At 45.4% G+C, this 288358-nt stretch overlaps 1 protein-coding gene and 1 pseudogene across 4 annotated transcripts; one reads left to right on the forward strand and one right to left on the reverse strand.

Annotated features, from left to right (window-relative positions):
* Window positions 1-751: 751 nt before the first annotated feature.
* LOC146812624 (DEP domain-containing mTOR-interacting protein-like) lies at window positions 752-221844 on the reverse strand. 4 transcript variants are annotated; one of them, XM_085619700.1, is made up of 10 exons: window positions 190904-191329; window positions 188085-188326; window positions 132961-133139; window positions 99846-99969; window positions 51176-51354; window positions 45757-45942; window positions 18996-19139; window positions 16035-16105; window positions 15564-15668; window positions 752-2944 (listed from the first exon to the last, which is right to left on the reverse strand). In XM_085619700.1, exons 2-10 carry the CDS (start codon window positions 188168-188170, stop codon window positions 2819-2821), a joined length of 1200 nt encoding a protein of 399 aa, XP_085475826.1. In that variant the 5' UTR covers window positions 188171-188326; window positions 190904-191329; the 3' UTR covers window positions 752-2818. The 4 variants fall into 4 exon arrangements, with proteins under 4 accessions (XP_085475826.1, XP_085475829.1, XP_085475827.1 ...); XM_085619703.1 differs by lacking the exons at window positions 188085-188326; window positions 190904-191329 and adding an exon at window positions 221666-221844; XM_085619701.1 differs by lacking the exons at window positions 188085-188326; window positions 190904-191329 and adding an exon at window positions 221243-221451.
* On the forward strand, window positions 180073-180390 carry LOC146812625 (microtubule-associated protein 1 light chain 3 gamma pseudogene; annotated as a pseudogene).
* Window positions 221845-288358: the final 66514 nt, after the last annotated feature.

Genomic DNA, 288358 nt, shown 5'->3' on the forward strand with positions numbered 1-288358 from the left:
TCTCGCATTTACGCAAGTTTGAGCTATTGGCATTGTAAATGACAATGCCTTTTATTTAAGTTTTAAAAACAAAAACATAAATTAAAGGCATTGTCATTTACAATGCCAATAGCTCAAACTCGCGTAAATGCGAGACCTATTGCATTGCAAATGCTTGTTTGTATAGTACTTGCTATTATGGATTTGTGCTGCTTGGCAACATTACAAATGATAGGCTTGCTATAACTACAACTCAACTGTATTCACTGTTTCACCCTCAGAAAAAGGAAAGAATGAGCCAGCCAATTTGGATTTCGAACCATGTCCTTCAAATTACACACACTATCTAAAGAAAGTGCATATACTTCCTGAGATATCTTACCAGCACAATGATTATTACTTCCCTCTTAAGTGATTGTCTTAACTATTGCCTACATGTATTCCTATTTATAAACAAGGGCTTTAATTTTTGTATTTGTATTCATTGATTTGTATAGTACTTAAACCCACAGTAGCCCTAAACTACTTCTGCCTACTCCCGAGTTGGAGTAGTTTGTATCTACTAATGAAGCATTTGGGTGGAGATAGATTAAAACCACAAACAAATCCATGTGACTGGGATTATAAAGTCCCTTCTGGAGACCCACTTCTCTATTCCTTCGACTAGGTCACGTTTCTAATAAGACATCTTTTAATACTCCTATAGTTAGCGAATGATGCCATGATCAAGATTTAGTATTCAGAGTGAACACAAAAATGTACGTTAAAAACCTTCAATATATTAAAATGTTTTATTTATATTTATCTATATTTACAAATACACTTATTTCATGGCTTAAGATCATATATTCAGTATGCAAGGTCCATGGCTCATTGAACCAAAAAGATAGTGGTTCACACGTTCCAAGGAGAGATTTATCGCACAAGAGTAAAATAAGTCATAAGCACATTGGGTGTGATTAGACAACTAGAAAAAGCAACACAGTTGGCGTGATCATAAAGACCTTACATTTTGTCATAAATATTTGTTTCAAAAATACACCATTGCCAAATCCTTGAATGTAACCTGAGCCATGCGTCTGCCTGTAACGTGTTTTCAGAATCTACACAAATCCCCAGTCCTACTTACACCTTGATAACCACACCTTTAGGTGTCATCCCTTTGTCATCCCATTCTTGTTGTGATGGAATCATTTTTTCAGCAGTTATTTAAATGGGTAGTAAGAGAACCATCTTGACTAGATATGGACATCCAAAAGCATCCAGAAATCCAGATTAATATGCCTAATTTCAATTCTCAATTTCTATTGTCATTTGGATAATCAAACATCAATTTAGCCAGTACTATATTCTGCATCACATGATAAATCAGTTAAACATTTTGATCAATAGGAATTCTAAATGTCCATTAAGACCAATGCAGGATTTGGAATCACCAATCTGTCTTTTGAACACACATTGAATACCACTTTGCAATCCAAGTGAACGCACAATTCAAATGCTCATAAATAATTTGCCCTCCAAATCTTACATATTGTGGCATCCAAATGTTGGTAATCCCAATCCAAATAGTTCCTGATATTTGGACAACCATTCTAATTTCTGAAGCCTTAGGCAAGAGGTCCTCTGCCTTCAGATCTACAGAGAATATCACCTGCTCAGGTTTATCACAACAAGGTATGTACCCTTACTGTATCTCTAAAACATCAAGGGGACAGTCCAGAATGCGGACTTTATGTCTTGCGTTTCAGCAAGCTTGCCGTTTAACCTGATTTCAGGCTGTAGACCGATCAACTCAATATTGTTCTATAAATTAAAAGACAAACAGTTTTCTGGCTCCCTTCATTTGTGCTGTGAAATTACTGCTATAAAATCATCAGCTATCTGGCCATTCTGGCCTTATCATCACTTAAACCAATACCTGCCTCTCCCCTTAGATTTTATTTGACTTTTCCCAAAAAAGCAAATTTAAGACTGGAGCTTTATAACAGTAAATGTACTTGTTTCACTTGACTGGCTTCCTACCTAACTTGTGCGTACTTCTGTCGTTCCCATCTGTTTTATTTTTTAGGAGTTTGTTAAAGTCCTTTCTTGATTACACCAAACCGGCAGTGCATCATGTTTAGTTAAAGCCCACATTCATTATGTTTTCTAGATTATTATTTTTTGTGATGTAAGGTTAAAAGCTGGAGAATGTCTCGCACAAATAAAAAATAACATTCTTCGCTTTTTGCCCATCCTTTGCTTTTTTTCTCAAATGTTGCCCAGGGGAACTATACTTTTAGCGTAGCACACCTGACACTGTTTGAAGAAGATCTGAAATGTTAGGGGTGGAAAGATCAAAGGGTTTTATCCTGGGAAGATAACACCTGAAAGAAAAGGAAAATGCCACAAGAAAATATGCAGTCAAAACTTACAATGCAATCCTACTGCTAGTCCGGGCACAGCTGGTTAGGCCAATGTATACTTTGCAAACAAATACGAGGAAATAAACCTCTATTTAAAAGCACACAAACAAACACAAGCTGAAGACTGAGTGTGTAGTTTTCTTCCACGTTTCCATGAAGAGGAGGCTGCAGCACTAGCTATCCCGCAAGCTAGGTGGCGCTGCTCTGGCATTGCTCTGTAAGGAGAGTGACTTATGGGAACTGAGAGCATCTCCACACATAGTACTTTAAGGCACTATTCACTGCTACTTTGTGTGGGTGTTTATCGACAGCATGAGGATTATGTTAATGGTCCCTGGATGTTCATCGGTTGGCCCATGCGGAGGTACCCAATGCCTACATGGCGAGTGGTCATGCCCAGGTGTGTCCAGGTGTGATGGCTCCTCTGCACCTCACTGTACAGCCTCCATCACCTCAAGCACCAGGGTCCGGGGCCCTGTCATGATCAGGCTGCTGATGCGCTGGTAGTCTAAGTGCAGCACGCATACGCCATTGACGGACAGCACGAACTGGCAGACCTGCGAGACAGGAAGGGCAAAGAAGCACAGAGGAGAATTCACAATGCGGTGGAATATGGAAAAGTATGTATAGCGCTTCCTGCAGAACAATTCACCTCTAGGCACTTTAGAAATCAGTGCCCATTAAACCTGCTCTAGCCAATGAGAGAGGACGTCAGACTTTATGACCAGACGAAACTGGGCCACTGTGTTGGTCGAAATTATACTTACTAGATGCAAATAGTTTCTCTTCTGTGTAACAAATGACTTTTTTTGACGTTGGCAAGTTCAAATGGACAGCAGGAAGAGCTAGGATCGTTCCTTTATTTTAAAAAATACAAACTAAAACAAACACCATTTACAAGTTTCATGAGACAAATGGGATCTCAGTAGTGGTATATGAAGTGTACTGGTTCTAAAAGGAGCCACTTGTAACGAGTCAACTAGAATTTACCCTAAAGAGGGCGCCACCCACCAAAATCGCTACATGTAAGCATTTTTTGAGTGCACTGCTGATATTCAAGAGTAAAGTATGGAGGGCGGGGTGAGAAATTGAAGAACGTACTCAATTTCTCTTCCCTGTGGTTTCGATATGAAATTCCAGATTACTGCAATTGCAGGACCTCATTTATGAGGCTTTGGTGTAAAGCAGGAATGCATCGTATTTATCCAATGCAGTGCATTGCTGTCCTTGTCCCTGTTCTGGCGCAGCTTATCGCCAACGCAGGCACCCTTGCACCATAGTGCAAGGGTGCCTCTGTTGTTGGCAGGATTGTTTGTGTGCAGGAAGAGGCACCTTCATGCACAAAAACAATCCTGAGAGGCTTTTTCCTCTTTCCATGTGTGCTGCAGAAAGCAGTACCTTTATAAAGAGAAAAAACACAAGGAGAAATAAAGTTATTATTCCTCGTTGCGTCTTCAGGAGGCATAAGGTTTTGCTGCGTCACCAGGTTTACGTGGTCTTGTAAATCTGGCAAAGCATCAAAATCCATGGGAGTTGCGTGGGAACACAGCGCAATGCCGATGGAACACCTCCCTAGCTCAGAGTAAGGCAACGCAGTGATTTGCGCTGCCTTGACTTTCTCCATATCTATGAGGCTATTCAAAGCCACCCAAAGTGGCTTTGCGTGGCCTTATAGATATGATTTTGTTGTTTGCGTCGCCGGTGTGTCACTAAAAGTGACGCTCTGGCAGTGCAAGGGGCTCATAAAAATGCCCCCTAGAGCTTTTGGGTAAAAAAAAGCGCGGGCAGAAATTCGTCACAAAGAAAGAGGCCGACAGATAATTATGGAGCTAAGGTTGCTGAGTGATGTCGCTAACATTCCAAGGAGTGTTCATTCCTCAGGACTCGAGATGAGGGGATGTCATCAAACTGCGACTGTCATCACTCATCAAACAGGCCTTTGATGGTACAGAACTAGACTGTGTCAGTAACCAAAGAAAAAACAAGAGCAGGTAGTTGAACGAGCATAGTTTGTTTTACAGGTTTAAAAGCTCAACGCGATGAGTGAGTCACTGTAAAGAGCTAGAATAGTACTTCTAGCTCCTTTAAATAATGGTACATATCATCAGTTTTTGTTTACTGCTTTATTAGTGAAAATCTCTCTGAAGAGGAGAACACTTGGCAGCATGTTTACTAACATAAAATAAGTGATTACATAAAAAATAAAGAGAAAAATTAAAATCATGGATGGATTTAATAGAAGATTTTTATTCCAGATCGTATTTTATTTTTAGCCACTAGATGGCAGTGTTGTCTTCAGTTTAGGGCGCGGGTTGCTCTTACTGTTTGACAGTGGCCATTAAGGTCCTAGAAATATAGGAATTATGGGTACCATACTCCCAATATACCCAGCTGTCCCTCAGGTTATAAATGGCAGTGCTGTGTACCCTGCATTGTATAGAGCAGGTTGTCAGTGTAAAATGATGCAGTAAATTTAGAGAGCTCAGCTAGCACTGTGTGGCACGCCTGACAATTATGGTGCTTTTCTCACCACCACCTTTGGTGCTATCAGTTTCAAACCCATACATGACATTTTTACACTGAAACTCGAAGGTCCAAAATACTATGGACCAGATTTAGCAAGACTTTGTACCAGTTCAAAGTAACAAAGAGTGATGTTAAGCAGAGCAAATTCTTGAAACATTATTTACAATCCAGCCAAATCACGATTTGCGCTGGCAAGTAACGCACAGTAGCACGCTGTGCTGCTTTACATCAAGGGGGTGACCTATGAGTGCTACACGGGCATTCCCATGCAGCCATCCGTGGTTTTTGTGGCAAAGCCCTACATGTGAAAAATGGAAGACAGGGCTTTGCACCCAATAAAATATGCCTCCTCGAGTTTTATTCAGTGGCGGCTGGCACAGGTAGGAGTGGTGAGGCAGAGCGGGGTGAGAGAGGGGGGAGTCGACAGACAACGGGAGAAGTGAAATTAAATGAATAAATTATAAAAAACACTTACCTTGGCTCACCACATCGCCGAGTCAATGATGTGGCGAGCGCAAGGTGAGTGGCTTTATTTACTTTTTTATTTAATTTTACCTATCCCGTTGTCTGTCGACTTCATCCCCCAACCCGCCCGCCTCCGCCCCGTCACTTCGCCCCGCCACTCTTACCTGTGCCGGCTGCCCCTGTTATATTTTCTCTAAACTTTAACAACTTTGCATGTGTACTGCTGTACTGTACAGTACACATAATAACTTGGAAAGTTTTACAGTATGTCTAAGCACTGCATTTTATACTGGAAGGGCATCTTTCCAGTACAAATCCTAAGCCAGACTTCACACACATTCCTTGCACTACGGAGCAAGAGTGTGTGCATGACGCAAGGCAACCTAAAGAGCAACAGCGCAGAGCAAAGGAGCAACAATGCCATACCTTAGTAAATATGGTGCTGTCCTGCTCTCTCACGCAACACAGTGCAGCAACTTTGGTTGCCGAGCTGAGTTGCGTCACTTAGTAAATTTGCCCATGTGATGGTGCTTCAAAAGGCTCGTTATTGTGACACACATGACACGGGGCCCTTTAAGAGCGCAAAGGGCAATTTATTCATCATTTTTAAAAATTACATTCCAAATAATTAAAAAATGTTTTTTTTTTAAATGGGACCATTTATTTAGGGTATTACAATTAATGTTTTTATTCATTACAAGCTGTCGGGTTTATTGGAGAATATTGTGGTTAATGTTTTATGTTGATTGTGAGTATGTCATTTATTTCTCTTAAGTTAGAAATGAGTTACATTTTTTAGGGGGTTATATTTTTTGAGTAGTGTTTCGTTTATACATTATATATTAAACATATTTAAAATATTTACAGCTATAAAGTATTTATTCTAATTTTTGCTTTATATGTGTAAAAAAAGTTATATTTTCAAATGTTGGTGTTCATGTATTTAGGGCTGTATACGTTTCTTTGTATACCTACCTTACAGGTTAAGCAACTTAGTTGGGGCTTGTTTGGGAATTGTTATAATGGTATGTTAAACATCTTATTTTTACACTGTTCTTGTTTCTTACTATACCTAGATCATAAAACTGTGTTAAATTTATTTGGCGATTTTAAACGTTACTTTTTTCAAAATGTAAATTGTTACATAATGAATGCTATAAACAAATGTTTTGCTCCGGTTTGTGGGTCATTTTTTCACTGTGCAATTTATACAGGGTGTTTATTTTACAAAACATATTTAAAAGTAAGATTTATTATTAAATAGTTTTTAATTCAACACCACTACCCACCCTTTTCTAAAATTAAGTACAATGAATACATTTATACAATACAGTTATGAGTGTAAAGTTAGTAATAGGAGGGGCATAGACAAGATGGCGGCCGCACAAGACGTGTATTAACGAGCTCTGCCCTTGGCCCGCATATCATCCTGATGCATCCCACTACACTCAGTCCTGAAGGCACCCCAGGCCCGTGCCTGCTTCTTGGCCACTTAGTCCTGAGTAGGGTTCTTCCTGACATCTCTGCTTCTTCTATTTCGGGGTCAGGGCACCAGCCATTCCCCGACCCGTTGGTTGTGCACAGAGTTGGTCACTAGTCCCTTACCATGTAGCTGTTTCCTCTGAAGTGGGATGCACACAAGGTGCTTATGAGGGGCCACTGAATGTCTATTGTGTGGGGAGGTCTGCCAAGTCCTGACTAAGGAGCTGGAAACCCTCGAACGTGATCGGCGCCACCTTGAGATAGCAGTTCCATGGAAGTTGGGCAGCTCTGGCAGTTGCGACAACAACAAAGGGAATCAAAGATGTGCTTCCGGTGGAATGAATATAAGAAGAGGCCTGCCCTCCTGCATGTTGAGGGGGGCCGCTTGGGGAGAATACTGGTGTGGCTAGTGAAGGAGGATCAATCGTGCTCACTGATAGGAGTCATTAATTTGGGGATGGAATCATGGTCACCTCACAGGCAGCCATTAACAAGACCTTCTGGGAGAACTTTTGGACGCCAAACAAGACAGGGGACACACTCCTACCCGACCAGGTCCACGAGTTCCTCTGGGAACTTCTGCTACCCACATTGTCCCTAATCCAGTGAGCCGACCTGGATGCACCAATCCAATTAGAGGAATTACAGACAGCCATTGCCCAAATTTCTCAGGTACAGTCGGGCTGCCTATTAAGCTGTATGCGACATTCACTTCACATCTTACTCAACATCTCTTGGATGTGTTTAATGAAACTAGGGCGGTGGGTCGGCTGCCAGAATCACTCTTGTGGTCGTCAACAAGTGGGACCATGACCCCTTGGTTGTTTACTCTTACCATCCACTCTTGCAATCAAGATTTAAGAGGAAGAGACTTGGGAAAGTGCTAGCCAATCGTCTTCTCCCTGTGAGCTACACGCTGGTCCATGCAGATCAATCGGTGCATGTACCTAGACAAAATATATTCCTTAGTGTTCGTAGCTTGCTACGTTCCATACAGGCTGCCCTAACTGGGTCTCATGGGCAGACTGCAGTGTCGTTCGGCATTGAGAAGGCATTCAACACCTTGGGATGGGATTACTTATGGGTGACTCTGGAAAGCATGCGCTTTAGCCCAGGATTCGTACCTTGTATAATTGACCTACGGCGAGGGTTAGGACAGGCCAGTTGATTTCATACAGTTTTGTAATATAGAGGGATACCAAGCAGGGCTGCCCCCTATCTCATCTGATATTTGCCAAAGCCATGGAGCCCCCTTGCCTTTAAGTTACACCTTCACACAAAGCAATGGGGGATCCAGGCACGGGGTATGCAACATACAGTCTTGCTATATGAGGATGATGCCCCTGTCTTTTGGCGAGAAATGGCCGGCTCCCTTCCGTGCCTGATTTTATTACGGGAGGACTTCAGGGCTATGTCAGGCCTCGGGGTAAACTGAGCCAAGTCATGCTTGTTCCCTTTATCCACGATCCCAGCACCAGACATTGGTACCCTACCGCACTACAGCCTTCAATTGTGCAACAATACATTTAAATACCTAGGGATCCAGGTAGATAATGCAGATAAGGACCTCAAGGGGGCAATGTCAATAAGGCATTTGGCTACATCTGCAAATTCATCCCCTTCTGACTGTCCTTGCCTCTATTCCCGTTGTGTCGTGTAACAATCTCGAAAATGCTTATTTTTCCCCACCTCCTATACCATTTTGCTGCACTTTTTATCTCGCTCCCCAGGCGATTTTCTAGGGAACTCCACAGCCTTTTGCTGGAGTTGATATAGGGCACTGGCAGAAGTCGAGTGGCGTTATCTGTGCTCCAGCGTACATTGCTGGAGGGGGGACTTGCGGCTCCCAATTATGAACTGTACTACACAGCGATGCATTTACAGTGGCTACTACACTAGCTGGGCCTGGCCCCTTGTCTTGAGAGTGGACATTCTCACGATCCTAGAGGGGACCAGCATTTATACATGGCTGTCTGACTTGGGAATTCGCCCACAGAGGGAAATGAACCAGATGATGATGGCCTGTTCCTGCTGGTGAAGATATGTACATGGTGGCAGGCTCCTTCTGCCATACTCCCCACAACTATCAGTGTGGCAGTTGCCATGCCTCCAAGAGGGGGCCAGAAGATTCAACACGGCACCGTGGTGGGAGGCGGGCATTGACTACCTGGGGGACTTCTACACTGAAGGCAAGTTCATGTCCTTTCCAGACATCATAGACATGTATGGCTTCGGGGCGGGCCATTCTCTGACACACCGCGCCATTCAACACGCAATCAATACTACACCTCAATCACTGACTCTGCACGTGGTCTTATCTGGCGGCGGTACACGGCGTGCAATGTCGATCTTATGCACAACACTGTCCGCTGCCACATCTGAGATATCTGTGGAGGCAGGCACTAGATGGGATGATGTTCTCCCACAACCACTGAGGGAGAAACGCTGGTCCCGGGGTTCCAACATGTGAAGGAGGTCTACTGCATTCCTTGTTTTTGTGTCACACAGTTCAATTAGTTGCATCATGCATACCTGACACCACAATACATCAAACACATATTTCCTGCAACATCTTCCGAGTGCCCTCGATGCAGGGCACTCAAGCCTGGATTCTTTCATATTGTTTGGGAGTGCCCTGTGCTCCTGAGAGCATGGGCGGAGAGCACAGGTATCACCACTAAGCTCGCTTAGCATGCCCTTATATTATTACCTGAGTCATGCCTACTTGGACTTCGCCCTAAGGCTAAGGGGGACAAACACTTTCCCTGCTTTTTCGACCTCGCCTTTGTCCTATTTAAGCGACAGATTGTGATGTTGTGGAATGCGACCTCGGCCCCTGGTACTCAACGCTGGCTGACACTTTGCTGAAGTGGTCGTGTGCAGAGGAAGATGCTCTTAAATTGTTGTGAACCAGAGGGGGAGGGTTGGCGGGAGGTGGAAGTTGGGAGATCCATATCAGGAACATAGTGGCAAAAAACGACACCCGCCATGCCAGAATGACACCTCGGTTTCTGCAGCAGCTCCTTATGTTCTCATGGGCTGCCCCACATGATGCTTGTGGATGTGGTGCGGCTAAGCCCTTCCATAACTCACGTCCTAGGCCTTCCCTCTAGCTACTGAGGGGGCGGCCTGTGGAGACCACTGGGTAGGCCATGGGGACATTGCCCGGACCTGGGATGCACAATTGCTTCATGCTCACACCGCTTCCAGTCTTCCCCTCTACCAGGCATTTGGAACTAAGAAACACACATACACGTGTGCCCATTAGTTATGCCTGTACACTTGCAACATACACTGGGTGCATTACCTGAACCTCGACCTACCCAGTGCACTATTACACTCTCCGACGACCTAGAATATCCTTTTTCCTTGTAGACTCCATTGTTGTAGTTCTTTTATTTTTCTGTTCACTTGTGCCTTTATTTGCACCAACCTTAATTAAATCGCGGAGTCATATTGCTGACCTCTTGCTGCCATTGTCAACTCTAATGTGGTTCATATTTGACTTGTTATGTATTAAAACAATAAACACACACACACATATATATATATGAAAATATATATATAGATATATATATATATAAAGTAATTACTCGTAACTTTGCGCACATAGATGGAGATCGTTGCAACCATGGCTGAGATATCCCTGTGGAAAAGTATGGGTAAAATGAATAAAAGTTCATTCTTTTTAAAACATAGATTTAAAATATTAATTATTGTCCGAGACTAATAAAATTAAATGTCAAGTTAAATGTGTATTAAATAAGTATTGAATAAGTTTAATCTATTAAATACATTTATATAAATTATGAATATTTTTTTTTAATAATTGCAAAAATCCCACTCTCACTAGGTAAACATCCATTACAACGCAGTCATTACAACGACCTACCTTTACAACGCAACTGTTACAATGCAACTGCCTTTGCATCGCATGCCATTACAATGCATGCCATTACCACGCATGTCACTACAACGCATGCCATTACAACGCATGCCATTACAACACATACCATTACAACGTATGGAATTACAACGCATTATAAGGTAAGTAATGGAGATATTTTTAGTATTAGGGTGGGTATGGGTTCTGGGGTACAAGGGAATAGTAATTTTTACCCCTACACTATCCAACAATTTCCCTACTGTTGCACTCACTGGAGTAGGAATAGTAATTTTTACCCCTACACCATCCAACACTTACCCTACTGTTTGCCCTAAAAGTATTATGCGTTGTAATGGTATGCTTTGTAATGGTATGTGTTGTAATGGTAGTTTTAAAAAATGTGTTGTAATGGAATGCGTTGTAATGGTAGGTTTAAAAAATGCATTGTAATGGCATGCATTGTAAAATCATGCAATGTAATGGTAGTTGCGATGTAAAGACTGCGTTGTAAAAGAATGCTTTGTAATTGCATGCGTTGCAATGTCATATATCCCCCTCACTAACATTTCAATTGTAATTTAATATGCAGTAAGTTTTACTAAAAGTTCTATGCTGAGTTCATTTGAATAGTTTTTAATTAACAATTAAAAGTTTACTTATTTAAAAGTTTACTGAATTGTATTTTGATGGATGTTTGTGCACTTGCAAAAGAATGTAAAAGAGAAAAAAGAAACACATCTTGCTCAGTAGTGCAACATTTTGCCCAGGAACATAGGGCTAACACACAGCTCCTATCATTCTTTAGTATTGACAGGGTTTTGCCATGCAGAAGGGCTGGGGGTAGGATTGATTTGCTGAGAAAGCTTGAATGAAGGTACAACATTGGGCTAGGGCCCAAACACCCTGGCAGTCCACACTGCATAAAGAGGTCAGGCAAGCCTTTGGAGTCCACCACAAAAGATTTAAAAGAGAATCTTTAAGTGTGTTGAATATGAACTTCAGCACAGCTTTTCCTGAATAACCTTAGGATCAAGTTAGGGGGTTATATAGCGAAAATATATGATAACATGAAAATAACAAAATAGTGTTGTAGAGTTTGGAATTCTTAGAAAATGATCAGGGAGATGTCTGGTACCACTTAATATATGCAGTACCCCACTGGGGCACTAATGTAAACAAAGAGTGTGCAAAGATATCCACTGAGACTTAAACATGATCTATTTTGAAAAAAGATTCACTGTATGCCTATATTTATCACCATGGACATCAATGTATATGCCACGCCCTCTATTGTGCTAACAATGTGCAATCGTGGGGATTCCATTGACGTTGTTCAATTGTGAAATACCATAAAACTCTTTGAAAGTTGTAATTATATGTGAACGAAGTGTATATATAAGTGGAGCTGTAACCACACAAGGGAGAGATTTATGGATAGTGTGTGCTGAGTCTGCTTTTCACATGGAGTCATGGTTCAAACAGACTAAAGGTGAGATGTGTATAGCATCTTTTGTCATGGTGTATCATTCGTTTTTTATTTATGTTGATCACATAGTGTAATGCCTTTGATTTGAGCAGGGCGTTTTATGCCACATCACTAATAAAGAAATCTGCATCTGATGTTATCTCAAAGTGCAGGTATTCATTTGAAGATTATTGAAATATGAGACAGGGATGACACCCAACGCCCCAGGATCAGCACCAAAATGGAGTGAGCCTTGAATTACTGTAGCAGGACAGAGCAATACATGAATATAGGTATAAAATAACAATGTTGAAATAATGTAATTAATTTAACATTAGTTGTTTACCCTTTTGTGAGTGTTTCTATTAGCATGTCCCATATCTCAATGTCCCAAAAACCCCGCCCATTTAGGATTAAGTAATTCCAATTTTGAAGCCACTTTACCGTTCCTCCCACATTTACTACAAAAGCATATAAAGATGTGTGTGGGAATCTCTGCGCAGAAAAGGCAAGACAAGCTGATGCACAGGCCTGAGATATAGGTTTATTAAAGCCTTAGCTAACGGCCATTAAAGGCCTGCTCCAGTGTTGGTGAGGGCCTTTAACAAGGGAGTGGGCCTTTATTGCCCGGTAGAGCCCATACGAAGGGTTCTCAGGCCATTAGAACATTCCGCCCCTAGAGGCCAGAATATTCTAATTTGTAAAACAAAAGCTTTGCGGAGACCGAGGGGGTTAAAAGACCCTCGGGCTCCGTGAGGCCTTTGTTAAACATTGGAATGTTGATGCTCCGGGCATCTACCGGCCGTTAGAAGCCCGGAGCACTCCATCATTTTTAATGGACCTCCAAACATTCCAATAATGGCATGTTGTAGTTTACGAATAGTACTGCTGTAGTACTACTTTCAATACTATGAAATGCAGTTTGTGAATAGGCCCCATAATGTTGTAGTCAGCAGGAAACAGAGGAACGTGTTCATATGTAATAATAAAACGTGTGCCTCTTTTATTCTGTGCCTCCCAAATATGTTTTAAACTGGTTTTCAGTTTCAGATATATTCTGGGTCAGCAGTATGAAGCATTGGGAGGACCTCATTCCATTATGTAAAAGGCCTGCTTAGCGGTATTGTACAGTACCTATGTGTAGCATAAGGGTACCACCAGGATTCACTTGAGATTCAAGATATCCGACTTTACAAACAGTAGTATAATGTTTGGGATTGTTCCACTCTCTCACTGCCTTCTGCTTGGGATGATATCTGTAGTGCAGCATGAGTCATTATTTTAATTCTGTTCAAATTATATTCAAATATGAAAGGTTTCTTTCATGCTGCAAATAAAAATTATTCTCCAGACCATCAGTTGGAGGCATTGATTCTATCTAGATACTTTCAGCACTTAGGTACCTTTTATAATACCAGAGTACTACAATCAACAGATGAAAAGTGATCAGGTAACTTTCCAAAGTGTGTCCAAGTGTGCTGCATCACATGTTCACACCGTACATTTGCTAACCTTTGATTCAGCTGAGCGGGAAATATTTGTATTTAAATGTGTAAATTATGTAGCAGATATCACTGTTGCCAATGCTGAAAGTTAATTATTCCATGGGAAATGCAGTAGCAAAAGAATGGCAAGATTCCAGGAACCCTGCTTATGACCAAGACTGTACATTTCGTGAAAAGTATGGGATATATTTGCACCTCTAAAGTTACTATACCTTTGGCAGGTAGAACTACTATCCCAACCTCTAAGGTCTATGCAACCTAAGGGGTAAGTAAGGGCTGATGTTTCAGGAGCATTGCTAGGATTTTCAGGCCCCCAGACAAAATAGCATTTTCCTACTTGTGGTCTCCCAATACAACTCTGGCATCACAACGAGGTCCCCTTCCCGCGTCTCAAGAAAACATTGGTGTTGGCGCTCCAAAATCTGAGATTAGGAGATGTGGGAGCTTTTTCATTTTTCCATTCTTCCCCTTCCCAGTAGAATGCTACTCATATTATATGGCAGATAGAAAGGCAAAGGATGTCAAAGGTAATAGTGAAAGAAAATATATAATATACATTATTAAAAAATTATAGAAAGAAATGCCAGTTTCACAGCTAGCTTATGTGACCTTCCTCTACAACCTATGTCTTTTAGCCTTTATCATGAGTATATTGTACTCTAATACACATTATTTGGCCATGTTCATTGTATAAGGGTCTTGGGAATTGAAGGGGCCACTCAGCATGAATTATTATTATTTTTTAATTTGCCTTCAGAACCCCTGTACAACCTGTGTCTTCTTCCAATTTCAAAAGAAAAGTGTGCTTTAATGCATATTAATTGTTTCAATTTCTCTAGAATGTTCCCGGGGGAACCCTTCCATGGTATTAAGGGGCAGTAAAATGTTTAGACCAGTTTAATGACTACATTTTGCATCTGCATCAGTGCAATAGCCCAACACTTGTGCAATATATGCTGTTCTGGCCACTTTCTCAATATAACATGTGAGAGGAGAGTGCCTCCCCTGGAAGAGGCAGACTTTGGTATGGAGATCTTCTGCACGGTCCCTGGCGTGTAACTAGTAGTTGCCCAAGAAGTCAGTGATGACCACAGGGCGGGTAAGTAGCCATTAATAGCACATCAACTGTGGTATTAACCTCTTCAGTGCCCATGACGAGCTGGACTCGTCATGGGCCGCGGTAGCGCTGTGCCCATGACGAGTCCAGCTCGTCATAGACCCCGCCCGCTAATGCAACGGCCGGCACAGGGCGGGGAAAGGGGCGGGCACTGAAGGGGTTAAAGGAACAGGATTCAAACAAAAAAAGAAACCAGGGTATTTTAAGTGAACAATAGATCTGTCTCAAACCTCAGTGGTAGAAGGTAATGCTACATTTTGTGATGCTGGGAAATTTACTGTTTAATAGCACTGTACAGAACTTTGTTATATTGCCCAATAAGTTATGGCCTGGGATTATGTCAGGATCACAGTCTTTACTGTCAAAAGTTTGATTCAGGATATGTGCGTTAAATTTAATTTAGTATTCTTTTGACTCTGAAATAAGAATGTCACACCAGGCCAAATTACGTGGTACACAACAGGGGCAGAGCAACTTCGTATCAGCATTTGGACCCTTGGATCAGTACAAAACCATCTGCATGAACCAACAAGTGCATAGAGGCACATACTGCACCGGCCACTGGATGCACATGTTGTCTCTCATTGGTCTGTTTGTGCAAATGTCAGAGATAAACTACACTGAGCTAAAATTGCACAAAGGCATCTAGTGTGTAAGAAAGGCAGCCATGCAAGTATCCTTTCATGGGGCTCAGGACCTTCTCTTGGGTCATCACACAGAATTTCCTTACCTTCAAGCCTGCTGCAGAAGCTGGGCCACCGGGGTCTACAGCCTGGATGTGACAGGGTCTCCCACCGCGAACCACAAAGCCCCAGCCTACAGCATCTCCGACAATCTGCAAGAGAAGCGTCTTCAATGTATCTGAATCTGCAACAATGATGTCTTTCTTGAGGTCTGTCCAAAAAGTGGAACAGTACTGAGTCCAACAACATCAATGCACTGGAAAAGTATCACCTAGTAGTCAGAATTTCAGTCAATTGAAAATGTGATGATCCCTGCAGAGCTCCAAGTATCTTTTGACATCCATTACAGTGCACATCAACTACCAATAGTCTGCTTTTTGTTTAGCCAATCAGAAATGTGAAAGACCAACAGGAGCTTCCATTGGTTGTTGACATGTATTGCCATATTTATACATAATAATGAGTAGACTATAAAGCAGGGTTTTTTGTTGAATTTAGTGTGTTATCAGATGACTCACCGTTAGGGTTTTCTTCAGGTAAGGCGCTCCCGGGGATAACAGCTCCTCATTTGTGACTTTCCGCTTTAACACTGTAACAGTAAGGACTCATATCAGGGGACTCACTGAAAGGCGGGGATGTGCTGTACGCAAAATCTGATTGGTCAAAACTGTGACACCACTGTCCTAAATTCATGGCCTACAACTCACACAAGTCCATGCTCACACATGATGGCATAATGCCAAAACCATGTACAGACGCTAAACCTTGTCTCGGGGTTATTGGAGCCATTCTGCAGTTGTAAGATTTTGTTTTACCGACTGTGTCCTAGGAAAATGGGTCCGCCTTGAGCACCATGCACATAGCAAATAATTGCCCATCACATGACAATGTCTACAAAGCATGAGGCTTTATCCTTGCATGAGGCAACTTGCTCACAATCAAATGGTATTTTTTGAGGGCCACAAAGTGGGCACCGTTGGGTGCCTCTTCGCAATGAAAGAGCCATCATGGACTGGATCAAATTATATTTTGAGTTTCTTGGACTGTGCCTCTTAGGCATCGTGACTTTTGCAAGGGAATTTTTCACTCACCAGAGGTAGTCACCAAGAGTAGTACCATGTGCACACCATCTGACCATCAGTCACTTACTCATGGGCAACATTCATGCAGTGAAGTAGCTGACTACAAGTCACAAGTTCACATGCAGAGAGACAGGTGGATCCATGATGCTCTGTTGACACAGCTGGACAGTGTATCACTATGTTTGCACTTTTGTAGTATGTTAAGAAGTAAGAATAGTATTCCTATAATACTACCAAATTTTATCTTCTAACCTACTAGTGAATGGTCTGGGACTCCACCTATCTTATCATTTATGTGCATAGATCTCTGTTCAACTCTGTATGTGTTTTAAGAGTAAATGTGAGAGGGATAGGTGGGAATGGCTGGAAAATGGGAAATGTTTACAAATACATGGGAGGGTGTTAGGGAGGGTTTAATAGAGGGTTTTAGGGAGCAACATGCACCCACCCACAAAAGGTTAAGCCCATTGCTATTGCAAAACTGCACTTCCATAGTTACTACAGCCAAACAAGACCCATAACAGTTGTAAATGTACTTCATCTCAGGGGTGGATTAAGTCCAGCAACACACACGGCAAACAATTGGTACTGCAATATCCACCCATAGAAAATAATGGCCCCTCAAAATAAGAGCCCATAAGAAATGATGTTAAAATAAAGTTACGTATTTTAACTTTTTTTTTAAATATAAATACATGTAATTCGATGTCAACATTTTTCATATAAATACAACATAAATATTAATTTACTATACAAAATGTTAATAACCTTTATTAATTTTAACATTAATTTAACTTTAATTTAAAATAATTTAAATTATATGTGTACACAACTTTAAATAATTGTTACTAAACAGTAAATAAATATAAATGTTATACTTTAGGTGGGATTTGTTTTATTTTAATTTTAATTAATATATTAAAAATAATTAAATATTTAATAAAGAAATTAGTTAAAATGCTGCAGTATTTTTTTTTATCTACCTTTAACGTAAATATTTTAAATTAAGGTACTTTAAATAACATTAGAATATGCTTACTAGTTTATTTTTATTTTTAATAAACATTTTTACTTTTCCCTTAAACTTTACTGTAGGGTGATAATCATGTATATGTTTACCTTTGTGAACAGACAGAATAACAAAGGAGAGATTGAGAAGAGTTACCATCACAATAGCCATAAAGAAAGTGGAGCGAGCAAAGCTACCAAATTCCTGCTGGGTGTCCCGCACACAGAGTGTGAAAAAATGTATTTCGTTTAAAAAAAAAAAAAACACCTCACCCACCAACCTAGTTGATGGCAAGCTTCATTTTTGGGGTCCCAATGATGAAGCTTGCTACCAACTAGTTTGATGGATAAGGGGTCTTTAAAAAAACCTAAAGGTGTTTCCTTCACTCTGTGTGTGGGACAACCTGAAGGAATTTGGTAGCTTTGCTCGCTACCTTTGTGTATTGCCCCTTAACATCTAAAAGCCCATTACTCTCTCTGAGGATCCAAGCACAGACGTGTATAACTTATCATTACATTCAACCCAGTGTGCAAATAGCCCAAACACCATCACTTCCCTATGACAACATTTACACTTCAGCATGTTTATTAGTGTTGCTAAAAACCACCTCCTGTACTGCTGAATGCTGGGTTGCTGTATACCAAGCAGCCTAGCCTTTAGTCACTGCACACCTCTTTCTTACACCATCCTGCACATCTGGTCTCTTTCCTCACTCTTTCAGGTTATTTTTCATCTCTGCTTTTTCCCTTTTGTAACTGTTTTCCTATATTTCTCTTCATCCTTTTTTCTCCCTTTTTTGCCTCTCTTGCTCTGTGTCAAAATGTTATGATGGAATTGGCCCAGTGTTGATTCCCTCCAGCTACCACCACCAGTACAAATTACGCACTGTATGCAGAGTGCAAGGCTCCTAGACTTATGGTTCTAGAAGTGGAGCTTTAGTTTTGTTTTCTGTCTCACGCAAGTCCAAAGGTACAGCTCAAGGCCATGTCTCTAGTCTAATGGCATGTGTAGTTGCCTTTAGTACAGGAGATACAAGGGAGGGTGACCATTTTACTGTAGTTCGATATGGCCTCTGTCGCCTGATTTTTTCCTCCAAAAATTATTGATTTCAGGTGTTATTTTAATGGAAACAAATTAAAACTACTGCAGAATGTATTAGTCTATCATCTAAAAGTCCATGACTGCAATCTGAGATCTGGGAGGAGGTGGTCACCCTAAGGTAGAGCACAGGAGGCCAGAGATTTGAGGGGTCCACTGCACCCCAGACATGGCTCCCTAGGGGCAGAGTAGACTGCCCATGGCACTCTTTCTAAGTCACCGGTCCGTACTTCTGGCCTGATGCAGGGATGTGCCGAGACAGAGTGAGGAACAAGCAGCCCAGAGCTTACCTGACTTGGGGTTACACTCGACAGTTGGCATGAAGCCCAGGCTTGGAGGGGTGGCAAAGTAGCTGCTGTTGTTGGAACCGCCCAAGGATGTGACACTGCTCCTGCGAACCGCAGACACCAGCTTGATCTCCTTGCTGGGCTGGACTGAACGAGAAGCAAGAGATGAACATAGATGACTCATATAGTACAAATTAATACCGTAGGCCACATTTCCAAACTTTAGACGCATTCCTGTCCTTCTCCCCTGCGCCGGCGCGCAAACAGCACACGTGCGCCAACACAGACGCCCTTGCGTCATGTTACAAGGGTGCTTGCATTGTGGGGATGATTGTTTTTGTGTAGGACAAGAGAACAATGATTGATGGCATTTTCATGTTTGTATGAATGCTGCAGAATGCAGCACGCACTGAAAGAGGAAAAAACAAAGAGAAATGAAAGTATTTCTTCTCGTTGAGCCACTCCTACGCCTCCCATGGGGAGGCGTAGGAATCTGACGCATTCCCAGGTTTAGGATTCCTCATAAATCTGGAAATTATTCATATTCCATGTGTGTTGTGTGGAAACACCCACAGCAACACCCATGGAACGACCCTTTCACGCAGTGTTCTGCGTGAAAGGGGCCCATCTTTACAAGGTATGAAAAGCCACACAAAGTGATGGCTTTGCGAGGCCTTGTAATTAGGCTGTGGCACATTGCGCCACCGGAGCATCAAAGAAGTGATGCTCCAGAGGCACAAAAGTGCCGCTAGGGCCTCATGAATGAGGCCCAAAGTAAGCAGCCTGTACATGGCATAAGCTCCTGATCTTCTGCATAAATAACCGAGTATTGCTGCACCAAGGACTTACACTGCAGGTGTGATCTCTGATCCCTGATCTAAATTTGGATTTTTTTTTACTAAACATAGTTACCTCTTTTAAAAACAAGCATTGGCAAAATCCATTGGTCAGGCTTTTCTTTGCAACACGCATTAAAACATTAAAAAGCAACTCCTTCGCAGAAAAAAGAAAGCAAAAAGCCATTGCTTTCTGTGTAGAATGCATTTATGAGGTAAAGTCTTTAATGTGTGATGATTCACTGTACCTTTGAGATGTTGAACAGTACTTGCTTTACATTGTCAGGCAATGCAAAGCAAGCAGTCTACGGGACGCGGAATAGCACCAAGCATCCAACAGCATGAGTTGAGGGAAAAATACTCATCTCTGTGCAGCCAAAACCTACTCTGTTTATGTTTTAAATAATAGGTACAAATAGGTACAGCAGACAACTGCACTGAGAAGCCAGACCTAAAAAGGCTTAGCAAGCCTGAAGGAATAACATTTTTAACTTCCACCCAAAAATCTGCAGAGCAGCAGCATATGCATAGAGAACCCAGATCTCCTTTCCCTGAGTAACAACTCTTTTATTGACCATGCATGGTGTATCCCTCACACAGCATATTTAATAAACACCCATGGCAATAACTGGAGGCATCAGCTAACTAACCCTCTGGAGGTCATTGTAAAACAGTGCACCTTAGGTCCAAAATAGTATCTTTCATGGGTTTGGCTAAAATCCATCTCAAATGGCCTCTTGTTGCACCGCGCAATCTAGTTTTTGACCGCATTATTGTGTTGTATCTGATCATGAAGATTAGGAAGTAAAACCACTACTTCCTCCTCCACACTGGCACCAAATGAGCATCTAAGCGTCCAAGTTCATCTTTACAACCATATTTAAATATATATATAGAAGCAGTATCTTTTAACCCAATACCTTAATATTCAAGAAACTATATAATACTAACTTCCCTAATTCTACAAGAAACATTCTTAATGAAAGACCTCTAATATGACCGCTGGTAAATTTACAGTCTAGTTGCACCTAAGGTTGGATTTCAGTACCTATCTCGGTCTTTATCCCCACGTCCTGCCACAGAGAGATACAATGTGGATCGTTTCATAATTCTGTTTCACTGCTTATAAATTTGTTTGCATTTGAGATGATAATATATACATTTTTAATCATGGTCAGTAGAATCCTCAGTGGGATGTAAAAAGTAAGGCCTTTTGTTGGGGTACTGAAACAGTACGTGGAACAGAGAAGTAGCCTCTTGGCTCATTGTCATTTATTCCTAGTGTTACAGGTTCACCAGTAAAAGCACAATAAAACTGGCTCCTACCTTTGGGCTCCTGACTCGCTGTAGGCGGTGGGGCGAGCAGTCTAGGCTTACTTCAGGACGTGGTAGGTATTATAAAACTTAGCTACAAAGTAACATTCTAATCATCTGTGTCCATTCAAAACATTACCTTTTTTTTAAAGAAACAAAATAGGACACTTATTTACACATAGGAAAATGGAACCGTTAAAATGACCAAGCACCCATACATAACAAGCATTGGCATAGCCAATAGGTCTCGCCTTTGGGAACTTATAAGTATTTAGTTATGCAGCACAATATCATTGGTGCAACAACATTAACTGTTGCATGGGTAAACCCTTATAAGGTCCCAAAGGCGAGACCTATTGGCTAATGCCAATGCTTGTTTAAATACATCGCAGGTCAGTTCATTTTGGCAAGAGGATGGGTCAAACAACACAGAGCGGCCTGCTTCCATTAAGGGTCTGTTAGAGCACCGGGTGTAACACGACCTACACTGGGCCATTCGGCTTACAAGCGGATTGGCTTCCGGAAACCTACATCGGCAATAGCACCATGAGCCTGATGTGGGTTCACCCAGGTGTGCGCTGGCATACGGCGAATACAGCGCATTTAAAAGGCAAAGACCAGCACGGAATCACCAAATCTGTTGTGAAAGCCCTCACACCAGAAAATGCCTTCTTGACACAAAAACACGAACCTGGCAATTACGGCAGGGCTAGGGTGCGGGGCCTAAGCTAATGTACAATACTCGAAGGCAGCTGAGGGTGAAGGGGGTTTACACATCACGTTTGTTGGCAATAGAAGCGCTCTAGTGCCTCACTGTGTTTTATTAGCTGTAAGTATAGAGGTAACGAACGGGGGCTCAGTAGTAGAGGGGGTGCCTCGATGTTAACTGAGGGCTCAGTAGAACACCGGGGTTCGCTGACACATTAAACCTTAGAAATGCTGAAAACGTGTATTTGTTAGCGGCAAATTAGTGTTGCGGGGTCCAAGTCAGCCGGGGCTCAACAGTGCAGCGCCCTATGGTAATTGCTGGTGCGCTATTGCAGCGTTACTGTGCCTCGCTGGTGGCTGAGCAGTGTAGCGGGATACCATGTTGTCTCGTGCTTGTAGTGGTCGGGCGGCTCACTACAGTGCTCACTAGTAAATTGTCATCTGTCTCATTCGCTTATGCACTAGTGCAGTACAGCTCTACTATGAGCAGTGGATGCTTCATGTTATCTGGGGTTCACCGATGCAGCTGGGCTCGGTAGTTCAGAGATGCTCCAGCGAATGCTGAAGACTCATTGGGGGAGGGGATTATAGGATAGCTTGGGGCTCTGGATGAGTCAGTGGGTCTAGAACGTGGCTTTGTTAACTCAGGTGGTTGAGCAGCGCAGCAAGGCTATTCACTAGTGCAGTCTGGCTCTGTGATAACTTAGCGATGGCTCGTTAGTGAGCAGAACTCAGCTATGGGTGTAGGATCGGCTGGACAGAACTCTGCGAGGGGTGTAGGATCGGCTGGACAGAACTCAGCGATGGGTGTAGGATCGGCTGGACAGAACTCAGCGATGTGTGTAGGATAGGCAGGACAGAACTCAGCGATAGGATTAGGACCGGCAGGCCCTCAGGTGGGCTTTCACCAGTAGTAACAGTCTGCATGTGAGCTGGGACGATCTGATTAACAGACATTTCGCCGGTAGATGCAGAATCCTGCGAGTACAGGTCTGTCGGGGGGTCCCAATCCACTGATAGATGTGAAGATGTGGGACATTACATTGCACAGGGGGTTGTACGTGCCATGAGGGGGTCAAAGCTGCCAGGAACCGTGTGTGTGCGGGGGGAGGCTGGGGGTGTACCCAGCAGTACCGGCTCACTGCTTACTCTCCGCTTACCTCTGACCCCTGTGGCACCAGACCTTCAGGAAATAGCGGCATGACTCCGCCGCTGGAGGACAACACTTCATTGGGCTTCGGGGGGCAACAATTCGGCTCTGTCTGATTCCGACCATGGGGGAAGGAGGGCAGGGAAGGACAGATGTAAGGCAAACAAAAGGGAAGTGAGAGCGGATCATAAGACCCGGACTGGAGTCAGCAGAGAGGGGAGGGGTAAGGAGGCGGGGCCTGTGAGCAGCTGAGGCGGGGGTGGGAGCGGCTCGGATGGGCCGGTGTCCACACCCCTTCATACGGATTGCTCAGCACTAAGAGCAAGCAACACAGCACGAGAAACCACGTTACACCCCGAGAACCGCATAGTAACACGAGTCATGTCGTTATTTATTTGCTGCTTTGTATAGCGTTAATCAGACTATTTTTTCTTTTTTTCTTTTTATGAAGCTTCCAAGGTGAGTTTTTAAACAGAAAAGGCATACAATGCAAGGCGGTGTTGACCACGTCTCTAAAGGCTATTCAGTAGATGAATGAAAATAGTGTTTATTTAATGAAGCGCCGGAGTAAGCTGATCCCAAGTGGGGGAGGTGTGCTGTGTCTACCTGCTGGAAATTGAAGCACTTGTGCTGGCCTCCGCCTTGCGGGAGCGGGGACGCGAGAACGGTATGTTTTCAATTAAATGCGCGCCGCTGCTCGCTCCCGCAAAGTGGATGCCAGCACAAGCACAAGTGTGGGGGAAAAGGAGCAGACCAATTTCTAAAGGTCATCTCCTAGAGCAGCGCATGCGTGCTGCCTAGACGAGACCTAAAAAGGCACTGGTAGGTTTAAATCTCAAGATATGACCTCAATGTACCTTTAACATTGCTCTTATGGCAACTATTATCCTATGGAGCTGCACTTGGGCAGTCGGAAGGATGTTCTGGACCTGACAGGCCAGAGAGTGGATCTATAGGAATATAAGGTAGGACTAAAGGATACTGTGACTGAAATTAAGTAATTGAAAGTGGTCAAGAACACCAAAAACACAGCCTTTCAATGTTTCAGATGTAACGGTTATCTCAAGGTCCAAAATTGATCCATGAAAGTGTCCAGTCCAAAAGCCACATCATCTGAAAGCTGCAACTGCGTCCAGACCAAACAACTGTTAATGGGGGGTGCGAATCACTAATGCACAAAATCCAAGTCTCTTCTGCAGTTCACTGGTCAACAGGCATGGAAGAGTCTTCACAGCTCAGGGTCCATGTGGGAATACTAATTGGACACTCGTAGTCACAGAAAGGTTTTTAAAGTTTTCAAAGTTCTTGATGGGGACAAAGTTATAGGTGAGGACCCACAAGAATGCATCCAGACATGTTCTGTTTTGGAGCCTTATGCCATAAACAGTGGACAGAGCTCATAGTTTCCAATGGTTAGGCTTCTCTGGATTTAAATGCATCCACTTGTTCCCAGAGATTCATCAGTTTAAATGAAAACTAGACTTTAGTGACTGCGTTTATGGAATTTTAATGTTTAGAAAGATAATTATAATGGTTAGACATCAGCACAACCAACTCTAGCCTGCTGAGAAAACCATGAACCTAGAGGTGTGAAGGTGAAACATCCTCTGGTACAGGATTTAAGTGGATCAGGGGCTCACATATGATGCTGCAAAGGCACCGCTGCAGATCTAGCTTCCAGATGATGCTGAGCTTTGATCTTTGTTTCTATTCCTCTCCCGTGAGCTATGGTAATTTGTGGCAGACTGGGAAGAACCCCTAGAGAATACCGTGAGCCCATGGAGGATCCAATGGTGGCTACCAGAAGCGGTCTGTCCTGGCAGGACATGTAACAATTGGGTAGTAAATGCCACGACCCAGTTCTTACACAGCAGAGTGCTTGTTGGTAAAAGACAAGTATTTGAATACACTGAACCATGAACAGCAGTTGACCCTAACCCGGGGAAATAAGTGAAGAAGAAATCAATAGGATATTAAAATTTAGCAGTAAAGGGAAGGCCCCAGTACCAAAAGGGATACCAACAGAACTAGATAATAGTTTAAAATAAGTATTTGTTCCAAAATGGAAAGGACTATTTAATGAGATCGTGGAAGGAGATACTCAGTTACCAGCAACATGGTATGAGACGCCAATCAGCATAATCTTAAAACCTAACAAGCCTCCCAATCAAAGTGAATCCAACAGACCAATCACCCTTTTAAACTGCGATTATAAGGTTTTTGCTGCAATTATGGCAAAAAAGATTAGTCCAGCAAATAAATGGGCTGATACATGAAGACCAAAAGGGGTTTATGCCAGGCAGATATTTGCATGAACTAACTCGTACGTTAGTGGGAATTATAGATATGGCTATGACTAACTCATTGCTCCTAGCGGTGATGACACTTGATGCAGCCAAGGCATAAGACCAGGTGAATTGGAGCCAGCTGGCTGAAATATTAATATATATGGGATTGGTCAATACTTTTAGTAAAGTTATACACCTGACTTACAGCTTACCTAAAGCAAGGATTTTGGTTAACAGCGAATTGATGGAACAAGTGAACATTCCCTCTCTCCGCATCTCTTTCAGATCCATTTGCTCTGAGTCTTCAGCTTATTAAAAGCATAGTCCCGTTTTCTTGCAACAGGTTTATAAAAATGTAGCCTTGTGGGGGCGTGGCTTGCGCGCCGCTGCGAGACGGCGTGTTGCGCTTGAGCTCTGTGCCGAGCGAGGGCCGTCAGAGGTTTATCTACCGCTTCGAATTGCCCCATAACTGTCAAGAGTTGGCCTCATGTTTCTGACGATGCCGAGTGCTGCATGAGCGAGTTTCCTGCTCTCTGAAGCTGCCGGTGACTGCATTTCTGCTGTTTAAGGTGGCGCTCGGTGTTTTTACGAGCGGCCGCCATTTTGTTTCCTCACTGACGGAGATGTTTTTTCTCCACAACACGACGGCGTTATTTCTACGAACTTGCCAGGAATGATGACAAACAGGTGCTGGTGACTATTCCCATACTTATAAAAGTCTATATTGGATTTCTTTCATTCCTCATGTTACATTGCTCCTATTATGAGAGTATTTTGGATTTTATTCTACTATACCTCTCTTCAGAGCGCCTCCAATGCCTTTGTATGGTGCTTCTATGCTCTATGATACCCTGAGTCTTGGTTTTCTTTTGGTTTCGAAAGGCGTCCTTTGATACCTGCAGGGCGTGGTATTTTTGTGATGAGATTCCTCTCCTTTGTCATGTAAGCCCGCCATTATTATTATCCTGTATTGGTTGCTGAAAGTGCGTTCTCCACTTTTTGCTGATTTCTTTTTTGCATATTGAGTATACTAGTATCCTCTGGCTTTTTCCGTCCCTTCATTTATCTGAAGTGGTGTATTTTGCTTCCGCTGTGGCTGTGTGCTCTATGGCTGCGAATATGGGCTTGTCACCAAATGCTAAAGATGCAAAGGACTCTAAAGCTTCTCTTAAGAGGTCCAAACAAGTGTCTCCTACACCTGAGACTGCTCAAAAAGACACCAACTCCACTCTTGAGACTATTCTGACGCGCCTTAATGATGTTCATGACATTGCGCAATCTACCAAGACTAACACAGATTTGCTGCAAGTGGAGGTGTCAGCCATCAGGAATGATCTCAAGGCTCTTTCCCTTCGTGTTTCAGCCACAGAAACACGTATTAGTGGTGCAGAAGATTCTATGCAAAAACAATCTAGGTCTCTTTGCCAGTTAGAGCGCTCAATGGCGGCATTGCGGAGAGATCTCACTGATCAAGAAGATCGTAACCGCAGATCCAATCTGCGCATTTTTGGTCCTCCGGAGGAAGTTGAGAAAGATGCACCTTCTATGATTGATTTCTTATATCAATGGATTCCTTCTACGCTGCAAATTTCTTTCCAAAGAGACTTTGAGTTGGAACGGGCACACCGTGTTCCCACCTTTCGCTCTAAATCGACCACGCAACCAAGAGCGATAATTTTTAAGCCACTGCGACATCAACATACGGAACAAATTCTGGCTCATATGCGGAAGGTTAAAGCTGTCTCATGGAACGGCCATCGCATTTCAATTTCTCAGGACTTTGCCAGAGACACGGTAATAAGGAGGAAAGGTTGTCTTAATCTCCGGAAACGTCTCTCTGAGATGAATATCCCCTTCTCTTTTTCTGGCCCTTCTAAATTCCGCATTACCTTCAAAGGTCGTTCCAGAATCTTCGATGAACCTGCTGATTTGGCCTCGTTTTTGGACAATCAGATGGAGCTGCAGATGGAACTTCAAATGGAAGCTTCGCTTGTTCCTGGTCCCTCTGGCACCTGATGTGGTTACATAAAACTGCAATGAGTTTTCTCTTTTCCAGATCTATTAAGTTTGTCTTTTTTAGATATGCGTGGTGATCTTATTGTCCACTGTTGTTGGTGTGCTTTTGTTGTTTTTTTGTGCGTGGCTTTGTAAGCTATGTGGTGGGTTGTGTTTTTTCTCCTTTTCTTTATATGTTCTCCCTTCATATCTTTATGATGTAGTGGACCAATATCTCCGGTATATCTAATTTATGTATCTTCTATTCTTTCGTGGTATTGTTTCTTTATAGGTTGGCCTCGATCCTGCTCGCTTTTTTTGTGCTTATCAATCTTTTTCCTCCTTGCATGCTTTTTGTCCATGTCAGGTTCCGGTTCTTTTCTTATCTCACTTTATGGCTTCTTTTATTTCCTTAGAATTTTTGAGTGAGACTTGGTCTTATCTCTCTTTTTTTTGTTTTTTTTGTTTTGTTCTTCTTTTCTCCCTGACCCCAATTAATGTTACTTCCATTGTCGTATTTTTATTTGGTCCTTTCGCATGATGTTTTTCTCTTGTTGTTTTGTCTCTATGGAATACGCCATTGATTATTAACTGTATTGTTGTATAGATTGGTTACATAAATTGATTCATAGATGCTTATTAATTGCTATATATAGAGTTAATTTTAATTTCTGTATAGTTAATTTTTATATCTCTTTCATTGTTATATCATTGATTGGTTTGTTTACTTATTATTATTAACTGCCTTTCTCTACTAGGTCTAAATTACTATATTTATATTGCACTTTATAGTCTCTTCTATGGTATATATTTAAGATATTCTTGCCTCTTTAAATTAAATTAAGTATAACAAGTTTTATATATTTGTGGACAGTTAACTAGATGCCTATCTTTAGATTTTACATATTTAACTATATACTTGTTTCTTCTATTTATCTTCCGTAGGGCTTCATTGATTGTTATACTGATCAGCTATTTCATGCCTTTCTCTATTATGTCTCATTTATTTTCTTCATACTGTACCTTATAGTCTTCTTTGGAAATATATTTCTTTCTCTTTATTCTTTCCTGCTTTTCATGATGTCTGCTTCGGTTTCGTTCTACCTAATATTAGAGATAGTTATTAGCTTATTTTTCATCATTTCCTCATTTGTAGCATTAGATATCTTTCTCTCTTCTGCTTTCTCCATTCTTTTATGATATACTTTATATGTTACCTATTTATCAATTTGATATATACATGTCGCCTTTATAGACTTACATGATGAATTGTTCTTGGAATACTCTAACTAATTCTAGTTCATATTTCAGATATTTCTTCTTCTTAATTACGTATAATCAGTTATGTACTATATTGGGCTGTTTATGCTGATTGTATTTATTCCTCGTGATGGTCCCCTTGCTCATCTTCCCATGTTCCCCCTAGTATGAATTTGGTCTTTTTCAGACCTTCCTTGTTGGTTCTTCTCTCTCTTCTTCTTTTTACTTTCCTTCTTTCTTTTTCCTCTTCTTTCTCTTTTTCTCTTCGGATTTCCTTCTTGGATTCTCCCTGTTTCGTGTTGTTGTCTAGTGTCTGGAGGCGAATTTATTTGGTTGTTGTATATCCTCTGTCATATATGGAGTATCATTTTTCCCTATTATTGGCTCTATGTCTGGATTGAATATACTTTCCCTTAATGTTAAAGGGTTAAATCACCCAGTAAAAAGGTCAAAGATATTAGACTACTGCAAATCTCTTTCTTCGGATCTAGTCCTTTTTCAAGAGACAAAGGTCTCTGCCAGAGAGGCGCTATTTTTGAGGAAAGAATGGGTTTCTGATGTTGCTTGTTCAGATGCTTGTGGCAAAAGAAATGGGGTAATTACTTTAGTTTCTAAACATTCTGGTTTGTCTATTGTTTCCTCTGAACAGGATACAGAGGGACGTTGGATATTATCTAAGCTGTCTGATGGTAATGCTGATCTCTTTGTCATGAATATTTATGCCCCTAACAAGGATGATCCGTCTTTTTGGAAAGTAATCACCAAAAAGCTAAATGACACACCTCATTCTGGTAATCTTATTGTAGGTGGAGACTTTAATTTACCAATGGATCCCATCCTAGATAGGAATTCTGCCTTTAATTTTCGTCCTCCTAAATCACATAAACAAATGATTAATATGTGCTCTCTTATCCATCTTCAGGATGTCTGGCGTCTTCATAATCCCAATGGCAGTGATTTCTCCTTTTTTTCTTCCCCCCATTCGTCTTTTTCACGCATTGATTATCTTTTGGTTCACTCCTCTTTTGTTCAATCTTCCTCATCTCCCCTTATTCATCCTATTTTGATTTCAGACCATGCCGCGGTGACTTTCACACTTTTATCTTTTGTCCCTAGAGCGAGATCTCGATCTTGGAGACTAAACACAGAAATCTTACATGATGATTCCCAGGTTCGAGAGTTTTCCAATGATATTGAGACGTTTTTCCTTGAGAATGTTGGTTCAGTCGATTCCCTGTTGTTCTCTGGGACTCTTTTAAATGCACTTTCCGTGGTCAGGTCATCAAATGTATGTCAAGGAGAAACGCTGCCATTAAAAAGGAACTCACGGACTTAGCAGCTGAGATTAAAAGTCAGGAATCTCTTTTTCGACAATCTAAAGATAAATCTTGCCTACAATCTATTAAGAATTTAAAATATACATACAATACTATAGTCACTAAGAGATCTCATATAGGTCTTCAGGCTCAGAAATCTAAGAAGTTGTTGTTAAAAAACCGTGCTAGCAAGATTCTTGCGGCTACATTAAAGTTCCAGGAATCTTCTTATAAATCTTCCCAAATCTCTTCTATTAATGACCATCTTGGTAAGAAAAAATTTCAGACTGAAGAAATTCTTGAGGTCTTTCGAGATTTCTATAATAATTTATATACCCCCTCTAACCAATCTTCTTTTGAACAATGCCAAGAGTTCTTAAAGACAGTTCCTGTGGAAACTGTATCGGAGGAAGATAATAACTCTTTGAATGGCCCGATTACCTCTGACAAAATTATTTCTGCAATTAAAGCTACTCGCTCCAGTAAAGCTCCAGGTCCTGATGGATATCCTATTTTGTTTTATAAAACCTTTATATCTGTGATTGTGCCGAAACTTCAATCCGTCTTTGATGCTTTTATTAAAGATGGTTCTGTGTCTGGTTCTGCTGCTGATGCTACTATTGTAGTAATCCCCAAAGAAGGAAAAGATCATTCGGACCCCAAAATTTTTCGTCCTATTTCTCTTCTTAACATGGAAGCTAAGATTTTTGCTAAAATCTTAGCTAAACGCTTAGAATCCTTTATTCTTCAATTGGTTCATCCTTCCCAAACAGGTTTTGTAAAGGGTCTTCTTGCACGTGATAATATCCGTACTTTTTGTCACATTCTCGGTTCAGCCAAGCGATCCAATCTTCCGGCGGCGGCTTTGGCCCTTGATGCTGAAAAGGCCTTAGATAAGGTCTCTTGGCCTTTTCTACGAGCTGTTTTATGTGCACACAATCTTGGTGATTCCTTTATCCGTATGGTTATGTCTCTTTATTCCCGACCTAGAGCTAACATAAGAGTAAATGGAGCTACGTCGTCCTTTTTTAACCTTCGCCAGGGTACTAGGCAAGGATGTCCCTTGTCTCCTCTTTTATTTTTGTTATCCATTGATCCTCTTCTCAGAATGATTGACTTACAACCAGACATTAAGGGGTTCTCTTTTGGGTCTCATCAGATAAAAACAGCTGCTTATGCGGATGATGTTCTTATTTTCTCTGATGATATTGCACTGGCCATCCCTGCTATCTCTGATACGATTTCTCTTTTCTCAAAGGTTTCAGGATATACCCTGAGCAAAGATAAGACAGAGATGTTCCCCTTAAATGCTTACTGTTTCTCTTCTCATATGGGTTCGGTGGGTTTTAAGTGGCAATCTAAACATCTAAAATATTTGGGTATTTATTTTTGTTCCACACTTTATGCTACGGTTACTTATAATGAATCTCAAACTATTCTTAAGGTGCGACGTCTTTTAGAAACTTTGTCTCCGAAGCATATTTCCTGGTGGGGTCGACTGCAGACTCTTAAAATGATGATAACACCTATTATTAATTTTGTTTCTTCTATGCTTCCGGTAAAGCTCTCTGATTCCTTCTTTCACGAACTTGATTTACTTACTTCCAAATTTCTATGGAATGACAAAAGGGCTAGAATTGCTTATAAATTCTTACGGAAATCTTACGATATGGGAGGCTGTAATCTTCCTGATTGGGGGAGATATCAAACTGCTTTTCTGGCGTCTCAGGGTGCGCTCTGGTTTTCTTCTCCTTCTATTCATGTTCCATCTTGGTTGTTAATAGAACAAGAATTGGCCTACCCTCTGCCGACTGACTCTTTTTTAACCACGAATACCCTTTCTATTCCATTCTCTCGATCTATTATTTTAGACACTATTGCTGCTGTTCGCAAGGTTGATAAGAAAGTGGCAATTCCACTGCATAAAACTAGATGGTCGTCTATTTGGCGGAATTCTAAAATCAAAATTAATATTGATCCAGAGTTGATGTCTTATTGGGCTGGGAAAGGTATCTCACTTGTTAAACATCTCTATGGCTCCAATAATGATCCTTTCCCTTTCTCCTCCCTAGCTCAACAATTTTCTTTATCTAACTTAGACTTTTATACCTTTCTTAAGATAAAGGTAGCACTTGCTAAAGTGCACCTTCATCCTTCTTCCCCTATGATTACGCTTTTTCAATTATGGATCAGGACTGGTCATGTAGCGTCTAGGATTTACAAATTCTTGTTTTCCTCTACTCTTCCTTCCCAAACTGTCGCACAGCAAAAATGGCTACATCATTTTGATCATAGTGTTACCGATCATATCTCTTCAGACACATGGCAAGATATTGGTAAGCTTTCTCTTTGTAACAAAATCGCCCCCTCATTAATGCAGTCTAAGTTTTTCTCTGTTAATCTTCTTCACTGGACTCCCATTCGTTTGTATTCGCTAAATCTCAAAGAAGATAATCTGTGTTGGAGTTGTGGTCTTTTACCAGGCGATTTTCAACATATGTTCTTTGATTGTTCCCTTCTCCAACCCTTTTGGGATTTAATTCACAAACACCTCATGATTATCTTTAATATTAAGTTTCAACTCTCTTTTCCATTAATTCTTTTAGGTCCGTTGGCGGCCCCGGTCCCTTTGCCTTTAGATGCCATGGAATTACAATTGTTGGATCTTTTATTGACTATTGCAGTCAAAGTAATTCTCATGGAGTGGAAATCTTTCTCTTCAGTTTCTTACCATACTTGGTGGGCTTGGGTTTCCTTTTTACGAAGTGCTCATACGTCAGTTGATCACGCTCATCTCTCTCCTTCTATATCTACTGGTGTTTGGAAAGCCTTAGATACGTACATGGAATTGGCCTCAGAGGGGTTGGTGGATCAATATCCTTTTGATTTGTCTGGTTAATGTTGTCTTGTGTGTCGGGTGAATCCTTTGGAAATCTTCTCCTCTTCCTTCACTCCTCCCTGTCTTTCTTCATCTCTTTCCTACTTTTTCCGTCTTTTCTTCCTTCCTTTCTTTTTTCCTCTCATCCCTAATTTGCTATCTGATGGTGATACTTTTGATAATTACTTCTGCTGGTTATCAATTTTTTCTTCCCTAATTAATTTATTTATCTGATATCTGCAGATTAATGAATGTTAATGATGTGTTTCTTATTATTTAATTTCAATCTAACATATTGTTTGTCTTTATCTGATATCAATTGTATCACTTTTGCTTGTATCCTATGTCCTTATTTGCTCCTTTAAAATAATAAAATTCTTTTGAAATTAAAAAAAAAAATGTAGCCTTGTATACGGACGATCTTATCATTCTACACCTCGAAAATTAACAATACAATTTCAGATATCCAGAAGGAAGTAGAAACTTTTGGCTCATTTTCGGGTTAACAAGTAAATGAAGAAAAAAAAACTAATGTAATGAAATGGAACTGTATCTGGAAAGGGGAAGAAAGAAAAGTCATCAGATATCTGGGAATATAGGTGACAAATGGACTAGAAAAAAAACGAGGTCAACCTGAATAAAGTCATTAAAGAAAGCAATGGGTTATTGAAAAAATGGAGCAACTTCTCACTGTCCCTGTATGGTCGAGTGAAAATGATCACCCTTCTAAAGTTTACTTTTTTATTCGACAGCATACCTCTAACCTTTTATAAGAAAAGCTTTAAAAAAAAGTACAAGAAAATATAAGTAGCCTTGTCTCGAATACTAAAGGAACTAGAATTTCCTGGGAAAAAACTAACGAAAAAAGCTGACCTAAAGGGCTAAGCACTATCAGATTTACAGATATACTGCTGGGAGATTCCTCTTAAAAATTGGAGGCTGATGATTGGAAGCCCAATTTAAGTTTCAATTGGGGGCATGTTGAAAAGCATGACAGGAAGCTTAGCTGAAACAGGATTTCTGTATACATTTGGTTCTCCAAGCTTCTTTAAGACGAAAAGATTGAAGATTCTGCAGGCCTCTACCAGACTTTGGAACGAAGTCATATCAGCTTGGGGGATTGTCTATTATAGTATGCTTGCCCCAACTTGGGATTCACTTTGGGGCATATGTATCAAGCGATTTTGTATTCGCAAACGCTGCGATTCGCAAAAAAACAGCGTTTGCGGATACAAAATCGCAAAATGCGATGTATGTGCCATTTTCGCATCGCATTATTAAGGAATCGCTAATTTTGCGATTCCTTAATTTTGCGTAAGCATTTAAGGAATCGCAAATTGCGATTCCTTAAATGCTATGTAACAAGCACCCAAGTTGTGCAATTTCTCCTTAAGAAATCGCAAATTACCACCAACTTCAAGTTGGTGGTAATTTGCGATTTCAATGAAAAATGCACTTTTTGGCACTTTTCACAGTGCCATGTGGCGCACATACATGCCCTTAGGGCATGTATGTGCGCCATATGAGCACACATGCTCATTTCAGGGTTGCATCAGGGTGTCATCATGACACCCTTGCACCTTTGAAATTATTCTTAATTTGCGATTAGCAAATTGCGATTCGCAATTTGAGTATGACTTCCCATTCATTCCTATGGGCCTCCTGGCCCATAGGAACGAATGGGAAGGTATTCCTTAATTGCGATTTCGCAATTTGCTAATCGCAATTAAGGAATATTAAGAATTCGCAAAATATGTGCGAATTTTTACATACATCCCGTTTTGCAATTCTCAAATAGCGATTCTCAAAAAATCGCTATTTGAGAATCGCAAATACGGTTTTTGATACATATGCCCCCTGGTGTCTAAAATATAGATTACGTAATCCAATCAGGAAGGATAAGTGGGCGATCTAGTATCCGTAGGTAAACCCCTGCTGTTGGAGCAATGGGTTGAAAAATCTGAGGGAACTCTTTCCAGATTCAAGTATTTACGATTGACTTTATAGATAAGGAGCAAAGAGTGGACTGATTCTGACACATGCCTCATGGAACAAAACTTACAGAACACTAAATCAAGGGAAAGGGAAATATCTAATTGCTGCTGGCAGCTGGAAGCAGCCACAGATGAAAGAACAAAACCACCATATGAAAGCTGGGAGAAAGACTTGCCGCATGCAGAGACGGGAAAAATACAGCAAGTATCCTTGAGTTTGCTTTATGGTGTAGTAAAAGCTGCAGCACTAAAAAGGAATAATCATTTTACTCTTTATAGATGCTATTGGACCCCGGATAAGATTTCAAAGTTCATGGGAAATAGAGTCAAAATGCACAAAATGTGGCCTGGTGGCTAATGATATCCACATGTTTTTATCTTACCCTCATCTTCTTTGGCATTGCAACTGATGAACCAGACATGAATATGACAACCCAGATGAAAGAAAAACTTGATATTACTAGCAAGAAAGGACATTTGCAATAATATGATATAAGCTGAGCCTCCAATGATTAATGAGTTGGTGGCTTCTATAAGACATACAAATATATTAGACAAGGCAAATTTTAAACCCAAAAAAGAAAAAAACTATAGTCTGCTTTCGAGCAATGATGGAGTGGGCAGAATGAGCTGGTCCGATGGTCATACCTTGGATCACTTACAGCACAAGAGTTAAAATCCAGGTGTTTAATAAATGGGCCTAAAGGTCACAATTAGGGCAGTTGAATAGAGGAAAAACTGGTGCTTGCTACATCATATCAGCTGGGTTTCTTGTATAGAAAGCAATTGTCCTTTGGTACTAAAGCATGGGAGAGTCTCTGCTACTTTTCCCCCCAATCACATTTCAATGTAAAAGTCTGGCTAAGGGCCTATGTACTTTGATTCTCACCTCGGAGACACACGGCAAAGCAGCAAACAAAAACGTGAATATCTACTTAAAACTCTACTTCAGTAGTCGACCGCTGGATAGTTTAAAGAAAATGCTGTTTAAAAAAAAAAATGTGTCCTCATATCACTGCAGATGTATCTCAGACCCTCGCATCGAGTTTCCACCAATATCCTTTACAAATAGCGCAGTCTGCTCTTATCGGTTAACGCATGTTAACAACATGAACACTGAAGGAAGTCAGCAGGGTCATAAAATCTATAAGAAACCAATATGTTTTGAATGCAAGATCAGTAATTAAGAACTATACCTTTTGGAGACTGAAATATTGTAAATATTGGTGCTGCTGAAAGTGTAAGGAAAGAACTGGGCATTAACTTTGCAAGGCGGGAGGATAAAGCTCTCGGTCAGACATGTTTTTGGCACTTGCTATTGGAGTATATCTGAGTTACCCTTTGCAGGGTAATGAAATGGTTCCCTGCTTTGCTTTGGTCAGTTTGTCCTGCTCTGTTGAGACGAGCTAATTAGGCATTTAATTGGGATTCTGGCTAGTTTCCTGCAGGCTACGTTGACATTGCCAACTGCGTCACGCCTACTAGACAGGTGCGAGACATATTGTGGCTCACCAAGAACCTACGGGGATGTGGAGCCTCCCGTTGCTTACCATTGGTTGGCTTTCCTTGTTACTTCTTATTTGTCTGCTTCTTAGTCACGTCCCAGCTTATTAATCTTGTTTGTCCCTCCGATTGAGCATTGCCTCTCTAAAATCTCTTTGACTGACTGGCACCGTTCTTCCACACTTGCTTTTCAAGCACTACTTTTTTTTGTGTGTGAAGCACTGCATTAGAGGGCATGTGTTTTCCAGCTTTCTCCTTTCTGTATATCTCTCCCACTGCACTCTGTGTTGCTCTCTGTTGTCTGATTCTTTCTGCCCCGCACACTTGAGCTTGCCTGTGTACTTCTACACATTTCGCACCCACCCATGCCCAACCTGCTGCTTTTCCACGACCCCCTGTTGCTTTTGCAAATACCGTCCCTCCGGTGCTGCTTTTTCATACCTTTCACACCACCGTTGAGCTTGCATCCCCTACAGTGTTGCTTCAGTGTTCCTTCCACTCCGTCCCCGTGTTGCTTCACCGTTCACCTCTCCACTCCCCCATGCAGCTTAGACATTTGACTCCACCCTTCCCACTCCCCTGCCTGCTCCAAAAAAAGCACTTTTAAGTAACTACAAAGAAAAAGTGCCTGCGTCATTTTGTATCCATGAGCATGCGTGCCATGGGCGCCTGCAAAATGACACCTACGGCCACATCAAAGGCTTCTATTTGTTTTGTTTTTTTCCTTTAGCTATGCTACAGATGATTACAGATGCTATGCAGCATGACTAAAAACCATTGGCAAAGCCAGTAGGTGACAAAGGCGAGGGACGGTTACTGGCAGGCAGTCACGCCCTCCCCTGACTAGAAACAATCGATTGCAGCCAGTTCAAGTCAGAAAGGCTGTTCAGCACTAAAAGAAACTGGTCGAGTCCTCGTTCGGTCTGTAAAAGGACCTCTGTGTTGTCAAAATATAATTCCAATATTAGCTTATGTTTGCTGATAACAGTTCACAATCATAATAGGGCAACCATCACTTTAGAAAACACCAAAAGTAAAGAAAGAAAGAAAAAAAAAACAAGCCTGGTTAATAGCCTGGTGAATGTGTTAAATATGCACACAGACAGCGGTGACACCTGGAGGCCACCATATAAAAGGGCCCTGAATACTAGAAAGATGGATTTAAATATAAGGTGTATGGCCAGTGTCTCCATACATGAATTTGGCCATTATAATTTAATCTCAATGGAATTTGGATTAATCATGCAGGCCCTTTTTTTATGGGTGAAATTCTGCAAGGAAGTCCCTATTCCGTTAGAATGAACGCTCCTATTTACTGCCTGCCCTAAGTGGGATGGAGCACGGTGGAGCAGATTTACAAGAAACCGATGCATTTCTGCGAAACCCTTGCGCCACCATGCATGCATCGCATTTACAATATGGCGCACCATTGCGCAAGGATTGAAAGATGCGTCAGAAATTATGACGTATCTGTTGGCACAAAAGTCACACATTGCTGGAGTTGTGTTACAAGCACGACGCAACTCCAGCAATGCATGCGGAGGCCTTCCATCACATCTTAGATGCATGACAAACCTACTTCAGGAAGGCTTTGAAAACGTGGCTTTTCTCAGTATAATTTCCAACTTTTACTCCTCCTGTTTGTTAGGCCACTGTAGGACTTCATTCAGCGCCAGGACACCTCCGGGTATAGTTGCGCTCTAGAAATGTCAATACCATTAACATTAACATTAACATTAAAGCCAGGTGGGGAGAGCAGGGTGAGGCGGCCGTTAAGGAACAGAGTATCTGTGGGATGCCATTCTGTCCTACCCCATGATGTAGTTTGGGATCTGGCATGGACCAGGTGATGTTCTACGCCTGAATGTCTGGCTGTTCGAATCAGACCTAATGATCCCACACATGAGAAATGTGAGTGCTGGAGGAGCCTAGCGCGCAACCAAGATGGCCGCGTAGGTGCGAGGCTCCCGAGGACCTCCGTGACCTCCTACACATATCCTGAAAATATCCTGTCCTAGATGAGGGGACTGTGTTGGTGAGCCCGAGCTGAGGTGGCACCCGTTTTCCGCTTCCAAATTGGACCTCGGACACCGGCGGGAGCACCGATCGAGGTTTGCGGCCTTCTCCACGCCGAACCCCGGATTGGATCTGTGGGGCGATCCGGAGACAAAGTGAACAACAGCGGCGGGCAGGGCTCGGCGACTCGCGTACCCCGCACTTTCACTTTCGCTTTTGCACCCTCCTTGCTGTCTCGGCGAGGTTGGGTCGCGGGGCACTGTGAGGTGGTGTGGCCTCATTGGGGTACCCTGCCGGCCCGCCGGCTGTGATCCACCCCGCGGATCTGTGGTGGCCCCCCCCCCGGAGCCCGTGAACCGGCTTGCCTGCCCTTTACGACGTGATTGGCACGATCGGGGGACTGGAACCATGTCCACAAAGCAAGATGGTGACCGGGCAAAGGTGAAATCGACCCGACGTGGCGCAGTCCATCAGTCTAACAGCATGGACCGCTACACCCTCCAGAAGGGATCTCCCGAGGTGCCGCGTAGGTCCCCTGAGGGCCCGACTGATGCTCCTGCTCTGCCCGCGGATCTGACCCTGCGGGATGTCATGGGTGCTATCGCCGAGATGAAGGCCTCGGTGGGCCAGCGTTTTGATACACTGGCGCAGAAGATTGACTCGGTCCTCGTGGATGTTGGCCTGGTGAGGGCCGATCTATCCAAGACCAATGACCGGGTCGATTCTTTGGCCCACACCACATCGGGCCTTACGAAGGATGTGGCGGCCCTCCAAAAGGAGGTGCGCCGGCTTGGCCAGGCGAGTGCGCTGATGGATCGCCGCTTGGAGGATTCCGAGGGTCGGGCCCGGAGGAACAATGTCCGCATTATCGGGGTGCCTGAGGGACGTGAGGAGGCGGCGGCGGACCTATTCGTGGAGGACTTGATTCTCACCCATCTCCAGCCCCGGGGGCTGAGTAAATTCTTCGCGGTGGAACGGGCCCACAGGGTTCCCGGGGGAAGGCCTAAGACCGGAGCCCCTCCGAGGCCTCTCATTGCCCGGATTTTCAACTTTCGGGACAGAGATGCTATCCTGCAATCCTCCAGACTACAGGGACCGGTCAGACTCGACAATATGGACATAAATTTTTATCCTGATTTCACCCCAGCGGTCCAAAAGCAGAGACTGAGCTTTCTCGGAGTCAAACGTCGTCTACGGGACCTAAACCTCAAGTATGCAATGCTTTTCCCAGCTAAGTTGCGGGTGGAGGTGGATGGCCGCACGTACTTTTTTGATCGTCCCGAAGCGGCCGGGGACTGGCTGGATACTTTGTCTGGGGATCGGGATCGGGGGGGTTGGGGGGGGAGCGGTTGGGGGAGAGGGCTGGCCGGATCAGGACTGAGGGACTAATATTAGGCCTCGCTCTGGACAAAATTGATGTCACTTTTGACTGTTCGTCTGTTCGAGTAAGTTCCCCTCCTGTGGAGGTCGTGTGGGGTCTCTTGGGGGTTCTCCCTCCTCCTCTGGGGGCCTAGTTAGTTTAACCATCTATGGGGCGACAGGCACACTGCACTTTGGGGGGGCTGTTCGGGCTCATGCAGGGGTGCAGGGAGGGGGAAGTTCTGTTGGGGTGGGTGGGTTGGGGTGGGGTGTTGTTCGTTTTTACCACAAGGCAAACCCTTTTTTGTATTGGTTTTAAGGTGCTCTCGGGGGGACGAATGATGGCTTCTGTGTGTGATGGGGGGTAGGGACTTGACTTTGTTGTCTTGGAACGTTAATGGACTGGGGGATAGGATCAAACGAGGTGTGGTCCTTCAGTATTTGAAACGAATCTCACCCGATGTAGTCTTTCTGCAGGAGACACACCTTATTGGTAATTCTTTTTGTGCCATGAATCGGCGTGGCTACCGTTTGGTGGCCCACTCGGGCTTCACGTCGGGCTCACGGGGTGTGGGCATCATGGTGAAGAACTCGCTCCCGTTGGAAATTGATGAGGTGCTCCATGATGATAGGGGACGCTACACTGTCTTGGTGGGGAGAATGGAGGGCAAAGTAGTTGTCTTTGTATCAGTATACGTCCCACCGGGGCTACAGTCGACCACTTTTGCAGACCTGGGGCGCCTCCTCCTTGGCCTTCCGGGGGGGCTTCTGGTGGTTGGGGGGGACTTCAATGCGGTGGTTTCTGGGACTGTGGACCGTCACCCCCCTAGGGACCTCCCCCGGGCACAGGCGTGGCTATCCGGCCTCTTGGATACACTGGGATTGGTGGACTGCTGGCGCTTAAAACATCCCACGCAGCTGCAGTACACTTTCCACTCGGGGGCCCATGGTAGCCTCTCACGGCTTGATTATGTCCTTGTCCCGGCGGCCTATGTTGGGAGGGTAGGAGAGGTGCGCCATTTGGCGCGGGGTATCTCAGATCACTCCCCGCTCCTGTTACACTTTGATGTCTTCCCGAGGGGTGAGGGCAGGGTAGTTCCAATCAATGCCTGGTACCTGCGCGACCCCACCATTCGCGCTGACTTGATTAAATCCTTACAGCGATACTTTGATGAGAATGTGGGGTCCGTCCCTTCAGCTATCTCCCTGTGGTAAGCCTTCAAGACAGTTCTTAGAGGGGAGGCCCTATCCCTTATTTCCCATGCCCGGAGGCGCGAGCGGGAGGAGGTGACCCGGGTGGAGGCCGAAATTGCCGAATTGGAGGGTGATCTAGAGGGTGGGGTGACGGATGCTGCACTACATGTCCTACAACTTAAGCAGGCGGCCTACAGGGCCCTCGTTACGGAGGCGGCCAGGGGCCTCAGTAGGGAGCAACAGGGGCGACTGTATGATGTGGGTGATAAGGCTGGTAAACTGCTCGCGTGGTTGGATAAAAAGGAGAGAGCGAATCGTGTGGTCCCGCTGATTGAGAGGATGGATGGTGTGAGTGTAACCGAGCCAGAAGAAATTGTCTCCTGTTTCGCGGATTATTTCCGTGAGGTGTATTCCCCGGTTTCTCCCTGCTCGGAGGAGGATTCCCATGCCCTGCTTAGGGATATCGCGCTGCCGTCCCTCTCGGAGGAGGACAGGGTGTCGTTGGATGCCGCTCCCACCTCCGACGAAATTGCCCTCGCCATACGCTCGGTCGCCTCTGGCAAGGCCATGGGCCCGAATGGCATCCCTATCGAGTTGTATAAGTTGCGACCGGATGTACTGGCACCCCACCTCCGCGCGATGTTCCTGGCGGCCCACTCGCTGGGCTCCCTCCCGCTGGACCAGCGTCTGGCTACAATCGTGGTGATCCACAAGGAAGGGAGACCTCGGGACCGGGTTACATCCTATCGGCCTATCTCGCTCTTGAATGCGGAGCCCAAAATTCTCGCCAAGGTGCTGGCCAATCGGCTGGTCGGCGTGGTGGGCGATCTGGTCCAACAAGACCAGTCCGGCTTTATTCCCCATCGCAGCACGGCCCTTAATCTGCGGCGCTTGCACGGGGTGCTCGCACGTGTCCCATTCGTGCGGGAACCGGCCATACTGGCGTCCTTAGACGCCACCATGGCGTTTGACACGCTTGAGTGGCCATACATTTGGGCGATGCTGGCGAAGTTTGGATTTGGCCCGGGGTTCATCAGTTGGGTCAAATTGTTGTATTCGGGCCCATTGGCGCAGGTGGTGGTGAATGGAAGAGTATCGGCCCCATTCGAGCTGGGCCGGGGCACGCGGCAGGGCTGCCCCTTGTCGCCGCTCCTGTTTGCGCTGGCCTTGGAGCCCCTGGCGGAGTGGCTGCGGTGGCATCCTTCCATCCGTGGTCTCCGTTGGACCCCCGAGTACGAGGACCGCGTGTCCCTATACGCTGACGACATCCTTTTGTACCTAGCCTCCCCACGTAAATCACTAATAGTCCTGGTTGATGTTTTACGTTCATTCGGCCGCAATTCAGGCCTTGTCATCAACTGGGCTAAATCATGTGTGTATGTGCTCTCCGGGGAGGCTCCCGTCCTCCCGCGGGGCTGTCCGATCCAGATTGCCTCTCAGGGGTTTAGGTACCTGGGTGTCTACATTACTCTGGACCCGGAGGCCCGCTACGAGCGGAACTTGCTTCCCCCCCTCCAGCGCTTGAAGGAGGACGTCGCGCGCTGGCGGCGCCTGCCGCTTTCGCCGCTCGGCCGGGCGGCGTTGTTTAAGATGATGTCGTTGCCACGCTTCCTGTACGCTCTCCAGAACACTATGGACTTAGTCCCGGCGCGCTACTTCCGTGAGGTGGAGAGTCTACAGCGCCGCCTGTTCTGGGACGGGAGGCCGCGTATTGCCCTGGCGAAGTTGACGCTCCCATGGTACGACGGGGGGATTGCCCTCCCGGATATTAAACGGTATTACTGGGCCTCCCAGCTAGCTGCAATTAACCATGGCCTCTACGGGCCCGCCTTAAACCCGGAATTTGAAATGGACAAGATGCTACTGCCCGGTGGCGACTACAATCGAGCGCTCTACTCTGGCGCGCCCGACGCTCGCCTGACGGGACCTACGCGTGTCATGGTGCGAGTATGGCACGCGGCTAATGCAGCTATGGGGTGGAAGGACCGTTTGACCCGGGCGTCACCGCTGTACGCGTCTGAGAGGTTGGGCTCCCTGTGGACCTCGAAGGGCTTCGAGAAGTGGGACACGATAGGCATCAGTAAAGTGGGGGATCTCTGGACGAGGGGGGGATTTAAAACATTCGAGACGCTGCAGACGGAGTTTCAGCTGCAGGGCAGTGAATACTTTCGGTACTTGCAGGTCCGTCATGCACTGGGCTCCGTCTTCCCAGACGTTGCCTCCATCCCGGAGTCTTCCCCCCTGGAGGACAGAGTGCTAGATGGCCATGTCCCAGACAGCACGATCTCACTTATTTACAAAAAACTGATCAATGACCGCTCGGGCTTGCTGACTGGCCTCCGAGAGGCTTGGGTTGCCGATGGGCTGGAGCTGGACGACGAGGACTGGATCTCCGCGGTGGCCTCTCCGAAGGAGGTGGCCATACCGGCTCGCCTTCGCTTCGTCCAGCTTAAGATACTCCACCGGGTCTACATGACGGGGCCAAGGCTTCTGCGTATGGGCTATGCTGAGGATGGGTTGTGTAAGCGTGGGTGTGGTGCTTTGGCGACCTTTCTGCATATTTTGTGGGAATGCCCGAAGGTGGAGCGATTCTGGCGTGGTGTGCACGAGGTCCTGCGAGTGGTTACGCGTGTCGCGCTGCTGCCTGAAGCGAGGAGGTGCCTGTTGAATGTGTGGGAACCAACTGACTACTCGGCTCCGCAGACGTGGTGGGTGACTCTGGGATATATGATAGCTAAGCGTGATATTGCTCAGCTGTGGGGATCCCAGAAGCCCCCGGCGGTGTCGGCCTGGAAAGAACACATGGACTGGTGCATGTTTCGAGAAAAGGTGGTGTATGTGGCGAGGGGTAAGCCTGGGACATGGGTGAAAGTATGGGGCCCCTGGAACGCCTACCGCGGGGGTATCTGCGCGCCACCATTGCTGCCTGCTGCCTCACCAGCCCCGTCCCCTTAGCTGACTCCTTCCCCCAGCCCCGGGCACAGGGTTCCCCCAGTCCTCGCTCTGTTCCCCTTCCCCTCTTTAGACTCCTCTGGATAGTTGGGGTCCCCCATTCGGGGAGCACGTGCTGCTACTTTCGATTGCGGGTTGCCTTGTGGGTGTGGTTTTTCTTGTTGTTTGTATAAAATGAAACCGTATTGTGGGGTCTGACCGATGTGGCCCACGACGTTGATACCTCCTGATTATGCTCCTCTGCAACGCCAAGTGTTTTATGAACGTATGTCATATGCTCCTGTCATTCCTAGCGGCCGGCCGGAAGGTTGTAGGCCCATACCTGTATATTCTTGAGATTTGTAATAAACGGTTTCAAAAAAAAAAAAAAAAAGAAATGTGAGTGCTGGAAAGTCCGGCCAGGTATAATGGGCCTGATGAATATCCCACCGCGGAGACAGCGGAGGCACTGTTCTGTCCTACTTAGAATTGGGGCCTGAGTTTTGTGGTATAGAGGAAAATACGGCAAAATATGATGAGCACAATAATCACTTTTCAGCCCTTCCCAGGATTTGTAGAATTGCCCACAATAACTTTTGTCTAAAGTCCCAGTTACAGGAAATGAGGAGTTAGGTGTGGACATACCATGTGGTTGAAAATATTATTGCTGACCAGTATCCCTGCCCCGAAATCAGGCCATTACGAGATAATCCCTCTGGAATGGGGATAACAGCATGGACCCATTTTTTCCAAGTGAAATTACGCACAAAACTCCTATTCCATGAGGAATAATATTTCCATTTACCATGCGATCCGAGGAAGCGGTAAACGGGAGCTAACAAGCGGGAGCGGGGGCAGTGCTGTGAGGTAGGTTGAGGGGAGGACACAAGGCGGCATATGTACGAGCCCCTGTCACCACTGGAGCGTTACTTTTCTGGATGCTCCGGTGGCATAGCGCCATTTCCCATATTGATAAGGTGGCGCAGAGCCACTTAATGTGGCTTAATGCCACACTGTAAATATGCCCCTTTCCACCGGAGTCCTCTGCTGCAAAGGGGCAAGCAATGGATGTTGCTGTGGGCGCTCCACAACAAAACCCATTGTGTTTTTTTTGCTGCCCCAGATTTACAAGGCTGAGGCAGCGCCCAAAACAGCGTCATTCTAAGGCCAGGAATTAGAATGGCGATATGAGGAGAAATTATGAATTTCTCCTAATTTTTTGCTCTTTCTAGGTGTGCTGCATTCTGCAGGACACATAGAGAGAGCAAATCGCCATGAATGATTGTTTATGTGCAGGAAGGTGTCGCTTGCTGCACATAAACAATCACCCCTGCAGCGCAGGCACGGTTGCCACATGGCAGCAGGGAGCCTGCACTGGTGCTAGCAGCTTTTTTAGCGCCACCGCTAGGGTAAACACAGGGGTGAGCCGTATTCTTGTGTACGGCACATCCCTGCATTTAAAACATGTCAGAGCGATGTACTGCTGAATTTGGCGCAGATCAGCGCTCTGACATTTTTTGTAAATACGCCCCATGGTTTCAGAAGAATGTGTGCTGACAGGGAGGAATGTTCTGTTGTCCACCCGTGCCACAGAAAGGGGACGGGAGCCAGTGACCAGTCTGCAGTTACATACCAAACCTCATATAATTTTCCAGATGGCAGTTTCTGGGCACTATAATCTGTACCGGTGTTGCCACATCCAGGACATCTGATGAGGAGTGTGGAAACACCCAGCCAGCTATAATCAGGCATATTGGTATCCCACGCGCGGCACACAGTTCGGCCCAATAATCGGGCCTATACTACAAGCCAAAGCAAAGACATCAACACGGGCTGCAGGTAGTGGCTCTGGCAAAAGGCTGTTCCACCCAGTTACTGGTCACATTAACAATGCTTTATTATGACATGAATTACTCATTGTTCCACGGTTCTGAGTTCCCTCATTGTCCTGAAGCCAACATTCTAAGCAGATTCGCCCTCCAAACAACCCCCTTCCCCCCTCCCGTCACTACCCTCGCTCACCTGACAGGAAGCTGGAGTTGCCTGGCTCGGGGTTCAGCTTCCGGAGGCAGAAGGGGCTGTCGGGGCTCCCCGGCTGTGGGCGAATCAGGTTGTCGTTCAGAAGCTCGGTCAGCCTCCGGCGCCGGCGGAAGTTGATCCGAAACAGATAGAGCAGGTTACTGTCGAAGAAGTGGTGCCTGTTGGAGACTGTGGAATAAACACGGTCACTCGTGGGGGGGAGGCCTGGAGGTCTGTGGTCAGAACAGGCCAGAATCCTCTGTCACACACGCACGGCTGCCGCGGCCCGGGCCGCCGCTCTGGGCCTGCCCTTTAGAAACAAAAGCCCCTGCTCAGCAGTTTGTGGGGTCAAAGCTCCTGCGGCAGGGGTGACTGGCGTGCGTGACGTGTGGGATGCCACTGTGTGTCTGTGCACAATTGTGTAAAGAATGGGTGCAGAGAAAGCACAAAAGGACAGCAAACGCGCAAAGGCCCGGACCGCACAAAGCACACGGAGATCCACACGATAACAACCAGGCATTCAAAGGCATCCGGCCACAACTACACAAACACACCAAGGACTACAGCCGGAAAAAATACAGGGACTGGGGTAAGAAACTAACAGGGAGAGCAGAGCATTTCTGGCATCAATTTGTGCAACAAATGTCATGGAAAATTATGAATAAAGCCTCTACAAAATTCAAAAAAGGGTATTTCTTTATCATGCGGAAATGTTTCGAATTAACACATCATCTTATATCCCTGCATAGAGGCATTTATTAAAAGTTATAGTGTTTAAATGTGAACCTTAAAACATTCAGGGCACCTCTCTCCCGTGCAACAATGCTATTGGTGAAGGAAGCGGCAAGTCAGTTTTCACATGTGCCCTATGGGTGGGATTCTTTGTATACATAAAGTAACATTATTGTCTATTGAATCAAACACAAGATATATTTGCCTAGGATCAACCAATTTGGTAAACACGGACATCTGTATTTATCCCAGAATTTTCTGGTCTTAGTTTGTGCAGTTGTGACGCTAGTGGGGTGTTGCTTGCTCTCTCCAGTAGGTTTACATCAAAGGTTATTGCTTTTTCTAACATTATTGGCACTTGTGGTTAGAGTGTGGATGGCAGGCAGAAGCCACATGAAAGGGGGGCTCGTTTTTTCGAGTCGGAGCCTCTCTCGAGCCTTCATCGGGTCGCCCCCTCAAACCAAAAAGAAATATGCTCAATGCACCACCACAAATGCCCATAACCATACGTATACATGCGCACACAAACGGAGAAAGAGACGCATGCAGCGGTATCTAGTCACACAAAAGCAAAGAGAAGAACACTTTCACAGCCACAGATATGCCCCCTGCGCCACCACATTTACCCACAACCACACACATGCACACACAAACAGGCACAAAGATATTTCCATGAAGGCAGCCAGTCACACCAACACACACAATCTCAAACGGATGAAGATGCTACAACAATGGATAAACAAGAACATGAGCACACCATCACTCATCAACGCAACGCTAGAACCATCACAGGGAGTGACTTTGGGCCAGATGTACGAAATACTTATTTTGCATTTCCTAAACAGCGACTCTTCGGAAACCACTATTTGGGAAATGCAAAACGGTATGTACGAAAATAGAGGTTCCCTAACAGTGATTCCTACAGAGTGGGAATCGCTATTAGCAAATCGCTAAATATGTAACACCAAACCATTTGTTCCTATTGGGCCTAGAGGCCCATGGGTACAAATGTTTTTACATTTCCTAATTTGCTATTTCCTAATTAGGAAATGTTAAAGCAAGAGTGACGTTCATCCTAAGGCCCCCCATTGCTGCACCCCGAAAAAAGCAGTACACATGTAAAGCGCACAAATGCCCTATGTGTATGTTTGTGCTTTATTGCACTTTAAAAAAAAGCATTTTGGAGTGTTTTTTTAAAAATTGCACATGGTTACCATCAACATTGAGTCAATGGTAATAGCTTTTCATAAATGCCCAATTCGCATTTAGTAAATCCTTTGTACGTGGGCATAGGAAATCTCAAATAAGAAATCCCCATTTGTAATTTCCTTTTAGGGTGTCGCAAAATGCGATTTTGTACTGGGTAGAAATCGCATTTTGGGCCTGATGTAGGAACCATTTTGCGATTCCCTAATTGTGAATCCTTGCGATACGCGTTTCAGAAATCGCAAAACGGCATGTATGAAAATGTGTTGAACACTTTCTGCGATTCCTAGAGGGTCACAAATGACCTACCTCTTAAATATTAATGAGGTAGGTCGCAACTTGCGACCCCCCCAGGAACCGCTAAAATCACAGAGATGGTGGCCTGACCATCATGTCCATGATAGCTTTTAAATAAAGCAAGCAATTTTTTTAAATGCAGCCTGTTTTCCTTAAAGGAAAACGTGTTGCATTTAAAAAAAAAAGTATGAAAAATTCTCTCTTAATTTTCTGAGAGCAGGCAGTGGTCACCGGGACCACAGTCTGCAATGAGAAAACATTTCACTGTCATTCCCAAAGGGGAAGGGGTCCCTTGGGGACTCCTTCCCATTTGCGAATGGGTTACCACCTACTTGAAGTAGGTGGTACAATGCGAATGTTTTGCGACTGCATTCACGGTTACAAAGCATTCATACATACCAATAGGATTCGCTATTTGGAAGAGACGCCCTAAACACACCCCTTCCGAATAGCGAATCGCAAACGCATTTTGCAATTCAGTAACAGGGTACAGAATCGCAAAATAGGGTTTGATACATGTGAGAAGCATTTTTTGAGTTTGCAAACAGGCCAATTCTGAAAATCGGCCTGCTTGCGAAAAAGGCTTGCTACATGTGGCCCTTTGTGATTCCCAAGCAGCCTTTGTACATGCCAAAAGGCTATTTAGCATTTCTTAATGTGCCAAAATAGCAATTCATCCCGTTAAGAAATGTTAAATAGCTTGGTACATCTGACCCTTTGTTCTTAAAGAGACTCACACTTTTTTCGGCCCTTGGTAAAAGTTTGCCACATTTTGGTGTGGAAACACGTGGAGGGTGGACTCTCCAGTTCTAATCAGTGTCCCAGCACTAAATCTGGCAATTATATGTTTGTTCCTATAGTGTGGAATAACCACACAGATCCAGGCCTTCCGGGCCCTTTTCCAGTGGATTCTCTCTGAATCCAGGGACAAATCGTCAAACATATTCCACCTGCTCAGAGCAGGCAGGAAAAGTTAGCAGGAGAACCAGTCGGTGTTGGGAAGTAGGGGAGGGTCGGCAGAAGGGGCAGACCAAGGCAGGGATGGGTTAGGCCAGGGGAGCATTGCATAAAGTATATAAGTTGTGCAGGTGATTGCAGATGATGGCCATTGACGCTCGTTTTTGGGGGACAGGGCTTACTTTTCATCATTAGACTTTGACCCAGAACAAGAAAGAGAAAGGCAGAAAAGGGGAAAAGAAGGAGGAAGGGAAAGATATGAAAACAGTGACAAAGCGAGAAAGAAGGGACAGAACAGAACCTACAAGAGTGCGATAAAGGGATATGGGGGTGTAGTGAAATAGGAAGGGGCCCCAGGGCAACAGTGGCATTCTGCAACCCCGGCATTCTGCAGTGCCTACATCGAGCTCCTAAGAAAAGCATTGTGCCCTGGTACTTATGTATTTCAGTAGCGGCTCGTGGAGGGAGTTCGGTAGGGCAGTGGGGCGGGGGAGGGGCAGGGTGGGGAAATGTAAACACCGGAATACAGATCAACTGAGGTAAGTACACATTTAAATTAATAAAACGAATTTTGTTGCATGCGCTGCATCGCAAAATGCGATGCAGCGCACGAAAAGGAATTTGTTTTATTAATTTAAATGTGTACTTACCTCCGTTCATCCATATTCCGGTGTTTACATTTCCCCACCCTGCCCCTCCCCCGTCCCGCCTCACTGCCCCACCGAACTCCCTCCACGAGCCGCTACTGATGTATTTTGTTCAACAGTAACCACTTCTAGTGTGCTTCCCCATCGGGCCTGGGATGGTCTGTGGTCCTGCCCCTGGCTTTGCAGCAGTTCCTCCCTGTGCACATCTGCACCCCATGAAACTGGACCCAATCTCTACGGACCTGGAACTATCAGCATCAGAGACACCAAGCCACCTAGAATGACCCAAGATGGAGGCCCTGGTGGAAAACACTCTGGGAGGAATACTGGCACTCTCGAGGAGGGCTGTAGTTGCACCCCTTCTCACTCACAAACAAGCAAAAGGAGGTGCACACATACTAAGCCATTCACTCAAAAAACACACACCTAAAGCACATGCGCAAAGCATAAACAGGCACACACTGGAGACATCCAGGCAGACAAACCCATGGACACACAAATATGCCAGACTCACAGTTGCACACACAAGTACAAATAAAGTGCAATGAGGACCACGCTTAAACATCGAAGCATATTTTCAGTTCTTTCTGATTATTTTTATCTACAAATGCAAGACACTATTTCAATTTCAGTTTTGCTGTACGCTTAACCACTGTGCTGTTTTAGCCTCCCTGCACAGGGCTATGTCCACTGGATGGATATAACTTTGTAGCTCGCTTTTCTGGATGCTAAAGGTATACATCTAGAAGTTACTTGTGTTAGAAACAGGAGGCAGATTTGGATCTATGGCTAAAGTTTGATATCAAGTTGAATTGATAACTCCAAAAGAAATACTAAAAAGGGATCTGAATGGGGTTAGAAGCTAGAAAGAAGTCCTTTTCAGAGATGGGTATCTTTGATCAAGAATGCTTAATCAATTAGAAAACATGATTAGAAGATCCTAAAAATAAGATCAGTACAGCAAATAAGTATGTAATGTTTTATTAAAGCTAAATGTATGTAAATCATGCTTAGCATTAAAGGCCTAGCAGTCCGTATCTAGAATGAATATATTACCTATGTCACAACAAACATCATAAAATGGATGCAGCGCTACATAACCTCACTACACAAACAGGAGCCAAAAAAGATCCCTCCGGGGCCATCGAACAGATGCTGCCAAGAAGAGCCAGAGTAGTGACACACACCATATCCACTAGAGACGCACATATGCAATGGCGACCCCAAGCATACTCACTAGTGACAGATATCCCTATTAGTGACGTATATCAGCGCTCCCACTTGTCACAGATCAAATCCACTACTGATACAAGACAGTCATGTCACTAGCGATTCTAGTAACACGCAATCACGTGAGGCACATCAACAACAACACATCACACCCTCTAACGATACAGAACACATCAGTGACATTCAGTACACATGGAACAGAACACACCCTATAGTGTCTCATGCAAAAGAGACAGACAAGACACCCATTAATGACATACACAATAGTGGGATAAGCCCTAGTAACAAACACTGGAAGCTTGCACGGCACGTGCTACCATTCTCACCTTACCCATGGTGTCCCCACTCCTTACCATGCTGAATTATTCCATACTCCAGCAGTGCCCGGCACAGTTCCACCGCTTCCTTCCTGTTGCCTGTCTCTCCTTCCTGAATAAGCCAATCAATCATCTCGCAGCCCAAGAACGTCCTCTGATTGGTTTCCTCATTGTCTTCCCTCACTTTCAGGATGGAGTCTTCAGCGTTGACCAGCCTGGTGAGAAAGTAAGGTAAGTGGTGAGATCAGAGCTCTTGAGTTCAGAAGGCCAACAGCACTCCGCTATGGAGGATCCCCAACAATGGGAAGTGCCCATCTCACTCTTCATTACATCCCTTTTCTGCGGTGTGGTACGTCAACAAACCTCCAGCATGAAAGGGAAAAGGCACATCTTCTAGAGCAGTGATACTCAAAGTACGGCCCGGGGGTCGCATGCGGCCCTCCTGATCTTTACATGCGGTCCCTTGGGCAGCAGCAGCACTGGGCTGCTGTTTACTCGACTCAGCATTAACGTGAAAAAAAAGTTAAATATACAGCAAGCACTTATTTAAAGGTTAATTGCAGTTAGGGAAAGGAAGTAACTAGGCCCTTAACTTTAGGAACACCTCCACTTTTAAAGACAGCAAATGTCTACAAATATGATAGTCTTTTCAAACTTCAAAAAGTGTGTTTCATTGACTTGTAGAAATATTTCTCCTTAGTAAATCAAAGTATAGCAGTGCATTCAGAAGTATTTTTCTTAAAGTGATGTTTTTCAAACATTAATTTATAAACGTTTATGCTCCCCCCCACCCTGACAACAATGCCATTAGTGATTACATCCAAGCACAGGAGATTGCTTTGAACAGCACCTGTCCTGAAGTAATGTATTTTGAGTTCCCTTTAGATGTGATAATGAAGAAAAAGGAGGGAAATCGAAATAAAACAATTGCCCAGGAGCACAGAATTTGGTCAAGTGGAGAAGTCGGAATTCATTACAGGTTTTCTGGTCACACATTGCGCAATTGAGTACAGCCACTAAATATACATGCTTTGATTCCCCTACACCGACTTTACACCCCCTGCTGGCATTAGTGCGGCCCTCTGTCACACCAAAGACCAAATTTTGCACCCCCGGGCAAATGTTTGCGAGTACCCATGTTCTAGAGCATGTGTTGCCTCATCTGCAGCCAGAAGGTGGCCAGAGGGCATTCGATCTGCAGTGAGACACATGCAAGTCTTACAGCTCTTAAAACTTCATAAAGTGCTAAAATGTGAGCTAAATATGTAATAATATTAATGCAGAAAGCTTAGGTTAGGCTTACGAGAAGTAGACAGCATTAACCAATTCCAATTCCAAAAATTCTTTATTTCGGCCATATAGACCATAAAAGATGCAATGCAAACATTACAAACATTAAAACATTATTTTAAAACACATTTAAATAGAGTCAGCTCTCCCAGCGAGGAGTGGTTTAAAATTGCATATAGAAAGTTCATTAGAAAGTTCAAGGGGCTTCAGACGATTTTTTCTTTCTGATCAACCATATGGCCATAAGGAATTTGGAAACAGCGAACACAATGTGGCCCAGGGTGCTAGTTTTCAAAATCCTGTATGCCTGTGCATACTCTCTGAACAAATCACAAAATGAAGAGGGGGGACTGGGAGCCAATTAGAGAAGGTCCTGAACCAATGCTCCCAAAGTTATAACTTAAGATTACAATGGATGGTATCAGTTCCTATGGATGAAGGGGAACATCCACTAATTATGTGGTGTTATAAAGAAAAGGGGTAGTCTCCTGGGATAGGTGAGTGTGTGAAGAAAGAGAAAGGTACTCCTAGGTTTTGTACGTAGTGCCCTCACACACCCTTTCGAGTGTATAGCATCATCATCGGGCAATGTTGCTCCTCGTGGGGGTGGCGCTGCAGTCCCTCACGGGCCCCAAGGGGCTCTCTAGCGGAGATCTTTTAGGAGTTTGCCACAGTGGTGAGTGCGGGTATGTGGGAAAAGGTGTCAGTGAATGTGAATTAAAATGGAGCAGGAGGCCCTGTCAGTTTTATTCGTAGGACCCCTGCTTTAGAGTAAAAGTCAACGGGGATGGAGATGCACGTATGTGCCGTTGTGAGAGGGGAAATAAAAACAAATAAATTCCCACTTCTCTCAACCCGAGTGTCAATGTGATAAAGTGTAGTTTAAAAAAAGGGGGTCGACATGTTTCGCGCTACAGATTGGTCCCTAAGGGATCCTAAGCGCTTCATCAGGACCAATTAAAGAAAAAGAAATACCAGGGATCAGGAAAAGACACACTGTATCCCTAGACAGACCTGATTGTGGTAGTGATTGGGAGGACCCGTTCTTATACTAAAGTCCTACTTATCAACCTAAAAAGGAGACAAAAAGAGGGGGGGGGGGGAGAAGAGAGAAAACATACAAAAAAGGAGTTCAGAGCCCAGTTACATATAAATTATATATGTTCCATTTACAAAGAGCTCGAAGTCACAGGTGCACTGGTTGCGCCCAAGTGAAAAATGCATGGGACTAGTGAAGCGTCGGTGCGTCTTCGATGTGACATGCATAGTAAAAATGAACAACAGTGTGAGGTAGGTTCTACCTGAGTAGCAATGGTTGGCATTATCAACCACGTGCTGTTGTGACGGAGGTGCATAGAGGAGACTATGCTGCATACTAGACTGGTATGGTGACATCGTGCGTTTGGATAGTACAACTATGCCGCCCAGTGCCATGTATGTGGATAATGGTTAGCCCCAGGGTTATTGATGTACAAGGTGGCGCTGGTTACCATCACGTCCCTTTGTGAGTACGTTCGAAACGCGGCTAACCTGGAGAACATAGAACTGAATCCCGTGCAACTAAAGGTGTTTGTGTAAGGTCGGGAGCTGAACTAACCCAAACCTGGAGTCGGAGTCTCGACCCTGTGCAAAATAGAAGGGGGAGACGTGCCCGGAAAACAGGGAGCTCAGATCGAGTGCGTTCTTGTGTAAGGTCTGGCACGTGACTAGACCGGACCTGGAGTTGGGCGTGACCGATGTGGATACATAGAAATACAAATCGGGACAAAAATCGAGACATAAAATCCCGCCTACCCTCCCCTCGTCTGAGAAGGGCTCCTTCGGTAGTGCCGCGCCGTGATAAGCTAGAAAAAACAAACAGAGTACAGGATTGGATTTACATCGGGAGGGCCCATCGGATACAAAGGGGAACCAGCCTGGCAGCATTATGAAAGGACACGGAGTTACTTACTTCTGTTCTTCCTTCACGGGACCGGAAACCTACCCGTCCTGCGGTACTGCCGGTAGTGTACCAGGTCAGGAATCGGACTTCCCTAAATACGGGAAGCAACGCGGGAAGTTGAGGCCGTGACGTCATCACGCGGCGTGAAGGGGGGATATCAGTGGTTATCCAAACGGTGGCGGCCATGTTGGAATGGGGACGCGAGTCGTGGGATACTATAGATAACGGTACTGACTCTGCTCCAAAAATAGTGAAAAGGCTCCCAATGGGTTGCTGAGATTATCATCAATCTGAGTTCCTGTACCCTATAGGATTAGGAGTCAGTGTAGTAAATTAATAAAGACTATAGAGGTACTCCTTTAATTCTCTATGTGTGTGAGATGCTTTTCGGAAAGGGGAGGGGAGGCCATCTTGGAGTGGTGACGGGGGAAAATGTCATCTGAATGAGCTGCCAGTGGTGATAAATCGATATCAATGATATCGTAACTCCCTAGAGTGTATGCTTTGCGTTAGAAACTGGAACAGGCACAGTAGTGGGGTCGGGATTGCTGAAGTTCTTAATAATTGATATGGTGTTATATTGATGGAGAGTAAGGTGCTATAGCAGGTATCTGGTAGCAACTAGCCCTGGTCTAGGAATATTAGTGTGAAAGATCCACCCAGGGTATATCCTCGTTCAATCCTCTTTTGTTACTACTGAGTTTGAACACCCAACGTTGTTCTTGTCTAAATAATGTGGTTGCTGACCACTGGGGGTTGGATTCAATTATTGTCCATTGTAAACTTTCTGGGGGGTGATCTTTGTCCAGAAAATGGCTTTGTAGTCTGGTGGCTGTGCGTTTGCGTCGGATTGTACTTTTATGCTCCCCTATTCGCACCTTCACTGGTCTGGTGGTCATGCCAATGTACTGTAGGTTGCAGGGACAGGTAATTAAGTACACGCAATTCTTGGTGTTACAGTTCGTGTGCCTTGTCTGTTTCCAGAGCCTAGAAAGTCCCAAATCTATTTCCTTAGTAGGACTGGTCTGGGGGCATGCGGCGCATGAGCCACATGGATAATGTCCAACCACTGGAGGTAGGTTCCTATTATGGAACCTACCTCCAGTGGTTGGACATTATCCATGTGGCTCATGCGCCGCATGCCCCCAGACCAGTCCTACTAAGGAAATAGATTTGGGACTTTCTAGGCTCTGGAAACAGACAAGGCACACGAACTGTAACACCAAGAATTGCGTGTACTTAATTACCTGTCCCTGCAACCTACAGTACATTGGCATGACCACCAGACCAGTGAAGGTGCGAATAGGGGAGCATAAAAGTACAATCCGACGCAAACGCACAGCCACCAGACTACAAAGCCATTTTCTGGACAAAGATCACCCCCCAGAAAGTTTACAATGGACAATAATTGAATCCAACCCCCAGTGGTCAGCAACCACATTATTTAGACAAGAACAACGTTGGGTGTTCAAACTCAGTAGTAACAAAAGAGGATTGAACGAGGATATACCCTGGGTGGATCTTTCACACTAATATTCCTAGACCAGGGCTAGTTGCTACCAGATACCTGCTATAGCACCTTACTCTCCATCAATATAACACCATATCAATTATTAAGAACTTCAGCAATCCCGACCCCACTACTGTGCCTGTTCCAGTTTCTAACGCAAAGCATACACTCTAGGGAGTTACGATATCATTGATATCGATTTATCACCACTGGCAGCTCATTCAGATGACATTTTCCCCCGTCACCACTCCAAGATGGCCTCCCCTCCCCTTTCCGAAAAGCATCTCACACACATAGAGAATTAAAGGAGTACCTCTATAGTCTTTATTAATTTACTACACTGACTCCTAATCCTATAGGGTACAGGAACTCAGATTGATGATAATCTCAGCAACCCATTGGGAGCCTTTTCACTATTTTTGGAGCAGAGTCAGTACCGTTATCTATAGTATCCCACGACTCGCGTCCCCATTCCAACATGGCCGCCACCGTTTGGATAACCACTGATATCCCCCCTTCACGCCGCGTGATGACGTCACGGCCTCAACTTCCCGCGTTGCTTCCCGTATTTAGGGAAGTCCGATTCCTGACCTGGTATACTACCGGCAGTACCGCAGGACGGGTAGGTTTCCGGTCCCGTGAAGGAAGAACAGAAGTAAGTAACTCCGTGTCCTTTCATAATGCTGCCAGGCTGGTTCCCCTTTGTATCCGATGGGCCCTCCCGATGTAAATCCAATCCTGTACTCTGTTTGTTTTTTCTAGCTTATCACGGCGCGGCACTACCGAAGGAGCCCTTCTCAGACGAGGGGAGGGTAGGCGGGATTTTATGTCTCGATTTTTGTCCCGATTTGTATTTCTATGTATCCACATCGGTCACGCCCAACTCCAGGTCCGGTCTAGTCACGTGCCAGACCTTACACAAGAACGCACTCGATCTGAGCTCCCTGTTTTCCGGGCACGTCTCCCCCTTCTATTTTGCACAGGGTCGAGACTCCGACTCCAGGTTTGGGTTAGTTCAGCTCCCGACCTTACACAAACACCTTTAGTTGCACGGGATTCAGTTCTATGTTCTCCAGGTTAGCCGCGTTTCGAACGTACTCACAAAGGGACGTGATGGTAACCAGCGCCACCTTGTACATCAATAACCCTGGGGCTAACCATTATCCACATACATGGCACTGGGCGGCATAGTTGTACTATCCAAACGCACGATGTCACCATACCAGTCTAGTATGCAGCATAGTCTCCTCTATGCACCTCCGTCACAACAGCACGTGGTTGATAATGCCAACCATTGCTACTCAGGTAGAACCTACCTCACACTGTTGTTCATTTTTACTATGCATGTCACATCGAAGACGCACCGACGCTTCACTAGTCCCATGCATTTTTCACTTGGGCGCAACCAGTGCACCTGTGACTTCGAGCTCTTTGTAAATGGAACATATATAATTTATATGTAACTGGGCTCTGAACTCCTTTTTTGTATGTTTTCTCTCTTCTCCCCCCCCCCCCTCTTTTTGTCTCCTTTTTAGGTTGATAAGTAGGACTTTAGTATAAGAACGGGTCCTCCCAATCACTACCACAATCAGGTCTGTCTAGGGATACAGTGTGTCTTTTCCTGATCCCTGGTATTTCTTTTTCTTTAATTGGTCCTGATGAAGCGCTTAGGATCCCTTAGGGACCAATCTGTAGCGCGAAACATGTCGACCCCCTTTTTTTAAACTACACTTTATCACATTGACACTCGGGTTGAGAGAAGTGGGAATTTATTTGTTTTTATTTCCCCTCTCACAACGGCACATACGTGCATCTCCATCCCCGTTGACTTTTACTCTAAAGCAGGGGTCCTACGAATAAAACTGACAGGGCCTCCTGCTCCATTTTAATTCACATTCACTGACACCTTTTCCCACATACCCGCACTCACCACTGTGGCAAACTCCTAAAAGATCTCCGCTAGAGAGCCCCTTGGGGCCCGTGAGGGACTGCAGCGCCACCCCCACGAGGAGCAACATTGCCCGATGATGATGCTATACACTCGAAAGGGTGTGTGAGGGCACTACGTACAAAACCTAGGAGTACCTTTCTCTTTCTTCACACACTCACCTATCCCAGGAGACTACCCCTTTTCTTTATAACACCACATAATTAGTGGATGTTCCCATACTCTCTGAACCCCAGGTTCTTACAGAGCGGTGCTATCCAGTATTTTCTGGGCCTTTGGTATGCAGGGCACACAAACAAGATGTGGGGGTCATCTTCCACATGGTTGTTACAACAGGGACATGTTTTATCGCCCCCATTTGTCCACTTAGAGGTGTATGAATTAATGGGTAGTGTGCTAAGCCTCCATTGAACATACAGTTTCCTCGCCAGGATAGGAAAGATAAAATCCATAAAAGGTTCAAAAGCATAAGAATTTTTGGATTCTAAAAATCGCAAAGTTAGGGTGCCGCTATTTTGAGCGTCCATCAAGTGAGCAAGGGACCTGGCTTTGTAGATTTGTGCCAGGGCTTTGCGCGAGATTGTTTGGCAGCCTCGCGCGGGGTCCTCCCACAGGACACGGAGATTGATGGCAGACAGTTCATTTTCCACAAAGGTGAGCCAGGGGATTTTGCCGCTGCAGTTTAAACTCATGACATGGGTCAGATCCTCCCTATAATGATGAAGTTCGTCCGTAGACCAGAGCCTGTGCCAGAATTTCACTGGCTTTGACACAAGCTCCTCTGCAATAGGGGGGAGACCCATGTCCATTCTCAGAGGCTGAAGTGGCGTGGCACTTGGGAGGGCTAGAAGGCGCCTTAGAAAACTATTTTCCACTGTTGATAAGCCCTTCACCGCTTTATATCCCCATAGCTCACTGCCATACATGGCCGCAGCCTTGGCCTGGGTCTTATAAGTTTCAAGGGCCGGGCTTATGGGCTTGAAGGAAGAAGTATTAGCCACTTTCAGGATTGCACCCGACAATTGGGATAATTTGGCCTTAGATCGTGCTATCTGTCGGTCCCATGCTAAGTTTTCCTGCAGTGTTACCCCCAGATATATGAAGGTGGACACCCTCTCAAGGCTGGCGGTCCCCAGGGTGGGATTGGGCCTAGTTTTGGTTGGTGGGTTGAAGATCATGAACTTGGTCTTTTCTGTGTTCACCTCCAACCCATGCTGATGACAGAAAAGACCAAATCCATCCAGGATCCTCTGGATCCCCATGGGGGATTTTGAAAGGAGGAGGGTATCGTCGGCAAACATGATTGCCGGTACCTTCCTACCTGCCAAACAGGGGGCGTCGTTGTCCTTAACGTTTTCCAGGTGTGAGATGACGTTATTAATAAATAAGCAAAACAGGGTCGGTGCCAAGACACAACCCTGCCTCACACCTCGACGAACAGGAAACCTGGATGAAAGTTTGCCATCTTTCCCACACCTGACTTGCGCATAGTTGTTCTCATGCAGCCTAGCCAGGATGTTTAATAGCTGGGGGGGAATTCCTAACTTTTCCAGCACCTCCCAAAGTTTCCTGCGCGGGACTAGGTCAAAGGCTGACCTCAGATCCACGAAGACCATGTACAATCTCCCGCCCTCAATCCTCACCGTCTTCCAGTAGAGGAGAACGAGGCGGAAGATCTGGTCCATGGTCGACGTGTTTTTCCTGAAGCCTGCCTGCAGGGGACTCATGATGTCATTTTCCTCCACCCAGTCTAATAGATGATTCAAAATAAGGCGCGCAAAAAGCTTTTGGGGAACATCTATCAGGCTAATAGGCCTGTAATTTGCCGGACTCAAAGGGGACCCTTTCTTGTAAATCGGAACTATTTCAGCCCCTAACCAAGAGGAAGGGACCGCCATACCTCCCAAAATAGCATTAAAGAGAACAAGAAAGTACGGGGCCCAAATGTCAGGGTGGTATCTGAACAAATCACCGGGTAGCTTGTCCAACCCCGGTGCCTTCCCCAGCGCTAAGCGCTCCAGTGCCAGCTTCACCTCCCCCAAGGAAAATTCCAAGGCCACATCTGGCAGGCAGGGGGGCTCCACCACCATCCCTTGCGACCAGACAGTGGTTTCTTGATATAGTGTCCCAAAGTGGGCCTCCCAAATAGAGGGGGCAATATTGGGTTCTACTGCAGATAGCAGATCCCCTGTTCCATTGTTTACCAAAGCCCAAAATTTTCTAGAGTCTTTGGATTTGAGGGCTTCAGACAGTTCATGCCAGTGATTCCAATCCCACTCTGCCCTTGCGTTGGCCAGTACTAACTTGTACCCCCTCCTAAGGGCTGCAATCTTCACCTTATCGCTACCCTCTTTAATTGCGGAAAGAAGCTCAGACTTAGTTTTCCTGCAAGTGGAGGTGTACCAGGTCGGAGCGCGAGTCTTTTTCCTTCTAGTGGGTAGGGCCGGATTGAAGACATCTGCAAGGTCCCTCACTAAGGCCTGGTGAATGCCAAATAGTCTCTCATTGTAGTCTGAGGGTCTAGATTGACTAATGAGAGCATCCACCTCCTGGAACCTGGGGAGTGCTATGCCATAGAGGTTTTTTAGAGCTTCTTCTTTATCAACTAGCTTCCCCCATTTCACTCGGCGCCTGCTTGTAGTGAGTAATATGTCTCCCTGGTCGACTCCAGAATCGGTAGTTAGCGGCCCTATATCAGGGGCTGGGTGCTGGATCTCCAACAGAAGGGAATTGTGGTCGCTGTCTGTCCTCGGGATCACTCTAAAATCTTGAACTTTGGGCCACAGGGAAATATCTATAAAAATGTAGTCCAACCTTGACTCATGGCCCTTTTTGTTGAAAGTACACACCAGAACCAGAAGAGAGAAAACAGAATGGGGAGATGCTGGCCCACAAACTACAGCAGATGAAAAGCAATGCCATCTATTGACTGAAAAACATCAGGAACAGGAACAAACAAGACAAAGGGAAAAATTATCAATATGTTTCAAAACTTTTAGCAAGACGGCAACAAATGTACCGTGATACACAAGACTTTTTGTTTAACATTCTCTTCCTAAATCTTAAGAATATTAGCATTGAACTTTTTAAGAAGTCACCATCGCGGAATGTAGTCAATATGACAAACACATGAACTTAAGTACATGTCAATCATTCTGAAACACACCTGTGTTATATAAATCCTATAAGGAAGAGACAGCTCTCCTCCTGGTAGACATTTTCCATAACACAATCACTCTCCAAGACTTCCGTCTCTTCCATTGGCTTGTTTTCTACGTACGCATTTTCTAGAAATATTTCGGACAGTACATTTTATGAAGCACATTTACAAAAAAACAACACCACATATCATAAGAATGTAATGCCCATATTGGTAGCTGGACCTAAATCTAGGAATATAAGATGGATTTTTATAATACTGTTATCACTGTCCAGAGCAAGGCAGAAGTGGCTTAATTCAAAACAACTCAAAATTGCCTTGATGAGTTTTTGTCAAACAATGCTGTCATCCAGGTCTCTTAAACGGTTCATTCAGCAATGCAAATATTCTGTGCTTTGGTGCATGGACCACCGAGAGACCCCCTCTATCAAACCAGCAGTCATCAGCCACCATCCGAGACCTCTAATGTCACTAGCAAGTTATACAAAGGCTGAAAAGGCATTGACTATCTACCATTGAAAATACCACTTGAAGTAATAGTAAGGCAGCTCAACATTATGGCTGACTTTAAAAAAGTGTCACTCCCAAAGGTTTGCTTTTAGATAAAATTGTAATCCACAAAGGCACTAGTGCTGAACCTCAACCTTGCTTTGGGGAGAAATGAACCACTGCCGGACACAACTAGTAACAAAGGTGCAAAATTAGGCTCCAATGAATACAAAACTCCTGTGATGATCCTCTGCTTACAACTTCGTCTCTGGAGCTCTGTTTTCTCGAGCACTAGAACAATTCAGGTGTCCACCTACCTAGATAGCTTCCAGCGGCCATTTGGAAAAGAAGCCAAATAAGCATCGTCAAGGCTAATATGTCTCGCCTTGTTGACTTATCGGTTTTGCCAATACTTTTTTCATATGCTCTGTAGCATCAGCAAAAAATTAATTCTGTAGATGTGTGCATGCGTGATGACGTATGTACATGTATGTGTCACCAGGGTTGCATGTGCCTTAAGAATGACAAATACACCATTTTAATTTTTTTAAATTTATCAATCTTAGATGGCGGGCTCTACTTAGATTGGTGAATAAAATGTTTTAATCTTATTTATGCAAACACCCTATACTCCCACAATTGCATAAGGGTGGGGCTTTCTGGACCGATAACATCCATTTTTTGGTAATTCATACTTGATTGAGCTAATGTGTTTTTTGAGGACAAACACAGCAACATGTAACCACTGTTCAGAATGAAGGTTGTGAATAACACAGGCATAATATCGACGGGACAAAATATTGCGACAAGAATATCGAGGGACGGGGTATGAATGGGTTGAAAATTTGAACCTGGAATGTTAATGGTGTGGGGAACAATATGAAGTGGACATTAGTACTTCAACATTTGCGCAGGCAGTCACCAGACCTCGTCCTGCTCCAGGAAACGCACCTTAGGGGAAATCAGTACAGAGCTCGAAACAGGTTTGTCTACAAACTAATTGCACAGGCTGGGTGTACAACCGATTCCTGAGGGGTGGGGATCTTATTTAAGCAGTCAGTTCCATTCATAGTCCGCTGAATGTGGCAGGATCCCGGGGCCACTGTAGCTATATCTGGAGCATGGGAGGAGCTCACCTTTAATATCTGTTCGTTGTATGTCCCACTGCGCCTTCACGCGGCTACATTCCCAGAGGTGAGCACTATGCTCTTGGATGTGCCAGAAAAGATCTGGGTCCTGGAAGGTGATATGAATGCAGTAATAGACCCATGTCTGGACAGGGAGTCGAGTGCAACCACACTACTGGAACAAAGTTCCCTTCCTGGAGGCACTGGGAATGATAGACCTTTGGCGATTACACTACCCGCAACAATACACGTACTTCTCCCCAGCCCATGGGAGCTTCTCTTGGCTTCTCTTGGCTGGTTTACCTCTGCACCTGGGAAGTGCCAGTAGTTTTAGAGCAGCCATGCACTATGAACGAGGCATTTCGGATCATTCACCGGTTGGATGGCCCTACCAGGGACTTTTCTCTACCCCTGAAGATAGATCTATGGTATTTAAAAGATAAGGGGATTAAGGGAAAAGGGGCGGAGCAGTACTTCACAGAGAATGTTGGGTCGGTAAGACCAGTGTGTGTCCTGTGGGAAGCTTTCAAGGTGGTTCTGCGTGTCAGGCTCAGGCACTGATTGGGAGGGTCAAAAAGGAACACTGACCTGCTTGCACTGCAATTGAGGGGGAGATTATGTAATTGGAAGCTACAGTGGTAGTTAAAGGAGAGCGCAGCTAAAACATCAACTATGCCTCCAACAACATGATCTGAGAGCCCTGGTGGAGCGCGCAGGCTGGAATCACGTGTTGGCGATGCAGTGTCACCTATATGATATTGGGGACAAAGCAAACAACTTCTTGGCTTGGATTGAGAAAAGAGAAAGAGACCGCTCCTGGGTCCTAGAAATAAGGGGTCAGTCAGGAGCACCTCAGACCGCTAGCTTTGCTATTGCAGACACATTATTCGAGTACTGTGAGGAGCTCTATAGATCCACTGGGTCCTGAACTCAGGCCGACTGTACAGACCTCCTTCGGGATTTGCCCTTGACTACGGTTACTAGGGAAGACAAAGAGGCGTTGGAGGCCGACCTAACAGAAGAGGAGCTTGTGATGGCAGTAAAGGACCTCCAAATGGGTAAAGCAAAGGGGCCTAATGGCCTGTCGATGGAACTGTTTAAAGGGATGATTGAAAAGGTGGCACCACATATGCTAGCCATGTTCTATGAGGCGCGGGAGGAGGCATGTTTTTAACCAGACCAGTGGACTGCTCTGATAATGGTTATACATAAGAAGGGTAAGCCTCCAATAGAGTGTGGGTTGTATAGACCTATATCCCTGCTCAACATAGAAGTTAAAGTACTGACTAAAATGTTGGCATCCAGGCTACGCTCAGTAATAACATCACTTATACATCCGGAGCAATCTGGCTTTATGCCACACAGGAGTACTTGCTTAAATCTGTGCTGTCTGTTTGGGGTGACGTATGTGGCAGGAAGCCAGGACGTGGGCGGGAATGTCTCTAGATGTAAGGATGACTTTAAGCAGCATTGAATGGAGTTGTCTGTTTGCCACCCTGTTGAGGGTTGGCTTTGGGCCGAAGTTCTGTGGCTAGGTCTGGCTTCTGTATCAAAAGCCGCTAGCGAGAGTGCGGGCCAACAGAGCGGTTTCCCACATCTTCTCCCTGCAGAAGGGTACTAGCCCGGGATGCCCCCTCTCCCCCATGATCTTTACCCTGGCCCTTGAGCCACTTGCCGCCTGGATCCAGCAAGACCCATTGCTGAAGGGAGTGAAGTGCGATGGAGACTAGGAGGAGCGTATATCTGACTAATCCGACCTTCTCCATCAGCAGGGCACTGCACATATTCAATCTCTATTGCAGCTATTCAGGGTACCTCATGCATTGGTCAAAGTCATTGATCTTCCAGTTCGTCGTGGGAGGCGAAATGAGACACCCCTGATACTGTCTGGTGCCACTGTGTGTGGGTAGCTTTCAATACCTTTGGATCCATATCACTAGAGACCCCCAGGAATTTTTTGACAAAAATCTCTTGCCACAGTTGGAGAGATTGAAAGGGGATGTCAAACACTGGAGCACGCTTCCACTTTCCCTTGTGGGTTAGGCAGCATTTTCCAAAATGATGGCGCTCCCGCAGTTGATCTATGTGCTCCAAAATACGCAGTACCGAGTCCCAAAGGAGTTTTTCCAGAAGATTGAAAGTGAAGTTTGCACATGTTGTAGCAGGCTGGGACGCCGTATATAGCACTCACTAAGTTTCCACGAGGGGTCTGTGAGGGCTGATTGGCGATCCCAGACATTACTAAATATTATTAGGCCACTCAACTACTCATAATAAACAAATGGGTCTTTGTTGATCGTCAGGAACCAGCATATAGAGTTGATAGGCAGGCTTAGGGATGAGGGAGTCATGAGGTACTACTCTATCAGAAGAAGAGAAAGGATTGCCGCAAAAAACACAGACGGTTGTCAGGGCATGTCGAGAGGCCACAGGATGTTTGTTTTAAAGGGAGCGACTAACTAACATGGCCCCTTTATGGTGCAGCAACTTGCTCCATGAGGTGGGTGGCTATGGGGTTTTTCAAAATTGGAGTTGCTGGGGATAGAACATCTGGGAGATATCTGGCGTGATCAGGTCTGCATTATATCTTATGCCAAGATTCTGTGTTGAACGAAACAGAGAGGTATAGACATTTCCAGTTGGGGCACGCGCTCATACAAGACATCTATGAGAGGGAGAGCAGCTGTTGGAGGCTTCTCCCCTGGAGGACCGCCTATTCACTGAACATATCCCTGATGTAGCTATATCCATCATTTATCCAAAATTGGTGAATAACTCACCCGATCCCTTGGTGGCATTGCAGGAGGCCTGGCTGGAGGATCTCAGTGACTTAGATGATGATGGCGGGCAGGAGGCTGTGCAAAGCCCCCGCGAGGAGGCCATATGAGCTAGATTTCGCCTGGTTCAGCTACAAATTCTTCATCATTCTTAATAATCCTGGACCAGGCTAGCAAAAATTGGGAGGTCGCCCTCGTCATATTTGCGAAGATGTGGTGGGGAAGGTACCTTTTTCCACGCGCTCTCACAGTGCCAGAAATACAAGCATATTGGAGGGGGGTCATACAGGCAATGTCTCGGGTGCTGGCCTTGGAGGTCCCCATGGACGCGAAGTGGCTCTTGGTAATGATCTCAGACGAAGGAAACATGGATCAAATATTGAAAAATCTGGTTGGTGCTGGAAGCGGGGGTAGCCAAACGGAACATGGCGAGAACATGGGGTTCAGCAGGCTAAATGATTCGAAAACAGACTTAGATTGGTGCCTGAGAGCAGAAAGAGTGGTTTATCAAAGCCAGGGCTGCCCGAGGAAGTGGAAGAAAATATGGGGAGTGTGGCAGGCCGACAGGGGGTACTGACAGGGTCCGTTTAGATGAGGGAGGGTCCCTGATTTCGAAGGGGTATGGTTTTTGATATTGTTGAAGGGCCGTAAATGCCCCCTTACAGTTCTGATTGATGCTCTGCTTTGGAATGTTGTGTTCTGCCATATGTCATGTATGTACTATGATATTCGACATTCCCTGAAGTAAGTTGTTCTGCAGTGAGCATGACTGAAATAAAAAGAATGAAAAAATAAGAACATCGAGCGACAAATATTGAAAGGTAACTTTACAGAGATTTTCTATACGTAATTCCACATATACTTACCTGGGCATATATATCTATTCAAGGTATGTGTAGTTGTGTAGTTAAGAATAGTAAATCCCCACCTCCCTCTGTGAACTCAGCTGTTTGATATTTTGCCCTCGATATTTATGTAGCGATATTCGGTCCATCAATATTCTGCCTTTGTTATTATGCAGTGCAATCCTGTTCCGTAAAGGTGCAGATGTGGTATAGGCAAAGGTTGCGGATACTGCCTTGTACATTTACTTATATGTTTGATACTGTACAAAAATAAGAAACTGTAATCATACGACAAAGTATGTGACTACTGCCTTGTACATTGACATATGATAGTAAGACGAAAGGGAAATTCATTTCTACTGGAGGCCAAGCAAGGTTTCCATGGGCCTTATAGCAAGGATAGAACCTCCTCACACCCCACACACACTCCAAGAGACATTCAGTTGCATCCATATTTGGGGTGTAGTGTTCCCCTCACTACATAAACTCACCATCTCGGTATTTGTATTCTCAATATTTTTGGCATGATGTGCTTATACCACTATATTTTCCAGTCGCTATTCAGGTGGAACAGCTCACAAACATTACTATTTTTCCAATTTCAGTGCTCATAAGCTGCAGGCAGTGGAAAGGAATTAATAAAACAGTCATTAAGTGTCCCTCAAAGGAAAACTTCAGCTTCTTCACATGCTGGGAAGTGTAAAAAAAAATAAACATGCTTTGCCTATTGCAGCTCTCAGGTTAGCTGTTGTTTTTTCTGTGGTTGGGAGGGATGGCTTGGTGACAAGCTTCAGAGCAGGACCCTGAGTGCAAAGGATTAAAATATTTTTCTCTCTTTGGAATGACGTAAAGGTAAAAATGCACGTCTAGTTTTTAAATGGAGATAATGGTTAGTAAGGGCACATGTACAGTAGTGTCACTGCTACCCTCTGTTAATCGTTGTGCCTGCAAGCACAAAGATCTCAGTTTCAATGGCATTACACCCCTGTTGTAGTTGAAAGATGTCCAGTAGTCCAAGATAGATTAGGTAAGATGTTTATTTAAGTAGATAACACGAAGAGCCCCACCAGGAGCAGCCTTCCTGCGGCTCAGCCCATTCTCCAACTGAGTCTCTCACTCATCCAACATTCCACAGCATCACCATACACCAACATTCCACACACCCAGTCACACTGGCTGAGCAGCAGGTATAACACATCTCCCTTCTTTACAAAGAATAACATTAGAAACTCTTGCATGCATGTTTACACTATAGCAGACGAGATACAATAAAGGTGCATGGAAATAACAGGTAGAAAACATTGCACACATGATGCATAACCGAATAGGCAACATGTCATAACATATTAATTGCAAAGGACCATGCATGTTACCACAGCAAATAAACAAATACAGGTAAACATATAATAAGAATACACTCATCTTTTCCCTTTCTAACCAGAAAACAACTTACACTCTACCACACCACAAATTCTCTACCAAACCCCTAATGCCACAAACATGCCAGCTGGCCAAGCTGACATAAAAAACAGCATGCAGGGAACCAACCACCGGAGGCACATAAGAGAACCGTCCATAGCAACTGAAAAACTTCGGGAAAGGTGGAACACCTTGGCTTAAACACTGCCCCTCACCCTAACCCATAGAAAGGGTGGAACAACACTCCAATGACATGTCAAATGACTTAAACACTGCCCCTCATCCTAAACCATAGAAAGGGTGGGAGTTTACTGCAATCAAACGTCATTTGGCATAAATCCTTCCCTTCACCTTTACCGTGTAGGAAGGGTGGAACAAAAACTTCACACTACAACCACAACTCATTTGGCTTAAACTCTGTCCGTCACTCTTACCCCGTAAGAAGTGTGGAACAACAACTTCAGTCACCAGTCATTTGGCATAAACCCTGCCCTTCACCCTTACCCCGTAGGAGGGGTGGAACAAAACTTCAATCACCATTCATGGCCTGAACATGGTGTACCTCAGGACCATAGGACCCTCATTTCAGAAAACCCTCACAACTTGGCCCACATATGTGGATGTATTACTCCAGCAACTACACTGTTTCAGAAATACTGTATGGGGTACCCAATACACCCTTAGTAAACAAAATCACACATGCAGAATATATATATGGAAGAATATATATACATGTTTTACTTGTTTTCTTTACTCATGACCCATTCAACTTGAAGTATGACTGTTGCATAAACATTGGATAGCCTAGTCTAGGGGATTGCCAGAATTCCCAGGGTGCGCTCTGACACTAACCCTGCAGTAGGACGGTTACTCCTCCATAAGAGGGCAGCAGCGATTCTCCCAAAAGCGAGGATGTTGCACCGCCAACATACCCTCAAGTCAAGTCAATGCCTTCCTGAAATTAAACATCCAATGGAAATGGAAACATGCTTGAGAGACTTGCCACTTTGACAGTGTCATTTTCCAAACATTTCGACATAAGTACTCCTCGCTGAACAGTGAAGACACCACTCACCAGAAAGTCTTGAACATACTGACCCGCAACCCTCGCTGATCTCCATTGCAATGCTGAGGGAGCAAGCCGACACCGAACCCTCTCCGAGTCCAGTCCCTCTGCTTAAGGAGAGCGTCACTCGGGTGAAAGCGCTATTACTGAGCGCAACACATCTCCGAGACCACCATCAGCTGACCAGATGGCAGCACGCACGCCAGGAGCACGCCAGGAGGCTCTAGGCAAGTACATTCTGCACAGCATCAGGTTGCAGGTGAGTCACCAGCTCAAGAGGGATGAACCCGCGCTGCCCACCGCGAAGACTCGATGCACAGGAACAACCGTTGAGGTGCGTTATGCTTTCCACTTAGCAGATCAGCATCATTCCAGCTGTCCATACACTCAAGTCTCGCCTAGACTTCATTCCCGAAAGAATCTTGAATGTCCACAATGCATTCCTTCGCTCTTGAAAGAGTCTTGTATGTCCCCAAAATGCCCGATGTCTCAGCCACACACCAGATGCTTGCTGGCGTCACCAACCACTCCCACATCCTGTCCTCCAAAAACAACCTAAGATAGCTCGCCGCTAGTCGCACTCAATTCACCACACTGACTACATTTAAAGGTGTATTCAGGTGTAAACAGTTCAAGCACGCCCTGGATGGGGCTGACGGGTCTTGAGGTCACTGGTGGGGCTCAGGGCTGCAGGTCTATCTGTTACACCCCATACTATTAGTTTCATTAAAGGTTCTCACCTGTGTAGTTTCTTTAGGCTCTAGTTTCTTGTATAGTTTTGTTTCTTGTAGATATTGTTTCCACAGTTTCCTCTTCTCTTCAGTCAACACATGTAGGTTCCTCAAATAATCGTCACCATAAATGTTGTACTAGAAAGATGTTCAGTAGTGCAAGATAGATTAGGAAGATGTTAATTTAAGTTGATAACATGAAGAGCCCCACAGGAGCAGCCTTCCTGCTGCTCAGCCCATTCTCCAACTGAGTCTCTCACTCGTCCAACATTCCAGAGCATCACCATACACCAACATTCCAGAGCATCACCATACACCAACATTCCAGAGCATCACCATACACCAACATTCCAGAGCATCACCATACACCAACATTCCAGAGCATCACCATACACCAACATTCCACACCCCAGTCACACTGGCTGAGCAGCAGGTGTAACAACCCCCCATTGCCTATTCACCTTGTGCATCCTCTGACGTGACCATGCAGCTGGTTTTAAAGCCCCAGAGGAAGGTATCTTCTGTGCAGGGGCTCAAAGATAGGTCTTGCAAGGCAAGAGTTGCACCCTGGCATGCTGTGGCAGAGTGTGTTTCAAAGCAGTGGTCGTTAGTGCTCTACGTGTGTCTCCGTCTTCTGGTGGGGTTATGCGAAGTGAGAGGAGCAGATAAGAATGGAGGAGTGAAGTCAAAGAAGCAGAAAGCCCATGAGCTGTTCGTCCCAGCACATCCTCAATGTGATTCTACCTCGATCTGTAGCTGTGATCTCCACGCAGGATGGTCTCATCTATGTGGCCAATCATTTGCATTTCTCGGCCCTAAGCTCTGGAATGATTTGCCACACTCGTTGAGAGCCTGCACATCACTCACAGTTTTTCGGAAGCAGCTTAAACCGTAGCTGTTTCCTTCTTCCCTTTAAATAGTACGGTCTGGCTTGCCTGGTCGGTGCTGATGAGGCTAGGGCTGGGAAACCGCAACATAACATATCATAAGATTCTGCAGTGCAAGTGCGCTGATGTGGAATTTGCGGGGATGGAAATGTCTGCAGCAGGTCGCAGAGAGTGACACAGTGTCACAACAAAGCTTCTTGGCCCTCAGAAAATAAGAAATAAAGTGATAGATCAGGAAACACAAACATGAGGGGGAGAGGTGTGGAGGGGAGCAGACGAGGGAGAACGCAACAAGGATTTTTGGTGGGTTTGCATGGGAGAGAAGCACATGTGGCAGAGAGCAACATAGAGAGTAAGGGGCAATGGGTTTGGAGGGTGAGAAGAACATTAGGGAGAGGACAAAATGCAGCTCTTGGCCGTAAGGGTGTTTTGCAGGAAGGGAACAAGGGAGAGAGCGTCTCAGAGCATGGAGTAAATAGGGTGTTATCCAAGGGAGAGTAGCACATGAGGGCGAGAGCTGTAAAACACATGCTCACGACTAGTGTGCTTAACAAAAAGAAAAAATTGCTCCCTTAAAGTGAGCAGTGGAAGGACGCAGTCTGCCAATAAAAAGGATGGTAAAGAGACAATGCTCCTGGAAACATACCTGCCCAGGGGCGGCTGGTGGAATTTTAAACTGGTGAGGCGTAAGCATACCGAATCAACGTATGTGAGCGAGCGAAGCGAGCGAGCCCGACGGTAAAAGGGGGGTTCGGGGGGTTCTCCCCATGAAGATTTTTTTTTTTAATTGGCATCTTTTTGGTGCGATTTTCAGCACTATTTCTGTGATAAATGGACTAAAAATTCAGTTCTTCTAAGCATTCATAGAAGAAAACTCATACATTATTTCAGAGAATTTCTGGGTTGCCAAGCAAGTCTGACTTCTGAAGACGGCTAGGGTACTAAGCAAGACTGCTTTGACTCTACCCTTCCCAATAGAAAACACTTGTTAGCGATGTGAACAAGTTCAATTGACAAATCTGGGGTCTAGGGAGAGTCCCTCTCATGAGAAAGAAATTTAAAAAAGATTGGCAAACTCTGCGCCGGCTCATCTCCTTCACCTCGCGGTGCACGGCCTCACGGTTCTGAAGAGCATGTTGCGCCACATCTTGGACTTGACGTGCACCAGCAGATCAGCTTCACCTGCTGTCATGGCTGCAGCTGTGCGTTCAGGCTTGCATACTCCAAGGAGATCTGCTACAAACGTGAGCCTGAAAGAACAAGATGCAAGGCGCCCAGGGAGGACTCTGCGAGGGGTATGGTATCAGGATGTGAGAGGTTATTTACATCATGGGTGGGTTTGGGGATGTGAGAGTTAACTGAGGGGAAGTGAGGGGTGAGACTCTGCCACCATATGGCTTTGCTTGCATGATATTTAGCTATGATGTGGGATACTCGAAGTGTTTGCAATAGGCGTGAAGCCAGCAAGGGTGAAAGCCGCTGTTTTCACAACCCCCCCCCCAAGAAAGCAGGGATCCTGCAATACACCTGTGCAACAAAAGACACAGAATGCAAGCTCCCATCACAAGGTGCTTGAGAGACAATAATAATATGACAGAAAAAAATCTATTACAAATGGATGGATCTACCCTTCCCACGAAATGGTCAATAAAATCGATATAAAATTATAAGATGTATGTTGGTGGTTAATTTTCACCAGTTTAAAATTCCACCAGCCGCCCCTGGATTATAACTAACCCTGGGCGTAGTTCGTGAAGTAGCGCTCCGCGTAGCTACGCAAAGTGCACTTCGCACTACGTGAGCTACGCGTAGGACTTCGTGAACTGCGTAGTACCCTGTTTGCACTGTTCAAGATGTTGTTTTCAATGATTGCACAGTGCAGACAAGCTTCCGGCACTGTGCAATCATTGAAAACGGCATCTTGCACAGTGCGAGCTGTAGTTTTCTGCCGCTCGAGTGGATTTTTATTCGAGCGGCAGCTTTCTCAACGCGGTCTAGTAGTTTCTCATCGCGAGCGGTCGCGAGCATACGCGACCACTCGCAATGAGAAACCTGACCTCCCCACGTTGAGAATCTTGCCGGGAGGTTTATTTTCCATGCTTGCGATCGGCAACTTGATGTTGCTGATCGCGAACGAGGAAAAAGTCTAGCCGGGATGTAATTTTGCTTGCTTGCTCGCGGTCGCCAACTTGACGTTGAGGACCGCGAGCGAGCAAAAAATGACCGCTGCACTACACGACGCTACGCGTGTTTGCACTGTGCTACGTGCAATTCGCGTAGTGCGAAGCAGCGAAACTTCGCAAACTACGCTAGCGTAGTGCTTTGCCCAGGCTTAATTATAACATCTTGGTTTTCGACTCTGACACGCCAAGTACGGGCAAATAAAAGGCAGCCGATCCAGCGCAGCGCACGCAAAATATTGAAAGGGCTCCACAAAACCCGATAACTGCCCTTTAAAGGAAATTGACCTTCTAATTAGGGAGGTCAAGCCCGTAATCGACACTGACACACCTCCTCAAGTGGAACCAAGGGAGGACACAAATTACACTCACACTATTGCCCAGCATGCTGAAACAGGAGCAATACCTAAACGGAAACACCATCAGGATCAAAAAAGGTATAAATGTTCAGCCCCTAAGAACAAACATGAGGCCCCCAATATAGCGAGCTATTTCAATGGTCCCACAAAAGAAACCCATTCAAAAGAAACTCATATTTCCCAAGACACACTAGACTCCGAGCTAATCAATGGGTCTGGCAATTACAAATTGGCTATACACTACAGGTTCCCTCGATCCCGTGCAGTAATCGTTTCCTTCCTCTTGCCGAACAGGTACAAATGCCCCCGTCACATATGATACACGCAGGGCCCCAGGCAGGAAAATATTTCCCCTTGATCCCCACAGATGATTCCACCTCCTTAGTACAGCAAATCATTGAACTCACGAAAGAGGTAGGGGGCCTTAAAATTATGCTAACACGAATAGCTTCCGACCTTAAAGTACATACACTTGTCGCTGATACTGAAATTTTATTTTTTCGCCAGACACAACTTAAAAAGGCACATTACATGATCACTGTGGGAGTTTATCAAGCTCAAAAGATGTTCAGGGTTAGGAAATCGAAAGTGCAAAAAATTGTGAAAGAACCCCACGGCCGGCCGTTTAAGTAATTGACATAAAACTTTCGTTCACACGGATCAAACTGCTGATTTTTCAAAGTATTAATGAGAAATATGACAAAAAACTTTCTTGATGTCAAAATGCCATTTGATTTAGTAAACCTGCAGTGTATGAACATGAATTTGGGCCACACGCATTTCCAAAATATTTAATTAGCTTGAAGTTTGAAAATTATATACAAACAATACTTCCTCTGCAGCAAAAGTTAATATGATTGGTTTAATACTGTCTACGTCTAGAGTGACAATACTGTACCTTTTGGTATTCTGCAAAATAAAACATATAGTCAATCCCACAGGCCCAGCGCTCATGCTGCACGTATCATTCACATATTGTGCAGTAAACGCTGCAGCTTTAGCATTTGGTCCGCCCGCCCCGAATCCAATCAGTGGACGTAGCAATAGTATATTTCTTGACGCTGTAGGCATGCAAGATGCGACGCATTCCTTTCAACTTCCTTCAAATTCCAAAATTCTTAACTAACGCAACTTGGACAGGTTGAGCCAGTATGAGTATCAGCAAGTAAAGGTGAGGTCAAAATGTTATCTGAAGGCACAACAACCGGTATAGCTTCAAGGGAGTAGGTAAACGACTGGTAGCTGCCTACGTCTGTGAAGCGGGCAACAAGCATTTTGTGAACAATTTTTTTTTGCGTATCAGGAAGGGTTGTGAGTCTGTAGGGCATCAGTTCATGTTCCCCATCGTGAACAAGGGGAAACATATTCTTCCCTGACAAGAAGCGGTCACAATCTCTAATATAATTCCTAGGAATCATCAGTGGCTTTATCTTTCCATGGCTGTAGCTGTCCTCCAGTGCAGGAGGTGCAGTGACACCGAGGTTCGAGGATGTGAGGACCCTACTGCATGCCAATTGACCACCACATCTTGAATAATTAAAAAAGTTGAGTGATAAATGACGTAAACCCGAAAAACATTTTACCACTAAACCGCTCCCTCTCTATCCTTTCCTGTGTGGCCTTCTCCCACAACACAACTCAGCACCCTACAGATATGCAGATATACAGATATGAATCTGAACTTCCCGACTAATATCTGTGTTTAAACTGAAGGTTACATTTTTAAGCTTGACTCAGCCTTTTATCATCCCAAGGTCAATAAATTAAGTTCAATTAATTTGCATAATGCCATTAATCCTGCTACGAAACTTCCTACATAGTGGGAGCAAGTGTTATATCAAAACAAATTATTATTTATTCTAATAACACATCTGGGTGATGTTGTAGTAACCAGACGAAAATGAATGCATTTAAATAACATTATAAAAGTATGATTAACTAAAAGAAAATACGTAATGTACATAACTTTCTTAGGGCATAACGCAGCAGTAATATCCCGTGAACCATGTTTAATATTTAGTTCTAATAATGCATATGAAGGACATTGTTAACATGCCGACGTCAGCGTCTTCAAATCACGGTTCTGACTTCACATTTTTGTCTTTGAATAATCTGCAATTAATTCCTATCTGGCCTAATTTTCTCGCTGGCAGTCAAGGGATTAGTACAATTAATTCCAACACGCACGACGGTTCATGCACTACTTTCCTTGCTGCTCGGTGCAGATCATTAAATTATTTACAATGTGCCAGAAAATGTCTCCTTTCTACCTTAGTATAGGGAATGGTTCAGTCTTTGACCCGTTCCACAGACATGCCCCTTCTCTCAGTTCAGTTGGACGTCTCTTCTATGTTTATGGCCTGTGGAATGTATCCCTCGCTGTCGTGTATTGGTTGAATATTCTTTCTGTTGCGCCCTTTCGGTGGAATGTTCCCATGCTTTGCATTGAGGCCAAGAGAACTGTACTTGATTCTCAAAGCATGTATTATGGCTTTACTCATACAACTTGGAAAACTCTAGCTATAAAGAAAAATCTATAAAACATACAGAAATCTAATGAATGGTCGTGCATTACATTCATAAGTACAATATATAATTTCTGAAGTAAATCACATAATGTGCATGTAAATATACTTTAAGGCTCCTCACTCAACAGTTTCCCTCATCCTCGGTAAAACATCCTTCTTAATCCGCTCGCGCCATATAGTGTGCTCTTTAAATGGCCCCAATAAGCACATTGTATCCTGTCGGGTGGTATGGTGTGTCCGCTGCCCTCTATATTTGAAATATACCAATGACTGTCCGCCACCGCCATAGCGTGGAGAATGTTCCCTTAATTACAAGGGGCGGGGAACAAAAATCAGTCCTGGTAACAAATGTTCACACCAGCCCCACGCTGCACATACCGGCTCCAGTATAGAGGGGTCAGAAGTGTTATCAATAAAAGATAGCTTTGAACAAATGACCCAAACAGTGCACATAACAGCTCAATGTTTTAAAATGATCAAATATCCTTCACGGAAAAACAGCCCCATTACCATCACCACATCAGGAAATGACACCATGCCATCGGGACTGTCGATTAGCCACATGCGTCACACGTTACATACTCTCCCCTTACACTACGGAATAGTCTGTCCAATGACCCCAAAATAATTACGTGTACTGTTACACAGCTGCTCACCTTCCATTTGACCCCTATACTTGGAATCCTTTGTACAGTTCGCTTCTTCTCCGTGGAATGTACCCTGCTGTAACCGTTCCCCTTGGATTAATGCGTGGCCCACAGTAGCTAAAATTCAGCAGTTGGTCATCTACAAGTAAGTACAAATGCCATAATCCAGTTGCGGCGTGCGGTGGGGAGGGTTCGAGGGGGTGTCGTGCGGGGGGGGCAAAAAAATAAAATAAAAATCTTACCTGGACGTGCGCCTCGGGTCCGTTGGCACCTTCAACAGCCGCATCATGTGGCAACCCCTCTCAGCCAATCCTGCGCTGCTGGCAGCGCCAGGATTGGCTTAGGGCACGGTTACTGCTCGCCCGTTAGGAGACCGAAGTTTGAGCCTTTGCTCAACCCTCGCTCTCCTAATGGGCATGCACCAGCCACAGCAGACACCAGTGCGCATAACTGGGCACGGGCGAAAAATTCGCTGACCTTGCCCACTTATGCGCACTTGTGCTGCTGCTTGCTGCCCCTGACAATGCCTGTCAGTCAACATGATGCCAGACCGCCCACCCCCTTCAGACTCTGAAGGGGGTGGGCGGTCTCACGTCATGCTGACTGACATGATTGTCAGTTCTCCCGCTGCGTCTCTGAACTTAAATAAACTGATTCCGTTTACTTAAGTTCAGAGACGCCGGCAGGCGGGGCGGCTACGCCCCAACGTCCCAATGGACGCACCGCGCCTGTACCTGCCAACTTGAAGAACAATCTCACCGCGTGAGAAGGGGGTGGGGCCTCATGCCGAGAAGTACCTACAAGTCACTTTTGAACATCACCCCACCCCGAAGCTCCCTCCTTCCCCCCCCAAAAAAAAAATCTTGCTAAGGCTGGTGCCAATGTCCAGGGGCGTTTTCACACCCCTTAATGGACGTTGTAATTACAAAGCCTCAAAAAATGAGCAAGAAAACCACTAGTTACGGTGGTTTTCAGCTCACTTTCCCTGCCACCGTGTGATATCAGCTCCTCACCGGGTGACCATGTCATGGGAGCCGATATCTTGTGTCACACGGTGGCACCGTGTGAGTTGGCAGGTCTGTGGAAAGGGACAAACACAAGATGCCACTATTATTACCTGGTTTTAATTTCGATGGTTTTCTTGTGACATCTTGTCAAGGACAGGAAAAACGAATAAATAAGAAGCAAGGAAATCAGAGTTACAATGCAATCAATCAATTGAAGCAGTTGGTGGGCTCCTAAGCACTGTGAACTCTTGGTATAGTCTTATAGTCGAGACCTAAAAAGTCCTCCTACGGTTTAGGGCTATGATTTGCAGTGCTAAAAGAATAGCTTTCATCGGAATTAATTCTGTGAAATAATCCACAACAGCAGCACAAACCAGCAAACGCTATACACCGATAGGTTCATCCGAGCTCGAAAAGAGAATAATGGAAACGCAGGCATCCTGCTGCAAACCTAAACCATGGGATAGTAACATGCAAAAATGCAAACATTGCCAGAAAGAAATTGGAGGATTTCTTTCAAACAGCAGGAAAAGAAATAAACTTAGACCCACTCGACTCTGCTCTAGGTCATCTTGGTGATAGGAGACATAAACAAATGACAGAGAGCTCGAGTGGCCAAGGACATGGTTGCAGAAAAAGAAAAAACTCCACTACAAACGAACACCAGCCCCCCAACACCCCACTCCCACCGCGGCCTTACTCTCCTGCCAAATACGGCCTGAAACCTGCATATCTGAGTTGTTTGGCCTTGTAATTGTTGGCGGGATGCCATAAGGAGCCAGAGATATGCTGAGATATGGAGTGACTTTCTGGGATGGTTTGACATCTGAAAGGCTCTTCCTTGCTTTGACTACAGTGGTCCCTTACGTATAATTCATTGGTTGCTCTGTGATACAGCGTTCCTGCTCGCTAGAAGATAGTGGAAGAGGCATGGCGCGAGACGATTCAACATAATGCGGTTTAAAAGAGAAGGGTCTCGGGCTTAGTTCTAAACAGATTTATTTTAGGAGTGACAAATGCAAAAAGAGCACTTGATGCACGGAATGCTGAACAATGTCAAACACTCCCCCCCCCCCCCCCCATTACAGAGATCTGGGCCTAAGTCCATTGTTTTTTTACTCAACACGCCACCCCAGTTTGGACCCAGCCATATGCAAGTCAGTCTTGACCCAGCTCCCCATGGAATAGTCCAGCGCGAACTGCAAAGCCAGGCCATCCCTAGACCAGAAACAAGCATCCTGGGACCAGTTGCAGGGCATCACCCCTCATCAGCCAGGATAGTTTGATTCCAGTGGCATAGCGAGCATGCGACCCACGTCTGAGCATACCCGTCCCACTCGGGGTGACAAATGCAAAAAGAACAATTGATGGACAGAATGTTGAACAATGTCAAACATTCACCCCAGTACAGAGATCTGGGCCTAAATCCATCGTTCTTTTGCTCCCCAAGTCATTCCAGTGGCACGAGGCCCTCATCTAGGCATCCCTGTCCACCTTGGGGGGAAAAATGCAAAAAGAACAATTGATCGACGAAATGCTGAACAATGGAAAAAAATGGAATGTGGCACCCAAGTATGTGATTGAAAGATTAGTTCTAGTTGGAAATAGCCTCACGTGGTATGAAAAGGGAGGGTTGAAGTGGAGACTGTCTCATGGATCTACGTCAGTTTGCTAAATTGTTTGGATTCACTTAAAAAATATGGGCAACCCCCAACACATTTTATCCCTCACTCGCAAACTCAGCAGCTATTGTTCTTGGATGTAGGGCCTGATTTAGAGTTGGGCAGACTGTCAGTGTGGTGCGGGATATTACCTCTGCCACACTGAGGGTGACTGACTGCCAGCTTTTGAGACGACTGCCGGCCTAAACAGTCATCTCTGTACACTGAAGCGAACTGCTGTCACAGAAGTTCCATTCAATGTAAAAAATGTTTGGTGGATGGCTGCTGCCAGTTTTGACAACTGGCCACCAAACTTTTAACTTCTTTTGTTTTTAGAAAACAAACTTCTCAAAGAAGAAGTTTGTTTAAAAAAAAAAAATAATGACCCTCCGCACCATGGAGGTTTTCTCCCAGGGAATGGAGTCATTATTGTTTTTACCTGTGCCTTACTGCCAGGTTTTTCCTGGTGGTATAGTACAGGAAAAAATACATTACGCCGTCCACCTAAAATAGGATGGGCATTGTACTATTCTTTCTCCAACAGCCTCTGCTTTGTTTGGCTGAAGAGGAAGGTTTCCATCTACAGGGCCAACTGGGGCTCTGTTGAGAAAATACTTTGGGGCAGATTTACAAGCCCCTTGTGCCGCCGGTGCTTCATGTTCCGTGACGCACCAGCGGTGCAACCTGCTGCGTGATAGTTACAAGCACAGGTAAAGCCACCATGTGTGGCTTTACCTGTGCTTGTAAATATCGCCCCTTTTTACGAAACACTTTACTTGTTAGGGGAGTGACATGGGTGTTGCTGTGTGTGTTCCCACGCAACATCCATGTCCACTGATGAATTTCCAGATTTACGAGCAATCGTAAATCTGGAAATGCATCAGAATGCTACGCCACCATAGGGGTGGCGTAGTGAGGTGCAACAAGGAGAAATGTTTTCATTTCTCCTAATTTTTTTCCTCTTCTAATGTGTGCTGCATTCTACAGCATGCATTGGAAGAGGAAATCACCTCAATTTATTGTTTTTGTGCAGGAAGGTGCCCTTTCCTGCACATAAACAATCTCCCCACGACACAGGCATCCTAGCACCATGGTGCAAGGGTGCCTGCGCCGGTGCATGGCAGCAGTTTTGTGCACCAGCACAGGGGAAAGCACAGAGAAGCAACATAATGTTGTATATATGTTGCATCCCTGTGCTTCAAAACGAACGCAGCGTGGTGCAGTAAATGATTTGCAGCACCGCGCTGCGTCAGTTTCTTGTAAATCTGCCCCTTAACGTCTCCATCTCTAAATGAGGCAGGCAGACCACTGGTTTGGTGGGCAAATCAAGCCCTACGTCTGTTTCGGAGCTTTATTCAATACGCAATATTGAAAATGTCCAGCAGAGGGCAAACCCACCCTATTATAACCCGCCTCAATGAAAACTAGATCCCAACAACAAATCCTTTTGATGGCAGTTCATCTTCTTAACACCTGACCTCTTCTCTCCCTTGACCTGATCCCCTTGTAGTTGTTTCACTCATAAACTCAACTTTTTGGGCCTTTAGTGTATTCACAGAGGTGTACTTTTGGTCCTAAATACCACTTTCCTCCTTCCCCTCAGGATTCTGAAATGCTCTCTTCATAATCAGCTTCTTCTCTTGAAGCTGCCCTATAACACTACATTGCACCCCCATTTCGAAAGAATTTAAACTTCTGAATGTTTTCGACCACCAGCTGTTCTGTCAACATGGAATTGCATTCATCCATCAGTTCGTGGGTGACTGAGGGTGAAACCCCAGTCTGAGGGGAGGTATATTTGGAAACACGGAGACTATTTTTTTTTCTTCAAATTTCTTTATTGATTTCCAAAAATAAAGCAAAACAAAGTGATAGAGGTGCACTGCTTGCAGAGACAACTCCAGGGTGTCGACAATCATGCTAATACACACAAATATAATCAAGAAAACCAAAGGCTTCAAGGGTATAAGTAGAGACAAGCGTAGAGCAACCAAGCTGATGAGCTGGATTATGAAGAAACAGAAACGTGAAAAACAAGGGGACGGCTGTGTGTCAAGGTGAGGCGGTGGAAGGACCCTGGCGTGGGGTGCCTGGGTCTAATGTGTGGAGTTAATCATGCAATGGCCCCAGATATCCTTGGGACTGGAAGAAGGAGGTTGCAAGTCCGCGTAATCTTTGTGAACAGTTTCGCAGAATGACATACCTTTGAGCCAGGCAGAAGCCGAGGGAGCCACGGTGCCACCCCAGTGGAACGCTATCTCTCCCTTAGCCAGGAGAAACCACATGGAAAAAAAGTGCCGCAGGGAACGCAGTATGTCTTTGGTGTACCCCAAAAGTGCAAGAAGAAGGTCCGGGGATAGCTCCATGTCAGCCATTGCAGAACCATGCGCAAGGATAGAAGTCGAGTATGTATGTTTCGCAGGACAGGTCCAGGCTAGTTGCGCAAAGTCAGTGATGGGTGCATTGCATTTGACACATAGATCAGATCGGGTGGGGTCCAATTTGGCAATATCTGAGGGTGAAAGATAAATGCAGAGAATACTTTAAAATGTTGTCATTTGCGCCTGAAATTGCTCGAAATGCACTTGATTTGTGAACAGCAATGTATTCATATTTTATCCGTGAGGGGGACATCTCACTCCTCTGCCTATACCCCCAAACCCTAGCGGTGGTTTCAGGTTTTAATGAGATGTAAGTGCCATATAGTAGTGAGACTAGGCGTTCACCATCCCCATTGGTTGCAACAAGCGTAGGGGGAGATGGGGGAATCCTGAGGGGGCAGAGGGAAAGTAGGGAGCAGAGAACACAATGTATTATGGAGTCTCCGAATAATGAAATGGTCCAGGAAGGGTGAGTCATGTAGGGGCGTTTCTGCAGTCGGCTGTACAACATAGCTGCCCGGGAATAGATCCCCCAGAGTGGGGAGGTGATGATGGATACAGGATCAGCGATGGATAGAGGCAGCTTGAGGCAGCTTGATGCAGCTTGATGCAGCTTGATGCAGCTTGATGCAGCTTGATGCAGCAGTCAACCAGGGAGACAAGTTTGGCCATTGCCAGTCCATAGTTTAGTTGTCAAACTTGTTCCCTGTCCCTATGAGGCCACATACCCAAGTATTTAGTACCGTCTGCTGTCCAGGTAAATGAGTAGTCAGCCAGTTACGGTTGCGCCATGTCAGTCATCGGAAACAGTTCTGATTTGGCCCAGTTTATTCGGAGCCCAGACAAGTCACCAAATCGGACCATCTCCTGTGCCAAGGGGGACAAGTTTGCAGACGGAGGCTTCTGGGATTGAAATTTTTTTTTTTTTTTTTTAAAGTTTGCAGACGGATGTCGAATGAAAAGCAAGATGTCGTCCACGTATAGGGAGAGTATGAGGGGACCATTGGTAAGCTGAAGACCGCGATTCAAATGGCAGCCCTGCATATAGCGCACTAGTGGGTCTATAGCGATGATGGAAAGGAGGGGGGAGAGGGGGCATCCCTTCCTGGTTCCCCTTATAGGGAATGTCTCACAGAGAGAACCATTGACACGGCGGCAAGCCACAGGGTTGGTATATGAAAGGATAATCAGGGAAATGAAAATTGGAGGAATATGGGGATAGATTGTGAGATCTGGTTTAGGATGGCAAAGATGGTGAGGAGATTGAGAGAGGTGGAACAATGTGGGACAAAGCCCGATTGCACTGGTGAAATGATGTGTTCCATTAAAAGCGACAGCCTAGTTCTGAGGACTTTGGCGAGGATTTTATTTTCAAAGATCAAGAGAGATAGGGGACGGTAAGAGGAGCACAAGAGGAGCACAAGAGGGGGTCCTTTCCAGGTTTCAACAGGAGAACAAGTATGACCTCATGTAAATATCGGGCAGGGTGCCGGTGACCAAGGATTCGCTAAACAATGCCAAAAGGCGGAGAGCCAGTGCATGCTTAAAGGACTTGTAAAAGGCCCCTGTCAAGCCATCAGATCCAGGAGCCTTTGAGCCATCAAAAGTGTCAATGGTCTGTACGATTTCTTCAGTGGTAATAGGCTCAGCAAGAAATTGGTGTTGGCCATCCATCAGCCAGACCATCGCCACCTCCTCAAGATAGGAGGATATTTCAGAAGGAAGATCAGAGACATGTGATGTGTATAGACTCTGGTAGTACTGATGGAGTTCTTCCACCACACCCTAGCAACTAAACTCCTGCTGTTCAGATTCGGAGCACATCTCTGTGATGTAATTCTGTGAATAGTTAGGACTCAGAAGGCGAGCAAGAGTGCTCTTCCTACCCATACCGGTGAGCCCTGATATTCCTCCCCACATGTGTGACCTCTCTGTCAGCAAGGTCGTGAAATTTTGTTAACAAGGCTGAATGTCGATGTAAGCAGGGAACCTCACCCGCAGCGGCTGTCTTGTAAATGTCACATAAAGCGGACTCGATACCTTGCAGCCGTGAGCGAATTTCACGTAAAATTACCATATGTTTGGAAATACACACTCCGCGGATAAATGCCTTAAAGACTTCCTAGATTGTGGGCTGCGTCCCAACCGATCCCACATTTATGTCAAAGTATTCAGATATAGCCTTGAGTACCTTCCCACTGAACTCCGGGTCCCGAAGGGACTCACTAGAGAATCTCCAAGCACATTCCGTGTTTCAGCCATATGGGACCCACAGGCGAAGAAGAACCAGACTGTGCTCTGACAATGTGCATGGTAAGACCGTAACTTCTCGTAAGTGTGGGTCCACATTGGTTGAGAATAGCCAATAGTCCAGTATGGTCCAAACGGAGTAGGGGGCAGAATAAAAAGTAAATCCTGAAGCAGAGGGTTAGCGGGAGAGCCAGGCGTCACAAAGGAAATAGGCATTCACGATGTGCCGTAGCACATCTCGCACCTGGGGTTTACAACTAGGGTGTGTACTGGTGGAGTCAGTTTGGGCACAGATCAGCATATTTAGTTCCCCGCCCAATATCACTAAGTCCGCATCTGAATGGTCCATATGCAACAAGAGATCATGAAAGAAGTCAGGATCGTCTCTATTAGGGGCATAAACATTCAGCAGCAACACCAGTTTATCGACGAGGATACCCTGAAGAAGTACTTATCGGCTATTGGGGTCTAAGTAGCTGGATTGAATGTTGAAAAGGACGATTTTATGTATGAGGACGCAAGTGCCCCAGGAATATGAACTATAGCAGAAGAAGTATTGATGCACACCCCAGGGCCTAGCGTATGAGCAGTCGACAGTAGGAGGCAAATGCGTCTCCTATAAAAAGGCGATTTTAATGCCATGCCTGTTCAAGGATGACAGTACTTGTTTCCCCTTCCTACGGTTGTTGATTCTACGAATGTTCCAGGTAATGAGAGTAAAGTCCACTAACCTGTTACCTTGCAATAGCAAGGGAAAAGTGCATGAGGGAGCGCAGGAAATGAAGGTGGAGGCATCACAGGAGGTGTTGCAGCAGTAGAACATAGATGAGAAAGTAGATAAAAGCGCAGGTCAAAACCTAAATCCCCTCCCCCACACTGGAACATAAGGTATCCAGTCAGTGAGACCCAACAAGGCAAACCAAAAAACAAAACAATCCCAACAACAAGAATGTGGTGTACACCATGGGGGCATAGCGACAACACAACGGGTAGTGGCCATGGGTAGTGTCATTCAACAATAGGGATCAATCCACCACAGTTATGCTAGAGCAGCAATCTCAAAGAATGCAGAATATGAGCAGGTGTAGGCAACACCGTGGCCACGGTGGGGAGACAGTAACCAGGTATTGAGCATGAAGAGATGGGGCAGTCACATTGGAGCAGGGTGGTCTGGAGTGGCGGACCATGAGTGAGCAGCGGATCCAGTAATGTCTGGGGCAGATCGTCCAGGAGAAGGGGACTTGGCCCGCAGGGACTTGCAAAATGTTGAGACTTCCGGAGGGGTGTCGAAAATTCAGGCTTTTACATCATGCTCCACTCACAGCGTGCTAGGCAGAGCATTGCATATCAAATGCCCAGCTTCCAAAGAGAGTTCTTGGTGTCACTGAATTTGCGGTGGGCCTTCTGTACCATGGAAGTGAAGTCAGGGTTAAGAGAGATGTCGGCACCTCGATAGCGGGAGGAATCTTTCTCATGAGCCAGACAGAGAGCAGTGTCCCTGTCCCTATAGTTGAGGAGGCGTGCAATGAGGAAAACCAGGTGGAGTGCGCTCAGGAGGGCAGGGGCCAAGGGATGAATGTGCACGCTCTACCACGAAGGTGTGAGAAAAATAGTTCAGTGAGGAGTTGCTCCACAAAGGTGTTCGGTCTCCCCATGTTGGAGGTATTAGTAATGCCAGATATATGTATATTATTTCTCCAGGACCTTGCATCCAGATCTTCATTCTTGGCCGTCACCTGCTTCAGGATACGATGTGTTTTGTCAAGTCTCTTCTGTACCATTGTGCTATGGTCCTCTAGCCCTGATATTCACTCCTCAGCACCATCTGTCCTCGCCCCCTGTCGATCCAGGCACTCCCCCAGCCTGTCTATACACCCAGCGAGGGTGTTGAAGTGTTCATCCATTGTATGGAAGCCCACCTTGAGGTCTGACATAATGGCAGTTAAGTCGCTGGTCGCTACGTTGTCTGCTTTGTGGTCTGTAGCCTCTTCCGCATCAGTTGGGTCTCAATCCTGAGCAAAAACATGTAACCAATTATGAAAGAACAAGTTCATAGGGCCATTTTTAGTCCAAAATCAATCTTCTTCTTTATTCTCAAGAGTTCATCAGGTCCAAAAGACACAGGTGATTCAGAGAAGATTCATATTATCACATTGACGTAGCCAACACGTGTTTCGTCTTGGCGGCATCACCCACCGACTTCCTCAGGGCAATTCGTCAAGAAATCGAGTCCATCACTTTCCAGACAAGAGTATTATAACCATGTCCAGCGAGAGTCTGTATCCTTTAAGATTCAGGATATCAGGTGTGATAAATATATACATTTGTATCCGCTAGTCTCCAGAAAAAAGGGAGTATGGTAGAATTGTAGGAGTACTCCAATCCAAAAATCTGGCTTCCAGCAGGAAGGTGGTGTCTCTAGCAGGTTTCGTATGTCCGAAGGTCAGCCTGTGTTGTTTGAGGTCCGAGCAGCCTATTGCTAGAGGAAGATGAACCCCAACTGGCAAATGCAGTCATGCAGCAGCAAGTGCAGCATAGGTGGGGGTCCCTCAAACAAGACCTGGGCTAAGTGCTAACACCGATGGGAGGGGGGAGGGGTCCGGCCCCAGCAGTGGTAAACAAACAGGGAGTACCTAGAGTCCCTGCAGGGCCAACCCTGTAGTCAAGGCACCACCAAATTAGGTTCAGCTGGGTCCCAACAGTCTGCACATAAAGGGGGGCATGGGCACCCACAGCGAACCATCCACGGGCCCCCCGCAGCAGGGCCAGAACAGGGGCCGCCAGGAGAAACCACTCATAGGTCCAGGAGCCTGATGTGTGGCAGAAGAATGCAAACGTGCCAGGCAACAGATGCCGGCAGGGCCCAGTAAGAGAGCTTGGCAGAAGGGCGGGCGGAGCAGCCAGCCACGAAGGGGAGAGCGAGACCCAGCGGGGAGGAAATTGCACAGGCTAAAGGCAGTACTAACGGGCCGCTTCCTTGCCACTCATTTAATTTGCAGTGCCCCATACACTGTGTTGCCAGTTCTTCTAAACCAAGCAATCATTATATAATGCTGTTGTCCATAGTGCACTGTTTTACCATTCTAAGATGGCCAAAACATTGGTTCTAAATGTGGCGGCCATATTGGAACTTTAAAACAACAACAGACTATGCACAATACCACTGCAAGACAGATACTCATGGCTATGTTTACTTTTGTCCTTGCAAGCATATGCCCAGAATGTTCATGCAGTAGTATGTTTTCTTTTCTCTTTAATGAACAATGAATGAATAAATAGGCTTTTCTAGCGCACAACAATTTGGAGAGTGTCCTGGTGCTTGACAGACTGGGTAATGAATGACAGCCGGTATACTTTTGTAAATTAAACAAAAACATTTTCAAAGGTTTCCAAAAATGAAATTCTTTCTGGAGTGTCAAGAAGATTTTATGACAATAGGATGTTGAGCCGACACCGAGACTCGAACCTGGTCCCCCAGTTTCAAAGCCAGCCGCTCTGGCCGTTATGCCACATCCTCTCGTTTGGTACATGTCTGTTCATGTGTGCTTGTGGGCTGCAACCTTATCATACATTTTGAATACATATTTGTGTTGTATCATCTTTTAATGTGTGTTTCCTCAGGTGTAACTGAAGCTTCGTCTTTGTGTGCGATTTTGCAGCTTTCACTTCAGCTTTCACTCGGTGACGCAGTGTGTTGGTTTCTGTGCGTCTATTAGTTTATGTGTTTTTGTGCCAGTTTCTCAATGCGTGACTGGGAGGTTTTTTGCCTCACTGTGGCTCTCCTTTATTGTCTGCCCAACTCTATGACATCAGGTCCGATTCTAAAAGCCTCTGAGTTTATCTGTGCAGGTAAGTCCTGGTGTGTGGCTTTGTGTCTCTTTATGCCTACGGGCGTGTGTGGTGGGGATGCCGTGATGGACAGATTAAAGACCAGGTTATTATGCACTTTTGTTTGTTTTCCTGGGCGCCTTTCTGTTGGGTGAGTTGGTGTCTGTGCTCAGGGGCGTAGGAGACACTAAAATTCTGGGGGGGACAGGGACAACCTTGTGCACTTTCCAGTGACCCTATTCAAATCACCGCCCGTTAAACAAATACAATCGCATACTTTCGAAGTGAAATATTGAGAAAAGCAGGCATGTAGTCACAGTTTGCATGTATGCTTTATTGTTATTTACATTCATATAGTAATGAGACCAAATGTTTAAAAAACCATATATATGAATCTTGCATCTTAATGCACAAAGCAAACAAAGGCCGCTGACTTAGGGTGGGGGCTTCGTGTTTGCAAGTGTATTAGGGTTTGAAAAGTACCTGCTGCTGCATTCCTGGTCTCCAGCAATTTTCAGGCAACAATAAAAATGTGAAGATAACTTTGGTGATTAATGTTCTTTTTTTAAGAGAGATCGAAGGCTTGTTTAGTGAAAGTTTTAATTCAATAGGTCAGTGAGTCACTGCTTTTGTTTGAGATATTCTTTTGGTATTTCAAGTTTATAAGTTAAAATCCTAACATTAAACAGTGAGCTATTAACCGTCATCAAAGAGCTGCATAAAAACTTCACTGTACAGATTAGAACATTATGATTTTTCCCCAGTCTTTCCATATCCTAATGTTGGAAAATGGGTTCATTAGGATAGAAATCAATTCTTATTATTGAAGAGAACCCCCCAACCATGGTGTTATGTTTTACATTCTGAGTTTGTGTTTCTCTAGTGTTGCAAAGCCGCCCTGGGCGCTCCCCAACTTTTTGCTGACTGGTACTGGTGGTACCTGACTGACTGACCCTGGCCTCTGCCTAAACAGCCAGTGCTATTCTGAAAGAGGCACTTAAAAATTCAGTGAAAACACCTACATACACTAGGGTGCACTATGGGTTAGGGTACCGCTATTAGTGGCATGACATCTCCTATAAGGCCCTAGTACATAAAAGGGCAGGGGGATTAGAACTACTTTTAAGTCCCTAGAATATAATAAGGCATGGCAGTTTAGAGGCCAGCAGCCCTTTCTGCGCTTGCATGTGTGCACTGCTGAAGCCTGAGGTCAGTTTAAAAGTAGCCCTGTGTTATAGGGCTGCTTTTAAAATGCAAATTGTGCCCAAACTCGACTTTTGGGTTTGGGGAACTTACAAATTGATCAACTACAATGTTGGGGCAAAATTAAGTGGAAAAATGTTTTCCACTTAACTATGGCTGTATCATATTTGCCACATAATACATCATCTGCTGCATAATCTAACGATTTCCTCCAAAACAATTTTGTAGCTCAAACGGATCCCAAATTACTAAAAGAAATGTGACTTGTGTTGCTGTGAAGTTTAGGGCCCTTTGCAAAGGTTAGTAAAGAAAACAATTCCTAAGAAAACAATTGGTCCCAGACACTCCTAATGACACTCAAATTAATACCTGTAGGAGAGTGTAGTATGCAATCAATTCATACAACCAAAAATGTATATTGTAAAGGCACATTCAACAGGGAAATCCCATAGATAGGAGGCCAAACAAAGTCAATTAAATTGCAAACATCAATTTATTTCCCGCTGAATCATATTCATAAAATGCAAACTTAGGGGCTGACTACGATGGCAGGCGGACTTCAGTACCACCGCCATCGAATCGGGGAATGGGACCGCTGGCCTTCAAGGTGGAGGCCCCACGATAGGCATTACAATGCGACTGCCACTACGGTGTTCGCAGTGCCTATCTTTTACATTGCAGCAGGTGCTGCTGGCTGCATCATCCGCCGCAAAGTAAAAAAAAAGGAACATGTTAAATATATCGGTGCCTGCCACATGGTGCAGTGATATGTTGTGAGGCATCATAGATGCCCCCCAGGACCCATGTCTGAGGGCCAGGGGTAAAGGGGCCTGCTACGGGCCCCCAATGTCCCTTTTGCCAGCATTTCCATGGCAGGTGTACTGCCATTGATAAGCTGGCGGGTAAGGGACATCGTAATCCCTGCTGCGGTGCATGGTAGGCACCACCAGCATTGTAGGAACCACAAGCCCCTCCACCACACCGGCGGGCTCAAGAAGCCCGTCGGGTGTGTGGTGGTTGGTCTTTCCGACCGCCAGGTAACCACCCGCCATTGTAATATGGCTGGCTGTGATGCAGTCACCAATGGCAGTGGGACCGCCACCGACGGGGTGACGTGGCGGTCCCACTGCCATTATAATCACCCCCTAAGTTTGGAGTGCATGCAAATCCTACATTGCCAACCCCTGGCAAGTTGCACTGCTAGTGCTGGAAAAAGGCCAATGGAGGTACCAATGGGTGAGGTGGACTGGCCTCAAGGGTCTTGTGACCTCAGTGACAGATTCACTGTCGATCTAGGATGTGCTTCTTCATATGCCTGCCCGTAAGACTGGAAGTGAACTGCAGTATGGATTGTGGTGGACAGGTCCACCTGCGTGTGCTAAGACACCTGGGCTTCTAAGGTCTATCGGGCCTTCTAAGGTGTAGCATCGGAATAAGCTCTGTCAGGAGTGAGGTCTGGTGAACTGGTCATGAAGGTCTGAACATGGTTCTCCAGTTCCAAATTCAGCAGCTCTGGCCAGAGTGCCACATTCTCTCCCACACTGAACACCATACTGCCCCACTGAGAGAAACTCGCACTGCCTTCAGCACAACTCAATTGTGCTGCGACTAAATTCAAATTATGCACTAGATAACAGTAAAATGCTGCCTGAAAAAAAATGAATAACACCCTGGAAAAAGCAAACACTCATAGGGAATGCAAGAATAAGCAAAGCATGTGAACTGTAATCAGAAAAAAACATGGTTACCTTAACGGTTTTAAACTCATTATTCAGAAATCAGTAAGTGATTTTGCCTGAAAAGTTCAAGACATGGCTACAGGACCAGGAAGGGACCCCTTTCAATGTCCATTGCTTATATCCTTTTAAAATGTATGCAGTTTGGTTTAAAAAAGACCACATCCCCAAACACAGAGCCGCATTTTATAAGCTAAAATAATTAAAAAGTTGAAAACGATCATATTAAACGTTTCCACTCTACCCATCAACCAGGTATTGCAGTCCCTTTAGGAATGGCGCACTTACCCACCCTGGGAAAACAATGTTGTTCAAAGAAAGAAGATAAAAAGAAAGTAGCGCTTTCACTGGCAAACTCTGTAAAGTGGCGCTAATGTGTGTGGGTGTAAATAACAGTCTGGCCTGTCTGCTGTCCACTCTGTATTGCTTTATTTAGGTATTTAACTATTTTTTCTCTCCATTTCGAGGTTTTTCTTTTCAATAGAAAACGGTCAGAAAATGAGGACATTTACAGCCAAAGTGTTCAGCCTTTTTTGGATCAATTTCACAGGGGAACAAATAAAGAAAAGGAGAGGCAAGAGAGAGTACCTTAAGAGCTGCCTCTTGAAATCAGCACGTAAGCAGGAGCGAGACAGAGACAGAAAGAGATGGAGGAATAAAGAGAGGAGGGTAGCCGCCAGAGGCAGATCAGGAGTAGTGGACACGGTCCTTGCCATGAAGGAAAAGAGACAGCGTTTATTTTTTCTCCGTACTCTGCCCTTCCCAGAACTGCTGAGCCTTCCTGCAGCATAACAAAAGGCAGAGGGCGGGTGGCCTCTGACTCCAGGCAGGTCAAGTGCAGGGCCATTAGGTATAGGGTGACCAACTGGCATGGGTGCAAATTCAGGACAGTGAGTGTAAAAATTCAGGACAAAGGGTCAAAATTCAGGACAAAAAATTTGGGACAAAAATTAAGTTTTACAGACACATCAGAGGAGGTCACGCAATAGTAAATAATTCAGATGAGGATGAACTCCAGAATGGCCATCAGCCCATGGATTCTGACTGAGGGAGAGAAAAGCTGTGTGAACTAGTGTGAACTTCTGTCTGGACGAGCACTGACTATGCCAGGGGAGGGATACAAAAGAGGGCATATGAGGAAAAGGCCAGAGAGTGCTGCGAGACCATTGCAGCCTTTCAGGATGAGTGCCACCCTAAGTCAGCGGCAATGCTCTGCAAGGGGCTAGGATTTGTGTGCCTCTTATGACCCTTCAACAAAAAGGACATATCCCCCCTCACCACAGAGGGCATATAATTATATATGAAATTGTATTTCATTGTATGTAATATACATGAACTCTCTTTAAAGTATGTCAGGTTGAGAACGATTATATAACATTAGAGACTGAAGCCTGTGGGGTGGAGTGTTGACGCTGTGATAATTCTGCTGCCAGCAGACCCCATTAACCACATTTCATTACCCACACAATGAACAATAAATGCTACGGGGCAACAATCTCGCTGTTGAATTTTCATCATCCCCCACGATATCTTCATCCCCTTCTGGGCCAGGAGATCCATATAATTCTGGCAGCTCATACTACCTTCAGGTCAAAAGTGCCTTGACATGACAATTAGCACATACCTCTGATAAATGGCGTGAGGGCCGACACAAAACAAAAATTAAACGGACACAGAAGGCAAAATGGGTTAGGGATTCTTTGCTGGATTCGATCATCATGCCCACTTATTCCGCTTTTCGGTGACTTACATACTAAGCATTTTTGCAACTACTTCAAGAAAGACCCATTGGTCTACGTTTTAAGTACTGGAATCTAATTACAGGAGGCCAGGCAAGATGCAGATAGAATAATCTTTTTGAAACCAAGCACCTTATGTCCCATATATGCAAATGCCATGAAGTTGTTATGGTCTTCTTTTCTTGGGCGGAAAGAGGCATTAGCATCAAACCAAGTGTTTCTCTATCAACGGTGTAGATAAAGACAGAAGAACATATAACAAGAATAACTTCCTATTTACATGGTTTATTTTAGCCCAACTGAGTTGTAATCAGTTTATCGGACTTTGAAGGATGAATAGCTGAACAAGTCCTGATAGTATTCAGACCTGTGTGCTGTAGGATATATGGAAGTCAGCAAAGGGAATTTGACTCACTGAGTCATCTTATTTATTTATTTGAAGGTTTTATATAGAGCGAACAAGACCCTTGCGGGTATCAGAGCGCTTTACATGGAAGATGTTGGAAACAGGTAAAAGCATAGAAAAATAAAAATATAGTTGATTCCGATACAAGGTGATCACTAATACAGACTAGTCATTATATTACAGTAATAAGTAAGTAATTTAAGTGAATTTAGTCATGAGAATCGCTTTCACTTCTTTTTTGAAGGAGACAGTAGAAGGGTTCAGTCTTGTTTCTGTGGGCAAAGCATTCCAGATCCTGGGAGCCATTCCAGAGAAGGTCCGGTTGTAAGTTTTCTTCTTGGCAAATCTTTGTGGTTTCAGTAGAAGATTCCTGGAGCTCCTGGATGCTCTATTACCAGAAGAGAGTACCAGTTTCTGAGCAAGATAGCTCGGAGTGTTGTGATGTAAGGCAGTGTGCGTCATACATGCGATTTTCAGATGAATTCTAGCTTCGAACGGTAGCCAGTTGAGGGCTCTACGGTCTGGAGAGATGTGAGAGTTTCTTTTTGAACCTGTGATGAGTCTGGCAGCTGAGTTGATTGAGGCTCTTAGCGGGGCTGTTGGCGATTTGGGGAGGCCGCATAGGGCTACAGCCCCAAATTCCACTCTTGGGATTACTAGGGCTTGAACTGCTTGTTTGAAGTTGTTTGCTAGCAGGAAGGGTTTCAGTCTTCTCAGGGTGTTCATGTGGAAATTTGCTCCTTTTGTCGAGGGGCTGATATTCTGCATTTTTGGGTTTCTGTCCAGTGTCACACACACCGATTTCGCTGATTTGACAATGAGAGTTTGCCCTTTGAGTGCTGTTAGGTGCTTCATCCAGTCGAGGATGCTGAACGATTTGTTGGTGGGGGGGGGGGGGCGATTAAGAGGAATTCCTTTTTGAGGGAGTATAGTTTCAAATGGTTTTCGGCCAACCATGTTTGAGCTATGTTGGGTGAGTTTCCTGGGACGACCCTCTGGAATCTGCAGCACTTCAAACAAACACCAAACTTAGAGGGTGGTAGGCAGGTGTCTATTATAATAGGGCTCTATTACAAATCAGAGTTACGGGACCATTAGCCGTCCAAGGCAGGTGGGAAAGTGACCTGGCTACCCCACTAAACCGATTCAGACTGGGCCAAAGTATTCACGTATCATAAAACAGTATCCAGTGACGCTCACTTTAGTCTAGTCCAATTTAAGACACCACATTAGCCCTACATTACACCACAAACACTCAGCAAAATATATTCAACATAGATGGATGTATGTCCCCAATGTTGACAGAATGGGGCGATCATCTCCATTAGATTTGGGCTTGCCCGGTGGTCAGCGAACACTGGTGAGGGGTGGTAGAGGCACTGACTTCAGTACCGGTAGTGCAGTGGATAAATCCATACACTACTGCATATTAGGATTACATCCAAAGTTTAAGAAAGGGAATATTTTCTACATGCTCTTATTGTTATTATTACTAGCCAATTGCAGGATTATAATAATCCACTGGATGACCACAGACCCCTCCTTCCAGTAGTGGTACCAGCACGTCTGAGTGACTACTAGCTGAGGAGATCCCAGTGAGAATGGTGCGGACAGATGATAAGAGTACACAATGACTTATAAGAGTAGTGCGAGATGTCTGATAACCATTCGAAAATAAAGGAGGTATTAGTTGGGTCACAGACCTCTTGTGTTTCACAAACCTGAACAGGATCCCCTTTTCAATCTTTATCCCGTATATTTTACATACATATTAACGCTTCTGTCCGTGTCCAAAAATTATATTTACATTTGATTCTATTGCTTTGTGGTCTTGCCATGATCATATAGTTGATTAAAATAAATAAAATACCTTTGCCAAAAAAAGAAACTATAAGACATTGGAGGGCTCAGTTTGGAAGCCCAGGTGGACTCACTGTGAGACAGTGGTTCATTAAATATCAGTGACCGGTTAACTAAACTAACAAGCATTGGCATAGCCAATAGGTCTCGCTTTTGGGACCTTATAAGTGTTTAGCCATGCAACAGATGCATAACTAAATACTCATAAGGTCCCAAAAGCGAGACCTATTGGCTATGCCAATGCTTGTTTCTGTTTATTACTGCTCTGTAGTAATGGCGGCACCCGTGCTTTAGCTTAAACATCTTAAGGTAAAGTCGGGTGCCGAGATTGCTTCAAAAGTAAAGAATTGTCTATTTCTTTACTTTTGAAGCAATCTCAGCACCCAACTTTAGCCTAAGATATTTAAGCTAAAGCACGGTGCCACCATTACTACATAGAAGTAATAAACAGGAAAAAAAAACCTGGCTCACGGAGCACATCAAAGCGGCCGTGCGGCCACGAAAGTGATCGCAATCGGGATCAAACATCAAAGCCGCCGTGCGGCCGCGAAAGTGAGGGGCACGCGCCCGAGCACATGCACTGTAGCTCTAGGCTACAGTGGTAGCACTTTTTTGAGCCCTCACAAAAAGTCTCCCCAGACCAGCGCATGCGCTGGGTCAGGCGAGACCTAAAAACGGAGTGTACCCTGTGGTACCAAACAATAAAATAACATTGAGTAGAATTCTGTTTCAGTTTTGCTTGGTGTGTAATTTTGGAACTAGTCACTTGCTTTAGGCCTGCTTGTTTCGACAGTATGTTAAGCACAGATTTGCCTACATGGGTTAGAAGAATATGAGATGGACCAATTCAAGGACCTGGTTATTGGCAGTGCTTCGTGCACACATACAAGAAAACTGCATCAACTGCAAGGAAAAACTCTTGCAGTAGGTACGGCCTGATTAGTGTAGAGAACCTAAAGTGCACCCAAAACAAGTCAACTCTACTAACAATGGCCTGGCCAAACTCAAAGAAAAGTATTGCACCAAGTGCTAAAGAGTTATAAAAACCTTTGGGGTCTTATTTTGCACCAGAAAAGGCTAGGATGTTCATGTATGCTTCTACAATATGTTTGTTTACCTGTCTCCCAATAAAAGTTCTATTTTTTAGTGCGCTTAATTTTCTGTTGTACAGTGTCTGTGGTTCTAACCCTTCACACCTCAATCGGCACCTCAGATTGCACACCGACAGGCTACACACCATTCAGCCACCACACTCCTTCTCAAAAGCAAACATATTTTGTTAACGCTAACAAATAGTCACATGTTTAGCCAGTTAGTCAGTCAAAAAACGTTATTTCGGTTGCAAAAGTAACCATAAAATTGTGTCGAAAATCACATCAATGATGTATACATTTTGTTTATTTGAGCAAAATGCAGCATATAAAAACAGTCAGGCCAGACAAAACAAGCTCGATGGAGAGTAAATTGTAAAAGACCTCAATAATCCAGCTGCATAAGTAAGACCAAACCAAGCCTAGTCAGGGCCCTCTTTCTGTTTACTGCCAGGCAAAATAAGGGCAGATAAAAAAAAATGGAGAAAAGGGATAGTTAACCAAGCCACATAAAAAGATGATAAATAAACAGTGCAGGAGCATAAAAATTAATGATGCCCACATATAAACATTACATAAAGAAAAGAGCATCCTTAACAGGTCCCAAAATTGCTAATAATCATAATAACATAAGTTGTCCTTTATTAACTGCACTTTCTAAAAAACAGAACAAAAATTAACAAAGATGGAAGAGGAGTTTAGTCGTTGCAAATAGACCTGGGATGCTCCACATCTCTTAATTCCCCATTCCCTTATGAATGGAATTACATTTTATTTTAGTAAAACAGAGTAAAATTGACACCCAGAAAATGCAGCAGACTCTGAGGGGAGATTTAATCTGATGGACATATTAAAACTCTAGATGGACCAAACTGCCCAGGGGGAAACCGAGGTGCCATCTCACAAAGCCTAGTCTAAACCAAATTAAGAGCAATCTGTCTCAGTTTATCCACCTCCTTAAGATACGGCTCCAAGGCCGGTGAGGTTTGTAACATAACGTACTCCCTAATAGTAGTTTTTGAGATTTCGGGTTCCTTCCTTTGGCAGTGCCTCAATGCTTTAAAAAAATTTTTTTGCCCAGACTATATCTGATTTAGCTATCGCGGTTGGATTAAAGAAGAGGGCCGGCCTTCCCAAATTCGTCAGTTCCAGCTTGATATATTTAAGTCAGGGAATCTTCAATCCTTTTTAATATACCAATCTAGTGTACTGATCTTTTTTTGGGCAGTGACTCCCTCCATTTTAGGACCTAGCTTTCGCTTAGCCATCCAATAATGCTAGTGGGCAGAAACAAGATAAGCTAGGGTGCTTTTAATAGACAATTACAGCTGATTAAAGTCGCAGGTCACGCTCATTACAGGCTTGTAGTCCGAAATTACAATTCTCCTAGCCGCAAAACCAAGGGCGATGGCCCAGCCCAGACTCTTCCAGGCGCAAACAGGCCAGCTTTTGGCCCGGTCTTTGCCTGGGAGTGTCCTGCGCAGCGGGTGAAAGATCCGTTGTTTATGTGCCTGACTGGTGCAAATTTCAGGACCCTGCTTTCTGGCCTCAAGTGTGCTGGTGCGGGCTGAAGCTTGCAGTCCTGCCCCCACAAAATCTGGCGTGTTAGTCACTTCAGCAACTACAGCAAAGAGCAACAAAGAAAGCACATGAAAACACAAAAAAAACAAATGTGAGGTCTAAGTAGAAGGCCAGAAATTGATGGACAAGATGGCTCCTCAGGTTTTAGGGAAAAAAATCGAATACTTCTGCTTTCAGGTGGCACTATTACGAGATGACCAAAATTAAAAGGTAGTGCGGTACATAAATGAAAATTTACACCTTCATGTCAAAGGGTGGCAATGCCAGATGTAGGAATCAAAGGAGATACAAAAAAGCTGGTAAAAAAAATGCAGAAGAAAGTTTACGTTTCTAAACAAATTGTTGAAGTTCCTAATCGAACAAAGTAAAACATCAGAATATCCAAGAAATAACGTACGCTGAAGAGACACAAAACTGTGCTCACTCAAACCTTTACGGTGCAATTGCACACTTCTGCATACTGTACCATAAAGTAGAAAATATACACTTAGAGAACTACATGCTCTTTGCCAAACTTCTAAGTGGCTATCCAACGCTTGCCATACAGCAGTTGAAAATAAATTAAACATCACTTAGTATTAAGGTGTTCGATCCCGGTGCCCTTTTCTTTCTCAAGTTTGCAGTATACTTCTCTGTGTGCCTTGAAATCCCCTTCCACAGCTTGCTTTGCCCTAATTTCTTGATCTTTCAATAGTTGTTCTAGTTCATGAACTCTGTAAATATCCTGTCATCAGGAAGCTCCAAGGATTCCAGCAATTAAAGCCTCCCAAGTGGCCTTTACATTTGCCACCTAAACACTTACACACATTTGCATTTCTTTGAGGAAGCAGACACGTGGGCTTGTTTCTTTTAGCCGTCTGCCCCTCCCTCCGGAATGCAGCACAAGAGACTCCCTTGCGCATCAGCTGGGGAATCTAAATTGTGGAAATCAACTTTTGTTATTTATCTGAGAAGCTAAAATTACGGACAAATGCCGTCCGTTAAGACATTCATCACGGACAACGGACAAAAGCCCTAATTTACGGACTGTCCGTGAAATTTACGGACGGTTGGTCACCCTAATTAGGTAGCGCTTTCGCGTGCTAATGGCCCTGCGATAACAGAAGGGAGAGGGGAAATTCCTTTGTTCCCTCGTCCCCCCAACCCTTGTCCCCCGTGTCCCCCCCACTCCAAAATCTGGGGGGATATATCCCCCGCGTCCCCCACACTTCCTACGCCCATGTCTGTGCTCTATCGTTGTGTGTGTCTGTGAGTTTCAGTGTTTGAGGGGCTCCTTCTTGGTTTGTACCTCTCCATACTATGAATCTGACTTTGAGTCCCCAAGTGATGATCTATTGGGTGTTTGTCTGTGTATCTCTCAAAGCCTCTTTATACATAATCGCCCTCTGTTTGTTGCTATGTCTCTTTGCATTCCAGTGAACGTCTTATGTGTCTTTGTTGCTATGTGTGTCTGTCTGACGATGTATCTGAATGTCTTTCTGTTCCTTTTTGCTTGGTGTGTATCTCTGCCTTGTTTTGTCCTGAGTGCCTTGTTGTATGTTATTTGCATGCGTGTCTTCTTGTCTATGTGTGCTTGTCTTGTGTTTGTCTGTGTGATTCGCTGTGCATCTGTTTTGTACCTCGCTAGAAGATGGTGGAACGGGGCGGTGAGAAGATTTAGCGGTACATGTTTAACGTTTAACAGGGAAATAAAGTCCTTTCGTTTAGCCAAAACAGAGATATTTTAAGGATGATAGGTCCTTTGTAAGAGCCTCATGGGAAGTGGGGCCCTGGGAACCGGTTGAAAGATTAGAACTAGCTTGGCAATGGTGCCACATGACCTGCATAGCAAGGCAGTGAGTGGCTGGAATCTGTCAATGACCCATGTCACTCCCCTTAAGGTGGTTCCTAACTCATTGGGATGCCAGCAGTGCTACGTTAGATTGAAGTGAAATGTTCTCTCTCCTGCAATAGAGAATAACAGTCTGCAAAGTTTTTTTAAGACTCATTGGATGATGGTGAAGCAGATTCGCAGTTATTCTAAAATGGTCCAAATCCGAGCTTGAGACATGCTTTGGTGGTTGTTCTCAGGAGAAGGCGCACACGTCAAAATACATCATAAACCCTTTGAATAAAGGTGTGTAATGCGTGCTTGAACTAACACAGACTTAATCTAGGAGAAAAGACTGTCCTAATGGCAGACCTGGCCCTTTTCCATATATCTCCCAAGAGCAAGAGGCATAGCGTCTCCTCATCTATGGCTTCTATTCTTGATTGAGGTTGGGCATTTCATTTAAGCAGAAAAGTCATAAACATTTCATAAGTTGTGTATCCTACTGACATTTCAGCCGAGGGTTGGACAGCAACATCGTGATTTTTAAGATACATTTTTTGAAAATCTTACACACACATTTCCAAAATCCAAGACGGAATTTTGAAGTTTTGTAATTGTAATTCTGGTTGTTTTGCCCAAACATTGACTGAAACTTGGCTTTGCCGCAATGGCTAAATCTACAAGATTCAAAGACAGTTTTCAGAATTGAAAGAAATGACTATTTTCTAACAGTTCACATATTTGATATAATTTTCGCCCACGCCTAAAGTTTACAAGTTCATATATAGACTTCTGCTGAAATTCAATCGGACCCTTATTTGGCGAGCTTCTCCATTGTCTTCTAATAAAGATACTGATTTGTACATTATTTTAAATATAAAGAAACTTTCAAAATATAGCTTTTTTATAGTTACTCCACAATTTTACCATTTCTCTAGAAATTGCCTTTTATTGGTTAATCCAAAATAAATTGTGGACATCCTAATTCGAATACTGAAGAACTGAATAATAGTCAGATTGTGCTATGTCCTGAAACAAACTGTGGGTTTGTCTTTGGAGAACCTTTAAATGTTTGTGAAGAGAGGATCTTCACAAGGCGGGATTCTCCACAAAAGGAGCTTCCTCGTCTGGTGCAAAGATGATATGAGGAGCACGGTCATCTTCAAAGGTTATAGCAGCTCAGAATCTCTCATCAATAGCATCTACCAAGAGAAGTGATTTTGTGAAATTATGTTTTATACTTACATCTCATATAGACTTTGGCCTCTCATAAACACCTTGACATCCTTGTTCAGGGGGAAGGTCCCATCGTCCTTGCGGAAGCGGTACAGGAGCTTGGCATCTTTGTAATCAGAATACTCATCACACACTGGAAAGAAAAGCAGCAAGTTAAAATCAGTCTACCCTAGTGCACTTTAATGGCACATGGGTACATCCTCATAAGAGAGCTTATGTTTTGTGTGACACTGCTAGCTCAGCTTACACTCAATGGTGTTTGAAGAAAAGCAACAAGATAGTAGCTTAATTAACGATTTGCAGTTATTTCACAGCAGGACACACTAAAACTTATCATAGCATATGTTGAACTTCTCACACCTGGACATGGAACTGCATGTTCATAGCAACACAGAAAGTTTTTCAGAAACATTAACATTTTGTACATGGAGCTGCTCATGAGAAGTAACCAAAGATAGGCATGTGATACCTGGGAGACAGGGACGATGACATGAATATGGAAAGAGTTTTGGGCTGTACTTGGCTTTTTAAGATCTTCCTAGGTTTATTACATAAATCAATTTGAGGCTGGAAGACTGCACAAGATTATGCGACAAAATGTCTTAGAAGAACGGGTGAACACTGCCGATGAGAGTTAATATGATCATACTGTGGATGAGAGTATGTAGCAACATGAAGTCTCGTGAGATTTCTGTGCCCTGGGGTTTGAAAAATGAGAATGGGCGGGACACAGAGGTGGAAGATGCAGCAAAAGAAAAGAGTGGTGAAACCTAAATGTGTTAATGTTAATGAACCTAAATCACATAAAAATAAAAGAATTTATTATTCATGATACAGTTGACGGAGGTTGAGTATCATTCCATTTTTGATCAATTACAGTATGAGGATAGATTATTAAAATCAAAGTCAATTACTTAAAAGCATCCCTTGAAATAACTAAAGTGTCAATAAATCCAGTAGGTTCACTAGGAGCATTGCAAGCCCAAATTACCTATTTTAGGAATGTCAATGTGTCTCTAGTTAAATATTTGGAGTGAACATTTAGGCACTTTCAACTTCAACTGTGGAGGAGTGTGGCTCAATGGTTAGAGCGGCAGACCCTGAAGCAGAGTTCTGGCCAGGGACCAGGGTTCGATTCCCGCCTTGGCGGGGCTCGGGCTCAATTTCCTCGGACCTGTCTATTCTCGCCTCGGTGCCTATTCTAATCACGGGCCCCACGCTGCAACTCTGGGCAATAGCTTGCTTAGCATCCACACCGGCCCCAACAGCGCTAAGGATGCCTGGCTTCACCCTGGGGGTGCCCAGGAGTGGACACTTCACAGGGAAATCCAGGAGGGGTTCCACAGCAGTATGAGTATCAGCGCCAGGAAACCGCAAAAGGCGACACTGCAAGGTGGCCGTCTGGTGACAGTGCGCTCTATAAGTACCTTGACATTTACATTTTTACATTCAAGACCTCTATAGCTAGAACAGTACAAAACTTTTTTGCTTAGCCATGTCTTAAATATTTGCAGTGCATATTAGAAACAAAATGATGTACCACCTCAAGACTAGAGGGGCGAGTTGGTCTCGAAGGACCACACTTCCCTCTGACCCTCCTCACATATTGGAAATAGTGAGAATTATATTGTCAACCAATCCGACACTAGAAGATATAGAAGCTGGGGCAAAACCATTATATTAAAATATTTGTAAATCAGTACTTAAGAAACTGAAAACAATTGTTCAGACTCAGGAAATGTATGACTGAACATTGAAAACTCTGGCCAATCGTTTGCAGTGAGGGAATTTTCCAAATTTTGCACTCCCTGTTCTGAAACACCTTTGAGAGACTAGCATTAAGCTGCAGAGCCCTGTAGAAACTTATCTTGCTCTGTTAACGTTTAAAGAAAGTTATCAAGCAGTACAATTTTATTGCCATATTTTAGCAAATGAATACATCAATTAAAAATATTAAGTAGGGATCAAAATGAATAAATTGGAGGCTTGCATCATACATTTACCAAAGGCAGTACTATAATAAAGACTGAACTGCGATAGAGGAAAGCACCAGATTATTAAAGGAATTTAAAGATTTTGACCGGTCGCATCAGTTTTTCTGTTTTCACATAGAAATGCATAAGTGGCAAAATTAAGCAATATCATTTGAAAAAGTGGATCAGAATGTAACATGCGGCTCATATCTCAGTCTTTTAGGGTGACACGTTTGGCAGCTCATACTAAAGCTAAACTACGACACGACGGAAGTCCTCATCCTCGGCTCCACCCTCTCGGCCTGGGACGACTCCTGGTGGCCGACCGCACTGGGAACAGCTCCAACACCCACCGACCATGCACGCAACCTAGGGTTCATCCTCGACTCTACTCTCTCCATGACAAAACAGATCAACGCCGTCTCGTCCTCCTGCTTCAACACCCTCCGCATGCTCCGCAAGATCTACAGGTGGATCCCCACAGAAACAAGAAGAACAGTCACCCAGGCCCTCGTCGGCAGCAGGTTGGACTACGGAAACGCCCTCTACGCAGGAGCCTCGGCCAAACTCCTGAAACGACTCCAACGCATTCAAAACGCCTCCGCACGCCTGATCCTCGACATCCCTCGCCGCAGCCACATCACACCCCACCTGAGAGACCTGCGCTGGCTCCCCCATCAACAAGAGGATCCCCTTCAAGCTCCTCACCCACGCACACAAGGCACTCCACTACACCGGACCAGCATACCTCAACAGACGACTCAGCTTCTACACCCCCAACCGCCAGCTCCGCTCCGCCGACCTCTCCCTCACCACAGTCCCCCACATCCGAAAAGTGACCTCCGGCGGCAGATTGTTCTCCCACCTCGCCACCAAGACCTGGAACACCCTCCCCATCCCCCTATGGCAGACCCAGGACCTGCTAACCTTCAGAAGACTCCTCAAAACCTGGCTATTCAAGCAGTAGCAGCACCTCCCCCCCCACAGCGCCTTGAGACCCTCACGGGTGAGTAGTGCGCTTTACAAATATTGTGATTGATTAATAAGTCATCATTTGCCCTGCTTCCTCTTTGCTGTTCCTGGCTGCTGATCTTCTCCATTCTCCACATTCTGTCAGCCATGCACCACTCCATCAGCTGCAAAAAACTACTGAGCAATGGTGGTTTGTACTGATGCAGGTTAAAAACCTTTCCCAGTGCACGTAAGGGGCTAAGGGAGGAGCCAGAGCAATAAAATAGACCCTACTTTGAACTATATGGCTGCAGCTCGGTGTGTGTGCAAATCATGCGGGAATTGTTCCTATTTCCCTAAGGAAAGTTTACATTCACCCGTCATACTTCTTCCTTCCTTTTCTCCTTCATACTTTTCTTTCCTTCTTTCCATTTATGTGTTTCTCCTTCCAACCCTCTTTGTCTCATGATGTCTCTTTTCTTTCCATCTTTCTGTCCTTGCATACATTCTTTCTTCCTTTCTTTTGTGCTCTGACTCCATTTGCCTCAGTTATATTTTGTTTATCACTGTAACCATGTTCAGTTTCTGTGCCACTATAAGCCGCCACCAGACAAATGTGTCATCATATCTTCTTTCCTGCAGTGTGATTACTTAGCTGTGCTTCAGACTTGCGACCTGGAAATTGCAGCTCAAAGTAAAGAGACGCAAAATCCAATATAATCTGTCCAGTGACACCTCGATCTAGCTGGTAACATGGGCTTTGCTAGCCCTTGTTAGCAGCACAAAGTAATATGCCTCTCGTATTTGGCTCAAAACCACAAGTAGAGCACTTTTTTATTCCCATTTCAAGTGCAGCTTCTCTCCCTTCTGTAAAAGGTAAAGCATGACATTAAGGGTCTGATTATGAGTCTGGTGGTCCATGGACCTCCACACTCATGTTGGCATGGCGGGGTCGGCCTTCCAACTGCCCTATTTCAACTTGGACGGTCGGACCGCCATTGCATCACTGCAACCGGCAGGGATCCAAGATCCCTGGCAGTGGTGCATCAGTCTTGGGGCCGGAATATGCTTGGCGGAACCGCCAAGCATATTACGAGTTTCCTCTCTGCCATGGTTTTCATGGCGGTTTCTACTCCATGAAAACTGTGGCATAGAGGAAACAAAGGGCCCCCTGTTGCCTCAGGACCATGGGGTGCATGCAGGGGGGCTCATGTTGTGCCCCCTGTGTGCATGAAACCCAGTACCTGCACGGCATGGACTGCACCAGTCTATGCCTTGCAGGGACTGCCTTTGACTTTCCAATTGTGGTGCCTAAGCCAAAGAACTACAGACCAGTGACAAAAAAAGCCATAATCACACATGTTTGGCAGTGCGGAAGCGGGGCGGTGGCATGGTGGTCCCGAACCCCCAAACTCATAATCAGGCCCCCAGACAGTTTGGCAACTCCTACTCAATTCTCACTGGTGAAATATCCTCGTCACAACGTTGTAGACATGATGGCGTAAATTTGATTTCTATTACTCAGGTTCAAAATTAATATGTATTCTCTAGCCAGGTGGCACACAAAAGAGGAATGCACAACAAGCTTCCTCTGACATCACTTGGAATCTCCATGTATTTTTGAAGATGCCAAGAACACATTTCAAGCAGTTGTATGACAAAAATATTGTCTACAAAAACAATGTGGCACAAGAATATTGTGCCAATAATATCATCAATAAAAATATTGACTTTGTATACTTTGTATGTAAACTACCAAAACATATATATATCTATATATATTATCTACTGGCGGTCGCCAGTAGATAGTTATAGTTAGGACCGTGTTTCCATAGGAAATCTCAAAATTCTATTTTGAATAACTTTGCCGCCGGTTGATGAATCCTCGCGAAACTTTTAAAACTAATGGGGCGCTCCGCTCAGCTCCTACCCTGAAAGCCTCGGGGGGATTCGTCAAGCGGGGGCTGAGAAAAAAGGGGGGTCCCAAAACGCGTTTTCCCCATGCATTTTCCCATAGGACCTTTAGTCGAAGGTACAGCCCGGACGGCTGAATAGAATTACTTGAAATTTGGCAAAGAGGTAGTCCTCAGGTCAGGGATGTGCCTTTTGCATATATGAAGTCAATCTGTTCAGTAGTTCCTGAGAAAATTGCAGTTAAAATACATAAATATCTATAGCCGCACACCGTGCGCGCACGGTTTGCGCACCCTAACGTGCGCAAGCGTAATTCTGATTGGTGGTTACATGTCAGTCAACGTTCGAATCAGTCGAAATCAGGAAGTGTCAGCCGCCATTTTGTTTGTTTTGAGTGCGAGAGTGAAAAAGGAAGGTGGCGAACGTGAAAAGGGGGCAGGGTAGAGAGTTCCTGACCCCCTAGCCTTTGTCAGGGGGTCCCTGAAGGACCACGAAGGCAGAAAAAAACATTTTAATTTTCTTTAAAAAAAATCGCGGGGTGCGCGCACGGTGAAAAACCATTAAAAAAAATTTAATACGTACTTTATTTTAAAATAAATATATAAAAAATATAATAATAAATACATAACTTAGCATTTAAAAAACCGTACAAATTCACTGAAAAAACCATAGGTTTCACACACGTTATAGTTAGGAATTAGCATTTAAAAAACCTTGCAAATTCACTTAAAAAAACTGAGGTTTCACACATGTTATAGTTAGGTGGACATTTCACTCGTAAAAAACCAATGAAATTCCCCCGTTATAGTTAGTTCAGATAACTATAACTTGCGCGACCGCCACTCAAAAGGATGATGTCATCAGTGATGTCATGAGTGATGCCACTGACCATGTCATGAGTGATGTAATATGTGACGTCATGAGCAGTGGATTGCGGGCGCGCGAGTTATAGTTATCTGAACTAACTATAACGGGGGAATTTCATTGGTTTTTTACGAGTGAAATGTCCACCTAACTATAACATGTGTGAAACCAATGGTTTTTTAAGTGAATTTGCAAGGTTGTTTAAATGCTAATTCCTAACTATAACGTGTGTGAAACCTGTGTTTTTTTCAGTGAATATATATATATTCATGGAAAAAAAAAAAGGTTACAGGGACGTTATAGTTAGGCTGATATTTCACTCTTATAAAACGAAAGAAATTCAGCCATTATAGTTAGCTGAGCTAACTATGACTCACGTCCCCGCAATGCACTGGTTATGACCTCACATATTACATAACTCATGACACCGTCAGTCACATCACTGATGACATCACTGATGCCATCTCAAATGATGCGAGCCCCCCCACACTTTACTTTTAAAAATGTACAAATTGAGGTGGTGGTCCCCGGGGCTGCGGGGGGCTTCCTGCCCCCTGCATTGAAGATAATTAGCCCCAGGGAGGTGGCTGTCACCGGGGCTGTGTGGGGGGGCAGGATCCCCCCCACGCATGTTCTTAAACATTTAAGCCCCGAGGAGGTGGTGGTCTCCGGTGGGTGCGGGGCCATCACCCCGGCATTCAATTTAAGCCCCAGGGAGGTGGCGGTCCCTAGGGCATATGAGTGCATCTCATTTTTAAATTGCCCCTGGGACCTGGCCCACCCTGGGGCTTCAAGGAAATTAAGCACGGGAGCCCGCAGTTCGTTTTTTTATTTTAATGTTCAGCCGGATTTGTGGATCCAACGCAAATCCCTACGAGAAACAATAAAATGCTTTTTTTGGCCCTGTGGGACCCCCTGAGCATGCCTAGGGGGGTCAGGTTGTTTCTACCCTGACCCCTTTTCTTAAGTTTTAATATTTTTTTTACCTTTTTTCATGTGACTCAGTTCAACCGAGTCACAAGATGGCTGCCAACACTTCCTGGTTTGAAGTGTTGGCAACAATCAGATCTCAGGCACGAGATCAGGAGGGTTAAGTGATCCTCCACAGCCATATTTGTATATATGAGAAATGTTTACATTTTTCAGGAACCACTGAACAGATTTACACCATTTAACAAAAAGAATGCTTTCTGTACCAAAAGCTACCTTTTGCCAAATTTGGTGTAATTCCGTTCAGCAGTTCGGGCTGTAGCAGTGTCTAAAGTTTCCATGGAAATTAACAAGGAGAAAACGTTTTTGGGACCCCCCCCTTTTCCTCAACCACTACGTCATGAATCACCCCAAAATTTTCTAAACAGCAGCTGAAGTGAGTGGGCCATTCGTTTTGAAAATGTCATGAAAATTAGTCAAACAGCGCCAAAGATATTGGCAAAAAATACGCTTTTTGAATAGAAACAAGGGCCTAACTGTAACTACCTGCTGGCAACCTCCAGTAGGTGGTTCCAACAGTCTAGTCTCCCAACTGCTCGCAGTCTGTATGGTGGAAGAAGGAGATGGGCTGCCACTCCGATGCAATTATAAGCGTGTTTTTATTTCACCGTTATGCAGCGTATTTCAGAGCAATCGTGAACAAGGAGCTGGTTGCTCTGTAACATGTCGGGCTGTTTGCTGCATAACGGTGACATAAAAACACGCTTATAAATGCATTGGGGTGGCGGCCCGTCTCCTTCTTTAGCTGTACAGAGTTCCAGCAGTTGGGAGAGTGGACTGTTGGAATGTAAAGTGGTTCGCTACCCCACCGCACAGAAGAGGCTAGGAGAACCCGTGACTTTTTTGGTTGGATATATATAATATATGCCTGAAAGGGTATTTTTTGATACATATATATATCTATATATATATCAATAATCAAACTCTATTTCACAGGAAACTTTGGCATAAAGATTGTTTATTCAAATGCTCCTCAGAACAAAAGATAAGTGCAACTGTGATATATATATATACATATTTAAATATATATATATATATATATATATATATTCACTTAAAAAACCATAGGTTTCACACATGTTATAGTTAGCTGGACATTTCCCTCGTAAAAAACCAATGAAATTCCCCCGTTATAGTTAGTGCAGGCAACTATAACTCACGCGACCGCAATCCTCTGCTGATGACGTCAGATATTACATCATTGTATTTAGACACCTATTTACCCATGTCTTCTTCCATTAATCTTTAGCTATACATATATTACAAATATTTATTTTTCAGAAAGACACATATGTAATCAGTGATGTAATATCTGACGTCATCAGCAGAGGATTGCGGTCGCGTGAGTTATAGTTGCCTGCACTAACTATAACGGGGGAATTTCATTGGTTTTTTACGAGGGAAATGTCCAGCTAACTATAACATGTGTGAAACCTATGGTTTTTTAAGTGAATTTGCAAGGTTTTTTAAATGCTAATTCCTAACTATAACGTGTGTGAAACCTATGGTTTTTTAAGTGAATTTGTACGTTTTTTTAAATGCTAAGTTATGTATTTATTAATACTTTTTTTTTTCAGGTTTTTCACCGTGCGCGCACGTCGCACTTCGCGCACCGTGCGCGCGCTGTGGGCGCTCCGTGCGCTTCGCGCACCGACCACCCACGAAGCGTTGCACCGTGCGCGCTCCGTGCACGCACTCCGCGCATTTTTGACAAAAAAATAAATGTTTTTTTCTTCCTTGGGGGTCCTTCAGTGACCCCCTGACAAAGGCTAGGGGGTCAGGAACTGTCCACCCTGCCCCATTTTCACATTCTCCACCTTTGTTTTTCACTGCTTCAGACTGCGAGAGACAAAATGGCGGCCGCCACTTCCTGATTTCGACCGATTCGAATGTTTACTGACATCTAACAACCAATCAGAATTGCGCTCGCGCACGGCAGGGTGCGCGCACAGTGCGCGCACGGTGCGCGCGTATAGATATTGATATGGTTTTAAATGCTATTTTCTCAGGAAATAAGGAACAGATTTACACGAGACCTTCAAAAGGCACTTCCTTGACCTTATGGCTACCTCTCTGCCAAATTTCACGTAATTCTGTTCAGCCGTTCGGGTTGTACCTTCGACTAAAGGTCCTATGGAAAAATGCATGGGGAAAACGCGTTTTGGGACCCCCTTTTTTCTCGGCCCCCGCTTGACTAATCACCCCGAAACTTTCAGGGTAGGAACGGAGCGGAGCGCCCCACCTATTTTGAAAAATTCGTGAGGATTCGTCAGCCGGCGCCAAAGTTATTCAAAATAGAATTTTCAGATTTCCTATGGAAACACGGTCCTAACTATAACTATCTACTGGCGACCGCCAGTAGATAATATATATATATATATATATATATAGATATATTTAAAGCTCCGTGGGGGTCCAACGATTTGAGCCGCACTCGAAACCACAGAATCTTTTTTCCCCATAAAAGCATTTATTGGTGCGAGCTGTAACACACTCCAGTCCTTTACAAGCAGTTAGCCGCCACCTGACGCGTTTCGAGATAACTCTTCTTCAAAGGTAGTCGCGGTTAAAAGGACATCCATCTAAGGAAAGTAAAAGACTGCATAATCCATAATGCAACGTGCTGCCTCATCACGAGTGGCCCAATCAGGGCGCACGATAGTGATATTTAGGACGCTGCAGCCTCATGCTCCTTTTAACCGCGACTACCTTTGAAGAAGAGTGAATCTTGAAACGCGTCAGGTGGCGGCTAACTGCTTGTAAAGGACTGGAGTGTGTTACGCTAGATGGGCCATGTACGCACGATGCGCTTCGCGCACCGTACGCACATGGAGGACATATGATGCGCTTCGTTGTGAAAGATAATTTTTTATTTTTTCTCTTGTTTTCTAAGCCATGCCCAAATGGTGCCCTTCGGGCACCATTTGCACACGGGGTGGGGAGAATATGGATATATTTTTTTTTTAATTAATTTTTACCGTAAGCGTAATCGGCGAAATTATCGAAAAATTTAAAATTCCGTTTTTTACCTTGGGGGATCTTTGAGGACTCCCTCAACATGGCTAGGTGCTTAGGAGCTGTCTAAACAGCCCCTTTACATGTTTTTGGGCTTTGTTTTTTAACCCCCTCTCAGAGTGCGAGAGAGAAAATGGCGGCCGCTACTTCCTGGTTTCGACCGATTCGAATGTTTACTAAGATCTAACAGCCAATCAGAATCGCGCTCGCGCACGTCACCGTACGCGTACGGTAAGCGCACCGTAAGCGCACCGTAAGCTGGCTCAGATATATATATTGATTTAAAGGCTATTTCCTCAGAATCTACTGAACAGATTTACACCAAACCTACAAAAGGCACTTCCTTGACCTGTAGTCTACCTCTCTGCCAAATTTCAAGGAACTCTGTTCAGCCGTTCGGGCTGTAGCTGTGTGTAAAGGTCCTATGGAAAAATGCATGGGAAAAACGCGTTTTGGGACCCCCTTTTATCTCAGCCCCCGCTTGACGAATCCCCCCGAGACTTTCAGGGTAGGAGCGGAGCGTAGCGCCCCATTAGTTTTGAAAATTTCGCGAGGATTCGTCGACCGGCGCCAAAGTTATTCAAAATAGAATGTTGCGGTTTTCCTATGGAAACAGGGTCCTAACTATAACTACCTACTGGCGACCGCCAGTAGGTAATATATATATATCAGGACACCGTGAACCCAGCGAATCTGAACTAAGTTCGGAAATAGAATCTGATCCTGAAGCAAGTGGCAGTAGGGATCAGTCACGTAATGCACCAACACCGATTCAAGAACTCGGTTTTTTACGAGTGGAGCGTTTGATAAGTCTGCGCCCAAGACCTCCACGACAGGAGCATGCATCAAACCAAGCTCAAAGCCAAGGAACAGAAGGAGGAAAAACCGTTGATGGGGCAAACAAAACACAAAAATCAACATACAGACGGAACAGGAGATAAATAATACAACAGGAACAAAGGACACAGTAGTGAATCTAACGACTATTGCATTGACACAAGAGGAAGAACAAATCCTTGCTCTAGGACTATCATACTGCAAGGAAACAAACTTTGATTATGCACAGACCAGAATAGACCTGTATTATTTCATTTGTAAATTAAAATTACGCAAACATTTCTTTAACACCAAAGAAAGGATTGATGCCAGGGATCATGGTGGCACCGTGTCCCCAGAACCGGATACTTTAAGTGTAGCTGATATGACCTTTCTAAGAGACATGACAGAGCTTGAAAATGATGATATAACCGATGTAATAACTAGCGGTCAAGCAGCAATTAGATCAGATCTAAACATATATGCAGCTGTGGTTACACCGTTCAGACCAAAATCGGTTTTCAACCCACTAATGCCTAGGGACAACATTGACATTTTTGCAGATAAAGTGATTAAGGACCTTAAGCAATTGGCAATTGAAAGCAGTAATATTTTTAACAAACCCAGGCATAATGAACTAACAAAATATTCCAGAGTCATGCAAAGAATAAAAGAACACCCCGAAATTGTTGTACGATGGTCAGATAAAGGGGGTAATGTTGTACTCTGGCCTCTTGTAATGTACAACAAAGAGGCAATGACACAACTAGCGGATAAGGATTGTTACACACTGATTAGTGCTACCAATATCATCAGCATTAAAGAGAAATACCATGGATGTTTGTACGAATGGAGAAGGAACGGGTTGATAACAAGGAATGAATGGGATTTTATGAAAAATGACTACCCTGTGATACCACAACTTTATTTGCTCCCGAAAATCCATAAAAATGCAGAGTGTCCTCCGGGCAGGCCAATAATATCCGCCATTGGGAGCCTATTTGAAAATACGAGTAAATTTATTGACTTTTTTCTTCAACCATTCGTACAGGCTTTGCCAGCATACACTAAAGACACTGGGGATTTCCTAACTAAAATCTTTGATTGTAACTGGCATGAAAACTATGTATTTGTCACATTGGATGTACAAAGTTTGTACACGAGCATCAGGCATCACGATGGCCTGAATGCAGCAAAATACTATCTGAGCACAAGGGATATAAGTTTTTACCAAAATACACTTATGTTATTACATATGATGGAATGGTGCCTGGAGAATAATATCTTCATGTTTGATAGATTGCTTTACAAACAGACACAGGGCACAGCCATGGGTACTTGCTTCGCCCCCAGGTATGCAAATTTGCATATGGGCTGGTGGGAGGAGCAAGTACTCATGAGGACATGCAACACCCAGATGACTGAAAAAGTAGTTTTATACCAACGCTACATAGATGATATTTTCATTTTGTGGAAGGGCACTGAATAAAGTGTCAATGATTTTGTTGATGAAATCAACAGAAATGATCTAAATCTCAAATTCACATGTACCACAAAAAGAAATCTATTGTATATCTTGACTTAGAATTGTATACCATCAACAACAAAGTACATTCACGCACATTTAGGAAATCAACATCAGGGAATGCTATTTTGCATGCCCAAAGTTTTCATCCTGTTAAACTTATTGAAAGTATCCCCTATGCCGAGTGTTTGCATATGAAACGGAATTGCAGTACTGCAGAGAGTTTGAAAAACTCCACAGATAACTTGTTTAAGAGACTTAGCAACAGAGGCTATAAGTCGAAAACCTTAGAAACAGCAAAACAGAAGTGTATAGCTATCACTAGGGAAGATCTTATATTTACAAACAAGGAAAGCAGGATAATCCCAAGGGAGTCTGTAAAACAGACACCAAGATTAATTACAGGATATAACACATACCATTACAATCTACGGAAAATTCTGTATGGACATTGGCCAATAGTGCGCTGTGATCCCACCATAGGCCCATCTTGCACTAAGCTTCCCCAGTTAACCTTCAGGAGAGCCAAATCGATGAAACAAGAACTTGTGTCCAACGCTCCTGCGCAGGACAAAGGTGCCAGTTGGCTCAAATCCCAAAAAGGCTTTTTCAAATGTACAAAGTGCAAAGCCTGCAAACATGGAATCAACACCAGATCAGTTTCCACTCCTCTAAGAAAAACTCACCTTGAGATCAGGGAGAATTACACTTGTAAAACAGATTTCGCGATATATGTGTTACGTTGTACTTGTAATAAAATGTATGTGGGAAGTACCATTCATCCCGTACATATTAGGATACTACAACATCTAAGGGCCATCAGTAATAATGACCCCACATATCCAGTGGCCCGCCATATTAATGCGGTACATGGCGGCAAAGCGGAGGATCTGACTTACTTTGTTATTGACAGTGTAAAGAAGAACATCAGAGGTGGCAATAGACAACTAGCACGTAGGAGACTAGAGTCGAGATATATAATCCAGTTGGATTTAAAATTCCAACTGGTATGAATGCTGACGAAGCTATGAATGTACACCTTTAATCATCTATCACTGCTAAAACTATGATGTAGAGGACTGCCTACTCAAGATTTTTAAACCAACCCCATGAGATCTGACTCACTCTTCCTTTCCCCTTTTGTCTTTTCACATTATGTTTCGTTCATCACATACCTATTATCTTTATCTTGCTTTATTCTTTAATTACTTAGATTTCCTAATGTAGTAATAACTATTCAGAGTTTCCACCATTACCAATTCAACAAAATCAAGAAGGGGTATGATCCGATGCCAGAAATATCACTGCCCACTTGGGCTCTATGTTTATATATTGCATTGCAGTTCACAGCGACTATAATGCCCAAAAATCAATATCAGCACATGCGTTTCACTTTGTGGCAAGTAACATCATTATTAATTTTGTTACCAATGTTAGATATGGGCTTATAACAATGGACTGATACCCTCGCTACGTATTTATGTAAATACAATAATTGTTTTTAATGCTTAAATAGAATGTTGAAAATATTACACAATCCACACTGAGTTAATTGTGGTAAAGGTGGCTAATGCATTACTCATCAAGGTAATATGAGTCAGAAGAACTATTTTTCTGTTAGTATTTTTTCTATGTTTATCATTGATTATTTTGGTTGCTAAGCAACCTTTTGGTTTGTGTCACGAGTACTGAAATGCTTAAATTAACTTACCAGCGTGAGGCCAGACACAGTGAGCAAGGCGGACTCGTCTGCCGAAACGCGTCTGGGCCACATTGTTGGAATAAAGATTTTCTTTGAATAGCATCCCACGGAGGCAGTGCCTGTTTTGCACGAGAGAAACCAGGACTGGAAGCAATATATATATATATATATATATATATATATATATATATATATATATATATACACTCCACTGGTTCCCAGTTACCGGGTAATTGCAGCGCTCCTCGTGGGTGCGAATCCCTGCGGTTGAACCAGACCGCTTTAAATCCACCAAAAATCCCTCCAGCCGGAAAGAAAACGGGATGCACTCTTGACAACCTTTTGTGCGCTTTATTTTCTTTATAATTTCACTGCATGGGGTACAGGCAATAGCTGATCTACGCGTTTCGGTATTCCTGATACCTTGCTCACGATCAACTGTTTGTTTGATCCCGCCCTCTTTAAGTTCAATTGAAATACATCATTTCCTGGCGGTTTTCAAACACCCCTTTGCATTCTGGAGAATGTAGTTTTGAAACCCATTGTTTCTTTGTGTTAAATCTGTCCTCCTTATTTATTTACACTCTAATGTTTTGTGTTTGGTAAGAAAAGTCCAGTCGACATTATTCTTCATGAACGCTTTATCTTTTCTCTTTAACTCCTCTGGTGGAGTTTAATCATATGAGTGATGAGTCCTTTTGGATCATTAGTTGCCATTTTTTCGATTTGTTCTTCGATGTTTTCATCTCTTGACTGCATTTTCTTACGTCTTACAGTTTTCATATTCTTATCTTCTTTTTTATAGATGTATGTAGAGCTCTTCTGACTGGTTAAGGCCGTGCGGATATAGTGTTCGTAATTTTAGGATGTACCGTGACTCCTTCTGTCGCAATTGTCTTTCTCGATCTCCCCCACGTTCTTTCCTTGGAATGGTCTCAATTCCATAATATTTCAATTTTTTCCAGTCTCCTTGATGGGCTTGTTCCATATGTTTTGCCACCGCATTGGATTTATCCTTATGTATTGTGGCTCTTATGTGTTCCAATATTCTTTTTTTCAATTCAAAGATGGTGCTCCCCACATACTTCAGTGGGCACGGACATTCCAACACATAAATCACATATTGCGTTTTGCACGTTATTAATTGGCGGATCTCCCAGATCTTATTGTTTGCCATCTTTATGTTTTTTGTCTGTTGGGCAATTTGGCAGGCTTTACACATGTGACATTTTATGAAACCTTTTGTCTTCAGCCATGTAGATTCCTTATCTTTTCCTTTGAAGTGGCTATGGATTAGATGGTCCTTCAAATTCTTCGCTCTCCTGTATGTTACCGTCGGATGCTTTCCCACTATTTCCTTCACAGTAGGATCCAACTGTAGTATCTTCCAGTTTTTTCTCAAGATGCTCACTATTTGCTTACTTTCCAATGAATAATCCATTATTAGCCGGATGGCCTCAGGTTCTGTTTTCTTTGATTTTCTGGATAGACAGTCCTCTCTCGTTTTGTTGTTGGCTGTTTCCCAACATTTTTTTACTATGTTGGTATTGTATTTTCTTTTTTTAAATCTTGCCATTGTATTTTGACCGTGTATCCGCCATTCATCTTCTTCACTGCATATTCGCCGAATTCTCAAGAACTCCCCATAAGGGATACTTGAGATTAGGGTTTTTGGTGGAAGCTTGTTGCTTCCAAGGTGGCGTTGGTTGCTGTACTTTTTCTGTGTAAAGTTGTTTGTATGTGGCCATTTTTGATGTATATTTCCGTATCAAGGAATACCACTCTTTCATTACTGATCTCATATGTAAACTTTATGTTTGTTTTGCTGTTATTTAGTAACTCGAAGTATTCCTTGAATTCCATTTCCGTGCCATCCCAGATGATGAATAGGTCATCAATGAACCGTTTCCAACTGACGACCTTATTCACCATTCTGTCATTACTTTCACACCATGCAACCTCTTTCTCCCAATATCCCATCGCTAAACAGGCATAACTGGGACTAAAAGAAAATCCCATTGCAGTACCATTGCTCTGGCGATACACCTCATCTCCGAAAACAAAGATGTTTTTGTTCAAGCATATTGATAACATATCAAGGAGCATTTTGTTATGTTCACTGTATTTGATGTTACGTTCCTTCAAAAAGTAGTCACATGCCTCCAGGCCCATGTCATTTTCAATGTTTGTATATAAGGATATAACATCCATTGTGACTAGTTGGTATGTGTCTTGCCAGGGAGTGTTTTGCAGTAGTCTTAACAGGTCTGTTGTGTCCTGTATGTAGGAGCTGAGTTGAGTTACGTAGGGGTTTAAAAAGAAGTCAATATAATTGGCCATTGGTTCTAACAATGAACCTTTCGCTGACAGGATAGGTCTACCAGGTGGTTTTTTGTGATCCTTATGGAGTTTTGGCAAGAAATAAATTGTAGCTGTGATTGGATGGGATACTGTTAGATATTTACATTCTTCTTCATTTATTAGTTCCCGTCCTGCCCATTCCTGAAGCCTGTTATCAACTTTTTCTTTTATTTCTAGGGTGGGATTCTTTTTCAGTTTTTCATAGTAATTTGTGTTTCTTAGCTGGCGGTGTGCTTCCGCTACATATGCCGTTTTGTCCATTATTACTATGTTTCCCCCCTTATCTGCCATTTTGATTTCAATCTGATCATCCATTGTCAAGTTCCGTAGGGCTTCCCGTTCCATCTTGGTTAAATTGTCGGTGAATGCTGGTCTCTTTATTTTGTATAGGTCTTGGATAACCGCTTCTTGAAACAGATCTATTTTGTTTCCTGGTGTTAACTGAGGATAAAATTTGGACTTCGATTTCATCCCGCTTAGACCTGCTCCTCCTTGTGTGACTGCCATGCTTAATGGGATTTCCTCTCCCTCCATTACATCCAAATTTAATAGTGTCAAAAAGCCTTCAGTATCCTTTACTTGTACACTAGTTGTTTTTTCTTCCGATGTTTTAATTTTACCATAATGTTTTTTCTCTCCAAAAAATTTGGCCAGTTTGATCTTACGAATGTAAGTTTGCCACTGAGGAAGAGACTTGGTACCAAATATGTTTCATCCCAGCTCTGTCATGCTGTGCTTCGCTGATTTGCTGCCCACACATCTGGGCCATTGCATGTTTGTGACAGGCATTACAATTTGGCAAAACAGACTTCGATATCCTTACAAAACCCTTACAAATTCAACAATGAGGTTCAAAATAAAAAAATTATAGTTAAACTTTCAAATATTTAAATTACACATTAAAAATGACAAACTATACTAGCATATTTAAAATAAAAATCAATTAAATGGGAAATATAATTACCAATTATCATATCATTAGCATAACAAATTAATGAAAAATAAAAATCAATAATGTTTATTTTAAATAACTTTCCACCCTAATTCCCTACAACGCAACAACCCACCTCTAAATAAACTAAACGAAAAATTACTAATTAAATGTAATACATTTTAAATTACCCATTAAAAATTACAAGCTATGCTAAAAACACTTATTTTCATAATACTAATATCAAATGATATTATAATAACTCATGTATTTCAAATTACCTAAAAGAAAGTATTTAACACAACTACATTACCCTAAACATTAGTATATACATTATTTTTAAAAAAAATCATGCACCTAAAAAGAAGCTATTCTTATCATCTATATTCTGTCTCAAAATAATTTTGACTTGATTTGTTTGACAAGATATTCTGGTATGAAATATTTTGTATTCGATATTTTGAAACCCATTGTGAAAGGGTGGTAAATTCTGTAAAATACCAGAACTAGGACAACACCATATTCCCGAAGGCAACTTGGAAGTATGTAATTATGCCAGGAACAACATATTAACAGATGTTTTTATATATAAATTTAGGGTGGACATGACCCAAATGCATTAGATCACTTTACAAGAGAGTAGGAAGAACAATGGTTTGAATGGATTAATTTAGAGAAAATAAAATTATAAAAGTTTCAAACAAGAACTCTAAAGTATTTTTACATGTGTTCCAAAGCTACCATTACTACTAATGTATTCCCTAATTAGACTTCCTGCTGTGTCTATCCAGGATAAAAGGAGCAATCTTAAAAACATTCAAACCAGTTTTGCTTCCATTCCTTCCTTCACAATCCATCCATCCATCTAGCTGTCCCTCCATCCAGTTTCTCTCATTCTCGCCTCTCTTTCTCTCCTCACTCTCCCTTCTCCCTCTCTTTAATCTTTATCCATTATTTCTTTCTCTTCCCTTGTGCTCTCTTTCCCTCACATCTTTTTACCTTTCCCTCACCGTTCTATCTTTGTTCCAACTGTGTTTGTTGTACTAAACCTGGGGAAGCTGGAGAGAGTTGCAGAGGGACCAAACAAAGGGGGCCCTAAGCTACCGGGGAAATGCCAGATTGCATAAATGGTCAAAATAAAGGGTAAACCCATATAAAGTCACTGGGACCTGGGTATAGAGCAGTATGAGAACAGTGGTCCCAGCATACAGAATCATTCAATACAAAGCATTTAGAAAAACAATTTACCAAGAAACCTTTTAAGGAGGTTCAAATGCCTATTTAATCACATTGAACACTTATAATTTGTTATTACTGAGCTCCATAGTACAGACAACATTTTTGGTATCATAACAGTGCCCAGAAAAGAGGAGGAGGAGTCAGGAGGTGAGTGATAAAGTGTAGGATTTGGAAGGAAGTGAATACAAAAAATAGATGCATTAAGAACACAATCAAATTAATCGGCAAAATTAAATCTCTGCCGTATTTAAATTCAGATCAAATCATGATTCAAATATCTACAATTCTAAGAGAAGCCATATATATGAAGAAGATCACAGTACATCCTGAACTGGTGATAATATTGGCAAAGATGTTGTGTCGACATTTCGACCCCTTAAGGCATGTAGGTACTCATTGCGACCTTACGGGATGGGGTCTTCATCAGGACTGGGGTGCAAGTGGAAGGGGGGGTGGGTGTGGGCACCTAAAAAACAAAATTGAACGAGCGTAAGGCTAATAGATCTATAAAAACGGGAAAGAAATTAATTGCAATAGTTATACAAAAAAAGTTACCCTATCTGTCAGAAGACAGGACTCTAAGACGTCAAAGGATCGTCAAAGGTGGAGGGTATCAAACTCCCCGAAGGTAACGACAGAAGCGGGAAAAGAGGTATCCACCTAAAATCGAATAGGTAAGTTAGTGGATAGAGTGGAGATAAATTACCAAACAAAGGCGCTCCACGATTAGGCGCATAACTTACTATGTCGCAGAAAGGCTTTTCTGTCGAGTTAAATCAGGAGGCTCTCAATATTCAGCACTCCCGGAAAGAAATCCAATTCATTATGGACAAGGCAGTTGGGGACTAGTCGCCACTAATTCGCCGCCAAGGAATTAATCTAAAAAGGAGGGGAGGGAGGGAGAGGATTAAACAACCAGACGTCAGAAAGGACCTGCATAAATCACAAAGCATGAATGAAGGCACAGGGGTCCAGCTACGTGGAGCTAGTGAGGAAGGAACGTGCCATTAATACGCGCGTGGCCAGCAAAATCACGAAGGTATCGTGATCTGAAAAATGTGACCCCGAGGGTTCTTAAGTATGCTAAAGAATACCCAACCGGTCCAGTCACTGAGGATAGTAGGACAAAGGACCGTGTTGACCAGTGAATTAATAAAATGTATTAGTAAGCGGCTTAAATCTAAGGGCAACGCAGCAAATAAGGGAAAACAGTACAGTTGTCAGGAGAATAAACGGACAAACTGCACAAAGTAATGCAACAATCAGTTAACGGGGAGCTACAAGGATGCTCTTACCCTGCTTCTCCGGTCCCGTGTGAAGGATGAAAGGGGAAGCGAGCCGAGTGATCGTAGGTTTACTTAAGACGCGAGATCATCACGTGATCTCCGTTATTGTGCTGGCGCTAAATGCCGGTGGCTTAACGTAATGGAAAAAAGACTTTGGTTGGAAGATTACCGGGAGCGGTGGACAAAGTTCCGTGGTTGGCATATTCCTCTAAATGGTAAAAGAATGACCTAGTGTGATTCAAATAAAACCATCAAACATGAGCTAAGTGTATATATATACTCGTGAAGGCAGAAAACAATATAAGTTGTCCATATGCAGTGTATATATAACAGTCAAACATTAACAAATGTCGAGTAAAGTTTTACATATTGTCATACCACATAGGAAAATAGTTCGTACAGAAAGTAAATGAACTAAGTACTCATTAGTGTTAAATGACAACCAATGATTAAAAGGGGGGTTTTCATTCAGGGGTTAGGAGACGATACAGGAAAAGGTTACAAATCCGTAAAAAAACAATGAAGTTAAATTCGAAGGACTGCTAGCTGGGCGTAGCTACCATCGAGTTCATTCAATCCATTAATTACAGTGTCCAATTTAGTCATCCATTTAGATTCTCTTACATTTAGAATAGCTGATAGATTGCCGCCTCTGGGGCCCACTTTTACCTTTTCTAACACCAACCATTTAAGATCATCAGGCTTGTGATTCTTTATGACACAGTGTTCAACAAGGGGTGCACCCACTACATTACACCGGATACGGCTGTGGTGTTGCAGAATGCGGGACTTGACTTTCTGTTGTGTCTGTCCAATGTAGAGGAGTCCACATGGGCAACTGATGCCATAGATTACATGAGTAGAGTTACAATTGGTAAACGAGCTCAAAGTGATCGAATGTTCTTTGTAGCAGAAAATTTTGGTCGTAACAGTTGTTTCACAGGCCTTACAATGACCACACTTAAAATGCCCCATCACTGGAGGCAGGCTCCAAAGTTCTTGGATGGTTGGTGCTGTTGTTGTTTCAAGGAAAGACTGAACTACATAGTCCTTCACACTTCTGGCTTTCTTGAAAGAATGCATAGGTGGAGTGTGTTGGTCGATGTCATCGGCTACCAGTTTCCAGTGTTGATTAATCACTTTCTTGATTGCGTTGCTTCGTGTTGAAAATGTAGTAACACAAATCATTCTCTGCAAAGACGAGTCTTGTCTGACCTTGGGTGTTAAGAGAGTTTCTCTCGGGTTATACCAAGCCCTCTTGCGTGCTTTCTTGATCAGCCTCCTCGGGTAACCCCTAGTGGTTAATCGGTTACTGAGATCTTCAGATTCTTTGAAATAGTCATCCTTTTTGGTGCAGTTTCTGCGGATCCTCAAAAACTGACCAAAAGGTAAATTATCCCTTAAGCCACGCGGATGGTGGCTGTTGTATCTTAGTAGGGAATTTCGTTCGGCAGGTTTGCGATACAGTGTTGTGTGGAGTTTGTTGTCCTCACTGTAAATCTTGATATCCAGGAAAGCAAGTTCATTGGCATCGGAGTGTATGGTGAACTGAATGTTATCGTTGCACTGATTAAGCCACTCATGAACGTTTGCCAGATCAACCGCATCCCCATGCCAAATCATGAGAATATCGTCGATGTAACGTCTCCACAAATCAATCTTGCTAGAGAATGGATTGTTATTGAAGATGAACGACCGTTCAAAGTGATCCATATAGATTATTGCTAAATCTGGAGCAAAGGCTGCTCCCATGGCTACGCCCTTAGTTTGGACGTAGTATTCTCCTTGGAAAACAAAGAAATTCTTATTCATAGCAATCGTCAAGAGTGAGATTATAAACTCTGTTGGTACTCTCATCGGGGATGGTCGTGTGTCAAGAGCTTCACTAATCACAGCCAAAGCAGGTATCTGGGGAATACTGGTGTAAAGGGACACGATGTCACAGGTCACCAATAGCTGGACGTTGGGATCAAAGGCTAATTGATCAACCAGGTTGATCGTCTGCATCGTGTCCCTTAAATAAGCTTCTGTGTTTTCCGCCAGTGGTTTTAGAAAAACATCCACATATTTGCATAAAGGTTCCAAGATGGAGCCACATCCTGACACGATTGGACGTCCAGGTGGTTTCTGGAGATCTTTATGTATTTTAGGCAAAGTGTATATGGTAGGTAAACGGGGATGTCTCTGGTTAAGATAGTCAAACTCAAGTTTGCTCAGAATACCTTGCCCATAAGCTTCAGAAGTGACTTGTAGGATTTCCTCTGCGAGGTCATTAGTAGGGTCGGATCGTAGTTTGGAATAACTGACTCCGTCTTGGAGCTGTCTCAAAATTTCATCTTTGTATGCTGATGTATCTTGGATAACGATGGCCCCACCTTTGTCGGCGGCCTTTATGACAATGTCTTTGTTGTTCTTCAATCTGGACGTCCAATCGTGTCAGGATGTGGCTCCATCTTGGAACCTTTATGCAAATATGTGGATGTTTTTCTAAAACCACTGGCGGAAAACACAGAAGCTTATTTAAGGGACACGATGCAGACGATCAACCTGGTTGATCAATTAGCCTTTGATCCCAACGTCCAGCTATTGGTGACCTGTGACATCGTGTCCCTTTACACCAGTATTCCCCAGATACCTGCTTTGGCTGTGATTAGTGAAGCTCTTGACACACGACCATCCCCGATGAGAGTACCAACAGAGTTTATAATCTCACTCTTGACGATTGCTATGAATAAGAATTTCTTTGTTTTCCAAGGAGAATACTACGTCCAAACTAAGGGCGTAGCCATGGGAGCAGCCTTTGCTCCAGATTTAGCAATAATCTATATGGATCACTTTGAACGGTCGTTCATCTTCAATAACAATCCATTCTCTAGCAAGATTGATTTGTGGAGACGTTACATCGACGATATTCTCATGATTTGGAATGGGGATGCGGTTGATCTGGCGAACTTTCATGAGTGGCTTAATCATTGCAACGATAACATTCAGTTCACCATACACTCCGATGCCAATGAACTTGCTTTCCTGGATATCAAGATTTACAGTGAGGACAACAAACTCCACACAACACTGTATCGCAAACCTGCCGAACGAAATTCCCTACTAAGATACAACAGCCACCATCCGCGTGGCTTAAGGGATAATTTACCTTTTGGTCAGTTTTTGAGGATCCGCAGAAACTGCACCAAAAAGGATGACTATTTCAAAGAATCTGAAGATCTCAGTAACCGATTAACCACTAGGGGTTACCCGAGGAGGCTGATCAAGAAAGCACGCAAGAGGGCTTGGTATAACCCGAGAGAAACTCTCTTAACACCCAAGGTCAGACAAGACTCGTCTTTGCAGAGAATGATTTGTGTTACTACATTTTCAACACGAAGCAACGCAATCAAGAAAGTGATTAATCAACACTGGAAACTGGTAGCCGATGACATCGACCAACACACTCCACCTATGCATTCTTTCAAGAAAGCCAGAAGTGTGAAGGACTATGTAGTTCAGTCTTTCCTTGAAACAACAACAGCACCAACCATCCAAGAACTTTGGAGCCTGCCTCCAGAGATGGGGCATTTTAAGTGTGGTCATTGTAAGGCCTGTGAAACAACTGTTACGACAAACATTTTCTGCTACAAAGAACATTCGATCACTTTGAGCTCGTTTACCAATTGTAACTCTACTCATGTAATCTATGGCATCAGTTGCCCATGTGGACTCCTCTACATTGGACAGACACAACAGAAAGTCAAGTCCCGCATTCTGCAACACCACAGCCGTATCCGGTGTAATGTAGTGGGTGCACCCCTTGTTGAACACTGTGTCATAAAGAATCACAAGCCTGATGATCTTAAATGGTTGGTGTTAGAAAAGGTAAAAGTGGGCCCCAGAGGCGGCAATCTATCAGCTATTCTAAATGTAAGAGAATCTAAATGGATGACTAAATTGGACACTGTAATTAATGGATTGAATGAACTCGATGGTAGCTACGCCCAGCTAGCAGTCCTTCGAATTTAACTTAATTGTTTTTTTACGGATTTGTAACCTTTTCCTGTATCGTCTCCTAACCCCTGAATGAAAACCCCCCTTTTAATCATTGGTTGTCATTTAACACTAATGAGTACTTAGTTCATTTACTTTCTGTACGAACTATTTTCCTATGTGGTATGACAATATGTAAAACTTTACTCGACATTTGTTAATGTTTGACTGTTATATATACACTGCATATGGACAACTTATATTGTTTTCTGCCTTCACGCGTATATATATACACTTAGCTCATGTTTGATGGTTTTATTTGAATCACACTAGGTCATTCTTTTACCATTTAGAGGAATATGCCAACCACGGAACTTTGTCCACCGCTCCCGGTAATCTTCCAACCAAAGTCTTTTTTCCATTACGTTAAGCCACCGGCATTTAGCGCCAGCACAATAACGGAGATCACGTGATGATCTCGCGTCTTAAGTAAACCTACGATCACTCGGCTCGCTTCCCCTTTCATCCTTCACACGGGACCGGAGAAGCAGGGTAAGAGCATCCTTGTAGCTCCCCGTTAACTGATTGTTGCATTACTTTGTGCAGTTTGTCCGTTTATTCTCCTGACAACTGTACTGTTTTCCCTTATTTGCTGCATTGCCCTTAGATTTAAGCCGCTTACTAATACATTTTATTAATTCACTGGTCAACACGGTCCTTTGTCCTACTATCCTCAGTGACTGGACCGGTTGGGTATTCTTTAGCATACTTAAGAACCCTCGGGGTCACATTTTTCAGATCACGATACCTTCGTGATTTTGCTGGCCACGCGCGTATTAATGGCACGTTCCTTCCTCACTAGCTCCACGTAGCTGGACCCCTGTGCCTTCATTCATGCTTTGTGATTTATGCAGGTCCTTTCTGACGTCTGGTTGTTTAATCCTCTCCCTCCCTCCCCTCCTTTTTAGATTAATTCCTTGGCGGCGAATTAGTGGCGACTAGTCCCCAACTGCCTTGTCCATAATGAATTGGATTTCTTTCCGGGAGTGCTGAATATTGAGAGCCTCCTGATTTAACTCGACAGAAAAGCCTTTCTGCGACATAGTAAGTTATGCGCCTAATCGTGGAGCGCCTTTGTTTGGTAATTTATCTCCACTCTATCCACTAACTTACCTATTCGATTTTAGGTGGATACCTCTTATCCCGCTTCTGTCGTTACCTTCGGGGAGTTTGATACCCTCCACCTTTGACGATCCTTTGACGTCTTAGAGTCCTGTCTTCTGACAGATAGGGTAACTTTTTTTGTATAACTATTGCAATTAATTTCTTTCCCGTTTTTATAGATCTATTAGCCTTACGCTCGTTCAATTTTGTTTTTTAGGTGCCCACACCCACCCCCCCTTCCACTTGCACCCCAGTCCTGATGAAGACCCCATCCCGTAAGGTCGCAATGAGTACCTACATGCCTTAAGGGGTCGAAACGTCGACACAACATCTTTGCCAATATTATCACCAGTTCAGGATGTACTGTGATCTTCTTCATATATATGGCTTCTCTTAGAATTGTAGATATTTGAATCATGATTTGATCTGAATTTAAATACGGCAGAGATTTAATTTTGCCGATTAATTTGATTGTGTTCTTAATGCATCTCATTTTTGTATTCACTTCCTTCCAAATCCTACACTTTATCACTCACCTCCTGACTCCTCCTCCTCTTTTCTGGGCACTGATACCAAAAATGTTGTCTGTACTATGGAGCTCAGTAATAACAAATTATAAGTGTTCAATGTGATTAAATAGACATTTGAACCTCCTTAAAAGTTTTCTTGGTACATTGTTTTTCTAAATGCTTTGTATTGAATGATTCTGTATGCTGGGACCACTGTTCTCAGATTGCATAAATGGCCAGTCAGACCATGGATCTAGCCAAAAATGTATTTCCAAAGATAGACCAACATTGCAGGCTATTTTAGGCAGATTTCATAGACTGGTTGTCAGTCAACCAGCCTCTTGGTTTTAAAGTAAACAAATGCAAGTTTAATAGAGGCCAGTGCTCAGTGGGTGTTCAAAGGCTGAATTGAATAATAATAGTAGTAATGTGAATGGGAACAGTAGTAATTCCAGTAGTTACACTGCTACTTAGTCACAAGAATATGCATCCTCAACAAATTGTTGAGTGAGTCAAAAGTAGTAATATTCAATGATCCATTTAATTATATACTATTGTTATGAAGTTGTTTCCACCCTTTGTAATTAATAGATGAGTCAACCTCTGGACTGGCAAAATGAGTTGGAGCATTTAGAGTGAATCGGTGTATCTTCCTTTATGGCCATTGTTGGACCTGGCCCTCTCTGCAGGGTCACCCGTAATGTTTTCCCTTCACCCCTCCTGTTTCCTGAACCTATTTCTGTTGGCTTTCGGACTCTGCAAGCTTTACCACTGTTAACCAGTGCTACAGTACTTGTGCTCTCTCCTCTAAACATGGTAAAATTGGCTTACACCCAATTGGCCTATTTAATTTACTTGTAAGTCCCTGGTAAATAGGTAATACAGGAACCAAGGGCCTGTAAATTAAATGCTAATAGTGGTCCAGCAACACTTATTTTGCCACCCACTTCATCAGCCCTTTCAAACACGTCTCAGGACTGCCATTACAGACTATGTGTGCAGTTTTAAACTGCCATTTTGTCTTGGCAAAAGAAACATTTTGTCAGGCCTAAACCTTCCTTTTTAATTAAATATATGTCACTCCTAGGGGAGGCCCTAAACAGCCCATAGGGCTGGGTGTGTTGCATTTTAAAAGTTGGACATGTAATTTTAAGTTGTTCTGGTAGAGAAAAACTCTCAAATTTGTTTTTCACTATTGACATGCCGACCTCTCACATAGTATAACATTGGGTTACCTTATTACATTTAACAAGTGATGACTTTTGTTTTGGAGCAGGTTGGAATGTCATGGTTGGTGTCTGAGGAAATGTAATTTAAAACCTTCTTTAATGGTAAAGTCGGACTTTAAGTCACAATTCTGAAAATGTCACTTTTGGAAAGCTTTTTCCTATACCCTTTTAGTGCCTATAGCCTGTTCCTGGGTCACATGACTAGGTGTAGTTGGCCTTTGTGTATTCCCCTTAGGCAGCCACACAATAGAGGGTCTGTGTGTTGGCAGGATGGGCCATCCTGACTTGCCAATTGTACCTGCAGACAGACTGGGACCAAGGCAGAGAGGCAGGAAATTCCAGACTCCAGAAGTTTCTTCCACTTCAAAATGGGCATCAGGTACCAAAATGGAGTTCTCAGACCCATTGTTCAATGCATTCCTGGACCTGTAGATACTATAGAAAAGGGACTTCCCAGTTGGCCTGCTGAACTGGACCTGCCTGGATTTGCAACTTGGCCTACCGGAGGCTTGCCCTGCTGTCTGAGAAGAAATACTGGACCTGCACCTTTCATTTCAGGCTGAAGTGACAGCTGACTGACCTCTTGTTCTAAACTACACGGACACAACAAGCTCCATAGGTCTCCAGCAACTGTCCAGCTGACCTGCTGCTCTGAATCTGCTTGGACCTGCAAATGGATCTGCCTGAGCCCTGCTGACCTCTGCTTGAGTTAGTTACTTTTCCCCAAGAGGTCCTGCACCCTTGGTGTGACATTAGTTGAGCTCTTGCCTAAAGAAAAGAAGATATCCTGAAATTGTAGGCGCTTCGCGACCGTGAACACACATGCTCATCACAAGATCTTGCTGCCCGCACCAAACACCCATTCGAAGCTCCGCTGAACCCGACTCTTCATGCTACAATGACCTCCATCAATGACCACCAATGTGAGACCTGAACTTCGCGCGACTGCATTTATAGCCTGCTGTGACCACCAATGTGAAGCTTTAGCAATGACCCTCTGCGACTCCTAACAGAATCTTCATGCTATAGGGATGGCCATCCGTGCTGCCCGGCTGGCTCTTCATTCTAGAGCGACTACCATCCTACTCCCTATGGCCTTCTTAAATGGAACTCTTCACACTGGACTTTAGAAGGTAACCTTTCCCGCAGGACTAACTTGATCCCTGTATATGGTCCACACTCCATCGCTGTCAGCCTTTACTTGTGACTTTCACCTGGTCGCGCACGACCAGATAACCGCGAGTGGAGCGTTGTGCTTTTATGTGCTATGCTTAATAACTTGAATATTTGAAATTGCATATCTTCAGTTCTACTGACTGAATTTTTGTTGTCATTTGATGTCAATAATTTATTAAATTTTACTCTTTTATTCTACATTGGTGTGGGTTGTTTCTTGTGTTGTGGTTTCACTCTATTACTGTTTGCGTGCTGCAAAAATACTTTACACATTGCCTCCAAGTTAAGCCTGACTGCTTTTTTGTTAAGCTACCAGAAGGTTAAGCACAGTTTATATGAGTGACTTTGTAGTTTAGCCTTACAAGTACTGTGACTGTTGCTTGAGAAGGGCTCACATCTCGCTCAACCAACAACCCAATTTCTCACAGCCAGGGCAAAATCCCAAAAAACAAAATAAGCGTCTGATTTTTATGCTAGCATCTTTCACAATAGTGCCTAATTTTGAGGCCACCGTCTGTTCAGCACTAGCTGAATCATAGGCAGGAGTTTGGATCTAAATTTCTCCATAGGCGGCTAAAAATGTACAAAAGGTGATGATGACCTGAAAGAGAGAATATACTCATCGATTTATTTTGAAATTCTAGGAAGATATAGGAACAGTACTCGAATATAAGCACTGCATATTCCCCACTATTTTTGTTAGGAATAGTTTTAAAGGACTATTAGAACATTGGAATGTTGGGAGATTGTTGAAAACAATGGAGTGCTCTGGGCTTCTTATGGCTAGTAGAAGCCCGGATGCTCCAACGTTCCAATGTTGTGTTCATAGCCATGGCTGTGAACAAAGGCCTCCCTGAGCCCAAGGGGATTTCAACCCTCTCAGGGTCTGTGAGGCCTTTGTTTTACAAACTAGAACATACGGTCCTCTACGGGTGGAATGTTCTAATAGCCTTAAAGCCCTCTGTAGCGGGCTCCACCGGCCATTAAAGGTCCGCTCCCTTGCTAAAGGTCTTCGGTTCGGGCCTTTAACACTGGAGCAGGCCTTTAATGGCTGTTAGATCCCGCTACAGAGGGCTATAAACCTATATTGGTTTAGTTCTGTCATTATTTCTGTTAAATTTCCATTGAAAGCAGAGGTATTGGCTCTTTTCTGAATGATTAACTGACAGTCCTTCATATTTCTGTCATTTCTGTGATATGTCAGCCAGTAGGCAACCTGATTTTCTGCTAGTCTTGCAAAATTTTAAATTATAAGTTAAATACGTAATAATATACTTTTTTTGAACAATTAAAAGAAAGAAGAATAAGTTATCTGATGCTAAGATTAAATATCACACCGTTTTTGAGTGGGATAAGATTCTTTTGGGGCGTATTTCAGTCCATAAAAGGCCAAAATAAACTAAAAAACACGTTCAATGAATTCACAAACTTACATGGATTTCACTATGTTTAAAGGATGACTTCCAGATTTCTGTCTAAAAAACACTCTTAAAGTGACATGTGTAGAGTTGGTTTCCAATCAACGTGGCCTAGGGCACTACTCTCCACTTCCTAGACCCTGATAGGGACAAACTTCGTTGTTCATTCTGCTTTTTATTAGTTGTGTTAATTAATAATCATGACCCGGAACACCGTGCACCTAGATGCTTCCATTTTGTGCCAGTAAATCATAAACTCTAAATAGGCGGAGTATCGGGACTCCTGGATAAGTGGGGTTTGTTGACGTCCTCCTCTGCTCTCCAGACCATGAGTGCCCCAGGGCCCTCGAGTGACGCAATAAATGCAGTGTACTGGTGGGAAGCTACTATACTATTTAGCGAGGAACCAATAAAGTGTTGCTTACACTGGCCTCTCTTCGGATACCCAAAGACCAGCATCGTCCAGTACGGATCGGAGGTTGAGGGGCAGGGGTGGGGGGGGGGGGGGAGTGGGTATAAATTGTTTTCAAAAGAAATATAAACTTACCATTTCGCCACTTCCTCACAGCATCTCTCCGCTCTCCGTAGTCCTCCCTCGCTCGGCCACAACAGGAAGCAAACCCAGGCTCCCAGTCAACCAATCACCATGCAGCCTTATCAGCGTTTTGGTTGGTTTGAGCGCTGTGTTTCGGCGCTCAGATGCTGACTGGGAGCCTGGACATGTTCTCCATGAAGACTGCAAAATGCAGCCTGCATGGAGAACATGTGAAGTGCTCAAGACTGTTTTGGGTGGTCTTAGAAGGCCGGCCAAGCAGTCATTGTGCACTAAGGAGGGTGCTACCACTCGTCCCCTGCCCCCTTCACGCAAAGCTGCGGGCGGAAGTTGTAGCACATAAAATGATAATAATGCAAGTTATCATTTTATATTCCCTTTGTTTCACAGCAAAAAAGCAGTGGGGAGACGCACCTCCGCCTTAGCGGAGGAGCCGCCACTGCGAAAGAGCGGGGACCACATAGAGGGAGTGTGATAGAGCATACATCTCAGTTGCACTCAACCTCCTTGAACTTATCTTTGCCAACCAAAGAAATTAAATGCCTTCCACTTCCATAGACTTCAATGGGATCGCCAGCCCAGAAAACTTGGCGTCACCCTCCAAAGACTTTTTTTTATGTACATTGATGTCAATGGACTCTTCCTTCACAGACATGCCAACCCTCCTGATTCAGGCGGGAGACTACCGATTTCAAGACTGGTCTCCCGCCTCCCGATTCCTGCAAGCAAAAACCCGATTCCTCTGGCTTTCAGCTGACAGGGCTTGGTAATGTGTAACGTGCTAATTCTTCCAGTAATAGTCAGGGTGGCGATGCAGGGGCTCTAGAAGGGGTGAAAAACCAACAAAGCCCCATTAACAAGCGAATGGTCTTTTAAAGACCTGTGAAGTACTGGGGGAGGCTGTGTGTGGGCCCGGGAAGCTGTTCCAGCCTGGGCTGACACACACGAGGGGTGGGGGGAGCGGGGGTGTATGCACTGCCAGCAACCTGCCAGGTGAGTGTACAACACTTGCATCGCCCTCTCTCTGCCTGCCATTGCGCTCCATGCTTCTGAAAGGGAAGAACAAAACGTGCATTTGCGTTTCATATGTCCAATCCTGCAGCAGCACACTTCCAAGGCCCATACAGGACAGTAACCCGATTCAAGTCCCCATTCTCCCGATTTTTTTTTTTTAATCTCCCACTTTGCTCTTCTGAAATGTTGGCATGTATGCCTTCAGCCCTCTCAGTGTCACTCCCTGAGACTCAAACGTTCGAGAAGTGTGATGGGAGATGGCTCAGGGGGGCAACCTTAGGTCTTGCTGTCACTGACAGGAAGAGCTCAAAGGCGGAATGTGCCTGTTTTCGTAAGGAGCCAATTTGGTTCACGCCATTGGCACGTGAGCAGCACTTAACGGTTAATGGTTAACAATGCCGGGGATGGTAGCCGGGAAACGCCTCGCTAAAAATATACACTCGCGCTCTCTCGATATTAAAATCACTACCCTGGGGAACACATTAATCAGCACCGCGCTCACCTGGGAGCAAAGGGCAGAGACCGGAGCTGCCCTCCCCCCGCGCTACCAAGGTGATGGTACAGGCGTCTGCTGGGGCCTGCTGGTGCGTGGAGGAGGCCACACAGCGTGAGACAAAAGCGCGACACCTTGATGCGAAAGCGCGACACACTGACGTTTATTGTTGTTTGCGTCATTCAAGGCGACCCTGGAGAGAGCGGACTCATACTGGGCGGATGAGGGTAAAGATGGGTGTGGCGGCACAGGGAGTTAAAGGCATCGATAGATAACTGGTGATGAATGCGCAGTCTACCATTACGGTTGTTACGTCATAATGGAGTAAGTAATTGGCCTTGTCTCTTTTGTCACCAAAAGGCTTGTGTCTCACCAGGTCGACTGAAAGTGCATTATGGGTAGATGGCATTGGGCATCTGGTCAGCAGAGAGGACGGGATCAGAGATGTGTAAAAATGAAAGGAATTAAGGAGAACCAAAGCAGAGTGCAGATTGCGAAATGGCAGTAAGTGACAGTAAATGACAGAAGAACCTGGGAAGGTGGCTGAAAGAGACAGATGAAATTAAAAGGAAATAAGAAAAGAAGTAAGGAATGGCTAAAAAGAGCGTGATGTGATACTGAGAGGAATGGAAGTCAAGATGCAAAGAGCGGGAGGAGGGATTCAGGGGTAGGGAGCAGAGCTGAAATTCATCACTAAAATCAATAATACAGGGTCCCAATGTTGTTCCTATGAACCTGCTGCTGGTGTTGCTAAATGCCAGCGTTTGGATACTCCATAGTCTTCAACCACTCATGCCTCTGTCTTCCACCTCCAAACACCTCCTGTCTCTTTGTCGCACTCTTGCAGGTTCTTTTCCATCCCGCATTCCCCCTTTATCCCAGCTTTCTTATCTGTCTCTTCCTCCTTTTTATTTGCTATTCTAACTCAAGTAATAGCCAGTTTGGGCGCTACAGACAAGTTGTGGCAAATGTATATTATGGTAATAGTCACGGTTCGAAGTTCAGTTTTGCCTTCCAAACACTGAAGTACATTTACTAAAGTTTTGCCAGAGCACTCAAGTGCCACAGCATGAAGCAAAACCCAGTGCTTATGTACAATAGAGCCCAAGGCTCAAGACTGCAGCACAAAAACGTGTTGCACCCGAGCAGCTGTTGGTAAATCTACCCTTAAATGTGTTAGGAATTAAAATTTGTAAGTAAAAGTGGTTGTCACGCTATCGAACTTTGACACTAGCACTATTCATCTCCTTTTTCAATTCACCATAGATTTATCTTGATCCTTTTGTATATAAACACATATATTGAATGTACACATAGTGCCTAGAAATGCTGCACAAGTTTCAAAAGGCAAATACAGAAACATCAGCTTTCGTGTGCACCATTTTTAGGTAAACCCGTTTCCTCAATGACATAGGCTACAGACAAAACTTAGCAAACATGACTTGCATTGGGTATTTAAATTCATTCAATTAAACAAGCTTCAGTGAAAAATGTCTTCATCTGAGGTTTCACTCTCATGGGTAGGGCGATCAGCTGCATCACTTACACGCGGCCTGACATTTGCTCTGCCACAGAGGGTTAATAATCAACATGGTGTCTAAAGTGCAGTGCAAAGTTTGTGTTTCATTGAGATATCAAGCTGCCTGTAGTGAAACACGATTGCAGGCAGACAATTGCGGAGAAAAAAATATGTGATAGATATGTGATAACTATCACATTGTTCAGTGAGCTACAAGCTTGCCTCTGAAAAATGTAGTGATCTGCAGTTCACAAGTCCACATCCCGGCAAGGCCAGCTCAGCCCTCCATCCTTCCGAGGACACTCAATTGAGTTGCATTAATCTGAGTAATATCTACATTGTCATTTACAGCACTTAGAAACAGAAGGAATGTGGTACGGAGCACTTTATAAAGTAACACGTTATTCCTATTAGCACACTTTGACACAAGGGAGAAGTAGATCTTCTAAGTGTCGGGCATAAGATGCATAGAACATGCATAGAACATGATGTCTCCGTCCTCACCATGATGGATGATGGTGTGGTCCATAAGTTTCTGCATCAGCCGGTTGCCTGTCTCACGGTCAGGTGCCTCCTTGTGGTCGATCAGCCAATCTGTGAGCTCTTTGGCCACAAAGCAGTTGGGGTAGGTTCGCAGGTGATAGCGGCGATCTTTGATGAGCTTTGCGTCATGAAGCCGCAGCCTTGAAAAGAATGGGCAAGGTTTGTGTGAGCAGGTAAATATCACATCTACTTGTGCCACAGTCCTCAATGCATGTGTAAGCTAGTCACATTTACTTGAACACAGATCATAATGTAACACAGATATCCATGTTTAAATACTATTGTATGTTTGTTTAGGTTCTTTATGCATGGGTAATACACCCCCTTTCAACAGTTTCATGTAAGTGTGGTTCAGGGTCCATTCAACAGTGCATTTTAACTATCAAAAAACACCAACATTACTTTCATACCATAGAAGACACCGCTATGTACTTATAGAGTGGGCCATGATGCCTTCTCCCACATCAACGTTGGTAATAAAAGCATATTGCACACAGTGGATCTTTGTGTATGGTTTAAGCCATGCTGTTTTTGCAAGTGCAGTTGTTTTCAAAAAAAGTTTTTTAAACATAATAAAATGCTATAGCACATGAACTCATCAAATTAAATGTTTATGAAACAATTAGTTTAAATATATTTATTTAATATAAAACATTTTAAAGTAATAATTTAAAAAATATATTTTCAGTCTCACTAAGATATTTATTTTGATATAATATATACTACATGTTATTTGAGTTTTACTTATTTTAAATTATTGTTCAATTTTGATGAAAGTTTAAAACTTTAATTTACTATTTCAATTGGTATTCAATTTTAAAACAATACAAGAATTAATAATTATTGTAATTCTAAAACATTAAAAATATATTTCATTTATGTGCAGAAATAACTTAATTCATTTAACATTAGTTCCTACGCGTGTTATTTTATTACCCTGCCTTCATTGTTTTCGATAGGAGTGTGTTGCAGTACCTGTGAGTGGCCATGTACGGTACTTGACTTATTCCAGGTCTGGCCTGAAATAAATTTACACTTGTTTTGCTACCTTTCGGCGGTAGCAATTTTAGAAGTTCAGTCTGTGAATTACAATAGTATTACTCTAATTTTAGTATGTGTTGTATTAGCACTTTCCTCCCGAAAGCTCTCCTTTAATCTCCCTAAAACCATCCCATTTAGTAGTACATATTGCCAATTTTCAGGCTACTTCCCATTGTTTCTCCCGCATTTATCACAAAAAAAGTATTCCTACATGTGCGGAGATCTCCGTCACCTAGATGGAGATCTCCACAAAGAAAAGTAAGGAGAAATGGAGGCTGAGATCTTCGCCAATAGTTTTCTGAATAGCGACTTGTAGTATTTGTATTGTACTATTGTAGTACTATTCTACGTACTACAAAATTCAGTTTGTGAATAGGTCCTTTAGATTACAAAACTACATCAGGTTACGGCTCAAATCCCAAGCCTAGCCAGAGAAAACAATTGAGCAGGTGGGAAATCGAAGACCTAAATTCTTAGCCCAGCTCACCAGATGAGAAGACAACAGATCAATACATACTCATACGCATACCTCTTGTTAAGTTGTCTGAATGAGAGCTACATAATGTGAAGGACCATGACTGGGAACAACCATATAAAATACAGAAACATATGAGCATTACTCATTCAATAAGACCTCTAATATTCACTAAGATTGAGAGATACAGAGACGTGGTACAAATATTATTCTTACACTGGTGCAATTATGCACAAGACTTTTGCTTGCCTCTCCACAAGTGTTAAGCATAAAAATATGAAACTTATAAGATTGTTGGTCAACAAAAAAATTGAATTTTATTAATCCTGTGACTATCAAAGTGCTATAAAAGTCAGGTAACAATGAGGGCAAATTTGGAATCTGGCGTGTTTGCTGTGGAGATGAAAGATGGGTTAAAGCTGATGTGATTGCTGTGGGGATGAAAGATAGGTTGGGCGCAATAAACTTTTAAGTGGCTTTTTTGTTTATTTCGTTTTTGATTTGATGATACTTTACATGGTGAGAATATACGAACAACAGGGTATCCATTGATAGGAGTAATGTGAAAAGGCGACAAATGTATGGATATGAAAGGGCTATAAGAACATGAGTGCACACTATTTAAAATTATATTCACATTGTACAGCATACAAACATCTTGGAACATGTGAATGTTAAATACAACATTTGTGTGGGAAAAAAATGTTATGGAATAAAACAATAAACGTGGACCAGGTAAAAGGATAAATGTTTTAAAAAATAGCAACAGTACATTAAAAAATAAGCTTAAAGGAACAGGTAGTTACCGATGAATAAAGTGTCAAAAGACAAAATTAGATGTAGGTATACGTACTAAATAAGATGCAACAGATAAGACAAGAGTACAAGATGTATTGTGATAATTAGATGAAAATGCAACATATATATTATCTGGAATCCAAGATAAATAATATGTTACTGAGCATTTACCAAGTTTGTTAATAGAAATACTTATACATTTACTCGTAAAGAGAATCAAAGACCGCCATGTATGAACAGGCAATGATTTAGTATGTGTTTACGTACAGGTAATAGTTTTATTAACTAAATGAAATAAGTATATCAAATATTTTCTTTTGTAAGATAGCAATTCATGCATTGGGACTTATGAGTTACTAATAATTTACTGATAGCTAGCATCACAGATACTATTAGTTTTATCAATTATGTCTCACACTTACAATATTGATAACAGTATCTGGTCATAAAAGAGAAAGGAATTTTAGAGAAGATGGTAAAAGGCAGTAGAAGTTGAGCAGCAACAACTAGTGATCTTTAGCTTCTGATTGACTGTATGGGGGCAAAAAGTGAGCGTTGTATGAGAGGAAAGAGCATTCTATACTGACATCCTTTTAGGGTCATTGCCTGAGAATGAATGTTTGAGAGTATATTTAGATGTTTTAGGATTGACTCTTTAAGACTCATATTATACCACCACCACTGACAATGATGCCCTCCTGGCCTCTTTGTCATTCAGAGGGTCCAACACCAATAACAATTATGAGCTCCTGTAACTTCCTCGGATAGTGAGCCCCTCAACAGAGACCTTTGTTCCCCTCTTGTGGCCACTGTAGTGCACAGAAGACTGATGGTGATTCCTCCTCTGGCAGCTAGCCAACCTGCACAGAGAAATATTAAGCTTCTGTGCACCTCGTCAGGCCGTGTACAGACCACTGACAAACACAGAGCTCTCTGCCTCCACATTCAAGGGGTCTACCACCACAGACTAATGCTGAGCTCTGGCCATCTCCTCTGACAGTAAGCTTGCCATAACAGCCGCATACTAGACACTAAGGGCCTGATTACGACTTTGGTGGTGTGGGAGCGGGCAGACAAGCCAGCACCCACTCCCACACTGCCAAAGTCGACTGCTGCATGGCAGATTACGAGACATTTTGTGATCTGGCGGGTGGGCAGCGATCCTGCGGTGGTGCAGTTTAATGGCTCATATGTGAGCCTTTGAACTGCAGTGCCAAGGGAGGGGCAAAGCAAGTTCCTGCACGTCATGGACTTTGCAATCCATGTCGTACTGGACTGAAGTTGATGCACACATGGGGGTGGGGCACACCATGTGGCTCCCTACATTCACCCTCATGCACAGGGGCATGAGAGGACCCTGAAGGGCCCCCTTACTATCCTGACTACACACTTTTCATGGTGGGATCACCCCCATGAAAAATGTGAAGGTCAAGAAAGTCATAATGTGCTTCGCAGTGCCGCAGCAGCACCGCCAGCATATTGCTGCCCCATACTGCCACACAAACTGCAAGGGATCGCGGATCCCAAGCTGTGGCAGCGGTCCAATGGTTGTCCGACTGCCAAAGTTGTTATATGGCAGTCAAACCACCGGTGCGGCACTAGCCGCCACACCATGTCCCTGCGGGTTTGGCGGTCCTATGCATCACCACACTGAGCCTTCCTCCTACGGCAATGACCCAAAACCATTGGGCAATGCTTCTGTCTCACCTCCATCCGCAGTGGACTCACTGCCCGCAGGGATATTGAGCTTCTACGTACCTCCACTTCCAGATAGCGGCATCAAACACATTTATAATACTCGGATCAAAAAGTGGCAAAGAGCTCTTCATATTCTTTCGATGAGGTACAATTTTCCAAGTGATAGCACTGCAGCCTGCATGAGTCTTAAACTCCATGGGTCGCACAGGGGAAGGACTATTGAACCGTAACCCAACATTGCACCGGAGTTGTGGTCATTCCGTGTCCTGGCTGGCATGGCCCTTTATATTAAAATACAGCAAGAGACATAGTAAGCCTTGATATTACCAGTCAGCTTGCTCCGAATCAGTGCTGCACACATACCGTGCATGTCAGCTTCCAGGGGCCCCATCATGACGCGCTTTGTTAGCACCGCACAGAACTGGGCACCTGATTAAAGCACCTGCAGCAATCAGTTCATTTAAGCGGATATTTCTCCGGGTTAGAGTGCAGTCAGACAGAAGGAAACCTTGCATGCAGCTTCCGAGCTGCACTATCCGAAAATAATGTACTCAGTCAATGAAATAGCGGCCTGGGGGTCCGCGCTGAGCCGGCAAAGCCCATCATATACTGCCCATGGAGGGACAAACCAAAGTCAAGGCCAGTGGGTGCTAAGGGAGCATTAGGCAAGGTATCAACATATTTCCACTTTATTTACTCCCATTCTACAAGGCAAGGGAAGCGTGTTTATCTGGGCTCTAAGTTCAAGAGCTTGACATTGCCCAGCAGTGCTCAATATCTGGCAGGCCTGGGGCAAACCCTAGCGTTTAGAAAACAAAAGCGAAACAATTGCCACAACTTTCTCTTCAGTGGTGCCATCACTTACTTGGCATCTTCCACCCAGCTGCATGTCGGGGGATGTGAGAAACACACTGAGTCACTCTCGTTCACCCCAGCCACAACCGCCCTTGGGCGCGCTTGTGTGGCTCTGTCCTGCTCCGGGAAGCCTGGTGTTCTTGGTCAATGTCACTGTGGGCTGGCGGCGGGTGTCAGTCTTCGACCTTCGGCAGATCTTGTCAGTTTATTTGATATTTTATTATTTATCGTTCCAGGGCACGCACTGCTGTGTGATGAAAGATGCTCGATGAGTGAAAAGCCTCCAGCGTCACGAGAGAGAGAGTGGTGGCTGCGGGCCAGTATGGGGTAACCTCGGTTCATTTTAGGACATGATCGAGGGGCTTTTGTGTTTAGACAAAATATTGGAGAAAAATATTGTGTGGGCAAAATATTGTGTCAAGAATATCGAGGACAAAAATATTGTGAAGGTAAGTTTCTATGTATAAACAAAGTTTTGCTATACATAACAATAACCAGAGGCGCAACTTGACCCAAACTTCAAGGGGGTTGTTAGTACTAAACAGTGGTGGTGGGGTTAGCATTTCATACTCTGGGGCAGAAGTGGTATTAGAATACACATTTGAAAGGCCAATAGCTCTGGGTTTAATGTGCCAATGCATGGAATAGGCATATGGGACTGTCTGTTCTTTAATGCATTAGAACATTAAAGACACATAATTTGTCTTCTCCAATGCCTTTCCTTGAGACACCGAGCATTGCTGGAGCTCAGAGTGTCCACCAGACCTACAAGCTTTGGATGATGGTTGGTACCAAGCGAGTCCTGTGCATGTCTGACGCACAGAAAAGAAAGCACTGAAGGCTTACTGGAGAAAGTGTCTTTTCTGATTAAAAGTACCATGAACTAAATAATGATAAAATGCTTCTAGGCAACAAGAAGTTGTGTGTGGGGCAAATCTCCCAATGTGTCCGAAAAACTGCGCACACAGACAATGGGAAGTAGACTTGAGGTGTGAAAAATAAACTGGGATAAATAAAATCATGGGGGCTGTTTTGGCTTGGCCCTTTTTGCAGGTTCATCCCTGAACTTTTAGTCTTCCTCCTCATATTTGTTCTGACCTGGTGTTGGTGGTTTTAGGAATCTGGGCACTTTATCACAGCTGTCCAGTGCATGTGCTCTCTATGTTAAACGTGGCAATATTGGTCTACACATGTTTGGCTAATTTAATTTACCTGTCAGTCCCTTGTAAAGCGGTATCCCAGATACCCAGGGCCAGTAAGATAAATGCTACTGGTGGGCTTGCAGTGCTGATTGCGCCACCCACCAAAGTAGCCTTTCAAACCTGTCTCAGGCCTCTGCCATTGCAGGGCCTGCGCGAGCAGTTTGCTGCCGCTGTGACGTGGCACATAAAGCGGGTGCCATGTCTGTAACTCCCCTTTTATTACATATCAGTCACCCCTAAGGTAGGCCCTAGCTGGCCCTACGGGAAGGGTACGCTGTAGGTAAAAGGTAGGACATGCGCCCTAACTCTGTGTCATGTCCTGGTAGTGACAAACAGCCATTTTGGTTTCTCACTACTGTGAGGATGCCCTCTCATAGGAATGCATTGGGGATTCCCTGATAAATGTTTCAGTTGTAATTCCTGATCTGAGAGGAGTAGAGTGGTCAAGTTTGGTATGTTTGGAATAGTGCCAATAAATGCTGCACAATGGTATTTGCAGATTTATTATCATTATTTTAGAAATGCCACTTTTAGAAGCGGGCATTTCTGTGTGCTATGTGTCTGTGTGCCTGCCTGATGTGTATTGCATGTCTGGCTCTGGAGTGACAGGGGCTGGGGAGGTGCAGTGGCTCCAGAGGGGCTGGGTGAGTCAGCGCTAGGCCGAATAGGCTGATCTGCATTTGGAGTAGTGGGAGGAGTAGCACCTGGGCCTGATTAGGACTGTGCCTGCACTACACAATGCTGGCTCTGCCCCCCTGTGGTGTGTCTGGGGCTAGAGCCTACACTAATAAAAGGATTGATGTTCACTGTAAATAAAATATTAAGTGCCCCCCGGAACTGGGCCCTGTGCCGGGGGGGGGGGGGGGGGGTTGACCAAAGGACACATGCTGTATAAGTATTGGGGCTGAGACTCCATGAGGGGCCTGCTTTTTGTGCATACTTGGACTGCTGCAGGAGGAACCACCGTCAGGGACCAAGCTGCTACCGGCTGGGGTACTGACCCTCTGCTTCGGGTCCCGATGTGCTGGCCTGCCTGCTATTCCTGTGCCTGTGTCCCCAGTGCGCTGAAGACGGGGACACTTTGATCATCACTTCAGTGGGACTCTTGCTTCCGTGAGTCCGGCAGCAACGTGATCCAAGTGCGGCGTGGTGGGTGCTGGGATCTGGCCCTAGAACTAAGAAGGAGGAGGGTGCTGCAGGTTGCCCTCCTCACGGTGCCCATACCGCAGGAGCATTGGAGGCGCTTCCCCAGCTGGTTTCTGAAGCCAGAGGAGAGGGTTCTTGCGGCAGACCTGGCGCAAGCGCAGAAAACCAGAAGACAGGCAAAGATTGCCTGGTTGTGGGCAGGGGTCTCGGGAGAACAAGGAGAGCCCTGCGGAAGTCAGGCAGAGTTGTGGCCTGTTGCTGGGTGGGGCGCCCGAGACGACGAGGAGAGCCCCGCCTGTATGCCCAAATTGATAGAGGAGAGCCTCACAAGCAACGAGGAAGGCTGTGCACCGGAGGGAGGAGCGGATAATCTCCGTTCCATGTGTACGTGGCCAGAGTCCTCATGCAGTGTGGTGATCGGGAGCGCTGGTGCACAAGATCCTGCTGTTGTGGGCTTAGGCCCACAGAGACTGCCGTGACCTGCCAGACTGGCGCGACCTATGCCGCTGTGTGCTGCACAAACCGGATTCTGGGTGAGGAGCTCCCCGGGCATCAGCCGTGAGTCCTCTGGGAGCCTTGTTTTGGTCGCGGGCAGCCGTGCGGATCTGGTGGGGGTAGGGGTAAGGGTCCAGCAAGGTCTCCCCCCAGGGTCGCTACGAACTGAGGTTGGGGAAGACCTCTGTGTGTGGTCTCTCTGTAGCTGCCCCTCGGTGCCAGCATGGGCAGCTGCACTTCATTCGAATTACTGGTGCGGGGAACCAAGGGTGGTCTCCCCGCCCATGGGGGCATCTTGGCTTCAGGAAACCATACCGATGTCCCCTAACGGGAGTATAGGTGCTCCGGCACGTCCCCATCATGATAACGGGGGCCCGCATTCACGGAGGGTACCGTAGATGCCTCACTAGTGGCATAATTTGGGGCCCAGTGGTTTGTGCATGGATAGTCAGGGTCCGGGTCGCAGGTCCTCTTCAGAGGCACAGCGGTGCAGTTCTAAGGAAAAGCGCAATATGCCTCACCATATGTTAGTGCCTCCAAGTGTGACCTTGACGCCTGCTTAGTGACCCTGTGTTTCCAGCGATTATGGTGGGGTTACATGCATGTTGATGACAAGTGCCTGGTGGCACCAGTGATTTGGGTAATGGTAGTAGGCCTATTTGATGACACAGGATTTTCCTAATATGGGTATCCTAAAAGTGTTTACTCTGGATCACCGGTAAAAATGGGTTTACATGAGGTTCTATGCTAAGTGCAATGTTACCAGTAGTTACTGGTTGTTTCCTCTAACTGTGAGAAATGTTGGTTTTGACAGTGGCCCGATTGGCCCTGTAATGTATATAAACCTATGTAAACTAATACATAGTGCCAAGTGGCACAGTGTATTTATGTGATTGCATTCTAATGTGTTTTATGAGTAATACAAAGGCTATTTTTTATATAACCTTGTGTGGAGTTTCTTTAGTGGTGTGCCCTAGTGTGTCGCTGCTGTGTGAGTGTGTTGCACAAACACTTTACACATTGCCTCTGGGATAAGCCTGACTGCTCTGCCAAACTACCAAGGGGGTGAGCAGGGGTTATCTTCAGTGTGTAACTCTCTTGCCTCGACTAGGGTGGTGGTTTCTGCCTGGCTTAGGCGCTTGCCCTAGCCAACCAGAAATCCCATTTCTAACAGGGAGCTTCTATCTGCAGTGGCGGCTGGTATTTACCGGTGGTGGGGAGTTGGTCGCAGGTATAGAGGGGGGATGGAATGAAAAAAAAAATACACTAACCTATCTGCCTCCTCCTTCTCTCTGTCCTCTTTGCCCGCATGGCAGGAAGCACCCAGCTCCCAACCTCCCGATAGCCAATCACAAGGCTGCAATGCAGCCTCGTGATTGGTCTGAGTGCCGTAGATCGTCTCTCAGCCAGAGAATGGGAGCCTGGGCATGTTCTCCATGCAGGCTGTAATGTAGCCTGCATGGAGAACATACAAAGTGCGCATGACGGTTTGACCAGCCCAAGACGGCCGGCCAAAGCTTCATGCGCACTAGGAGTGGGCAAACCACCTCTGCCCTGCCCTGCTCTGTGAGCAGTTACAACAAACAAGTGATGGACAGAATGCTGACAATGCAGACATTCTCCCCCAGTCAAGAGATCTGGGTTAAATCCATAGTTTTTTTGCCCACTACGCCACCCCAGTTTAGACATGGCCATATGCAAATCAGTCTTGACCCTGTGCCTCATGGGAACAGTCCAGCCCGAACTGCCAAGCCATGTCTTACCTGGACCAGAATCAAGCATCCTAGGACCGGTTTCTGGCTATCAGCCGTCATCAGCCAGGATAGCTTGACTCCAGTGGCGTAATGAGCATGGGTCCCACGTCTGGCTGATAGCCAGAAACCGGTCCTAGGATGCTTGATTCCGGTCCAGGGAAGACATGGCTTGGCAGTTCGGGTTGGACTGTTCCCATGAGGCACAGGGGCAAGACTGATTTGCATATGGCCATGTCTGAACTGGGGTGGCGTAGTGGGCAAAAGAACAATGGATTTAACCCAGATCTCTTGACTGGGGGAGAATGTCTGCATTGTCAGCATTCCGTCCATCATTTGTTTGTTGTAACGCTTTTCGCCCTAAGAGGGATGGGTATTCCCAGACGTGGGACCCGTGCTCACTACGCCACTGGAGTCAAGCTATCCTGGCTGATGACGGCTGATAGCCAGAAACCGGTCCTAGGATGCTTGATTCCAGTCCAGGGAAGACATGGCTTGGCAGTTCGGGCTGGACTGTTCCCATCAGGCACAGGGTCAAGACTGATTTGCATATGGCCATGTCTGAACTGGGGTGGCGTAGTGGGCAAAAGAACGATGGATTTAACCCAGATCTCTTGACTGGGGGAGAATGTCTGCATTGTCAGCATTCCGTCCATCATTTGTTTGTTGTAACGCTTTTCGCCCTAAGTGGGATGGGTATTCCCAGACGTGGGACCCGTGCTCACTACGCCACTGGAGTCAAGCTATCCTGGCTGATGACGGCTGATAGCCAGAAACCGGTCCTAGGATGCTTGATTCCGGTCCAGGGAAGACATGGCTTGGCAGTTCGGGCTAGACTGTTCCCATGAGGCACAGGGTCAAGACTGATTTGCATATGGCCATGTCTGAACTGGGGTGGCGTAGTGGGCAAAAGAACGATGGATTTAACCCAGATCTCTTGACTGGGGGAGAATGTCTGCATTGTCAGCATTCCGTCCATCATTTGTTTGTTGTAACGCTTTTCGCCCTAAGTGGGATGGGTATTCCCAGACGTGGGACCCGTGCTCACTACGCCACTGGAGTCAAGCTATCCTGGCTGATGACGGCTGATAGCCAGAAACCGGTCCTAGGATGCTTGATTCCGGTCCAGGGAAGACATGGCTTGGCAGTTCGGGCTAGACTGTTCCCATGAGGCACAGGGTCAAGACTGATTTGCATATGGCCATGTCTGAACTGGGGTGGCGTAGTGGGCAAAAGAACGATGGATTTAACCCAGATCTCTTGACTGGGGGAGAATGTCTGCATTGTCAGCATTCCGTCCATCATTTGTTTGTTGTAACGCTTTTCGCCCTAAGTGGGATGGGTATTCCCAGACGTGGGACCCGTGCTCACTACGCCACTGGAGTCAAGCTATCCTGGCTGATGACGGCTGATAGCCAGAAACCGGTCCTAGGATGCTTGATTCCGGTCCAGGGAAGACATGGCTTGGCAGTTCGGGCTGGACTGTTCCCATGAGGCACAGGGTCAAGACTGATTTGCATATGGCCATGTCTGAACTGGGGTGGCGTAGTGGGCAAAAGAACGATGGATTTAACCCAGATCTCTTGACTGGGGGAGAATGTCTGCATTGTCAGCATTCCGTCCATCAATTGTTTGTTGTAACGCTTTTCGCCCTAAGTGGGATGGGTATTCCCAGACGTGGGACCCGTGCTCCCTACGCCACTGGAGTCAAGCTATCCTGGCTGATGACGGCTGATAGCCAGAAACCGGTCCTAGGATGCTTGATTCCGGTCCAGGGAAGACATGGCTTGGCAGTTCGGGCTGGACTGTTCCCATGAGGCACAGGGTCAAGACTGATTTGCATATGGCCATGTCTGAACTGGGGTGGCGTAGTGGGCAAAAGAACGATGGATTTAACCCAGATCTCTTGACTGGGGGAGAATGTCTGCATTGTCAGCATTCCGTCCATCATTTGTTTGTTGTAACGCTTTTCGCCCTAAGTGGGATGGGTATTCCCAGACGTGGGACCCGTGCTCACTACGCCACTGGAGTCAAGCTATCCTGGCTGATGACGGCTGATAGCCAGAAACCGGTCCTAGGATGCTTGATTCCGGTCCAGGGAAGACATGGCTTGGCAGTTTGGGCTGGACTGTTCCCATGAGGCACAGGGTCAAGACTGATTTGCATATGGCCATGTCTGAACTGGGGTGGCGTAGTGGGCAAAAGAACGATGGATTTAACCCAGATCTCTTGACTGGGGGAGAATGTCTGCATTGTCAGCATTCCGTCCATCATTTGTTTGTTGTAACGCTTTTCGCCCTAAGTGGGATGGGTATTCCCAGACGTGGGACCCGTGCTCACTACGCCACTGGAGTCAAGCTATCCTGGCTGATGACGGCTGATAGCCAGAAACCGGTCCTAGGATGCTTGATTCCGGTCCAGGGAAGACATGGCTTGGCACTTCGGGCTAGACTGTTCCCATGAGGCACAGGGTCAAGACTGATTTGCATATGGCCATGTCTGAACTGGGGTGGCGTAGTGGGCAAAAGAACGATGGATTTAACCCAGATCTCTTGACTGGGGGAGAATGTCTGCATTGTCAGCATTCCGTCCATCATTTGTTTGTTGTAACGCTGCTCTGTGAGCAGAGCAGCCCCGCCCCAGCTCATATAGGACATAAAAATAAAATGATAACAATGAGTTATTATCATTTTATTTTCATGTTTTTGACCTTCTCAGTCGGGCGACGTTTCTCCGCCTTATCGGAGGAGCCACCACTGTCTATCTGACTGTGACAAAATGATGGGGCTAAGCAACAGCTCAAAAGGAAGGGGTATCCACAGAGTAATACCATTAAAAATGTGTCACACCAGACCGCATAATTGCCTTTACTTGCCGCATAATTTTCTCAACCCTGCTGCATACATTGACCCTTTCCTGCGCGATAATTTCAGTGACCTTATATTTCATAAATCCAGTCACAAAACTGCAGCTATTACAGGCCGTTGTATTCTGAAAAGTGTAATGCTGACATGAACGACCTCTCAGAACACACCGAGATGATAACCATCTTACCGGAGAGGCACGTGGACGCAGCCACCTCAGCCAGGAAAGAATGACTCACGAAGGTACTTGGCAAACATCAGAGCCACCTCCTAACACCGCCTGGTCCAAATGTGTGCTTAATTAAAATAACTGCGAAGTGATCTGATCAGGTACGGGCAAGAATCTCTGGAAGTCTGAAAAGTGCTTTTTGTTTTAAAGTCGGTAGCCCCAAGGCTGGTTCCTCGCCCTTTTCAACGCTGCTCCGCTCCATTTATCAACCACGCACTACAGAGAGAGAGAGGGAGAGAGAGAGAGAGAGAAGGAGTGTGGACCTGTCAGAGTGAGCAAACGTGAGAACTGGGGTTAGAGCAGGAGAAGAGAGCGTGTGAGCGTAATTGGAAGTGTGTGGGTGAATGAATACGTAAATAAGCGACTACCTGTAGTGAGGGACAAAGTTAACCACTCACTATAGAAGGTGAGAGAGAGTGGCGTCAATAATCCTCCACCCAGAGTTACTGGCAGAGCGGGATACAGCAACTCGGGGGCGGGGGGGGGCGCTAATTCTGAGAGAGGATTACCAGGCCATTCTGAGTTTCAAGCACAGAAATAAGGAATTAATGCAACAATAATTCGATTCGATGCCCACGGTGTCGTGCATGTTTTCCAACCATCCTCGACTTTTTTCCGTGTGCATTTCATCAGCAGAATGGGAGAAGGAAATTTGGGGTGTTGTTTTTCCAAATAGCCTGGAATTCCGATTCGGGCGTATTTACTTGTTTACTGCGGAGTCATGATAACTGTAATTCTGTAATTCTTGTAATGAAGCCCATGATGCAAGTCAGAGGGAGGAAGACTGAATGTGAGTGAATGGGCATGCAGGCCTAAGGATGGAAGCCCATCGACGCCAGTACCCGCTCTCCCACTTTGCATTTTTCAATTGATTCGCACATGATCCTTTTTTTCAGATGTCTGGTTCCTCCTCATCTAAAGCACCACACAATAACTACTTCTGTGCATCCACAGCAAAGTCCAGTGTTGCTGCTAGTACAAGGAGGGCCCAAAGGTTCCCCACTTTTTTCTTCAAAACGAACACCCTCTTATCAGCGTGCAGTCATTTGTGTATTTCAAGGGTAACACCTTTTTGTTATGTTATGTTAGCCTCCATATAACGCGCACGGCTACTCGAAAGTGTCCCGGCGCGATAGCCAAATGGTAGAGGAGGGAAAAAGAAATGGCCTAGCAAAAGATTACTTAAATAGCAGGGTTTTTAACTGTTTTTTAAACACCCTGAGGCTCTCAATGTTTCATGGTTCAAAGGGAAGGGCATTCCAAGCCCTGGCCGCTTTAACGGAAAGAGAGCTACCGCCTAACCTAGTCTGGCGGAACCTAGGAACCACAGCAAGGCATTTGCCTGTAGAACGAAGATGTCGAGACGGCTCATAGAACGAAAACCGTCTCCTAAGGTGTTGAGGTCCCACCTTGTAGAGGGCACCATGGACTGACCACACATGAGAGGTCTACGTCTGTGCTAAAAACCTAGTCAGCCCATTCATAAAAGTGAGCCATCTTTTCCCACAGCATGAAAGCGCTTAGAAGCCCTGCATTGTATGAATGCTTCCTTTTGAAGAATGGACACTGTGTGTGAATGGAGTTGTTGTTGATATAGATTGTTAAGAGAAGGAAATCTAATTGTGTTGTGCATAGTTGTGAAGTAAGTCGGGTGTTAAAGGGTTCTGTTTTATTACATCAGTATATCTCTGGAGATTGTCACTTTGACATTGTTAAATAGGATGTCACCTTCCCACGTAGATATTATATTGTGTAAATTCACTGAATGGCTCACCACATAGCCAGTGACTTTCCACCTATTCTGAACAAAGGCAAGCATATAGAGGAGCAAATGTGCCTCCCATAGCTGTCTCGCCCCATTAAAAAAAAAATCTTGATTGAAGTTGAACATATATTATCATAGAGGCAGGTTTCTAGTCAGGGCCGGACTGGGAACTGAAAGCAGCCCTGGCAAATGTTGGCAGACCAGCCCCCATAAGGTGCATAACGAGCAAGCGTACCGAGCGAGCAGACCACTGCTAAGGGCGTTGGGGGGGGTAGGGGGGGGGGGGGTGGGGGTCCCCCCCAAGAAAAATTTGGAAAAAGAAAGGCCAAAACAATGCATTTTTCAATTGACAAAGCCACTAGCTTGTTATAGGTAGGTGTAATGTAACGTGTTGCACTATATATCTGAGTACAATGACAGAACCAGCAAAATAACAGTTGGGCTGCACACTATGCTAAGCACAGATGTTTAGCTTTCCTGTTTTTAAACCACACAATTAATTACATCAGCCACGCCCCTTTGAGAGACCCGTTTTTTCATCCCACTTAAAACCCTGCCTGACAAGCCTCATCAGATGACTCTTTGCTTGTCCCTGAACCAAAGAGTGAAAAGCGCAAGGTCAGGGTCACTCATCACTTGCTGATTGGTAAGGTGATGTGCAGCCAGGTCACGAGTTAGATAGATTCAATTCAAACTGAAGAGGCCAGCAGGCCTGAAGTACAGGGCGTCTGTTACAAAGGATTTGGTGGTTTATTGGTCCTCATTCAGTATCTCTTTTTCACCTGTGTGTCTTTTTAGGGATTTCATGTGGTAGCTGTCACAACACTTATTTGAACGTGCTCCTAAAACCATTCCTTCGTATTCTTTGCACATTTCCCACCACAAATCCCCCCCTTTACTGCCCCTAGCATCTCTCAGCTAGTTTCATATTTCCTCTCTATTAATCTTTACTTTAAATAGGATTTATATTTCTCACTGCCCTCTCTCTGAATCATTTATATTCATTTATTGAGAGCCCATTGGCAACAACAATACGAGTTCCTTTCAAAATAATTGGGCCAATGCATGCTTCTATCGAGTCACCACCCACCGCCCTTACCCCACTTTTCTGGCTTCTGCACTTCCTCTGAACTTTCTTTCTTTGCCCTTCTCCCCGCCCCTTACTCTTGAATCACACCAACCTCGCCTTTACCTGCTTTTCACCTATTGGTCTTAATTATGCCGTCTGCCAGCCCAGCACGCGCCTCTCTGTACATTTAAAACGTTTTGCCCAATCATGACAGTACAACATTACAACGTTTTTTATTACTTACATTAGTTTATATTGTGGTGTGGATCGAGTGGGCAGACTTGAAGGCCTGCTCAGGACTTTGCTGCTTCTCGAGGAGAACATGCCCGGCCTGAAAAGGTAACGCAGTTATTGTGGCCCATGATTAAAGCAGGACGAGAGGCTGGTCAGAACAGGTTTGTCCAGTTTCCCTCTGACTCTGAGTTCCTCATTGCCAGGATAGAGCTCCTCTCCCCTGGTCTAGGTGGCTGGAGGCTCCTGTGGCGCACACGGACATGGATGGCATTTGGTATCTGCCCTGCAAGGACCCCTCCCGAGATCTAAACATTAAAAGGGAGGCGGTGCCTGGACTCAGGGCCTGGGTTGTCGGTGAAGGGGCCCTAAAAAGTGAATACCTGCATGCCAACACGGCCTAGTAGGCATCAGCTGCACTGGCATGGATGGGCTTCAGAGCACACACATCTGTTGCACTTACTTCCCTGGCATAAACTGCGCCCCCAACAAGCAAGAATCAGGACTGTGCTAACGTATAACTTCATGCCAATGTGGTGCTCCGGAGGCTATGTCATATTTACACCCTGCATTATATCCACATGCTTGCAGTCTACCATGACGTCTGCTGTGGCGAGTTCCTCACTATGGATGCCCATTGAACACAAATCCTGGCTGTCTCTACTAAGCTTGGGCGGAACTACCTACTATGCTGCAGTGTCGGAGGGGGCGTAGACCATTGGCCCGTGATCTGTGCACCCTCCCCAAATCTACGCCCCCTCCCCAAGTTCGCCCTATACCTGCGCTGTCATTGGCGGTGGGGAGGGAGGGAGGGGGCATTCTAGTCCTCGATTGTGTGCGTGCACTGCCTACATGGATGCGCCAAAAGTGTACACAGCGCGCACCGCACACGCACGTGAGGCACTACTAAATTCAAACAACTGCATTGTTGTTGAATTTAGTTGTGTGTGCGATCTGGCCTTTGTGCGGTGAGTGAAAAGAAGCTTTTCCCCGCGCGGAGGTCAGAGTGCAGAGAAATAGACTGTCATGGATGGCGGCCATCGGATTTTATAACTGGGGCTGATGTTGCTTAAAAACCGGCCCCCTGTGACAAAACCGGCCCCCCACCCTTCCGGCCTCCCGGGGGATTGCCCGGTGCCCGGCATCACCAGTCCGGCCCTGTTTCTAGTATCTCTGATTTGCTTTTGGGTAGCCATCAGAAGGTGAACAGATCTAGTGGCCCGTGATCTTTTCATAGTTTCTAGTCCATCTCAGCTGTCAATTGGGGTGTATGGGATAGTAACATCAATGGTAGCCATGGCATGGTCTTTCTTCCAAGTGATGCCTTGTAGGGTGATCAAAATGTCCCTAAGCCGTAATATACTGCGATGAGTCCTGCATGAAGGGTTGTATATGCACATTAATGTATTTCCAAATGTGAAACAAATTGAGCTAATGCTTGAGAGGATCTCTCTCCTCTACGTATCTTGGGTCCTTTGTAAAATTTTGCCATGCTTGGATTATTAATAAATATGGATTTGTTCTCTTCCAGTTTACGAATCTGTTAGTGCACCATTTGTCCAACAACAATCTTTAGGTGTTTGTTTGCTTCTGTAATATAGTCGTCTGGGTGTTGAATGAGAATGACAACCACCCTTATCCACTTCTTTTATTATTATTCCTGGCTTTTCATTGAGCCTTTGGCTTGTTTTTCAATCAGTGTTAAATTAGCATGGAGGAATTGATTTGTGCAAGAGTATTTTAGTATTGCTGTTCTTATTCTGTATTGGCTGTTGTGCTGAATAGGTCCATGGTGTTTCTAGATAGAGGAGTGGAAGTAAATATGGATTTGGGTGTTAGATTGCTTTCGGTAGAGTAGTACCTATCTATATCAAGTTCCACCTGTGTCTTCTCAATTGTGGTGTCACTGCCCGAGGTTTTTGAGATCCAAATTATGCTAAACTCCAATAGAACATGTATAAAGGACAGACTCTTTAACAAACAGGTATAGTATGTATTTTTGTTCAATTGGATATACACAAACAGTGAACTGCTCTATGTGACAGCACAGTGCAAGTGATCAATGAGATGATGTGTTCACAGCGTACCAATAAAGTAAAGACAAAATATTGATTCAATGAAACAATTCTCATAGAAGCACAGACAGCAGTGTCAGTTCAGGCTACACAGTTATGTAAAAAACATGTTTGGCCTATAAAGTAAACACATAGATGTTTCAACCTTGTGTATTAATTAGTTATAGGTTCGTCATCAAGACAACAAAATGAATGTAGCATACTACAATGCATTAAAATGTGTGTGTGTGTCTCTGTGCAGATAATCAACAATTAAATGATGTTATACTTGAGTCACAGCATTTTCCATGTTGCAGCTCACAAAGAGTTTGCAAAACACAACACTACTTCTAATCTGTTACCTTCGGCACTCAGATGTATAACAATTGATTGGGACCAGAACTGAGCAGTCGCATACACTTTCACCAACCCACCAGACAACTACTCTCTCCCTCACCTGCACACATTCCCCGCATCCTCAAAAGCAAACCCATAGGTCGCTAATTCTCCTACATCTCACCCAAGACACAGAATCACCTCCCTCAAAACACAACATAACAAACATAACATTTCCAAGGGTTACCATTTTGTAACATAATTTTACTTATTACCGCTTTCCATTTTGAGGAGATCATTGATATCCATCATGCAATGCAGTGATTTGCTACAGGGAATTCTCAGGAAGGTGAAACTAAAAAAGTTACATTAAAACTTGTATACATTATAGGCAGGAATCCCCTGAGGAACTAAAGTCCACCTTACTCAATCATTGCTCAGGCGCAAGCATTGCTGGTTTAACCTATGCCATTTGACACTGTGCTCCAGTGTTCCCACCATATGCATCAGCCCTGCATGACTGCTTGCATAGCCCAATGCTGTTGTGCACTCTCTGTGATTTATTCTGCATGGGGCATGATGCATGACTTTCTGCTATGCAATGTGTGTGATTTGTTCTGTATGTTTACAGCCGGGTATTCTATAGAGTTTTGGCCTATCAACCTAGAGCCAGCTTCTAAAAAGATACTTTAGGTTGGCATAAAAGTTATTGTTTAACGTTGATACTTTTCCCACTAGTTTCTGGTCTACGCTGTAATGCGCTTTCAATGGCGAGATCTTGCGAGATTACAATGAGATCTCGCAAGACCTTCTGAGATCCCACTGACAATCTTGGATCTCCGATCCTATATAGAGCGGCCCTGCCGGCAGTACATCATTTGTCATATCAGTGACTCAGCGAGGATCCATCTCATTCCTGTGAGTAAATAGTTTCCGGGAGAGTAGAGCATCGATATAAATGGAGACAAACTGACTTTCCATCTGCGACACACCAGGAAGGAAGGTGCATGGAAACCCAACTGAGTCTTTCGGTTAGACCGCTTGTCCCTAATCACCTGTTTATAGCCACAGGAAGGGGGAGGAAAACAGACTCTTCAATGGGTTTGACACCGACCTCAAAAAGGCATTACAGGACAAAACCTGCCAATCCTGTAAAAGAATTTAAGCAAAAACAGACTGAATTTTGAGGTCTTTCAGTTCCAAAATTAATATTCTGTAGTCGGATGGTGAATGGATTTCACGTGTGAAAATAAGAAGTCGGCCACTGTACTTCAGAAAACTTGGAGTTAATTATCACCCTACGGTTATAGCTTCCTGAATGTGTGATTTATTTGCATATTATATGCATTTTGTGATTGAGATTATTGTTGTTCGTTTCCATATTCTGAAAAGTGTCAAAGATCACTACATTGGAAAGTATATTTTGTTGCCCTGATGAAGCGACATGGTGTTGTGAAACACGTGTTGGCCTGATGACTCTTGAACAAAGAATTAAAATCCTTATTATCCCTTCACCATCAGACTACTGAGTAATGATTTTAGGGCTGAAAGACCTCAAAATGCAGTCTGCTTTCACCTGTTTATTGTGCCTATCCTCGCAGATAAGTTGTCCAGTATTTACACTTGCAGAAAAAATAAGATTATCAAAAGGGTAAGCAAAAGAATTGCTCACTTTTAAGGCAGTTTAGAAACGTAAGTAATTTGTCTGATGTATCCGCACATAAGAGGAATAACAATGTCTTCAATTTAGGGGTAAATCTTTGTTTAAAAACAAAAAACTGTAGACCTCTTTGCTCTCTTAAACTTAAAAGAAGAGTTTTATCTTCTGAAACTCTAGGAGCTACACAAAGGTTCTATAAACAACTAAGTACTGATCATCTCATGAAGGCTGAATGTGATGTGCTAACCAAATTTTCCCTTGCAGGCTTCTAAAACTCATCCATAATTAAAAGTAACAAAACTTCTAGTTGGTTAAAGAAACAGAAGATCCTAATCTACTATCCTCTCCTTCCAGATCTCCTTCCCTGCAGTACCCTCCCTAATATCCTTCGTCTTGTCTCTCTGAAACCTTGAGTAGCAGAGTTGGGGCCGCCAGAAGGTGGAACTTTGGGGGGTACTGCTCCTGAGGAACCTCAACGCTGTCCTGTCAATTACTCAAGGAATCACGGAAAAGGCAAGCACGATACACTCCAGTGCCCACAACCAAGTGTGGTTTTGAAATTTCAGAAAGGGAACACAATTTAGGTATATATGCTGAAGGTCATTTTGATTATTATAGGAAAAAAATTAAATTTTCTGTTCAGCGTCAGCTATCTGGGTGTTGTGATTATGGCCCCTTCTAATAGCCAACGAGTGGACATTCTTCATGACAGGAGTAAATTGAGACTCCGTGTCCAAGGATCAAGGAAGCATTGGTTGAAGTTGAACCACCGATCTAAGTCATGGAAAGACAGAGAAGGCGGATCCCGGTCCTTTTGGGGCGAGCAATCAGGCGCTGTTAGAATCACTCAGGCAGACCCCCAGGATAATGCGGCCTGATTTGGCATATTTTGCAGGAAGTAAAAGTAGCATTTGCGACAGTAATCCAAAATCTGTAGTATTTTTGCAACAGTCACAAAATATGCCTATCTCAAAACTAGCACTTGTCCTGTCGTCTGTCACTTTCGTGGACTTTGCCAAGTCAATTTATAACCTGCCACCAAGACCGCACCTCGTAATCTGAGCCATAGTGAGAGTGGAGACTGCAATTTGAAAAGAGCTCTCATTGGCACCATACATCCCGCTTTCCAACAGTGACGAGGGACTGGGAGGGGCGAGAGGTGAGTCAGGAAAGTGCAATGGGAAGGCACGCTGGACGTTCGGAGCTACGGGAGAGAGACACTGGATACAATGGGCAGAAGGGCAGGGGCTCTGGATACACAGGGAGACGCAGCAGTGGCCAGCATGACTAGTGGGTAGGGTGGTGGTGCAAGGGGTCGTGATTGGGGGAGGGAGGCAAAAAATTAAATTAAAAAAATCACTTACCTTGCCGCCGCCCTGTCCCGCATCGCTACTCCTGCTTTCCTGCTTTTGATTTGAGGAACAGGAAGCAGGCAGCCGGGCTCCCTCCCCAAAGCCAATCACACCGCTACAATTGCAGTGTTGTGCTTGGTCTGAGCGCCGTGACACGGCTCTCAGCCAGGGGCTGTAGGGGTGACCCTATTCTCCATGCAGGCTGTAATGCAGCCTGCATGGAGAAGTGGGAAAGTGCGCATGACTGGTTTGGGCTGCCCGAGAGGCAAACCACTCCCCCACTGCCCTGCTCGCAGAGCAGAACCGCAAAGCAGCTGAACATAATATGATAATAACCAAAAGTTATTATCAATTTATATTCTTGCTTAAGCACTGCTTGAAATCAGTGGGCTGACGTACCTCTGCCATAGCGGAGGAGCTGCCCCTGGGGAGACAGAAGGGAGAAACTGGGCAGAATCAGTGGCATAATGAAACTTGACGGGTCCCCCCTGAAAGGTACATGGAGGGACCCCTGCTCTAGATTTAGTCAGGAGTTCTGGGGCCAGAGGACTGCACTGAGGGGGGGGGAGCCTGTAGCTCAGCCCCCATGCACCACGGGGACTGTGGAGGTCTGTGTTACACCACTGGGCAGAATGGCAGAGGGACTGGAGACCCAGGGCTATGGATGGGAAACATTGAGGAGACGGACAGGGGCCGTGGAGATCCGCGGCTCTGGAGGGAGAACCTGGGAAGAAAGGCAGGAGAACTGGAGCCCTGGGGTTGTGGGTGAGAGCGGCTGGATACACTGGGATGTATGGTAAGGGCACTGGAGACCCGGGACTATGGATGGGAGACACTGGACTAAAGGAAAGGGGCACTGAAGACCTGGGGCTATAGAGGGAGATGTTGGGCAGAATATTAGGGGCACTGGTGACCTGGGACTATGGTTAGTTTGCACTGGTGACATCGGGTAGAAGGGCTGGGGCACTGGAGACCCGGGGCTATAGGAGAATAAGTCACTAGAGACGTGGGGTTAAAGGGGAAGGTGGGCACTCGGGCACAGGTTGTGAGGACGGGAAGCACTGGGTACACAGGGCTACAGAGGAAGTGGGGAACTGCAGACGTATTCAGGGCTAAGGGCCAAGGGAGGCAGTGAGGATGCAGGCTATGGGGGACGATGTCATAGAAGACACAAGGCTATGGGGTATGGGGTCTCTGCAGAAACGGAGTGAAGATGAGATGGAAGGTGGGCACCTGAGATGCATGGCTACGCGGGAAGGTTTGGACTAGAGACACAAGACTATAAAGAGAGGAGGCACAGCAAGACAGGGAGTGAGAGAAAAGTGGGCATGGGGCTTCACGCCAGAGGAGACAATTATGTGTACACGTTTATAAAAAATGGCTGAATTGTAACAAAATTGTCAATTAAGTGGTGGCAGCTACCTATCGGGGGTGGTGAGCCGGAGCAAGAAAAAAAGGGAAAAAAAGAAATACCCGCTGGCCAGCCGCTGCCTCTTGTTCTTCTTCAGTCGGTCGACTCCTAGAAGCAGAAAGCACACAGGCACCCCTAGCTAATTACAACGCTGCTGTCACCAGCTTGACAGCAAAAGACACATTGATGATGGACAGAATGCAGAGCAAATCAAACATTTGCCCCCAGGCAATAGATCTGGGTTAAACCCTTTGTTCTTCTGCTCACAATGCCACCCTAGTTTGGAACAGCCATGTGAAAATCAGTCTTGACCCTTTGCCTCATGGGAACAGTCCAGCCCGAACTGCCAAGACAGATCCTCCCTGGACCGGAAACAAGCATCCTGGGACCGGTTTCGGGGCATCACCTCTCATCAGCCAGGCTAGCTTGAATCCAGTGACACGGTGAGCCTGGGACCTATGTCTGGGCATACCGGCGCAATTAGGGCGAGAAAGCAAAAGACACACAGAAGATGGACGGAATGCAGAGCAAATCAAACATTCACCCCCAGTCTCTGTACTGGGGTGAATGTATGACATTGTTCTGCATTCTGTCCATCAATTGTTCTTTTTGCATTTGTCACCCTGAGTGGGACGGGTATGCCCAGACGTGGGTCCCGTGTTCTCCATGCCATTGGAGTCAAGCTATCCTGGCTGACGAGGGCTGAAAGCCCGAAACCGGTCCTAGGATGCTTATTTCCAGTCCGGGGAGGACCTGGCCTGGCGGTTTGGACTCGACTGTTCCCATAGGGAGCAGGATCAAGACTGATTTGCATTTGGCTGGGTTCAAACTGGAATGGCATGGGGAGCAAATAAACGATGGATTTAGGCCCAGATCTCTGTACTGGGGTGTATGTATGACATTGTTCTTCATTCTGTCCATCAATTGTTCATTTTGCATTTGTCACCAGCTTGACAGCAGCGTCGTGATTGTTCTGAGGGCCGTGGTTCGGCGCTAAGACAAAGATTGGGAGCCTGCAATTTTCTCTCCATAGGCTTTGCAAAACAGCCCGGTGGAGAACATGCTAAATGCACATGACTGGATGGCCGGCCCGAGGTGGCCGGTCAAACTGTCATGCGCACTTAAGAGAGTGCCTACCACTCCTCTTCGGAAAAATAAAATGATAATAACATTGTGTTATTATAATTTTATTTTCCCTTTTTGAACTGCTCACAGAGTAATTGGGAGACGCTTCTCCGCCTTAGCGGAGGAGACGCCACTGTTTAGCGCATTTGCAAAAATTCAAGATACTGACACTGTACTATACTAATTCAGGGCGCACTGTCAGTGTTTGCGCCATGGTACACCTTTAAATGGTGCACCGGGAACTATCAGAGACACTGTGCCTAGGTAGTTTTAGTGAAATAAAAAAAATGGAGGTGAGCGGGGTGAACGTATGATGGTATTCCGCAAGCGTTTAGCACGCATGCCTTCTGAACACCGTCATTAGTAAGAATGAGTCTTCAGCACACATTCATTCAGCATGCAAGTCGTTATAACGACTTGCCTTGTGGGGGCGCTGGATTTTGGAATATTTCAACTCCAGTCTGAGCAGCAGTAGGGAAGGTGTTGGACTTTAAATACAACACCATTAAACCAATGCACCCCCTAAAGCAAGTTGTTGTAACGACTTGCGTGATGAACGAATGCGTGCTAAAGACGCATTTGTTCTATTGCCTGTTTTGTTAAGGCACACCCTGATTCCGGTTTCGTCCTAAAGGACGTTTCCCAGGCGGGGCCTTTAAAAGACGCATGGTCTAATATGCATAACTAGGAATCCTTTCCAAGAGGCATTGCATGTGTAAATAAGAATGTGGCTTAAAACAGGTCAACTATAATCCTGTACTCCCCTAGCGTGCCAGCCAACTAGTATCTGGTGCCTCAGTTAGCTTTCTGTTATTGCATCCACACATATCACACAATTACGCACATGACCCAATACAAGCCAATAATGTATACAACAACAGGAGCAATCCCTATGTCCATGCGAACCGGGGTATCAAGTAAACCTTGAAAAAGGTGTTGACATGAAACTCATTAAGAAATCAATTTATGAATGTCACAGGTATGACTGTGCGCACTCAATCCGAAAGATAACTCTGTCGAAATAAACACATTTGAAACAATCCAGGCTTATTGACTTTGCAAATGCATAGCAGAGAAATGAGTAACAACAAAATTGTTGTTGTGAGTAATCCATTTATTTTTCAAATCTGAGACTATTAGATAAACATTACTAAGGTCTATGGAAGGAAAGTTGTCCTTGGCATGTCTCAATTACACCTATTCCTACCTCTACACCACCTTCCTCTGCACTGTCTCACTCAAACACTCTTTTTCTCCCCACATCTTTCTGAAATTCTCCATCTGTATCTCACACCTCATCTCTTACCTCTTCACCGCCCTCTTTTCGCTCTCTCCTGCATATACTTCCTTCCTTGCATCTCCTTCACTTCACTCCCCCCACACACCACTCCTTCTCACCTGTAAGCATCTCATTTTCTTTTACTCTCACCCTGTCAGTATTTCAGTAGCTTTGTGCCTCCGTTACACACTTTCACATAGAACCACAATTACAATTGGTGCAAGTTACTGCTGTTCTTTGTGCTCTGTAGAGAGGCCAAGGATTGTATGAGCATGTTTTCTGAACACCATTATGACTTGCACTGCCTTCAGCCTAAACTCCAAAGTTCTCAGTAATAATTATAACCACTCACCCACATCCTGAACACAGAGAGACGCCTAGGGGGCGCTCAATTCACAGCACGCTCTGCACAAAGTAATAAACTGCATGAAAAAAAAAGCTACAGAAACACAACGTCCTGGATGAAGCACTCTTATGCAACGTAAGGTGAGGTGAGGTGACTCAGTTCACAGCACGCATTATGCAATAGTAATAAGCTGCATAAAAAAATCACAGATACACTGTTCTGGAATGCCAGATTAAGTAAAGTATGTGAAATATGCACAGGAACTAGATCACTGACAAGGACTAACTTAATGGGTTTTACAGTCATTGTACAGAAATAGAAAATTATTTTTTTCTGTGAATCTAGGAACATGAATATAGGACCTGATAGGGACCCGCTTCAAGGTGTGGTTTTAATGCTGCCAGATCTGAGTCCAGATCTGAGGGCCGTAGTGACTCGGCCTATTTAAAGCCCTGGTGTGGCAGATTGCAAACAATACAGACAATAAACTGTGCCCGGGGCAGCTGCGAACTTTCAACTGCCCTGGGGCAGCATTTTAATGAAAGGCAGAGTGGCTGTTTGACCAGTAGCTCTGTCTTTCACAGTGAAAGTGCCAACAGCCTGCAATTCAAAAGGGAGACAGAGATACTCATGCAGTCGGGGGCAGTGACGGATAGCAACCATCTCCAGGGGGGTGTCTGGGCGTCTTGAGACCGCCATACTCTTTTCAACCTCATGCCCAGAAAGTGCACTTCCTGACTGCCTCCTTGCCTTTGTGCCTGTGGCCATAGCACAACATGGACACATAGCCAAAGTGTTTCCCCCATTGACATGGGGCGACATCCCAATAATTTTGCGGGATTGCACCCTTAAGATAGCACTATATGTGCTTCAGTGCTATCTGTATTACAGTAGCGTCTGTGCAAGCTTTGTGGCCACATTTGTAATGCTAAAATACCACAGGGGTGCAAAAAACAGGCACACACCCACACTACCCCCGGGCACAGTGTATAACACAGCTCCACCTGTCTGTTCAACAGTGCTGTTCATCTCTTAGTAGCCTGTGCCAAAAAAAATTTAACAAAATAATTGTTTCTTTGCTGAGCTGCCAAATATCCCGGGGTCATGCGTGGCTAGTTAGCTCAGGACTGCTTTTTTTCCTTAGAATTCTGGGACTTGTAGTCCTGGTCTTATACGGGGTTAAATAAGAACACAAGTCTCAGAATTCTTAGAAAAAAACATGACTGCCTACCTAGTCATGCATGGAACTAAGGAACTTGGAAGCAATGTCTGTGTGAGTTCAGAAGTGTGCATACACTTGCAGCGTGCTAAGAATAAACGAGCCTCCACATCTGGGTGCAACAATCACACTGCGTGTGCTGTGTATTCTTGCTAACCTTCGTGGATACCACACTTGTGGTCCAGTGAGCATGGTTTGCATCCCTTAATGGGCAAGAAATCCGCAGGTCTGCTGCAAACAAAAATGGGTTTATTCACACACCAGTTGTCCTATTTTATAATACATTCAAGTTCATGGAGCACATCGAGAGAATTCAACCATACGACAAGTATAAGACACTTTTACTTAAGGATTGCAAATCTTATGGTGAGTAGCTCACCCCATGCCATTATGGATTTTATTTCCAGTCCTGGCGTTTTAACCCAGAATTCATTAGTGTCAGTCTATTTACTTCAACGGAAGCAAATTATGACTACAACACCCAGAATGCATTTAGTCATAATATTAAAACCCAGGGCAGGATACTGTGTCCATGATGGCATGAAGTCAGGTCGCCGCCCTAGTAAATCTTTACATAGTGATTCCTATTCTGGCAGTATTAAGCTGCCTCCCTAGAGAGGGTGACATAGTTTGCATTTGGTTTTTATATATCAGACCGAGCAGAGGACCGATTTGTCCCAACTCTCCCTGCCTCTCACGTGATCTAACAGTGCGTGCCCCTATATATTGTCCTGAAATGGAAGCCCGGGCAATGGATGTCATATGATTGGTGCTTATGAAACGCACTGACCTGTGACCTGACAACATAAGGAGCCAATCAGGTATTTCCCTATGAGGTCGTGAAAGAGCTGGCCTTCATTGGAAGGAGCAGATCTATTCTTGGTACCCAAGTGGTAAGTATCCCTCTCTATAGATCCACCCTGAACAAATAGAGGAGTGGATGTGGCCTGACGGCCAGAGCTGACGACTTTGGAGCTGGGGAACCAGGTTTGAGTCTCAGCGCCTGCTCAACATCCTGTGATTCTTGGCAAATCACCTATTCTCCCTGTGCCTACCAAAAATGAATGTGTTCCTGTGTGTAGTGTCACTAGTGCTCATCTAAAGTGCTCCAATACCTTCTGGTCGAGTTTGCGCTATATAAAACTGCAACAACAAAAAATTTAAATTTAAATAAAATGAATAGGACCCAAAATGCTTCCCTTAAAATGGGGTTTGATGGTGTGTGTGAGTTTAACAGCCCTATTACTGGCCATCGCTTACAGCCCTGCCAAGGTTCCTGGGTGTGTCATTGAATAGCTGCTCCAGTCCGGGTTTTCTCTTTGAATCTGTGACGTATGGCGTTATTTATTCACGAATAACACTGGCACGACAAGTCCCAAAATTCAAAGAAAAGAAAACCTGGACTGCTGCACCACATCATGCATGGGCCTGGTAAAAGTATCAGGTATGTGCTTAAAATATGTTTTAATTTGCTGCAAGCAGTCACCGTGTGGAATTCACCACTGAATTTGCTGTCTCCAACCATAGAAAGCTCTTTTGACTTTTGAGGATTAGATAATTTTCTTGAGTGTACCATCTAAAGGTGAACATTATTGAGTCACATTGTAGCCAAAAAATGCATAAACACCTTGCTAATTAACATTTTGGGATTCCCATTGTAGAGGATTACTTAGCTTCTTTCTAATCCCACTGTTCTTTCCATTTAAAATGAGGGCCCATATTTATGAGAAGGTGAAGCAGTGCAGTGCAGCAAGTCACCTTGCTGGGCTGCGTCACTTGGAAAGGGCAGAAATGTGGCATGTTTAAGGCAATACGGCTCATTCCTGTCCTTTCACCTGTGCTGGTATACAATGGGCTGCCTAGCGCCAAAGCAGGCACCCTTGCACCATGGTGCAACAGTGCCTGCGTTGCATGCAGGATTGTTTTTGTGCATGAATTGGCACCTTCCTGCACAAAAACAATCCTGGCAGGCTTTTTCCTCTTTCTATGTTTACTGAATGTAGAACACATTGAAAGAGGGAAAAAAATGAGGATAAATAAAGATATTTTTCCTTGTTACATATCTCCTGGGAGGAGTATCTTTTTGGCGCATTCCCAGGTTTACCTGTTCCTGTAAATCTGGGAATGTGTCAAAATCCATGGATGTTGTGTGTGAACTAGGGGTGGGCGGAATTTGTGAAATTCACTTTCGCAAATTATCGCGAAAATGTTAAAAATCTCCGCAAACACGCGGAAATATTGCGAAGATGCAGAAGTTTTTTTCCCGCCCATTCGCGGTATTTTCTGTGTGGTCGCGGCTCGCCAACTTACCCATGCGGTTGCTCACGGATGCAGCCATCTTGTTTTCACTTGTCTTGCGGTGCATGATCGCGAGAAGAAAGACGTGATCGCGCGACGAATGACGTTACTGCAGGCGCGACCTGTCGCGAGAAAGCGCAAATGGCTACCAACAATCCTACATCTCGTGGAGAACGCGACCGGATCGGGAAAACTTGTCGGCAAACGCGGGGATTCAGGTAAGGCGATCGCGCGCACGCGAGAATGTATTATTTTACAGCGCGAGCAAGCAAAAAATGTCCGGTAAAATGCGGATTGCGGAAATTTTGACATTTTCGCGCTCTCCACGGAAGGCGAAAATGTCAAATTATCGCAATTTCCTCGAGCGGAATGGAATTTTAGCCCAGGCCTAGTGTGAACACCTACTCAACACCCGTGGAAACTCCTCCCTGGTGCAGAGTAATGCAACACAGCCATCTGTTACATTTCTCGAGATTTATGAAGCCACGCATAATCTCATTTTTCATTGTCGCTCTTGCACCACATTGCGTGGTGCAAGAGCGCTGCAAAGGGGCTCAAAAATATGGCCCTAAATGTCCAAAGTCATCGGGCAGTTCAATGTCACAGAGGCTGAAGAACAGCCATGAGAATGAGGGAGAAGACAGTCGAGTAACACCGCAGGAGAAGACACTTGAGCAATCTCTTGGTATTTGAAAAAGATGCGTTCCTTGAGGTTTGCAGTAAGTTTTTGCTGCTAGTTGTCTGCTAGTTCACTCTTCAGTAATACGGGAAGCTATGCTCCACTGAACATCCCTTTTAAGCAGCTGCTGCTCAAGATCCCGGGCTCTGCACCTATCAGCCTTTCATAGAGGGCTGAAAAACACTTCCTGGTTGAAAATACCTCAATATGTTGAAAAGCAACATAACCAGTTGCATCTTGTTCCTAGCCTCTAGCAAGTTATAAGGGTGTTTGTACTCAGGAAAGCCTAGACAGCCAGGTTCAAGGTTAAAAGGTTCTGTGTAGGCTATAATTTGGCTCTTTACTAAGTGAGGCAACTACATATGTCTCCCGTGCTGGAGGAAAGGTGAGGCACCCGGTGTTTAACTGGCCTCTTTGCTTGTCTGGTCTGACTGGATCTGGGTTGACTCTGGGTTATTTGGCCTTGCACGTGAAAACGAATGACCGCTGAGGCTGGTGTGTTCAAGGTAAAGGTGGAAGCTCAAGCAAAACACTGACCAAAAAAGCAGGTCTGCCCAAGTTTGGTAGCTTCTGACTTCTCACATTGGAGAGTTGCTTTGTCCTACCAGGTGTGTTTGTGTTAAAGTACGTTATGGACCAGACTTACTGTGACATTAGCTGTGGTACCTTAGATCTACTGCAGCAACAAGGGAGCGGCTCTGGATGGCCTCCCTGCGTAGGGACTGACGCGGAATGTGCATGGCTTGGTTCAGAACTAGACAACTCAACAAAATCACAGAGTCTTTGAAGAGGTCTCCAGTGACCCCAAGAGATCCATGCTCACTATGAGTATAGCACAGTTACTTCACGGTGTTTGAGTAAAAGAAAACTGTGCCTTCACCCACACAACACATCCTGCTCCTCACCCAAAGCCATGAAATTACCATGAGGTGGGCTCTGTTGCCTATGGAACTCTTCAGGGTGGAAGTCTAGAAGATCTCCACAGCTGTCCTGTCAGTGGGGTGGATTTGTGTTTTTATTAAGGTGCACTGAACTAGCAGAGAGTTATATAATGCTCCTCTAGGGACCTTCCGTCTAAATTTCCGAAGTTAGACCAAAACCCTATTAAGACTGGCTTGGCAGCACATCTGGTGCCCAACCTTATGTGATGAACCAAAAAAAGAGCTTCCAGAAGTCCTACAGAGAGGGGTTTTGGTTATGTTCACTAGTGGGGGGACAGAAGTACATGTTTTGATAAGTCAGAAGTTTGTTTTTTCGCAGAAAAAAGTACTGTCCCTCAACACAGCTATGATTGTTTTGTTTTTATATCCAGCTGCCTGAGCCAGCAGCAGTATGACTGACAAAAAAGTCTCACTAACACCATAACATGACCTTTTGGTGGCAGGCAGGCACGTGGCACTGTCATGCTCTTAGATAAGTAGATAGTTTATGCTGTTTGGTTTTCTCAAGCAGCACAGCTGGGAGAAGGGCAGTCATGAGGAATGTATTGCTGTTTTCCAGTCCTAGCCCCCTCCCCTTCCATCATTAATTTAGGCCTAAGAGTGCAGTTGTATGTTTGAGAACATTATAGGATGCCCAGAGCTACACAGAATCCTAGTTAGGCCATTTTGGGAGAGATAATATTTTGCTCCGATAACTGCAATTATGTATACCTTTCTAATTTTATATCTCTGTGCATGATGGTTGCCATGTGGGAAAGCTTACTCCGGCCCTGGCGCGGTTGGGGCAGGAGGATAGCGAGACCCTGGACCTGCCCATTACCCTCCAGGAGGTCGAAATTGCAATCTCCCATTTGGCACCTGGGAAGACCCCGGGACCGGATGGTTTTCCACAGGAGTATTACGCCCATTTCCGTGATACCCTGGCCCCGCGGCTTCGGGATCTCTTTGCAGAGGCGGTGGAGAAGGGTTCCTTCCCGCGAGAAACAGATACCGCCACTATAGTCGTCTTGCCGAAAACTCAACCCCCCTCGCAGTCCTGCTCCGATTACCGGCCGATCTCTCTTATCAATACCGAGCTCAAAGTCTACGCTACCGTCCTTGCGCAACGACTGCGCCCGTTTCGGGCCGCGCTGGTTCACCCGGACCAATGCGGGTTTATGCCAAATCGAGGTACCAGACACTGCCTGCGGCGCCTGCATCTTGCTCTGGCCCACCGTGAGCGCCTCTCTCCTTATCTGGCCCTTCTCCTGGTGGACTTCGAGAAGGCTTTCGATTCGGTGGGGTGGGAATATCTTGGGGACACCTTAGAACTCATGGGGTTCGGCCCCCAGTTTCGTGCCATGGTTCGGGTTCTTTACGCGGACCCACAAGCTCGGGTACTGGTCAATGGGACCTTGTCCCGTGCGTTTTCCATAGGGCAGGGGACGCGGCAGGGCTGCCCGCTTTCGCCCCTCCTCTTCGCCCTGGCGATGGAGCCCCTGGCTGTGCTCCTCCGGGCGGATCCTGTCCTCCGTGGCTGGGACTGGCCGGGTATGGTCCCTGATAAAATCGCGTTGTATGCGGACGACGTTCCTATTTATCTCTCAGATCCGGCTGTCTCGGGTCCTCGGGTGCGCCGAATTCTTCATCGGTTTGGGCAGGCATCTGGTCTCCGTTTGAACTCCGGGAAGTCTGTCCTGGTCCCGCTCCACCCTTCACGGGAGTGTTTTGATTGGCAGTCTGACATTCCTCTTCGACGGCTGTCCTTTAAATACCTGGGGATTTGGGTTGCCCTTCTCCCGGAACTGTGCTGGGCTCTTAACGTGGCCCCCGTGGTTAACAAGGCGTGATCAGATATGGCGAAGAGGCAATCTCTCCCATTGAATCCGTTGGGAAGGATCGCTCTTTATAAGATGATGATCCTCCCTCGGTTTTTATATATGCTCCAGAACACGCCCTGCTCCTTCCCCCGCTCCTGGTTTCAGGACCTGGACAAGACCGCGACTAAATTTCTTTGGGGCGGAGGTAGATCCCGGTTGGCCTTGGACCGCTGTCGCGTTCCTTCCTATGACGGTGGCCTGAGCATGACGAATCTTTACCTATACTATCTTGCTGCGCGGCTGCTGGTGGTCCACGACTGGTTTTCGGGTGGGTGGGACGATCCGGCTTATAGACTGGAGGTGCGGCTCATCGGATTCTCCTCTATTCAGAATATGCTCTATGGCGCGACGGTCCCTGGATCGCTTCCGGAGGTAGTGCGGGCCCCGTTTCTGGCGTGGCGAGCGGCTCTACGGCACACTCGGTGGTCGAGGGTGCTAACCCGGGTGACACCGCTATGGCACGGCACTTGGATGCGGGAGGTGGCGGAGCTTGGTGGCTTTCGTAGCTGGGAGCTCCTGGGGATCTCCTGCCTGGGTGACGTCTGGCGGGGAAGCCACATGTGCTCCTTTCAAGAGCTCCGGAGTCGGTTTTCTCTGCATCCCTCGCAGTTTTATCGTTATCTCCAGTTGCGCCATGCGCTCCAATCTTACGTCCCTCTAGATTCCAAACTCCCTGACCATAGCCCGCTTGAAGCCCAGGTAATGCTGGGATATCTTGGGAAGGGGGGCATCTCCCGCATTTACCGATCCTTGGTTAATAATACCCCGATGGACTGGAGTGGGCTGAAGCAGCGGTGGGAGGCCTGGGTGGGTCCTCTGGATGACAATGATTGGAGGGACGCCCTCATGGTGCCCAGGACAATCACCGCATCGGCTTGATTGCGGCTTGTCCAGGTTTATTACCTTCACACCGCATACCTGACCCCGGAGCGTCTGTTTCGCACAGGCCTGTGCCAGGGAGCCTCGTGCGGGCGGTGCGGGGTGGACCCGGCAGATTTCTTTCACATGGTCTGGTCTTGCCCTCGCCTGGCCGGCTTCTGGAGGGAGATTGAAACTGACTTAACTGACGTCCTGGGATGGGAGGTCCCCCATGACCCTCGATTAGTGCTGTTGGGCATAACGGATGGGCTGGATGGCTCCCGTAACTAGCACTATTTCCTAACCACGGCCCTGGTGGTGGCCAAGAGAGATATAGCGGCCGCCTGGAAGCAGGTTGACCCACCCAAGGGAGGCAAATGGCGCAGAGGGGTGGATTGGTGCGCTGCACAGGAACGGACACTGTACGCTGCGAGGGGCTGCCCCAAAAAGTTCCGTAAAGTATGGGGGAAATGGCTCGGGGCCTAGTTTAAGGGGGGGTATGCATGGGGCGGGAACAGAGGGAGAGGGGTGGGGGAGATTGCTTGGGCTGCTGTTTTTAATTACTATGTGATGGGTCTGACTACTATCGAATTGCTCAATTTGCTGTATGTCCTTTTTGATCTTGATGCCTATTTGAAAATAAAAATTTGTTTAACAAAAAAAAAAAAACAGTAGGCTCAGTTGGTTATAGTGACAAGCTACGGGTCTGATTGGTGCTCTGGGAAACGTTATGTCTGATACCGTAGGTCTGGTCTTCTTATTATGAAGCATTAAGACAAAACCAGTTGGTTGAACTTATTTATTGTGGAAATATAAAGCCAGTCAGCCTCTAACAGTTGGTTGATATCAAATTGCTTTTCAGGCTATAGACATGCATTTTGTTACAAGTAATCGTACAGATTACCATAGTAGGCAAGGGTTTTGGAGTTGGTTACCTAACTTGACAAGTCCCAGGAGTTTTCAAAGTCATGACTATTATTGGTAGGCCTTATTGAGGGTTATATATTATTATGCAAAATATATTTTCTACATATTTGTTTTTTTATAACTTTATGTACGACGCTTGCAGGTTTATGTGCACTTGAATAGGCGTGTGTTGGCTAAGGTGTCAAGCCAATGGTGAAGGGTATAGACCTTGTCGGTTCATTGAGAAACGTCATGCCTAATTCCATAGGTTTCGAATAGGCCTTATCTACTTAGAGGAGAGGTTGGCATAGTTGTGTTTGTTTCAAGAAGTTTACCTGATTCTGAGCAAAGATACTCTACCAAAGGATTGTGTTTTTTAGAGAAGGGAATCTCACATCTAGCACCATCAATAACAGGGTGCAGTTCAGCTGTATTAGAATTGTGGATTTTTCAGTGTTCAAGTGTTCTACACAAGCGCATTATTGGCTAGCTCATGTCAGTTCTTCTCACATTGCAACCACAAGGAGATGATGGACGGAGTGTTGAAACTTTTCAGACACTCACCCCGAGTCACAGATCGGAAATGAATCCATCATCATTTTTTAGCTCACTTTGCCACAACTGTTAAGACCCAGGCATTTACAAATCAGTCTTGACCCTGTTCCTCATGGGAACAGTCCAGCCCAAACTGCCAAGCCAGGTCTTCCCTGGACAGGAAACAAGCATCCTGGGGACCAGTTTCGAAGCCCTCATCAGCCAGGCTAGCTTGAATCCAGTGGCAAGAGACTTAGGCCAGGGCATACCCTGCCTACTTAGGGCGATCAAAACAAACACAAGGCGATAATGAACAGAGCGCTGAAACATTTCAGACACTCACCCCCAGTTACATTGTCTACAATCGTACAAAAAATCTAAAGTGATCATGTTGGCTAGTCAACATAAGTATGTCAGAGGTTCGAGTCAACCACGGCGTTAGTGCCTCTTAGCAGTGATTTACTGGGAATTTCCCATTTACTGACACACTATGACTTAGCAAGTCCAGCAACTCCATTGTGCCATCTTACATGTCACACAAATGGAAGGAAGTACATGAAGAGCCTAAGGCAATCTGCCCACCAGTCACTCAGTGAGGTACATTGCCTTGCCATTTAGCCTTTCGCCCTTCAGTTCTGTTCCTTACTTTCAAATGACGAGGTTGGCCTTACAGGGTCCCTGCCAGAAAAGCCATGCCTCCCGTTTATTTATTTAATTGATTTGTAAAGTGCTGGCTTGTGATATGTAGTGCTACAGCTTTCATAATCAGGTGGGCTTCTTAGTTCTAAGGCTTTCATAGTCAGATGGGCTTTTGGACTGGTATCAGCTGCTGGATTATGACAGAAAACTCAAGACGATCAGGTGAGAACTTTCAGTATGTGCTCACAAGGAGAAATATCTTAACGGAGCCTTGTCCTTTAAGCTTGAAGGAAGGGCGGGCACTAGACATCTAACAATCTAACAGGTGAGACAGATCTCTTCAAAATGTCTAGTTTCTTGCTTCTCCTGAAGGACATGAAGGTCTGTTGATGTCTTATGTCTGGACCTAGGGAGTTCCACAGGTGCACATCTAGACTTTTGTGTGCTTCCTGCATGTGATTTTCAGATGAAACTATTCTGAAAGATCAATTTTGGCTTGCTTGAGCTGAAGACCTTACTAAGTGTGGAGGGCAAACTAAAGCTTTGGAGACATTTCTGGTGAGTTCCCTGCTGACGTTCAAATACCATAAATAGGATTTTCAATGTGATCCTTATGGGCCTCTGTTAGGACAGCCCTGGCTTGCACATTGACATCTTGGGCACTGGCCTTGCTGTCCCTGTCCTCAAGGGTTGTGAAGGGAACAAAAGGAATTATTCCAACTGGGGCATAAGAACCATCCTTACTTTTTCAACACGTGCCTTTTCAGCAGCACATAGAAGGCTACTGAGTGGCTAAAGATGGGAAAAATGTTAATAATTATGATGTCATCAAGGATCAAAAAGTCTTTGATGTCACTTTTGCTACTCCTGGCGCATTGGTGAATAAAGGTGCTAAGAGGAAACATTTATACAGTTCAGCCTGTGCTTAGGAGTGTGGCTGTGGAGAAAAACAACTTGGGTGGTGAGGGGATCTGTTTATTATGAAAGGTTATGATAAAATCAGCAGGCCTGGTATATAGATTGTGGAAACCATATGTTAAAGTCAATAGACATGTATGGGTGGATTGCAATTTCTCTAATAAAGCCTACCGATAGGTATTTTGTTACATGAAATGTCCCAGTTTACTTCTGTAGGGAAATATTTTGATGTTGGTAACTCCCTCTGACAAATTCTAGGAGTAGAAGATTTTTCACTATAATACGTATTGCTGGAATCTCTTTGAAAAGCTAAACAGGCTGATCTGTCTGCAAGGATTTTGTAATAAAAAAACATTAAATAATACATACACCCATAAACAGAAAAATACATCATATAGATATGCTGATAGGGCCTTTGGGTTAGCTCTCGTCTGCCATTGGTCTAGCTGAGCATCATTTACACTCTGCGTCCATCCATGACATCGCACTTAATAGAGTAATGGTTCAGTTTCCATCAGTCATTGGCTCTCTTGTGGTGGAAATGACTACATTTTCTGAAAACTCTTGCATATCTACATGAGAATGAGTGTGCTTCAGTTTCAGGACTACTTGCTCAATCCTTTAGCTTTCAATGTTCTCCTTTTATTGTTACCCTTTCATTTCTTTGCTTCTCCTCTTTTTATTGAAATTTGTCTTAAGAGGATACTGCAGCTCCCCAGAAGTTCTAATAGGTTGTTTGCTTGCCGCTCATTTAATCTTCGGTGTTAAGTGTCCCACGTGGCCCCTTCCTCTAAACCAGGCAACCATTATGGAATACTGCTTTCCATCATATATCTTTATTTTACCATTCCAAGATGGCCAACAAGTTGGTTCTGAATGTCGTGGCCGTGCTTGAGCTTTCAAAACAACAGTAGACTATGTAAAGGCTTCTGCAGGATGGAGGCCTGCTGCCATATTTAGTTTTGTTATTGCAAACATATACCTGCAGTGTTTAGATGCATGAGTGCAAAGAAGAGTGACAGGCTGCATGTATGATTGCTTTTTGAGTGCCTAAATTAGAGGTCTTCAAACATTTTTCCTCTGAGATTTCCTAAGCAAAATATTTTGAAGTTGCCCTCCCCTCCAAAACATTAGGATTAGTGGAGCTGGAGGCTCAGGACTGAGCGCAGGAGGTGGACGCTTCTGATATCATTTCAGGTTACATCTGCAAAAGCACAGTGCGCAGAAAGTTGGCAATCACATACTTAAATTAACAGAGTGATAAGATTTTTTTCAAATACTCTAAAACACTTAAAACGTCCTGAAACCCCCTCACAATTTAGCAAATTTGGTAAAATGGGGAGTGGCCTTGCTCTAGGCCATTCACTGTAAGGGTCTGAAAATATGCAATATTAAATGTTTTACCTATAACTGAAGTGTGTGACTCTGACTGTAAACAATGGGTTCAAAAGCACGCACCAATTAAAAAAAAGTTTTAAAAAAACACTCTATACCTCGAAGCATTGCTAAAGATTGAGCCCTTCTCTTCCTCAGGTTTATCATCATTTTACTTCACCTTTGGATCCGTTCAATATTGGTGGGATACACCAGTGCTCAGAATGAGTTGCTCAGGTATTTACTAATCCACACAAGTCACTGTCCCCCAATGTGTCCCCCATCACTCAAACTAGGACTCTAGCCTGTGACTCTGGTCACACAGAGAGACAGCTGCAGTGATCACATAACCACCTGCATTGCACACCAATGACTTACCTTGCATTTATTTTTAAAGTGCTGGTGCATTATATTATATGAGGTTACATCAAGGAGACAAACAACAGTATAGTTACAGAATGGAGCGCATTGTCTTTTTCTGAGCTCATCCCAATTAGAATCACCTTTTTTTAATGCAGTTCTTGCCGCTGCATGTAAATGCTGACAGCCAGGAAACGCACCAGGTAAACAAGGTCGCTCTTTCAGGCCACCTTCATTTACAAGTCCTAGCAGGGCATCTGTGTCCCCTCTAGAATACAGCCATGGGCCCATAGTATGTAGACCTCAGGCCTAACCCATCAATGACACAAAGGGCACTTTCATTCGTCAGCCAGACCTGTTGCCATTGTCAATGCTTGTTAATTATTTATGTCTCTCTGTGGTAAACATAAAAAGCAGGAGAGCAAGTTACTACTTTTCATGTCTTAATTGTCAACCTGTTTCATGCCTCAGATGGCCCTACCAGGGTTTGCAGCACTTCATCATAACTTCTAACTTACTCCTGTATTTAACCCTGAATTCAATGATTCCAATATGTGTGGAAATTGGGAGTTGTTTTCCAGTCTAGATATAACCCCAGTGTACTTATCTTTTTCTAGACTAGGATGAGAGAGACTTCTCTCCCGGGATTCATATCTTCTGACCTTTAATGCAAATGCTACAAAAGAGGAAATAACCATTACAAAATTAAAAATATGTCTTCCTGGGGGAGCGTTTCCCAATGGAAAAAGGCATGCCCAAAGATGTATGTCAGATTCAGAAAGAGAGTGGTTTAGTTCTCCTCTTTCGTCCTTGTCAACTACAGAGATTGTTTTTTAATTATTAAATCCCCTCCTGCACTCAAGTGAGAGGAATACGTCCTGGTTGGGAGGACACTTGTCTCGGAGGAAGAAAAATGGGTGGGCACACTTGTGCCAGTGGTGTCTCCCACTTGGTGATGAATTAGCAATCACTGCAGGCAAAAACAGAAATTGAGAGTAAAAAGAGTAAAAAAGATAAGTGTTTTGGGGAGGGGGTCCAGTCGTTTCTGTTCAGTGTCTTTAGAAGATGTTGTTTATTCCTCATTGTGCCAGAAAAGGGGCTGGTGGAATTCCACCTTATTTATAACATCTCTGCCCCAAAAGGGCAGTCTGTAAATTATGCTATCGACCCTGTTTTATGATCAGCGAAATGTGTCACGTTAAACCAAGCAATAGTGATGGTACGGTCCTTGGGGGCTGTGGCCCTCCTAGCTAAGGTTAACATTGAGTCAACTTTCAGACTTTCACCAGTTCACCTTCGGGATTACCATCTACTTGGTTTCCTCTTCGAGGGTTCCTACTACTTTGACAAATGTATGCCCATGGAGTGCTCTGTATCATGCGCCTACCTGGAGAAGTTCATTACTTTCTTGATTGGGTTTTCAGGAGGGGATATAATTTGGCATTCGGCCTGCATTATCTGGATGACTCGAGCCTTGTTATCTATACCATACAGCATTCAGGGATTATCTTGCAAGACTAGGAAGTACCTTTGGCAGAGGAAAGGACCGATGGCCCTGCAAACCATGATATATTTGGGCATTGTGATAGATACAATTAGAGTCCGGTGTAGATTGCCACAAGAAAAAGTGCTGTTGTTCAAGATTTGCAGCATGTCTGAGGACACACAAAGTCACAAGGCATCAGCTGCAGGTTCTATTGGGTCAACTGAATTTCGCAAAACACGTTATTGCCATTCATTCAATCAATCAGGGGCTTTTAAAGCGTGGCTACTCCCCCGTGAGGGCTCATTGGCCGCCCCATCTTTGTAGCTCCATCCAGTTGCAATAGTCACTCTTGTCATCAGTCTGTGGTGGTCTTCTCTGACAATATGAGGTGGTCATCAATCAATCAGAAGTGTACAATATACTGGATGTTTTTGAGGTTTTTAATGGAAGTGGTGCTGTTTTATTTGAAGAATAATGTGTGATTTAAATCTAAGCATGTGTGGATCTTGGATAATAGAGCCAATGCTCAGTCTCAATTCAAGTTCCATGAATTCAGATGATTCCACCAATAGACAGCAGAAGAACCCTCCACATCCCACACATATGTGGAGTCTTGGTGCACTATCCTTCTAGACCTTGAGCGGCAATTAAACTTTACAGGTCTTGTATTCAGGGAGTTAAGGAGCTGGAACTAATATTTCAGGAATCATGGATGCTCTTTATTTCCTTCCTGAGTGGGTGAGAGTGGGCAGCTTAGGGAAAGAGATATTTAGCCTTTCTGTTGTTTTGTTTTCCTAAGGTGTCTGGCTCATATGATTTCTCAAAGTCCTTCCTAATTAAGAAGACACATACGGGTTGGGAGAAGATGGATGGACCAAAGCAGGACCCAAGAAGGTTGATTGATATTGGAAAACTGGGAACAGCGGCAGCTTGCCTTCCAGTAGCATGATCTCCTAAATCTGACACAGTGGTGCTCAACTTAGTATTTTGCCTGACATTATATGGAGCATATATGGTCGGTCAGTTGGTGTCTAGGTCAACAGTTGATTTAGATCGTGGGTTACTGCTCGACAACCTTAGTTGGCCTAGAGTGGAATTGCCCATATCCCTTCGCTTCTCAAAAACAGATCAAGCCAGGATGTGGGACCAACTATTTCTAAATGGCCCCTCAGGGCCCCAATGTTTCTAGGTAGTGCCCTTAAAAGTGCATTCAGATTGGTGAAGTGGTATGGTCAAGGTACCATTTTGTCCATCATAACAGCATTCCTCTCTCAGGATATCAGTTTTTAGAGTGCTCAGAAGGCTTTGTTGAGGGCTGGATCATCCCACGAATTTTAGCTCATATTCCTTCAGCAGTGCAGCAGCCACATCGGCAGCAGGGTATGCTCGCGAGCCTAGGCAGATCCAGAAGACAGGGAGATGCAAGTCACATTGCTATAAGCGTTATGCGTGCTTAGATATAGTCTAGTTTTTGTCTATCATGGCACATGTGGGATCATTTGCTAATGTGACTTTTTTTCCTCCTTATCTCTTGGATTTTTCAGACAACATGTCTTTTTCCGAAGTGCTGGTGGCAGGACATTCATTTGTGCGGCGAGCCTAAAAGGCATTCTTTGAAGCAGGTTTTGACATGCCAGCCCAAGAGGCTGGCTTCATGATGAGTTAGCCTTTGCTTGCAGAAGAAACCTGTCATGGAAAGTACTGTGGCATGGTAGCTTCTGCCAGCTGTCTTGGTGATTTCATTGGTGGTCAAGGTTTTATCCAGAAAATAAAATACCCTTCACTTGAACCAAACCTATGCTCACATGACGCATGTGAAGCAAATAAACACAAGTCTTCTTAAAAGAGTCCCCTTCTTCCTTTTAACCTGCTTACTTCCGTCCATACCTTCACCCTTCCATTTAATCATTCACATCTCTTCATAATCCATCTGTTCATCATTTCAACTTTCCACCCACACTTTCTTCCATCATCCCATTGAGTCAGCCATCATTTTACCCTTTCATATATACATCCTTCCTTTCACCAATCCACCCATGAATATGTCCTTGAATCAATCCATCTATCCACTCAACATTTCACTCTTTCTTCCTCAAAACTTTCACTAATCTACCAATTCTTCCATCTTTACCTTTATATACCCTTTCATCACTGATTCTTTCCCTTTTCCATCTTTTAACCTAATCTTCATTTGACCCTTCCACCTATACATCCTTTCACACTTCATTCTGTTCATCCTTAAATTCTTTCTGCCCTTTGCCCTTCCATTATAGCTTTAACCATTCATTACTCTTTCCTTTAAGGTTTTCTTCGTTCCTTTCACCCCCTCTTTCTTCTCCAATTTTTCCCCTTTGTAAATCTCCATCTTTTCTCTGTTATCCAAACTTTTTACTTTCTTACTTTTCTTCCTCGTGCTTACTTTTCATCATTAATGTTTATGTTTTTTCCTACACTGTCATGGGCATTGGCAGTGAGTAATGAGCCCTATTGGAAGGAAGGAAATGGGCCATTTGGCACTGTTTGGAATGCGAAATAAGCAATAACCAGAGGTCAATGGGCCCTGGAGCATCATACTTTTGGCTCTACCCTTTTATATTCTGACCATGCCATATATAAGTACACTAGGTCCCATGTATTTTTGTGACTTAATATAATTAACGTAATGTGGAGTACTTCAACAGATATAAAAGGTACATTTACTGTATAATCTCGACATTTACATGAGTGTAGATTCTAAAGTCTCCCTTACAATATCACCAAATTGCAGGTATCTGCATTTTTGTGGTTTAAATAATATTGCTAAATTCTGTATAATCATGTATTCATGTAAATGGTAATGAGCATTTACATTATAATTGTACATGTACCCATAACCATGCATTTAAACATATACACAATGATTCCAACGTGAACTTGACCAAAGGCCTTAAGCACTTGGATTGTAATGTTTAACCTTCAACTGGAAAGCTTGTTTGGGTTGCAATATTTTTCTCTCCTCTGCAGGTGTATTTGTATGACCTTATAGTTAGTGAAAGGTTTATTGTGCATGAGTGATAGTGGGGCTCGAAAGGAGTGTCATTGGCACGGACGAGAAGAGCTAATGAACAAAGGGAGGACCACGATCCATGCTGTTTCTGGAGACGGAAGGAATCCAAGGCAGTTCTAAGGTACAGATCAGAAGAAGGAGTTTTCAAGTGTAGTTGCCAAAGTTTTACCATGAGAAGGTGGACGATCCATGGGATACGAGATATGGGATTCTCTAATGTTTGTTCTGGGTTTAATCAGTGATCACACCTTAGCTTCAGCCAGATTCCTTTTAGACTTGAGAGGTACAGACCTCTTTGCATTTTCTCTACTATGTAGCTTTATGCTATACAATACCTTTGATTTGAGAGAACTTCTACAGAAGGTCTCCACAAGACTGACACCTTTCTTCTTTATTGGATAAACGTAGGGTTTTCCCAGTCTTACTAATTAGGTTAAGTTTAGTTTGGCTTTACTCATGCACAGGCAGGGGAAACATAAATCATATTCTGATCACCAAATTCTGTTTTTAATTTTCTGCATTGCCATTACTGAAGTTCTTGTTTGTTTCATGTTGATAAAGGCTTCATTTTGCCAGACGGTTTGGTCTGCCAGTAGTGATCCTGCATTTTTACAACATAGACTTACGTCTAGTGCATATCAGCTTGGCTCAAAATTTGCAATGAATCTATAATTAATCCCATCTAGAGACTTTGGGTCCTCACTGTAGGGCAACAAGGATTACACTGCAAATTGAATTTGTGGATGATGCCAACTCCTCTTTATTTTTCGGGCACCTAGAAAGTTTAGTTGCAGGGAGATTCGGACAAGGGGCCCAAGTGCTCTAACAGCCCCTCAGGCCTCTGGGCCCTTTTCCACTGCCCCTCACCTGCTGCACCAGTGGAACCTATGCCCCTGTACACCGTACACATCCACTCAAAGCCCACACCACTCTCACATTTGTGCTACTCTGGATGGTCACGACTCGGCTAAACATGGTCATAGGGATTCCTCCGTTGACCTGGCTGATGCGGAGTTTCCAGTTGCGGTGGTTGTGTGGTCTTCCGTGATCCCCAGGGAGGCTTGGAGGGAAGAGTCCTCTGTTAATGAATCCATCAACAGAGGAGCCTTCCCTCCAAGCCTGTTTAAATGCATGGTTATGGATACATGTACAATTATAATGTAAATGCTCATTACCATTTACATGAATACATGATTATACAGAATTTAGCAATATTATTCAAACCACACAAATGCAGATTCACATGAGTACTGCAATTTGGTGATATTATAAGGGAACCTTGAGATTATACAGTAAATTTACTTTTTAGACAACCTGGGAGGACAGACTATAACAAGAACTATTAAGCAGTTCCAACATTTTTCTGTTTAGGCGCTTAATGAATCCATCAAGCGCCTAAACAGAAAAATGTTGAAACTACTTAATAGTTCTTGTTATAGTCTGTCCTCCCCGGTTGTCTCAAAGCGGAAAGGTTTTTTCACCCTGATGGGGTGCACTTGTCACAAAGGCAATGAGCCTGTTTTCTATTTTCTTTTGCAGTCCAGTTTTTGGAGTCAGTTAGAGGTTATATAATTTTCATAATTCTCACCTTTAATTAATTTTGCAGCCATCTTGCGACCTCACCTAAATTAGTACTCTCTTCTAATATGTGGTTCGGAAATTGTATGCCTTTAACTTTAAGTTAACATGCTGAGAAATGAATGAACCTCCCCAAAATCCAACAGGGGCTTAATATCAATGGTGACGTAGGTGTAGTGTTGCCTGAGCCAAGGGGGGCCTCCACTCCCGAATTATTTTTTTTTTTTTTTCTAATGACCAGATAATAGGAGGCCCCTTTTCAGTGCTTATTTGGTGGCTCAATGAACCATTAGTACACGCCTAATACACTGTCCCCGCCTTATGCTTGTGTTTTTTGCGGGATGACATAAGAGAGAAGCAAATCTCGCCTGGAACCAGAGGGCACGCGAAGGAGGGAGTGTTTTGTGTTAAAAGAAAACTAAAGGTTACGGAATTTTGCTCAAAATTGAGTGGTCGTGATTGCAAAAATGATGGCAAGCTCAGAACTCCAACAAACACAGCTGAAAAAATGTTTTTATTGCAGCTAAGTTGTGAAGGACCAGTGCAAAACGTGATGGGACAGCTCGACAGGTTGTGCACATGCTGCAGAGAAAGGCGCACAAACTCAAGGTAGGAATTCGGAGGGCCGAAGGATTGATTCTGCTGCTCATTCTTCCGAAGGCGATTAAAAAAGGGTACCGTCGAACTTTATGATAACGCCTGTTGTTTTACTTCAAGGCGCACGTCCTCCTTCAAGGAAGTGTTGTATAAATACTATAATGTTATTATTTTGTACAGCTGCTTCACGTGATGCGTCGTAGACACAATACTCTCTACCATTGGCCGATTGGCTGGAATCCCGAAGTGGAAAAACACCGCTGCGCTTCGGGCAGGGCCAATAGGAGACAATGAGGCAGGGCCAATAGGAGCACAGGAGGAGAGAGGCTCGCCCCAGGCAGAACCTGCCCAACTCGTTCCAGAAGCAGTAGCTTACCAGGGCAGGCTGGCGCGGGCTGCCCCGTCAGCCTGGCTGTTAAACGCTGAGTTTATGTCAGTGAAGGGGTAGGGCACGGGCGTGCCGAGGAGGAGCTCCCGTTGCAAATATAAACTCGTTTATTGGCCTAGTTTTGCAATTCATGAGACAATGGAAGAGACAGCAAGATAAACAGAAAAGGCATTGGCAAAGCCAATTGGTCTGGCGTTGCCACCCAACCTTTCGACTTTCTAAAAAAAGATTTACCTAAACTTTACATAACATTAGCATTCAAAAAAGCCCATTGGAACCCCAGTCGATAGCAGTGAAAGGGGCTTCTTTCTGTGTGGATGACAACGCTGTGCTTGGGCGGAATAACCTTGAAGAAGTCCTGAAGTGGAATGAGCAATAGAGGCTTTTAAATAGGAGGCCTCAATTACAATAATTTGGCAGCGCTGCAAGTCTTACTGCTGCGCTGCCCTATGCCAAATGCATCCTATTTATGAGACGGTGCATTCCTGTCCTTTCAGCCAGTGCACAATTTGGTGCCTAGCACCTTTGCACCATAAGGGCCATTTTATTTAAAAGTGGAGCAGTGCAGCAAGTCACCTTCCAGGGCTCCGTCACTGGGAAAGCACAGAAACGCAGCCGCGGTCGGTAGTAGGTGTTCCTGCAGGGCGGTGACGTCGGGAGGGGGAGGGGCAGGGTGGGGGGTAGTAAACTATGGATTACGGAGGTTTACAGGTAAGTAAACATATAAATTAATAAAACGAAGTTCGTTGCGTGCACTGCATCGCATTTGGGGATGCAGTGCACGCAACGAAATTCGTTTTATTAATTTATATGTTTACTTACCTGTAAACCTCCGTAATCCATAGTTTACTACCCCCCACCCTGCCCCTCCCCCTCCCGACGTCACCGCCCTGCAGGAACACCTACTACCGACCGCGGCTGCAGAAACGTGCTGTGTTTAAGGCAATACGGCACATTCCTGCCCTTTCACCTTCGCTGGTGCACAATGGGCTGCCTACCGCCAATGTAGGCACCCTTTTACCATGGTACAAATGGTGCAAGGGTCTGTGTTGCTGGAAGGACTGTTTTTCGTGCCGGTAGGGGCCCCTTCTTGCACAAAAATGATACATGGAACGATATTTCTCCTTGTTACGCCTGCCTTGAGATGGAGTACAGCTTCGATGTATTCCCAGGTTTACAGATCCTTGTAAATCTGGGACTGCACTAAAAACCCATGGGTGTGGGTGGGAACACCCACTGCAATGCCCATGGAATGCCTTCCTGACACAGTGTAAGGCAACGCAGTGACTTGTGCTGTGCTGCGCTGCGTTGCCTTACACCACATCTATGAGGCCATGAAAAGCTATGCAAAGTGGATTTGCGTGGCCTCGTAGATATGCGTCTGCACAAGGGCGCAACTAGACCAGAACTTTGGGATGATGCTGACACACAAAGCATCGAGGGCAAAGCAAATATTTCAAGTAGTTGGGGGCGGAGTTATCCTCAGAGTCAATGCAGCAAAATAGTCACAAACTGTGCATTTTAAACATTTTGGACAAATCCAATGCTATTAGAAAAACTCGTTTTTGTGGATTTTTCAATGTTTATGGGCTACTTATAGAGAACTTTAAAGGGGGGCTAAAAGAAATGAAGTAACAAGCAGTTGGAACAGATTTCAGTGCAAAGCACATTACAACAGTTTTTGTAAAGTTAATTTAAAATATTAGCCATTTTTTTGTCAATTCAGGATTGTTATCTTGCCATGCATTGCCCCTGCTGTTATGCATGAATTTAAAGTGAAAAGGAATGAGAAGTAGGTGCACTTGACCGATTTTAATGTATGTACAGATCAGAGGTCTTCAAACTGTGGGGTGCACCCCCCTGGGGGGGGCGTGGATGTTTTGCCAGGGGGGCGCAAATAGGTCTGCAATTACATGTAAATGAAGATAGCCTGAAGCGTGAAAGGCGCCCTTCAAGGCTGTCTTCATTTACATGCAGCAGTTAAACGCCACAAAAAAAGGAAAGAACTGTACTACTAAGCGGCACTGGGGAGGCCAGTGAGTGTGAAGTTGGGGTCAAAGAGCAGGCTAAAGAGAAGAAAAAAGATAGCATTCCATTATTTTCTGTTAACCTTGGAATAACTGCATTTAACAACAGGCACAAATCATCAATTAACTGTCTATTAGGCGTAGAGGCCGTGGTCAGCAGGCAACAGCGTAAATCTGACAGGGAATGGAAAGTCTGCAATGAAACTAAAACCCAATCCCATTTAAACTGTGGAAGTGTTAGGCAACTCGGAAAGGTGAGGTGGGTTATATAAACAGTGAGTTTCCGTCCAAACTACTGGTGGTCATTGAAAGGCTTTTTTCTTTATGCTGAATAACAAGGCCTTACTGCCCATGTCTGTCACAATGTCAGATGTATCGAGATCAAATGGATGAAGATGGCTTCCTACACATGACCTATGCATCACAGAAGATGATTGGCTGCAATCCGACCAGTGAGTATCGGAAACTGACAGACTGCCACTCACTAATACAGACTGCCTAACATTAAAGCAGGTTTTATCCAGAGAAAATGCTTTTTATATAGCCATTGTACACCTTTGAGGATTGTGAACACTTGCTCCCAAACTAAAATGCATGTATGCTTTTTAAGCTGTTACTTAAGTGGACTTTGAATCAAGTCTTTAAGAACTACTTGTTGGGAGGCACAAACAAACAGGGATTTTTCTTTTTTGTGAAAAATAAACTTTGCACGAGTACAACCTCACAGGACATACTGCTGCATTTTTGTATTTTGGAGCTGGTGCAGACAAAGTGCGTTCAATGTTTCCGATTTTGTTTTCAAGTGTGGAGATTGCAGGCAGGAGAGTGGTAAATGGATGGCATTTCTCACCTAGCATGCTCGTTGGGGCATTGACAGACATGACGGTCACATTTCCTGCACACAATTACTGCACCACCGTGACCATTGTAAAAGGACTTTGAGGTTATGCAGTTAAGAGACATCTGGTTTGTCATAGAAACTACATATTACTATCTGCGAGACTACATTACATTTTGTAAAATGCAATATCTAATTTATGTTCTATTTTTGAAGATGTAATTATATTTGTAATAAAGACGCACACACATCAGTTGAAAAATAAATGCAAGTTAAACTAACCAAAAGGAAATACACTCTTTTACCTTATGAAACCTCAGTGAGCTAATGTGATCACAGCAGCTGTCTTCGTGTGTGACTGAGTCACAGAATTAAATCCTGATTGGTGCAATGAGGACAAGTGGCTTGTTTATAGTGTTACAAGGTCCCAGTCTGTGACAGAAAGCACTGTGAATGTCATGGTTTTAAAACTGTATTACACTGTATAAAACAGACTGCAGCAAAATACTGTTAAAGATAAAATTAAGTGCTTTAAAAATATACACTTTAGTGATAAGAATCCAGACTATATCTATTATAAATATTTTATATATGCCCATTAAAAGGGCGCACTCCTTTTAATGGACACATATATTTCCTCTCAGAAAGAATAAGTATTTGTCTTTATTAATTAAAGCCTACACTGGCTCCAACCGTTTCACACATTTGCATTTCTTTCAGGTAGCGGGTACCTTGGTGAGAAGGCATGTTCCTTTAGTTCTCTATCTGTTTTGCAGCACAGGAGCCCTCCCCCTCCACACACACTTTGAGTGGGGACTAGTTATGGCAGTCTAGCTGTGAAAAAGAACATGGGGTGCATTTTCCTTGCTAGCATTAGGGCCCAGGACACCATTGTTCTGCACGGAACAGGGCCCAAGCAGCGGAAGGAAAGGGGGCTAAATTTGCTATTTATGTGGTTATTTGTTGCAGAAAGCCTGCTTTGGGCATCTGACCTATAAGTATTAGCCCGGCTGAGTGGGCAGAGTGGACAGCCTGCTTTGCAGAGCTGTAGGCATCTTTGATGTTGCAGCTGCATAAGAGGTCTAGGGCACACTTCCTGTGCCAGTGTTTCTTTGAGCCTTGGAGTAATGACCCGGGGAGGGGTGAAATTAAACAGAGGCGACACCTTGATTTGGGCATCAGAGAGATGAGGGGATGAGGAGGGATTGGAGGGAGCGGGTTGGCATGAGATGGGATCCCATGTTGTTAAAGGTCAGAGGCAACAGCAAGGCAGCAGCTGACATTAGTGAAACAAGTACAGTGACACTTTTGCCAACTTTTGCCCACCGCATCACAATTATGAATGTTTTACAATAGAATTTGGGCATGTGGGCTCATTTTCCTTGCTAGCATTAGGGCAGATGGTGCCATTGGCGCAAAACAACTGGGGAAACATGTAGTAGCTGATTTTCTTTCAGACAGACTGGACCTGATTTGAGATTGAAGTGATGGTCAGACGTGGTGGAGAAGAAATGAAAGAAAAGGAAATAGCTTGTTTCTCAGGGCTACATCCATCAGTAGTGCAGCAGGTGGAGTGCATTGGGGCCCACGGCACCCCAATTACGGGCAGTAGTGTTTGTGGTCAATTCTGTTCTTGTTTGATGCTACATTTAGTGTGGATTACAAGCTACAGAAAATCGCCCCTGAAATGGTCTCATGATTCCTGACCCTGTGATCATCCCTCCCATTCCCCAAATCCTTGCCCTATGGGTTTGGCGGGGGCCCAACTTCAAAACATTTTGCTTAAGGGGGGCTCAAACCAAAATAGTTTGAAGACCTCTGGTATAGATAGATAGAAGTGTGTGAGTGCATTATGGCCTATGTTTAGAATTTTTGGTATCAGATGAAAGATTCTATCCTTCAGAGCTGCAAAGATAGTGATTCATGCAGTTAAAGGGCACAGAAATGTAACCAAATACACCCAGAGCGGCTTCTGAGGAAGGAAATTGCCAGATACACTTCACAGTTCACCAAACCTACTGCACTGTAGAAGAAAGTGCCGACGTAAAGGGCTAAGCCATTAACTTAAACCCTTGACAGAACCTCATGACAGAATGCAACGTTTTTTATTCAAGATTCTTTTTTAGTCGTGCCTTATGTTAGGACTGGTTTCAAGGCACTAAGAAAAAGAAAAAAGTTCAACAACAGTTATTTTCTAATGCTATAAACATTTCTTTTACTTTTAATTCGAACAAAATCCGTCTTAAATTGTTTCTGAAGTAAAAGAGCATTGGGTCTCACAAGCATTAGGAAAGTGCTATAGGAATGACATTAAAGCTGTCTTGCTCAATTACATTTCAAAGGAAAGATATGTAACTCACCTTTTTAGAACTTAATCTGTGAAAAGGTACCAAAGCAGTATATTTGTTAATGGGAAGAGCTATGGTAATGTAGGTTTTCATCTGCGTTTATCTGTCCAAGTCCTTGATGCCTTCAAGTGGGCCGACAAGAGAGAGGGGACACAGAATTATTTTTTCAAGTAAAGCCTCCGCCGCCTTTCAAATGAGTTTGGATGGCCTGCAAAGTAGCCCAGCACACACTTCCACTAAAAGAAAGCTGTGTGTCCTCAAAGCAACAGCAGCCTGCGCTACAGCACACATTGGGGGTCGTTGCGTGCCTGGATCTACATTCTGTGCCATCATAGCATCATAAAAAGTGATGCACTGGAGGCACAAGAGGCTTATAACTAAGCCCCCTAGATTTTAGGTCGAGCCTGGGCAGCGCACGTGCTACTCTGCAAGGCATGCTGTATTCAGATATGGACATGAGGCTCTGCCCACTCTCCGCCCATATTTTTCATTGGCTTGTGTCATTGTCCCTGGCTCTTCATTGGTCAATAGGCGTAGTAGTCCCTCTTTAGTACCGCCTTGTCTAATTTTTTACCCACCCATAAGGTCTGGCCATCTTGCATGTGTTGTTACTCAGTGGGCTTTAATTACAGCCTCCGAGCACTATTTCTTTTAAATTGTTTTCACCTGCCATGCAGGCAGGACAACCTCGCGCCACATGCTTTAATTTTTTTTATGGCACAGCACGCCACAGTGGTGGCCACGCCTTTGGTTTATTTACGACGCTAAACAAGGCTGCATGTTTTTTTTTACTCTTTATTCACTTTTTACTTTTGTTGTTTCCAAGCACCCCATGCCACTCTTGCCCATTAATAGAGGCCAGGCCCCTTTGTATAGACTAGATGCGTCTAAAGACAGGGGTGCGGCCACAAATAAAATGAAAGCTCTGTATGGGGCACTTCTACCAAAAAAGCATTGGTTGGAAAAACAAATCCTTTTTTTGTAAAAGCGTCCCATACCGCGCTTTCTCTTAAATGGCGGCAGAGCCCCTTTCTTTAGACGTGGCTCGTCTAAAGAAAGGGGCGTGGCCTCTATTAATGTGCACACGCGGCATGGGACGGTTGGAAACAAAAAATATTTGCAATGCAATAGGTCTCGCATTTGCGAGAATTTAAGCTATTTTCATTTTGGGGCTTATTTATGAGCCCTAGAGTCACTTTTACACCGCTGGTGCATCACTTTTTGTGACGCTCCGGCGGTGTAAAAAATGTACCATGTTTCGCCCTATTAAAAAAGTGACGCATCTAAGCAGATGCCTCACTTTGTCAACCCCTACGCCACATTATACCTGCGCCAGGTACAATGTATGCAGGGTGGGCGTTCCCCCGCAAGTGATCCTCGTAGAAGTAGCGCAGTGAAATCTATGAGATTTCACTGCACCATTTCGAGGCTGCAAATGCATCAAAACCTTCCGCCTGCATCATGGCCAACGTAAGGGTGACGCAGTGCCATAGACACAGGCCGACCCCATGCATTGCCGGTGCGGCGTCATTCTTACGACACCACTTCAGCAATGCCTGGGTTTTGCACCAACAGGATTTCTGACACATCTGTCTTTCCTTGGAGCGCCGTACATTAAATACAGCACATCCATCGTGTCGCAAGGAGGGCGCAGAGAAACTGATGCATCAATGCCGATGAGTCAGTTTCTCATAAATGAGACCCTTGGTGTCATGCAATCTGCTGAATATGTAGCTTGAAGATTAGTGTTTTCTTTTCCTCACTTCGGTTGCAAAGTGAAGGAATTTTCTAAGTTTACCAAGTGACAATCTTGCTGCATACAGGAAGTATGAAAGGAAAGACTGCAGGAGGTCGAATGGATCCCTCGTGGCATCGTTCGTGTGCTACACAGGTTAAGCACTTAAGCTGCATGGCTGATGCGAATGTAGCGCCCATTTCAAGGAGCCTTTCCAATGGAGGATGTAAAAGCCAGTGCCCTAGCACACCATGCTACAGCTGTGTATTTAGGGCAGTGAGCAGCAAAATGCACCACTGGAGAGACACTGCTCGCCAGCCGTTCTTCTGCCGAGGGGCGTGGCTCATTTACCACACTTTGAGTAACCTTTGGATTTTTCACAAGCCTTCTGACACAGCACTGACAGTATGCATTGAGGCTTGCTGTCAGTACACTATGTATGAGACAGGTTTATTGCAGAGATGAAAATAAGGCCCAATACAAAAATAACGAAAATCAAAAGTGAATATTGGGAAACGTACAACATTCATCAGAGAGCGGGCTGAGTAGATGGCAGGTTACAAAGGACCCGGGCTTCTGGTGGCTCCTCGCTGACACTCATGCTGACGCTGACACTCATGCTGATCCTAACATAACAGAGCACGATTACCCATAGGTGTCTTGGCGCTGAATAACAGATGTTTATTGTTTCCCAACGCAATAGTACTCATTTTATTGACCTCAGATGGATGAAAGGCTGAGTGGACCCGCTGGGATAAGAACCTGTGACCATGAGGTGAAACACAGGCCCCTGCAGTGGCTGCTTTAGTCCACTGAGCCATCAGACTCTGAGCAACTCACTGTGGTGATTTACGTTATGTTCACTCAGCCATGCAATATGAGTCGTGTAACCTGAGAGATAGCTCTGCAGTCGAAGGCCTGTGTTGTAAAATGTGAGTGACCTGACGGACAGATCTGCAGAGGCCTGAACTTGTAAGTTATGAATAGTCTGACAGATCCATGTACTGCCTTTTGAAAAATAATGCACATTTTATGTTAACTGGGAGCATGGACTGTTGCCGTGGTATCCAGAAAGATACATCTGCTGTCTAAGCTAAAGTCTACATGTTCTCTATTCATCGAGAGATAGCTCTGCTGTGTGAGGCCTCAGTCTGCAAGGTTTGTGAAACCTGAGATCTGGCTCTAACACCTGTGAGGTGTCCACCCTGAGGGACTGCGCAAGCGCGAGATCTAGGTGTGCAGGTTTTTGCCACCCGAAGAGCTCTCATCTGTGATGCAATCACCTGAATGCTCAATCTCCTGAGAGATAGCTCTGCTTTATCACACCACAACCTGTATTTCTATGTCCCTCATTGTCAGCGGTCATTAATTCCTTATGAAAGCCCATGAAAGGAGTTACAGGCTCATTAGAAATCACTCGCGATGCTGTATTTCCTGTGACAAATCCTCCAGGCCATGCTTAGAAGAGGTTCTTCTTCCCCATAAATGAAGTGGAATTGCAAATTTGCATGTAGGAATCAGCGCGCTAGCACCATTATCTGCATGTTTGTAGCCACTACATGGGAGTGTAGGGGGGAGGAACTTGTGATGCCCGGTAACACCACGACCGTGTATCATAGATGCACTTGGTACCAGTAATGCCGGATGTGCTCATACCCGCCACCTTTCCTGGACCACTTGTAATGAGGGCCTTTGTCACTGTTTGATTTTTGTGTTCAATATGAATGAGGATAACAAGAAAGCTGGAGCGGCTGCCCCATGCCTGCTTTGCTCCATCCTTCCGCAAGGATCATTCATTGGACACCGGCTATCCAATCATGATGCAGGAAACAGACCTCTCCCGTTCCATTCATGCCCTGTGATGTATTCATAGATATTGCATCTTACTACTTTGCGGCCTCTACATTGAATCGCCACTTTAGCCCAACCTTGTGCTAACCATACATTAATTAACATTTGAATTAATTACATTTAATTAAATAAAATCATGCCCAATTAAATGAATAACCTTTATGTAACTCTAATAAATGTCATCAAATTAAATTAAGGTTAATAAAGTTGATGTTTTCTCCAAGCTGGAGCATAAGCAAAACTTTGCTGTCAAGAGAGTTCTTGGCCCACACAATTTTGATAATGTCTCACTACTAGACATCTAAATTCACAGCCCATAAGGCAAAGAATGTGCTTCAAGGCGCTATGAATGATGCAGAGGGTTCACAGTGGACTAATGCTCTCTTGCCCCAAAGAGGGATTTTCAAGGCACTCTACTGCCTGAACTGTGCGGTCCATCTGTCATGTCCTGCAGTCCGTCCCATCACAGAGGTGCTTTCGGAGCTACCTAAACCCTTCCGGCATGAACTTCCAGAGCACTTTCACTCTATGGCCCATCTCTGATTCATATAGGGTTTTAAAACAATGCTGTCTTGTTTATGCTCAAAGTGCTATGAAGCGGTCAAAAGATGGTATCCTGCCCCTACATTAAATACCCAAGCAAATAGTATTTGAGCATGGAAATCTGTAAAACATGTGAATTATGATCTTTTTCGAATAAATGTGACCAATGTGCACTATTGTTTGCATGCACTTTAATATTTGTTGCCGTTTTATATAGCGCGAACTCGACCCGAAGGTATTGGAGCGCTTTACATGAGAACTAGTTACATTACACAAGGACACATTCATTTTTTATAGGCACGGTGAGAGTATGTGATTTGCCCAGAATCACAGGATGTTGAGTTGAAGCTGAGACTCGAACCTGGTTCTCCAGCTCCAAATTAGGCAGTTCTGGCTGCTGTCTGTGGTATAAGTGTATGTCAGTGCTTAATTTGTAAAAGATTAAGGGCAGGGCTCTCCTCTGGAGGCCACTGCAGCTTGCACCACACATTGCCTCTGCCATGCTGCCAATGATTGTAACAACACAACCACTAACCATCACACTCCTACAAGTGTGACAATTCAAACTATTCCAGGCCCCCAAAGCTTTAAGAATGGCTTGGGCGGCAGGTAATAGTCATTTTTAATGAACATTGAATTAATAATTAACTGGTGTTGTGATCATCTCTAAATTAGCCAGACATCACCCCCTTGTGGAAGACTGTCACAAGCGCTTGTGTTGACAATTAAGTGCCGGTGCCGAGCACTGGAAACCACCAGCACAAATTAGGCACTCCTTTACACACATCCACATCTGTCTGATTGCACCGCAGTAGCATGCTTGTGGTGGGATGGATAAACACACTCCATTGAGTACCCCACACTGGATGCCCGCTTCCTACCTGAGCTGCTCTCCTGTGATCATCACCTCAGCCCGGTGGTGTCTCTCCGTCGCCTTCTTCTTCAGACTGTTGTTGATACTCTCCATCCTGGCACCTCACCGGCAGCTGTGGTGAGTCAGTCACCTGGGAGCTCGCCCCATTGGTGTCACTGCGACAGGAAGGACATCGGAATACTGCGATGCATACACGCCACTTGGGCCATCAGCCGAAGCTGGGCACATGGACCAGGGAACTTTACTGCCCTGCAAGGACCAAAAAAAACTTCACTGTTCTCCCAGGAACAGAGATTTCCAGAGCCCAAACTCCACGACCAAACAGAGAACTTAACTTCCCGCCCAAGACCAAAAAACTCCAGTGCCCTTCTGGGGGACCAAAAAACCTTACTGCCTTCCCAGGGCCAGAGAAATCCAGAGTCCAATAAACCTCTTCCCCAAAACAGAGAACTTTACTGCACTCCCAGGACCAGAGAACTCCAGTGCCCTACTAGGGACCAGAAAACTTTACTGCCCTCTCAGAACCAGAGAACTCCAGTGCCCTTCTGGGGGACCAGAAAACCTTACTGCCCTCCAAGGACCAGAGAACTCCAGTGCCCTTCTGGGAGACCAGAAAACCTTACTGCCCTCCTAGGACCAGAGAACTCCAGTGTCCTTCTGGGAGACCAGAAAACCTTACTGTCCTCCCAGGGCCAGAGAAATCCAGAGTCTAATAACCCTCTCCCCCAAAACAGAGAACTTTACTGCCCTCCCAGGGCCAGAGAAATCCAGAGTCCAATAACCCTCTCCCCCAAAACAGAGAACTTTACTGCACTCCCAGGACCAGAGAACTCCAGTGACCTTCTGGGGGACCAGAAAACCTTACTGCTCTCCAAGGACCAGAGAACTCCAGTGCCCTTCTGGGGGACCAAAAAACCTTACTGCCCTCCTAGGACCGGAGAACTCCAGTGTCCTTCTGGGGGACCAGAAAACCTTACTGCCCTCCCAGGACCAGAGAACTCCAGTGTCCTTCTGGAGGACCAGAAAACCTTACTGCCCTCTCAAGACCAGAGAACTCCAGTGTCCTTCTGGGGGACCAGAAAACCGTACTGCCCTCTCATGGCCAGAGAACTCCAGTGCCCTTCTGGGGGACCAGAAAACCTTACTGCCCTCTCAGGGCCAGAGAACTCCAAAGTCGAATAGCTCACTCCCCCAAAACAGAGAACTTTACTGCCTTCCCAGGACCAGAGAACTCTGCATGTCCGCACCTTGAAACAGATGACTTTACTGCCAAGCAAGAACTATAAATATTCATTGCCCACTCTATTGCCCTCCCAGACCAAAGAGCACCAGAGAACCAGCCCCCCCCGCACGCCCCCTGTGACGCAGAACTTTAATGCCCTTCCAGCACCAAGGAACTCCAGACCTCAACTCCCCCAGCAAACCAGAGACCTTTACTGTCCTCCTAGAACCAGAGAACTCCAGAAGCCAACCATCTCGCCCAACTAAACAGAGAACTCCACTGCTCTGACCAGACTTCTCCAGAGCCCACGTTATTCCCCTCCCAGACTGTAGAACTCCAGCACCCCCCACGCACCCTAGGACCAGAGAACTTTAATGCCCTGCCAGGACCAGAGAGCTCCAGTGCCCTCCTAGGGACCAGAACACTCTACTGCCTTGCCAGGGCCAGAGAATTCCAGGGTTCAACCCCCACTCCCCCCAAACAGAGAACTTTACTGCCCTCCGAGGACCAAAGAACTCTAGAACACACACACGCCCCCACCCCTCTTTCCTAAACAGAGGACTGTACTTCTTTGCAGGGACCAGAGATCTCCATTGCACACTTTATTGCCCTCCCAGACCAGAGAACCCCAGAACCCACCGCCCGCATAACCCTTGTGACCACAGAACTGTAATGACCTTCCAGGACCAGAGAACTCCGGAGAGCACTTGAGACCGCCCCACATCCCAAACAAAGGACTGTACATCCCTACAAGGACCAGATATCTCCATTGCACACTTAAATGCCCTTCCAGGACCAGAGAACTCCGGAGAACACTTGAGACCGACCCCCCTCCCAAACAAAGGACTGTACATCCCTACAAGGACCAGATATCTCCATTGCACAATTAAATGCCCTTCCATGACCAGAGAACTCTGGAACCCACTGCCCACGTGCCCCCTATGACCACAGAAATGTAATGCCCTTCCAGGACCAGAGAACTGCAGAACCCAAGCCCACCGGGCTACTGAACTGAGAACTGTACTGCCCTGCACGGGCCAGAGAGCCCTAGAGCCCACTTTACTGCCCTCCCAGATTGTAGAACTCCAGAAACCCCCACCCCCATGACACAAGAACTCCAAAGCCCAACTGCCCCTGTCCCCTGGCACTCTTCTGTCCAAGACCACAGAACGTTACTTACCGCCCTAACACGTTTAAGGGGGGACCACCCCCTCCCCCAGGAGCAGGTATTGTACTAATCCTCTAAGGAACGCCAAAAGTCCCCTGCACTCCCAATGACCAGAGAACACTTCTAGCTCACCAAGGGACCAGAGAACTCCACCAGCCACACAAGGACCCGGAGTGAACTCTCCTGGCCGCCCGAGAACCAGGGCACCCCACTGCCCTCAAGAAACAAGTGACCCTTACTACTCTCCAGAGACATGTGTCCCTCAAACTGACCAGATAACTCTCCTGTCTCCCCAAGCCGCAAGAGATCTCGGCTGCCGGGTGACGTTCATAAACTTCAGTCGCCCTCCAGGGACAAGAAAGCTTCAGTCCCCCCCAAGGACCCAAGCCCCACTGTCTCCAGCCCGAGTGGCCCGAAGGCCGTGGAGTTCACTGACCTGCCGAGGGCTGCTCGTCGTCCCTGGTCCGGAGAGCCCAGCTGAGCGCCAGGAACGGGCGAGTACCAGTCACCGCCCGAGGACCGGAGAGCCCAGGTGACCGTGGCCTGACTGCTGCCCCCTCTGGGGACCACCACCGCAGCTCCACGGGGCCCAAGTAACTGCGGATGGGAGGCAGACGCCTAGGTCTTGGCTCCAAGCCCCCCGTGCAGAGGAAGCGCCCAGAAGCCGTTGTGTACGCAGTGTGCGCCTTGAGGTGTCAGTGAGGGGTTTCAGTGACAGGAGCGGGAAGCGCGCGATCCCTCGCTGTGCTTGACTCCGCGGATTTCCGCTTGGCACGCAGAGGTGAGTGAGGGAAAAGTGCCGGCTGAAGTGACAGGTTGTTACGGGCACAGAAGCTGCTCTAATCCCTTGGTAGACTCTTCTTCCCTGATTGTGTGCAGGGAGGGACTTGTGAGTGTAACCGGAGCCTCTGCGCTCTCAGCTTGAACACGGCTGACCGGGAAGGCACACCTACACGGGAGAGAAATCGCTGCTGTATCGCTAGGCTCGCCCCTTGTCCCTGTCCATGCTGCCTCAGGGCTAGGACATTGGGTCAGGAGGGTTCAATGCCAAGGGCTAGAGGGCAACATGGCTGGGAGCATATACTGTGGAAGAAGAAGAGTTAACTCCTGTTGCCGACTTCCCGCACTAGGTCACACAGTGTGAGCTTGGGCAAAAAACATCTTACTTCATCTCAGTGCCACCATCGACTACTAGTGATGAAATTACTGTAGCCATTTATGTGAAGAAAAAGAGGTGTTTAACTTCATCGCATAACACACTAAAATAGAGTAAAACAGGTCTATGAATGTTTGGCATTTTGAGCAATGTCGGTCTTTGGGAAACTAAGTCCGAAGTCCTGTCTAAATCAAAATGCCTTTAGGTTATGACATCATCCTAAAATTCTGCTGACAGTCATTTACTTTCAAAAGTTAACGTGTACAACTGAAAAATGACAACACCCAGAGCTTTCTCTTTTACTGCGTGAAATCTCTTTAGAACAATGATCGCCAAAGCCAGTAGTACAGTCTTTTGTATAATTCATTCACACAAACACACAACATCAAAGGGCAAATTCTCTCAATCATAGAACATACATAAGTATATGCAGATACACAGCCACAGTACCCATGGAGACCAAAATGCACACAAACAAACTAACCTACCTGAGCACAGGTAACATACATAACGGCAGCAATCCACACAGATCAACAGGTATATACACACACCCATGTACAGACTAGAGGTTAATGTATATACACCCCAGCACATCTACAGATACCGATTCGTACTGACCATAGGCAGAAAGGCACCTGTGTGCACCCATTCACACAGGATAAAAGACGGCCAGACACCTGCGTGCTTGCACCAGCATGGGCAGAGACAAGCAAAGAGACAAACAGGGGCCAATGCATGCACATTAAGGCAAGGCACAAACAGGCATGCATAGTGCAGACATTCAGGGGTAGTGGAGAGGAGGGATGTGTGACAGAATGCAAGGTGGGTGGATATGCATGCTGTGGTTACATGGGCTCCATGTACATGTAATGTTTAGCTGCTCTACAAAGGATATTGAGCACACATTGCAGAAAAGAAAGGAATCAACAGAAACGTAACGCCCTGTGGGTGAAATCACTCTACTCAGCTATGGAACACTTAACTCTCCATAGCTATTCCTTTATTTCTCCCTTTGGAATGATCTCCTGAAAGTTAACAATACAGTGCAGTTTGCATGCCCATTCCATCCTTGGCCTCTGAAGTATACTCATATTTAGGGAGCACAGCAATACAGCATTGATGTCTCTCTAGTACTAACACCTGAGACACTTAGGGTTGCCACATCACATGATGTTCGACAAGCACTGTGTAAGAAAAACTTATTGGAATCTCTGGTTAGTGCAATTGGTGGGACTGAAGTAGGCATATGTGACACGCCTTAGAGTTAACTTTATATGTTAAGAGAAAGCCCAGGTTAAAAAACAAGCATTTGCAATGCAACAGGTCTCACGTTAGTTACATTTAGAGGTATTGGATTTGCTAATGAGAATGTTTTTTAGATTTTTATTTTGTCCAAAAATATCCTTGCAGGATACAAAAGTCAATAAATATTTTTTTAAGTTGTGCGTTCACTGTTTTTTTCTATTTATTGTCTTTTGCAGCAATCGTGGCAAGCTGCGCTTTAGCTTTACATTTTTAGAGCTAATGCACAGCATGCCACCATTGCTACAAAACTTAATAAATAGAAAAAAAAGTTGTGCAGCCGCCGTTGAAAAAAAATACATTATTTACTTTTGTAGCAATTGCGACATGCCGTGCTGTAGCTTAAGATGTTTAAAACTAAAGCGTGGCGTGCCGAGGTTGCTACAAAAGTAAAGAAGCACTGCAAAAAAAACATGTGAGGACGGCAGCAATATAGGGAGGGAGTAGGGCTGTCTGCGAAGGAGGAGTCAACTAATGGACAGAGATGGCCAACCAAAAGAAACAATCAGTGATGTCCCATGGGAGTGAACCAAGCACCCAAAGGCGGGACAGATGGGCACTATTGACCAACGCCAGTAAAGTAATTTCTAAAAGGCAGGCCCACCAACCAACCTGAAGGGCTTGGCAGAGCTTAAAAGTCCATATTCTGAATACAAAATGTCACGAGAAGACAGCGCAAGCGCTGCCTAGGCGAGACCTAAAAGCGTGGGGCCTGATTTAGGCTTTGGCAGTTGGTAACTGCCCAACACATGCACCAAAAGGAGCTTTTCTGCATTACTGTCCTCTTCTCATGCTATGGTGTAAAGCTCTCCTCTACTCTGGGACTGACAGAAAGCGAGCCATAGGATCTGCAGTCCTATCACAGTGGTGACCCAGCCACCGTTTAGCACCGCCAAGAAGCCCACACTGGGGTTTCCAAACTAGCTTCGGCCACTCTGGAAACTACCAGTATGGATTAAGCGCCTTGCGAGCACTGTGCTTGCCTTGGACAAGCACTAACAATCATCTAAAACGACACCTTGAAGACACACAGCACTCTGGGCCTTCTAGCTCCTCTAACAAGAGTTGGAGCAGCGTGGCACTCTAAAGAAAGGGATATTTCTGTATAAGTAAATGTCTTTAATGTATTTCCTACTGTTGTTTTACTGTCCCCAGCTTCACCTCACATCCTTCTACAGAGTTTGGCCTTGTCGTTTTACCACCAGTCCCAAATGTGGTGTTTCAGAGTCCAGTTTTGCTTTGACAGACGTTTGCCAGAGCACTGGGTCGCAAGGGACCTTCCGGCCACAGATCAATGAAAGACTGACAGGTGCGTTGCCGAGACATGAACAGCTCTTATTTATATTCAATGCGCGTTACACAATGTAAGCTGCTCTCACCTGGCTGGCAATGCAAACTACATACCACAGAGTCACAGTGGACGCTCTCACAATTCTACTCTCAATTCTTTACTTTTCCACAAATACCTACGCTCATTTTTAAGCGTGGTACATGAGCCTATATACTCTACTGGTGTATATATATATATATATATTCACTGAAAAAACCATAGGTTTTACAGACGTTATAGTTAGGAATTAGCATTTAAAAAGCCTTAGAAATTCACTGAAAAAACCATAGGTTTCAGGGACGGTATAGTTAATTGGAGATTTGACTCATATAAACCAGAGAAATTCGCCTATTATAGTTAGTTGAGCTAACTATAACTCGTGCGCCCGCAATGCACTGGTGATGACGTCACATATTACCTCACTCATGACATGGTCAGTGACATCACTGATCACATCACTGATCACTGATGACATCTCAAATTACAAAGGTTTTGTAAATGTTAATTTCATATTTTAATATTTATAAAACCTATATTTTTTCTATGTCCGTTGTAATATTTTGGAACTCTATTAGCCTTTTTTTTTATTTGAAAATTATGTCATTTTTTATATCTTCAAAAGAAAGTATGTATATCGGGTTTTTTTTCTTCAGAAAACGGAAGTCCCGTACCGGTAGTGTACGTATGGGGTCACACCCGCTGCGCGTTGCCTATGCGACGAGTGCACGCTGCAAGGCCCTGTGTTACGCCATCGACGTATGGTGTCGCGCCGGGAATGCCATTCCCTCATTTTTTCTTGTCTCAAAACTATATCTAAATAAGTTTAAAGTGTATATGAGAACAAGCGATAATCTAAAATATTCTAAACATTTATATATTTCTAACTGTAATAAACTTATATTATGGTAAATATATTTTCTCAAAATCATGTTGGGTGCGTCCTCCTTGTGCGCTCGGTGCGCGATTGCCATGTGACCTTAAAGACAAGCATTTGATTGGTTCATAATATTTCCCATTGTAACAGTTGGAGGACCCCACCCATTTTAGTCATTCTATCTACAGCGTTTGATGAGAGACTCCTCTTCTGATTACAGAGCTTTTTTGAAAACTTTTTCCTATATACACATATCTGACACTACACACAACATGCAACCATCATCTTCATCAATATTCATGCTCTTTAAAGTAGCCTTCCACCTGTGATAGCATGTGATAGCCACTCTGGCAGAACTCAGACCGTCCGCCTCCCCCTATTCCGATCCGAAGCCTCCGAGATCATCTGCGGCGTACCCCAGGGATCTTCCCTCAGCCTGACACTGTTCAATATTTACATGGCCCCGCTCGCACACGTCACCCGACAGCATGACCTCAACATAATCTCCTCCGCCGACGACACTCAACTGATCCTCTCCCTCACCAAGGACCCCATCACCGCCAAAGCCAACCTCCACGAAGGAATGAAGGCCGTCGCCGACTGGATGAAGATCAGCCGACTGAAGCTGAACACGGACAAAACGGAGGTCCTCATCCTCGGCTCCAACCCTTCAGCCTGGGACGACTCCTGGTGGCCGACGGCACTGGGGGCAGCCCCGACACCCACTGACCACGCACGCAACCTGGGAATCATCCTCGACTCAACGCTCTCCATGACCAAGCAAGTCAACGCCGTCTCCTCCTCCTGCTTCAACACCCTCCACATGCTCTGCAAGATCTACAGGTGGATCCCGACAGATACAAGAAGAACAGTCACCCAGGCCCTCGTCAGCAGCAGTCTTGACTACGGAAACGCCCTTTATGCGGGAGCCCCGACCAAGCTCATCAAACGACTGCAACGCATCCAAAACGCCTCGGCACGACTGATCCTCGACGTACCACGCCACGGCCACATCACCCCCACCTGTGAAACCTGCATTGGCTGCCCGTCAACAAGATAATATCCTTCAAGCTCCTCATCCACGCACACAAGGCACTCCACAAGACCGGCCCAGCCTACCTCAACAGTCAACTTTCCTTCTACATCCCCAATCACCAGCACCGCTCCGGCGACCTCGCACTCGCCACCGTCCTGCGCATCTGAAGAACAACCACTGGCGGGAGATCCTTCTCCCACCTCGCCGCCAAGACCTGGAACACCCTCCCACTGAGCCTACGACAGACCCAAGACCTGCTGACCTTCAGGAGGCTACTCAAGACCTGGCTGTTCGATCAGTAGCGGACCCCCCCGCCAAGCGCCTTGAGACCCTCACGGGTATGTAGTGTGCTCTACAAATGTTTGATTGATTGATAGCCATGCATCTAAAAGCTACATAACAGAACTTTTCCCCACTGCCAGAGGTAACATGGTTGCATAAGCTGTCCACAGCACAATGTAATGTGGTACGGACCAGGGGCAGTATCATGCATAGATAATGAACACACGGACACAGATAGATAGTGGAAGTGGGTACGGGCATGTGCGCTCGACTCCTTTTTATTACCAGGGTCACATATCCAGTGACGTCTGTGCTGAATGCGTGTGGGGTGAGTGTAAACCAGCCCTCAGGGAATGGTTGCTGCTAGCATCAACTACAACACTAATCATTGGATCACACACAGAGAGACAATAATAAAAGGGTCAATAGTATGTGCTGCAGTAAGATAGGGACAGTAGATGTGAAATAATACACAAAAGATTCTATCGTAAAAGAACCATAACTTGTGGTGTACTGAGATACAGGCAGTAGATCCAAAATAATACACAAAAATATTGTACCATAAAGGGTCCATCAGTTTTAGTGTACTCAGATAGCCACATCAAAAGCATTCAGCATGTGCACAGCCAGAAATGATCCGTGCTGCGGGCAGGCCGTACTAGGAGCAATGTCTGTTACCTACAACACTGCATCATCTGCAATAGCGACTCGATCCGAATTGTAAACACTGCTGTCTGCAGTGTAGGCCAGAGAGCGGTCAGCAAGGGCCCACAACCATGTGGCGTTGACTTGAGCTGTCCTGTTTGCCATACGCGAAGCAACAAAAGCCGTGTGCGGACCCTGTGATGATGCGTATGCGTGGTGCAGACAGAGCGCACTGGAGCAATGTCTTTTGCCTACAGGACTGCATCATCTAGAATAGCGACTGGATCTGAATTGTGAACACTGCTGTCTGCAGTGTAGGCCAGAGAGCCGTCAGCAAGATCCCACAGCCACGTGGTGTTGACTTGAGCTGCCCATTTTGTCATACGCAAAGCAAGAAAAACCATGTGTGGACCCTGCGATGATACGTATGCGTGATGCAGACAGAGCGCACTGGAGCAATGTCTTTTGCTTACAGGACTGCGTCCTCTACAATAGCGACTGGATCTGAATTGTGAACACTGGTGTCTGCACTGTAAATTGAAGGCAGTAGTGAGCACAGTCTTCCATGAATACTTTTTCTCACTTCCTCTTCACAAAATACAACAACATAAATTACACAAAACTCTGCAATAAATAAATCAAAACAATTCGAATTGCGATCTCTGCTGTCCACTGTGTACACTGTTATTCAGTGTTCTTTACCACTACCAAGAAGAATTTGGTCATTGTACTAGATCTATAAGTCATCTTAAAAAACTTTTTCAAGCAAGTATACTAAAACGCTATTGTGTATATTTCAATAGACGTTGTAGTTAGTTGCCTACTGGATTCTGTAATTAAACAATCACCACTCCATCTGAATTGTAAGCCCTGCTGACCGCACTGTAGGCCAGAGACAGTGGTCAGTAACACCTCACAGCCACGTGCCGTTGGATTCGGAAGCAAAGAGTTGGTTGCACCTGATCGGAGTGGGTACACAGAAATCATCACAAACTTTAACTTCTGTCATCCTGAATCACAGAATCAAGACCCCGTTTCACTGTTCGGACCTGCTGTACCACGGTGTAGTCCAGCGACTGCAGTCAGCCAGCCCCAATAATCATGTGCAGCACTTAGCTACAGAAGCACAGAGTCTGATGCACGTCAACGCAGGGACTTCTGTGAAAACCAACAAGCAGCAGGTAATATCGGACATCGTCCATTGTGGGATCAAGACACCGTTCCACTGTTGGGACCTAGAGTTGGTTACACCTGGTCGAAGGGAGTACCTTCATCTGCACTCTCAGATGCAGTTCTAACATCGTCCATTCTGGGATCAAGACCCCGTTCTACTGTTCAGACCTGCTGTACCATGGTGTACTCCACCGACTGGTGTCAACCAAGCACAATAATCATGTGCAGCACTTAGCTACGGAAGCACAGAGTCTGATGCACGTCAACGCAGGGACTTCTGTGAAAACCAACGAGAAGGTAATATCGGACATCGTCCATTTTGGGATCAAGACACTGTTCCACTGTTGGGACCTAGAGTTGGCTGCACCTGTTCGAAGGGAGTACCTTCATCTCCACTCTCAGATGCAGGTCTAACATCGTACATTGTGGGATCAAAACCCCGTTCCACTGTTCGGACCTGCTGTACCGCGGTGTACTCCAGCGACTGCAGTCAGCCAAGCCCAATGATCATGTGCAGCAATTAGCTACGGAAGCACAGAGTCTGATGCACCTCAACAGAGGGAGTTCTGTGAAAACCAAGCAGCAGGTAATATCGGACATCGTCCATTCTGGGATCAAGACACCGTTCCACTGTTGGTACCTAGAGTTGCTTGCACCTGGTCAAAGGGACTACCTTCATCTCCACTCTCAGATGTAGTTGTAACATTGTCCATTGTGGGATCAAGCCATCGTTCCACTGTTGGGACCTAGAGTTGGTTACAGCTGGTCGAAAGGAGTACCTTCATCTGCACTCTCAGATGCAGTTCTAACATCGTCCATTGTGGGATCAAGACACCGTTCCACTGTTGGTACCTGTTGGACTACTGTGTTAGTAGTATACAGAGCACTCCACGGTGCTGGACCTCAGGCTGGGCGCTGTCTGCCTGTGTCGCGGTAGCCAGTGTTGATCTCAGGAGCCTTCCCAGCTCGTAGACCTCGGCCTAGGAGCTTCCGCCGGCACGTGGTGGGCCCTCTTTCACATACGGCGGTGTCGAAAGGTGAACTGTGGGGCATATGTGCGTCGTAGCGGCCATGACGGTTTCTGGGTACCAGCAGGCTGAGAGCATTATTCCCGCAGCCACCTTCGCTCACGGCGTCAGCCTCGTGGCGGTGTAAGCTGCGCACACCTGACAGACATGTTCGCCATTCCGGAAGAGAACCACACCCAGAGAAACGTGCCTTTTATTCATACCCCTACGCTAGCCTTGCTTACGCCAAGCCAGCCCACTACGCTAAAGATTTGGGGGAGAGGGGAGGTGGCATGTACGCGCTATGTTTTCGTAATCTTCCCTACTGACTGTACTATCATGGTTGCGTCCACTGTCCACTTTACTCAATAGACCATCAGTGTATGTTGACATGTACATGTCTGTGCTCTGCATATTCAAGTCTGTCCGGCACATCCCCTCAACACTTTGCATTGTATACTTTTATAATCGAGAATCACTTGCCACCTTTGCACATACTTTGCTCCCATCTCTCCCCGCATTCTGCATTGTGTGGCAGAGGTGCTATGTTTGGTTTGTGTACATGGCTAGCCACGGTTCCCACATTTCGTAGTGTCATTGTGTCTGCTACATGTTGTTTGTCATGTTGTATGTGATTATATCAGGTAGCGTGTTTATTTACGATCAGTGGTTTCTCCCATTAACAATGGCAGTCATTCATTACTATGCAAGAATGTTCAACTGCACGAGGCTTCTAAGCTTACAGCCCCCAATCTTGCGTGCTTTCTTAAAAGCACGCCAACTCCCACAATCAGACCAACATTCACACAGGTTTCTAATGGCAGTTATCTGCTTCTTAATAACATGAACTGCTACACGATTTGAGCTGGCATATCGTATGTCCTTACTGTTTCAAACCGGATAACTTCCTCTGGCAATCTCTATTCCCACCCACACAAAGTAACTCCCAAAGTTCAACTTGGCCTTCAATACCTACTTTGAAAACAGATTTTATTAAACGGAGCAAACTGAAAGCGCTTTTGTTTCAAACAGAAGTGTCCCTCACTTCTCCAAAAGTAATTTATTGACTGCAGATAGCACGAGCTTCAAGTAAAATACACTCCCTTTTAAATACGAACCTCCCATTACACTTCGTGAATTGTTACACAATTTTCAACACATCTGACATTTAAGGTCTGGCACACTTTAACACTGTCTCCTCCGGCCTTCTCACAGGCTTTCAAACTGTTTTTAGTCTAATACCAGACTTCATTCATTCGATCATCTCTGGAATAACAGCAACAGTGCCCATAATTCTCGCTCTGTTTGCGGCCATCCTACTAATATTTTAGCTTGTTAAAAATGGCTGCGCTCCCTGTGGTAACAAGCATGTCCGACAGAACACGCCTCTACGCGAAGGTTCATCAATACTGTGAAAAAATGGAACAACTTTTCGGCTGCCTGCCTCTATCTATTATCGGAGCCAGCTACAACATGACATTTATTTACACATATACAATCTGTGTGCAACCATCTTTTATTGCAAAACTTGCCCAATCGACTGGCGAATGGATCTATCCCTTGCCAACATCCCAGAAAACGCTCCAGATTTCCAGCAGGTAATGGAGTATCTTGAAAACCATGAACTTGATTGTTCGGGCAGTGGAGCAATGGCGAATGCAACGCAAAAAGGTATCCTGGCGGAATGGGATTTCTGCGCAGCCACGAAAGATCTCCTGCAACGTGCGACCTTTGACAACATCGCAGATTGCCTGCCAATTCAAATTGGTGCCCCAACATTCAAGGAACATTACTGTCCCTTCGAGGATATGAATTGTATCGCTTCGCTTTTCTCACACGATGGCAACAATCGCCTCTTGGAACATTACGCATCTCAAGCTGCTGAAGAACTTCCGGACTGCAATCTCCAAGACTTGTAAGAAATTCACTTTATTCTTGGATTGATTTTTTCCAACTTATTTGACTTCTTCCTATTCAATTTTTTAATACACTTCAATTGAACTATTTTCATATAATAACTTTCTAAGTATGCTTAGGCATTTGAACTCTGTTTTCATTATTGGCCCTTACGTCCCCACACTAACCAGGGATGGATGATTTATGGCCTATGCAAATACGCTCTTTACTTGCTAAATTGGCCTAAACCCGACATCCATTTTGAAACCATATCTATTCTTTGTACACACGTCTCTCTGCCTGCCTGTTATCCACGAAGCCCCTTCACACAAATTAGCTCATCCTCAGCCTCTGCTCACAAGCTGGCGATCAAGATCAAGATAAAAAAACACGGCATTGTTTAGGAACTGGTTGGCACAGTGTGGTAATCGTATTCTACCTTTATTTTCATTCTACTATTTACAGTCATTCATGTCTAATAGGTATTGTTTATGTCACATGGAACTGTAACATGTAATGTGGAATTGACTGATGCAGGAGCTTGGGTTTGAATACAGCAGAAGCATTTGGAGTTTGCCTCAGCTGGATGCCTTAGCTCTTGCACCAGTGGTTCCATTTATGGCACTTAAATAAAGACACTTTTTATATAACTTGCAGGCTCCATCGCTTTATCCCACACAGCCACTTTCTTAAACACACCTGATTTCACTATTTGTCTTCTGTGGCATTGCAACATTCTGCATTATATTCTTCACGATCATTTCTTTATTCCTGCTTGCTAAAACACTCCATTCGAGTCTTCAGACCGGTAGGGGTGAGTAGTTTGCTTCCCACTCCCGCTATAGTCTAAACCCATACTCACACCACTTGCACAGCTATGCTACAGCGGCCAGTATGCTACAGCACCCAGACCACATCACTTTACAGCAATCAGCTCACGGTTTCATCCCAGAGTGTACCGGCACCTCACCTCAACACCATCTCACTCTGGGCAAATCAGCACTTTCACACCGCGAGGGGTGAATACTTCACTTCACACTCCCTGTGTAGCACACCCTAACCACCCCACAGAGCTCACAGCGCTATAGTCTAAACCCATACTAACACCACTTGCACAGCTATGCTACAGCGGCAGTATGCTACAGCGCCCAGAGCACATCAGTTTACAGCAATCAGCTAACGGTTTCATCCCAGAGTGTACCGGCACCTCACCTCAGCACCATCTCACTGTGGGTAAAACAGCACTTTCACACTGCTAGGGGTGAATACATAGCTTCACACTCCCTGTGTAGCACACCCTAACCACCCCACAGAGCTCACAGCGCTCCTATCCTCCTCTTTCCTACTCTTTTTGGCCTTTTTCCCCTTACTCACTTCAACAGAATCACAAAATGGCTGCCAACACTTCCTAGTTGCAACCGCTCGCATCACTCGCAGCCGATAAGCAGCAAGCTCGTGCTCGTAACCTCTCAGCCAATCAGAAGGCAGAAATCCCAAATATCGATATATGTAAATTTCGATATTTCTCCAAAACTACTGAACGGATTTACACCAAATAAACAAAAGCGTGCTTTCTAGACAAAGACCCTTCTCCCTGCCAAATTTGGGGTCATTCTGTTCACCCGTTCGAGCTGTAGCCTTGTCTAAATTTTCCTATGGAGATTAACATGGGGAAAACACGTTTTGGGACCCCCTTTTTTCTCAGCCCCCCCCCTTGATGAATCACCCTCAACATAGGAGCTGATATGAACAAAGAATTAGTTTGGAAAATTTCATGAAGATTCAGCAAACGCCGCCAAAGTTATAAGCAAAACAAAAAATGCTCTTCCTATGGAAACTTGGTCCTAACTATAACTACCTACCGGGGACCGCCAGTAGGTAAAATATATATATATATATATATATATATATGTGATCAAGCCCACCTGTTAGGCGAAACGCGTCATGCCGCCATGCCGAAGCGTCTGTCTACTTGAATAAATAAAGAAAGAAAACCACGCACCTATCTTGGAGTCCGCATCCCTATCTTTGTTTCCAACTTGGGAAATACGGCAGTGGGAACTCTGGGGTGTGTGTATATATATATATATATATATATATATATATATATATATATATATATATATATATTATCTACTGGCGGTCGCCAGTAGATAGTTATAGTTACAACCTAGTTTCCATAGGAAATCTCAAAATTCTATTTTGAATAACTTTGGCGCCGGTTGACGAATCCTCGCGAAATTTTCAAAACTAATGGGGCGCTCCATTCAGCTCCTACCCTGAAAGTCTCGGGGTGATTCGTCAAGCGGGGGCCGAGAAAAAGGGGAGGCCCCAAAACGCGTTTTCCCCATGCATTTTTCCATAGGACCTTTAGTCGCAGCTACAGCCCGAACGGCTGAACATAATTACGTGGAATTTGGCAGAGAGGTAGCCATAAGGTCAAGGAAGTGCCTTTTGCAGGTCTGGTGTAAATCTGTTCAGTATTTCCTGAGAAAATAGCATTTAAAAGCATATCAATATCTATACGCGCGCACCATGCGCGCACGGTGCGCGCACCCTGCCGTGCGCGAGCGCAATTCTGATTGGTTGTTAGATGTCGGTAAACATTCAAATCGGTCGAATCCAGGAAGTGTCGGCCGCCATTTTGTCTCTTGCAGTCTGAGGGGGTGAAAAACAAAGGTGGAGATTGTGAAAAGGGGGCAGAGTGGACAGTTCCTGACCCCCTAGCCTTGGTCAGGGGGTCACAGAAGGACCCCCAAGGGAGAAATTTTTTTTTTTTTTTTTTTTTAAATCGCGAGCTGCGCACACCCTGCGCGCACTGCGAACCGTGGCCGCTCGGTTCGCGAAGTGCACCGTGCGCCCATCAGAGCGCGCACGGTGCGCGCACGGTGAAAAACCTGAAAAAAAAAATAATAATAAAAACATAACTTAGCATTTAAAAAAACGTACAAATTCACTGAAAAGCCATAGGTTTCACACACGTTATAGTTACGATTTAGCATTTAAAAAACCTTGCAAATTCACTTAAAAAACCATAGGTTTCACACATGTTATAGTTAGCTGGACATTTCACTCGTAAAAAACCAATGAAATTCCCCCGTTATAGTTACTGCAGGCAACTATAACTCACGCGACCGCAATCCTCTGCTGATGATGTCAGATATTACATATGGAACCCTTGCGATCTTTTATTCACAGTGCAGAGTAAGCAGTGACCCCAACTCCATGGTTAAACTTCTCACAATGGAAGGGTTATTCAAGGCTTCTGCTTGTATATCACACACGTCAATGAGGCTACAAGACTTCATATATGCTCCAGGGAAGAGCAATGTGTTGGCTGATTTTGACCATGCATGCCATTGGACATACAGAAGTGTGATGAGAACAAATGGGATGACTTACAATTTGCCTCCATTCATGATCAGGAAGCGCCTAGGATGAAACCAGAGGAGTGGGAAACAGAGTATTACAAAGATGTGTCACTGCAAAAACTCATCAAAGTGGTAGAACAAGGATGGCCAAAGAAGACATTGGGTCCCAAGGATTTGGAAAATTTTTGGTAAATCGAAAATGAACTGTCCGTGATTTGCAGTTCTGTACTAAGAAGTGATAGGGCCAGTCCTCCATCCACTCCAAGGGTTAAGATAATGGAATTGTGTCATGATGGTCATTGTGGCATTGTAAAAGCCAAACAGAGAGTAAAAAAATGGTACTGGTTGCCTGGTATGGATATGAGTGCAGGAAGCTTGGTGAAACATTGTATGTTGTCTGTTAATTCTGATAATGCTTTAGGAACACGGAGGCTCAATATGTGCGAGCCAGTCGTCCCTGAAAGACCTTGGCACACTGTAGCTATTGATATCATGGGTCCGATTGGTAAGTTGGTGACATGCTTCATCATCGGGCTCCACTGGGATGACCGAATGTCATCCCAGTGTGCTACAACGCCAGGTTACTGCGGAGCGGGGTTCATGTGAGGTGGTAGTGAATTTAAAATTTCCAATTGAGTCAAAAAATAAAGTTTTAATAATTTTGCTAATTGGAAAGAAGTAAAAAGGAGTGAAGGTCAAAAAATAGAAGACCTGTTTCACTCCATGGCGGTCAACATGTTTCTGCCTCAGTGAGTGTTCAACAGGCTTTCATCAGGACCAGAGTGGGAGTGCGGAGCCCCGGTGGTATGAACGCGCTAAGGTTCACCCTACCGTGGACTACTGTGTGAAAAAAGAATTTACAGTGAAAAAATCCGCCAAAAAATATATAATGGGGGAGAGAAACGAGTTTATTCTGACATTGAGAAAGACACACAAACAGAAGACAAAACATAAAGGAGTCATAAGTGTTGGTGGCAAACTCGTACTGTACTGTAATGCTTCTAAGGTTGAGAACAATCGTGCTCAAAAAACGAAGGAGTGCCACTACTTCTACCTCAGGTGCAAAAATGGTGAGAAACTGTGCACCTAGGTGTATCCAGATATCGGTGTAGTATAAGACCTATAGCTGAATATCCTGTAGGATGTGACTAGAATCGTATATCGGAACGCACGTGGAATTACGACACAGCGTGCCACTCTACATACGAAAAAAAGGGGGAGGGCTAGGGCATGACGAAGCGAACCCCGATACTGAACATGCAAGAAGTGAAAACATCTTACAAAGAGGCCAATCCGTTTGAAGCCTCATGGATCCCGGGAGGGGGGTGGGAGCAATATGGCACACCCTGCATGAAAAAGGAGAAAGATAAAAGAGAAGACGAATCACGACCTCGAGCGGAGGAGTGTGATTCCGCTTACCATCGGGGACGGGAGCAGTGTGGATAACTTACGCCCTTGCTGCTCAGCACCCGTATGTCACCTAGTGCGCCTCTTGCCGCCGGGTCCGGAAAGTAAGGATCCATGGCGGGAGGCTGGTATATGAAGTATTCGAAAACCCCGTGGGGCTGACGGAGAGAAAGAACGCACGGGATTGGGCAAGGATCGCCAAACTCCGTTGCGATTGGATATACTGGTCTCTGTACACCCAATCGCAAAACGGATGAGAGGGAGTCGTTCACAGTACTGAGCGACGTGGAGGACGGACCAAAGGAAAAAAGGAAGGAAAAAGGCACAAAACTTTATTAAGGGCTCCGATGATAAACAATCACTAAGCCCAAAAAGGGGGAGACAAGGACAATATCTCACAAGGAGCGTATTAAAGGGACAGCGCTATATTTTAGCAGGGAAACGCTCTATTTTAGCAGAAAGGATTGGGGATAGCACATAGTAGGTTACAGAATAATAGGATCATCAGGTCTACTAGAGACATAGATTTGAAAAATGTAGGTTTGGTAATACATGAAGAAGTCTCTGAATAAAGAATAAATGCTGCCCTGGACAGATCAGAACAGGGACAAGAGAGAACAGAGCTGGGTAATGGGCACCATATGGACAGCAGGTAGGTTATAAAATGTTAGTCCAAGGTATATTATCATTTAAGCCATGAAGGTTGGTACCCAGACGGTAAACCCATCTTTGCTCCTTTTCAAAAAGGATTTTGGGGATGTTTCTGCCTGTTGAGATCTCTTCAATAATCGTCCACTTTAAGTCATTTGTTGTGTGGTTGACAGATAGGAAATGCTCGCTCAGTTTTGTGGTAATACGCTTACACCTGATATTGCTCCGGTGCTCGCATATCCGGAGTTTGACCTTCCTCGTGGTCATCCCTACGTATCGTAGTCCACAAGGACATGTAATTAAATAAATTACATTAGGTGTATTGCAGTTGGTATGTCCTCTTTGGGTCCAAACCTTGTTGGGTTCAAGGTTTAAAGTTTTAGTGTGTGAAGTCAGATGGCATATGCTACAATCAGAGCAAGGAAAATGTCCAGTTACCTTGGGGAGGCCCCAAACTTCAGTTATAGATTTTTGTGAAGTGTCAGGATGTAATAAAGGACGTGTGTGTACGAGACTGTTGCGTAGGCTCTGAGCACGTTTGAATGAAAAGAGCGGTTTTTCCCACTTGCGATTGATGCTGTTAATTATCCCCCAGTGTTTTATGATGGCTTTCTTCAATTGGTTGGATAAGGTGCTATAGGTGGTAACACACGTTAGGGGGATAGGAGCAGTCTCTTTCACATAGTCAGTCAAGAGTACTTCCCTGGGTTGATTTCTCGCACGCTTGTAGCTTCTGGAGAGGAGAGGGGAAGGGTACCCTCTGGCTGTCAGTTTAGTAGTAAGATCCTGAGACTGGTTTTTGAAATCACTCAAGGCTGTGCAGTTCCGTCGCAGGCGGAGAAATTGCCCATAGGGCAAGTTCTCCCTGAGTGTACGAGGATGAAAACTCGTGAAATCGAGGAGATTATTCCTCGAGGTAGGTTTGTAGTAAGTCCTGGTTTGAAGTGTACCTTGTGTCTTTGTAATCACTACATCAAGGAATACAACTTCAGAGTGGTCATAAGTATGTGTGAAATTCAAGTTTGGATCCAAGGTATTTATCCACGTGAGGAAAGTCTGGAGGGCGTTGGTATTTCCATGCCAGATCAGTAACACATCATCTATATACCGCTTCCATAAGCCTATGGAGGAACGATATGGATTGGAATCAGGAAGGATGAACTTTTGTTCGAAGTCATACACGTACAAACCAGCCACACTGGGAGCAAAGGTACTCCCCATGGAAGTACCTGTGGATTGGAGATAGAGACGTCCCTGGTATTCGAAAAAGTTCTTTTTTAAGGCCAGGGAGGCACATTGAATGATGAACTCCTTTGCAGTTCTATACTCCCAATGATTGGAGTCAAGTGATTCCTCTAGGACCCTGATGGTTTCGTCCTGGGGGATGCTCGTGTATAGACTTTCTATGTCTAATGTAACCAATATGGTGTTTTCTGAGCACGTAATGTTGTTTAGTAGCTTCAGTAAATCCTTAGTGTCTTTAAGGTACGTAGTAGACTGTTGAACCAAAGGCTTCAAGAAATGGTCGCAGAACCGTGATAGGGGTTCCAGGAGAGAGCCAATCCCCGAGACGATGGGGCGTCCGGGGGGAGGGAGTCTCTCTTTATGGATCTTTGGAAGTGTGTAAAAGTATGGGATGTTCCCTGGACCTTCGGTTAGGAATCGTGCTTCCATCCTGGTAATGATGCCTTGTGTCTGTGCATCTTCAACCAGACTCATGATCTGACCTCTTAGATCGTTGGAGGGATCATTCAGGAGTGGTGTGTAATTCCTACGGTCACTTAGAAGTCTGAGACACTCTTGATTATAATCAGCAGTGTTCAATAGTACAACCGCACCCCCCTTATCTGCAGGTTTGATAGTGAGATTAGGGTCCGAACGAAGAGAGGTGATGGCTCTGTATTCCTCTGCCCTGAGATTCTTAAAATTAGAGGGAATATCAAGATTCTCAATTTCTGCAAAAACTGCTCGTTCAAAAGTTGTGATTTCAACAGGTATGGTATGTGGAGGGGGGATGAACGTGGATTGTGGGCGTAGAGGGGTATCCCCTACATCAGATTCATCTTCGCCTATGGTGCGTTCTTCAAAGAAAGCTTTAAGTTTCAATTTCCTGAAGAATGCTGAAAGTTCACAGTGGAGACGGAATTTATCGGGACGGGCTGATGGAACAAATCCCAATCCCTTTTCTAATATGGTCCTCTCTTGAACTGTCAATATTTTATTTGATAAATTGACTATCAAGCTGTCGAGGTGCTCGGTCCCGCGGCCAATTGGTCCTGTACTTGCTTGCTCCGGGTGTGATTGCCCACTGGGTCGTCTTGTACCCAGTGTACCCTTTGGTTGGGCCCTCTCCGCCGGCCTTTGCCCCTTTGGCCTCTTTCTAAAAAAGCATTCTGTATAAAGGGATTCGGTGGGTACATTGGGGGCGTATAGCCGGGATTCCAACCCAAATGCGGGTTAAAAGGATAATGAAATTGCATGGGGTGTGTGCCCAGAACCCCTTGTTGTGGAGGGAAGTTAGACCATCGTGATTGGTTGGAAGGGGGACGTGTTCTTCCTCTTTGTTTGCCTCTCCTTGCCTGTCTAAAGCTATTATTACTGGAGCCACTGCTATTAGAAGAATCATCATCTGTGCCATAGGAGTTGGTTTCAGTTCTACGTAGAGCAACGAAGGTGGGATCAGCATAAGGATAGATTTTATTGAACTCAAACTTTTTCAGATCTTTCTGAAATTGATTCACCTTGCTTTGTGTAAGATTTCCTTTGTATTCGTTGATATCTTTGTTGAGTTCATCAAGTCGCTTTTTGAAACCCGTCAGGGTGGTCTTAAATTGTGTCTCTTTGGGTAATCTCAATCATGATTGCTTCAGACAGTCGGATGGCTGTTTTTATAATTAAGAGTAGCCAGTCTCGGGTGCAATGCCATGCTATCATTGCCCAATCTTTTCTGAAGGTGGCATCTTCCAGAAAAATGCGTGGGGCATTGGTGACTAGAAGGCCCCTTGGGGCTGTATTAGTCCTTAGGTATTCAGTTAAAATTGTGCCATGAAGTATCGTACGTATCCGATTTTTCTTCAGCTCCGAGAGTTGTTCCCATTCGCTTGCATACGTTACTGTTTGCGATATAGAAGGATCTGCAAATAATGAGGGGCGTGCTAAAATAGCATCGACCTCAGAATCTGAGAAAGTGAGACCAAGAGAGGCCATGATGGAGAGCAAAAAGGAGGGGGGGTCCCGGGAAAAAGGACAAGAGACCGCCCCCTGGAGTCAGGGGGGGCAGGTAGACTCTCACAGCTGTGCGCTGCTGAACTACAAATAACCAACAGGAGAGGAAGGGAGCAACACGACTAATCCCCTCAAGGAATTGTTCAAAAACAACAAAGTCAGTGTAAAATAAACAAGGCCTACCTGTGCAAATCATTAGTGACAATGGGGTAAAATTTATGTCTAATATGGCTAAAGGATATTTTGATAAAATTGGGCTGAAACATAGTACCAATTCATTATATAACCCTTGTCGCAAATTGTAAAGTAATAATCCAAGCAGGGTAGAAATTAGATACTTTATTCCAAGCTGAAACAACCATAGTTCAGGAGCAGTTTAAGAGACATCCTCTCTTCATGCTTCTCCACCATTGACTCCTTCTCAGGTTCCAAGACCAGCAGTGATGTGGAACAATAGGAGGAGCACGCTCATGGAAGGTCGAAGAGGCAATTCAAATATAAACACATCTCCATTATAATAGATAAATTAGAATGCTAGAGAAATAAAACAGAATCCATTCATATTGTGAGCAGGGGCGGCTCCTGTGTAATGGCGGAGGAGCGTCGTCCCACTGGTCAGAGTTAGTCACAGAAAAATTTAATGATAATAAAACAATACTGTCAGTTTATTTTTCTGTGATGGGCACTGGCTGAGGTGTGCGTGCAGGTGGATCCAAGCCATGACAGGGAGGAGTGGTGGGCACTTAGAAGCACGCATACCAGTTTGGCCCGCCGTCTTATGCCAGCCAAACAGATATGCGCACTTCTATTTCTCCAAACCAGCTGTGTTGCACAGCCGGGTTGGAGGAAATCCGCAGGCTCCCATGCCCTGTCTGAGTGGCATACCAGGCCGCTCAGACCAATCCTGGCGCTGCTCTCATAGCTTGAGAGCAGTGTGTGGATTGGGTGGGGAGCCTGTGCTTTCCCAGTGACTGCCGGAGAGAAGCACCGAGGCGGCCATCGGCATTGACGCAGCGACAGGTAAGGTTTTTATTATTATCATTATTACCTTAAATCCCCCCCCCCCCACCCGACCTCCCCACTTTCGTTTAGTGGTGGCCACCACTGATTGTAAGCAATAGGTGAAGTCAGAGCTGTGCTGTCAAACCAGACTGGAAAAATTGTACCTCTTATGGAATCCATTTTATGAATCCTACGCTGGGTGACAATGAGCAACAGATACAAAACATGCAACCAGACTTCGAATGGGCTTTGAGGAACGACAAAAGATAGGAGTGCGCTATATAAATACTAATAACATAACAGAACGAAAATTCTAATTGCAGAGTTACTTCATCCTTTTGCGCTGAGCTGGTCACTTTTATGTTCCTCATAACTGCCTGCCATCATTAAAACAAAGGAACATAAACGCATTATTGGTTAAGATGATGTAACGATAAAAATAAGTTTAAAGTATTGTAATATTTTTATTAGGCTCATGTGAAAAACACATCACTGTGACCTCAATGCTTAATTTGTAAAACACAAATGTCCACAGGGGCCACCAGTTTTCCTTAGCATCCTTCTGCCTGTGCTTCCCCATGCCAGCAATGCCAAATACCAAGGCCGCCTTGTCCTGATGCCACCTCTCTCTCTCATTTCGGTCAAAGTCTGATAATGAAAACCAAGTCCTGTACCAAGAAATGAGCACCTGTGCCCTACAACGCCAGCCATTTGCCCAAACTATGACCTGCTTTAGTAGACAAATATCCAAATGAGAACGTTACATCTGAGAGTTCATAATCAACTATATAAAGAGTCATAAAAATGGGCATTTTTGTTTTTAGGACTGGTGTTAGCCAAAACCTTTTTTAATTTACTAAGGGGCATATTATCAAGCACGGCGTTAAAATTATCGCCGCTTTAGGGGCAGAAAACTGCCGCTAAAGCGGCGATAACGGGCTTGATAATATGCCCTGGAGAATTCCAATAGAAGTCCATGTTGACACCAGAACATGGGCTTCTATTGGAATTCTCTGCGGCATATCATCAAGCCCATTATCGCCGCTTTAGCCGCAGTTTTCTGCCGCTAAAGCGGCGATAATTTAAACAACGTGTCTTGATAATATGCCCCTAAAATGGTATTATACTTACCTATAAAGACTGTTTGCACCCCTCTTCATCCATTGGTCTGATATTGTGTCATTCCCATTTTGTTCCGCCCACTTCAGCATACAGCATGAACCAAAGGGTCAATTTGATCCAACAATTGACTAACTTCACTGTCAGTGACACCATTGTGTCAAAAAGAGCACAGCCACACAAAGTTAGATCCCTATACTTACAGGGACTACTTTGGCAATGTGTGCTTTTTTGTGATAAAAAAATATTGTTACACTTTTGCCATTTCTTTTGGGGTGGGAGGGGGTGGGTTAATGAGGACCCGGATCCTTACACAGTAATAAAGTTTTGCAAAAACCATGACCAAAAAAAAAACAAGCACTGACAAAACCAAAAGACTGGTGGCCAACACCAGACCTTTTTGGTTTGCCAATGCTTATCACTGGCAATTCACTCCATCGCCACCCACGCCACTCTATAGTGAGATAATGCCCTGTTTTGTCAATGCCCTTATGATTGCAAGATGCACTCAGCAAAACGCATGGAGTGAAAGTGATCAGGTGGTTAACCTGTACGTGGGCGGCTGGCACATGGCCCTCTTTGCAAGGCTAATTATGACTGATAACAGAGCAGGAGAAGGTGATGTGGGGAGTTTGTTATCTTTACAGCCATTTGTAATCTATATCTTTTACTAGGGGTTTTTGGCAGGTGTTGCAAAGTGCAGAGATCACTCTTTTCCTGTGTCCTGACCTATAATAGTAAAATAATAAATTGTGTGAGGTTTTATATACTTTGCACATTAAAATGTGGTGTAAAACCTGAGCTTTGTTAGGAAAATTCTTCCCATGCTTCCTATTCAGACTCGTGCACTGGTAGTAAGGAGTGTTATTATGAGCAGACCGGATTACTGCAACGCGCTGCTGCTGGAGTCCCCAAAGTATCTAATTGGGAGATTACAGAGAATCCAGAATGCGGCGGCAAAGTTGGCCTTGATGAGATCCCTGTAGTCTTCTGCCTCCCAGGCCCTTGCAGAACTTCATTTGCTCCCAGGCTTGCAGAGGATTCATTTTAAATCCCTCTGTGTCGTGTTTAAGGCACTGCATGGATTGGGGCCCTTACCGCTACAGAACACATTTAGCTGGTATACTCCTACTCGCTGCCTCCGGTCTTCTTCGGCTAATTGGGTGAAGGTACCCTCGATCAAAAGAGTTAGACTGGGGGGGGGGCGAGCCTTCAGTGTCACTGCAGCAAGGCTTTGGAACAGCTTACCCACGGAGTTGCGACAGATGGAAGATCGACTGCCGTTTAGAAGGAAAATGAAGACCTGGCTCCTTCCTTAGGCGTAATGCAAATTTTTCACTTATCACAGGCCCGCTGTCTCACAGCGCCAGGATACCCGCTGGGTCACAGTGCGCCATACAAGCATTGGTTACATTACATTACATTACATGTGGTATGTCACGTGCCCATGTTGCAGGATTCTGAGGATGTCATTTAGAACTTTGTAGAGTACATGAACCACTACAAATGAGCGATTCATCCACCCGCACACAAGTCATGGATGCCCGCCCCCATTTAGAGGCGGCGCTAGGGGAGCCTCAGGTGGTTTAACCAAAGCAAATGATCTCTACAAATGAAAGTCGTATTAAACACAATGATTGGACAAAGCACCTATTTATAGTTCTGGGTCCTAGTCTTTCGGGAAATCCTAGGTATCGCGTCTCAACTATATTTGCCAGTCACATCATGGAGAATGACTCACAGGTGCCCGTCATTCATACTACTTATGTAAATATAAACAGAAAAGGTACTGCATGAACCCTAGTGAATCGGGATAAAGCCCGTCTTCCTGGAATACATTCAATAGAGTGACATCATGTTCACCAATTCCACAAAGATCGATCGGCCACCATTCACCATTCAATAGTCCACCATTCATGTGATCAACATGATCTCTTTCCCTGTTATTAACTCTTGCAAGTGCTGTTCTTAAGTGTGAAAATTATATTCTGTCTCTGATCATACTGTTCATCCGTTAATAGAATTACATATTTTAAGACGTGGGCTCTTATTTTGTGCACACTCCTAAAATCTAAAATTGTTTTCATAGTCTTCAAACACACAATATAGTTGTGTGACTCTCCACACATTTAAAAAAATGGTAGTTAAGGACACGTCTTTTCCATACCACTTAAGTCAACATATTTCAGCTACCATGCATTTGTCCCATGCTTTCTTTAGGGCCAGTTTTGAGGCCACTGTATTCAGCGGCGGCCAGCATGGCTTGCAGGTGGCGAGGCAGGCGTGGGGGTCAGGGGAGGTGTCACCTGGGGGAGAAGGTGTCGTGCAAGGGGTGGGGGGGGGGTTAGGGATTGGACTTAAAAAAATTAAATAAAACTTGAGGGCGGGTCCCGCGTCTTCACTGTTCCTGCTCTGCTGCCTCTGTCTCTGACAGGAACAGGAACAGGAAGCAGGCAGCCTGGCTCCCTCCCCTAAGCCAATCACAACACTGCAATGCAGCATTGTGATTGATCTGAGCGCCGTGACACGGGGCACAGCCAGGGGCTGTAGGGGTGGGCATGTTCTCAATGCAGGCTGTAATGCAGCCTGCATGGAGAACAGGGAAAGTGAGCATAACTGGTTTGGTCGCCCGAGAGAGCCGACCAAACAGTCATTGCACACTTATGAGTGGGCATACCACACCTCCCCTGGCCTGCTCTCAGAGCAGAGCAGCCCCACCCACTCACCTGCCCGCAAAACAGCAGTAAGCAGCCTAAAATGATTATAACACAAAGCTATTATCATTTTATGTTTATGCATCCCACTGCTTAAAAGCGGTGAGGCGACACTCCTCCACCATAGCGGAGGAGCCACCCCTGATTGTATCTCATCATTGTCACTGATTTCCCTTCTTTCTCTTCCTCCCCCTCTCTTCCTTTTCTGCCTTTCTATCTCTTGTTTTGGGTCAAAGCCTGATGATGAAAAATATATTACAGACTCCAAAAATGAGTGCCCACCATGTGCAACCACAAGTAATTAAGCAGTGTTGCATCCTTAGTTTCTGTGACTTTTAGGTGGTGGCTTTTTTGCGCTGTAAGGCATATGGTCGTTGGTGGTGTGGAGGTTGGAATCAGATGCAATGTAACACTTATCACACTCAATAGAGATCAAAGCCCAATGGAAAGTCTTTATTTATAAAGCAGTATGTTGTAAATGCAGCTGGAGAGATACGACAGTTACTATTAAAACAACTTGGAATTCACAATCACTGAGACACCAGATAAAACAGTATTTACACAATATTACCGCAGCATACAAATATTGCTTCTACCGCCTAAGCTTTGCATCGATCCTTTTTACAATCAGGGTGCAACGCAGGGTCCAACAGTGCAAACACTAGGAATAATTGATCAGTAACCACTACTAGGTATAAGGACAGCTAGTGGGGATTACGTGGAATTTAATAGTACCAGCCAGATCTAGCTCACATGTCCACTGTTGTATGGTAGATAGTCTAGGCTCGCTCATCAAGCTTGGTTGGTTACTTTCTTCCAGTCTTCCTTTTTATGGTCAGAGCTTACCCAACCCTCTGCAGTTCAGATGGACGGGATGTATGACGTTACAACGCATACATTTACATCGCGGTACTTTACATCGCGGTTTTGACAACGCAAGTCGTTACAACGACTTGCGTTGGAGGGCGCTGGACTTAGGAGTAGTAAAATTTACTAATCCAACTCCAGTCTACGTACAGTAGGGAAGGTGTTGGATAGTAAATTTTACTATTCCTTGTCCTAGATCGCCATCTAGCGCAAGTCGTTGTAACGACTTGCGTTGTAAAAACCGCGATGTAATGGCATCACGATGTAATCCCCGCGTTGTAAACAATGTTTCCAGATGGACGCCTTGGTTGTTTTCATTTGGGGCATGTGCCTTCTCCTGCTGTACTTAAAGTAACTTCATCCAACTCATAGAGGCTTTAGGGATTTGTGATCGAAATGCGAATTACCTTGAGGTTATCAGCTAAGCTAAGCTAATCTGTTTGCCCCTATGAGCAACATCTTTAAACACTACATGGATCATCTCGACACCGATAATAGTATTAAAACCATCAACACGCCAATAACACACAACTCTTCTTGAAAGATTTCTTGACTACAGACATCAAATGTCTCAAATACTGATCCCCTATCAGAAGCTCATCCCCACCTGTACCAATATCCTGGCCTTCACTAGGTAAAAGAAGCAACAAGTAGTCAAAAGCTGACGTAATGTCATGAACCTGGACAGATCAGAAACCCAATGTTTACCCAATGCTAAGTCACTTGGATTCACTCTGGGTATCAGCCTCGTCCTTAAGGGTCACATTGTCAAGAAAACCAGGATGGCCTCGTTTTAACTCTGTCCACTAAAAAAGGGAAACCATTCAGCCCAAAAAGTGAATTTAATGCTGCCTTTATAGCTCTAATAGTCTTGCATCTGGAAGCTGGCAATACCCTGCTCCAGGGCTTCCCAGATTCCACATTGGCCCCACTGGAAGGCATCATACACCGAGCAGCATGTCGCATAAGGGACCGGAAGAAATATGACCACATCATCCCCAGTCTACTGGAACTACATTGGCTCCCCTTGCCTGACACAGCTTTTATAAGACAAGCTCTATCACCAAAAAGCCATCAAAACTCACATTCTTGCCAGTCTGGCTAACAATGGCACTGATTCCTATCTGTATACCAGGCTCACCATCTCTGTGGCTTTGCCAAACCCACAACCAAGATGCCATGAGACTGGAGAGGAAACAGTATGAAAAAAAGGTAACAGGACATTTTGGTCTATTCAATGAAAATCTGAAACAACATCCCCATATCTATCAGGTTCTCCCCAATTCTGCTCAAATTCATGTGAGAGCTGAAGTCACGCCTCTTTTTAGGAACACTACATCATGACGCCAGAACCGTCCCCTTCCGAAACTCCGTAACCCCACGAATCATTCGCTGATTGACCCTTTGCCCTCCACCCTTTACAGCACTTCTATGATTCTCAGATCAGTTCACCCAACACAAATACCAGATGCATGTACACACATAGACAATTACTCTACAATGGTTCTGATCGAAAAATGACGTTCAGTCTTTTCTGTGGACGTCAAAACGTGTTAAAATAGCTCTTCCCTTGAATGAAACTGGTCCCCACCTTCCCTTTCTGAAAATAATGGTTTGTGGAGAATCGTGACCCTTCCTGTTTGAGAGACTTCGAAAGTTGATGATCCATAAATGAAGACGGCTTCCTCAACAACGCCAGAGACATTGTCTAACTCATAATCCATGCTTGCCATGGCCAGACTGGGGACCAACACCAGTCCAGCGTTACACTGTGTTGGTGTCCATAGAGACCAAATCTATTCCTCTGAAATGGATTTGGGCAAGGTTTTCACCAAATACATTTTGATCGAAATGTGACTAAGTAGTGCATATTATGGCTCAATTGTAGAAATATATTGGCTACTATACAATAATAAACATTTTTAACACAAGGATTCTGAAAGAGAAGTAACAGAAAAAATGCAATATTGGCACACTAAAGAGGTCAATTGAGTTTCAGACTACAATCAGGGGGATTATGAAGCGCGCCTCTCTCCCATGAGGGTCTTAAGGCGTTGGGGTGGGTGAGGGGTGCAGCTCACGGCGGGCCGAAAAGCCAGGTCTTGAGGCTCTTTCTGAAGGTGTGCAGGGTGGGGGGCTAGTCTGATGTTGACTGGGAATTTGTTCCAGGCTTTGGCTGCGACATGGGAGAAGGTTCTTCCCCTGGCTCTGGTTCTGCGGATGCATGGGGCCGTTGCTCAGGCGAGGTCAGTGGAACGGAGGTTTATTTTGGGTGCGTGGAAGGAGATTCTCTCGTTCAGGAATTTGGGTCCGATGTTGTGGAGGGATTTGTAGGCGTGGGTGAGTAGCAGGGCCGGACTGGTAACAGAAACCGGCCCTGGCAAACTGCTGAGCCGCCCCCCCTCTGGGGTGAGGGGGCGTGCAGCCGAGCAGTTTGCGAGGGCCAGTTTCGGACGATTTTGTTACCAGGGGCCGCGATTGACGACCCCCGGTAACAAAAACGGCCCCCAAGGGGACTAAAACCGGCCCCCAACCCAGCGGACTACCGGGGAAATACCCGGTGCCCGCTATGGACAGTCCGGTCCTGGTGAGTAGCTTGAAGGTTACTCTCTTTCCGACGGGGAGCCAGTGGAGGTCTCGAAGGTGTTGGGTCATGTGCTCCTGTTGTGGGGTGCCGAGGACGAGTCTGGCAGCGGTGTTTTGGATGGCCTAGAGTTTCTGTAGCAGGGATTTGTTGATTCCCACATTGAAGGCGTTTCCGTAGTCCAGTCTGCTGGTGATGAGGGCATGGGTGATGTTTTTTCTGGCTTCGGGTGGGATCCACTTGAAGGTCTTGCAGAGGATGCGGAGAATACTGGCAGAGCATCTGCACACAATTATTCAGATTGTGGCTGTAATGAAAACATCAGAACAGACTGGATAGTCATCGCCTCATGCCATAGTAATACCACATAAGGGGCCATATAACCACTAAATAAGAAGAAAAATAACACATTTTATAGGTTACATGGGCATCAAGTAACTGTTGTACCTGGACCGAATATCCCACACAGCCAAATTAAGGATGAAAGCGAAATCTTCATGTGGCTAATCTTTTTGTGAACCTAAATTTGACTTACAACTAATGCAACATGTTACTTATGCCCTGTGTCACTTATGCCACAGTAACTCCTCCCTCATTTTACACTGTATGCTAAAGTGAGCCTCTGGTATAATTAATTCTCCATAAAAACACACTGCTTGTGCCTGGTATTTCATCATATGCTAACTACCTACACATTGTTGCTTCTCATGGTTTCTCACCCCTGTTACATTGTGGATGGCTTTACGCATTGCTCCTTTTTTAGGTTTCGCCTACACTCCGCTTGCGCTGTGCTTGTGAAATCTCTTGTATTCAATATATTCTAAAAGGGGCTCTTATCGGTTACCATCACTGAAGTGCTGTGTTAATGCACTTTTGTGCAGAAAATCTTTTTGGGCTTTACTTTCCCTGGCTGCATTAAATTGTATTGCACATTTTGTTTACTTTCCCTGGCAGCACTGCTGTCTCCATTTCTTTGATTCTCCAATTTATAAGTTTTTAGGCATTTAACTTCTTTCGGTTTATAACTTTCACGGCATGCTCATTTTCCAGTGAAACTGTGTTGCACATCACTGCCATCTCCATTTGTTTCATTCTCCTTTATGTTTCCTACTTATTTCGGCTTCTACCTTTCACCCCTTGCTTCTTTGCCTTGCACATCACATCACTTCTCTCTCCATTTATTTCATTTTATGACACGTTATTACTTTTTTTGACTTTTAACTTTCAGGGCATGCACGCTTTGCTTAAGTACTTTGGCTCATCAGTTTGCTCATTTTCGAGTCAAACTGTCTTGCACATTACTGCCGTCTCCATCTGGTGACTTGGGAACTCGGGAAACTGGTTTTCAGTGCCAGCATTACATCCTGTAAATTTTGTCAATCCACTTAATCTACCCGTACCTACCCCCCCAAAAAATGTGCCTTTGTGTAACAGAACTAGGGCTCATGTAAAAGCACTCAAATGAGTAGTTGTTATTACCAGTACTTTTAAACGTCAGGAGTGTGGTACAAACAGCGATACAGTAAATATTTTAAAATTCCCACACACAAATACCAATAAAGTAAAATATGCTTTTTTGCCCAACAGAGCCCAACCGTGTCACACATCAATACTTAAATTTCACTAGCTACCCTTTTTAGGTCTCGGGACCATCCGGTCTGCCGAAGGCAGAACCGGAAGTCGAGAGATTTAATGTTTTGGAGAAGAGGGGCTTGAACCCGCCCCTCTTCTCCCCTGTTCTCCATTGGCTGGCCTCTTGAATGCTGGCCAGCCATTGGAGAAGAGGTTTGTCTCTCCGATCAGCCCCCGTCCTTTTCGGATCGGGGGGCGTGTTTTTTGCAAGAAGTCTCATTCTCTCCTCCAGCCAATGGCTGGAGGAGAGAAAAGACAAACACGCCCCCGAATCCGAAAAGGACGCTGCGTTACTCCGAGGCATTTCTGCTCTGCCTCGGAGAAAGCCGGTGGTGTCTTCCGGTGCCCTCGGCTTGTTGTGTTTACTCCCGCATGTACAGACTCACCCTCACTAACATGATAATAAATCCCAGTTAAATTAACTAATACAAATTAAAATAAAAAAATAAAAGTTCACGCTAACGTTTACGATAATTATCACCCAATCCGAATCACTGCTCTCGTAGTTCATTCTCATAAACACGGTGACGTAGCTAGTCTTCAAACACAGCTTGTGTCTGGAGACGCCCCTTTTCGCGAAAGCCCGGGCTCATACATTGACAGCGCCAGCGTTTACCATCACTGCTTTATTTACCAGCTGACAAAACACAAAGTTCGACAGTTCCTCGTGGTAAAAGTGCCAAAACAAAACTACAACCCCCAGCATCGCCTGGAAACAGACGGCTGGCCAGTTCTAGTAAATATACGTCAAGATGCACGACGGGAAGCGTAGTGTCTTCTTCGTCTGTCATTACAAGGGCGTGAAAGCTGCCGAGAGGCCGGCGGCATTCACGGAATTTCAAACACAGAAGTAGGACATGGACTGTGGCACTCCTGGTGTCGCGCATCTGAACGTAAGCCTTCCAGGCAGCCATTTCCTAATGTCACTTGTAGGGTGAATATTATGTTCTGTCTCGAGAGAAACTATATTGTAGTTCAAAAAGTTCTAAACATATCACAACGTTGACTAAATATAAATATGTTACAAAATTTTATGAATATGATTTACCAAAATTTCAAGACATTATGGAAATATTGCTAGCCTTAATCTAAGCATCGAATTTAGAAAGAATATAAAAATAAAAAGAACGCATCAGGATACATGTGCATATATTCTGCTTTGAAGCAATGTTTTATGTTTTTGTATCTAGAAGGTACCATGGACATTTCAAGATGGAGATCTTATTGACGTTCTTTGAACTAGGGGTTGGTTCAGTTACATTGGCTCGTGTTACTTTTGTGTCTATGAGTGTAGGAATGCGTAATGACGTTACTGAGGTAACGCCCCCCCGCTTCATCTCCCCCCACACTCCCCTACTGCATTCACTCTAGTCACCAATGTACACACACCACACCCCTCTCAAATGCATAGCGCTTTACACGTGAGTCCTGACAGCCCACCCCCCCCCACACACACAGACTTGGGGGTCGAAGTGTCCTACAAAGAGGGAGGCTGTGCTTACCTCAGCCCTCGGAACGGCGGAAAACCAGGCATTAGATAACCACAGACGATGGCTGGAGGGCGCGAGGGGTGGGGGCGCGAGGGATGGGAAGAGGGGGTGAAGAGGGTCACGAAGGAGCTGCCTCGGCCCCCTGCTCCCAATGCCCCAAGCCTTGAAAACAAAGCACGGCCCAATGTAGAAGGCAGGCACCCTAATCCCAACCCCCATTTACTCCAACAGCGCAGAAAGCGAATCACCTCAGAGCAGCCGCGCGCAGGTAAAATACGAGTATGTAAAAGGAAAGAACTTTCAAAACCCAAATTCACTTTTTTTAACGCAGTCTGTAATTAGAGAGAAAGATTGGGATCCCAGCAGCTTTGATTTGGAAAGCAAGAGAGCGTGAACGGGGACAGTGTATAATTTGGAGAAAAATAAAAGTCTTACCTTTGAAATACAACGGCTATAACAGCAGCCGGTGCAAACAAGCACTGCTCGTCTTCACGTGAACACGGAGGGGCAGAGGGAATTGTTCATCTTTATGGAGGTGAGGGGGAGACCGAGGGACAGAAGAGGCCACGATAATACAAGGGCACCAGTGATTTACACAGCGAGAGCGCACACTCCCAGGGTGCACAACTTCCATCTTTCGGGCAACCACATTGTAAAATAATTAAACTAGGACGAAGCAAGCACAGAATAAAAAAAGTTCAGACTCCAACCACATCCACCATTAATTATAACACAAAAGGTGATGTCACACAAATCGTATTGACATATTAGTGGTAGGAGCAGCCATACACAGAGTAAAGTCTTCAGAAAGTCGCGAGCGCATTGTACACGAACCATGTGTGACAAATTTTCCGTTCTGCTTTCACCAGTAATTCCCATTTGATTTTAATTTTCGCTCATTTGCGAATGTTTACATTTTCACAATTTCTGCACATTTTGCAAGATTTTACACAACATTAAAATGGCACCAAGCAATAAATTAAACGTGTACATAAAGTACCTCTATACAGTGACAACATTCATGTATTCTGTAAAAAAAAAGTGCTAATAATCTAACCACTTTTTTTTTTATAAACTTGACCTTCCCGACACCCAAAACTGTGTATTGAGATTTAGAAATGGTGGACACATAACGTGACATATTATAAATAGTCCGGCAAAATAGATGCATATTTATTCCAATTGTAAAACTTAAATGAAAACAAATGTACTATTAAATGTTATATATATATATATATGTATATTTTTTTACATTTTATTTCGGGCGCTACACAAATTCTGTTTTGAAAGTAAACTATGATGTTGCAGAAAGTCTGTAAATGTAGAGACTGCTGTTTCCATAGTTTGAGTATTTATTGTCTATTTAATGAAATCTGTAACTTTTGAAATTATTTTGTTTCGATTGATAAAAAAAATATTTGACAAATAATATTCATAATGAAAGTATTTTAAAAAAAAAGAGAAGCCAAGAAGGATGGAGTTCTGGCCTTCTAAATTTCAGATTATAAAAATGATGTTCATTACATAACTGAGTGCCCATCCATCCAGTTCTCAACGCATACAGGTGTGGCCAATATCCACCGGGCCTACGTCATTAATATGGGTATTTCAGTATTTCTGTCACGAGCAGGATATTTCAGTGAAAGTGGCGTTACTGGTTTAGATTTCAGCTCTTTACATTTTGAACCAAAAAGTTCGTGCAGTGCAACTTCTTTCCAATTTAACTAGCTACTGCCCTTCATAAAAGCCTGTTGTGTGTATTCCCAGGTACCTCACTGCTGGAAAGCACGAGCCGCACTTGATATCTGCTTTCCTGCACCAGACAGGGACCTATTTAATCAACCCTGACGGCCACCGTCTTGCTCCTATCCACCAGACATACAAGCATTTACAATGCAATGGTCTCGGCATTGGTAAAGTTAGAGCTATTGGGATTGCTCATGACATTATTTTTGTTTATGTTTTTTTGGTTTAAACATTTAAAGAAACGGCATTGTTATTTACAATGTCAATAGCTTAATCTGTGTGAGGGTGCAAATGCAATAGGTCTCGCATTTGAGAGTGATTAAGCTATTGACATTGTAAATAACAATGCAGTTTCTTTAAATGTTTTAAAAACAAAAACATAAACAAAAATAATGTCATGAGCAATGCCAATAGCTCTAACTTTACCAATGCCGAGACCATTGCATTGTAAATGCTTGTTATTTATCTTACACTTTACTACTTAGTCCAGCATTTAGTTAACTTTCCCAGACTGCACGCATTTAAAGCAAGATTTTTTACTTCTACTTCTACATATTAGCTTTTCAGGTGAGCACACATTTATTTAGGCCTTTCATTCACTTACTTTGTCAACATACATGAGTTCGCATGTTGGCATCGTAGTCTTTAAAATTCATCTTTGCGTGCCTTTGGCATCGTAGTCTTTAAAATTCATCTTTGCATGCCTTTTGCACATGGAGCTGACAAATTTATGCTTAATTTATTTACTTTCTGTGCTCTTACATACCTGTTTTAAAGGGGAACCTACAGGCATCAGTAAACATTTGAAACAAGGGGAAGTGCAAAAGTTTTTACAAAAGAAACAGCAGGATCACACATATACTAAAAGCTGCCGCCTAGATTACATATGGGTTGCATGGCCGCACGTCCAAAGCCGACGACTTTAAAACTCGGAAACCAGGCTGAAGTCTCAGTGCAGGCTCAACATCATGTCTTTTTGGTCAAATTGCTTAATCTCGCCTTGCCAACAATTAAAAATGTGTGTTTGTGTAACGTACCTGGGGCTCATGTAAAAGCGCTCCTATGCCATCAGGTGGAGTTCACCCTATATAAAAATGTAAATTCAATAAAAACCAAAAACATGTTGCATGTGGCACTTATTGGTGCACCTTTTTGGGAACTGTGTGTCTATGCTTTTATAGGCTTTTGGGGGCTCGGACTCCTTTCAAATAAAACAGAGTTGTTTAAAGCATGCTGGCAAGCTGCATACATTCGTTAGGAAACCACATGCTTGATTTATTTGCTTTCTGCAAGCATGCATTTGAAGCTTGCATTGTAATGTTATTATTTATAAGGAGCAAGCTCACACATACATTAAAAGCTAGCGCTTACATTTTCGGAAAGGTTGCGCACGTACCTATGGGCAATGGTGCACTATAGTTGTTTTTTAGACACCGCCATGGACTTGAAGGTATTGGAGTGCTTTATTTAAGCACCGTTACATTACACGATGACACATACATTTTTGTTGGCAGGTTAGTGGAGATTAAATAATTTGCCCAGAATCACACGATGTTGAGCCGAGGCTCGAACCTGGTTCCCCAGCTCCAAAGTTGGCAGCTTTGGCCATTACACCACGTCTGAGCCATTACACTCTTACTCCGAGCCTTGCTTTCTTCAACTATCTGACGAGGGCACTTTAAGCGCATCATGCGGAGGTGTGGCAAGGATGCATGTGCCTGCTGGGGGAGATGTCCATCTTTAAACTTGCGCTGTCCTCCAACACTTGTTAGCACTGCCTGGGCATAGGTCGCAGCTCATTAGTACCAGTTCAACACTCAACTATAGCAATAAGCAACAGAAAGGTGACCAGTCAACCTTTGCAAAGGGCATTCCACTGCGCGTCACTGCGTTTTCAGTAACTTTTGAGCCGTTTGGGCTAGAAACTTTTTCTTTTTAATCTGCTAATTACGCATCTGGTGATGGATTATATGGCAAATGAGGCAGAGTATTAATTGTGTGAATAATGCGGTTACTGCACATATTGCCTTTCTCAATAAACAAGTCATAACATTTTTATGAAGTTTTAGTAACTTATATTGCAAAATTGCTTACCAAGCGAAAATTTACAACCCCCAAAACGTATTGTTAATCATATAGGCGAAAGTAATCCATTTACCAATGCTTGTTAAACCTGCTGCGATAAAATATCCTTACATTCAGAAGTAAGCAAGAATGTAGGTTCCTAGCATTCAGCCTAACCCTTGGCACCAGCCACAGAAGGAACCCATGCAGACTGTGTGTAACAAGTTGTGTGGGTGGGGTTGTTGTTGAACTTGTGAGTAGAGCTGCAAGTCAAAACACCAGTGTGTAGCCATAACACCGGGATAAGAAAAGCTGTGCTTGTTCCGCGTGGCCTTCCCAGCATATCAAGGTTCGCCTTCCGTGGGGTAGATATTGCATAGGAGCAGCACATTTTGCTAGATGGGAAGCAACTGAATACTTACATCCCTTCGACTGAGGGTTGGAGATTCATTTCTACAGTTTTCTACCTTGCACCTTGCTGTTGGTCATTCTGTCTCTGTGACTGACTGTAAAGGGCCTAGTCATGTAATATATGGCCACAAATCCTTTTTTTTCAGGGAAGTGTTATTGCAAGAGAGGAGTTGGGGAATTTCTCCTGTAGAGTTACCCCTACCTTCAGAATAGACTTACAATTACCGGAGATTCAAAAGAAATCACACAGTATTCCAAGACATCTCTGACAGTTGTATATATACAAATTAAATCCAATTTGCCAAATATGTGGCAGAATTTCCACCAACTGGTAAATTCCGAATAATTAAGTGATGCCAAAATGTGCAATTAGACAAGTAACGTTTCTTTTGCCAGAGGGAAAACTTGTTTTCCCTGTAAAAAACATACCTCCTCCTGCACCCTATGTAGATATAGTGGTGTTTGCCACCATGGATAAGAATTTACTCCTGTCTTCCATCGAAGCAAATCTGCATATGATTCCAGGGTTGGAAGCTATATGCAAAATGTTCAGCAGTATTTACGAACCCATGTATTGTGTATAGCCAGTGAAGCAATACTCCAATAATGGCTAGTATTATTTCATGCCCAATATTTGCCAGGGGTAATAACCATCATGCCAGGATGAGCATTATGCTGGAAGAAAAGCAATAAAACTAAGGCAGCCCACAATAAGATGAGCAGTATTATGCCAGGGTAAACATCATCAAACTATAGTTGCCCAAAAAAGCCAACAGTGATTACCATTGTGTGATGAATAAATATTTGTGAGGGATTGGCCCCATCATGCCAAGGATATACACAATATTGCAAGAATCACCACAATTTTGGCAAGTTCCAGCCCCATCCTGCGAATGATGGACCCTGTACTTTATGGGGGAGGAGGGCATCAGATGGCCTAATTTCTGACAGCCGTAGAGGGATACAACACCATGAACCCTCAATCTCCCTCACACATGAACAAACACAGACTCATGTAAACAAAAATCCGATTGGCCGCACTCTGCTAGTCCTACCAGCGTGTTACCCCAAAGAATTGTGGTCCATGAAGAAGCGTCGGCGGGTACGCCTATGCCAAAAGTTTAAAATGAAAATAAGTGTCGTGTTAGCCATCCCTGGACACGTGTTTCGAGGTAGTTGCCTCTCGTCAGCAGGGAGTAGGTATGTGTGTAGGGTTGCTGCGTAGGCTGCCAAAAAATATTCTCAGGTAAAGTACCACTCAAGGCGCGCAGGTGCGTAGCCATGGGCTCGTCAGCCCCACCGGCTCAAGGGAGCCTGAATGTAAACAAAAATCCGATTGGCCGCACTCTGCTAGTCCTACCAGCGTGTTACCCCAAAGAATTGTGGTCCATGAAGAAGCGTCGGCGGGTACGCCTATGCCAAAAGTTTAAAATGAAAATAAGTGTCGTGTTAGCCATCCCTGGACACGTGTTTCGAGGTAGTTGCCTCTCGTCAGCAGGGAGTAGGTATGTGTGTAGGGTTGCTGCGTAGGCTGCCAAAAAATATTCTCAGGTAAAGTACCACTCAAGGCGCGCAGGTGCGTAGCCATGGGCTCGTCAGCCCCACCGGCTCAAGGGAGCCTGAATGTAAACAAAAATCCGATTGGCCGCACTCTGCTAGTCCTACCAGCGTGTTACCCCAAAGAATTGTGGTCCATGAAGAAGCGTCGGCGGGTACGCCTATGCCAAAAGTTTAAAATGAAAATAAGTGTCGTGTTAGCCATCCCTGGACACGTGTTTCGAGGTAGTTGCCTCTCGTCAGCAGGGAGTAGGTATGTGTGTAGGGTTGCTGCGTAGGCTGCCAAAAAATATTCTCAGGTAAAGTACCACTCAAGGCGCGCAGGTGCGTAGCCATGGGCTCGTCAGCCCCACCGGCTCAAGGGAGCCTGAATGTAAACAAAAATCCGATTGGCCGCACTCTGCTAGTCCTACCAGCGTGTTACCCCAAAGAATTGTGGTCCATGAAGAAGCGTCGGCGGGTACGCCTATGCCAAAAGTTTAAAATGAAAATAAGTGTCGTGTTAGCCATCCCTGGACACGTGTTTCGAGGTAGTTGCCTCTCGTCAGCAGGGAGTAGGTATGTGTGTAGGGTTGCTGCGTAGGCTGCCAAAAAATATTCTCAGGTAAAGTACCACTCAAGGCGCGCAGGTGCGTAGCCATGGGCTCGTCAGCCCCACCGGCTCAAGGGAGCCTGAATGTAAACAAAAATCCGATTGGCCGCACTCTGCTAGTCCTACCAGCGTGTTACCCCAAAGAATTGTGGTCCATGAAGAAGCGTCGGCGGGTACGCCTATGCCAAAAGTTTAAAATGAAAATAAGTGTCGTGTTAGCCATCCCTGGACACGTGTTTCGAGGTAGTTGCCTCTCGTCAGCAGGGAGTAGGTATGTGTGTAGGGTTGCTGCGTAGGCTGCCAAAAAATATTCTCAGGTAAAGTACCACTCAAGGCGCGCAGGTGCGTAGCCATGGGCTCGTCAGCCCCACCGGCTCAAGGGAGCCTGAATGTAAACAAAAATCCGATTGGCCGCACTCTGCTAGTCCTACCAGCGTGTTACCCCAAAGAATTGTGGTCCATGAAGAAGCGTCGGCGGGTACGCCTATGCCAAAAGTTTAAAATGAAAATAAGTGTCGTGTTAGCCATCCCTGGACACGTGTTTCGAGGTAGTTGCCTCTCGTCAGCAGGGAGTAGGTATGTGTGTAGGGTTGCTGCGTAGGCTGCCAAAAAATATTCTCAGGTAAAGTACCACTCAAGGCGCGCAGGTGCGTAGCCATGGGCTCGTCAGCCCCACCGGCTCAAGGGAGCCTGAATGTAAACAAAAATCCGATTGGCCGCACTCTGCTAGTCCTACCAGCGTGTTACCCCAAAGAATTGTGGTCCATGAAGAAGCGTCGGCGGGTACGCCTATGCCAAAAGTTTAAAATGAAAATAAGTGTCGTGTTAGCCATCCCTGGACACGTGTTTCGAGGTAGTTGCCTCTCGTCAGCAGGGAGTAGGTATGTGTGTAGGGTTGCTGCGTAGGCTGCCAAAAAATATTCTCAGGTAAAGTACCACTCAAGGCGCGCAGGTGCGTAGCCATGGGCTCGTCAGCCCCACCGGCTCAAGGGAGCCTGAATGTAAACAAAAATCCGATTGGCCGCACTCTGCTAGTCCTACCAGCGTGTTACCCCAAAGAATTGTGGTCCATGAAGAAGCGTCGGCGGGTACGCCTATGCCAAAAGTTTAAAATGAAAATAAGTGTCGTGTTAGCCATCCCTGGACACGTGTTTCGAGGTAGTTGCCTCTCGTCAGCAGGGAGTAGGTATGTGTGTAGGGTTGCTGCGTAGGCTGCCAAAAAATATTCTCAGGTAAAGTACCACTCAAGGCGCGCAGGTGCGTAGCCATGGGCTCGTCAGCCCCACCGGCTCAAGGGAGCCTGAATGTAAACAAAAATCCGATTGGCCGCACTCTGCTAGTCCTACCAGCGTGTTACCCCAAAGAATTGTGGTCCATGAAGAAGCGTCGGCGGGTACGCCTATGCCAAAAGTTTAAAATGAAAATAAGTGTCGTGTTAGCCATCCCTGGACACGTGTTTCGAGGTAGTTGCCTCTCGTCAGCAGGGAGTAGGTATGTGTGTAGGGTTGCTGCGTAGGCTGCCAAAAAATATTCTCAGGTAAAGTACCACTCAAGGCGCGCAGGTGCGTAGCCATGGGCTCGTCAGCCCCACCGGCTCAAGGGAGCCTGAATGTAAACAAAAATCCGATTGGCCGCACTCTGCTAGTCCTACCAGCGTGTTACCCCAAAGAATTGTGGTCCATGAAGAAGCGTCGGCGGGTACGCCTATGCCAAAAGTTTAAAATGAAAATAAGTGTCGTGTTAGCCATCCCTGGACACGTGTTTCGAGGTAGTTGCCTCTCGTCAGCAGGGAGTAGGTATGTGTGTAGGGTTGCTGCGTAGGCTGCCAAAAAATATTCTCAGGTAAAGTACCACTCAAGGCGCGCAGGTGCGTAGCCATGGGCTCGTCAGCCCCACCGGCTCAAGGGAGCCTGAATGTAAACAAAAATCCGATTGGCCGCACTCTGCTAGTCCTACCAGCGTGTTACCCCAAAGAATTGTGGTCCATGAAGAAGCGTCGGCGGGTACGCCTATGCCAAAAGTTTAAAATGAAAATAAGTGTCGTGTTAGCCATCCCTGGACACGTGTTTCGAGGTAGTTGCCTCTCGTCAGCAGGGAGTAGGTATGTGTGTAGGGTTGCTGCGTAGGCTGCCAAAAAATATTCTCAGGTAAAGTACCACTCAAGGCGCGCAGGTGCGTAGCCATGGGCTCGTCAGCCCCACCGGCTCAAGGGAGCCTGAATGTAAACAAAAATCCGATTGGCCGCACTCTGCTAGTCCTACCAGCGTGTTACCCCAAAGAATTGTGGTCCATGAAGAAGCGTCGGCGGGTACGCCTATGCCAAAAGTTTAAAATGAAAATAAGTGTCGTGTTAGCCATCCCTGGACACGTGTTTCGAGGTAGTTGCCTCTCGTCAGCAGGGAGTAGGTATGTGTGTAGGGTTGCTGCGTAGGCTGCCAAAAAATATTCTCAGGTAAAGTACCACTCAAGGCGCGCAGGTGCGTAGCCATGGGCTCGTCAGCCCCACCGGCTCAAGGGAGCCTGAATGTAAACAAAAATCCGATTGGCCGCACTCTGCTAGTCCTACCAGCGTGTTACCCCAAAGAATTGTGGTCCATGAAGAAGCGTCGGCGGGTACGCCTATGCCAAAAGTTTAAAATGAAAATAAGTGTCGTGTTAGCCATCCCTGGACACGTGTTTCGAGGTAGTTGCCTCTCGTCAGCAGGGAGTAGGTATGTGTGTAGGGTTGCTGCGTAGGCTGCCAAAAAATATTCTCAGGTAAAGTACCACTCAAGGCGCGCAGGTGCGTAGCCATGGGCTCGTCAGCCCCACCGGCTCAAGGGAGCCTGAATGTAAACAAAAATCCGATTGGCCGCACTCTGCTAGTCCTACCAGCGTGTTACCCCAAAGAATTGTGGTCCATGAAGAAGCGTCGGCGGGTACGCCTATGCCAAAAGTTTAAAATGAAAATAAGTGTCGTGTTAGCCATCCCTGGACACGTGTTTCGAGGTAGTTGCCTCTCGTCAGCAGGGAGTAGGTATGTGTGTAGGGTTGCTGCGTAGGCTGCCAAAAAATATTCTCAGGTAAAGTACCACTCAAGGCGCGCAGGTGCGTAGCCATGGGCTCGTCAGCCCCACCGGCTCAAGGGAGCCTGAATGTAAACAAAAATCCGATTGGCCGCACTCTGCTAGTCCTACCAGCGTGTTACCCCAAAGAATTGTGGTCCATGAAGAAGCGTCGGCGGGTACGCCTATGCCAAAAGTTTAAAATGAAAATAAGTGTCGTGTTAGCCATCCCTGGACACGTGTTTCGAGGTAGTTGCCTCTCGTCAGCAGGGAGTAGGTATGTGTGTAGGGTTGCTGCGTAGGCTGCCAAAAAATATTCTCAGGTAAAGTACCACTCAAGGCGCGCAGGTGCGTAGCCATGGGCTCGTCAGCCCCACCGGCTCAAGGGAGCCTGAATGTAAACAAAAATCCGATTGGCCGCACTCTGCTAGTCCTACCAGCGTGTTACCCCAAAGAATTGTGGTCCATGAAGAAGCGTCGGCGGGTACGCCTATGCCAAAAGTTTAAAATGAAAATAAGTGTCGTGTTAGCCATCCCTGGACACGTGTTTCGAGGTAGTTGCCTCTCGTCAGCAGGGAGTAGGTATGTGTGTAGGGTTGCTGCGTAGGCTGCCAAAAAATATTCTCAGGTAAAGTACCACTCAAGGCGCGCAGGTGCGTAGCCATGGGCTCGTCAGCCCCACCGGCTCAAGGGAGCCTGAATGTAAACAAAAATCCGATTGGCCGCACTCTGCTAGTCCTACCAGCGTGTTACCCCAAAGAATTGTGGTCCATGAAGAAGCGTCGGCGGGTACGCCTATGCCAAAAGTTTAAAATGAAAATAAGTGTCGTGTTAGCCATCCCTGGACACGTGTTTCGAGGTAGTTGCCTCTCGTCAGCAGGGAGTAGGTATGTGTGTAGGGTTGCTGCGTAGGCTGCCAAAAAATATTCTCAGGTAAAGTACCACTCAAGGCGCGCAGGTGCGTAGCCATGGGCTCGTCAGCCCCACCGGCTCAAGGAAGCCTGAATGTAAACAAAAATCTGATTGGCCGCACTCTGCTAGTCCTACCAGCGTGTTACCCCAAAGAATTGTGGTCCATGAAGAAGCGTCGGCGGGTACGCCTATGCCAAAAGTTTAAAATGAAAATAAGTGTCGTGTTAGCCATCCCTGGACACGTGTTTCGAGGTAGTTGCCTCTCGTCAGCAGGGAGTAGGTATGTGTGTAGGGTTGCTGCGTAGGCTGCCAAAAAATATTCTCAGGTAAAGTACCACTCAAGGCGCGCAGGTGCGTAGCCATGGGCTCGTCAGCCCCACCGGCTCAAGGGAGCCTGAATGTAAACAAAAATCCGATTGGCCGCACTCTGCTAGTCCTACCAGCGTGTTACCCCAAAGAATTGTGGTCCATGAAGAAGCGTCGGCGGGTACGCCTATGCCAAAAGTTTAAAATGAAAATAAGTGTCGTGTTAGCCATCCCTGGACACGTGTTTCGAGGTAGTTGCCTCTCGTCAGCAGGGAGTAGGTATGTGTGTAGGGTTGCTGCGTAGGCTGCCAAAAAATATTCTCAGGTAAAGTACCACTCAAGGCGCGCAGGTGCGTAGCCATGGGCTCGTCAGCCCCACCGGCTCAAGGGAGCCTGAATGTAAACAAAAATCCGATTGGCCGCACTCTGCTAGTCCTACCAGCGTGTTACCCCAAAGAATTGTGGTCCATGAAGAAGCGTCGGCGGGTACGCCTATGCCAAAAGTTTAAAATGAAAATAAGTGTTGTGTTAGCCATCCCTGGACACGTGTTTCGAGGTAGTTGCCTCTCGTCAGCAGGGAGTAGGTATGTGTGTAGGGTTGCTGCGTAGGCTGCCAAAAAATATTCTCAGGTAAAGTACCACTCAAGGCGCGCAGGTGCGTAGCCATGGGCTCGTCAGCCCCACCGGCTCAAGGGAGCCTGAATGTAAACAAAAATCCGATTGGCCGCACTCTGCTAGTCCTACCAGCGTGTTACCCCAAAGAATTGTGGTCCATGAAGAAGCGTCGGCGGGTACGCCTATGCCAAAAGTTTAAAATGAAAATAAGTGTCGTGTTAGCCATCCCTGGACACGTGTTTCGAGGTAGTTGCCTCTCGTCAGCAGGGAGTAGGTATGTGTGTAGGGTTGCTGCGTAGGCTGCCAAAAAATATTCTCAGGTAAAGTACCACTCAAGGCGCGCAGGTGCGTAGCCATGGGCTCGTCAGCCCCACCGGCTCAAGGGAGCCTGAATGTAAACAAAAATCCGATTGGCCGCACTCTGCTAGTCCTACCAGCGTGTTACCCCAAAGAATTGTGGTCCATGAAGAAGCGTCGGCGGGTACGCCTATGCCAAAAGTTTAAAATGAAAATAAGTGTCGTGTTAGCCATCCCTGGACACGTGTTTCGAGGTAGTTGCCTCTCGTCAGCAGGGAGTAGGTATGTGTGTAGGGTTGCTGCGTAGGCTGCCAAAAAATATTCTCAGGTAAAGTACCACTCAAGGCGCGCAGGTGCGTAGCCATGGGCTCGTCAGCCCCACCGGCTCAAGGGAGCCTGAATGTAAACAAAAATCCGATTGGCCGCACTCTGCTAGTCCTACCAGCGTGTTACCCCAAAGAATTGTGGTCCATGAAGAAGCGTCGGCGGGTACGCCTATGCCAAAAGTTTAAAATGAAAATAAGTGTCGTGTTAGCCATCCCTGGACACGTGTTTCGAGGTAGTTGCCTCTCGTCAGCAGGGAGTAGGTATGTGTGTAGGGTTGCTGCGTAGGCTGCCAAAAAATATTCTCAGGTAAAGTACCACTCAAGGCGCGCAGGTGCGTAGCCATGGGCTCGTCAGCCCCACCGGCTCAAGGGAGCCTGAATGTAAACAAAAATCCGATTGGCCGCACTCTGCTAGTCCTACCAGCGTGTTACCCCAAAGAATTGTGGTCCATGAAGAAGCGTCGGCGGGTACGCCTATGCCAAAAGTTTAAAATGAAAATAAGTGTCGTGTTAGCCATCCCTGGACACGTGTTTCGAGGTAGTTGCCTCTCGTCAGCAGGGAGTAGGTATGTGTGTAGGGTTGCTGCGTAGGCTGCCAAAAAATATTCTCAGGTAAAGTACCACTCAAGGCGCGCAGGTGCGTAGCCATGGGCTCGTCAGCCCCACCGGCTCAAGGGAGCCTGAATGTAAACAAAAATCCGATTGGCCGCACTCTGCTAGTCCTACCAGCGTGTTACCCCAAAGAATTGTGGTCCATGAAGAAGCGTCGGCGGGTACGCCTATGCCAAAAGTTTAAAATGAAAATAAGTGTCGTGTTAGCCATCCCTGGACACGTGTTTCGAGGTAGTTGCCTCTCGTCAGCAGGGAGTAGGTATGTGTGTAGGGTTGCTGCGTAGGCTGCCAAAAAATATTCTCAGGTAAAGTACCACTCAAGGCGCGCAGGTGCGTAGCCATGGGCTCGTCAGCCCCACCGGCTCAAGGGAGCCTGAATGTAAACAAAAATCCGATTGGCCGCACTCTGCTAGTCCTACCAGCGTGTTACCCCAAAGAATTGTGGTCCATGAAGAAGCGTCGGCGGGTACGCCTATGCCAAAAGTTTAAAATGAAAATAAGTGTCGTGTTAGCCATCCCTGGACACGTGTTTCGAGGTAGTTGCCTCTCGTCAGCAGGGAGTAGGTATGTGTGTAGGGTTGCTGCGTAGGCTGCCAAAAAATATTCTCAGGTAAAGTACCACTCAAGGCGCGCAGGTGCGTAGCCATGGGCTCGTCAGCCCCACCGGCTCAAGGGAGCCTGAATGTAAACAAAAATCCGATTGGCCGCACTCTGCTAGTCCTACCAGCGTACTTTACCTGAGAATATTTTTTGGCAGCCTACGCAGCAACCCTACACACATACCTACTCCCTGCTGACGAGAGGCAACTACCTCGAAACACGTGTCCAGGGATGGCTAACGCGACACTTTTCATTTTAAACTTTTGGCATAGGCGTACCCGCCGACGCTACTTCATGGACCACAATTCTTTGGGGTAACTCGCTGGTAGGACTAGCAGAGTGCGGCCAATCGGATTTTTGTTTACATTCAGGCTCCCTTGAGCCGGTGGGGCTGACGAGCCCATGGCTACGCACCTGCGCGCCTTGAGTGGTACTTTACCTGAGAATATTTTTTGGCAGCCTACGCAGCAACCCTACACACATACCTACTCCCTGCTGACGAGAGGCAACTACCTCGAAACACGTGTCCAGGGATGGCTAACGCGACACTTTTCATTTTAAACTTTTGGCATAGGCGTACCCGCCGACGCTACTTCATGGACCACAATTCTTTGGGGTAACTCGCTGGTAGGACTAGCAGAGTGCGGCCAATCGGATTTTTGTTTACATTCAGGCTCCCTTGAGCCGGTGGGGCTGACGAGCCCATGGCTACGCACCTGCGCGCCTTGAGTGGTACTTTACCTGAGAATATTTTTTGGCAGCCTACGCAGCAACCCTACACACATACCTACTCCCTGCTGACGAGAGGCAACTACCTCGAAACACGTGTCCAGGGATGGCTAACGCGACACTTTTCATTTTAAACTTTTGGCATAGGCGTACCCGCCGACGCTACTTCATGGACCACAATTCTTTGGGGTAACTCGCTGGTAGGACTAGCAGAGTGCGGCCAATCGGATTTTTGTTTACATTCAGGCTCCCTTGAGCCGGTGGGGCTGACGAGCCCATGGCTACGCACCTGCGCGCCTTGAGTGGTACTTTACCTGAGAATATTTTTTGGCAGCCTACGCAGCAACCCTACACACATACCTACTCCCTGCTGACGAGAGGCAACTACCTCGAAACACGTGTCCAGGGATGGCTAACGCGACACTTTTCATTTTAAACTTTTGGCATAGGCGTACCCGCCGACGCTACTTCATGGACCACAATTCTTTGGGGTCTCGCTGGTAGGACTAGCAGAGTGCGGCCAATCGGATTTTTGTTTACATTCAGGCTCCCTTGAGCCGGTGGGGCTGACGAGCCCATGGCTACGCACCTGCGCGCCTTGAGTGGTACTTTACCTGAGAATATTTTTTGGCAGCCTACGCAGCAACCCTACACACATACCTACTCCCTGCTGACGAGAGGCAACTACCTCGAAACACGTGTCCAGGGATGGCTAACGCGACACTTTTCATTTTAAACTTTTGGCATAGGCGTACCCGCCGACGCTACTTCATGGACCACAATTCTTTGGGGTAACTCGCTGGTAGGACTAGCAGAGTGCGGCCAATCGGATTTTTGTTTAAACACAGACTCATGCACTGCCACAAAGTACCATTAACCCAAGAGTTGGAAATGGAGGTCTCATATTGTCAATAGTTTGCACCTTTGTCCATTGGGGATACACTTAAAAATAACCCCAGCTCACCCTTTTGGTAGCTTGGCACGAGCAGGCAGGCTTATCTCAGCGGCAGTGTGTAAAGCATTTGTGCACACATACAGTAATACAGTGAAAACACAACAAATGAACACCCCACTGGTTTGAAAAATAAGTAATCTTTATAAAAACCAAACAAGACCAAAACAACAAAATCCAAAATACAGTTATCACGGTGTGACTTTTATAAGGTAAAAACAGTTCTGTCCATAGCAAACTATAGATGCAATACTTTCAACACAAAGTACCTTGGATGCGTCAAAATCTTTAAAAAAACAGCAGCAGGGAAGGTGATGCGTTGGTTCCTTACACACAGGGAAGGTGATGTGTCAGTTCCTTGCTCCGGGGGAGGTGATGCGGCCATTCCTTACTGCCACGCAGGGGAGGTTATGCGTTGTTTTCTTACTGGAGAGGAGGTGATGCGTCGGTTTCTTACTGTGGCCCTGGCATTGTTGTAGACTTGGTGCCCCGGTGCAATGCATGGGGATTCGGGGTGCATTGATTCTAGATTGCGCAGTGGCAATGGTGCTGCGTTGATCTCTAAAGCCGTGGTCCCACGATGTGCCGGTTCTTGCAGTCGCACAGCAGAGCCTGCGTTGCAGTCGGTGCTGTGATCTCGGAATACGGCGATTGGTGCACGCATGAGACTTGGCGTGCAGTGATTTCTCCACCCGCAGGCAGGAGCTGCGTCGGTTTCTTCAGCAGCACAATGGGGATGCGTGGGAATTCTTGCCGCATGGCGGTGTTGCATCGGAAATGGGTGCTGATACATCATGCTTCTCTAGTTGCTTCTCTTCTCCCAGCTCCCAGCAGCAGGAACAACCTCCAGAGGCCCAACACTGAAACAGGCACCTCCTGGCAGGTCAGAACTCCCAGCAAGGAAGTTCAAGGGATCTGTTGGTGAAGTCTTTGTGTCCCTGAGACTTCAGAACAAGAGGCAGGCTCTACTTCAAGCCCTTGGAGATCTTCCTCAAGCAGGATAGACTGCAAAGTCTTTGTCCTCTCCTTGGCAGAAACAGCTACTGCAGGCCGACCCCATACAGGACAAAGCAATGAGGCAGTACTTCTTCTTCAGCTTTCCTAGCTCTTCTCCTTGACAGAGGTTTCTCTTGAGTCCAGAAGTATTCTAAAGTTCTGGGGTCTGGACCGCAATATTTTTACTCATTCCTCTTTGTTCTCCTATGGCAGAAGGGCTCTGTGTTCAGGCCAAACCAGTTCTGTGCCCTCTCTGGCAGGAGGTGGAGACAGCATTGTGTAAGGAAGACCAGGCCTATTCAGGTGCAAGGAAATCTTCTCCCCCTGCTCTAAATTCAGCCCAGGTCTATTCAGCACAGTCCTGACTCATCCAGTAAAAGCAGGACACACCTCAACCAGCCCCCAGTGGCTGTGGGAAGAGAATGCACATCCCCAGCCCCTGTCACTCCAAAGCCAGACAGTCAATCCAAAAACCAGCAGAGGCACAAAGGATGGCAAAGCAAGTAAAAATCCACTTTATAAACGTGGTATTTTCAAACACACAATATAAAAACCATCTTTACTAAAATATGCATTTTTATATTCTGAGTTCAGGCATACAAAACTCCATCTTCCTACCTTGTCCCAATGAGAAGTTATACATATAAAAGGTTATAAACAAACTCCCATTGTATCCTATTGGGCAGATAGCCTTTCCATAGTGAAAAACAAATTACACTGTAGTTCACTCTCAGGACATGTCACACACACCAGGACATGTCCTACCTTTCACAGACACTGCACCCTGCCCACAGGGGTACCATGGGCCTACCTTAGGGGTGACTCACATGTAATAAAAGGGAAGGTTAGGGCCTGGCAAGTGGGTGCACTTAATAAACAATCAATAAAATCCGAGGTCTATACAACGCAGCTAAAGATGCAATTCTGAAGTTGCCATACAACACTTATATTGAGTGTAAAGTGCAAAAGGAGGAGGTCAGGATGTAGAGTAAAAAAGTGAAACAAGAGAGAAGGAATCAATTGGGATTATTGGCATCCCATCATTTCACTTTCGAGTGCCCAGTGTCATCATCTGGGGTACCAATCAACTCTTCCACCTCCCTCTTGAGTCACAGAGGGAAAATGAATGAGTTGTATCCTCTTGTCGAGTTCTTGCCAGAGGAAAAAGTATAGAAAAGAACCTCTCTTTCAGAAAAGTGCAGTGCATGTAGAACAAAGAAAATGTGCTTTAAAATAGGATAAGCAATAAAGACAGAAGGTAATATGCTTCTTACTTATATTATCAAATCCCATTCCTACGTAAAAAACAGTGCAGAAAAAAGACAGCAGTTATAACTAATCCTTGCTTGTGTCTGTGGTCGACATGATTCAGCCGTTGGGATGATTCTCCCTGGCTTTCTTCAGGACCTCACCAAAAAACAATCTTTGCTACTGCTAAATTCAAAATTTGTAGGTATTAATGGGTTACTACTGTACCCTCAGGAACAATGTTCAAATCCTCAGTATTTGCACGATGTATAGGACATCTATCAAACAAACAAGAAATATATTTAAAAAAACAAAGTGGGTGGGTGCACTTGCCAGGTCGACATGGCAGTAAAAACTGTGCGCAGAAACTGCGTTGGCAGATCTGAGAACCCTTTGAAAAGCTCTTGTGTGGGTGGCACAATCAGTGCTGCAGGCCCACTAGCAGCTTTTGACTTACAGGCCCTGAACACACTCAGTGCACTGTACTAGGGACTTAGTAGTAAATCAAATAAGCCAATAATGGAAACACCAATCCATAATAGCAATTTACACAGAGAGCATATGCACTTTAGCACTGAACAGCAGTGGTAAAGTGCCCACAGTCCTAAAACCTACAAACCAGGGTCAAAAACAGGAAGCCCAAAAGCAAAAAGTCTGGAGATAAACCCACTGGAAAAGCCAGGTCTAACACACCAAGTCTATAGAGATGCAGCAGATTCACCTACCCAGTAGATTGCTCTGTCCTCAGTGTTGCATTACAGTCTGTCATTGTCTTCTGTGGTGATGGCAGTAGCAGCTCCTCAAGCACCCTGCTTAGGTAGGTAGCTTACTCCTTCGTTTTAAAGACTTGGTGATGGTGCCGTGCCTTCTCCGGATGTCATCATTGATGGGGGCTACCTTTGTTGTCATCATTGCCTCTATAAACCATGGTAACAGGCTGCACACTTGCCATTAAAATGTGCTATCAAGCCAAGAAAAACTCAGAAGTCTGAGTCACTGTCAAACATTGTGATCAATGTAAAACTAGTAAGACTCACAATGTCCTTAATTTATTCCCCATTACCTGGAGGAAAACTCAGAATTGTTACACAAACTGAATCACTACCATGTGGCAGTAGAGAGAGCTAGTTCTGGGATATTTAGAGCAGAAAGGAAACGTGCGATGCCCCTCTAATTTTCATACAACATGACTTCCATCATAGGAAATGGCCACAGAAAGTGGTGCCAATTAATGATCAATTTTCCAGCATCATTAAAGCGACTTTTGCAAGAAGCAATGTTGTTGGTGCAATTATGTATAAATTCATAAAAATATAAATCATAACCCTAATAAAATAAGCACATATATTTCAAAGCTTTATTATGTGAACATACATTATGTTAGTCACACTGGGTGGAAAATGATAGACCCAGGTCTCTCCAAACCTACATCTTTACTAAAATGGTAAGTTTAAGTTCCCAGATTAGCACATTATTATGTATAGATATATGTGGTATTTATGTAGTTTGAACCTAGCAAAAAATGCAGCAGATCACTGTACAAGGTCAAAGCAAGTCAAAGTCATAGTCCACAAGTGTTAGGATAGGTAGCTGGTTTGTAAATCAATTTATGCATCAAGATGTAGTGTTCTTTAAAGAGTTTAGTCTTCTGCTCCTTAAATTGGAGCAGGGTTGGGGCTGTCCTGGTGGATATTAAGGATACTGTCCAGATACTAGGTGCTTAGATGGGCAGAGCAGCCCCGTCCCCCAACTTGTTATGCTGAGGGCCACCGGAGATTGTGATCCAAGTAGGTCTTCATGGCTTTGTAGATGGTGCAGGTGGGTTTGAAGATGTTGCAGGTTGGCAAGGGGAGCCAATGGAGGTCCATTAAGGTGGAGGTGATATAGTCATATTTCTTCAGGCCCCTACCTACGTGTGCTGCGGCATGTCAGATGCCCTTAAGGGGGGGCCTGTGTGGATTAAAATTCCAAGATTCCCAAATACCCAGTACAAGTTATGGTATGTGGTGCAGAATATTTTTAAGCAAGAAATATATTGAAGCAAATAAAACAGTTGCCAATAGCTTGACATCTATTAAAGGCATCACTCAAGTCACTGTAAAGTAAAGCTATGTGCTATAGTAAGAGAGTTCTGAGTTCTGATACATTTATCTGTTTTTTGAAAATATTATAAAGCACAGGACAGGCCTAGGGAAAAGGCTGCAGAATGGCGCATAAACAAAGCATTATTCTTTACATTTGGCATGCAGGGTTTTTCAGTCAAAATTCATATTGTTCACCAAGAAACTACTAGAATGCAATGTTATGTAGGCTAAAACTGATGACACCCAATGGGTGTTCTCATTTAAGGATAACTCTGAAGCAACCTTCTCAAATTTTAGACGCTGCCTGTGCAATATCTCCACCTGGATGGCCCTTAATACGCTCAGACTCAACTCTGATAAAACTGAGGTGTTGTTTTTCAATCAAAAAAACCCTCCTCCAGCCCTACTATGGTGGCCATCGGAGTTGAACCCCCATCCGGAACCGGTGGATTCAGCCAGGAACCTTGGATTCCGGTTCAATAATGAGTTATCATGTAAAGCGCAAATCAAGCAGGATTCTGTGGCCTGTTTCGGTAAATTGCACATGATTCGTAAAATTCTCCCTTTTTTCCCTCGGGAATCTCGCCGGACTATTGTTCACGCGCTGATTACGTCACATCTGGATATGCTAATAGTCTGTAGGCTGGGGCTCCTGCGTACCTGATCAGACGCTTTCAGATTGTTCAGAATGCGGCAGCCAGGCTGATCTATAACATCCCTTATCGCCACTCGATTTCTTCTTACCTGAAGAAGCTTCACTGGCTTCCAGTGACCAAGCGCATTCAGTTTAAGTCAATGGTTTTGGCTTTTCGAGCATTGCAGGGTAAGGGCCCGGCTTACCTTAGAGCTCGACTTAAGCATGCTCAGTCTAACCGCTCACTCAGATCTAATCATCTTCGCCTTTTGGTGACTCCCCGTTTTAGCCGCGCCAGAATGGGCGGCAGAGCTTTTGCAGTGTGCACGGCCAAAACTTGGAACAGCCTGCCATTGTCTTTGCGGATGGCTGAATCCGAATCTATTTTCCGACATGACTTGAAGATCTGGCTTTTTTCTAATTCTTAGCCTGTTATGAGTTCTCCTATCTACCGTCTGTCCTAGCGCCGGGACACCCCCGTTGGGGGTAGCTGCGCGCTTTACAAGCTTCTATTAATAATAATAAAAATAAAAGGGTTCCGTTGGATGTTCATTGAGCCATGCATTCAAGGGCCCTCTCACTACATTCTGAAGCCTTTAACAGTTCTAATACTGATTACTAGTGTGTATTTAGGTGGTTCTAGAGTAGTGCATTTCCTTTTGTAAGTTAGCATGACGAAGATTCAGTCAACAGTTCTAAGAGAGATCTTCTTTTCAAACCAACCTTGATGAAATGAAAGCGAGAAAGCAAGGGTAAAATGTAAGACCATGTAGGTTAAGAATATCAAGAAAGTGGGAAACTGGAAAATGAGATAGTCCTGGTTCTCAATACACATCATCACTTCAGTCCAGGTACTATGCTCTGTATAGTTCTCAGATTTCATCAATGATTTCTTGTAAAAGTGGACAAAAGTTAGCACAACACAAATCTTTAGTTGGTTCTTCACATAAATAAATGAGATGCTTGTTGAATGGATGTGGCCACGTGCAATCTGAAAAGTCATGTTGGAGGGATTTGGTGCACAGACAGCATGAGATAAGGGACATCAACACTAGTTTGCAGACAGAAAAGTAACTGAAAGAAATAATACTTTGAACATCTAATGCAGGTGTCTCCAACGAATGGCTCATGAGCTACCAGAAGCTCTCCAAGTGCCTATGAGTAGCTCTCCTGGGTGCAGCCCAGCCCATTATTAAAGAAGCTTTTGCTTGGTTGAATGGTTATATGTATACAAACAGCACACAATCATGTATTCGAGACAAACGTATATGTAATTTCATAACTCATAAGCTGATGTTTGGTAAAAAATGGTTGAATTTTCAAAATGTGACGCTGCTACTTGAGTTGGAGAGATTTATAATTCATATTATTACATTGGTGTCAGGGGGACTGCATCAGTGGCTTTTATGCATTACCCATACAGAGGCATTTCAAATTGATAATAGTTTTTTTTACTTTAGTGATGGCAACCCTTCTTAATGTACTGATGTTATCACTGCTGATAATCTTAGAAGGGGTGATCACCATTTCATCTCTACTATTAGTAGCTTGGGATGATTTTCACTGAACAAAAGTGGATCTTATTACAGTAAAGGCTGTAGACCCCTGATCGAATGTAATGAGACATCCCTAGATCCCCCTTCTTAAGGCATCTTTAGACTTAAGTGCCCTTCTCTGCCTTCCAGCACTAGACCATGGGTGTGAGACCCTTGTGAGGGGCCACTTCCCCATGTCATCACAGTACTTGACCTTGCAATGAGGGGGTCAGTGGTACATCAATTCTGTAATGGGTCCTGGTGCAAGCGAGGGAAAGTAGCCACTGTCCACTGGCTGGACAGTAAAACACAGCAATTATTTGGGTTTGCTGAGTCCCTAACATGCTTGGCCTCGGTCACTGGTTCTATGGCAGTCTTGATAGGTTCACACCTGACAAAAGACCCTTACCATAGACCTTGAAGTAGGGCCTAAAGAGTGATGCCCTTTCCTTGGCCCTCACAGTGCTGGACTACGGCTCTAAGACATTGGGCAGTGCGATGAATGGTGTAGCAATGGCGCCATCACAACTGGTGAAAGGTAAATTGCCACTCCGATGATCCAGCAGCTGCACAGTAAAGCCCAACCATTGTGTGGGTGAATTGAGAACCTAATATCTCTGGACCCTGGCACCACTCTGCCTCCTGCACTATTATTAGCTAGCTACTCCATACCTTGCAGCCATTGGTCCTGGGCTGCAAGGCCTGGGAGGGCACTCCTTCCCTTAGGCCTAAAAGCCCTGATACAGTATGACACCCCTTGCAAAAACGAGCAAACTTGATTTCTAGAAAAGAGAATGAACAGCTTTCAAAGTATTTCATGGCTCCAGTTTGAAAACACACCAGGCAAGAACTGCAAACCAATTCTGGGGCCAAATGATACACATGAAGGACGTCAATTGGGGATTCCAGAGTAATACTCAAAACACTGACTTTCCGTTTGATACCCCTGGTCCTAGGAGTATTGGAGGTAGGAAATAAAGTAAGGAAGGGTGTCAAAGCCCTATTTACGTTTTGTAGTTTCACATTCTTGCTGTGTCCCCAGTCACTCAGCAGCACATGTGGAGAACTTTTGTAGACATGAAGGGAGGAAGAGATAGTGAGAAAATAATCATATAGTCTTATATATTCTTATGTATTGCAGCTTCACATATATATATATATATATATATATATATATATTCACTGAAAAAAACAAAGGTTAAAGTAACATTATAGATGGGTGAATTTTCAATGATAAGGTTAACGTTTTGAACGTAGAAAATCACTAAAATTCATTTGATATAGTTAGCAACACTGACTATAACTTGCGCCCCGCCATGCACTGCTTATGACCTCATATATGACATCAATCATTACATGTTCTATTACATCACTGATGACATCTCAAGTGACATCATTGATGACATCACCAGTGGCATCACTGATCCAAGCATTGTGTTCCTGCATATTGCTCTATAAATGACTTTGGCATTAGAGGTCTGACAGTAAAAACACAATAGCTCAGGTGAATATCAGCCATCATTACTGCCATCACAGATATATCTCCCTTAGGTGTAGAAATTATGCATTATGTGCAACATTGACCCTATACCATACACTTTACCGCTTGCAGAGTTCACATTAACAATCAACCATAGAATATAGGAAAACCTCATTGAGTATGGTGTTCAATCTGTATACAATTGTTCACAGAAAGCCACGTTTCTAGAAATAGTGAAACAAATGGCCTACTGTGGACATCTTTTATCTGTAAAAAAAACCCTGAAACTCACCGAACCTACATTGAGAAATTAAGTTGATATCAGTAGAGAACTGGGTACTGTAACAGAGTTATACTCTATGGAGAGAGTTTACTCTGTACCACACTATTTGCAAACAGTGAAACATTTATGAGAAATACACCACAGAGTATTAAAAAGTAACTATTATGAAGAGTGAACACTCTGTGCAACAGTTGTCAAAAAAGTCACTATTTGCTTAAAATAACCAAGATCTGAAGGTGCTAACCATCATACTACCTGCACCCTTCATGCTATGGTGAAAACTTTACATCTTCTCAAGCAAAGCAAGGACATGTACAGAGGTTAGTACCTGGTGCATTCAGTCTTCTATGTTATGTAGAAACTGTCATGCTGATCTCATTATGTCTAATAACTCAAGGCTGATTACAAAAGTTAGTATCTACTACGTAGAATCTTACTACTGTTGAAAACCTTTTCTGCAAAACCATAAAACTTGTGCGCAACATAATGAACACAAGTCAACTGTCACCTGCACACAGAGTTACTCTTGAATGGAAAGATTTATAACGTGTTCAATACCTCTACACACCTATGGTGCATTAGGAGCACATGTGTGTTTGTAAATACTTACACCCATTAGCTGGACCTAGGCCGTACAAAATTAGGTAGACAAGTAATATAGTACTTCCCCTTCACTATGTAAACTATAAAACAAACTAGCACACTCATTGGATGATGTCATCAGTCATTTCATGAGTGATGTCATGAATATGTCATTTGAGTTGTCATCAGTGGTGTTATAAATGTCATGGAACGTGTCACGAGTGATGTCATATGTGAAGTCATAAGCTTGCATGGCGTGGGCGCAAGTTATAGTTAGTAATGGTAACTGTGGTGAAATTCTGTGGGTTTTGTTTTAGTTCAAAATGTTAATGTTGTCATTGACAAATTCACCTAACTATAGCATTACTTTATCCATTGTTTTTTCCAGTAAATTACTGAGTTTTTAAAAATGTAAAGTTATACCTAATTACCATACTTAAATGCATCCCCCAGCCGTGCATAGTCTTCGGCCGCGCATGGCAGTGGGGCTGAGAGTTTTGGCCTGCAGCATACCACCCCTACATACAATCAATCCCAAGCTGCTCATGGCCTTTGACCGTGCACAGTGGGTGGTTGGCCATAGGGCCTGGCCCTGGGGACCCAATCCCCAGGACCATTTATTTATAATCATCCACTAGGGCCATTCCTAAAAATAAAAGGGAGGATAGGCATGCAGCTCCCCTCTCAGAGCCTCTTTAGGCCCTCGGAACCTCATCCACCAGTGCTATTTTTTTTTTAGGGGAGAGGGGCCGCACGGCTCCCTCCCTGAGCCATTACTGGATCCGAGGACCCCATCCCCCTAGGCAACTTATTTAAATAAAGAGGAGGGAGCATCACATGGCCCTGCTCCCCGAGCCTTGTTAGGCCCTGGAGACCCCATCCCCAAGGGTTAGTCTTTTATATAAAGTGTTGCGTGGCTCCCCTCGCTGAGCCTTTTAAGACCCTGAGGACTCCATCCCTCAGGACCAGACGTTTAAATAAAGGGGAGTGGGGCGCTCGGAGCCCTCCTCCCTGGGCCTATTTCATCCCCGGGGGCCCCTTCCCACTGGGCCTGGTGACATTTTGCAGGGGGATGGGGGCAGACGGTCCCACTCCCCTGGGCTGATTTTGGCCCCAGGCACTCCATCCCCCAGGGCCCTTAAACTTAAATGTGGGTGCCCTGGTGCCCACCGAGGGCACCCACCTTAGTTTTGTTGGGGTCTGTGGGGAAAGTTCCAAGGACCCCCATCCCCAGCCGGCTCCCCACATATACCAGGAGCCGGTATTGCTCCGGCTTGCAGGGAGCAGCTTCTAAAGTTGCTCCCTGTGGGTGGAATCAATACTTTGATCTGTATCACTGGGTGCAGGGAAACAGATCAAAAGTCTGCTCTAAGCGGGCCCGAACATATTTGAAGCTCCTGCCCACTGGGAGTGGACTTGGTGTTTGCTCCCGCTTGGCGTGAGTTTTGAAAATTCTCCTGCCAAGTGAGAGCAAACACAGGTTTCCATGCCCGTGCCGCTGTGGGCAGGGACACTGATATCCCCCAGGGGTGAGCTACCCGGGACATAGCATCTGGGCTGGTTCCTGGAGTTATTAATGGGTCCGGAAGGGAGGGGTACACGGGCCCGCTCCCTTAAAGTAATCAACCCTTGGGGGTGGGTTCCCTGGGGCCTTTAGATGGAGGGGAGGGCGTCTGTGCGGCCCCCATGCCCATTTTACAAGATTTAAGCCCCTGGAGTGGGTACCCTGGGATCTCTCGAGGGCTGCGGAGGGGAGCTGTGTGTTCCTCATCCCCATACATATTTTGTAAGTCCCCGGAGGTGGGCTCCTTGGACCTCTAATGGTTCAGGGAGGGGGCTGCATGTCTTCTCTTATCATACATAATATTTTTGGGCCCAAAGGTGGGCTCCCCGGTGCTCTGTTGGCTTGGGGAGAAGGGCTGTACATCCCCCTATACATAAACATTGCTTTTGGTCCCGGGCAATCTGGAGGCTTGGCAAGGGAGGACACACAGCTCCCCACTCCAATAGGAATACAGCCCCAGGGATGGTCTCTCCAGAGCTAATAGTAAATAAATGCCGCCCGGCTGCCACTTAATTGTTTCCTATCGCGCAAGAGTCTTGCGGGATCGTGGCATTTTTCGCATTTATTTTGTTTTTTGGCCCGGGGGTGGATCCTCTGGGTCCTCCCATGGGGCCTAGAGGGTCAGGGTATTTCTACCCCCTTCCTTATATTATTAGATTTTTTTGTCTTCAGGACAGGAGGCTAAGTCCCTGAGTCCTATAATGGCAGCCAGCAACATTTTTCTCATGTTGCTGTCACCCAATCAGAGCACTTGCTGGAGTCTGACACCCTTGTAAGTGAACTGCCCAAGGGAAATAAAGCTCCCTGGGCCAATCAGAATGCTCTATTTTCAAATTGGTGCCCAAATTTGGTGTAGTTCCAGTCAGCAGTTTTTGCTGCAGCCTTGTCTAAAGAAATGTATGGAAAATTCATGGGAATTTTGCTTTTTTCCCCAGTACCCCACTTGATGCATCACCCCTAAAATTTCCAGGAAGAAGCTGAGGTGGATGAATTTTTGTTTTGGAATGTTTTGTAAAAAATCGTCGAATGGGGACAAAAAACGCTCTTCTATGGAAAAGCAGACCTTACTATAACTACCTAGTGGTATTGTTAGGACCTAGTTTCCATACACAAAGCATTTTTTGTTTTGCTGATAACTTTGGCACCTTTTCATGAATCTTCACAACATTTTCAAAACTCGTTTGCCACTTCCTTCAGCTTCTGTCTTGAAAGTTTTGGGTTGATTTGTCAAAGGGAGGCTAGAAAAAGAGAGGGGGACAGAACATGTTTTCCCCATGCAATTTCCCATAGGGATTTTAGACACAACTACAGCCCAAACTGCTGGACGGAATTACACCAAATTTGGCACAAAGCTAGATCTTGGTTCAGAAAGATCTCTTTTTGTAATTTGGTGTAAATCCATTAAGTCATTTTGGAGTTATGAAATAAAAAAGATCTTTAGATATCTCAGGATGTGGATCCACGCACCACTAGCAATACTGTGATTGGCTGGCGGCACCTGAGAGGAAAGTTGCAGCTGCCATTTTAAATATCGGAACACGGTTCCGAGGTCTTAAAATAAAAGTGAAAATTAATAGAAGGGGTCAGTGTAGAGAGGTACCCTAACCCGATGGGTGTGATAGAGGAGTTGGTGAGGGACCCCTGATAAATTACCCAAAACCTTTTTTTTTTTACATACACAATGATCCACATTTCGTTAAAAAAAGGTAGAAATTCACTTAAGAAAACAAAGGTTACAGGGGCATTAAAGTTAGAAAATCGAATTTAAAAAACCTTTGAAATTCTCTAAAAAAAAACAAAGGTTAAAGGGACGTTATGGTAAGTTTCAGATTTTAAACAAACAAAACCATAGAAATTCAGCATTTATACTTATCACAAGAAACTATAACTCATTCTCTAAAGTAACTATAACTCACGCCCTCGCCATGCACTGCTTATCCAACATCAGTCAAGACATCTTCTATGACATCATTGATAATATCACTGTATCATTTCCAATAAAATTATTGATGAGAAAACTGTGCTGTGCGGGGGCTCAATTTATAGTTACCTTAGGGGATGAGCTATAGCTCCTTGAGATAAGCATAACTATAACTACTGAATTTCTATGGTTTTGTGTCCCTGTAACTTTTTCCCTTCCAGTGAATATATATATATATATATATACCAGACCAATACAGGACTGCCGAGGTAATTCTGGTTGCTAGTGATGAGAAAGGGAGATGAGTGAGGACACACCTCACCCGGACAGTCTGTGAGCTTCCAGCAATTTCGGAATGATTTGTTGCCACGTTGTGAGCACTCTGACATTGTTTTACTGATGCTAAACAGAACCAGTGCGAGGATGGCTAATAACGCTATTTAGCATACTATGAATATGCCATTTCTTGTACGATGTATACCAGTGCATTATGGAACTTGGAGTGCCTTTGAATGTCACATGACTGTTACGTAGCACTTGCCAATTATTCAAATACAACCTACCTGTGAACAAGGCGTAAGGACGCCGAAACGCGTAAGGTGTGAGTGGCTGATGGAATTAAATTGCTTGAACTGCACCAGACCGGGCTCGGCAAATCTTCTTTGTTATATATGACGGGACCCTCCATTCCCGTTGACGCCAGAGCCGCCCTGCAGGGTTGGGGGCCCCCATCATGGAGCTGTTGTTTTTCGTGGTGCTGCTAACACCATTGGGGGCATGGCCCGCTCGTCCTACACCAGACCAATACAGGACTGCCGAGGTAATTCTGGTTGCTAGTGATGAGAAAGGGAGATGAGTGAGGACACACCTCACCCGGACAGTCTGTGAGCTTCCAGCAATTTCGGAATGATTTGTTGCCACGTTGTGAGCACTCTGACATTGTTTTACTGATGCTAAACAGAACCAGTGCGAGGATGGCTAATAACGCTATTTAGCATACTATGAATATGCCATTTCTTGTACGATGTATACCAGTGCATTATGGAACTTGGAGTGCCTTTGAATGTCACATGACTGTTACGTAGCACTTGCCAATTATTCAAATACAACCTACCTGTGAACAAGGCGTAAGGACGCCGAAACGCGTAAGGTGTGAGTGGCTGATGGAATTAAATTGCTTGAACTGCACCAGACCGGGCTCGGCAAATCTTCTTTGTTATATATGACAGGACCCTCCATTCCCGTTGACGCCAGAGCCGCCCTGCAGGGTTGGGGGCCCCCATCATGGAGCTGTTGTTTTTCGTGGTGCTGCTAACACCATTGGGGGCATGGCCCGCTCGTCCTACACCAGACCAATACAGGACTGCCGAGGTAATTCTGGTTGCTAGTGATGAGAAAGGGAGATGAGTGAGGACACACCTCACCCGGACAGTCTGTGAGCTTCCAGCAATTTCGGAATGATTTGTTGCCACGTTGTGAGCACTCTGACATTGTTTTACTGATGCTAAACAGAACCAGTGCGAGGATGGCTAATAACGCTATTTAGCATACTATGAATATGCCATTTCTTGTACGATGTATACCAGTGCATTATGGAACTTGGAGTGCCTTTGAATGTCACATGACTGTTACGTAGCACTTGCCAATTATTCAAATACAACCTACCTGTGAACAAGGCGTAAGGACGCCGAAACGCGTAAGGTGTGAGTGGCTGATGGAATAAATTGCTTGAACTGCACCAGACCGGGCTCGGCAAATCTTCTTTGTTATATATGACGGGACCCTCCATTCCCGTTGACGCCAGAGCCGCCCTGCAGGGTTGGGGGCCCCCATCATGGAGCTGTTGTTTTTCGTGGTGCTGCTAACACCATTGGGGGCATGGCCCGCTCGTCCTACACCAGACCAATACAGGACTGCCGAGGTAATTCTGGTTGCTAGTGATGAGAAAGGGAGATGAGTGAGGACACACCTCACCCGGACAGTCTGTGAGCTTCCAGCAATTTCGGAATGATTTGTTGCCACGTTGTGAGCACTCTAACATTGTTTTACTGATGCTAAACAGAACCAGTGCGAGGATGGCTAATAACGCTATTTAGCATACTATGAATATGCCATTTCTTGTACGATGTATACCAGTGCATTATGGAACTTGGAGTGCCTTTGAATGTCACATGACTGTTACGTAGCACTTGCCAATTATTCAAATACAACCTACCTGTGAACAAGGCGTAAGGACGCCGAAACGCGTAAGGTGTGAGTGGCTGATGGAATTAAATTGCTTGAACTGCACCAGACCGGGCTCGGCAAATCTTTGTTATATATGACGGGACCCTCCATTCCCGTTGACGCCAGAGCCGCCCTGCAGGGTTGGGGGCCCCCATCATGGAGCTGTTGTTTTTCGTGGTGCTGCTAACACCATTGGGGGCATGGCCCGCTCGTCCTACACCAGACCAATACAGGACTGCCGAGGTAATTCTGGTTGCTAGTGATGAGAAAGGGAGATGAGTGAGGACACACCTCACCCGGACAGTCTGTGAGCTTCCAGCAATTTCGGAATGATTTGTTGCCACGTTGTGAGCACTCTGACATTGTTTTACTGATGCTAAACAGAACCAGTGCGAGGATGGCTAATAACGCTATTTAGCGTACTATGAATATGCCATTTCTTGTACGATGTATACCAGTGCATTATGGAACTTGGAGTGCCTTTGAATGTCACATGACTGTTACGTAGCACTTGCCAATTATTCAAATACAACCTACCTGTGAACAAGGCGTAAGGACGCCGAAACGCGTAAGGTGTGAGTGGCTGATGGAATTAAATTGCTTGAACTGCACCAGACCGGGCTCGGCAAATCTTCTTTGTTATATATGACGGGACCCTCCATTCCCGTTGACGCCAGAGCCGCCCTGCAGGGTTGGGGGCCCCCATCATGGAGCTGTTGTTTTTCGTGGTGCTGCTAACACCATTGGGGGCATGGCCCGCTCGTCCTACACCAGACCAATACAGGACTGCCGAGGTAATTCTGGTTGCTAGTGATGAGAAAGGGAGATGAGTGAGGACACACCTCACCCGGACAGTCTGTGAGCTTCCAGCAATTTCGGAATGATTTGTTGCCACGTTGTGAGCACTCTGACATTGTTTTACTGATGCTAAACAGAACCAGTGCGAGGATGGCTAATAACGCTATTTAGCATACTATGAATATGCCATTTCTTGTACGATGTATACCAGTGCATTATGGAACTTGGAGTGCCTTTGAATGTCACATGACTGTTACTTAGCACTTGCCAATTATTCAAATACAACCTACCTGTGAACAAGGCGTAAGGACGCCGAAACGCGTAAGGTGTGAGTGGCTGATGGAATTAAATTGCTTGAACTGCACCAGACCGGGCTCGGCAAATCTTCTTTGTTATATATGACGGGACCCTCCATTCCCGTTGACGCCAGAGCCGCCCTGCAGGGTTGGGGGCCCCCATCATGGAGCTGTTGTTTTTCGTGGTGCTGCTAACACCATTGGGGGCATGGCCCGCTCGTCCTACACCAGACCAATACAGGACTGCCGAGGTAATTCTGGTTGCTAGTGATGAGAAAGGGAGATGAGTGAGGACACACCTCACCCGGACAGTCTGTGAGCTTCCAGCAATTTCGGAATGATTTGTTGCCACGTTGTGAGCACTCTGACATTGTTTTACTGATGCTAAACAGAACCAGTGCGAGGATGGCTAATAACGCTATTTAGCATACTATGAATATGCCATTTCTTGTACGATGTATACCAGTGCATTATGGAACTTGGAGTGCCTTTGAATGTCACATGACTGTTACGTAGCACTTGCCAATTATTCAAATACAACCTACCTGTGAACAAGGCGTAAGGACGCCGAAACGCGTAAGGTGCGAGTGGCTGATGGAATTAAATTGCTTGAACTGCACCAGACCGGGCTCGGCAAATCTTCTTTGTTATATATGACGGGACCCTCCATTCCCGTTGACGCCAGAGCCGCCCTGCAGGGTTGGGGGCCCCCATCATGGACCTGTTGTTTTTCGTGGTGCTGCTAACACCATTGGGGGCATGGCCCGCTCGTCCTACACCAGACCAATACAGGACTGCCGAGGTAATTCTGGTTGCTAGTGATGAGAAAGGGAGATGAGTGAGGACACACCTCACCCGGACAGTCTGTGAGCTTCCAGCAATTTCGGAATGATTTGTTGCCACGTTGTGAGCACTCTGACATTGTTTTACTGATGCTAAACAGAACCAGTGCGAGGATGGCTAATAACGCTATTTAGCATACTATGAATATGCCATTTCTTGTACGATGTATACCAGTGCATTATGGAACTTGGAGTGCCTTTGAATGTCACATGACTGTTACGTAGCACTTGCCAATTATTCAAATACAACCTACCTGTGAACAAGGCGTAAGGACGCCGAAACGCGTAAGGTGTGAGTGGCTGATGGAATTAAATTGCTTGAACTGCACCAGACCGGGCTCGGCAAATCTTCTTTGTTATATATGACGGGACCCTCCATTCCGGTTGATGCCAGAGCCGCCCTGCAGGGTTGGGGGCCCCCATCATGGAGCTGTTGTTTTTCGTGGTGCTGCTAACACCATTGGGGGCATGGCCCGCTCGTCCTACACCAGACCAATACAGGACTGCCGAGGTAATTCTGGTTGCTAGTGATGAGAAAGGGAGATGAGTGAGGACACACCTCACCCGGACAGTCTGTGAGCTTCCAGCAATTTCGGAATGATTTGTTGCCACGTTGTGAGCACTCTGACATTGTTTTACTAATGCTAAACAGAACCAGTGCGAGGATGGCTAATAACGCTATTTAGCATACTATGAATATGCCATTTCTTGTACGATGTATACCAGTGCATTATGGAACTTGGAGTGCCTTTGAATGTCACATGACTGTTACGTAGCACTTGCCAATTATTCAAATACAACCTACCTGTGAACAAGGCGCAAGGACGCCGAAACGCGTAAGGTGTGAGTGGCTGATGGAATTAAATTGCTTGAACTGCACCAGACCGGGCTCGGCAAATCTTCTTTGTTATATATGACGGGACCCTCCATTCCCGTTGACGCCAGAGCCGCCCTGCAGGGTTGGGGGCCCCCATCATGGAGCTGTTGTTTTTCGTGGTGCTGCTAACACCATTGGGGGCATGGCCCGCTCGTCCTACACCAGACCAATACAGGACTGCCGAGGTAATTCTGGTTGCTAGTGATGAGAAAGGGAGATGAGTGAGGACACACCTCACCCGGACAGTCTGTGAGCTTCTAGCAATTTCGGAATGATTTGTTGCCACGTTGTGAGCACTCTGACATTGTTTTACTGATGCTAAACAGAACCAGTGCGAGGATGGCTAATAACGCTATTTAGCATACTATGAATATGCCATTTCTTGTACGATGTATACCAGTGCATTATGGAACTTGGAGTGCCTTTGAATGTCACATGACTGTTACGTAGCACTTGCCAATTATTCAAATACAACCTACCTGTGAACAAGGCGCAAGGACGCCGAAACGCGTAAGGTGTGAGTGGCTGATGGAATTAAATTGCTTGAACTGCACCAGACCGGGCTCGGCAAATCTTCTTTGTTATATATGACGGGACCCTCCATTCCCGTTGACGCCAGAGCCGCCCTGCAGGGTTGGGGGCCCCCATCATGGAGCTGTTGTTTTTCGTGGTGCTGCTAACACCATTGGGGGCATGGCCCGCTCGTCCTACACCAGACCAATACAGGACTGCCGAGGTAATTCTGGTTGCTAGTGATGAGAAAGGGAGATGAGTGAGGACACACCTCACCCGGACAGTCTGTGAGCTTCTAGCAATTTCGGAATGATTTGTTGCCACGTTGTGAGCACTCTGACATTGTTTTACTGATGCTAAACAGAACCAGTGCGAGGATGGCTAATAACGCTATTTAGCATACTATGAATATGCCATTTCTTGTACGATGTATACCAGTGCATTATGGAACTTGGAGTGCCTTTGAATGTCACATGACTGTTACGTAGCACTTGCCAATTATTCAAATACAACCTACCTGTGAACAAGGCGTAAGGACGCCGAAACGCGTAAGGTGTGAGTGGCTGATGGAATTAAATTGCTTGAACTGCACCAGACCGGGCTCGGCAAATCTTCTTTGTTATATATGACGGGACCCTCCATTCCCGTTGACGCCAGAGCCGCCCTGCAGGGTTGGGGGCCCCCATCATGGAGCTGTTGTTTTTCGTGGTGCTGCTAACACCATTGGGGGCATGGCCCGCTCGTCCTACACCAGACCAATACAGGACTGCCGAGGTAATTCTGGTTGCTAGTGATGAGAAAGGGAGATGAGTGAGGACACACCTCACCCGGACAGTCTGTGAGCTTCCAGCAATTTCGGAATGATTTGTTGCCACGTTGTGAGCACTCTGACATTGTTTTACTGATGCTAAACAGAACCAGTGCGAGGATGGCTAATAACGCTATTTAGCATACTATGAATATGCCATTTCTTGTACGATGCATACCAGTGCATTATGGAACTTGGAGTGCCTTTGAATGTCACATGACTGTTACGTAGCACTTGCCAATTATTCAAATACAACCTACCTGTGAACAAGGCGTAAGGACGCCGAAACGCGTAAGGTGTGAGTGGCTGATGGAATTAAATTGCTTGAACTGCACCAGACCGGGCTCGGCAAATCTTCTTTGTTATATATGACGGGACCCTCCATTCCCGTTGACGCCAGAGCCGCCCTGCAGGGTTGGGGGCCCCCATCATGGAGCTGTTGTTTTTCGTGGTGCTGCTAACACCATTGGGGGCATGGCCCGCTCGTCCTACACCAGACCAATACAGGACTGCCGAGGTAATTCTGGTTGCTAGTGATGAGAAAGGGAGATGAGTGAGGACACACCTCACCCGGACAGTCTGTGAGCTTCCAGCAATTTCGGAATGATTTGTTGCCACGTTGTGAGCACTCTGACATTGTTTTACTGATGCTAAACAGAACCAGTGCGAGGATGGCTAATAACGCTATTTAGCATACTATGAATATGCCATTTCTTGTACGATGTATACCAGTGCATTATGGAACTTGGAGTGCCTTTGAATGTCACATGACTGTTACATAGCACTTGCCAATTATTCAAATACAACCTACCTGTGAACAAGGCGTAAGGACGCCGAAACGCGTAAGGTGTGAGTGGCTGATGGAATTAAATTGCTTGAACTGCACCAGACCGGGCTCGGCAAATCTTCTTTGTTATATATGACGGGACCCTCCATTCCCGTTGACGCCAGAGCCGCCCTGCAGGGTTGGGGGCCCCCATCATGGAGCTGTTGTTTTTCGTGGTGCTGCTAACACCATTGGGGGCATGGCCCGCTCGTCCTACACCAGACCAATACAGGACTGCCGAGGTAATTCTGGTTGCTAGTGATGAGAAAGGGAGATGAGTGAGGACACACCTCACCCGGACAGTCTGTGAGCTTCCAGCAATTTCGGAATGATTTGTTGCCACGTTGTGAGCACTCTGACATTGTTTTACTGATGCTAAACAGAACCAGTGCGAGGATGGCTAATAACGCTATTTAGCATACTATGAATATGCCATTTCTTGTACGATGTATACCAGTGCATTATGGAACTTGGAGTGCCTTTGAATGTCACATGACTGTTACGTAGCACTTGCCAATTATTCAAATACAACCTACCTGTGAACAAGGCGTAAGGACGCCGAAACGCGTAAGGTGTGAGTGGCTGATGGAATTAAATTGCTTGAACAGCACCAGACCGGGCTCGGCAAATCTTCTTTGTTATATATGACGGGACCCTCCATTCCCGTTGACGCCAGAGCCGCCCTGCAGGGTTGGGGGCCCCCATCATGGAGCTGTTGTTTTTCGTGGTGCTGCTAACACCATTGGGGGCATGGCCCGCTCGTCCTACACCAGACCAATACAGGACTGCCGAGGTAATTCTGGTTGCTAGTGATGAGAAAGGGAGATGAGTGAGGACACACCTCACCCGGACAGTCTGTGAGCTTCCAGCAATTTCGGAATGATTTGTTGCCACGTTGTGAGCACTCTGACATTGTTGTACTGATGCTAAACAGAACCAGTGCGAGGATGGCTAATAACGCTATTTAGCATACTATGAATATGCCATTTCTTGTACGATGTATACCAGTGCATTATGGAACTTGGAGTGCCTTTGAATGTCACATGACTGTTACGTAGCACTTGCCAATTATTCAAATACAACCTACCTGTGAACAAGGCGTAAGGACGCCGAAACGCGTAAGGTGTGAGTGGCTGATGGAATTAAATTGCTTGAACTGCACCAGACCGGGCTCGGCAAATCTTCTTTGTTATATATGACGGGACCCTCCATTCCCGTTGACGCCAGAGCCGTCCTGCAGGGTTGGGGGCCCCCATCATGGAGCTGTTGTTTTTCGTGGTGCTGCTAACACCATTGGGGCATGGCCCGCTCGTCCTACACCAGACCAATACAGGACTGCCGAGGTAATTCTGGTTGCTAGTGATGAGAAAGGGAGATGAGTGAGGACACACCTCACCCGGACAGTCTGTGAGCTTCCAGCAATTTCGGAATGATTTGTTGCCACGTTGTGAGCACTCTGACATTGTTTTACTGATGCTAAACAGAACCAGTGCGAGGATGGCTAATAACGCTATTTAGCATACTATGAATATGCCATTTCTTGTACGATGTATACCAGTGCATTATGGAACTTGGAGTGCCTTTGAATGTCACATGACTGTTACGTAGCACTTGCCAATTATTCAAATACAACCTACCTGTGAACAAGGCGTAAGGACGCCGAAACGCGTAAGGTGTGAGTGGCTGATGGAATTAAATTGCTTGAACTGCACCAGACCGGGCTCGGCAAATCTTCTTTGTTATATATGACGGGACCCTCCATTCCCGTTGACGCCAGAGCCGCCCTGCAGGGTTGGGGGGCCCCATCATGGAGCTGTTGTTTTTCGTGGTGCTGCTAACACCATTGGGGGCATGGCCCGCTCGTCCTACACCAGACCAATACAGGACTGCCGAGGTAATTCTGGTTGCTAGTGATGAGAAAGGGAGATGAGTGAGGACACACCTCACCCGGACAGTCTGTGAGCTTCCAGCAATTTCGGAATGATTTGTTGCCACGTTGTGAGCACTCTGACATTGTTTTACTGATGCTAAACAGAACCAGTGCGAGGATGGCTAATAACGCTATTTAGCATACTATGAATATGCCATTTCTTGTACGATGTATACCAGTGCATTATGGAACTTGGAGTGCCTTTGAATGTCACATGACTGTTACGTAGCACTTGCCAATTATTCAAATACAACCTACCTGTGAACAAGGCGTAAGGACGCCGAAACGCGTAAGGTGTGAGTGGCTGATGGAATTAAATTGCTTGAACTGCACCAGACCGGGCTCGGCAAATCTTCTTTGTTATATATGACGGGACCCTCCATTCCCGTTGACGCCAGAGCCTCCCCCTGCAGGGTTGGGGGCCCCCATCATGGAGCTGTTGTTTTTCGTGGTGCTGCTAACACCATTGGGGGCATGGCCCGCTCGTCCTACACCAGACCAATACAGGACTGCCGAGGTAATTCTGGTTGCTAGTGATGAGAAAGGGAGATGAGTGAGGACACACCTCACCCGGACAGTCTGTGAGCTTCCAGCAATTTCGGAATGATTTGTTGCCACGTTGTGAGCACTCTGACATTGTTTTACTGATGCTAAACAGAACCAGTGCGAGGATGGCTAATAACGCTATTTAGCATACTATGAATATGCCATTTCTTGTACGATGTATACCAGTGCATTATGGAACTTGGAGTGCCTTTGAATGTCACATGACTGTTACGTAGCACTTGCCAATTATTCAAATACAACCTACCTGTGAACAAGGCGTAAGGACGCCGAAACGCGTAAGGTGTGAGTGGCTGATGGAATTAAATTGCTTGAACTGCACCAGACCGGGCTCGGCAAATCTTCTTTGTTATATATGACGGGACCCTCCATTCCCGTTGACGCCAGAGCCGCCCTGCAGGGTTGGGGGCCCCCATCATGGAGCTGTTGTTTTTCGTGGTGCTGCTAACACCATTGGGGGCATGGCCCGCTCGTCCTACACCAGACCAATACAGGACTGCCGAGGTAATTCTGGTTGCTAGTGATGAGAAAGGGAGATGAGTGAGGACACACCTCACCCGGACAGTCTGTGAGGTTCCAGCAATTTCGGAATGATTTGTTGCCACGTTGTGAGCACTCTGACATTGTTTTACTGATGCTAAACAGAACCAGTGCGAGGATGGCTAATAACGCTATTTAGCATACTATGAATATGCCATTTCTTGTACGATGTATACCAGTGCATTATGGAACTTGGAGTGCCTTTGAATGTCACATGACTGTTACGTAGCACTTGCCAATTATTCAAATACAACCTACCTGTGAACAAGGCGTAAGGACGCCGAAACGCGTAAGGTGTGAGTGGCTGATGGAATTAAATTGCTTGAGCTGCACCAGACTGGGCTCGGCAAATCTTCTTTGTTATATATGACGGGACCCTCCATTCCCGTTGACGCCAGAGCCGCCCTGCAGGGTTGGGGGCCCCCATCATGGAGCTGTTGTTTTTCGTGGTGCTGCTAACACCATTGGGGGCATGGCCCGCTCGTCCTACACCAGACCAATACAGGACTGCCGAGGTAATTCTGGTTGCTAGTGATGAGAAAGGGAGATGAGTGAGGACACACCTCACCCGGACAGTCTGTGAGCTTCCAGCAATTTCAGAATGATTTGTTGCCACGTTGTGAGCACTCTGACATTGTTTTACTGATGCTAAACAGAACCAGTGCGAGGATGGCTAATAACGCTATTTAGCATACTATGAATATGCCATTTCTTGTACGATGTATACCAGTGCATTATGGAACTTGGAGTGCCTTTGAATGTCACATGACTGTTACGTAGCACTTGCCAATTATTCAAATACAATCTACCTGTGAACAAGGCGTAAGGACGCCGAAACGCGTAAGGTGTGAGTGGCTGATGGAATTAAATTGCTTGAACTGCACCAGACCGGGCTCGGCAAATCTTCTTTGTTATATATGACGGGACCCTCCATTCCCGTTGACGCCAGAGCCGCCCTGCAGGGTTGGGGGACCCCATCATGGAGCTGTTTTTTTTCGTGGTGCTGCTAACACCATTGGGGGCATGGCCTGCTCGTCCTACACCAGACCAATACAGGACTGCCGAGGTAATTCTGGTTGCTAGTGATGAGAAAGGGAGATGAGTGAGGACACACCTCACCCGGACAGTCTGTGAGCTTCCAGCAATTTCGGAATGATTTGTTGCCACGTTGTGAGCACTCTGACATTGTTTTACTGATGCTAAACAGAACCAGTGCGAGGATGGCTAATAACGCTATTTAGCATACTATGAATATGCCATTTCTTGTACGATGTATACCAGTGCATTATGGAACTTGGAGTGCCTTTGAATGTCACATGACTGTTACGTAGCACTTGCCAATTATTCAAATACAACCTACCTGTGAACAAGGCGTAAGGACGCCGAAACGCGTAAGGTGTGAGTGGCTGATGGAATTAAATTGCTTGAACTGCACCAGACCGGGCTCGGCAAATCTTCTTTGTTATATATGACGGGACCCTCCATTCCCGTTGACGCCAGAGCCGCCCTGCAGGGTTGGGGGCCCCCATCATGGAGCTGTTGTTTTTCGTGGTGCTGCTAACACCATTGGGGGCATGGCCCGCTCGTCCTACACCAGACCAATACAGGACTGCCGAGGTAATTCTGGTTGCTAGTGATGAGAAAGGGAGATGAGTGAGGACACACCTCACCCGGACAGTCTGTGAGCTTCTAGCAATTTCGGAATGATTTGTTGCCACGTTGTGAGCACTCTGACATTGTTTTACTGATGCTAAACAGAACCAGTGCGAGGATGGCTAATAACGCTATTTAGCATACTATGAATATGCCATTTCTTGTACGATGTATACCAGTGCATTATGGAACTTGGAGTGCCTTTGAATGTCACATGACTGTTACGTAGCACTTGCCAATTATTCAAATACAACCTACCTGTGAACAAGGCGTAAGGACGCCGAAACGCGTAAGGTGTGAGTGGCTGATGGAATTAAATTGCTTGAACTGCACCAGACCGGGCTCGGCAAATCTTCTTTGTTATATATGACGGGACCCTCCATTCCCATTGACGCCAGAGCCGCCCTGCAGGGTTGGGGGCCCCCATCATGGAGCTGTTGTTTTTCGTGGTGCTGCTAACACCATTGGGGGCATGGCCCGCTCGTCCTACACCAGACCAATACAGGACTGCCGAGGTAATTCTGGTTGCTAGTGATGAGAAAGGGAGATGAGTGAGGACACACCTCACCCGGACAGTCTGTGAGCTTCCAGCAATTTCGGAATGATTTGTTGCCACGTTGTGAGCACTCTGACATTGTTTTACTGATGCTAAACAGAACCAGTGCGAGGATGGCTAATAACGCTATTTAGCATACTATGAATATGCCATTTCTTGTACGATGTATACCAGTGCATTATGGAACTTGGAGTGCCTTTGAATGTCACATGACTGTTACGTAGCACTTGCCAATTATTCAAATACAACCTACCTGTGAACAAGGCGTAAGGACGCCGAAACGCGTAAGGTGTGAGTGGCTGATGGAATTAAATTGCTTGAACTGCACCAGACCGGGCTCGGCAAATCTTCTTTGTTATATATGACGGGACCCTCCATTCCCGTTGACGCCAGAGCCGCCCTGCAGGGTTGGGGGCCCCCATCATGGAGCTGTTGTTTTTCGTGGTGCTGCTAACACCATTGGGGGCATGGCCCGCTCGTCCTACACCAGACCAATACAGGACTGCCGAGGTAATTCTGGTTGCTAGTGATGAGAAAGGGAGATGAGTGAGGACACACCTCACCCGGACAGTCTGTGAGCTTCCAGCAATTTCGGAATGATTTGTTGCCACGTTGTGAGCACTCTGACATTGTTTTACTGATGCTAAACAGAACCAGTGCGAGGATGGCTAATAACGCTATTTAGCATACTATGAATATGCCATTTCTTGTACGATGTATACCAGTGCATTATGGAACTTGGAGTGCCTTTGAATGTCACATGACTGTTACGTAGCACTTGCCAATTATTCAAATACAACCTACCTGTGAACAAGGCGTAAGGACGCCGAAACGCGTAAGGTGTGAGTGGCTGATGGAATTAAATTGCTTGAACTGCACCAGACCGGGCTCGGCAAATCTTCTTTGTTATATATGACGGGACCCTCCATTCCCGTTGACGCCAGAGCCGCCCTGCAGGGTTGGGGGCCCCCATCATGGAGCTGTTGTTTTTCGTGGTGCTGCTAACACCATTGGGGGCATGGCCCGCTCGTCCTACACCAGACCAATACAGGACTGCCGAGGTAATTCTGGTTGCTAGTGATGAGAAAGGGAGATGAGTGAGGACACACCTCACCCGGACAGTCTGTGAGCTTCCAGCAATTTCGGAATGATTTGTTGCCACGTTGTGAGCACTCTGACATTGTTTTACTGATGCTAAACAGAACCAGTGCGAGGATGGCTAATAACGCTATTTAGCATACTATGAATATGCCATTTCTTGTACGATGTATACCAGTGCATTATGGAACTTGGAGTGCCTTTGAATGTCACATGACTGTTACGTAGCACTTGCCAATTATTCAAATACAACCTACCTGTGAACAAGGCGTAAGGACGCCGAAACGCGTAAGGTGTGAGTGGCTGATGGAATTAAATTGCTTGAACTGCACCAGACCGGGCTCGGCAAATCTTCTTTGTTATATATGACGGGACCCTCCATTCCCGTTGACGCCAGAGCCGCCCTGCAGGGTTGGGGGCCCCCATCATGGAGCTGTTGTTTTTCGTGGTGCTGCTAACACCATTGGGGGCATGGCCCGCTCGTCCTACACCAGACCAATACAGGACTGCCGAGGTAATTCTGGTTGCTAGTGATGAGAAAGGGAGATGAGTGAGGACACACCTCACCCGGACAGTCTGTGAGCTTCCAGCAATTTCGGAATGATTTGTTGCCACGTTGTGAGCACTCTGACATTGTTTTACTGATGCTAAACAGAACCAGTGCGAGGATGGCTAATAACGCTATTTAGCATACTATGAATATGCCATTTCTTGTACGATGTATACCAGTGCATTATGGAACTTGGAGTGCCTTTGAATGTCACATGACTGTTACGTAGCACTTGCCAATTATTCAAATACAACCTACCTGTGAACAAGGCGTAAGGACGCCGAAACGCGTAAGGTGTGAGTGGCTGATGGAATTAAATTGCTTGAACAGCACCAGACCGGGCTCGGCAAATCTTCTTTGTTATATATGACGGGACCCTCCATTCCCGTTGACGCCAGAGCCGCCCTGCAGGGTTGGGGGCCCCCATCATGGAGCTGTTGTTTTTCGTGGTGCTGCTAACACCATTGGGGGCATGGCCCGCTCGTCCTACACCAGACCAATACAGGACTGCCGAGGTAATTCTGGTTGCTAGTGATGAGAAAGGGAGATGAGTGAGGACACACCTCACCCGGACAGTCTGTGAGCTTCCAGCAATTTCGGAATGATTTGTTGCCACGTTGTGAGCACTCTGACATTGTTTTACTGATGCTAAACAGAACCAGTGCGAGGATGGCTAATAACGCTATTTAGCATACTATGAATATGCCATTTCTTGTACGATGTATACCAGTGCATTATGGAACTTGGAGTGCCTTTGAATGTCACATGACTGTTACGTAGCACTTGCCAATTATTCAAATACAACCTACCTGTGAACAAGGCGTAAGGACGCAGAAACACGTAAGGTGTGAGTGGCTGATGGAATTAAATTGCTTGAACTGCACCAGACCGGGCTCGGCAAATCTTCTTTGTTATATATGACGGGACCCTCCATTCCCGTTGACGCCAGAGCCGCCCTGCAGGGTTGGGGGCCCCCATCATGGAGCTGTTGTTTTTCGTCGTGCTGCTAACACCATTGGGGGCATGGCCCGCTCGTCCTACACCAGACCAATACAGGACTGCCGAGGTAATTCTGGTTGCTAGTGATGAGAAAGGGAGATGAGTGAGGACACACCTCACCCGGACAGTCTGTGAGCTTCCAGCAATTTCGGAATGATTTGTTGCCACGTTGTGAGCACTCTGACATTGTTTTACTGATGCTAAACAGAACCAGTGCGAGGATGGCTAATAACGCTATTTAGCATACTATGAATATGCCATTTCTTGTACGATGTATACCAGTGCATTATGGAACTTGGAGTGCCTTTGAATGTCACATGACTGTTACGTAGCACTTGCCAATTATTCAAATACAACCTACCTGTGAACAAGGCGTAAGGACGCCGAAACGCGTAAGGTGTGAGTGGCTGATGGAATTAAATTGCTTGAACTGCACCAGACCGGGCTCGGCAAATCTTCTTTGTTATATATGACGGGACCCTCCATTCCCGTTGACGCCAGAGCCGTCCTGCAGGGTTGGGGGCCCCCATCATGGAGCTGTTGTTTTTCGTGGTGCTGCTAACACCATTGGGGCATGGCCCGCTCGTCCTACACCAGACCAATACAGGACTGCCGAGGTAATTCTGGTTGCTAGTGATGAGAAAGGGAGATGAGTGAGGACACACCTCACCCGGACAGTCTGTGAGCTTCCAGCAATTTCGGAATGATTTGTTGCCACGTTGTGAGCACTCTGACATTGTTTTACTGATGCTAAACAGAACCAGTGCGAGGATGGCTAATAACGCTATTTAGCATACTATGAATATGCCATTTCTTGTACGATGTATACCAGTGCATTATGGAACTTGGAGTGCCTTTGAATGTCACATGACTGTTACGTAGCACTTGCCAATTATTCAAATACAACCTACCTGTGAACAAGGCGTAAGGACGCCGAAACGCGTAAGGTGTGAGTGGCTGATGGAATTAAATTGCTTGAACTGCACCAGACCGGGCTCGGCAAATCTTCTTTGTTATATATGACGGGACCCTCCATTCCCGTTGACGCCAGAGCCGCCCTGCAGGGTTGGGGGGCCCCATCATGGAGCTGTTGTTTTTCGTGGTGCTGCTAACACCATTGGGGGCATGGCCCGCTCGTCCTACACCAGACCAATACAGGACTGCCGAGGTAATTCTGGTTGCTAGTGATGAGAAAGGGAGATGAGTGAGGACACACCTCACCCGGACAGTCTGTGAGCTTCCAGCAATTTCGGAATGATTTGTTGCCACGTTGTGAGCACTCTGACATTGTTTTACTGATGCTAAACAGAACCAGTGCGAGGATGGCTAATAACGCTATTTAGCATACTATGAATATGCCATTTCTTGTACGATGTATACCAGTGCATTATGGAACTTGGAGTGCCTTTGAATGTCACATGACTGTTACGTAGCACTTGCCAATTATTCAAATACAACCTACCTGTGAACAAGGCGTAAGGACGCCGAAACGCGTAAGGTGTGAGTGGCTGATGGAATTAAATTGCTTGAACTGCACCAGACCAGGCTCGGCAAATCTTCTTTGTTATATATGACGGGACCCTCCATTCCCGTTGACGCCAGAGCCGCCCTGCAGGGTTGGGGGCCCCCATCATGGAGCTGTTGTTTTTCGTGGTGCTGCTAACACCATTGGGGGCATGGCCCGCTCGTCCTACACCAGACCAATACAGGACTGCCGAGGTAATTCTGGTTGCTAGTGATGAGAAAGGGAGATGAGTGAGGACACACCTCACCCGGACAGTCTGTGAGCTTCCAGCAATTTCGGAATGATTTGTTGCCACGTTGTGAGCACTCTGACATTGTTTTACTGATGCTAAACAGAACCAGTGCGAGGATGGCTAATAACGCTATTTAGCATACTATGAATATGCCATTTCTTGTACGATGTATACCAGTGCATTATGGAACTTGGAGTGCCTTTGAATGTCACATGACTGTTACGTAGCACTTGCCAATTATTCAAATACAACCTACCTGTGAACAAGGCGTAAGGACGCCGAAACGCGTAAGGTGTGAGTGGCTGATGGAATTAAATTGCTTGAACTGCACCAGACCGGGCTCGGCAAATCTTCTTTGTTATATATGACGGGACCCTCCATTCCCGTTGACGCCAGAGCCGCCCTGCAGGGTTGGGGGCCCCCATCATGGAGCTGTTGTTTTTCGTGGTGCTGCTAACACCATTGGGGGCATGGCCCGCTCGTCCTACACCAGACCAATACAGGACTGCCGAGGTAATTCTGGTTGCTAGTGATGAGAAAGGGAGATGAGTGAGGACACACCTCACCCGGACAGTCTGTGAGGTTCCAGCAATTTCGGAATGATTTGTTGCCACGTTGTGAGCACTCTGACATTGTTTTACTGATGCTAAACAGAACCAGTGCGAGGATGGCTAATAACGCTATTTAGCATACTATGAATATGCCATTTCTTGTACGATGTATACCAGTGCATTATGGAACTTGGAGTGCCTTTGAATGTCACATGACTGTTACATAGCACTTGCCAATTATTCAAATACAACCTACCTGTGAACAAGGCGTAAGGACGCCGAAACGCGTAAGGTGTGAGTGGCTGATGGAATTAAATTGCTTGAACTGCACCAGACCGGGCTCGGCAAATCTTCTTTGTTATATATGACGGGACCCTCCATTCCCGTTGACGCCAGAGCCGCCCTGCAGGGTTGGGGGCCCCCATCATGGAGCTGTTGTTTTTCGTGGTGCTGCTAACACCATTGGGGGCATGGCCCGCTCGTCCTACACCAGACCAATACAGGACTGCCGAGGTAATTCTGGTTGCTAGTGATGAGAAAGGGAGATGAGTGAGGACACACCTCACCCGGACAGTCTGTGAGCTTCCAGCAATTTCGGAATGATTTGTTGCCACGTTGTGAGCACTCTGACATTGTTTTACTGATGCTAAACAGAACCAGTGCGAGGATGGCTAATAACGCTATTTAGCATACTATGAATATGCCATTTCTTGTACGATGTATACCAGTGCATTATGGAACTTGGAGTGCCTTTGAATGTCACATGACTGTTACGTAGCACTTGCCAATTATTCAAATACAACCTACCTGTGAACAAGGCGTAAGGACGCCGAAACGCGTAAGGTGTGAGTGGCTGATGGAATTAAATTGCTTGAACAGCACCAGACCGGGCTCGGCAAATCTTCTTTGTTATATATGACGGGACCCTCCATTCCCGTTGACGCCAGAGCCGCCCTGCAGGGTTGGGGGCCCCCATCATGGAGCTGTTGTTTTTCGTGGTGCTGCTAACACCATTGGGGGCATGGCCCGCTCGTCCTACACCAGACCAATACAGGACTGCCGAGGTAATTCTGGTTGCTAGTGATGAGAAAGGGAGATGAGTGAGGACACACCTCACCCGGACAGTCTGTGAGCTTCCAGCAATTTCGGAATGATTTGTTGCCACGTTGTGAGCACTCTGACATTGTTTTACTGATGCTAAACAGAACCAGTGCGAGGATGGCTAATAACGCTATTTAGCATACTATGAATATGCCATTTCTTGTACGATGTATACCAGTGCATTATGGAACTTGGAGTGCCTTTGAATGTCACATGACTGTTACATAGCACTTGCCAATTATTCAAATACAAACTACCTGTGAACAAGGCGTAAGGACGCAGAAACACGTAAGGTGTGAGTGGCTGATGGAATTAAATTGCTTGAACTGCACCAGACCGGGCTCGGCAAATCTTCTTTGTTATATATGACGGGACCCTCCATTCCCGTTGACGCCAGAGCCGCCCTGCAGGGTTGGGGGCCCCCATCATGGAGCTGTTGTTTTTCGTGGTGCTGCTAACACCATTGGGGGCATGGCCCGCTCGTCCTACACCAGACCAATACAGGACTGCCGAGGTAATTCTGGTTGCTAGTGATGAGAAAGGGAGATGAGTGAGGACACACCTCACCCGGACAGTCTGTGAGCTTCCAGCAATTTCGGAATGATTTGTTGCCACGTTGTGAGCACTCTGACATTGTTTTACTGATGCTAAACAGAACCAGTGCGAGGATGGCTAATAACGCTATTTAGCATACTATGAATATGCCATTTCTTGTACGATGTATACCAGTGCATTATGGAACTTGGAGTGCCTTTGAATGTCACATGACTGTTACGTAGCACTTGCCAATTATTCAAATACAACCTACCTGTGAACAAGGCGTAAGGACGCCGAAACGCGTAAGGTGTGAGTGGCTGATGGAATTAAATTGCTTGAACTGCACCAGACCGGGCTCGGCAAATCTTCTTTGTTATATATGACGGGACCCTCCATTCCCGTTGACGCCAGAGCCGTCCTGCAGGGTTGGGGGCCCCCATCATGGAGCTGTTGTTTTTCGTGGTGCTGCTAACACCATTGGGGGCATGGCCTGCTCGTCCTACACCAGACCAATACAGGACTGCCGAGGTAATTGTGGTTGCTAGTGATGAGAAAGGGAGATGAGTGAGGACACACCTCACCCGGACAGTCTGTGAGGTTCCAGCAATTTCGGAATGATTTGTTGCCACGTTGTGAGCACTCTGACATTGTTTTACTGATGCTAAACAGAACCAGTGCGAGGATGGCTAATAACGCTATTTAGCATACTATGAATATGCCATTTCTTGTACGATGTATACCAGTGCATTATGGAACTTGGAGTGCCTTTGAATGTCACATGACTGTTACGTAGCACTTGCCAATTATTCAAATACAACCTACCTGTGAACAAGGCGTAAGGACGCCGAAACGCGTAAGGTGTGAGTGGCTGATGGAATTAAATTGCTTGAACTGCACCAGACCGGGCTCGGCAAATCTTCTTTGTTATATATGACGGGACCCTCCATTCCCGTTGACGCCAGAGCCGCCCTGCAGGGTTGGGGGCCCCCATCATGGAGCTGTTGTTTTTCGTGGTGCTGCTAACACCATTGGGGGCATGGCCCGCTCGTCCTACACCAGACCAATACAGGACTGCCGAGGTAATTCTGGTTGCTAGTGATGAGAAAGGGAGATGAGTGAGGACACACCTCACCCGGACAGTCTGTGAGCTTCTAGCAATTTCGGAATGATTTGTTGCCACGTTGTGAGCACTCTGACATTGTTTTACTGATGCTAAACAGAACCAGTGCGAGGATGGCTAATAACGCTATTTAGCATACTATGAATATGCCATTTCTTGTACGATGTATACCAGTGCATTATGGAACTTGGAGTGCCTTTGAATGTCACATGACTGTTACGTAGCACTTGCCAATTATTCAAATACAACCTACCTGTGAACAAGGCGTAAGGACGCCGAAACGCGTAAGTGTGAGTGGCTGATGGAATTAAATTGCTTGAACTGCACCAGACCGGGCTCGGCAAATCTTCTTTGTTATATATGACGGGACCCTCCATTCCCGTTGACGCCAGAGCCGCCCTGCAGGGTTGGGGGCCCCCATCATGGAGCTGTTGTTTTTCGTGGTGCTGCTAACACCATTGGGGGCATGGCCCGCTCGTCCTACACCAGACCAATACAGGACTGCCGAGGTAATTCTGGTTGCTAGTGATGAGAAAGGGAGATGAGTGAGGACACACCTCACCCGGACAGTCTGTGAGCTTCCAGCAATTTCGGAATGATTTGTTGCCACGTTGTGAGCACTCTGACATTGTTTTACTGATGCTAAACAGAACCAGTGCGAGGATGGCTAATAACGCTATTTAGCATACTATGAATATGCCATTTCTTGTACGATGTATACCAGTGCATTATGGAACTTGGAGTGCCTTTGAATGTCACATGACTGTTACGTAGCACTTGCCAATTATTCAAATACAACCTACCTGTGAACAAGGCGTAAGGACGCCGAAACGCGTAAGGTGTGAGTGGCTGATGGAATTAAATTGCTTGAACTGCACCAGACCGGGCTCGGCAAATCTTCTTTGTTATATATGACGGGACCCTCCATTCCCGTTGACGCCAGAGCCGCCCTGCAGGGTTGGGGGCCCCCATCATGGAGCTGTTGTTTTTCGTGGTGCTGCTAACACCATTGGGGGCATGGCCCGCTCGTCCTACACCAGACCAATACAGGACTGCCGAGGTAATTCTGGTTGCTAGTGATGAGAAAGGGAGATGAGTGAGGACACACCTCACCCGGACAGTCTGTGAGCTTCCAGCAATTTCGGAATGATTTGTTGCCACGTTGTGAGCACTCTGACATTGTTTTACTGATGCTAAACAGAACCAGTGCGAGGATGGCTAATAACGCTATTTAGCATACTATGAATATGCCATTTCTTGTACGATGTATACCAGTGCATTATGGAACTTGGAGTGCCTTTGAATGTCACATGACTGTTACGTAGCACTTGCCAATTATTCAAATACAACCTACCTGTGAACAAGGCGTAAGGACGCCGAAACGCGTAAGGTGTGAGTGGCTGATGGAATTAAATTGCTTGAACTGCACCAGACCGGGCTCGGCAAATCTTCTTTGTTATATATGACGGGACCCTCCATTCCCGTTGACGCCAGAGCCGCCCTGCAGGGTTGGGGGCCCCCATCATGGAGCTGTTGTTTTTCGTGGTGCTGCTAACACCATTGGGGGCATGGCCCGCTCGTCCTACACCAGACCAATACAGGACTGCCGAGGTAATTCTGGTTGCTAGTGATGAGAAAGGGAGATGAGTGAGGACACACCTCACCCGGACAGTCTGTGAGCTTCCAGCAATTTCGGAATGATTTGTTGCCACGTTGTGAGCACTCTGACATTGTTTTACTGATGCTAAACAGAACCAGTGCGAGGATGGCTAATAACGCTATTTAGCATACTATGAATATGCCATTTCTTGTACGATGTATACCAGTGCATTATGGAACTTGGAGTGCCTTTGAATGTCACATGACTGTTACGTAGCACTTGCCAATTATTCAAATACAACCTACCTGTGAACAAGGCGTAAGGACGCCGAAACGCGTAAGGTGTGAGTGGCTGATGGAATTAAATTGCTTGAACTGCACCAGACCGGGCTCGGCAAATCTTCTTTGTTATATATGACGGGACCCTCCATTCCCGTTGACGCCAGAGCCGCCCTGCAGGGTTGGGGGCCCCCATCATGGAGCTGTTGTTTTTCGTGGTGCTGCTAACACCATTGGGGGCATGGCCCGCTCGTCCTACACCAGACCAATACAGGACTGCCGAGGTAATTCTGGTTGCTAGTGATGAGAAAGGGAGATGAGTGAGGACACACCTCACCCGGACAGTCTGTGAGCTTCCAGCAATTTCGGAATGATTTGTTGCCACGTTGTGAGCACTCTGACATTGTTTTACTGATGCTAAACAGAACCAGTGCGAGGATGGCTAATAACGCTATTTAGCATACTATGAATATGCCATTTCTTGTACGATGTATACCAGTGCATTATGGAACTTGGAGTGCCTTTGAATGTCACATGACTGTTACGTAGCACTTGCCAATTATTCAAATACAACCTACCTGTGAACAAGGCGTAAGGACGCCGAAACGCGTAAGGTGTGAGTGGCTGATGGAATTAAATTGCTTGAGCTGCACCAGACCGGGCTCGGCAAATCTTCTTTGTTATATATGACGGGACCCTCCATTCCCGTTGACGCCAGAGCCGCCCTGCAGGGTTGGGGGCCCCCATCATGGAGCTGTTGTTTTTCGTGGTGCTGCTAACACCATTGGGGGCATGGCCCGCTCGTCCTACACCAGACCAATACAGGACTGCCGAGGTAATTCTGGTTGCTAGTGATGAGAAAGGGAGATGAGTGAGGACACACCTCACCCGGACAGTCTGTGAGCTTCCAGCAATTTCGGAATGATTTGTTGCCACGTTGTGAGCACTCTGACATTGTTTTACTGATGCTAAACAGAACCAGTGCGAGGATGGCTAATAACGCTATTTAGCATACTATGAATATGCCATTTCTTGTACGATGTATACCAGTGCATTATGGAACTTGGAGTGCCTTTGAATGTCACATGACTGTTACGTAGCACTTGCCAATTATTCAAATACAACCTACCTGTGAACAAGGCGTAAGGACGCCGAAACGCGTAAGGTGTGAGTGGCTGATGGAATTAAATTGCTTGAACTGCACCAGACCGGGCTCGGCAAATCTTCTTTGTTATATATGACGGGACCCTCCATTCCCGTTGACGCCAGAGCCGCCCTGCAGGGTTGGGGGCCCCCATCATGGAGCTGTTGTTTTTCGTGGTGCTGCTAACACCATTGGGGGCATGGCCCGCTCGTCCTACACCAGACCAATACAGGACTGCCGAGGTAATTCTGGTTGCTAGTGATGAGAAAGGGAGATGAGTGAGGACACACCTCACCCGGACAGTCTGTGAGCTTCCAGCAATTTCGGAATGATTTGTTGCCACGTTGTGAGCACTCTGACATTGTTTTACTGATGCTAAACAGAACCAGTGCGAGGATGGCTAATAACGCTATTTAGCATACTATGAATATGCCATTTCTTGTACGATGTATACCAGTGCATTATGGAACTTGGAGTGCCTTTGAATGTCACATGACTGTTACGTAGCACTTGCCAATTATTCAAATACAACCTACCTGTGAACAAGGCGTAAGGACGCCGAAACGCGTAAGGTGTGAGTGGCTGATGGAATTAAATTGCTTGAGCTGCACCAGACCGGGCTCGGCAAATCTTCTTTGTTATATATGACGGGACCCTCCATTCCCGTTGACGCCAGAGCCGCCCTGCAGGGTTGGGGGCCCCCATCATGGAGCTGTTGTTTTTCGTGGTGCTGCTAACACCATTGGGGGCATGGCCCGCTCGTCCTACACCAGACCAATACAGGACTGCCGAGGTAATTCTGGTTGCTAGTGATGAGAAAGGGAGATGAGTGAGGACACACCTCACCCGGACAGTCTGTGAGCTTCCAGCAATTTCGGAATGATTTGTTGCCACGTTGTGAGCACTCTGACATTGTTTTACTGATGCTAAACAGAACCAGTGCGAGGATGGCTAATAACGCTATTTAGCATACTATGAATATGCCATTTCTTGTACGATGTATACCAGTGCATTATGGAACTTGGAGTGCCTTTGAATGTCACATGACTGTTACGTAGCACTTGCCAATTATTCAAATACAACCTACCTGTGAACAAGGCGTAAGGACGCCGAAACGCGTAAGGTGTGAGTGGCTGATGGAATTAAATTGCTTGAACTGCACCAGACCGGGCTCGGCAAATCTTCTTTGTTATATATGACGGGACCCTCCATTCCCGTTGACGCCAGAGCTGCCCTGCAGGGTTGGGGGCCCCCATCATGGAGCTGTTGTTTTTCGTGGTGCTGCTAACACCATTGGGGGCATGGCCCGCTCGTCCTACACCAGACCAATACAGGACTGCCGAGGTAATTCTGGTTGCTAGTGATGAGAAAGGGAGATGAGTGAGGACACACCTCACCCGGACAGTCTGTGAGCTTCCAGCAATTTCGGAATGATTTGTTGCCACGTTGTGAGCACTCTGACATTGTTTTACTGATGCTAAACAGAACCAGTGCGAGGATGGCTAATAACGCTATTTAGCATACTATGAATATGCCATTTCTTGTACGATGTATACCAGTGCATTATGGAACTTGGAGTGCCTTTGAATGTTACATGACTGTTACGTAGCACTTGCCAATTATTCAAATACAACCTACCTGTGAACAAGGCGTAAGGACGCCGAAACGCGTAAGGTGTGAGTGGCTGATGGAATTAAATTGCTTGAGCTGCACCAGACCGGGCTCGGCAAATCTTCTTTGTTATATATGACGGGACCCTCCATTCCCGTTGACGCCAGAGCCGCCCTGCAGGGTTGGGGGCCCCCATCATGGAGCTGTTGTTTTTCGTGGTGCTGCTAACACCATTGGGGGCATGGCCCGCTCGTCCTACACCAGACCAATACAGGACTGCCGAGGTAATTCTGGTTGCTAGTGATGAGAAAGGGAGATGAGTGAGGACACACCTCACCCGGACAGTCTGTGAGCTTCCAGCAATTTCAGAATGATTTGTTGCCACGTTGTGAGCACTCTGACATTGTTTTACTGATGCTAAACAGAACCAGTGCGAGGATGGCTAATAACGCTATTTAGCATACTATGAATATGCCATTTCTTGTACGATGTATACCAGTGCATTATGGAACTTGGAGTGCCTTTGAATGTCACATGACTGTTACGTAGCACTTGCCAATTATTCAAATACAATCTACCTGTGAACAAGGCGTAAGGACGCCGAAACGCGTAAGGTGTGAGTGGCTGATGGAATTAAATTGCTTGAACTGCACCAGACCGGGCTCGGCAAATCTTCTTTGTTATATATGACGGGACCCTCCATTCCCGTTGACGCCAGAGCCGCCCTGCAGGGTTGGGGGCCCCCATCATGGAGCTGTTGTTTTTCGTGGTGCTGCTAACACCATTGGGGGCATGGCCTGCTCGTCCTACACCAGACCAATACAGGACTGCCGAGGTAATTCTGGTTGCTAGTGATGAGAAAGGGAGATGAGTGAGGACACACCTCACCCGGACAGTCTGTGAGCTTCCAGCAATTTCGGAATGATTTGTTGCCACGTTGTGAGCACTCTGACATTGTTTTACTGATGCTAAACAGAACCAGTGCGAGGATGGCTAATAACGCTATTTAGCATACTATGAATATGCCATTTCTTGTACGATGTATACCAGTGCATTATGGAACTTGGAGTGCCTTTGAATGTCACATGACTGTTACGTAGCACTTGCCAATTATTCAAATACAACCTACCTGTGAACAAGGCGTAAGGACGCCGAAACGCGTAAGGTGTGAGTGGCTGATGGAATTAAATTGCTTGAACTGCACCAGACCGGGCTCGGCAAATCTTCTTTGTTATATATGACGGGACCCTCCATTCCCGTTGACGCCAGAGCCGCCCTGCAGGGTTGGGGGCCCCCATCATGGAGCTGTTGTTTTTCGTGGTGCTGCTAACACCATTGGGGGCATGGCCCGCTCGTCCTACACCAGACCAATACAGGACTGCCGAGGTAATTCTGGTTGCTAGTGATGAGAAAGGGAGATGAGTGAGGACACACCTCACCCGGACAGTCTGTGAGCTTCTAGCAATTTCGGAATGATTTGTTGCCACGTTGTGAGCACTCTGACATTGTTTTACTGATGCTAAACAGAACCAGTGCGAGGATGGCTAATAACGCTATTTAGCATACTATGAATATGCCATTTCTTGTACGATGTATACCAGTGCATTATGGAACTTGAAGTGCCTTTGAATGTCACATGACTGTTACGTAGCACTTGCCAATTATTCAAATACAACCTACCTGTGAACAAGGCGTAAGGACGCCGAAACGCGTAAGGTGTGAGTGGCTGATGGAATTAAATTGCTTGAACTGCACCAGACCGGGCTCGGCAAATCTTCTTTGTTATATATGACGGGACCCTCCATTCCCATTGACGCCAGAGCCGCCCTGCAGGGTTGGGGGCCCCCATCATGGAGCTGTTGTTTTTCGTGGTGCTGCTAACACCATTGGGGGCATGGCCCGCTCGTCCTACACCAGACCAATACAGGACTGCCGAGGTAATTCTGGTTGCTAGTGATGAGAAAGGGAGATGAGTGAGGACACACCTCACCCGGACAGTCTGTGAGCTTCCAGCAATTTCGGAATGATTTGTTGCCACGTTGTGAGCACTCTGACATTGTTTTACTGATGCTAAACAGAACCAGTGCGAGGATGGCTAATAACGCTATTTAGCATACTATGAATATGCCATTTCTTGTACGATGTATACCAGTGCATTATGGAACTTGGAGTGCCTTTGAATGTCACATGACTGTTACGTAGCACTTGCCAATTATTCAAATACAACCTACCTGTGAACAAGGCGTAAGGACGCCGAAACGCGTAAGGTGTGAGTGGCTGATGGAATTAAATTGCTTGAACTGCACCAGACCGGGCTCGACAAATCTTCTTTGTTATATATGACGGGACCCTCCATTCCCGTTGACGCCAGAGCCGCCCTGCAGGGTTGGGGGCCCCCATCATGGAGCTGTTGTTTTTCGTGGTGCTGCTAACACCATTGGGGGCATGGCCCGCTCGTCCTACACCAGACCAATACAGGACTGCCGAGGTAATTCTGGTTGCTAGTGATGAGAAAGGGAGATGAGTGAGGACACACCTCACCCGGACAGTCTGTGAGCTTCCAGCAATTTCGGAATGATTTGTTGCCACGTTGTGAGCACTCTCACATTGTTTTACTGATGCTAAACAGAACCAGTGCGAGGATGGCTAATAACGCTATTTAGCATACTATGAATATGCCATTTCTTGTACGATGTATACCAGTGCATTATGGAACTTGGAGTGCCTTTGAATGTCACATGACTTTTACGTAGCACTTGCCAATTATTCAAATACAACCTACCTGTGAACAAGGCGTAAGGACGCCGAAACGCGTAAGGTGTGAGTGGCTGATGGAATTAAATTGCTTGAACTGCACCAGACCGGGCTCGGCAAATCTTCTTTGTTATATATGACGGGACCCTCCATTCCCGTTGACGCCAGAGCCGCCCTGCAGGGTTGGGGGCCCCCATCATGGAGCTGTTGTTTTTCGTGGTGCTGCTAACACCATTGGGGGCATGGCCCGCTCGTCCTACACCAGACCAATACAGGACTGCCAAGGTAATTCTGGTTGCTAGTGATGAGAAAGGGAGATGAGAGAGGACACACCTCACCCGGACAGTCTGTGAGCTTCCAGCAATTTCGGAATGATTTGTTGCCACGTTGTGAGCACTCTGACATTGTTTTACTGATGCTAAACAGAACCAGTGCGAGGATGGCTAATAACGCTATTTAGCATACTATGAATATGCCATTTCTTGTACGATGTATACCAGTGCATTATGGAACTTGGAGTGCCTTTGAATGTCACATGACTGTTACGTAGCACTTGCCAATTATTCAAATACAACCTACCTGTGAACAAGGCGTAAGGACGCCGAAACGCGTAAGGGTGAGTGGCTGATGGAATTAAATTGCTTGAACTGCACCAGACCGGGCTCGGCAAATCTTCTTTGTTATATATGACGGGACCCTCCATTCCCGTTGACGCCAGAGCCGCCCTGCAGGGTTGGGGGCCCCCATCATGGAGCTGTTGTTTTTCGTGGTGCTGCTAACACCATTGGGGGCATGGCCCGCTCGTCCTACACCAGACCAATACAGGACTGCCGAGGTAATTCTGGTTGCTAGTGATGAGAAAGGGAGATGAGTGAGGACACACCTCACCCGGACAGTCTGTGAGCTTCCAGCAATTTCGGAATGATTTGTTGCCACGTTGTGAGCACTCTGACATTGTTTTACTGATGCTAAACAGAACCAGTGCGAGGATGGCTAATAACGCTATTTAGCATACTATGAATATGCCATTTCTTGTACGATGTATACCAGTGCATTATGGAACTTGGAGTGCCTTTGAATGTCACATGACTGTTACGTAGCACTTGCCAATTATTCAAATACAACCTACCTGTGAACAAGGCGTAAGGACGCCGAAACGCGTAAGGTGTGAGTGGCTGATGGAATTAAATTGCTTGAACTGCACCAGACCGGGCTCGGCAAATCTTCTTTGTTATATATGACGGGACCCTCCATTCCCGTTGACGCCAGAGCCGCCCTGCAGGGTTGGGGGCCCCCATCATGGAGCTGTTGTTTTTCGTGGTGCTGCTAACACCATTGGGGGCATGGCCCGCTCGTCCTACACCAGACCAATACAGGACTGCCGAGGTAATTCTGGTTGCTAGTGATGAGAAAGGGAGATGAGTGAGGACACACCTCACCCGGACAGTCTGTGAGCTTCCAGCAATTTCGGAATGATTTGTTGCCACGTTGTGAGCACTCTGACATTGTTTTACTGATGCTAAACAGAACCAGTGCGAGGATGGCTAATAACGCTATTTAGCATACTATGAATATGCCATTTCTTGTACGATGTATACCAGTGCATTATGGAACTTGGAGTGCCTTTGAATGTCACATGACTGTTACGTAGCACTTGCCAATTATTCAAATACAACCTACCTGTGAACAAGGCGTAAGGACGCCGAAACGCGTAAGGTGTGAGTGGCTGATGGAATTAAATTGCTTGAACTGCACCAGACCGGGCTCGGCAAATCTTCTTTGTTATATATGACGGGACCCTCCATTCCCGTTGACGCCAGAGCCGCCCTGCAGGGTTGGGGGCCCCCATCATGGAGCTGTTGTTTTTCGTGGTGCTGCTAACACCATTGGGGGCATGGCCCGCTCGTCCTACACCAGACCAATACAGGACTGCCGAGGTAATTCTGGTTGCTAGTGATGAGAAAGGGAGATGAGTGAGGACACACCTCACCCGGACAGTCTGTGAGCTTCCAGCAATTTCGGAATGATTTGTTGCCACGTTGTGAGCACTCTGACATTGTTTTACTGATGCTAAACAGAACCAGTGCGAGGATGGCTAATAACGCTATTTAGCATACTATGAATATGCCATTTCTTGTACGATGTATACCAGTGCATTATGGAACTTGGAGTGCCTTTGAATGTCACATGACTGTTACGTAGCACTTGCCAATTATTCAAATACAACCTACCTGTGAACAAGGCGTAAGGACGCCGAAACGCGTAAGGTGTGAGTGGCTGATGGAATTAAATTGCTTGAACTGCACCAGACCGGGCTCGGCAAATCTTCTTTGTTATATATGACGGGACCCTCCATTCCCGTTGACGCCAGAGCCGCCCTGCAGGGTTGGGGGCCCCCATCATGGAGCTGTTGTTTTTCGTGGTGCTGCTAACACCATTGGGGGCATGGCCCGCTCGTCCTACACCAGACCAATACAGGACTGCCGAGGTAATTCTGGTTGCTAGTGATGAGAAAGGGAGATGAGTGAGGACACACCTCACCCGGACAGTCTGTGACCTTCCAGCAATTTCGGAATGATTTGTTGCCACGTTGTGAGCACTCTGACATTGTTTTACTGATGCTAAACAGAACCAGTGCGAGGACGGCTAATAACGCTATTTAGCATACTATGAATATGCCATTTCTTGTACGATGTATACCAGTGCATTATGGAACTTGGAGTGCCTTTGAATGTCACATGACTGTTACGTAGCACTTGCCAATTATTCAAATACAACCTACCTGTGAACAAGGCGTAAGGACGCCGAAACGCGTAAGGTGTGAGTGGCTGATGGAATTAAATTGCTTGAACTGCACCAGACCGGGCTCGGCAAATCTTCTTTGTTATATATGACGGGACCCTCCATTCCCGTTGACGCCAGAGCCGCCCTGCAGGGTTGGGGGCCCCCATCATGGAGCTGTTGTTTTTCGTGGTGCTGCTAACACCATTGGGGGCATGGCCCGCTCGTCCTACACCAGACCAATACAGGACTGCCGAGGTAATTCTGGTTGCTAGTGATGAGAAAGGGAGATGAGTGAGGACACACCTCACCCGGACAGTCTGTGAGCTTCCAGCAATTTCGGAATGATTTGTTGCCACGTTGTGAGCACTCTGACATTGTTTTACTGATGCTAAACAGAACCAGTGCGAGGATGGCTAATAACGCTATTTAGCATACTATGAATATGCCATTTCTTGTACGATGTATACCAGTGCATTATGGAACTTGGAGTGCCTTTGAATGTCACATGACTGTTACGTAGCACTTGCCAATTATTCAAATACAACCTACCTGTGAACAAGGCGTAAGGACGCCGAAACGCGTAAGGTGTGAGTGGCTGATGGAATTAAATTGCTTGAACTGCACCAGACCGGGCTCGGCAAATCTTCTTTGTTATATATGACGGGACCCTCCATTCCCGTTGACGCCAGAGCCGCCCTGCAGGGTTGGGGGGCCCCATCATGGAGCTGTTGTTTTTCGTGGTGCTGCTAACACCATTGGGGGCATGGCCCGCTCGTCCTACACCAGACCAATACAGGACTGCCGAGGTAATTCTGGTTGCTAGTGATGAGAAAGGGAGATGAGTGAGGACACACCTCACCCGGACAGTCTGTGAGCTTCCAGCAATTTCGGAATGATTTGTTGCCACGTTGTGAGCACTCTGACATTGTTTTACTGATGCTAAACAGAACCAGTGCGAGGATGGCTAATAACGCTATTTAGCATACTATGAATATGCCATTTCTTGTACGATGTATACCAGTGCATTATGGAACTTGGAGTGCCTTTGAATGTCACATGACTGTTACGTAGCACTTGCCAATTATTCAAATACAACCTACCTGTGAACAAGGCGTAAGGACGCCGAAACGCGTAAGGTGTGAGTGGCTGATGGAATTAAATTGCTTGAACTGCACCAGACCGGGCTCGGCAAATCTTCTTTGTTATATATGACGGGACCCTCCATTCCCGTTGACGCCAGAGCCGCCCTGCAGGGTTGGGGGCCCCCATCATGGAGCTGTTGTTTTTCGTGGTGCTGCTAACACCATTGGGGGCATGGCCCGCTCGTCCTACACCAGACCAATACAGGACTGCCGAGGTAATTCTGGTTGCTAGTGATGAGAAAGGGAGATGAGTGAGGACACACCTCACCCGGACAGTCTGTGAGCTTCCAGCAATTTCGGAATGATTTGTTGCCACGTTGTGAGCACTCTGACATTGTTTTACTGATGCTAAACAGAACCAGTGCGAGGATGGCTAATAACGCTATTTAGCATACTATGAATATGCCATTTCTTGTACGATGTATACCAGTGCATTATGGAACTTGGAGTGCCTTTGAATGTCACATGACTGTTACGTAGCACTTGCCAATTATTCAAATACAACCTACCTGTGAACAAGGCGTAAGGACGCCGAAACGCGTAAGGTGTGAGTGGCTGATGGAATTAAATTGCTTGAACTGCACCAGACCGGGCTCGGCAAATCTTCTTTGTTATATATGACGGGACCCTCCATTCCCGTTGACGCCAGAGCCGCCCTGCAGGGTTGGGGGCCCCCATCATGGAGCTGTTGTTTTTCGTGGTGCTGCTAACACCATTGGGGGCATGGCCCGCTCGTCCTACACCAGACCAATACAGGACTGCCGAGGTAATTCTGGTTGCTAGTGATGAGAAAGGGAGATGAGTGAGGACACACCTCACCCGGACAGTCTGTGAGCTTCCAGCAATTTCGGAATGATTTGTTGCCACGTTGTGAGCACTCTGACATTGTTTTACTGATGCTAAACAGAACCAGTGCGAGGATGGCTAATAACGCTATTTAGCATACTATGAATATGCCATTTCTTGTACGATGTATACCAGTGCATTATGGAACTTGGAGTGCCTTTGAATGTCACATGACTGTTACGTAGCACTTGCCAATTATTCAAATACAACCTACCTGTGAACAAGGCGTAAGGACGCCGAAACGCGTAAGGGTGAGTGGCTGATGGAATTAAATTGCTTGAACTGCACCAGACCGGGCTCGGCAAATCTTCTTTGTTATATATGACGGGACCCTCCATTCCCGTTGACGCCAGAGCCGCCCTGCAGGGTTGGGGGCCCCCATCATGGAGCTGTTGTTTTTCGTGGTGCTGCTAACACCATTGGGGGCATGGCCCGCTCGTCCTACACCAGACCAATACAGGACTGCCGAGGTAATTCTGGTTGCTAGTGATGAGAAAGGGAGATGAGTGAGGACACACCTCACCCGGACAGTCTGTGAGCTTCCAGCAATTTCGGAATGATTTGTTGCCACGTTGTGAGCACTCTGACATTGTTTTACTGATGCTAAACAGAACCAGTGCGAGGATGGCTAATAACGCTATTTAGCATACTATGAATATGCCATTTCTTGTACGATGTATACCAGTGCATTATGGAACTTGGAGTGCCTTTGAATGTCACATGACTGTTACGTAGCACTTGCCAATTATTCAAATACAACCTACCTGTGAACAAGGCGTAAGGACGCCGAAACGCGTAAGGTGTGAGTGGCTGATGGAATTAAATTGCTTGAACTGCACCAGACCGGGCTCGGCAAATCTTCTTTGTTATATATGACGGGACCCTCCATTCCCGTTGACGCCAGAGCCGCCCTGCAGGGTTGGGGGCCCCCATCATGGAGCTGTTGTTTTTCGTGGTGCTGCTAACACCATTGGGGGCATGGCCCGCTCGTCCTACACCAGACCAATACAGGACTGCCGAGGTAATTCTGGTTGCTAGTGATGAGAAAGGGAGATGAGTGAGGACACACCTCACCCGGACAGTCTGTGAGCTTCCAGCAATTTCGGAATGATTTGTTGCCACGTTGTGAGCACTCTGACATTGTTTTACTGATGCTAAACAGAACCAGTGCGAGGATGGCTAATAACGCTATTTAGCATACTATGAATATGCCATTTCTTGTACGATGTATACCAGTGCATTATGGAACTTGGAGTGCCTTTGAATGTCACATGACTGTTACGTAGCACTTGCCAATTATTCAAATACAACCTACCTGTGAACAAGGCGTAAGGACGCCGAAACGCGTAAGGTGTGAGTGGCTGATGGAATTAAATTGCTTGAACTGCACCAGACCGGGCTCGGCAAATCTTCTTTGTTATATATGACGGGACCCTCCATTCCCGTTGACGCCAGAGCCGCCCTGCAGGGTTGGGGGCCCCCATCATGGAGCTGTTGTTTTTCGTGGTGCTGCTAACACCATTGGGGGCATGGCCCGCTCGTCCTACACCAGACCAATACAGGACTGCCGAGGTAATTCTGGTTGCTAGTGATGAGAAAGGGAGATGAGTGAGGACACACCTCACCCGGACAGTCTGTGAGCTTCCAGCAATTTCGGAATGATTTGTTGCCACGTTGTGAGCACTCTGACATTGTTTTACTGATGCTAAACAGAACCAGTGCGAGGATGGCTAATAACGCTATTTAGCATACTATGAATATGCCATTTCTTGTACGATGTATACCAGTGCATTATGGAACTTGGAGTGCCTTTGAATGTCACATGACTGTTACGTAGCACTTGCCAATTATTCAAATACAACCTACCTGTGAACAAGGCGTAAGGACGCCGAAACGCGTAAGGTGTGAGTGGCTGATGGAATTAAATTGCTTGAACTGCACCAGACCGGGCTCGGCAAATCTTCTTTGTTATATATGACGGGACCCTCCATTCCCGTTGACGCCAGAGCCGCCCTGCAGGGTTGGGGGGCCCCATCATGGAGCTGTTGTTTTTCGTGGTGCTGCTAACACCATTGGGGGCATGGCCCGCTCGTCCTACACCAGACCAATACAGGACTGCCGAGGTAATTCTGGTTGCTAGTGATGAGAAAGGGAGATGAGTGAGGACACACCTCACCCGGACAGTCTGTGAGCTTCCAGCAATTTCGGAATGATTTGTTGCCACGTTGTGAGCACTCTGACATTGTTTTACTGATGCTAAACAGAACCAGTGCGAGGATGGCTAATAACGCTATTTAGCATACTATGAATATGCCATTTCTTGTACGATGTATACCAGTGCATTATGGAACTTGGAGTGCCTTTGAATGTCACATGACTGTTACGTAGCACTTGCCAATTATTCAAATACAACCTACCTGTGAACAAGGCGTAAGGACGCCGAAACGCGTAAGGTGTGAGTGGCTGATGGAATTAAATTGCTTGAACTGCACCAGACCGGGCTCGGCAAATCTTCTTTGTTATATATGACGGGACCCTCCATTCCCGTTGACGCCAGAGCCGCCCTGCAGGGTTGGGGGCCCCCATCATGGAGCTGTTGTTTTTCGTGGTGCTGCTAACACCATTGGGGGCATGGCCCGCTCGTCCTACACCAGACCAATACAGGACTGCCGAGGTAATTCTGGTTGCTAGTGATGAGAAAGGGAGATGAGTGAGGACACACCTCACCCGGACAGTCTGTGAGCTTCCAGCAATTTCGGAATGATTTGTTGCCACGTTGTGAGCACTCTGACATTGTTTTACTGATGCTAAACAGAACCAGTGCGAGGATGGCTAATAACGCTATTTAGCATACTATGAATATGCCATTTCTTGTACGATGTATACCAGTGCATTATGGAACTTGGAGTGCCTTTGAATGTCACATGACTGTTACGTAGCACTTGCCAATTATTCAAATACAACCTACCTGTGAACAAGGCGTAAGGACGCCGAAACGCGTAAGGTGTGAGTGGCTGATGGAATTAAATTGCTTGAACTGCACCAGACCGGGCTCGGCAAATCTTCTTTGTTATATATGACGGGACCCTCCATTCCCGTTGACGCCAGAGCCGTCCTGCAGGGTTGGGGGCCCCCATCATGGAGCTGTTGTTTTTCGTGGTGCTGCTAACACCATTGGGGCATGGCCCGCTCGTCCTACACCAGACCAATACAGGACTGCCGAGGTAATTCTGGTTGCTAGTGATGAGAAAGGGAGATGAGTGAGGACACACCTCACCCGGACAGTCTGTGAGCTTCCAGCAATTTCGGAATGATTTGTTGCCACGTTGTGAGCACTCTGACATTGTTTTACTGATGCTAAACAGAACCAGTGCGAGGATGGCTAATAACGCTATTTAGCATACTATGAATATGCCATTTCTTGTACGATGTATACCAGTGCATTATGGAACTTGGAGTGCCTTTGAATGTCACATGACTGTTACGTAGCACTTGCCAATTATTCAAATACAACCTACCTGTGAACAAGGCGTAAGGACGCCGAAACGCGTAAGGTGTGAGTGGCTGATGGAATTAAATTGCTTGAACTGCACCAGACCGGGCTCGGCAAATCTTCTTTGTTATATATGACGGGACCCTCCATTCCCGTTGACGCCAGAGCCGCCCTGCAGGGTTGGGGGGCCCCATCATGGAGCTGTTGTTTTTCGTGGTGCTGCTAACACCATTGGGGGCATGGCCCGCTCGTCCTACACCAGACCAATACAGGACTGCCGAGGTAATTCTGGTTGCTAGTGATGAGAAAGGGAGATGAGTGAGGACACACCTCACCCGGACAGTCTGTGAGCTTCCAGCAATTTCGGAATGATTTGTTGCCACGTTGTGAGCACTCTGACATTGTTTTACTGATGCTAAACAGAACCAGTGCGAGGATGGCTAATAACGCTATTTAGCATACTATGAATATGCCATTTCTTGTACGATGTATACCAGTGCATTATGGAACTTGGAGTGCCTTTGAATGTCACATGACTGTTACGTAGCACTTGCCAATTATTCAAATACAACCTACCTGTGAACAAGGCGTAAGGACGCCGAAACGCGTAAGGTGTGAGTGGCTGATGGAATTAAATTGCTTGAACTGCACCAGACCGGGCTCGGCAAATCTTCTTTGTTATATATGACGGGACCCTCCATTCCCGTTGACGCCAGAGCCGCCCTGCAGGGTTGGGGGCCCCCATCATGGAGCTGTTGTTTTTCGTGGTGCTGCTAACACCATTGGGGGCATGGCCCGCTCGTCCTACACCAGACCAATACAGGACTGCCGAGGTAATTCTGGTTGCTAGTGATGAGAAAGGGAGATGAGTGAGGACACACCTCACCCGGACAGTCTGTGAGCTTCCAGCAATTTCGGAATGATTTGTTGCCACGTTGTGAGCACTCTGACATTGTTTTACTGATGCTAAACAGAACCAGTGCGAGGATGGCTAATAACGCTATTTAGCATACTATGAATATGCCATTTCTTGTACGATGTATACCAGTGCATTATGGAACTTGGAGTGCCTTTGAATGTCACATGACTGTTACGTAGCACTTGCCAATTATTCAAATACAACCTACCTGTGAACAAGGCGTAAGGACGCCGAAACGCGTAAGGTGTGAGTGGCTGATGGAATTAAATTGCTTGAACTGCACCAGACCGGGCTCGGCAAATCTTCTTTGTTATATATGACGGGACCCTCCATTCCCGTTGACGCCAGAGCCGCCCTGCAGGGTTGGGGGCCCCCATCATGGAGCTGTTGTTTTTCGTGGTGCTGCTAACACCATTGGGGGCATGGCCCGCTCGTCCTACACCAGACCAATACAGGACTGCCGAGGTAATTCTGGTTGCTAGTGATGAGAAAGGGAGATGAGTGAGGACACACCTCACCCGGACAGTCTGTGAGCTTCCAGCAATTTCGGAATGATTTGTTGCCACGTTGTGAGCACTCTGACATTGTTTTACTGATGCTAAACAGAACCAGTGCGAGGATGGCTAATAACGCTATTTAGCATACTATGAATATGCCATTTCTTGTACGATGTATACCAGTGCATTATGGAACTTGGAGTGCCTTTGAATGTCACATGACTGTTACGTAGCACTTGCCAATTATTCAAATACAACCTACCTGTGAACAAGGCGTAAGGACGCCGAAACGCGTAAGGTGTGAGTGGCTGATGGAATTAAATTGCTTGAACTGCACCAGACCGGGCTCGGCAAATCTTCTTTGTTATATATGACGGGACCCTCCATTCCCGTTGACGCCAGAGCCGTCCTGCAGGGTTGGGGGCCCCCATCATGGAGCTGTTGTTTTTCGTGGTGCTGCTAACACCATTGGGGCATGGCCCGCTCGTCCTACACCAGACCAATACAGGACTGCCGAGGTAATTCTGGTTGCTAGTGATGAGAAAGGGAGATGAGTGAGGACACACCTCACCCGGACAGTCTGTGAGCTTCCAGCAATTTCGGAATGATTTGTTGCCACGTTGTGAGCACTCTGACATTGTTTTACTGATGCTAAACAGAACCAGTGCGAGGATGGCTAATAACGCTATTTAGCATACTATGAATATGCCATTTCTTGTACGATGTATACCAGTGCATTATGGAACTTGGAGTGCCTTTGAATGTCACATGACTGTTACGTAGCACTTGCCAATTATTCAAATACAACCTACCTGTGAACAAGGCGTAAGGACGCCGAAACGCGTAAGGTGTGAGTGGCTGATGGAATTAAATTGCTTGAACTGCACCAGACTGGGCTCGGCAAATCTTCTTTGTTATATATGACGGGACCCTCCATTCCCGTTGACGCCAGAGCCGCCCTGCAGGGTTGGGGGGCCCCATCATGGAGCTGTTGTTTTTTGTGGTGCTGCTAACACCATTGGGGGCATGGCCCGCTCGTCCTACACCAGACCAATACAGGACTGCCGAGGTAATTCTGGTTGCTAGTGATGAGAAAGGGAGATGAGTGAGGACACACCTCACCCGGACAGTCTGTGAGCTTCTAGCAATTTCGGAATGATTTGTTGCCACGTTGTGAGCACTCTGACATTGTTTTACTGATGCTAAACAGAACCAGTGCGAGGATGGCTAATAACGCTATTTAGCATACTATGAATATGCCATTTCTTGTACGATGTATACCAGTGCATTATGGAACTTGGAGTGCCTTTGAATGTCACATGACTGTTACGTAGCACTTGCCAATTATTCAAATACAATCTACCTGTGAACAAGGCGTAAGGACGCCGAAACGCGTAAGGTGTGAGTGGCTGATGGAATTAAATTGCTTGAACTGCACCAGACCGGGCTCGGCAAATCTTCTTTGTTATATATGACGGGACCCTCCATTCCCGTTGACGCCAGAGCCGCCCTGCAGGGTTGGGGGCCCCCATCATGGAGCTGTTGTTTTTCGTGGTGCTGCTAACACCATTGGGGGCATGGCCTGCTCGTCCTACACCAGACCAATACAGGACTGCCGAGGTAATTCTGGTTGCTAGTGATGAGAAAGGGAGATGAGTGAGGACACACCTCACCCGGACAGTCTGTGAGCTTCCAGCAATTTCGGAATGATTTGTTGCCACGTTGTGAGCACTCTGACATTGTTTTACTGATGCTAAACAGAACCAGTGCGAGGATGGCTAATAACGCTATTTAGCATACTATGAATATGCCATTTCTTGTACGATGTATACCAGTGCATTATGGAACTTGGAGTGCCTTTGAATGTCACATGACTGTTACGTAGCACTTGCCAATTATTCAAATACAACCTACCTGTGAACAAGGCGTAAGGACGCCGAAACGCGTAAGGTGTGAGTGGCTGAATTGCTTGAACTGCACCAGACCGGGCTCGGCAAATCTTCTTTGTTATATATGACGGGACCCTCCATTCCCGTTGACGCCAGAGCCGTCCTGCAGGGTTGGGGGCCCCCATCATGGAGCTGTTGTTTTTCGTGGTGCTGCTAACACCATTGGGGCATGGCCCGCTCGTCCTACACCAGACCAATACAGGACTGCCGAGGTAATTCTGGTTGCTAGTGATGAGAAAGGGAGATGAGTGAGGACACACCTCACCCGGACAGTCTGTGAGCTTCTAGCAATTTCGGAATGATTTGTTGCCACGTTGTGAGCACTCTGACATTGTTTTACTGATGCTAAACAGAACCAGTGCGAGGATGGCTAATAACGCTATTTAGCATACTATGAATATGCCATTTCTTGTACGATGTATACCAGTGCATTATGGAACTTGGAGTGCCTTTGAATGTCACATGACTGTTACGTAGCACTTGCCAATTATTCAAATACAATCTACCTGTGAACAAGGCGTAAGGACGCCGAAACGCGTAAGGTGTGAGTGGCTGATGGAATTAAATTGCTTGAACTGCACCAGACCGGGCTCGGCAAATCTTCTTTGTTATATATGACGGGACCCTCCATTCCCGTTGACGCCAGAGCCGCCCTGCAGGGTTGGGGGCCCCCATCATGGAGCTGTTGTTTTTCGTGGTGCTGCTAACACCATTGGGGGCATGGCCTGCTCGTCCTACACCAGACCAATACAGGACTGCCGAGGTAATTCTGGTTGCTAGTGATGAGAAAGGGAGATGAGTGAGGACACACCTCACCCGGACAGTCTGTGAGCTTCCAGCAATTTCGGAATGATTTGTTGCCACGTTGTGAGCACTCTG

Source organism: Triturus cristatus, chromosome 7, assembly GCF_964204655.1.
Source record: "Triturus cristatus chromosome 7, aTriCri1.1, whole genome shotgun sequence".
NCBI classification, from domain to species: domain Eukaryota; kingdom Metazoa; phylum Chordata; class Amphibia; order Caudata; family Salamandridae; genus Triturus; species Triturus cristatus.

Coding starts and splice junctions, on each gene's coding strand:
- LOC146812624 (XM_085619700.1), bottom strand. CDS start 188,170: ATGGAGAGTATCAACAACAGTCTGAAGAAGAAGGCGACGGAGAGACAC. Junction 99,970..132,960: donor CCACACCATCATCCATCATG/GTGAGGACGGAG, acceptor TTTTCTTTCCAG/TGTGTGATGAGTATTCTGAT. Junction 19,140..45,756: donor CAACTCCAGCTTCCTGTCAG/GTGAGCGAGGGT, acceptor CTTCTCGTTCAG/TCCAGCCCAGCAAGGAGATC.